The 257,156-nt window shown below is 38.0% G+C and overlaps 11 protein-coding genes, 2 long non-coding RNA genes and 2 pseudogenes across 29 annotated transcripts; 6 read left to right on the top strand and 9 right to left on the bottom strand.

The window, feature by feature from the left end:
- Window positions 1-2,949: 2,949 nt before the first annotated feature.
- On the bottom strand, window positions 2,950-18,633 carry LOC148842249 (PHD finger protein ALFIN-LIKE 4-like). Of its 2 annotated transcripts, XM_088957143.1 has the most exons (5): window positions 18,031-18,633; window positions 17,847-17,879; window positions 13,820-14,048; window positions 4,383-4,518; window positions 2,950-3,497 (listed from the first exon to the last, which is right to left on the bottom strand). In XM_088957143.1, exons 1-5 carry the CDS (start codon window positions 18,125-18,127, stop codon window positions 3,234-3,236), a joined length of 759 nt encoding a protein of 252 aa, XP_088813269.1. In that variant the 5' UTR covers window positions 18,128-18,633; the 3' UTR covers window positions 2,950-3,233. The 2 variants fall into 2 exon arrangements, with proteins under 2 accessions (XP_088813269.1, XP_088813270.1); XM_088957144.1 differs by lacking the exon at window positions 17,847-17,879 and having other exon boundaries at window positions 18,031-18,587.
- LOC148842248 (DNA-directed RNA polymerases II, IV and V subunit 3 pseudogene) lies at window positions 18,126-21,997 on the top strand (annotated as a pseudogene).
- A 5,188-nt stretch (window positions 21,998-27,185) lies between these two features.
- LOC148842247 (6-phosphogluconate dehydrogenase, decarboxylating 1, chloroplastic) lies at window positions 27,186-29,282 on the bottom strand. The gene has a single exon (XM_088959163.1). The coding sequence runs from the start codon at window positions 28,896-28,898 to the stop codon at window positions 27,411-27,413; it is 1,488 nt and encodes a 495-aa protein (XP_088815289.1). The 5' UTR covers window positions 28,899-29,282; the 3' UTR covers window positions 27,186-27,410.
- Window positions 29,283-30,211: 929 nt separating this feature from the next.
- On the bottom strand, window positions 30,212-36,243 carry LOC148842246 (uncharacterized). Of its 3 annotated transcripts, none has more exons than XR_016103803.1 (6): window positions 35,060-36,222; window positions 34,600-34,636; window positions 33,874-33,975; window positions 31,820-31,901; window positions 31,089-31,339; window positions 30,212-30,675 (listed from the first exon to the last, which is right to left on the bottom strand). It is a non-coding gene; the product is annotated as an uncharacterized LOC148842246 (long non-coding RNA). The 3 variants fall into 3 exon arrangements; XR_016103805.1 differs by having other exon boundaries at window positions 31,211-31,339; window positions 35,060-35,993; XR_016103804.1 differs by lacking the exon at window positions 31,089-31,339 and having other exon boundaries at window positions 35,060-36,243.
- A 3,461-nt stretch (window positions 36,244-39,704) lies between these two features.
- On the bottom strand, window positions 39,705-54,742 carry LOC148842245 (alpha/beta hydrolase domain-containing protein WAV2-like). The gene is made up of 8 exons (XM_088957556.1): window positions 54,025-54,742; window positions 52,655-52,690; window positions 52,457-52,535; window positions 52,276-52,330; window positions 52,041-52,157; window positions 41,078-41,242; window positions 40,672-40,913; window positions 39,705-40,033 (listed from the first exon to the last, which is right to left on the bottom strand). The coding sequence occupies exons 1-8, from the start codon at window positions 54,260-54,262 to the stop codon at window positions 40,009-40,011; spliced, it is 957 nt and encodes a 318-aa protein (XP_088813682.1). The 5' UTR covers window positions 54,263-54,742; the 3' UTR covers window positions 39,705-40,008.
- Window positions 54,743-56,398: 1,656 nt separating this feature from the next.
- Window positions 56,399-69,359, bottom strand: LOC148842244 (nuclear transcription factor Y subunit A-4-like). Of its 2 annotated transcripts, XM_088958916.1 has the most exons (7): window positions 68,928-69,331; window positions 64,547-64,945; window positions 63,194-63,249; window positions 63,010-63,116; window positions 62,861-62,932; window positions 57,484-57,651; window positions 56,399-57,389 (listed from the first exon to the last, which is right to left on the bottom strand). In XM_088958916.1, exons 3-7 carry the CDS (start codon window positions 63,210-63,212, stop codon window positions 57,021-57,023), a joined length of 735 nt encoding a protein of 244 aa, XP_088815042.1. In that variant the 5' UTR covers window positions 63,213-63,249; window positions 64,547-64,945; window positions 68,928-69,331; the 3' UTR covers window positions 56,399-57,020. The 2 variants fall into 2 exon arrangements, with proteins under 2 accessions (XP_088815042.1, XP_088815040.1); XM_088958914.1 differs by lacking the exon at window positions 63,194-63,249 and having other exon boundaries at window positions 68,928-69,359.
- A 13,886-nt stretch (window positions 69,360-83,245) lies between these two features.
- Window positions 83,246-87,575, bottom strand: LOC148842243 (uncharacterized). Its single transcript, XM_088956908.1, has one exon. It carries the CDS (start codon window positions 85,915-85,917, stop codon window positions 84,238-84,240), a length of 1,680 nt encoding a protein of 559 aa, XP_088813034.1. The 5' UTR covers window positions 85,918-87,575; the 3' UTR covers window positions 83,246-84,237.
- Window positions 87,576-88,839: 1,264 nt separating this feature from the next.
- Window positions 88,840-117,100, bottom strand: LOC148842242 (polyadenylate-binding protein-interacting protein 4-like). 9 transcript variants are annotated; one of them, XM_088957520.1, is made up of 17 exons: window positions 116,733-117,084; window positions 115,999-116,050; window positions 107,426-107,566; window positions 105,605-105,789; window positions 105,372-105,533; window positions 105,034-105,173; window positions 104,705-104,895; window positions 103,943-104,120; window positions 103,605-103,841; window positions 101,791-101,918; window positions 101,598-101,658; window positions 101,446-101,479; window positions 97,669-97,994; window positions 97,414-97,563; window positions 92,221-92,316; window positions 92,027-92,089; window positions 88,840-89,267 (listed from the first exon to the last, which is right to left on the bottom strand). In XM_088957520.1, exons 4-17 carry the CDS (start codon window positions 105,741-105,743, stop codon window positions 89,238-89,240), a joined length of 1,935 nt encoding a protein of 644 aa, XP_088813646.1. In that variant the 5' UTR covers window positions 105,744-105,789; window positions 107,426-107,566; window positions 115,999-116,050; window positions 116,733-117,084; the 3' UTR covers window positions 88,840-89,237. The 9 variants fall into 9 exon arrangements, with proteins under 9 accessions (XP_088813646.1, XP_088813647.1, XP_088813642.1 ...); XM_088957521.1 differs by having other exon boundaries at window positions 107,426-107,523; window positions 116,733-117,038; XM_088957516.1 differs by having other exon boundaries at window positions 101,586-101,658; window positions 116,733-117,021.
- A 10,265-nt stretch (window positions 117,101-127,365) lies between these two features.
- On the bottom strand, window positions 127,366-156,668 carry LOC148842241 (phospholipid:diacylglycerol acyltransferase 1-like). The gene is made up of 7 exons (XM_088957513.1): window positions 155,592-156,668; window positions 154,666-154,888; window positions 154,234-154,517; window positions 152,757-153,084; window positions 136,881-137,140; window positions 127,994-128,486; window positions 127,366-127,710 (listed from the first exon to the last, which is right to left on the bottom strand). The coding sequence occupies exons 1-6, from the start codon at window positions 156,029-156,031 to the stop codon at window positions 128,003-128,005; spliced, it is 2,019 nt and encodes a 672-aa protein (XP_088813639.1). The 5' UTR covers window positions 156,032-156,668; the 3' UTR covers window positions 127,366-127,710; window positions 127,994-128,002.
- Window positions 156,669-160,080: 3,412 nt separating this feature from the next.
- Window positions 160,081-161,768, bottom strand: LOC148842240 (uncharacterized). The gene is made up of 2 exons (XR_016103782.1): window positions 161,443-161,768; window positions 160,081-160,653 (listed from the first exon to the last, which is right to left on the bottom strand). It is a non-coding gene; the product is annotated as an uncharacterized LOC148842240 (long non-coding RNA).
- A 7,802-nt stretch (window positions 161,769-169,570) lies between these two features.
- LOC148842239 (uncharacterized) lies at window positions 169,571-171,279 on the top strand (annotated as a pseudogene).
- Window positions 171,280-177,298: 6,019 nt separating this feature from the next.
- LOC148842238 (protein Brevis radix-like 4) lies at window positions 177,299-183,574 on the top strand. 4 transcript variants are annotated; one of them, XM_088956522.1, is made up of 8 exons: window positions 177,299-177,467; window positions 177,658-177,873; window positions 178,175-178,347; window positions 178,424-178,620; window positions 178,713-179,095; window positions 181,464-181,599; window positions 182,159-182,553; window positions 183,239-183,574. In XM_088956522.1, the coding sequence occupies exons 4-8, from the start codon at window positions 178,501-178,503 to the stop codon at window positions 183,315-183,317; spliced, it is 1,113 nt and encodes a 370-aa protein (XP_088812648.1). In that variant the 5' UTR covers window positions 177,299-177,467; window positions 177,658-177,873; window positions 178,175-178,347; window positions 178,424-178,500; the 3' UTR covers window positions 183,318-183,574. The 4 variants fall into 4 exon arrangements, with proteins under 4 accessions (XP_088812648.1, XP_088812647.1, XP_088812650.1 ...); XM_088956524.1 differs by lacking the exon at window positions 177,299-177,467 and adding an exon at window positions 182,634-182,691 and having other exon boundaries at window positions 177,512-177,873; XM_088956521.1 differs by lacking the exon at window positions 177,299-177,467 and having other exon boundaries at window positions 177,507-177,873.
- Window positions 183,575-196,460: 12,886 nt separating this feature from the next.
- LOC148842237 (uncharacterized) lies at window positions 196,461-196,963 on the top strand. The gene is made up of 2 exons (XM_088957811.1): window positions 196,461-196,736; window positions 196,829-196,963. Exons 1-2 carry the CDS (start codon window positions 196,461-196,463, stop codon window positions 196,961-196,963), a joined length of 411 nt encoding a protein of 136 aa, XP_088813937.1.
- Window positions 196,964-214,537: 17,574 nt separating this feature from the next.
- On the top strand, window positions 214,538-224,707 carry LOC148842236 (uncharacterized). Of its 2 annotated transcripts, none has more exons than XM_088959032.1 (10): window positions 214,538-215,104; window positions 217,313-217,356; window positions 217,983-218,109; window positions 218,959-219,091; window positions 219,836-220,431; window positions 221,752-222,085; window positions 222,242-222,512; window positions 222,695-222,787; window positions 222,963-223,403; window positions 224,201-224,707. In XM_088959032.1, exons 1-10 carry the CDS (start codon window positions 214,930-214,932, stop codon window positions 224,534-224,536), a joined length of 2,550 nt encoding a protein of 849 aa, XP_088815158.1. In that variant the 5' UTR covers window positions 214,538-214,929; the 3' UTR covers window positions 224,537-224,707. The 2 variants fall into 2 exon arrangements, with proteins under 2 accessions (XP_088815158.1, XP_088815157.1); XM_088959031.1 differs by having other exon boundaries at window positions 214,647-215,104; window positions 218,953-219,091.
- A 5,849-nt stretch (window positions 224,708-230,556) lies between these two features.
- LOC148842235 (omega-amidase, chloroplastic-like) lies at window positions 230,557-249,782 on the top strand. The gene is made up of 10 exons (XM_088957844.1): window positions 230,557-230,959; window positions 234,569-234,685; window positions 235,828-236,052; window positions 236,222-236,315; window positions 237,914-237,988; window positions 245,243-245,321; window positions 247,175-247,190; window positions 248,961-249,041; window positions 249,164-249,246; window positions 249,352-249,782. Exons 1-10 carry the CDS (start codon window positions 230,681-230,683, stop codon window positions 249,437-249,439), a joined length of 1,137 nt encoding a protein of 378 aa, XP_088813970.1. The 5' UTR covers window positions 230,557-230,680; the 3' UTR covers window positions 249,440-249,782.
- Window positions 249,783-257,156: the final 7,374 nt, after the last annotated feature.

Here is a 257,156-nt window from a genome sequence, read left to right as displayed (position 1 = left end):
GCTCTTGCATGGAATCAGAGTGGGAAATTTAGTGTTTACCTTCTTCGTCGAGACCCCCTAAGGAGCAAATCCGGTCACAATCACCCCTACCTTTTTGGCTTTGATTAGATATTTATATACAGTACCCCTCTCCATCGATGTGAGCATTAGAGGGGATGGATCTACGAGTTCATTCAGCGTCTGATGATGATCTATCCCAGATCTGGCCATTTCCGGGTGCCTTTGCACCTGTTCATGGGCCGTGTCGGGCCGGGTTCGTGGCGGGTTTTCCTTCTTTATTAACAGAAAATGTGCAGCTCAATTCCGACCCCAAGGGTTTGGTTTTATATATATACAAAATGTTTTATTTTCAGTATACTTTTATAAATTAATATTATAATAATTTAATAAATTAATAAAATAATTTATATTTCTTAATAGTAAAATGATATTTATTAATAATTTAAGATATATATATATTATGTATAACGTAAATACTTTTTATTATATATAATAGTATCGGGCCTGGGTCAGGTTATTTAAGAAAGCCCGAGCCCAACCCAAAAAATGACCAGGACTGGTATTTAAAGTCCAAGCCCAAAAAATAATGCATCGGGCCATCAAGCTACCTGGCCCATGAACAAGTCTACATCAAGTGAGAAGATTAAAACAAACACTATTTAAACCATTCTATAATTTAACAATCCATAACCAAAGAACAAGGCGGGCGTGGGTAAGGACTAGGTCTCACTGGCTAGAAACTGAATAAAAGAGTATTATGGGTAAGTATAATTAGGTTAAAATCAAATACTTGAACCAAAAAATTTTGGTTTGGTTTTTGGGGTTTTTGGTTAATCCAGTTTTTGAATAATTCATTTTCAATTTCATTTTTTAGAATTAGAAAATTGATTAATCAAATAAGTCAAATTAACCAAACTTTGGTATATAATATGTAACATATAATGTATAATATATTTATATTATTTGTGTATTAATATATAATATATTGAAATTTGCTTTTTTAATTATATTATAATATATATAGTATATAATTTATATAATATAGTATATTTATAATTTGGTTTTGGTTCGATTTTACTTTTTTAGTTTAGTTTTAAAAATTTTGCTTTATTAGGCTAAAAAACAAACCAAATAAACAAATTGATTGGAAGAAAAAACAAGATATGTAGTGTTGTCAATGGGTTGGATCTAGGCTAGGACCAATAAGAAATACTGAGGACCCAAAACCAAACCAAACCCAATAGGGTCTATAAGTTTCAGACCCAGAACCAAATCGATTGATTCTCAGGATAATTGACTCTAACCCAACAGATCCGATTATAATAAATAAATTAATATGTTTAATACATATTTTATATATATATATATATATATATATATATATATATATATATATATGTGCATGTATTATATGAATATAACTCAGTTCGGGATTGGATGAAACCAATAATAATTGGGACACTATTAAAACCCAAAACTGATCCATCGTTCTTGTTCCTGGAACCAAAACCAGCCCAGTCGGGTCGACCCGACCCATTGACAGCCCTAAAGATATGCCCATATGAGAGTTCAGAGATGTTCCATGTGGGATTCGATCGTCTCCCCTACCACCAGCAGGCAGCAGGAGACCTTACCAACCCGCTGGTTGGCGAGGTTTTGCACAGGAGGTCTTATCACATCCCTTCTTCGGAAATTGGGAGTTTAGACCGGCACCCAATGTATGAGGTAAGCCTGGCTATAACTCTGTTAAGGCTGTAACTAGAATCGGTATCAGAGTATCAGACTACAAATCCCAATACGCAGGTGCTCAAGTTGAATAAGAATTAGGTGTCAGTATCACTCTGCAGTCTGGAGTCTGCACCCACAGACCCTTCGGGCTTCGTTCACTGCCATAGCTCGTGTCGTTAAGTTATTCAAAAGGCAAACACCCAAATCATATAATAGCATTCTCATGGAAGTAAGGTGACAGTATTGTGTGAGCATCAGTCATCTACTGAATGTGTTTGGTACACGACGGCTTCTACAGATTGCCAACAAATTACCAAAGACTACCATCCTCCTAAGAAAACTCGTGGTGTTCCTCGATTATTGCAATAGCCATTCGAGATCCACATCCACCACCATTAGCCATTGACAATCTTGATGCAGGAAGGCTCGGTTTCAGATACAGAAAAAAAAATTATTTTAGTGTTTAGGCTTTCATTCGGGCATCATTCAAATAGATAAGATTATAAGCAAAAGAAGACATATCATGACGCACTGCTGAATAAGAAATTTAAAGTGATGAACCACAAGGGCCAAGGCCCATTCTCCACATTGAGATATGGAAGTCACTTCTCTTCCCAGTATAATGCGTTGTCACCGTCATCATAATCATAACCTAAAGCCGTAACGGTGCACCCCAACCCAATTCTCAATATTGGGATATAGAGACACAGCCCATTAATGCTTATGATAAATAGAAGATGAGTTGTCACACTTCCGCCAAAATTTGTGCATCATTGCCATCATAGAACATTGGGATAGACTATCTCTTCCCTTCCAAATCTTTAACGACCAAAAATAATGGACACCAATACTTGTCAAATATTCCTAGCGTTTCTTGCATCCCCTGGTGTGGATACTTGTCCCAACACTCCCAACGCCCTCCTCAACCAACGTAAAACATCACAATATCACCATCTACAGAACAGGTCTCTGGGGCAGGCCAGCAGAACAGAACGCCAACACTACAGGTAAAGCACAAGCTTGTTCCATTCCACCTGTACCCTTCATGCCACCTCTGATGCTTTATAAAATGATGCCGACCTGAGAAATGGCATTTCTGTAAGTCTGCCTGACCTGAAAATACTTGGTAGTATTTCCTGTCAGACCATGTGGCAATGAGGAAAACTAAAAGAATTTCAACTAAATTTAAATTTCTCTAGCAACAAAAATGAGCTTATGATATAGATGGTCCAAACCATATAAATTATAATGCAATTGAAGAAAATGCAAGGCTTTCAGTCTAACAAGGAAAAAATATATATCCTACATAGAATTAAACAAGGGCATTTTTCAGAAGACTTACAGATAAGTAGTATTATCATTCCACAGTAACATCAAAAATTAAAGTACCACTACACATGACATGCCCAGCATGGCATTATAGACTAAGGTAAAACCTGATTGACTACTCAGTTAGCTAAGTTCACCATGAGAGCATACAGAGTTTGAGAACCCATCTTATGCCATCAAGGACGCGCTCTCTTGTTGCTGCAAGATGGGCATTTGTACTGCTTGATATGCTCAGCCCTTGCTGGAGTGATCTTCACACACTTGCCATGAAACCACTTTTCACAAATGTCACAGCAGATCCAGAACTCATCTGAGGCATAGTTCTCTCCACATGCCCCACACAGGGTCTCCCCATGCTCCTCTTCATCTTCCTCGTCCAAACCCTCCTCCTCTTCCTTTGGCTGCCCCTTGGAATACTTGCCCTGAGATTCAGACCCTCGCTGCTTGTTGCCAAAAGAAAAGGAAATAGTAATAAAGACAACACAATTGAAGTCAATGTCAATAGTCTATTAATGGGGTTTCTAAACACAGAAGACCCTATCATTTTAGCTTTTTTGCAGCATTTTAATAATGTGTACAAACAACTAAAGTGACCTCACTTCAATCTTTTTTAGAAGTGCCCATCAAAAAATAAAATCATTATTGAAACTGCAATACTGCCAGATAGCACTGCTGCACATTCAACACACTAGAAGACAGATGGTGCAGAGATCACCCTTGTCTTCTGATGCATTTGATGTTGCCCGATTGTGCCTTCTTTAGCACATTGGACAAGCAGTGTTGCTGCATCTGCATTTCTCTGGCTGAAACTCCCAAAATAAATCCAGTCTACAATTCAATGACAACTACAACTAAACATTTTATCCGAAGAGATTTCAAAACAAGAAAAAATAAATAAAACAAAAAAAAAACAATATTACTCATCAAAAAAAATAGTGGCTTCAGACAATATATAAAACATAAAGATCCAATCAACCAAATGCACAGTATGAGTAAATGAGTCAAACAATGAAAACAATAAAAAATGTTTTTTAGTGCAGACCTATAAAAGTTGTCCAAACTGGTTACTTTGGAAAAGACAAGCCAACATAACAGAGAAACCTTTTTAGTATAGAATTGGTAGATTATGTAGTATAAACACACACACACACACACACACACACAGAGACAGTACACGAGTTAGCATACATGTTTATAACTTTGTTGAAAATTTCTCAGAAAAAGAAACACCATCATCATCATCTAAACCTTATCCAAACTATATGGCGTTGCAACCAGTGATTTACTATAGGAATGGATAGAGCTTAGATACAAGGACACTTTACCGGTTTAGAGTTTGGCTTGGATTTGTTGCTGCTATGATTTGAAACAGATGACTTCTCCTTTACTTGTTTCTTTGCAGTTCCAGTCACAACCTCGAATATTGTTGGGAGATCATTTATCATGCTAAAGAGACGTTTTCTGCATGGCAAATCCCCGCACATTGTTATGTGGGTTGGGGGTGATTGCATGAGATCACAATCACAAAAGAGACTTACTGCAGCTAGTTCACTTAAAAAGCTAATAAAGCATGATATGATATACAACATTCAGCTTTCAAAGTCCAACCAATAATAGAAGATAAACAATTTTGTTTAGACAATAATACAAAGTGATTGCAAACGACCAACAGATTAAATCTGCCCAAACAAATAGACTTGAAAAACCTCCAGGTGGCTTTGTTTTCTTTAGTTAAATATGGAAAAATTCAGTTTACTTCCAGGCTTCCAGCAATATTCATCTGCAAATCTAACAAATGGAATTTGCAACTGCAAGGTCCGCAAGTTCTATATCATAGATTCATGTTGTGCCAGTTACTTTGAAGGAACATGATCTGCCCTGGTTCCAACCAGTGCACTAAACTGTATTCCAAAAGCAATAAAACGCCCACAGGAAGTTTAAATTCTTTACACAACTCAAATCTTCAGGATCAAATAACAATAATGCCATTGCATGCAGGATAAATGTGCAAGCAAGTTCAAGAGCAATAGGGAAGTACAGCTTCACATGAAGATGTAAGTGGTTCACTAGTGTGCAACATTATTAAACTCATAAGAATTTAATAGAAGACAACTTAGATGATGTCACAACTCACAAGTATAAACAGGTAGGGGTAAACATTCTGTTTATTCGGTTAAAAACCAAACCAAATAAATTGATATTTTAAAAACCAAACTAAAAAAATAAAACCAAAACCAAATTATACAAAAACTGAAATAACCGAAACCAAAATTTTTGGTTCAGTTTTCGGTTAAAACCAAATTTTAATAATATATAGTCTATTATATATATTATAGAATGTAATATATATTATATATTATAAAATATATATTATGAAATCAAATTTCATTTTATCATATACTAATGTATAAATATATTATATATAATAATAGAATTCGGTTAACCAAATTTATAATTCTAAAAACCAAACTGATTTAACCAAAAATCGAAATTTTCGGTTCAGTTTTTCTTTTTTTGGTTTTAACCGAATAGTGCTCTCCCCTATAAATAGCTAAAGATATGAGGTTACTGTTGGACTCATGAGATGCTGCAATGCAAAATGCATCTGCCTTTTTTCACTCACATTGGGGGGGAGCAGAATATCCAGAGTATAAATACTTTACATTATACCTGTTTTGATTTTCTATTCGTTGATAATAAATAGAAAAACTGGCACATAAAACAAACAATAGTTTTTTTTTTTCAACCTTCATCAACAGTAGTCTAACAACCATTATATCTTTATTCAGGAATCTAACATGTATATTATTTAAAATATCAAATAATGTAGCACAAGATGATAAATAATTTATTGAAAAAACTTAAACAATTTCTTTGTGGTGAAGCTTTCTAAATTTAGACCAGCTAAAACCATAACGGCATTCAGAGAAGTTCAACAAAAATCATGATTTGTTGATGGCATGTTGACCTTTCACCATCATAGAGATTTTTTTGCCTACCATCATTAGACTTTCCAGAGCCAAAGGTATCCAGATGTCTATATGCACTTACAGGAAACCTCAACAATTTAAGAAAAATTAAAATTGATAGCCTAAAAAAGAGAGACAGGATTACTTTTTTAACCAGCAAGATGGATCTCTAAACCGTAGAAAAAGTGAGTAGATGTCAATTCACCTTAGCTGCTTTTCGTAAATCTACAGTAACAGATCCCAGAGAACTTTAGCATGGCAATCCACCATTGTAATATAATGTTACATGCAAATGAAACTATGAAAACTTGTATTTTAACAAATAATATTACATGCAAATGAAACTATGCAAACTTGTATTTTAACAAATAATGTTACATGAAAATGAAACTATGCAAACTTGTATTTTAATAAATGGTAAGCAATCTTTTTTTTTTTGAAAGGTAAAGTGTTGTATTCAGTATGAGCTGTAAAAAGACTGTACAAGAGGCTACACAAACAACCAAAAAAGTTCACCCTCAAAAATGCCCCAGAACAAAAAACATCTTTAAACAAATCAGAGCTAGACAACCAGCTTCTCAACTCTTCCACTACAAAGTTAATCACCCCAGCCTCAGCCCTGTTGTTTTGTTAAAAAATCCTATTGGTCCTTTCTATCTAGATTGCCCATAAAACAGCAGCTGGAACGGCAGACTATACTAGCTTTCCTTCCTTGGACATACCAAGAACTCTCCACCCTTGTAGCACACCAAAGACTGATTCTGGCCAGCACCAACTCAGAATTATAGCTCTAAGGAAGTGTTGTCACACCTCTGCTGTGAAACCAGTGTAAAAAAAGGTGATTTGCTGTTTCTGGAGCCAAATTGCACAAGGGACTGTTTAAATCTGATAAGTTTAAAACCTTCCTACTAAACATTCCTCTGGTGACACATTTTCCTTTCGCAGCTATCCACAGAAAAAATTTGACTTTCAAAGGAGCTGCGGTCTCCCATATGGCTCTAGATGGGAAGGGCTGGCTGTTACTCCCCATAAAGCCCAGATAGAAAGATTTGACAGTAAAACAACCAGGTTTGGACCACAACCAGCATCTAGTATCCTTAGATTGCAGATCTGGCTGTTGCTCTTGAATCACAGAGAGCAGTTCAGCCACCTGATCCAACTCCCAGTCGTTGAAATTCCTTCTGAAAGCAGGGGACCAAAGTACAACCCCTTCCACCTGTGCAAAATAATCTGCAACCGACACCAAATTGTCTTCAGCTGCACCATACAAAACAGGGAACCTTTCTTTTAGAGAGAAGTTACCACACCAAGGATCCAACCAGAACTTTCAGTCGCCTACCATTTCCTACCTTATAAGAAATATCTCTGATAAAAAGAATATAGGCTTTATAAACACCTTTCCATACACTACACCCAAAAGATTGCTGTGACCATCCGGCATCCCAACCATTTTCACTAAAACCATATTTTTCAACTATTAACATCCTCCACAGCTCCTGACTCTCAGTGGAGAATCTCCAAAACCAGCTTCCCAAGAGAGCAAGGTTGAAGGGTTTCACCTTCCTGATCCCAAGCCCACCATGGGAAATGAGCTTGCATATTTCTTCCCACTTTACCAAGTGGTACTTAAAAGAGTCTTTCCACCCTTGCCACAGAAAGTCCTTCATCTTTTTCTCAATCTTCACAGCCACCTCCGTGGGCATCAAGAAGAGACATATAGTAGGCCGGCAAGCTGGCCAGAACACTCTTAACCAAAACCAGTTTACCCCCTTTGGAGAGATATCTAGCTTTCCACGAGGCAAGTTTTCTATCAACTCTTTCAAAAACGGGATTCCAAATGCTGCTTGAGTTACTCTTTACCCCTAAGGGAAGACCAAGGTAAGAGGAGGTGAATGTACCTGTTTTACACCCCAACACTTCATCCAACTCTTGAAGATTCAAGATGGCTCCAACTGGCTGCATTTCACTTTTAGAGAAGTTAACTTTGAGACCTGACACCAGCTCAAAAGGAAGCAGAGATTAAGGACCTGCTCCGGAGAAGCCTCACAAAAAAATAGTGTCATCAGCATACTGCAGCAATGAGACTCTTGTACCTCCAGGACTGATCTCAAAACCTCCCAGCAGGCCTGACTCTGCCACTCTTTCAGTCATTTTGCTTAAGCCCTCCATTACTATCAAGAACATCAAAGGTGACAGAGGGTCACCTTGTCTTAAACCCCTCGAACTTGAATTTGCCTTTAGCTGCCCCGTTGATCAAAACTGAGAAACTAAAGGTTGTGATACAAACTTTCATCCAGTTTCTCCATTTCTGCCCAAACTGCATTCTGTCCAACATGTAATCTAGATAAGCCCAGTTTACATGATCGTAAGCCTTCTCTAGGTCCACTTTACAAACCAGACCTGCCTCCCCACTCCTAACTTTCAAGTCAATGAGTTCATTGGCAACTAAGACACTGTCCCGTATATGTCTGTTGCTTACAAAAGCACCTTGATAACTGGAAACCAGAGATCTCATGACCTTCCTTAATCTTGTAGCTAGCACTTTAGCCAAGATCTTATAGACACTCCCTAACAAGCTGATGGGTCTGAAATCTTTCAGCTCTTCGGCTCCATTCTTCTTAGGGGCTAAGGAGATGAAGATTGAATTCAGACTCTTCTCAAAAGCCGTCAAAGCATGGAATTCCTCAAAGACTTCTAGAAAGTCTTGTTTGACTAGCTCCCAATATTTTTTAAAGAAACAGATGGTAAAGCCATCGGGTCCAGGAGCCTTCTCCCCTTCCAGCTCATCCACAGATTTCTTGATTTCAACCTCTGAGAAAGGATTTTCCATCTCTTCTGCCTCTCGCCCAGAAAGGCTTTTGAAACTCAGCCCCTCTGGCTTTGGCCTAAATCTGCACTGTTCTCTGTATAAGTTCTCGTAGAAACTCACAGTAGCCATCTCAATTTCTCCCTTCTCTTCCACCTCACAACCGCCTTGAAATTGAGTTAACTCTCTGTCTTGCATTGGCCATCTCAATTTCTCCCTTCTCTTCCACCTCACAACCGCCTTGAAATTGAGTTAACTCTCTGTCTTGCATTGGCCATCCTGTGGAAGAAGGCAGTATTACTGTCACCAGCCCTTAACCACTTGATTCTTGGTCTTTGCCTCCACTTGACCTCCTCCTGAAAAGCCAACACATCAAAATTCTTTTTAACAAGCAAACTGTTCATCCTTTGGTCTTCCCCCAAGGAACCTGCTTCTTCCAGAAGGTCCAGTTCCTTAATGATCTTCAGACACTCAGCTTTTTTTATTTCATCAGCTTTCAGCCTATCCTTTTGCCACTCCTTTATTTTGCTTTTAAGCCATTGGAGCTTCTTGCTTAAGACATGACTTGCAGTGCCTTCAAAAGAAGCGTCAGCCCACCACTTCTTGACAATGGAATCAAACTCTGCATCTCCCAGTCAACAGAGCTCCAGTCTAAAAGGTTGACCCTGTCTTCTAATTCCATTTATGTTCAGCTGCAAGGGCACATGGTCTGAAACTGGTCTCGGAAGTGCTTCTTGAATCGAATTGGGAAAGTGCTCCTCCCATTCATTGGAAATTACAAACCTATCCAATCTGACCAGAGAAGGCTGATCTTGGTTGTTAGTCCAAGTATAGGACGCTCCAGCCAGAGGCAGATCAATCAACTCCCATTTCTGCATGAAATCTGAAAATAACCACATACCTCTATCTGATCTAGTGCAGTCCTTTCTGTCTTCCACCCTTAGAATGGCATTGAAATCACCACCGATTGTCCAGGGTCCACTCCACTTCCTTCTCACACCCTCTAGCTCCACCCAGAAAGCTTCTTTTAGGCTGGACTCAACGGGGCCATAAACTCCTGTCGCAACTCACAACCAAAGAAACATCAGATTGGGATCCAGTGCAGTCTAACTGAAACAGAAAATCTGTCAATCTCTTTATCTAGCTGCTTAAAGCTGCTTGTGTTCCAAATTACAGCTACACTGCCAGCAGTGTTAACTGACAGTAGTGACAGCCAATCACATGGGCCAAAACCCCATACACTTCTCCCTATTCTGGAGCTGAAATTTTGGAGTTCGTTTCCTGCAACAAAAGGATATCAGATTTCTTTTCCTTCAAAAAATTCCCAATCACCGGTCTACTACCAGAGCCAAGTCCTCTCACATTCCACAAAATCAATTTCAAGTTCTCCATAAATTATCTTCTTACGGATCTGCTATTTCGGCTCCCCACCCCTCCACCATCATTAAGGCCCCAAGCCAGATGCAACAGCTCTTTAGATTGCCTCCGGTTCTTCCTTCCCTTCTCCATCAAGTGTCTATTCTCAATTGCAACCAACAAAGCTTTTGTTTCATCCTCCAAGCCTCTTATAGAGATAGCCAAAAAATCCCCAAACAACAACAGCTTAGACAGCACCCACGCCAATACCTCTTCCTCCTTTGTGTACCTTAGGTTAACTATCTGATGCCGAGACACTGCAAGGGGACCAACAGCTTCTTTGTTTCCTGGTAAAATCATTGCTAGTGGTTCCTAGAAGACAGGTGGTGAACCTTCTAACGCAGTCAAAGCCCCTACCATAACCGAGTCTTCTGTATTCCTTTGCAACAAAACACCGTCCATACTCCATAGATCTCTCCCTTTCTGTATCTAGGCTGAAAGGATCACCTCCTTGTCCACTCCCCCCCCCTAAAGGCCTTTGTCCCTTCTAGGCCCCTACAGTCCTAAGCCACAAGAGACGAAGGGGCTGGTTGAGGAGTCGAAGAGCTCGATTCCATTTGTGTCTCCTACCTTGAGGTTTTACTTATGGACCAGCTTTCTATGAAGGTTGAGATAGAACTACCGTCATCCTGCAAGAAAGGTTCTTCTATGTCTGACTCTTCTAAAGAAGAAGAAGCAGACACCACCACCTCTTTCCCCTTTCTTGACCCTTGCGCAGAAGGCTTTCCCTTAAACACCATTCTAGGAGGGCTTTTAAACCGAACTGGGCCAGGCCCACTAGGATGATTAGCCTGACTTGGTTCGCCCAAAATAGCCAATTCCAAATCCCACCCTTTCGGCTTGAACCGATTCAAAACCGTGCCTGCTAAGCGATCTAAAAAGGATTCTTCATCCGCCAGTTCCAAATTTTTAAAAATTTGAAAAGATTTAAACCCCTTTCTCGAGTTGGTCCGACCTACCTTTTCTTCTTGATAATTCGATGCAAAGTCCATCCTACGGTTCTGATGTTTCTTCCTCCTTCCCCTGACCGTCTGCCAACCATCTTCTTCTGAATGTTTTAAAAGAGCAAGGTGCATGGGTCAATTTGCACCTAATGCGCAAGGCAAGGTGTGTGCCTTTTTAAACAAGGCACAAAAAAAACTAAAAAATCAAAAATGCCAAAAATTCAAAAAAAAAAAACAATAAATTATCAAACATAATGTTAATAAAAAATATTAACTTAAATTTTAAAATAAATGTTTTAAAAAACCTATTATCTAAAATTAAAATACATAAATATAACATGTAAACCATATTCAAATGAGAATTTAAAAATAAAATCAAATATATAAAACATTTTCAAGCATATAAAATTCAATCTCTTTTTTTCTCAATTGCATTACTTCAAGTAGCTAATGTGATGTAAAACATATTACATTCCTGATTCTACAAGCCGCCTTTGTGCCACGCCCATCGAGACAAGCCCAAACAAGTCCATGTTAGGTCTTAAATTCTTAGTTCTCACACAAAAAATAATGATTTTATAGTTTTAATTGCTTTTTAAGAGGATATTTTATTAGGATGAATGAATGAACAACATTACCAAATAGGCTCAAAAAAGCATCAAATTTTCAAAAGGCGCACGCCTAGGCACACGAGCATCAAATTTTCAAAAGGCGCACGCCTAGGCGCACCAAGCGTAGGACCTGGACAAGGTGCCTACTTTAAAATGTCTCGCCTGTGCGCCTGAGGCTCGCCTTTTAAATCATTGCTTCTTCTCTAGCTCTGGCACTCTCATGAGCCCTAGAAACTTCCAAAGTGTCCGAACACTCCTCCGCCTGCTACTCTAAGCCATTAGAGTTTTCCAACTGCCCTTTAATGTCTTCAGTAATGCAAAAGCCTATCAGAGCTTTCTAAATTAGATTATGCTCGACTTGTAACGCTCCAGCAAAATCCGTCAGCACTGGCATCTTATCCGGCTTTATCTCTGGCCAGATTGTAACCACATACATTGAATTACCCACTACTACATTAACCGTTAGGGGAGCTACCCCTGACCTGTGTGCTTTAACTCAAAAAAACTTTACACTTCATTTACCAGTTTCAAAGTTATCGGATTCCAAAAAGCCTCTATAGAGGTCCCATATGCCTCTGGCAAGGTTCGTGCTCCAAAGGTGTAACAACAAACCATAGGTCCTTACCCACACAAAACCAGGTATCTCCTTGGAGGATTGCCAAGTTCCAGACGAGTTTGACCTATGTTCAAGGTGCAACAGAGAACCTTTGAAACATCTGGAACCAAAGTTCACCACTCTTCTAGTGTCTTCCAGAGAAGGGAGGAGGAAAAGCCAATACTCGTCATCAAGCCTACGCATCCCAATGCCTTTCGAACAACCCCAAGCTTGAGACGCCCACCGACCTACCTTCTCCACCCTCAAGTCTTTTCGGTCAAAACATCCGGCCAGGCATGCCTGAAGAAAATCCTCCCACTTTTCCACTCCTCCGGCATCTACTTCCAAGGAAAGGTGTAGATGGTTAGCTTTAACGCTCACCTTACCTTTCGACGGCCAAACCCAAGGGTAACCATTCTTTCCAGCCTGTCCCCACATCTCTCTTGAGGGAAAACTTTCCTGCTTCTGATCGAAATACCCTGGTCCCATCTTTTGACGGTGGCGAAAGCCATTCCTTTCAATAGGCTACCACCAGCGAGATCTTTTGTCACCGACTAAAGCCATCAACTAAAAGGAACTTTCATGGCAATATAAAATTTTCAAGTACAGTGAAGCTTCAGTGGTTCTCAAATCGAGAAGGGTTTCTTCTCCCCCACCCAAGCATTTTTAGTCAGAGGTAAGCCTAACTCGATTTCGATTGCTTGATGAGAGCACTAGCACAATTCTCTTCTCCTAAAAAATAGAAATATTTTACAAAGTTAATAAAAATAGAAGTATTTTACAAATATCATTGCATAGAATACATACATACTATTTTACCTTATAAGTGTTTTGTTCTTATGTCCCATAAGATAGAAAACATGGATCTACCACCCCATTTAGAAAACACATTACCAAGATAACCTCTTAAGTTACAAGTCTATTGTATTAGAGGATTCTGGCATTTAGATAGACGATGTCCAACTTGATTTAAATTATTTTTATGCATATATTATGCAACTCTAGATAAGGGTTTACCCCTACTATTTGTCAGGGGGAAATAAGTAGTGAGCAGGCCCTAGTACAACAAGGGGAAAAAAGATGATAGCAATTTGCTCAGGAGAAACATCTAAGCTGTGAAAAAACAAATTCAGTAATGATGTAATGAAATAAGCTTTTAAAAACAATGCTCTTAGTTTTGGAAGCAAGAGAATTTGAGAAGTTTGTTTGGTACACATTTTTCAAAGTTGTTGTCAAGGAAAAAGCTTCTTGCATTTTCATAAACAATTTGCTTCAAATCTAGATTTTTATGTCCCAAACAGAATTCAAATCAACAAACAAAATAGCCATCTCCCAAATCACCATTTCTTACATAGGATAGCTTCCAAGTGAAAGGCAAGACATAAGGAAGATATCCATAACTTCATAATAGAGAGAATTACCTATCATTTTTATCAAATCCAAATCTGGCACCAAAATAAAATGCCACGGCAAGCAACCAAGCATCACTATGAACTGCAACCAAAGACAACCAGTCCTTCTCTTGCATCCCATCTCTCGCAAAGTTAATACCCAAGGCAGGCTCAGGGAGCTCCGGAGGCACCTCTTCAGCAGGTAAATTCACTTCCCATTGCTCACTAGGAAAACCATACAGGCAAAGATTCTCCTTCTCTGTATAGTCCATAAATTAGTAAATGGAGTTATAAGAAAAGGAGCAACATGTAGGGATACTACAACTCAGGAACATACAATATCTGAACACAAAATTCTTTCCACAATCACTGATCAAGACCTTAAAACAATGTCAATAATAGCCCATTTTAGTTGTATTTCTTTTGCAACCTGTGGTTTTAAGGGTGTTCCCCTCTAGGTTTTTGCCTTAGAGGTAAGGTTGAACCCCCACACCTCACCAACGTGCAAATTTCTCTGATTATTTTATTAAAAAGCAGGTGCAGCAATCACCTCTGGATTGGGGAGGGGACCCCAGAGAAAGCATGACCCTTCCCATCATAGGCTCTGAGGAGAGTTATCCTGAAGAAATGGGCATAAACTATCCAAAGGGAGAAAAGGATTCACTTGGAGCCTTCTCCCCAAGCCATGTTACAAAGCATCATAATATTAAAAGGTAGATAAGAGAAGGTATATTTTGGCATTAGGACCTGAGCTGAAACTACACTTTCCAAGGAATTAATAATACTCAATGTTTTAAAGGCATGTCAAATTCAAATTCGAATTTGAACATTGCCTTAAATGTAGTATTTAATTTGCCTATAAGGCATGTTATTAAATGTGATACTTAATTAAGAGTTACATAAATTAAATTTGAATTTGAGAAGTTACTAAAATTGAGATTGAAAGAGAGAAATTAATTTTGATATTTAAAAGTTGCCAAAATTAAGAAAGAAAGGAGAATATATTAAATTCAAATTGTATAGGCCAATACAGACTCAAAGCGGTTCTATATAGGCTCATACCAACGAAAATAAATGAAACATACAGATTTTGCAAAACACAACGTATTAGTTGATACATTGTGAAATTTAAAACCTTGCTACTAATAACAAAGTAAAAAATGAATTCAACAAAAGCTCTTTCACTCAAAATATATCTTTAGAAACAATGATCAAATCAATTTGTGCCAACAAAAAAAAAAATAGCAATGGCAAGGTTGTGTCTGATTGCAATTTGCAAACATAGTTGTCAACATGTCACCTAGGTGCAAGCTCCCCCAAAGTCACGGCTTATATTAAATGTGCCCTTCTAGGTGACTAGGTGCTCACATAGGCAACAAAAATAACAAAACAAGTGCCTTATTGTAGTATTACTACAAAGGCTACATCTTATTAGTATGTGCATTGATAAATCCTATTATATATAAACAAGTATTACTTATCTGTTGCTTTGGTATAGCTTTTGAGAAGAAAAAAGAAAGAAAATAAAAGGATGGTTTATTTTTTTTCTTACAATTACACTTATATTTTTTATTGGTATAAAATTGTAGTCCTCTTTAGTTTCTAATAAATTTTAATATGCAATTTCTCTATTAAATACTTATTATACTATAATGTTGTGTTTGAAATATGGAAATTTAAAAAACTTAAAATGACATTTTCTTTTAGATGTGATGATTTGCCATGTTTTTAGAGAATAATTAATATGAATAAAGAGAATTGCTATTTTGTCATTTTGCATGCATGCTGATCGGCATATAAAATTAGAAAACTTAAAATGATCATGTTGGTACCCACCTTGGTTAGGTGATAGGATTTTACAAAGAGAAAAAAAAAAAACTAAATTCTAGGATCACCTAAAACTGCCTATATGCTTTAACAACCAACTCAATCCAGACCTAGTTTACATAATCTGCTGGTGTTTGGTTCTTGACTCAACAAGGACCCATTTTGATAAGGATTTATATACAATCCCACATCCAAATAAATTAAAGTGATGAATTGAACATTATCTACTTTAAATGAATACAGTTCAACTTGGTCTATCTCTTCTTCAAGATAATAAATACCAATTCAAATCCAACTAGAAATGGCAAAATCCCAATGGAACATGTACTTGACCGAGTTCAAAAAGAGCCAAACCAGATCCAATAAAAATGTACAAGTTGACACATGTTAAGATCAAAATTGGTAAATGACAATAAGTTGAAATTCAAATGTAACAAGATCCTGTTTTGAATGGGAAAAAGGACTTTTTATATGAATGCCAAAGGCAGAGCGCCCATATCCATACCAAAAGCCTACTAGCAATAAATTCACAATGATAAGTTTAGAAAGCATCAAAAAATATAGCAGAGAAGTGCAGCCCAACTCCCAATAACCTCAAACTTAAGCCCTACCAGACCACCCCCTCCTCCCTCTCAAGGAAGCTCTGCTTCCCTCGGTCCCTCCCCCTTCTCTTTCCCTTAACACCTTCTCCTTCACCTCAATAACTCAATTGATCCTTCCTTTCTTGCAAGTAAACAGTATTTAACCTACATTGCATGCTCCAATACATGTCTTCATTAGAACATATGGTGGCCTTAGGATGTTGGTTAGCATTGTGTTTTTGCACAGTTACTTCAAAATTGATCCCAAGTCCAAGTACCACAAATTTTTAATGTGAATTCAACATCCACCATACCTTATCCATGGCATTCCTTGCCATGTCTTTGAAAGACACCAGCTATTCTGAGGTCATTAACAATTGTTAGGTCACCAGAAAGGCAGAAGTAAAGATGCCAATCATGTTAAAACCACAGTTAACAGAAATGGGGGGTACAGGTCAATAGTCACCATATCACCAGGGTGAAAAATAGTTAATGTTTGTTAATATTTGGTGCTTGCTAAAGGATATATAGAAGTTTAAAGAACACATTTAATCTTCTTTTCTTTTTCATAAGCCAATAATATCCATCTTTGATTTGTTTTCTCTTAAAAATTCTCATTTCAAATGGAAAATTACAAGAGCAAAATAAAACTCTGACAGAGAAAGAGTTGGAGGTTTGCCCTTTATTATTTCATTTCCTTAGACCACAAACAGTTGGAACTATGCTTGAGTCTGAGAGTGGCTTACTTCATAGTAAAATTACGTTCATATCCAGTCAACCAGCTTTGAGTAATGGCCTTTTTTATGTCAACAAGGCTATATTACAGATCAATGTCATAACAGCCATAAAAGTAAGATGAGAACAATATATGTTGACACAAACAAAAAAAGGAAGTAACATATTAAAACAATTTAGGAATTGAAATGTGGCTCCCATGAATTTCTCATCCAAAACCTAAAAAACACAGGAAGAAAAAACTTGGCTGGCTATCTCATATAGATTCTTTGACCCACCTAGGGAAGTCTCTAGACACTTGGCTGGCTATCTCATATATTCAGCCAATGTTCCAGGAAGCATATACATGCAAAAGTCAGCAACCATAAAATCAACAGCAATTCCTCATTAAACAGCCACCAAGTAAGATAGAAAAAACAATTATAAACAACCATTTGGACGCAATATATCATAAACAATCGGGGAGAAAACTGTTGTATTGCCTTAAAATTAAACTAAATTAACAATCACAAATCACCATCTGCTCCACAACATAAGACATTTAGTTCAAACAATAAAAAGTGTACAAAATGCATATAGAGGAAAGTCAGGTAGGAAGAACTTCATAAAGCGGAAGAGACAAAAAGAATAATGAAAGTAGCATCTGCAACCAAAAGCATGCAAACAGAATCCTAGACACAAGCAAGAAATGCTAGTAATTGCTTCCCCTGAAGAAAACAATGAATAGAAAAGGTCGAAAAAAACTATGATATCTGTGAAGAAGGTCCTAATCGAGATTCTGAGAGTAAAACGACACTACCACATCGAATCCTAATCAATAGTTCAAAGAAAACCATACACGGGGACATTACATCACAAAAGAAAAAATAATAGTGAAAAAATATGCAAGGAAAAAACGAGGCGTAAACCCTAACCAGGATCGCACTGCTGAAAAAATTCGTCAACATCTGCAGTAAGAGAAGATAAAAAAAATAAAAAAAAAAAAAAAAAAAACATGAGGATTCACAAAAAGAACACTCCAAACCCCTAAATTCAAACTAAAAAACCAATTCCAAAAACGAAATCAATAATGTTTCTGAAAAATGAGAAAAAAAATACCCGTGGTGAGAGCTTTAATCATGCCAGCTCTTCGGCCCTTGAAATCCCTAAAGACCTCTTCAACTGTGCGAGGATTGTACGTTCCACCTCCGTCCATGGCTTCAACGCTCCAAAAACTTTTTAAGTATTCTAAGGGAAGTAAACGAGAAGACGAAGACGAAGGCCAAGTAGTAATAGACACGGAAATTAGTGGTTTGCAACGATATTTGTCGAGATTTGAAAGGAACAAGAAGTAAACCAACACAGTCAATAAGCGGGAGAGGGAAGAGAAAGAGAGATAGCGAAAGTCTGCAAGAGCTTAGAGAGAGAGAGAGAGAGAGAGAGAGAGAGAGAGAAGAATGTGCGTTTGTTTGAAAGGAGGGAAAAGGGCAAAAATATTTGACCCCTAACAGTTGAGAGAGAGAGAGAGGGGGGGGATAAAATCATAAAAGACTTCGCGGATTTGAATCGCCCTGAAATGGACGGATTAAAGTGGATTTGAAACACCGGTGACAAGTCCGGGGAGGCGGATTGTGATAAATCGAGGAAAGGCTAACGTGAGCCGATGGGTGTTCAACAATAAGAAAACCTCAGTTCAACTCGTGGGTCATAAGATCCTACGCTGAATGTTACTATTAACGGTCAAAATTTAAATACTGCTATAAATGCTACAGACTTCCATCTTCCTCGGAGTGTTTTATGATTATATTTTTTAGGGAAATTGATGTACCTGTACTTTAAGGTAGTGACGCCTAACTTGCATGTTATCAACACTCTTTAATTGAAATTAGGGTAGTGGTAAATTTATCAAAATGCTCATCTATTGTTTTAGCAACAAATAAAATAAGATTGCAAGATGACATAAATGGCTATGATTGCTTCAATTATTAGTATCTCTCTTAGCAAACAAAATTTCTTAGTATCATTGTATTGCTTCAACGCCCTGTTTGTTCAATTATTGAAAAGAATAGGAGAAAGAAAAATAAATTTATGAAGTTATAGTTAGGTATTAAAATTTTTAAAATATAAATAGATATAAAAATTATAAAAATAGACTTTGTGATATTTTCATTAATCAAATTAAAAATAATTATAATAAAAATTAAATACATACTTTAGAATTTATCAAAAATAAAATTATTTTAATGTTTGGCAAAGATCAATAGTTCAACTTTAGGGTCAAACGTATTATTTAATGTCATAAATAAATAATAGAAATTAATAAAATAAAAAATATATATAAATGCTGCAAAAAAAGACTAAGGCACAAGTATAATATTAATTAATTATTACATTAAATAAAATGTAAGTGTGACATATCAAAATTATTTTTACACGGAAATATAAAACAAATATAAAAAAATAGGACACATCTATAATTCTATATTTACACTACTATTGAAAATACAAATAAGATTTTGGAACTTTCTTTTGGTAAAAATCAATGTTTTAAAAACCGATCCAAAAACAGAACCGCTTTGCCATTCGTTTTCAAGTTAGTGGTTCAATTGTCGCTACAACAGCGCTTGCCCTATTCTTGTATTTCTCTCATCTCTCTCAATCTCTCTCAAAACCCATATCGTTTGCTTCAATGGTGTATTTCAAAATTTAATATAAGATCGACGTTTGATCTCCCATCTCTTGCATCAATTTTTCATTTTCTTCATTGGAGTTTAGTTTTTTTTGTTACAACTTAAATAATTACATAAATGAGAAAACTCAATATCAAAATGGAATAACTAAAAACCCTAACTAGTTTTGGTCATTGGCAATAATCAAACAAGATTTGAGATATGAAAGTTTTGTTTATCATTTTTCTAATTTTTATTTTTAAATAAAATAAGAATGGAATTAGTTTAAAAGCAACCCACTAACCGTTATCCGGATCAAAACATTTTAATGATTAAACAATATGGATCAGCAATTCTCTGACCATTTCAACGGTTTTTTTTTTTTGTAAAATAATGGTTCAGGGCTAAAACAAAACTGATGACTTGACTAGTTCATGGGCGAAAATGGTTAAATTGTTCGGTCTGGTTCAATTTTTAAAACATTTACTAAAATACTCATATTTTTAATTTAGTCCCTATTTAATTGTAAGGTTTAAATTGTAAATTGAAATACTACTTTTCACCTTATTCAATTCCCTGTATTTAAATCCTACATATTTCCAATAAATAGACAAAAGAAAAAAGTTCTATATCTATACTATATATAAAAGTGGGATGTAGAGTGAAAGCTTTTTTGGACTAAAATTATCCTATATTTATTTATTTGATAACGGGTATGAAAGTTATTTTATTACAACTTTAATGCCAACTTTTGATGGCTACTAAATGTTCATATTTGTCTATTTATTACATCTCTAATTGTAAGGGTTAAAACTGTAACTTCAATTATTATTTTTCACCTTATTTAATCCCCTTTCATTAAGACTTAATTAAAGGTATTAACTCTCATTTTCTCTTATTAAATCTTATATTTAAGTTATTTTCCACAAATAAATGGTACTACTTAAATCTGTGCCAATATTTTTAATAATATAAATCCAAATATTTTAAAATTGGCTAAAAAACAAAAAACATTCTTTATCCAATTGATGGATAGGCAATTCAAACATTGGAATCACCTATGAAGTCATATTTAGGCAATCAAATTTTCAAAATATAAATAAATATATAAAATTACAAAAACATAGAAAAAACTAGACACATTAAGATACTTTTATTAACTAAATTAAAAAATAAGTGTAATAAAAATAATTATTTTTATTGATAATAAAAATGAAATACATACTTTAAAACTAACTAAAAATTAAATTATTTTACTACTTGGCAAAGATCAACAGTTCAACTTTCAAGTCAAATGTATTCATATTTAATGTTATAAATAAACAATAAAAAATAATGAAATATAAAAATGCAAAATGACCTTGAAGCCCCCCCCCCCCCTCAAGAAAAGAAAACCCCTCACACCTCTATCAAGAAAACTCAGCCACAGAAGCCCAATGGAAAAATCAAAATACCATCGCAACCCCCTTTGTATTCGGCAAACGTGATATACATTAGCCATCTCCCAGTTTATTTATGAAAATACTAATACCGCTAAATCCTCCCTGCTCTCAAGCTAGCATTTGTTAAATGTTATGACAAAAGTGCCCTATTAAATGTTATGACTAAAGTTGGACGCTAGCATGATGAACTCCCTTTGCCACATCATGCTTGTAGGGTTCCTAACCATTGCAATCGACTTCATCGAAATTGAGGTCAACTCCTTTGTTCTCAACGACGAGTTCATCACTCACCACAGTGTGAGTATTTCTTTGTCAAGCTCCACCTCAAAGTCCGCTACCACTCCGACCATACCCTCGACATTATCAGCTGCAACCTCAAAATCTCCAACCCTTCCGTCGTCCTTACCAATGTCGCCCAATATGCAGAGTCTGGTGGTTACAATGCTTTTGAGCAGAAGGGTATACTTGTGGTGAAATTGCGTCATGGACAAGAGCCGAGAGTGAGATGAGAGTTATAGTTGGGAAGGGGGATAACAAAAGACCATGCAAAGTGGTCGCCTGCACCCAATGTGACTTCCGTGTATGAACCAAATATGCATATTAGTGAAGATTTGATGGGATCACTAACACTTTAACAAAAAACAGATTGGATTGAGAGTAGGCCAACAAGGCTTTTGACATTGATCCCAATACTCATAAGGTTGTAAAAGTTGACCCTGAGGCATACACTTACGATGATGAGGTGATAACGAAAGCAAAGCACACTGGGGAAGGCAGGACTTATTGAGATATATGCTAAAGAAGATAGTTTCATTTTCATTGTTGGGTCTATTGATGCCATTAAAGCCTTACAGATGGTGATCAATGCAATAGAAAGTGCTTAAACAAAAATTAGATGCAATCAAGTTGTTAGAGGAAACTGAAGACACTAATGATCAGTTTGGTGAATTGGGTGCACACATGCGTGGAGGATGATTGGTTTGATCGCTCAAGGAAACATTAAATATAGAATAGGCCTATTCATGGGTTAGGTAACCCAATGGACCAGCCTGGCCTAGTTAATTCTAAGTCGGGCTTAGACATGATTTAGGCCTAAGGGTTCAGGCCTAGCCAGTTCCAAGCCCAGGCTTGACTTGATAATATATATTATATATTATATATTAAAAACATATTTTATTTAATATATATATATATATACACAATATAGAAACCCATATGATAGATGTCGTAGTTTGTGTAAGCATCGAATTGCTAAATAGGGTCGGGCTGGTCAAAATTGTGATTTTGCAATTTTGACCATTAAATACTGCTATGAGGGTTTCAACAATTAGATGGGAACCTTCTTATTTGAATGAATGTGTTTAATGGATGGCGTTGTTTGTTTGGGCACCTAAAACCTATAGACAAGGTTAGGCCAATAAAAAAAGGTGATTTCATAGTATCGACTTATTAATGACTGTTGTTGTGGGGTTATAGTGGTCAAATGGGCACCATAAATGTATATAAGGCGGAGTATGTATTAGCATCCGGACATGTCAAATAGGCTCGAGGTGGCCAAAACTATGATTTTAAAGTTTCAATTGTTAAGGAATGTTATGGGTGTTATGGTTCCAAATGGATTTTGTCCTTTACCTATAGGCAAAATGAATCACTTGTGAATTAGGGCCCACTTGTGAAACGCTCCGGTGCCAATCCTCACCAAAGACATCAACTTTTCTTCTATATCTAATGTTGCCTTAAGTGATCAAACCAATCATCCTCCACGCATGTGTGCATCCAATCTACCGAACTGATCATTAGTGTCTTCAGTTTCCTTGGACAACCTGACTACATTTAATTTATGTTTAATCACTTCGATTGCATTGATCACCATGTAAAGCTTTAATGGCACCAATAGATTTAACCAATGTTTTCAACCCACAATTGACTCGGATGGTCAAACCGTTTGAACCTTTACCCAACAAAGATTTCAGGTATAGTTCAATCAAGAACCGTCAGATGGACAAAAATCGTTGACTTGGTTAATAATCGTCTGACCGTTGACCTATCCGACCTAGTCATCGGGTTACAGGTTGCACACTCAATGTATGCAAATTTTCGGAGGCCATAACTTTACACTTCGATGTCTGATTGGGGTGATTTTTTTATTTTTATTTTGGGTAACTTTTTGAGATTTATGTGTTCCAATGAGCTGTAAGAACCACTATTTTCACAAAAAAAAAACTTTTTTTAGCCTCAAATTACAATTTTTCAAATTAAAGCTAAATAAAAAAAAACACAAATTAAATATAAATATATATATAACATATCTAAAATATATTTACACATTATTGGTTGATAAAATATATATTTATACACACACTTACGCACACACACATATATATGTACATACATACATATAGAACCAGTGACCCACCTTTAAAACATTAGATTTAACAGTGAAAATGAAACTTTTTTTCTTTACCATATATCTCAAATGTCCCGGCTTCCCCATTGCTTATTCTTTCATTATCACCTCATCATGGCCAGTGTATGCCTCTGTAGGGTCAACCAGTACAACCTGATGAGTATTGGGATCAATGTCAAAAACACTTGTTGGGCTACTCTACATCCAATCTCTTTTCCTATCCCCTTTCTTGCTATCACTCTCACCTCAACTCTTGCCCACGATGCGACATCAACAGGGACGATGCAAGGGTCGAAGGTTTTGAGGTTGTAGCTGATAACATCAAGGATATGGTCGGAGTGACAATGGACTTTGAGGTGGAACTTGACAAAGCAATACTCGCACTGTCCGTCGGGGATGAGGCCAAGGTGGTGAATGATGAACTCATCGTTGAAAATAGAGGAGTTGACCTCGATTTTGATGAGGTCGATTGCAATGGTCGATACCTCTGCAAGCATGATGCGGCCAAGGGTGTTTGCCATGCTTGTGTTTGTCTCTTGGAGCTCGAATTTGAGGTAGCGCCCATCTCTCTAATCTTTATTTGGGAATTGCTGGTAAGATACTCCCTTCACTCTAGTTTGCAAGCTCTTTCTCTAAAAGATTATGTTCAAAATTCTGCTCTGACTCTCCTGAGTTGAACAACTGAAGAGATATAGGTGGCGTTCAAAAACACTAACTATTAATGGGGTTACTTTTGTCATCAAAACATTTGATGAATGGATGTGGATTATGTCTTGAGAATAGGGAGGATTTAGCCATGGTTTCATTATTTAATTTTTACGTAGTCTGTATTCATATCACTTATCTTTGGGTATTTTCATCAAAGAATTGGGAGATGGCTAATGTATATCACGTCTGTCGAATGGAGGGGGCTTGCTGTGGTATTTTGATTTTTCCATTGGACTTTAGCAGTTGGATTTTCTTGATACAGGTGTTGGGGTGTTTTATTTTTTTGAGGGGGGTATCAAGGTCATTTCCCATATAAAAATGAAAAAAATACATAAATATTGCAAAATATCATTCAGGCAAATGTATAATATGTGGTAGCACCATTTTCCCATAAAACAACCTATGTGGTAGCATCCCTTCCAAACAAAAAATAAACACTTACAATTCACACACGCCCAACACCATTTTCATAAGAAAACGGTGCGGTGTTCCCAGCACCAATGCCAAGCACCTACTAGAGTGATTTGCACCTATGAATGCCATAAGGAATAGACGAAGTTGTTTTAGTGTCTACCGTTTCAAAACAAAAAATAACCACTTACAACTCACACATGCCTAACACCATTTTTATGAGAAAACAGTGCAGTGTTCCCAACACCGATGCCAAACACCTAGGGTGAGCATTATTTGGTTAAAATCAAAAATTTTGGTTTCGTTTTTTCTTTTCGATTAGTTTTTTTGATTGTCGGGTAATTCGGTTTTTAGAGTTAGAAATTTGGTTAATCGAAAAATCAAATTAACTGAAATTCATTATATAATATGTAATCTATAATATACAATATATAGCATTTAATATATAATATGCTATATATTTATATACTAATAAATTATAACCACGGGTTGAGGCTGTGTATCAATTGTTTTAACCACACAAGCCCTTTTACTAGTTTTTTTTTTCCCTCCAAAAATTAGCCAAAAGAGTCGGTCCTAGGCCTACTCACCGCTTGAAATTAGTCGAAACCCCAAAAGCCCCTTATATAGAGTATCGATGACCTGTCAATACATTGCTAATTTTTTATCCTTGGTCTAAGGTTTGTTGGTGTGAAGGACATTCAAGGTGTGATGCAATGTAGTATAAACACACCTTTGAAAAGGTGAAATCATTTACCAAAGCATTTTAAAAAATGACAGCTAAATTGTAAAAAATTAAGGGAAAATTCCTGATTAATACATGTACTTTGGGTCTAGTGCCATTTTGGTCCATGAACTATAAAACACGACAATTCAATAATCAAACTTTTAAAACGTGCCAATCCAATACCTGCTTTTAACCAACCCGTTAACTAGCTGTTAAGTGGCACTTGAAAAGACACAAATGTCATTCAAGTATCTAATTTTCTTTATCAACCATTTAAACGTTGACAAAAATGAATAGTTTCAAATCTTTGCCTCTTTTATTCAAGAAAGTTGGGGTTCCCAACGCCCACCACCGAGACGTGACCCCAACTTTCTTAAATAGAAGATGCAAGGATTTGGAACTTCATTTTTTGCCAACATTTGAATGGTTGATAAAGAAAATTAGATGATACTCGAAGGGCATTTGCATCTTTTCAAATACTATTTAACGGTTGGTTAACAGACCGGTTAACGACAGGTACTGGATTGACACATTTTGAAAGTTTGGGTACTAAATTGTCACGTTTTAAAATCTGGGAGACCAAAGTGGCACTAGACCCAAAGTAAATGGTGAATTTTTCCAAAAATTAAAGACTAAAGACTAAAGCTTTGATGGAATAAAAGATTCTAGGAAAAGTAATCTCAAAGAAACCCAATAAAAAGAAAAAAAAGAGAAGTAGAAGAGTAGTGAACTAAAGCAACCAATACATGTATCCTGCCCGGCTGCCCCTGCGGTCTAGGCTTTCCTGTGATAAAGGGTCTCTTGGTGCACACATGGGGACAATCTATATGGGACTCGTATTTCTGTCTCTGGACCCAAGCTTCAACATGGTTATTAATCTTCAAATCTCCACCCATAGACAGATAGGCTTCTTAGGTTTGTGACCAGTTTAAGAGTATCGACTAGGCCAAAAAAGACTAAGGCTTCCCAAGTGTCATAATGGCTGTGCATGAGTGTATCTATTACCCTTACTTAATAGGTTAATGAATTTCCACATAAATGATTCTGTGGTAAAGTGAATAGTTATGTAAAAACAACTAAGTTTGGCAAACAAATTGTGCATGGCATGACCACAGGTTCAAAGTATCAAATCTTAAACTACAGTCGGAATCCTAATTGATTTCTTGGTGGCCATGGTTGGAGAATGTGCCCTAAAAATTCAAATGCATCTCCTAGAAGGTTCATGCATTGGTGCCCAAAACAGAGAGTTCAGATTGATGAAACTCAACAGAAAATTAAAGTTACTATGCTGAATTTTTTTTGGTCCCACTTTTTTTTACCCAGTTCTGTTAATGCAATGGAAATCCAGATCCGAAACACAAAGACAGCAGAATAGAAGTTGGAAAAGAGCTTAAAACAAACAATGTCATGTAATCTTATAACTCAAAACAAGGTTACAAGGTTTCAGATGCAAAAAAAGTGTATAACAGAATACACTCTTGTAAGATGAACCAAGAAAGAAGTACAATTATAATAACAGAGATTCAAGGGGAGAATGAAACCCAATGATAGCCTTCTTATTCCTGACGAAGCCAATGATGACATCAAATGGTGAATCAAATTGCAGTCACAGGGCAAGCAACTCTTCTCACACAAACTCCATAATATGCACAAGAACAATAACAGGGTCGTGAGTTTCTATGGGAAATAACAGCGTATAGAAGAAACATTCTTCCTTCACTATAGACTCCCTTTGAACTACAAATTTGATTAATTAACAACCATGATTTGAACCAAAAAGATCACCCATCACGGTCAAAATGGGAAAAGAATGTCTGAGGGAAAATGGGAACAAATTGACATATCTATCAGAATTGTAAGAGAAAGGAAGAAAAGGACTAGTAGCAACATATAACAAATTGCTCTACTGCTGAGAGAAAAATCATGCTTTCAATTTCTCATTAACATATTCTAACTTGCTAATGCTCAGAAGGTAGATGCACCAATTATTAACATCAGATACTGCAAGGCAAAACAATAATTGAGAAGCCCAAGCAGAGAAACTATGGTGAGACATGCCAACCCTGATGATTCCAATAGAAACAACATCAACTCAATTCCAAACTCATAATCTAGTGAACATGCAAGAGCAGAGCTCAGTTAAAAGCACCGATGCTAGCCGTATTTTGTCTGGAAAGTTTTGTCCACTCGGTATGGTATGATCCTGGACGATCAATACGTTCATAAGTATGAGCCCCAAACAAGTCCCTTTGTGCCTGGACAAGGTTCGCAGGCAGCCTTGCCCGCCTGTATGTGTCAAAGTAGGAAAGACTAGCAGACATCCCTGGAGTGCTAATACCTGCTGCAATTGCCAAACCTACAACCCTCCTCCAAGCTGCCTGCCTCTGCACTATCTCTCTCGCAAACTCAGGATCAACGAGCAAATTTGCCAAATGGGGATTTCGCCGGTATGCTTTCTTGATCCTGTCCAAGAACACAGCCCTTATAATGCACCCACCTTTCCAAATCCTTGCTAATTCACCCAAGTTCAGATTCCAGCACTTCTCGACACTCTTTGCTCTCAACAAATTCATCCCTTGTGCATAGCTACAAATCTTCGAAGCATACAATGCCTGCCTCACATCATCAATCAACCTCTTCTTATCGATTCCATTCCTCGCTGTTCCTGCATCCTCCCGCATGCCAGCCTCCTTCAAAACCTCGGAGGCAGCTTCTCTCTCTTCCTTCAACCCACTCAAGTATCTGCAGTCCAATGAGGCAGCGATTGTGGGCGCAGCAACCATCAACTCTGCTGCCTGCTGAACCGTCCATTTCCCAGTTCCCTTCATTCCCGTTTTATCCAAAATCTTATCCACCAACTGACCTTCTCCGCAGTCGTCCTTGACCTTGAATATATCGGCGGTTATCTCAATCAAGAAACTCTCGAGCTCCCCCTTGTTCCAGTCAGAAAAAATATCCGCCAATTCAGCATTGGACAACCCGCCGACAACTTTCAAAACATCATACGCTTCTGATATCAGCTGCATATCACCGTACTCGATACCATTATGAACCATCTTGACGAAATTCCCGGATCCACCTTCACCTATGTACGTCACACAGGGGCCATCTTCAACCTGTGCGGCGACCTTCTTAACGATGTCCTCGATGTTGGAGTAGGCTTGGTATGAACCTCCGGGCATGAGGGAAGGACCATGACGGGCGCCCTCTTCGCCGCCCGAAACGCCCATACCCAGATAAAGAATACCTTTATCGGCGACTTCGCGCATTCGGCGCTCAGTATTCTCGTACCACTCGTTGCCACCGTCAATGATGCAGTCGCCGGGATCCATGAATTGGGAGAGAGCTCCGATGGTCTGATCGACAGGGGATCCGGCCTTGACGAGGATAATGACCGACCGGGGGCGTTGAAGTGAGAGGACGAAGTCACGAGGCGAGTAGTGACCAGTGAGGGGGAGGTTACCTTCTTCCTTGGCTCTCTCCAGGGTTTCGTCGACTTTGGAGGTGGTTCGGTTGTAGACAGAGATGGGGAAGCCTTTCTCAGCGATGTTGAGGGCAAGGTTTTGGCCCATCACAGCTAGGCCTGCAAGGCCGATGCGTGAGAGAGCAGTTGAAGCTTCCATGATTGACGAATGAACCGAAAGAAAGTAATTTTGGGTTAGGGTTTCGAGGGATGGGGCAGAGAGGCGCAGAGCAAGAGAAGGAAGGTTAGACTGGAATGGCAAGGGGTGGGGGAGAGTTGGAAGGTTTTAGATTTCTCGTTTTCTAATTTAAAATGGTTTTGACGGACTCGTCGAGGGACCCAAAGGGCAGGACGACTCTATACGAAAGGGGTCGTTGGCGCCTGGCGGCGTTAATGCCGTTGCTGTGGTGACGGAGCATGAATCTGCTGCATCATACATCCAATGTAAAGTGTGGGAGAACGGTCACAATCACCATTTATGGATGGAAGAGATTGATGAAAGTGTCCCACAAACGTGAAATTCAATGAAACTGGTTGTACCGTATAATCTTGTAACTATTAACGAAATTGCGGCGTTCGGGTAACTGAGAAGGCAATTGGCCACTTGGCTGACCCTAGGGACCGTTGCATGATTTGACCGTTGGACGGTCATGTTTGTTCGCTTCTCGCTCGCTAATTTGTTTTGATAGATGCAGTGATGCACTGTGTTTCCGTTGAAGCCACGGCCAAGAATGATAAAAAGAAATTGATGATATTTCGTGGGTCGGGTCTGTCCGCGTTAGTTTAAACCCGCTCCCGAATATAAGAAAAGCACTCACACCCAAAATCCAATTTGCCATCCCACTTCGCCGCTGGTTAGGTTGAAAGTTTTTAGGGATTAATCAGACGTCACATCATAGCCAAAGGTTCAAAATAAGTTAGAGATCGGAATGACCTATTCCCCTACTTGTTTGGTTCAAACAGGAATCGGAGTCAGATTCAGATTTATGCTATTTGGTTCATTAAGAGGCTGGAATCGGAATCATTTCCAATTTCGTCCCTAATAAAAATAAAATTGCAGAAAATGCATTAACATACCAAAAAATTATAGAAAAATGCAGAAATTACAAAATTACTGAAAATTTGCAGGAAAATGCAAAAATTACAACCATTTTTGCAGAAATTTCAGGAAAAAAAATGCATGAAAATACTAGAAATCTTACAGAAATTACAGAAAATTGCAAAAATTTTACATAAAAACACAGAAATTTCAAGAAAATGTAAAATTTACAACAAATTTTCAGAAAGTTTAGAAAAATGCATGAAGATACATGGAATTTTGCAGAAATTTCAGAATTTTACAAAAAATAGAAAAATAAGGAAATTTTGCAGGAAAATGCAGAAATTCAGAATAATGCATGACAATATCAGAAAATTTGCAGAAAATTCAGAAAAATACAAAAAATTACAGGAAAATAAAGAAATTACAACAAATTTGCAGGAAACCGAATTGTTTCTTCATGGTCTAGACTCTTGGTCTGCAAAGACCAGGATACTACAAGTTGTGTTTTCTTTGGGGTGGAACATTAAAGAGATGTGACAATTTACCACTACAATGAGTAAAAATTTACACAGATACCCAAGTGTATTCTCTTCAAGAAGCAAATATAATGCTTGGGCGACTGTCAACACTGCAAGCCACGATGCCCTATAATCTCGTGAGATTCTAAAGCAGTCATAGACCTTCCCATCACTTCTCTTCTTGTACTCAAACAACAGATTTGAGTGGTCCAATGCTGTACGCTTTATGAATTCAAAGTCATGGCCCTTGTAATAACTCCATTTGGTCTGTATTGTGGTGAAATCTGCAAGGCTAGTACCTCCTCCCCCAGCAACTACATGGATGGTTGCATTCAAGGGACCCTGATAGTGTGACTTTCTTTATTGGTACAAACATTCTGTAACAGAAGCATGACACCCATTGTTAGTTTATGAGGTGAAGAATATGGCATGTTTGCTACCATTTGAAACATTCCAATTTAATATAGAAGAGGTTGAATGCTCATTTCTACAAGATATAATAATCTACACTAATAACAAGTCAATTAATAGAAAGTTAACCATTATATGTAAAAGGTATTGCAGATCGGATGTTGGTCAACATCCTTGAGAGGAAAATGGTAACAACAATCCTTCCCTAAAATACACTGGAAATTCCAACTCCGGAACATGGGTTTGACACAAGGACTATAAAGAGTTAACATAGAAACTTTTAAAGCTTATAATGTTAGTAAGTCTGAAATTTGTGTAGAAGAATCAGGGAACATGTCCTTTTATAGTTGTCAACATAGCCATAGATAGCTATATTGACCTTGTACTTATGCCAAAGTTTCTGGAGGCTTTCTCTCCCCATTGGTTCCTTAAAAGATCCTTCTTCAGCATAAAAACTATGTGAAGAATAACCCAAGTACTGGAAGGGAAAGGAAGATCAACCATGGTTGCTTCTGTCTGTCAGCAGAAGCAAGGCAATCCTCAATAAACTTGTATTGCTATGTTCCTTCTCTCCAATCATGTTCAGTGTCAGCTATGCAGAAGTGGAACATGCCATAGTCTGTGGAGTACCTGGAAATAGAAGAATATATGAATGGTATTGGAAACGAAATCAAAAGTAAAAGTTGAAGTATCCTACATGATACAACACCCTTGTACAGGTATCCGAGCGTCATTCCAATGCATCTATGGTTAAATAATCATGAATCAGAAAAGACTAGTACTAAAAGACTAATGATATCAGAAAAATCAGATAAGTACATTCCTTTCGTTCATTGTCCATGACCAATAATAGTGATTAATTTTCTTTAGTTCTTAGTCATAGGGATACGTATCATACTTTAGTGTTCCACTCATCCTCCCTAACACCTACTGGGGCAACTCCTAGATCCCTACAAATATGCTACCAAACTGTTATATGAAAATTATACAAGTTATTATTAGAACATTAACCTAACAAGCTTTTGAGACTATTTCTTGGAAGTTTGGCTAGAACACAGACATAATGATAACACAGACAAATGTATATGCAAAAGGAAAAAAACTACTTACACTGAATTGGGCTACAGGTCCTTTAGATAACTTGTGTGTACGAAGCCAGGATCATGCCACCCCACTGTCATTATTAGTGCACCTGTATTTATCAAAATGTATTATATATAATAAAAAATCAAGTTCTCTGAATATGTATGGTTTCTAGAAAGAGAACATAAAATAGCCATTGTGAGCTGAAGATCTAGACTGCCTAAACTCAGCCATTGTAATATGATAGATGGTTTGGGTAGGCAAGCTAAGGTTGATGATGCTTACAGATTGTTTAAGAGAATGGTTACTGGCTTCTGGAGGAAATGAAGACAAAGGGTTACCAACCCACAATGGTTACATATGGATGTCATTCATGGGCTTTCCAAAATTGACAGGCTTGAAGAAGTGGAATCAAGAGTAGGCATATATGTAGTAGTAATGTATAGCAGTCTTAGTGATGGTTTTGGAAAAGTTGGTAGAATAGATGAGGCATATCTTATCATGGAAGCATTGGTCCACAAGGGACTGACACCTAATGTGTACACCTGGAACTGCGCTCTTGATGCAATAGTGAAGACAGGAAATTAATGAAGCCCTTGTCTGCTTTCAGTCCATGAAAGACCTTAAATGCACCCCAAATGCCATCACTTACAACATTATCATAAATGTGTACATAGAAAGCCAAACCTCTGTTGCTTTTTAACTGATATGTCATCTGTGTCGAATACAATTACAGATATTTTGAATAATTTTAACTTTAGGTGTGTCAAATACACATCAATGAACAAGCTTTTGCTTTTTAGGTACTTGTGGATGTAAAGAGAAATTTGATGAAAGAAGAAAAATGTAGCTACTGTAGTTCTTTTTTTTTGCAAGTTACAAATTGTCTTTTAAAAGAACTTTAGGTGTTTAGGAATGAATAGGGAGTTCTATTTTTTTCTGTTTTAGTTTATTTGTTTCTGTTTTCTATTTTATCTAAGCTACTGTAGTTCCTTTTTTTGCAAGTTACAAATTGTCTTTTAAAAGAACTTTAGGTGCTTAGGAATGAATAGGGAGTTCTATTTTTTTCTGTTTTAGTTTATTTCTTTCTGTTTTCTATTTTATCTAAATACCTTAGGTATATTATGAATAATTTTAACTTGTTTGCAGTCAGTTATTGGGCTGACTGCTAGATATATCTTAGAATTAGAATTGGGCTTGTCTTGAATCAATCCATATATCTAAATACCTTACAATTAAAAATTATTTGCAGCTCAATATGTAAGATTATTGAGATAGCTTGTCTTGAATTTCAAGAAATAGAAGGGTAAGATAATGAAAAATTCTGCTGGTCAGGATTGAAACTCATCCCATGAAAAGAAAAAGGAAAAGAGAAATGTGTGGACTCATTTGAGCTGCATCTCAGCTGCTACTGTTAAAATCTGAATAAACATGATACCAAACATATTAGCCAATCCAGATAAAAATCAGGATAAAGTGGTTTCTTGCTTGTAACTTTTAAGGGTCCGTTTGGTCTGCAGCCGGAATCGGAATCAGAATCCTCTGGAATCAGAATCGGAATGGTCCATTCCTGAAATCTGTTTGGGTCAGTCAGGAATCGGAATTGGATTCTGATTCCTACTGTTTGGTTCAACTAGAAGCTGGAAACGGAATCAGCCAAAGTTTCCAATTCTGCCCCTGTTAAAAGAACCTCAAAAACTGGTTTTCCACAGTTTGGAGACACTACTGAAGCTAATGCATCCATGTCTTCTGTAGTCAGAGTTGATCAGGGAGGTCTGTCCGAGGAACTTTCCTGTAAGAAACAATTTATGCACTCATATTCTAGTTGTCCAATGCTGGACTAACTTGCCTGGGCCTACCGGTATGGATTTCATTATGTAAAGGTGTTATCTACTTTCCTCTCATATTTAAAAGCTTCCATCCTTATTTTTTGTTTGTAATTTTTTATGAATTGATCAAAGACAAGAATGCCAATCTTCAAAAGGAGGTAAACTGGTAAAGAGCCACCTAACATATATCTTGTTTCCATAAATATGTTGTGAAGAACAAAAAGTATGTTGTTGAATTTTGAAGAATGTTACCCTAGGCAACTCTGCAAACTGTGTGTCCTCAATCTTGAAGGAGAATAAGCTTGGCACTGGGTCTACAATTGAATGACCAAGCTGAAAGGCAAGAGTGTAACCCTGTGACAATAATAAAATCCACAATTTGATCCTATCAATTTGCAGCACTAAAACGGTAAAACCAAGTTCTGAAATTATCAGAAGTCACATACAAAAATTACAAAGAGCACTTTCAGTCTTATCAATAACAAAAATACATTTTTGCAAGCAAAAAAAAAAAAGAAAAAAAAATACAAAGATACATGATATTTGCATTGCAAGTTTTTATAACTGATACTTAACAAAAGGCCGTTCCAAATTACTGGTTCTATAACTCCTTGAATGAAAAGAAAAAACATTGATAACTGTGATGTTTTTATTGTTCACAAGTTTTATTGGATGATCTTTTCTTCTTTTCCAATTCATAGAATGGTAACTCAGCTTAATAAAGCCTTATCCGAACCATACAGAGTTGTCTTCCCAAATCCCGTTTTGCCATTCCATTTTCTAAATGGCCATATCAACTATTAGATTATGAACCTTAGATCAGCCCATGTTTTTTATTCTCCTATCCATTCTTCTAATCCTTTCATCTTGGGCACCTACTATTCAGCCACATCCCACATCCACCACATCCCCAATCATAACACAGAAGATACAGTATAAAAAAAATGCCAATGCTAGCAGTAATGCTTTATGCATTACCTTCGATTTATGCACTCTTCAGCATGGACACCTTGACCTAGAAAAATACACATAAATGAGTGAAACTTTGAGCCTGATGCACTATATATAGAAATATAGATAGAGAAACCTGTAATCCGTTTCCCATAAGCCCAGAATAAAGAAATAAATCCATATTTTAGGCAAAATCTTGAAGAAGAGCGAGAAAAGAGAAAAGAAAAGGAATCACTTCCACCATTAAAGCACCTATCTATTACTAAAAAACACAGTAACGGACAGAAAAGCAAGGCATGTTCTGCTGCAGTTTCTGAAGGCCGCTAAACAAAACCAAAACCCTAAAAAACATCTTCACCAGTCAATCAATGTTTATGGAAATTTGAGCAGTGGGGTTTATTAAAAGTTTTCTAGGGGAAAACACTTTTGTCAAAGCGACAACCATGCTTTTGAAATTCCAGGCACTAGGAGGAAAGATGCAACTTACACGAGCATCAAAGCCAAAGCAATTGATTCCTTTCCAATGTCCAAGTCATAAGCAGTGAAGTGCTTGCAACAAGCTGAAGCTTGAAGACGATTGCCAAGTTTTCCTCCTTCAAATGAATCCCCCTGAACCCCTCTCACAAAAGAAACAACATACTTGCCAGAAACCAATGGGTCACCTGGCGTCTCTTGCCCTCTCTCCCATCTGGGGTCCCTGAATATATTGATGTTCGGAGCCCAAAATCTCATGAGCAGAGTTGTTAGAGTCAATACTCGCTTACCTGTCCAATGCGATACCAGAGACGTTCACCAAACGATGCGGCAGTGAGGATGACCTGAGGAAAGATTGTAGCACGTTGAATGGTTCCGTTGAATCGGATGCCAGGTCCGGCATCGGCAACGCCGTGCAACGATTCCGACCACCATTGATAGCTGGGAATCGCCGGTGCATTGTTAACGAGTTGAGAGATCTTCTCGTCTAAAGTAAGACGAGAGACGAGGTCTTTAACTCTTTGGCGGATGGGTAGAGATGTTTTGCAGAAGGGGAGGGAGCTGGTTGAAGGGTTTGCAGAAGGGGAGAGATAAAAGGAGAGAGATCCATCATGACCTGGCCAGAGTAATACAGGTTGGATCTTCAGAGTCAAACCGTCGAACTATAGAAGGTTTGAAGGAGGGAGTGTCGAGAGAGAGGAGAAAGAGGGTTGAAGTGTTGAGAGAGAGGAGAAAGGGAGAATCGGGGGTTTGAGGGGTTTTTCCGTCAATTTCCTTTTTATTGATTTAGCCAGCTGGAATAGGAATCCGATTCCTGGGGGGTGGGTCGGGAATGACCATTGGGGGATTGCCATTCCGCTTGGAATGGGAATCGAATTCCAATTCCGCTCAACCAAACGTCTGGAATCGGAATGACCCACTCTAATTCCGATTTCGGACTCTTATTCCTGTGAAGCAAACAGACCTTAAAATCCCTCAATTAATTGTCCTTATTCATACTTAATCACACTGCTATTTAAGTTTAAATTAGATTAGAATGTTATTGTACTCTGATGAACTTGATAGAGATCTTTCAAACTTATTAGCTACAAGGATAGAGCTGAATCAGGTAAACCATAGAATAAACGTAGAAAAATTCAAACACCAAACAGAACTAATGACCAAATAACTACTCACATAAGGATGCATTACAAACTGAAATTGGGAAAAAAATAAAAACACATTTAATATTTGAAAGAAGAGCTACTAAATTTAACATGCATTTCAAGGTCAACTATAAACAACCAAATTTAACATGCATTTCAGACCATCTATTAAAGATTTATATAACAAATACTTTTCTAGAGAGGAAAATTGAGGAAAACATGCCTTGCTGTGGTTTGGTGTGGTTGGCAGCAGAAAAACTAGGGAGGAGTGAAAGAAAGAGAGGAGAGGAAGAAGAATAGGAAAGAGGAGATAAAAAATCGATGGTGATTTACCTCGTCGTCACCGTTCTCGGAGTATGGGATTCCAATTCGGGGGGTTGATCGCCATTCCGTCCGAAATGGAAATTGGTCCAGCGAAACACCTGGAATCGGAATAGACCATTCTGTTCCCGATTTCCGATTCCCGACCAAACGGATTCTTAGAAGAAGAACAACAAGAATGATATAGAAATGGCGCTTTATTTCATTGATTAGGGGTATTTTTGTCAGTAAAAGCCTCTCTAATGTCAAAAAGGGAAATTCGGAATTGAAAAAAGAATGTGACTTAGCATTTTCAGTTGAGTTGTAAGGTGAACATTGTGTCAGAAAGTTCAGAGTAGGATGGTGCCATTAGCATAAAGTTGGGTAAAGTTCAACAACTCAGGATAGTGCTATTAGCAATATACAAGGTTTAGCAACTGTCAAAAACTTGAGGGGAGGTTTTTACCAAGTTGATTTTTTTCGTAGATAAAACAGCAATTTACCAAGCTGATTGATAATGGAGTTTCGAAGCAAGAGAAACTGGGCAGGGTGAGAGAAGGGCTACTCCCTGTGGCCTGGTCCATTTAAGTAGCCAAAAAAAGAAGGGTATCCAAACAATAGCAAGGGACAGTCATTCGAACATCCTCGAGTTCAAATCAGCCCCCCACAACACTGTCTCCCATAATGTCCCATAGCACATTCTTGCCGTGTTTAGAGAACATTTCTTGATGATAATATCAAGAATGATGATGCCATCATCGAAAGATGCTCCCAATGCATGACAGGAATGTGTTGTTGGACGTTGTGGGGGGCTGATTCGGTCTCGAATTCCTCATCTTTCTCGATGCAAGGAGGAGTTGATCTTCCACAAAAGTAGTTAGCAGACACAACCATCTTCCCTTGGATTCACATCAGCGCCCTATAAGGGGCACCCCACAGCACATCCCAATCATGTATTGAAAACATATCGCATAAAAAGTACAAAAGATTATGAGACATCATTGAGGGAGATTTCCAATACATGGTTGAAATGTGCTGTGAGGCGTTGATGTGAGCTCTCTTCCTGCAAGCCCTTCATCCATAGTTTCACACCGGTCACAGATCCGATGCATGGGCATGGGTTACTCTTGGCTTCGGAACCACCCATATATACTTCAACATATTTCCATAGATTCTTCACTAAACAGTTGATTAAGCTTCAAAACAATACCCTCGGGGGCACTTCCTAAGAAAAGTAAATAGGTAGGGCCCTAGGGTGTGCAACTTAGGACAGGGTATCGGCAAAAATGTCAGGTTAGGTTTAGGATTGAAATCCACTTAACTTCAGGTTGGATTAGAGTTGATGCATTATCCACCATAATACAACTTAACCCAGCATGTATCCAGTAATATGTATGTATGCATTCATGCATTTACTCCTCATGAATCCTAATGAAGTGAACCACTGTAGAAAACACTCCTTTGTCCCTTCCAAATACAATGCCAATGAAATCTTCCACTGTATACGTTTGATAACTCTAGCCATGCAGAATAATGCACTTCCACACCAACAAAAATCACTGATTATAAGCTCTCAGCCACATTTGAAGCCTCTTCTAAAATTCTAAGTTGCTCTTTTTTTTTGGTCTCACAAGACGAATATAATTAACTAAGGCTGCGTTTGGAAATAATACAAATGGAGTGTAAATCTCGGTTTAGAATAAATTTGCACTCCGATTCGCTTTTGCGTGTATTTGGTAATATTATATTTATGCATTGACAAACGATAGACCAATGCATATTTACATTGATAATAAGATGTAAAAGTACATTTGCATTCAAGTGGGCTTTTGATGAAAAAAAAGCATATGCTTTATTGAAAATCATGTTTGCATTCATCACAGGTAATCTATTTGGTAAGAGGGTAAATTTGTCCGTGCAAAACTAGCCCAATTTTGCAATTTATATGAATTGTTTTACACTCTACATATTTGCATCATTTCCAAACACAGCCTAAAGAAAAATCTCAGGGTACAAGCTAGGCCAAGGGCTAAAGATACCCAACCCCCCCCCCCAACATCACATTTGATAGATACATCTTAGCCAGGATTGAGTCAAGATCTCCTGAAAGCAAAAACCCTGCATATTGCATCCAACCACACATTGGTAATATCTCTCATACATGTATGATTTTTTGGTGTTTGGTGATGCGCCCATATCCCAAATAGGGGTCATTGATTAGCACAACACCACACCCATAACTTCTCAACGTGCAGTTGGATGCCTGTGATTTTAGGGTGTGCACAGAGATTTTGCTTGCAAAAGACCTCGTTCTGTTCGGCTGAGGAATTGGAATCTGCTCCTCACACCACCTTCACAGCCACATCTCACCCTGTATTGAGAATATCTCCCATGAATAATAAATACAAATGTGAGAACAAGACATATTGTGAGGTCAGTGTGAGAAGCTCTCCGTGAGGAGATCTGGACTTGGCTATGAGCAGCCTGATTGAACATTGGAGACATGGACAAACTTTAGAGAGACAGGATCTGCTCCTCACACAGGGCGCCTCACACACATATCCTACCATGCATTGGAAACATCTCCCATACTTATAAGTTATTATTTATGGGAAATATTTCCAATGCATGGTAGAAGGGCCTCTGAGGCGCCCTTGTGTGAGGAGCAGATCCTATTCCAACTTTATATGGATAAAACAAGATGTAAGTTGATGGTGTGGGAGTCCAGCTCGTGGATAATGTCTTGGGTATCTTGCCAAGCTAGCTGCTTCTGAGAGGTTTGGTGCAAATTGCGTGGACCTTAAAAATTTCCTCAGAAAGAAAACAGGGAATCCTTGACCTTGCTCAAAAAGAAGAGAAATGAAAAACAGGGTATCTTCATTCTTTCCGAGTCATCCTTGAATTGCGAGTAAGGTTCAAAATATGGATTGGCTTGATACGCCAGTAGAGGCATATCGGGCTGTATCGGTAGTTTTATTTTATTTTTTCAAATCTGATTCAAAGGAAAGAGTTTAAGGCCCATCCACCTTCTGAACCAGTCAAAACCCCAATACACCCTCTGTAAGGGTAATTGGGGAAGCTCTCAATACGATACATATCGATACTTTGAACCTTTTGTAGCAACTCGGGATGTCAAAGGCAAACAAAGATAACTTTGTCAAGTTTAAAATCCTTAACCAAATCGACACAGAGGTCTAGGGGCAAGCAAATTAGTTGAAGCGTAAAATTATATGGTTGATTTTCAGCATCTTATTTTGTAGGAGGGGATACGTCCAATTGATTCAATATTTTGTTCAGGGACTCCAGTAATACAGCAGTTACGTAACCAAAAATACATTTGCATTTTCTGGCATCTCCAGAACTTTGTGACATCAAAGAATTTTTGCAGAACACCCAATTGCACATTTTCATTCGATAGCAGCAACTCCTAAAAGGCTTTCGACTGCTGCTATTTCGAAACCTGGTAAAACGATCTTTCCTGGGCTTGACCAATTTTACAACTGGGCATCAGAAGAGTTCACAAAGTCACCTTGCTGCCTAATCTGAAAGCAGCAATCAAAAGTCAGAATGAAAATGGATAACTGATGAAATTATGGTGTTTATGCTAACAAGATTGGTGGTTATGAAACTCTGACCTACTTTATCAGGAACATCAAACAGAGAATTAGATAGTTTTATAAAACTTTTCATTTTTCAATGATAAGCAACAGTTAAAGAAGCTTTATTACTGAGAAATAAGCTGCCATCCAGAAATGTGGAAAGTTATATGCAATAAAAAAAATCATTGATCAATGTTGGCCCTAGATATCTGGGGCTTTAGCCATTATACCAAGCAATGTAACCTCTGGATGGTTACACACACAGGAAAAAGAATTAACCCATAAAAAGATTCTTAAAAAATGTGTCCAAACCATGAAGAAGGAAATATAGATAGTTTTTTCATCAGTCAGGACTCAGTACACAATAATTTCCCTGCCCCTTGTACAGCAGCAAAAGGCAGGTGCAGGCAGTTATGGCCTACTGAAGATTTACCAATCAATTTTGGAGATTATGTGAAGACTATAAATGTCATAAAAAAGGAATGGTTTAGTATGCTATTTACAAGAAATATAAACAAACTAAAGGGCCTTATTGGCATTGCAGATTATAAGAGCAGATCTCTAGTGTTAAGAATAATTACCTGTCATTCTGATGTGAATCACATTCCTTGTTCTCAGGGACATTTTGATCCATGAACTGCTGAATTGTTCTCCAATAATGGTCACCTCCAGCCAGCCATGTGTCCATATGCATACCAGTAGGAAATTCAACAAAGATGCACTGCTTGTTATGTGAAGCTGCTTTAGCATAAAGCATCTGCATGTGAGATGGGGGAACCATCTCATCTTGCAATCCTGAGAGTAATAGGATTGGCTGTCTGACCTGCAGTAAATAGGTTTAAATCAAACATGATATAGAACTTGGACATCTATAGATCAAAATATGGGCACAAAAGGGATAAAATAATCCACTCACAATTCAGAAGCCTTGCAGAATAAAAAGCAATGGGTTTCAGATCTAAAGTTTCCAGTAACATCTATTCTTACCTGGCCAATAATATCAATAGTACTCCATGGAGACCGTACAAGGCAATTAAGAACCTTGAGGCCTTTAGAACCACTGCCACCAATGAACCACTTCAAGAAAGGTAGTAGAACTCCAGCCATATCCAGGATAGATGTGAATGTATTCTCCAGTATTAAAGCAGCAACCTTTAGCTCACAGATCACAAACACAGATTATAAACTTCAACTAAGTGCAAATAATGAATGATTATTTCTTTTTTGTTGTTTCATAAGATACCATATTTTGAATAGTATCTGAAGTGATTACACAAATCAAGTTATAAATTCTGGAGAGAGGATGAAATAAAACTAAAGAGCTTCCTAACAAGAAAAGTTTAAACTGACTATCTTGAAAAATGCTATGAAAAAATCTACTTAATTTGGAGTAACAAAAAGTCAAAACTGACCCTACACCGTAGGGATATGGGTCTTGTTAAATTCAGATTTGCAGGACTGATAACAGCACCCTCGTAGCGGTTTATTTTCTAGTTCAGGAAACTATTACAAATTATTTTCTGCTCCCACTTTTCTGTCCTTATGCACACACATGTGCAAAGTTTTCTATCAGCTCCAACAATACCGAAGGTTGCTCGGTTTTAGAAATAGATATCATGTTATGCTCATCACCAACTTACCATCAACAATGGATCTTGCTAGTAATGCAAAACTTTAACTATAAAAAAAAAGCAAGAAAGATAGAAAAAATAAAGACAGAATGAAAAACAATAGATAAGATCTTTTGACGATCTTTTCAATAGTTGATCTAAATTCTAATCAATGCCTTCAAATTCTTATAACTCACAACGCAATTTGCAATGATAATTCATATCATGAATTCCAAAGGTTTGATGCAAATCTCATGAGTAAATCCTTTGCTGAAAATTCTATTTTATCAATATCTCTATTTTTCTTGACAGATCGATACAACAGAGGGCTCCTTTGCCGAAAATTCTTAAGATTCAATTCATAAATCGTATGGTTTGTCTGATTCATGAGTTTTGAATCAATTGATGGGAACTTAGTTCTGTATTTCTTCATTTCTTTTTTTTTTTTTTTTTGATAAATGAGTGCAATTTTATTAATCAAAAAAAGAGTGTACAGTTAGCTTAAGAGAAGGCACAAGGTGTAAACTCCCCTTGGAGCTGAGCAATATGCAAAATAAACACACACTAGCCTGAATTACAATTATAAGGTTGCCAAAACAGGTCTCCCCTTGACACCCCTTGTTTAGCCAAAGAATTAGCCATTGCATTTGCCGATCTGCTAACCCACTGAAACCTAACTGCCATATTTCTTGTCAGCCAGTTAACTTTCTTCAAAAGATCCCTGTAACCCCAAAAGATTGTTTCTAGATTTGTCAGCCAGAGACCACTACCACCTTGGAGTCCTCCTCAACAATCAAGTTTTCCACTCCAAGTTGACTAGCAATATGTATGCCTTGTATTGCTGTTAGTATTTCAGCCCTTCTAGAATCACCAACACCCACTGGTCCTGAGAATAAAGATAGGATGTTGCTGTCTTTATCTCTCAGAGTCCCTCCTGTTGGAATGTTAGCTTTATTTATTATGTTTGTATTCTGCAGAGTTAGGGTCCGTTTGGACAAATTAAAGCAGTTTTTTCTTTTGTTTTTAATGCTGTAACTTAAATAGGGGCATAAGGGTCGTTTCCCTTCTAATTATGGTCGCCCTATATATATATATTAATATAAGCTGGCGCCGCCAGCACTGCAGCAGACTCCAAATCTCTCTCCTCTCCTCTCTTCCTCTTCTCTTATCCTCTCTTCTCCTCTGTTCGGCTTTTAATATGGTATCAGAACGGTTCTGCTAGGCCTGTGAGCAGATCAAACAAGCTTCAACCTGCTGTCTTCTTCAACTGAGATAAAAAAAAAGTGCAGACCTACGACTGGTACAGATTTTTTTAGTGTTTTTTTTCCTTTTCCTTGGTCGTGTACCAAGAAGAAACTATGACTCCAGACTGCTGAATGTTTTCTGAGAAATTGTCGAACCTCTTTTTTTTATGGATCGTGTGATCCCAAGTCTGAGAATTCAGATCTGTAGGTCGTGGTGACTGCTAGGTCAGATCAGCTCTGAGAGCACCCTAAAATCTTGCCTTTTTTGGACAATCTAGGCTGGTTTGTGGTCAGATTGTGTCCAGAGTGCAGTGTGTGCATGTGGGCTTCATCCTTGGTGTTTCTAGGACTGTTTGTTTGGTGATAGTAGGGATCATAAGGCGTGTGTAAGGTCTGAAAGGTGTTTAAATCATGTCCTCTGAGAATTCTGCAACTTCAGGAATTTCAGGAGGTCAAAATGGAATGAGTGGGGGGATGGATATGAGTTTCCCCATGGCTGTAATCCCCTTTGATGGACTGAACTATCTTGAATGGTCTAGGGGACTTAAACTTTATATTACTGCTAGAGGAAAAATTGGGTATATTAATGGTAAAATCAAGGAACCAAATATTGGTAGTGTTGAACATAACAGATGGGACCAAGAAAATAGCATGGTGATGTCATGGCTCTTGGTTTCCGTGCTGCCACAAGTAAGGAAGACCTTTATGTGGGCTGAAACAGCTTGTGAAATATGGGAACAAGCAAAATCTACCTATTCAGAACAGAGATACTATGCAAAGTTATATCAATTATAAGCAGAATCCCCCACTTTCAAGCAAAAGGAGAGGAGTCTCTCAGTGTACTATTCAGACTTGACATTAATTTGGAAGGAACTGTATCATTATCAAAATGTAAATTGGAAGTGCGATGAGGATGCAAAGGCCTACAAATCATTTGTTTCCCAGAAACGGGTATTTGCCTTTCTTTTGGGGTTGAATCCTACATATGAATCCATGAGGGTACAAATCTTAGGAAGTAAGAACCTACCTTCAGTCCAAGAAGTTTATGCCCTAGTTCAGTTTGAAGAGAGAAGAAGAAGTGTTATGAATTGTACAGAAGGGGAACCGATTACACTAGCTGTCCGAGGGAGTACAAGTTCAAATGTTGGAGGTTCTTTTAAAAAGGGAGATTCATAGAAGAAAGTGGATGACAAAGACAAACTTTGGTGCACTCACTGTCAAAAGTCTAGGCACACTAGAAGACACATGTTGGGATCTTCATGGCAAGCCAAAATAGGCTCAGGAATTGAGTAAGAAGTTTGATCCGAGTAAAAGCCAACTCAGCAGAGTCAAAAGAAATATAACTCAACAAATGTGACATCTCAAGACACTAGTCCCATAGTACCCCAAGAGAGATACTCTGGTTCTGACCCCAAGGAAGAGATCATCAACTCCTTTCGTGACCACTTGGGATTATATGGTAGGACACTTCGCCAGATGGATTCTGTCTACTCCTTCTACCTCCTTTGCGTCTACATCGGCTAACACTGCCATTGCCTTCCATGTGTCATCTCATACATCTGATTCCCCTTGGATAATTGACTCTAGAGCCTCAAACCACATGACTGGTAAGTCAAATTTATTTCAAGCATATAACCTCCTCTCTGAGAGAGATAAGGTGAGACTGGCTGATGGGTCTTATTCCACCATAGCCGATCAAGAAACCATCTCCCTTCCTCTTGGTCGTACCCTCTCTAATGTGTTGCATGTTCCTAAATTACCTATCAATTTACTTTCCATTAGCAGTATTATTCATTCATTGAATTGTTCAGTGACCTTTCCTTCTTTGTGTGTGTTTCAGGATTTGACCTTGGGGGAGACAATTGGTAGAGGAAGCATGGTGAATGGCCTCTACGTGTTGGAGAATAAAGTTGGTCTTGTGGCTACAGAGTCTTTAAGTTCTTCTAGTGAGAGTCATGCCTACTTGTGGCATAATCGTCTTGGTCACCTTTTGTTTGAGTCTTTAAAACTTATGTTTCCTAAGTTGTTTAAGTCTTTGTTAGTAAATTGTAGTGTCATACGTGTCAATTGAGCAAACATTATAGAAATTCCTTTCCTTTAAGAAATAAAAGATCTGAATTTCCTTTTCATATTATCTATTCTGATGTTTGGGGCCTTATTTCTCTACCTACTGAGACTGGATATAAATATTTCATTACTTTGATCGATGACTATTCTAGATATACTTGGGTGTATCCTATGTGATCTAGAGATGAAGTGCCAAAGATTGCGAAAGATTTTCAACGAATGGTTTTCACTCAATTTCAAACTGAAATTCACATTTTCCAGTCGGACAATGCAAAAGAGTACTTCCATGGTGATCTCACGGAGTTCTTTGCTTCATGCGGATCTCTTCATCGAAGCTCTTGTGCCAAGACATCTCAACAAAACGGTGTTGCTGAAAGGAAAAATCGTCCTCTACTTGAGGTAGCTCGTGGTTTATTACTTCATATGAATGTTCCAAAACGTTTTTGGATAGATGATGTTATGTGTGTTACATATATCATCAACTATATGCCATCTCGGTTACTAAAGTATAAGGCCCCACATCAACTCTTGTTTCCTACAGCTCCGTTGCCCCCCATTCCAGTGCATGTCTTTGGGTGTCATTGCTTCGTTCATGACTTGTCTCCTACTCGCGGTAAACTCGACCCCCGTGCCACTCCTTGTGTTTTTCTTGGTTATTCATTATCTTAAAAGGGTTACCGCTGCTATGATCCTGCTTCACACAAGTACTATGTCTCCATGGATGTATCATTCTTTGAGAGTCATCCTTTCTTCTCGGTTTCTCCTCAGGGGGAGAGTAGGGTTGAGGAAAAACACACTCATGTTCAATTACCTCCTCTTCCCGACCCTTCTCCATTTCGGGTCTTTCTTCACCGCCATAAGAGCCAGCAGAGTTCAAAGAGACATGGAACCTGAAACTATGCAACCAATATCATTGGACTCTCCAGAGGTACTCCTCATCATCCAGGCACACTTGTTCCCATTGATATGCCTGAATCTCTTAACATTGATCCTCCTGTTGTTAATGATCTTGATGTTCCTATTGCTAAGAGAAAGGGTGTTAGGTCATGTATTACTAATCATCCCATCTCTCACTTTGTGTCCTATGATCATATTTCACCTTCATACCATGCATTCCTTTCCTCTATTGACAGTGTCTCTGTTCCTAAGAATGTGGCAAAAGCTTTATCCAAACTTGAATGGACAGATGTAATGCAGAAAGAAATTAATGCCTTCACAGTAAAGCATAGAGCTGATGGTTCAGTAAAAAGATACAAAGCTAGATTGCTGACCAAAGGGTTTACACAAGTGTATAGAGTAGACCATGCGGAGACCTTTGCTCTAGTAGCCAAGATGAATTCAATCAGAATCCTCCTCTCACTGGCAGCTAACCTTGATTGGAAACTTCATCAGTTGGATATCAAGAATGCATTCTTGAATGGTAACCTAGAGGAAGAGGTTTACATGACTCGACCTCCAGGTTTTTGTGCCAAAGGTAGTGAGCAGAAGGTGTGCAAGTTAAAAAATCTTTATATGGGTTGAAGCAATCACCCCGGGCCTAGTTTAGTAGGTTTCATTTAGCAGTGCAACAAATGGGATTCAAAGAATGCCAGTCAGATCATACTTTATTTGTGAAAAAAGGTGAAGGGAAAATTGCAGCTTTAATTGTCTATGTTGATGACATAGTAATCACAGGAGACTGGAAAACTGAAATATAGAAGTTGAAGAAATTCCTAGCCACTCAATTTGAGGTGAAAGATCTACGCCCCTTGCGTTATTTTCTTGGAATTGAAGTTGCCCGCTCAAAAAGGGGCAACTTTATTTCCCAAAGAAAATATGTACTAGATCTATTGGAGGATACAGGCAAGTTGGGAGTGAAACCAATTAAATCACCCATTGAACCCAACCATCAACTAGGAGACAGTCAAGGGGAGTGTTTGAAAGAAGTAAAGAAGTTCCAGAGACTTGTAGGGAGACTCTTATATTTGTCTATGATTAGACCTGATATTACCAATACAGTGGGTGTTCTTAGTCAGTTCATGCATAATCCTAAGGCAACTCACTTTGAAGCTGCAGAAGAATCTTTAGATACCTCAAAAAGTTCCCAGGAGTTGGTTTGCTTTTCTAGAAACATGGGCATTTAAAAGTGGAGGTTTATACAGATGTTGATTGGGCAGGGGCAATCGATGACAGAAAATCTACCAGTGGGTATTGTACCTTTGTGTGAAGAAACCTAGTCACCTGGAGAAGTAAGAAGTAAAGTGCGGTGGCTAGATCCAATGCTGAGGCAGAATACAGAGCCATGCCTCATGGAGTTGCTGAAATGATGTGGATAAAAAATTTGTTAAGAGAGTTGGGTTTTGCAGTTAACAAACCTATGTCACTCTACTGTGACAATAAGGCTGCTATCAACATTGCTGCTAACCTAGTCCTCCATGATAGAACAAAACATATTGAAGTGGACAAGCATTTTATTAGATAAAAACTTTTGAGCAGAGAAGTGTGCACTCCTTATGTTAGTTCAGAGGAACAACTTGCAGACATTTTCACCAAGGGCCTTCAACACATGCAGCATAATAATTTGTGCGACAAGTTGGGCATGATTGACATCCATGTCCCAACTTGAGGGGGAGTATTGGAAATGTTAACTTTATTTATTATGTTTGCATTCTACTGAGTTAGGGTCCGTTTGGACAAATTAAAGCAATTTTTTCTTTTGTTTTTTATGTTGTAACTTAGGTAGGGGCATAAGGGTCCTTTCTCTTCTAAATTATGGTCACCCTATATATATATATATATATAAGCTGGCGCCGCCAACACTAGCAAACTCCAAATCTCTCTCTTCTCTCCTCTTCCTCTTCTCTTCTCCTACCTCTCTTCTCCTCTGTTCGGTTGTTAATACCTCCTATGCCCAAGGGCCCTAGATTGCCTCGACTGTTTCCGCCAAAATTCAATTTTACCATTCCTTCGGAGGGGTTTTCATTCTGCTTGTAGTCTGTTCTTTGTGGAGGGTGTGAATGCTATTGCTGCCCAATCTCTCCTTAAATCATCAAAAGAGCAATCCACAAACAAGTCTAAAGATTTCAACCAAGAAGTTGTCCTTGTCATTATATACTCCTTTACTTCAGAAAGGCTTCTTTTATTTTCTTGAAAAACTCTAACATTCCTCTCCTCCCATAAAGTCCACAAGCTAGCTGCTCTGATACACTTCCACATTAGCTTCCCTCTCTTTGTCAATCTCCTAAAGGCAGAGGGAATAAACAACAGAGTTACTTTAGAGGGCAAGTTCCACTTGCACCCAAATAATAATAAAACCCAATTCCAAATATTGGCAACAAAAGAGCAAGATATCAGCAAATGGTGGCAGTCCTCACTCTTCACTTTTTCACATAAAGCACCAATTTGGGGGCAAGCACATAAAGGTTTCTTCTTTTGAGAGTTTTCCGCAGTATTGATCTTACCATAAAAGGCTTCCCAAACAGAACACGGCTATTTTAGGAGGTATTGCCCTTGACCAATCGGGGTTAGAGACCAAATCCTTCTATCAGGCCTAGGGGGTCCAAACACAAAGAGTCTAGGGGCAACAAGAGCTCTGAAAACACAAGCAGATTCATCATCCTTTAAACCTCTTCGAAACCCAAAGTCCTTTCTTCATTTCTTTTTTTTTTTTCTATTTCTATTAACACCAACATTTGGGACAACAAGTGGCAAAAAACTCTCCTCAAGTCATTGCTCTAGCCAGCCTTCTTGTGAAACACTCTTTGGTTGTGCTTTATCCAAATGGACCAGACCACAACCACTAAAATGAATACCAGATCAATTTGCCTCTCCTTGATAATCCTCTGATGTATTGGTTACTTAAACTCTTAAAGAGGCATTTTTATTTTTTACCCTTTTACTAAAATAGAACTTATTTAGAATGTCAAAAACCTATTTAAACACTAAATTCTCGAGTTTGTCCACTACCATATGTAGGTTAATGAGAAATTTTATTTGGGCTAATCAACTTTTAAGTGAAACTTGATTATATAATCTTGTAGTGTGCAAACAGGTAAACTTTAATGTATACACATATGATGGATGTGGTTTGACAATGAGGCAAACTCGTTTTTTAGGATTACATGCAAATTAAGAGGTAGTGTTAGGATTATTAAAGGTTAAGAGAGAAACCTCTTGCAGAATGAGAAATGCATAAGATTCCTTTAGGAAGGTCTAAGTATATGGCACTCAGAAATATATAAAAAAAAAATGCAGCCTATGTGCACAATGCTGGGACAATGGTATATGTTTCTTAATGGTAAAAAGGAAAAAAAAATTATTAAAACAGAAAAAAAATGCAGTGTCTCAGGTGATACATTTTCAGCAAAAAGCAATACAAAAGAAAAAAAGACAGAAAACATCAAATGCACTCCATACATAGACCCAAGATTGCCTATAGATTGGATCCACAATCTGCTCTGTTTATACCTCCAAATTCAGCATGAGCTAATGACAAGTCCAAGATTATGGAAGATATATACCAATCACTTTGTTTCCCAATATATCTTTGTTTTCAAATACACATAGCATGAGCTAACTCAAGGAGTGTTGAAAGAACATCCATCCAAACAAAGCTACCCTGAGCAACCCAAAATACAATGATAAAAATCTTCGAAGGAGAGAAAAAAAAAAGAATTCAAAATAGCTTTCAGCAAAATCCAAAAATAGCTCTGCCACCGGTTCAATGATAAAATATCACAGAAAGAGAAATATCAGACATCTTTCACCTTTATCCACCTCTGAAATGGAAGAATCCCTATCGACTAAAAAATATTACATAATACTTTGTGGAAGATGGCATCTTCAACTTAGCTTCAAGTTTTTGCTGGAAGAAGCTCATTAAAATTAACACCTGCGACCTGCTCCAAAATGAAAATGAATTCCTAAAGTATTTCCCTCAGGCTTATAACTATGAAAATGAATTCCTAAAGTATTTCCCTCAGGCTTATAACTATGAAAATGAATTCCTAAAGTATTTCCCTCAGGCTTATAACTTGTGTCTAGCAGATGGGGAGATTAAGAATCATCTATTTATTCAATGTAACTGTACCTCTTCAATCTACAGAATTTCTTCTCTCTATTTGGTTTTCTTTTTTCTCTTCTTTAGAGTATTCAGGCCCCCCTATGGATTGTATTGTACCCCCCTTAGTGCTCATGCAAGAACAATGTAGGATGCCTATTTTACATTTTGCATTTTGCCTTTTGGGGTACTTGGTGGCAGAAACATGATAGAGTTTTTGAGGATAAGAAAAGGCCCTACCAGGTGGTCCACAGGTCAAAATCCATTCAGTTGACTATGCAACCATCCTTCCTTTAGGAAGCTAAAGCATAATGGTTTTTCTCAGATGGTAAAGCATCAGCTAGAAGCATAACCCGTGTAAATTGAGATTCCATAGTCAAAAGTATTCAGAGGGTTTAGACATCATAGATTTTCTGAGATGTCTCCGCTAACCCCATCATTAAAGAATGGTTCATTGTTGTGAGATCCAAGCCCCCTGAAATAAAGATCATTCAATTCTTGTTGCCTCAGAATTCATAAATAAAGCTCTATAAACCTAATTTTTGATAAATGTTCTCTTGAATGATCCAGGACCTCAGGAGATTTATAGCGGCATTCAACCGCATTAATCTCAAAAGAAGGAAGACACACATACATAAATATGCATACATGCAAGCACATACAAATTGTAGAAGTAAATCTGTTCATATTGTTCCTACTAACTGTTCAATGCTTAAATACCAAGCTTTGATTATACATAAGAGATGGGAGATTGAAAAGGATGCTGCCCAGATGTTTAGACTTTAGAGTGCCATTGATTAAGATGAGAAATGCTCTTTTACATGTACAAAAGAAAGACCAATTAATTTGGGGAGGGTTTAAAGCAATAGGACATCCGATCTATAGTTAGATGGAGGTGTTGCAATGGATGGGTAGCAAGACTAGCAGTGGTATATACATGGGAATCAAGGGGAAGCCACAATAGGTGAAATGATGAGGAAAAGTTGTTTGATGGTAATATGCATCAAAGACCGATTATACAATTGAGGAGTAGTTTGCTGCATTTTGAAGGTGTTGGAGGAAGTACGAGTGACAAGGAGAAAGAAATTGAGGACCTATAATTTAACAATAAAAAATATTGTTCTAGAACAAGTTGAAAACAGAGTAGGATACATGCAAGTGAACAGAGAACGAGAAAGAAATTGAGGACCAATAAATTAACAATAATACATGCATGGTTTCTCAAACTAGGCATTTTTATTATATATACTAAAACATTTCAGTTGAAGAAAAAAATTATGCCCCTTTTATGTCAAAAAAAGGATCACATGTTTTTAATCTTATTATTGTGTTCTCTTTAATTTTAAGTCCAACTGCATATAAATAAGACTCCTTATCGGAGTTCTATTGAAAATTCAAATCTAAATAAACTGTTCCAAGTGAGCAAGTTCTCTCTGGATTTTTTTGTTTGTTACTTTTTTTGGTCAATATTAATAAGTAAAAATATTGTGAAAAGCAAAGAAGATGATTGAATCAAATGTAGCTGTTCAAAAAAACAATGGAACTTGAATTTAATCAAATTTCAGATCCATTTGGCTTATCAAATCATATTCAGATAGTGGATTCAGGTATTTGGATCAAATTAACTACCCAGATATAATCATATTCTAGCCTAAACCTTACTCCAGCCCTAATATTAGTCATTCCCCCTAGTCTATGGCTACTGTTTTCCTCCTCAAGCCCCTCCTTTTCTGGTGTCTAGGCTATTGCCTATCACTTGTGTACAATATGCAGAAGTACATATTTTCCAAGAACTGCACTATAGTGGCAGTGCCCTTAGTTCACCATGATAGAATGATGGGTTTTGTAGGAAAATTTTATATTGAGAAACTATACCTGAAATGAAATTGAATTCCATACCGGTACTACCATTTTGGAAGGAGAAAAAAGGAAGAATAATTAGCAGAAACAATTGATGAGATAACAGAAAACAGTAAAAATGATGAAAGAACCTTATCAGGATTGTTTTTAGCAAGCACTGCTCCCACTGCACCCCCAAGTGACCTTCCAAAAACAACTATTCTAGATGTGTCAATGTCAGTTCTCTGAGCTAGATGATCCAATGCGGCCTTACAAAAAAAAAAAAGAAAGAAAATTGTACTAATCAAATTCAAGACTGAATCTGTCTAAACAGTAAAAATAAAATGAAGGATAAGAAGTGACTGAAACACTAAAAGGAAAACAAACCTGAGCATCCTTTGTAATACCATGTTGAGAAGGATAGCCATCACTTGCTCCATATCTGTTTAAAGATTTTTTTGCTCATTCAGTGAAATAAGTTGCATATGCATGGAAAATGAATTCCATGATCCAAGCAACACCAAGAAGACACCAGATAAAACCATTGAAACATAAAAACAATACAAACCCTCTGTAAGAAAGCATAAACACATTGCATTGTAACCTATGCAACATTATACGAACCATTTCAAGTCGGTGGGCGATATCTGCAGGTGAAAGTAAAGGTTCTCCAAAAGAAACTATACCTAATTACAAATACAATATAACAAATAATAAACCTAGCAGAAGACCCTTGATGGCATAGGGAATGGCACAATTAGGATACTGCCAGCATTTTCTTGGAAGAAAAGAATGGTTGGACCTGCAATAACAGTAATGAGTGTTAATCAAATTCCATATTATTTTGCACTTCAACTAGGTAGAAAATAAGCATTTCTTAAATAGGTCATTTGAAGTTCACTAGAAAAGGTTAAGAACTTCTCTATTTCATCCATGCAGAGATGGTTGGCATTGCAAACTTTACCTGCTCAAAAAATCCTACTATTCCGGATTATCTGTTGGATAAAAGATACCCTCATACCCTCATACCCCAGGACCAGACATGCATTTTGGCTTCCACTGTCCTTTTCCATCATGCCCTGGACCTTTTCTTATGTGATATTAACTGTTGAAACTTCAAAATTTTAATTTACAAAATGGTAGAAAGTTTTTGTTTTTCTGAATAGAAGGGGAGTTATTCCCTATAAACAGAAGGTGGCAGGATGAATGCATGGCGCACTTTTTGGCTACAACCTAAGCTGCCATGCGGAAGATTCCTGGATCATTTACATGTCCTTTCTAGATTGTTCATCATTTCTAAGTGTGCACAAGCCAAAGCAGTAGCTCGTAGGATTAGGACCATGCAGCCGGTAGAGAAGGGCGTAGTGATCCAAGATGGTATAATCTCGGCCAACAAAAACTTCTATTGCATAGGGTATGCCAAATTGCATTTGTGCAATCCCACCTCATAAGGAATTTATGGGCAACAAAACTCTTAACAAATTGAACTGAGAAAAGAAAGAAGATATACGTTGCTACATAACCGCAGCATGTGGAACTTCTTTTCCTCCACATCACTACATTATGCTACTAAAACACTACCATAGAAAAACATATGGATAGGTGGGAAAACGAAATTAAACACTAAACAGCGCACATCAGTAACATCAGTTTCTCAACAGATTGGGGTCAAAGTCTAGCCAAAAAGTGGAAAGTTAAAATTTTTATAACAAAAAAAAAGGAAAATAGAGATGGTAATATCTAAAAAGGTCAAGTAGTCCAGAACAGTAAAAACCCTACCCTCCAAAGGAAAGCACGAAGAGTGAAATCCAACTTAAAGAGATAAATGAGAAGAATAAGAAAAAAAGCCCTAGACATAACCTAGCTTCAATCCCTTTGTACGACACAAGAAAACGATAAAGGGAAAAAAAAAAACGGAAAGAGCAATAAAGACACAATTAAAACCCTTAAACATGGGTAAAGATGAAAAAGTCCAATACCCTAGCTAGAATTACCCTTTCCTTCTCCGAAACTGAAAAACAAATCTAGCATTAGAATTCGAGAGGAAAGTAGCAACATTACTTAACGAATGGGATTGAGATGCGAGAAATGGAGAGAGAGAGAGAGAGAGAGAGAGAGAGAGGGAGAGAGAGTGACCTCTGCAATCAGGGAAGAGCTTGATGAACCAGGAATGAAGTCGTACTCCATCGGAGGATGTCAACCAGACATCCTCGTACATAAGCCGGACACGGGCGGGTGTTATTGGATAAGACTTGGTGAGACCAGGCAAAACCGGGACGTAGACCAGCCTCTCTTGAAATGCCACCAACAGTGCCATCCCCGCCACCACTATCCCTCCCACTCCATACAACAACAAGCTCACATACGACACCATATCTTCTTCCTCTGTCTGCAAAACTATCCACAATTCTCCGCACTCCGCAGAAAGAAAGAAAGGAGAACTGCGACTTTGGTTTCGTCAACAAAGCGAAAATAGTGGGGGAATTCGATTCGATTTGGTTTTGGGTAATAACGAATCAATAATAAAGCAAATTTCCAACACCGACATATGTCATGTGCCCAGCGGATCTAGATGTTGGTACCATCATCAGGAAATGGGGCATTGTGGGGCGGGGATGTGGTCTCAATCTACCTACACATAGAACCGCAAATTTTATCTAGCAATGTTACACTCTTCTCAAAGGTGGATTTAGAGCCATTACTAGCAGGGTTCGAAACCGCATTATGTATGGGACTTGCCCAGTTGCGTACCAATTGAGCTACTACTTGGTTGTCGATAAACAGTGACATCGATTGAGCAAGTCCGTTGGAGTTTGTTTGGAACCATTTGCCTTTCATAACTATTTCATTTTCCAAAGAATCAAGTAAATTTATGCCCCTATATGCATCATTTTTTGGGTAAATTACAATTACCCCTTTTAGTGTGGGGGGCCTAGTGACAATTATCCCTAAAATTTTATTTTCAACAAAGCCCCCCTGAATTTTCACTTTGAGACAAAAGGTCAAGTTTAGTCATTTAATTTTGAAAAAGATTCTCATTCAATTGTCTAAAAATTTTTAAATTCCTAAATTATCCCTTCTTATTTATTTGAACAATTTGTGATTTGATTAATTTTCTAAATATAATATCAAACTCCTCTTGGTTGCTCTAAAAGATCCTTTATATTTTTAGATGGATTCAATATTCAGATGAAATTAATAGGATTTTTTTATAGATATAATTTTAAGACTTTATTTGATTTTTCTTGATTTATTGGATAAAGGAGTGGGTAGTTTTTATATTTTAAGACGAATAAAGGGCTTTATGTCACTGAAACAAAATAAGAATTTAAAGAAACTGTTTTTTTTTTTATGTCAATGAAATGACTCCTGTTACTTTAGCTGGAGTCGTTTAAAGAAAATTGGGGTAATTTTATAATTTAATACATTCCGTTATCTTATTTAACAGTCAGGCATAATTGTGGCAAAGTGAAAGTTTAGAGAGGTCCTGTTTAAAATGAAAGTTCATGGGGATAATCGTCACTTGACCACTGTCGCTAAGGGGGTTCTTTGTAATTTACCTTTTTTCTAAAAACACTTAAAAAAAACCAATGAGATGGAGATTTTAAAATATTTTCATTGTATTAAGGGTATGACGTATCAAGCTGACAGCTTTTTCAAAATGTAAATGCCACATCAAATTGATTGATCCAAAAAACGCCATTTTGATGATTAAAATTGCTTCCTAAGCAAACCCAAAGCATAATCATTAAGTACAGCAATGGTTTCTCAGAATATATAGTTAGTTAGTTTGTTTGTTTGTTTGTTTGTTAATTAGTTAGTTTTTTGTAAGTAACAAGGTGGTGAAACAGAGTACTCATGATCATACGTATTGATTTCCTGGGTCCCTATCTCTTTTCAGTTCCTCATCCAGGCTAATTTCCTGATATTTTGATGATGCATGCATACATGCCCAATTGTATACTAACGGGGATTTGAAGCCCCCAGAGCAGAGACTATGGAAAACAAGGACTAACTTCAACCTGGAGTTCCCTTATAATTGTATTTGTAGCCATAATAATCGATTTCCTCCCTGCTGGATGAACATGGCCACCTCGTAAGGTTCTGCCCTCTGGCCTATTCTAATCCTCTTCGAATTACATAAAAACCAGGCTTTGCTTGATATGGAAACATTTGTTGCTTCCATCCCATCACCCGTTAAGGCTATGTTTGATTTGAAAACTTACACAAAGTTTATAAGGTTTTCCTATTTTTTCCTTCAAAACACACCCTAAATGTCAAAAGTGATATTGTAGACGTTCCATGGCGGCTTATTCTCGTAAATACAATCGACGATCAGCTATGAATCTCCTTTCACCATTATACTGGTTTGATGAGACTCTAGTTTTGTATCATGTCATTATCATTGAAATCCAAATCTCAAGTCTCAAACTCTCTACCAATCACATTAAACTTTTATTTTTCGTCAGTTCAAGTTTCACAATGTGTATTTTCATGTTGACCACACCTCTTTTCCCTTTTGCAGTTAGGCACTTAGGCCCCATCATACATCCAATAAAGTATATACAATGTTTGGCAAAAAACACCTGAAATCGGATTCGTTCCTCACAAGACCCTTCTCACACTGTCCTCACAGCCCCTTGCATGAATAAAAAGATAGGAAAAACCGAAAAGGCTGTGAAAGCAGAGTCTTCTGAGCAATGAATCTGCCCTAAAAAAACCTAGAAAGTCCAAATATGCTGTCCTTCATGGAAAGAAACAGGAAGAATCACATTAATTCTGTTTGGTCGTAACGAGGTTGAGGATTTGAGACGCCAGAACCAGGCAAACTACCAACACTACGATCAAATAAACAACCATTACAAAGTACTAAACCCAACCCAAGTGAAGCAGAAGTGGCATAGGCAGCAGAGCGGAACCTTGTGAACAGAGCCTTTCTTCAAACAATTGTCAAATTCCCCAAGTACCTCAAAAAGATGAAACAAGTTGGTAATGATGGTTTTACTAATACACTTCGTCTTCTTATGGGAATCCTACCTTCTAGCCATCAAAGAACTAAGTATCAAAGCCAAGGATGAATTGCCAAAGGAACACCAGACACCTGCCGATCTGGTTGTGCTCCTCTCCGTCTCTCATCGCATGATGGGAACACGGAGTTCGGATCCATTGCACACGATGCCAACTCCACCACTTTGCATGGAATGACCCCCACGGGGTGCATAAACTGAGAACCATGGATCTGGCTGCCGGCAGATTTCATCACTATTGGAAATGCTAGTGACATCAGAGGTGGCTGAGGCGCCTGCAGTCCCTGTCTCTGACTGAAGAACTTCAGACTCCGATAGATTTCTACCCTGTTGTAGAGAAGCAGAGTCCAAGGCCTCGTGGCCATCAGAAGCAACAGACTTGGTCTCCTGAAGCTTCTTTGTGTTGAGGAACCGTCCTCCAGAACCCCGAGCCCTCCTCAGTGCATGAAGATGTCGAGATTCATGAAGATATGGCTGTAAATAATTGTTAATTTAGAAAAGGAAATAAGTTTCAGAAGAAATAAAGGGACAAAGAAGGCAGGCCCGGGGGGTAGCCAAAGTAACAAACCTTGCGTCCTTTGGCAAGCTTATTTTGGGCCTCAAGCTTGGCTCTCGACTGTCTCCGTCTGAGAATTCCACGATATTGTTTTGCATTGACATAGATGGGTTCATCATCTGTAACATCAAGAGGCAATGGGACTCGTGCAGGTGCCATCCCAATCATTTGCGAATGAATCTGTTCAAGTTCCAACAATATGCAAGTCACATAAAACATTAGCAGGTGGCATTCTTTGGTAGCAAGGCCCTTCAAATAGTCATTTTCCACATAAAGGTTGGATTTTTTGACAGTGGCAGATTACAATCTTATACCACGAGATTGGCACCATTAGCTTTCTGCTGTCAAGAAATTTTGACCCACAACCCTCTCCATTGACCTCATGCCCACGGATGCCATGATTTAGTTCCATCCTGTATTATTATCCCATTCTACCCAATATGCTCTCGGTGCCATACAAAACAGATTGAACTCCAATGATTCTACTGCCCTTGGTACTGGAACCCGCCAAAGAAATTTAATATGGATGTAAATGATCAATCGGATGTTCCACCAACTTAATTTTGCAACTAGACCCACTTGATGGGTATAGATATGTGCCGATTCTTATGGTCAAATTAGTTTCAGATTTAAGTATGAAACAGAGAAACTCCAGCACTTCCAAGACGTCACAACTTGAGTCAAATCTGGAGATAAATTAAGGGGAAAAAAAAAAGAAAAAGAAAAATATACCAGTAGACACCCTAGTATTCAAGTTGGCTATGATCTAAAACCATTAACAGCATACTCTAGACCAAGTCAACTTTATTTAATTGCCTAAAACACTTCTGAATTGGCAATTCATGTAAAACAATTGTCATTTTCCAAACCATGTAAATAAAACAAACCTGCAACCAAATTATTGCATACAAATAGCATTGTAAGTCTTCAAAAATTAAAGAATAAATGGAAGAGGAAGAGAGAAGAAAGATAGTTTAGGGTTAAAAACATAAACATAATGCTGTCTCATATAGTCACATGGGAGAACCTTCTTATATTAAAACTATTCAATAATTACAAGGATAACTTTCTTGAGGCTATAAATATGATTATAGTGAAGCCCCTAAACTGAGACATTTTCAGAACTACCTTTATCTCTAATAGAATTAAGGGTAAATTTCTTAAACTACCCTTATGGTTTAGCTAAATGACTAAGTGTACCCTTACTGTTTGAAAATCGACTAACACTACCCCTACTGTTTCTGACAATTGACTAATACTTGCCTTACTGTTAGCACCCGTTAAAAGAAAGATAAAAAGACAAATTTACCCTTTATTCTTCTTCAAATTTTCAAAATAAAACAAAAAAAGGGGGGAAAGAAACACTGGTACATCAAAACCCTAACCACATTTATGGGGACAAGTTTGGTTTTAAATGGCAAGAATCCTGGACTCTGTAATTAAAGAAGAGCATGTTTCCCATTTCACCCAATAACAGCTGCTGCTGTCAAGAGAAGAAAAAGAACTTGCCTTTGTGCAGTAACAGAACAACAAGAGTGGAAGCGATTTGGAGACATAAAGATTCGGAGATGGAACAGTTGCAGTAGAAAACTTGTGTTATGTGTTCTGAGAAAACCTCTCTCTCGACCTGTACTCTCCTCTCCCCCCTCCCCCATTCGTGTTTCTTGTTTGTCATGGCAGTCAGCCATTTGGAGACGGAACCTTAGAAGGTCCTGCCTTTCCCTAAATCCAACAGGCATTTAGAGACCACCAACAAAAATAGCATCTGCTCAAAGGAGGTGGGCTACCAGAATTCATAAAAAGCTTCTCCTTGGGAGACTGAACAGAATTACAGAAAAAGTGGAGGTGGGATCAAAGAAACAAGCCATGGTATCGAATACCATGGGAGACTGAGCAGAATTCATAAAAAGCTTCTCCTTTATAATACTGAATCTATTAGCAAAGTTTCACTACAGATGTCGATCGAAGACCAATTAAAGCGGCTTGGAACGACGAGAAGGCCTCCTCCGAAGTATCTCTTCTCGCGAAACCGGATTTCCTGTGGCGTTGTTTCCTGCTCTGGTTTTCGAGCTTCGAATTCCGAAGCCCAAAGTCCTCCTTCCTGTTCAGCTCTTCCTTCTCCCTGAAGGCATACGGCAAGCTCTTACCTCTCTATTGCAAGCTTCGCTACAAAGCCCTGCAACTTTGCTCGGGGCATCTGTGCATATGCCATTAACAGAGCTTGAATTTTGACAGAAATTGTAGGATTTCGAGCTGAATTTCCATGGATTTTGAGGTCACAAGAATCGCCTTCGTCTTTGAGAAGAGAGAGAGAGAGAGAGAGAGAGTTTGTGTTTAGGTTCTTGTCTGAAAAATCAAACAAAAAAAAGGCGGTTTTATCCGAAATCTAAGAGAAAAGATGGAGAAAGGGAGACGAGAGAAGGGTAGGAGGTGAAATGAAGAGAATTGAAGAAGCTAAAAAAGAAATTGTTTGTTTGACCTTTTTAATACCAGCAACAGAGTTTCTGCTACCCAATAAAAGCAGCTGAACCTAAGATGTGGCTTCTGAGTTATTCTCTATGATCCTTGAAGCCAACTCAGATCAGCCGTTCATGGCATCCTCGAAAGCTGCTGTCGCAAAATGGAGTGCTGGAACGGGAGGGTAACTCAGATCAGCCGTTCGATTTCCAGGCAGTACGCCAGAGTTAATTCATTACCTTCTTTGAAAAGGGTAATATTGGATTTTGAAAAAAATTATAGGTTACGTGGGATCACGTGTACGAATTGTGATGGAATCTTAACGGTTCCTAATGGTAGGGGTAGAGGTAGTCGATTGTCAGAAAATTTAAGGGTACTCTAAGACAATATATAAACAGTAAGGGTATAGTTAGTCAATTAGCTAAACAGTAGGGGTAATTTAGGAAATTTACCCTAGACTTAATTACATCATATAACATATCCACATACCAACGAGCTTGACAAAACAATTTTTTATACTTATCTAATATTTTAGTTCATAAAGAAGGAAAATTATGTCCAAATCACTGAACTAGATTCAAATATCTGCCTACAATTAACCCAAGCAAAAGATACCTACCAACTACCATGCAGTAGTCACCACAAACAGGACGTACCATGGTTGTTCAGTGGTAACTGCAATCTTTTCCATTTTATAAATGAAACCTTTCTGACATGGAAGTAACATATCATAGATGAACATATGACAGCATACTCGTTCAACACCAAATCCCATACTACTCTGGATATGTGGGTGCACATGGAACAGGAAGGCATCAATCCACAATATTTATGAGTGGCATGTATTCTAGTTGAAAGGATGTATGAACGATCAAGTGCAAAAATGTAGCCCACCAAGCTGGCAACACTTACGAGTGCATGTATCTCATTTTGCCAAATTGAAATTTATTCTATATAATTGTGTTTCACCACTACATGAGCTAAACTTCTTTTGTTGTAGTGAGAATTTGGTGGGGCTCCTATTAAAGAGCTAGGTTAAGAGTTGTGAACCCTATCTGGCTATAACCATTAAATCTATTTTATAATCCTTAATCTTAAAGAGCATTACTTCCATCTTCTTTTGGGACCATCCAGTATCCAATAGCTTTCTACAAAAGAAAGGGAAATTGCAGTGCAATGATTGCAAGAGCTCTGCTCTATGCTCAACAGTGTTGTGGTAGGCAAAATTGTCAAGGTAGCAACTAGGGGACAAGGCACCCCTTGGAGGCTCACCACACCCAATCACCAAGCAGTTTTGTACATTGTGTTATAAAATAGTTTTATATTTAAGATTATAACCATAAAATAGACATTATTAAACTAAAATATTCATTTTGTGTGTTTATATACTAATTTCTTTTTATTATGTTCTTATTTGTTAAGGTTTAATCAATACAAACATTGCTAAATGCTGTGCTTTTTTTTTTTTGAAATCTTTTTGAAGGGCTACACAACAGGGGGTAGCCCTTCCCCCAACCCATAACCCCCCGAACCCAGACTTCAAAACCTTAACAAATAAGAAAGAACTTAAAATTTTGTCTAATCAACACATTTTCTTCTTCAACCATTTCTTTTCTTCCTTCCTATAACAAAAATAGGGATTTGGCCCCCATATTTTTTGAATTTTCTTTCCTTTCTTCTTTTTCTTCTTAAAAATATGTTGATTTTCTATACTTTAACATGAAGTTTATACTTTTCTTTTGAAAATTATGGATAATTATTAAGGAAATATGATTATGGAACCTGGGGAACTACCCTAGGATATATGTCCTGCCACCCAGCCTCCCTTGGGGCCTTGAAAACTATGGCAGTAGGACGAGGAAAAAATCGTTCTTGGGTGTTCCTGGCATGTGAATAAAGATCTCAGATTTGATAGCAAATCTCAGATGCTTGGAGCCAGTTCCTACAACCACAATTCACTATTTAACTTTTAATCATTAAATCAACTCTAAAGTCCAATTATAATGGCTCTATTTTTTGACTCAACATAAGGGCTCAAATCTCCATTTATAGACTCCATTTTAGACATTGTCTCCTAGTTGCATTAAAACTAAGGTAAAGCTATAACCCACAAGAAGACTTGGATATGGAACCTACTGATAATCCCACTAGAACAAAGCAAACTAAAACAACTAATAAAGCCAAGAAATTAAAGAGACTCAAATCCCATCACAAATTGACACCCCACCAATAGCTGTATCTTTGTTAAAACACACCAAACCCCTTGCACAGACATGATATTGCATTCAACTTATGCATTTTCCTCCAACCCAAACTCTGTTGTAAGAATTTCAACACTTTTGAAGACCAAATTAGGTGGAGGGTATATGACTCACTATACTATGCTGATTGCTTTCTAAAGAATTTAAACGCCCAAGTCTGTAACACTTCTGGGACAGATGTGAGAGTATCATTCACTGGGATTAGTGATGTTGCCTCTCATTTGTCATCGGTAGATGCTACTTAACTGTATATGTTGACCATATGGCTTTTAATCCTTGAGGGTTGAAACTCCCCAATAGAACTCTGCAGAGTGTGGGTGTTTAGTCTTGTACATCTCCCTACCCAAAATTTCCCTCTTTCTTAATGTTGTATTCATCTACCTGCTAAAACAGGGCTATATTTTCACAGGTAATCAAAAGCTGCTTTACAGTATATCACCCTCTGCACTCAAAAACAGTACAACAATTAAATACAAAACCCAATCTAGAAAATGAACTTTAAGTCTTTTGAGAGTTAAAGATCAACCCATGAGAAGGCTGCTTGCACAAGCAGAAAGGCAATCCAGGAAACTACTCTCTTACAACAATCTAAGCCCCTATAGGGGGAAACAAGCTCGAAATGAGGTTATATCCATAAATTAGAGAAAGACAAGATATTTGATGGCACTTACAACAGCTTGTGGCCCATAAGCAGCCAAATACCCATTCATATATGGTTCAGCATAAGGGTATGGAATACGAGCCTGAAATATCAATTATGAAGCGTTAGACCAGCATCCACAGCTACAACTATCTACCTGAAAAAATGGCATAAACTAACCATTGACTGACTGTAACCAATTTGAGAAGGGAAAACAAAATCAGGGGTCCCCAGAGGCAAAACTGGTTTCGTCTGACTTTCTACATGCTTTCCATAATCGTCCAATCCTGGAAAAATGTTAGAATAGAAGTCAAATTAGGTATGTGCCACCAGTGAAACATGGGCATCTAGGAAAACCTACAACCTTGAGAAGAAAATCCCATAGTTTTGAAAACAGATGCCCTTCTACAGATGTCAGACCTGTTGGAAAGTTAGACAAAGTGCCAACTTGATGCAGCCAGAAACGAGAATAATGACATGAATAGCCATGTTCAGGTTCAAGACCCCAGAGCTAAAAGCAGAACTTGACGTCTAAGATACATCCATTAAGTAATGTCAAGATATTGGAACTCTATATAGAAGAAACCTAATGCTCTAGGAACCAGAAACCAAGAAATTACTCGTCCAATTTCAAATAAATAAATAGCAAGAAATGCAAATGCTGGTATCAGAAGAGAATGACAGAAGCCTCTACAGTTTTACTAGACACTAACTTTGCCTTTCAAAATCACACAGTACTTGCAAGTCAAATGTCTTTTCTTTTCTTGATGCATAGTAGTGATTAGTGAATCATAATAGGAAGGAAAAAATAGCAGACACATAATGTAAATAAAAATGGAAGGTGCCATGAAAAGGCAAGATATACAAAGGCAATAAAAAGTGGGATAAAGCAAGATTTACAATACCAAGTGGCAACTAAATTTTCTGTGGATCTAAGACTACTAGTAGAGAATAAAAATAAGAGTACTTTTATCTGTTGAAGAAAAACAGTCCAATGAATGAAAAAATCTCATGAGACACCAAGAAATGAGAACATGAAATGCAGAGACAGAATAGAATTTAAAAGAAAAAGGAACACCAGTGAGTGCCACAAACTAATGGGCCAAAAGTGTCAAGCACATCCTAAAACAACACATTCTTGATCCATTGCCACAAGGTGCAATAGTTCTTTGTTTTCACTCATAAGATGAAGTAAACATCTCAAAACAAGTTGCTAGATACCATGGACAGCCTGTCTACTGAGGCTTTCAGCAACTGAGTAGGATTCTTCTGGAAGCATCTCCACTTTATGCCATGTAATTAGTAGGATCAAAATGGAATATATAGGGATGGTGACTCATCAAAGGAATTCCTTATAATGAGTAGGGAACTTCAATGTAGCTTCGAAAGAAATGGCAGAAGTAAGACCAGATGCCTCAGAAAGGGGTAAAAAGACTTCCGCTTTGTCCAATTTTATATTAGGTAAATTATAAAAGATAGTCATCCACATCTCACAAACTAGAAGCATGCTAGAAAGCATTGCAAAATGTGTATAACTGAACTTCAACCCACTAGAGACATGGTACAACTAGTGTCACACTTAGTCCATCAATGTCAACAATCATGGGTTAAATAGAAATAATGACAACCATATAAAATTTAACACAAGTAAAACATTGAATTTTTTTTTGATAATTAAAACATTGAAAAACTTTATTTGATTATGAATAATGTATACCAGATTGTGTTGAAATGAATTGCCCATGATGGTTTCCTCCTGCCACAGTTGTCACTTCATGGTGAGATTGACCGGTTGATTGAGTTGAGGATGATTCCTGGTCCTGTGGTTGAAGACCTAGTGGTTTCATGTTATGACAGTGTTGGAATTGAGTGTCCATCTTCGAGATCAAACTTTGAGATATAGACGATGCAGATATTTGTGACCCAGAAGAGTTCAACCACGATGGGCAGCTAACGACACAAGGGGATGTTGACCAGACTGAACTTTGATCAGAATCTTTCTTAGCTATGTTTTGCATTATTGTGCCCTCTTCTCAAATTTTTTTCAGTATATATCAAAATTAAGATATGAAATCTCCTATATCCTCAACAATGTCTTGAACTGCCTAGAAAGTGCCTGCATAAAGAACCCCAATAACCAAATACGATGAAGCCATCCAGCTAATATCAAAGTTTGATGCAGATCAAAATGACATTGCAATACTGGAACCGAAGCCTAGATATATTTAATTTGATTGCAGTATTATCACAAAATACAATGTAGATCCACCATTCAAATTGATATCAAATGTTTCTATTCACTAAATCACTGTCAACATGAACAAGTCACATACTCTCGGTACAAAAATTTGCCCTCCCTTCCAGAAGAAAAGAACTTAAAGAATGGAACAAACCCTTAGTAAATGCCATTGCTAATTTAGAATGGTAACATCAAAAAGCAAATAAATCTTTAAAGAAATTTGATTAATCTTGTGAACTTAATCATGTCAAGGACATTGACAACTGCTATCTGCAAGCTACAATGCACAAAAAACATAATCACTAGATATTAATATCCATAAACCCCAGATCCTTTGGCATTAGATAACAATAAATGGAAGAACACAGATGGGTAAATCAGTAAAAGATGCTCCTGGAACCACAAATGCCTCCATAACAAGAACAGAGAAAAAACTTTAGGAAGAGGAGCACCTATATAATCCATCCAAAGTGGCCCATGACTACAAACACCCAATCCCAGAACCTACAAAAGGATCAAACCAATACAAAAACAAAGACCTGGAGTTCAGACATCAGACAGACTAACCAACAACCCAACCAAACAAAAGGCCAATAGACCAGGAGAAGATCAAGAAACCCAAGAATCGTTAAATAGAAACAGACAGAGCCAAAATGAGGCTACCTAATCAACAGGAAACTAGCAAACACAGAGAGAAACATGGTAATAAAATGAACACAAACTCCACAACTTCAGGGACTGACCCTGGCAATCCACTCCCACATCATCTAGAAGAACAATTAAAGAATGGTATCTTCATCTAGCCAAAAATGAAAATAAATTTCTTTTCCTTCAGGAAAAAAAATGGCCACAGAACTATTTACATATTAACATACAGCAAACCAATTTCCTTTCCTCATTTTTGTTTTGAACCAGCATTTTTCTTATGCCCTATTTGCCTGAGCATCTCTTTCACTATTCTCTATTATAGGGAGGCTCACAGGAACTTTCAGCTCCATCACCTTATCCAAAACCAATCACACCCTTATCAACAGCCAAAGAATCATGATGTCATGATGCAGCATGTTGGAGAAGGAACACTGTCTACCATTGCCACAAAATTTAAGATGGAGATTCTTTTTGTAATTAAATTTAAAGTGGAGATTGACAAAATAATAGGAGCCATTACTTGGTGTAATGGTAAAATCTCTGGCTGGCAAGCATGAAGACAGAGTTTCGAGTCTGAGAGTGGCCACTTTGTGCAAAAAAAATCCAAAATTTAGGACAGTGTCCAGTCTACCCCTCCCAAGTCCCAGGATAACTGGTACCAATCAATGATTTTAAAGGCATGTGACGCATATGCCTAGAGATGCAACTTCAGGTGAGGCACAATCAACATGCCCTGAGGCATTGGTGCCTCTGAGGCATACATCTCATGCAACCTAATGTACATTTCATTTAGATAGAAAGAGAGAAAGGAAATGAATGGAAAGGAAAGGGTAGGGAAGGGTGCCAACACTTGATGCAGCCCAATTTGGTTTCTTGAGCTAGGGGATCATGTCCTTGCTTCTTTCTTGCTCACCTCTGTTTCAACAGAACCCTCTTTCAGCTAATGCTATGCAACTTCATTCTTCTTAAAAATAACTCCTCCTCCTCCTTGAGGAGATTTATGCCTCCTGCTTTCTGAACCACGCCTCACGCCTTTGAATAGTGGAACACCTCATGTCATGCCTCCACAATTTAAAACGTTTACACCAACATTGGGTAATGGCATTTTAGATCAACCGAATAATAAATCTATCTGCACCTCCCTCCCTCCCCCCCCCCCCCACCGGGCAGAAAGAAAAAGGAAGATATGCATGAACAAATATAATAAAACGAGAATCTTTTTTGGTAAATAATGAGATGAGAAAAGTAGCAGAAAAGAGATACAAATCTAGAAAGTCAACAGAGCTCCGGAAATCTCATGATAATGTTCTTTGGACCTTTTTATTTATGCTATGACATGTTGATTCTTTTTTCCTGTGAGATGATTATGATGATTATAATTTTGATGACTCAAGACATACAACTTACAGTATCACATAAATTAATTTTCTACTATTTTTGTCTGCTTTACATCTTGCATTTTATCTTCTCAAAATAATCTTGGAATTTTCAGGGTTGACCAGTCCATAGGTTCATAATCCTAAATTATTCATTTTCCTCCAAGTGGATTAGTATCACTCTAAGAAAAGCTTATGTATATTTTACCTCCGTTTTGTTTTTGTTTTCCTTGATAATTACCTCTGTTTTGTAATTAAGCATGTATTTCAATTGAATTCCTACCATTTATCATCTTAACACTTAAAATTTCATATCATCAACATTTCCACTTGTGATTTTCTAACTCCTATTGAGCCATAGGACCCTATAGAAGAAATAATGACAGTATATCCTATCTTACCAGTAGCAATAAAAAAAATATCTTATCAGTAATGAGGCAACCTGTGTGCAGTCAATCTTGCTACATCTTTTTTTTTTCATAAAAAATGTTTCATAAAAATAAATAAATAAAGTAAAGCTTGAACCATTGTAACTTTAACAGGTATTAGAGCTATCTGGAAGGAAAACGTCACTTATCAAAAAAGGAAAAAAAATCTAGGAGAGTTCATCTCATTTTGATTTATCCAGCTTACTAATACAAGGTCATCACTTAATACAGAATCAACAGAATGCTAATAAAAGGAGAAATGTGTCATTTTAGTTTTACAGAGAATGAGTACAACTCCGCATTAGATGAAGAAATAATGGTTTTAAATGCGAAAACAAATATGAAATGAGCCCATCTCAAATGTGTCAAAAAGAATACAAATTAATAAGGATAAAACGCTAAGAGGCATAGTGATGCCACCTGAAATGAAATAATTTTCTTCTTTTTTTTCTTTTTTTTTTTTTTTGGGGGGGGGGGGGGGAGGCAGTAATCATTTTCTTCTAGCTTTGCAATGCATTAATGCATTAGAAGCTACAAACTTCTAAAATAACATTTCAGAATGCTAATGGAAATCGAAACAAGGTCACTTTAGGATTTCAATAAATGATTCATTTCTATTCGCCATCACCATTAGGGTTTCCCCGGCACATTAGGGGAAAAATCCTCCTTACCACGGTGAACTCTATTTCAGATGACGAATTTATGGGTTGGAATGGTATGAAGGACGAAAATGAAATAACCTCACGCCGCATGGCTTCCAAAACACAACAAAGACGAATCACAAATACGCACAAGTCTTGTCAACTCACCCAACTATTCTGGGTCATTAATAAACCAGTAGCCCATACCACAAATAATACAAACACACTATAAAGAAAATGAAAATTAACCAAGTTCTAGAAGAAATGCACTCGGGCTGTAAGAGGAAATAAAATAGACAGGATATAATTCATTAAAAAGAGTTTCCATATGAAAATTCCTTCTCAGGAACGCAAAGCATGCAACAAGACCCACGTCAAAAATCTGCAAGTACAAAGCCAAGAACTAGAACTGTTTTTCCATCTGCATAATTTCAAACTAAAAAAAAGCATTCCGAAACAACAAATAATAGCAAATAAACCAGAGAAGTGCTTGCATGCTGGTTTCTACAAAAAAAAATATAAGAGACGAAGAACAGAAGTGAAAAGAGAGAGAGAGAGAGAGAGAGAGAGAGAGAGAGAGAGAATGGAAAGAAAACTATATGCACATTTATAGATAAGTCAACAAACAACGAAACCAGAAAGGGAGAGAAGAAAAAGTGAAAAGCGGAGACAGACAGAAAGAAGAAGCCAGAGAAATAAAGAAGAGATGAAGATAGAGAGAGAGAGAGAGAGAGAGAGAGAAAGAAAGAGGGAGATCAGAGAGGACCTTTGGGATTTGGTAAAGTAAGAAGAAGTGCGAAATAGATGATGTTGGGGAGGATCTCGGCATGTCTCCCTTCTTGAAACCTCTTCGCTCTTGGCTTTGCTGCTAAAACTCTGATTTTCACCGAAAACTACGGTCCATTGCTCCTTCCACGCTAAACCCAAAACTCTCTAAACTCTCTCAAATCAGACCATTTAAGCACACGCTAACTCCCTGGTTCACTTCTTTTTTTTTTCCCTTTTCTTTCTAAAAAATACCTTTAAATATTATAAATGTACTACTCTTCAGAAGCCAACCACAGTGACCGCACCAAGCCATGCTTGTTCCCTTCTTCCTCTCTCTCTTTCTCTTTCTCTTTCTCTTTCTCTCCTTCTCTCTCCCTTAAAAAGCTCAGACGCCCTTCCTTTTCTGTTTCTCTCTCCTCCCTTTATGTGCTGTTAATTAATGTTGAACATTTAATAAATAACTAGGGACGACGATTCTTATCTAAGCGCTCAATACTTTCAGTTATTTTCGGAACTGCCACTTTCACAAACCCCAAACTAGTTTCTTTTGCAAGCACAGGTGGTTTCCAAGAATATACAAGGGTAATTCAGTCCCTTTAAAATTTGAGGTCGCTATGCTCCCTCCACCATCTACAGTCTTGTTTTGTCGAGACTCTAGAGTCTACGTAGGTTCAAGTAGGTTGCAGACTGCAGTCAAGCGAACTTACGCGTCGGCCCATGAGCCCAATTCGTTTAGTAAACGCTGACAAGGGCATTTTTGTCTCTCTCGCTATCTAGTGGATTAATGTCAATCATTTTCTATTTTAAGGAAAAAAAGTTGTTTTTTCTGAGGTGTGTCGCGACCGTACATCAACCAATGTTTCGTGACGAGTGGTTTCCGTGCAGGTCTGCTACAAAGTAATAGTTAGGTGGTGATGCATTGCACTTGATCTCAGCCCTTTATCAATTAGAAAGATAGTTTTCTATAGTTGACCAACCGATATCTGACATCATATTATTATTATTCGATCGTGTGTAATTACTATTTATCCTTACTTTTAAAATGTATAAATGCAGGTGTCAAAACCTCGTACAGTGTTCGCAACTAATATGCTTTATACTATTTATTTATCAATTAGAAAGATGTTTGTTATGGATGTTGAGATTCCGGAAGCCGTACCAAATTTAAAGCTGAAAATATGTTTTATACTAATTTTATTTACAAATAATAAAGGTAAAAAAGTATAAATGAATGAATGTTGCAATCACTTGTTCGTATATAATTTTTGTAACTATGGGTAGCCGCACTTATCCTGGTAATTTTTGTAAATATTTTTTAATAATATTTGTTTGAGTAAATTCATTTATTCATATTTTTTAATGAGCCAAATATTAAAGTGACTGTTTTATTCATAAAGAGAGATGAATAAATTTTATCGGGATAAGTGAATCAATTTTATCGTCAGGAATAATATTTATTATAAAATGAATACTGAAAATAAATATCCATTCATCAAAATTTTCCTCCTTTAAATAATGTATTCTTATTTGATATTGTTTTTTTTAAATGTTACTCTAGATTATATTTTAAAAATCAGGAAAATATCAACACCAAATTCAATATTTTCTGAAAAAACGACACGTTATTGTCAGTGGCGTAATGATACGTATCATTTTGAACAATGTTAAAAATGTTGTCGTCAGCCGTACTAGTACCAAATAAAATGAATATTATTTTTTCTACGTCGTGTGATAACATCGATTCTAAATAAAATATAATTACCCTGTTCTCCCTACCCGTCCGCCCCCGGGCCAATTCTTTACACGCCAAACGCGTCAATCGGACGTTAATACTTTATAAACAGGCTCATCCATAGATGTTAAGACACCCAAATGGGCTCTGTAGCCACCCTACTGTCCTTCCTTATTTGGCAAATCATGCAGTGCGAAGCAAGCTGTGGGAAGGAAACGAGTAGAAAAACAGGCAACTATGGTCCAGTTCTAGTCCAATCGAAACAGTCCTAAAAGATTTGTCCTTGTTTCTATTAATTGCCATGCCATTTATACAACTAGAACAGTGGAATTCGACCCCACTCACTCAGACACTGTTTACATTTAGCTTCGTACGAGTTTTCTTCACTTTCACCGGACAAACTCTATAGTTTGGGTTTATTGTCTATAACTCCCTTCATTTTTCATCATTTCTCTTAAATTCGCCCTTGTAGATGGTTATTGGAAATTGCTCTTGTAACACGTTGCTTGATGGAACCTTCTACTCTAAAGCATAGTTTTCAAATCGGCATTGACTCAGATGATGGAATTGTTTAAGCAATCGATTCCATTTTATCCCAAATTTAGTCACTGGCCAAAAACCGCTGAATCAGTCAACAATTCATTGATTTGGATGGTTGAACTGTCAATTCATTCAATGGTTTTTAGTCTTTTTATTTTTATTTATTATTTTTTGTTAGAAGGGGCCGTCTATTCAAATCAAACAGTCAAATCGTTAATCCAAAAACTGGTGGCTAAAACGATTATATTTTCATATCATTTTTTTAAATCATGCTCTAAAGTCCATTCATATTCTTTTAATTCTCAAGTAAATTATATGATAATTTTTTTTATTTATAAAAAAACTATTGTTAGAATAGACCAAATTATCTCAATACATTCTTATCAACCCCAAGATGGAATAATTACTAATCCACTTGGTAAGTGATATTCAAAGAAAATGATTTTTTTAATGGATTTACATGAACGAGTAAAACATGAGAAAAAAGCGGCCCATTGACCGACCTTCTCCCCTTTAGAATCCAAAAAAATGAAAAGGGCCTAAAAACCTAGCCAAAGAAGCAATGCCACCACCAGCTAAGAAATACCGCTATTATAGTTAGCTGGAACAACAAATACGATACTAAACATAGAGTCATTCGAGTATTAAACAATAAATCCCCTAAGGAGACACCATTATCCGTTGTATAACTTTTTCTCTTGTATTTGTTTCTGTTTTTATTGAAGAGATAGATCATCTAAGTAGCAAAGAGATGATTATGTCATCCCTAACAACATGGTTTTTTGTTTCTTTCTCGTACCCAATGTTCATTTTATTTCCAAATTTAGCTTTTTAGCTAATTTTTCTGGCATTAATATTTGAGAAAATTTTAGTTAGATTCAGCTCAACATTTAAAACAACAATGAAGGTTAGTTCAGAAACCAAAAAAACTTTGACAATCTGTTGTATATTTCAATTACAAAAACCCTTGTCATGTCATTGGAAGCTTATGTAGCTGTTGTCAATATGGGATTCTTAATACATATTGGACACCACATGGATTATTTGAAAAAAAAAGGGGTTTTCACTTGCTCTCCCATCTCCCTCTATCTCTCAATCTCCTTCCCACTCTCTCACTCTCATAGTTGTCTCTCCCTACTTAACGATTGTGTGATTTGAGAAAAGAGTTTTACATTATCTGAGTCAATCTCTCTCGTTCTCTCTCTCTCTCTCTATCAATCTACCATTCTCCCTCATTATGTTTCTCGTTTAATCTCTCATTCTCCCTCGTTTACTCTCTTGGTCGATCTCTCCTTCTCCCTCTTACTCTCTCTCGGTTGATCTCTCCTTCTCCCTCAATCTCTATTGTTCTCTCTCATTTTCTTTCTTGCTCCCTCTCTCGTTCTTTTTTTCTTATTATTTTTTCTTACACACTTAACGGCATTAACTAGACCATATTAAAGAACATAAGACCAACTTGGTACAGTTCTAACTCCCTTAGCCCAATTTGATAAAAAATCACAATAAATTCTTGGCCATGAAATTTACACCAACTTTATAAAATTTTATCTTGATTATACCAGTTGTTGGTCTCTTAACTAACTTATAACTTGTATGATTTGATTAATACCATATAAGTTTCTGTGGAAAAAAAAAATCTAGGGAGGGAACAGGAGAAAGACTAAGGGAGAATGAGAGATCTACTGAGAGAGAGATAGAGAGAAAGATTTTGATTTGGTCGTAGACCAAAGCTTAGAGAGGGTGGGAGAGACAAAGGGAGCAGGAGAGATAGAGGGAGTGGGAGAGACTAAGGGAGTAGGAGATTGAGAGATAAATGGATCGACAAATAGATTTTTTGATTTTGATATATTTTTTTTGTTGTGTCTAACATGGATTAAGAGTCCTATGTTGGTAGTAACCACATAAGCCTCTGATGACATAGTTGGGCTTTTTATAATTTGAAATGTACAACCAACTATCAAAGTTTTATTAATTTATAAACCAACCTACAACGTAAGTTTAAATATATAGTCGCTCTAACCATAATTTTTCCTAAATATTTATTCTTTTTGTTTTTAATCTCTTCACATTTCTTTTTGATTTTTTTTCCAATAATGACATTACAAATTTTCTAGTTAATTCTCGTATTGAAGTCAAACAAAAAAATTTGATGAGAGTTGCTTGTAGTTCTAATTGATTTATTTCTTCCATTCTCCCAATCATGTAAAGTCTCTTCTCCCCACCTCCTTCAATTGGAAAAAGAAATACATTATTTTGTTTGCCATTGTTAATTCTTAGGTTGATCCGCATGCATTTTAATGGTATGATGGAATCTACTTCACTAAATTGCACCTATTTGCCATGAAAAGAAAAATATTTACATACTTTTGTAATCCCTCCCTCACCCTCATAAGGTTTCTTGAGCTATAGAGCATGCATCCTTCATTTATATGTCTCTTCCATTTTTCAGGGTTCTGTATTTCCTCTTAGTAGGGGTGTTCACAGTTTAGTTAACTGAACCATGGATAATTTTTGTAATTCAAATCGGTCCTATCGGTTTTTCTATTTCTCCAAATCAAAACCGAATTGGTATCACCAATTAACTGGTTCGTCGGTTTCGATTATTGATTGGTTTGGTTCTTTGGTTTTTTCAGTTTTTTATATTTATAATATATATTATATAAATATGTATAATATAAATAATAAATGGTATATAATATATTATGAATATTATAAAAATATATAATACATATATATTTATATATAATATATAGAAGATATATGACATATAATTAAAATATATATATACCAGTTGGTTCGATTAACCATCATTTTTTATAAGATAATCAAAAACCAAACTGATCCTTTAATTTTTCAAAAATATCAAACCAAAATTCAACCAATCGATTCAATTAACCGCATTTTCCAATTCGATTCGGTTTTTAAGTTTTTCATCGACACCCCTACCTCTTAATGTTACTTTCATCATTGATTTGTTTTTTTTTTTTTTTCAATTTTAGTTTTATCTAAATCTCAAGATCATTTGTTTCTAAAACTAATAATATACTTATCTAGCAAAAAATAAAACTAATAAGATACTCTATATATTTTATTCGTGGAATTTGAGAAGGGAGCTTTTGTCGGCTCGCCGGTTGGTGAGGAAACACAATGCCACGTCAAATGATTAGCATTGCAGTGAGGACGAAGGTTAGAGAGATGAAGAAAAGAGAGGACCGTTGACTGGAGGAGGCCACACTCACAAATGACAAATCAAATCGAGACACTTGGACTAGGCTACGGCAACCAACCTCAACTGCTTTTTCTTGAATCTTCTTATTTCCTTAGATGATGGCGTATTGTATGATCTCATCAACGACAGGGGACCACCGCTTGGTGTGGCCCACCGCTTTGGAGTTGGGACACCAGCTCCGGAATAAAGCAACCTAGCGGAGGGATGGCAGAGTATTCGCAGTTCAAGGTGGGTAGGTGGGACATGGGTGGATGGGAATGCATATTTTGATATTTGAGTATTCTGGGTGGTCCTGGCCCAGGACTCCGGCCCGGTCACAACTAGTTAGTCCCGTCATTCACTCGTTCTCCATCCGAATTGATGGGAGCGTGGATCGCCCTAGTTAAACCGCCACGTAGTTGACGACGTGGACTTACACTTGGCTGGGCAATGCAGTATGGCTGACATGGTGTGCTATCATTCGCCACATGCACTACAGACAAGGAGGGACACATGCTGAACATTAGGGGTGAGCATGAATCAGTTAAGTTTGGTTCGGTTTTACGATAAAATCTCGAATCTTCCTTCTAGGGATCGGTTCCAGGTTTTTAGAACTAGAACCAATCTTATGAAGGTTGATTTTAGAATCAGTTATGGCCTTAGTGGTTTTGGAGTCGGTTCCAAATACCCGTGGAACGTGTTATTTCTTTACTCCCCTCATTCGAAAAAAAAGAACATTATTTTTATTGATTAAATTGAATAATTTAATATGTGGATTATTATTATATAGTTAAAAACTAATAATAAACAATGCAAATAGAGTGTAAATCCCGGATCAATGTAAATTTGCACTCTAGCTCACTTTTGCCTGTGTTTGCCAACACTATATTTATGCATTGACAAATGATAGAAGACACATTTTCCAATGCATATTTATATTAATATTAATATAAAAGTACATCCATAAAAAAGAAGTAAATTTGCATTCAATTGGGCTTTTGACAAAAAAGGCATATGCTTTATTGGAATTCATGTTTGTATCCATTAAAATTAAAAACCTTATTGGTAAGAAGGTAAATTTGTTGGTGCAAAACTAACCCAAGTTTGCAATTTATATCGACCGTTTTACATTCTACGTATTTGCATTCACACTTATTTGCATTATTTCTAAATACAACCTAAATTTTGCAAATATCACCTTTTACATATACACATTTAATTATTAAAATGAAAACAAATGATCAAACAATTTAAGTAACTGAATGGTTATGTGAGACCATGGCCTTTGTAACCATGAGTTTTTGTGTTGAAATCTCCACACCCCAAAAGTATTTTGGGGTTTTATTTCAAGGCAAGTTCGATTACAAGGCAGATTCCACCAAGGTCGGTTCATTGGATCGGTCTAGGTAGAATAAATCCCTAAACCCTAGAACTAGCTTGAATGGGGCTTGGACCCTACCGTGTAACAAATTGAATAAGATCCATTCAAGGCCGATTCAAGATCAATTCCATGATAAAACCTATACATTTACTCACCCCCTAATTCCATTCGATTCTGGATAGAACCTATACATTTACTCACCCCCTCTGAACATCACCCAAACACCAATTTCCCCTTTTGTTCCATTTCTCGCATAAAAGGTTGAGTAACAACTCCTAAGCCTCAACAGTCAACAGCTTTGGGGACACGACACATGCCCCTCAAAGCAAGGAGCACAATGAAACTTCTCATAGGTATTTAAGAGCAGGCAGTCCAATATACATCTCTCTTCTCTTTTCAAGTTTCGGTGTTCTAGGTTTCTTGCTTTCTAGCTTTCTACTTCGTTCAATTATTGTTGATTTGTCTAAATGGTTAGACCTGGCCAACTTATCCTTTCCCTTTATTGAGCATCGGAGTGGCTCTCCTTAGAGAACTACCTTAGTGTGACGGTCTAACACAGGCTTAGCCTTGCCTACGCTTGGCAGGCTTACGTTAGGGACATGCCCATCATTTTCGCATGTAAGATTTTTGGGAGAACTGATGTCGTCTTCAGGCAGACCACCAGAAGCTTAACGTACTCTTTGAGGAGGGGTGGTCGACCTCCTTGGGTGCTTAACCTTGGCACTCCTAGACCTTCATCCCCTTGCGGGGCGGCCCTGGTTAACGGCTAGCATGGCTACCAGGGTTCCTAATGGGCGCACACTTGCTCATGGGGACAGTGTTGGACCGGCACTGCACTGCCGATACTCAAGGGAGGCTTGGCATGCGGGCTTGGCTCAAGCACGTCCCTTCACCACGGCAGTCCCTTGCCCAAGCTGAGTGAGCTACCCCGTTACCCTTGGCGCACGGGTGTGTTCCGGCCCAAGCGGTTGCCTATCATCATGGCACACAGGTGGCTGTCATCATCGGCCTTCTGGAGACCCATCACATCGGTGCCAAGTCACCTCATCGGCGCATGGTCGCCTTGCATTATGGTTGTCCCCTTTAGCACGTAAGCGGCGCCTCCCATGGACCGGTCTGAGCTAGGAGAGTGCCCCGGCCATTGGACTTGAGGTCATGATCCAATGCTACTGACTTTGGTGGAGCCATCCCATCGGGCAACTCCTAGCCTCTATGCGTTATAAAGGCTTGTTCTGGCCTGCCTTGGCCAGGACGCCGCACGGGTTCTTCCGCTGCAGAACTACCCCCGTGACATCAGATTTGAGTCCAGATTTAGTGGATTCTTAGGTTCATAGGGTGCACGAACCCTTCAATAGGAGGCATGCACATCGATTCCTTTGAACCAACCTTAACATAATGGGCGTTTAATGTTAACTTCTATCCGTCTGGTTGAACCAGACATTAAAAGATATAAAATGGAAAACTTTGTTCTGAACGATTTGAACTCTTCCTCCCGTTCTCCCATATCCGAGCCTAACACTGGCCAGTGAACTTGAACCTCAAACCTATCGAAGCTAGCGGTATCCTGTCAAACTCAACCTATCAAAATAAGTTCCAAAATCAGAGCAGGAGTAATACAAATGCCATGAGCAATGCACTCCTAATCGGTCCTCTCTACATGGTTTCTTTATCAGAACTTTACCCCTCACTACTGCTTAATTTGTCAACATACAAATGCCATGAGCAATACACTCCTAATCGGTCCTCTCTCCATGGTTTCTTTATCAGAACTTTACCCAAACTACTGCTTAATATGTCAACATTAACAAATGCCATGGGAAATAATAAAATGGTTATTTTCTGGTTGGTAAGTAACAAACGGAATTGAATTTGTTTTCCAAAATCCTGAAATTAATACATTCATTCCCTTTCACCCATTAAACAACGATTCGTGACTTTTTTCAAGGCACCGCCAGCCAAAAACTTTGTACTTGCAACAAATGCATTCGCCAATTTCGGAAGCATTGAAAGAAATTAGTAATAAGTGATGTTGCAAAGATGAAGAAGAAGAAGAAGAAGACAAAAGGAACCTACCGCCGGTTTATTGTTTCCATCAATTGATTCCACACCATCAGATGTCACTTGCACATGAATATCGTCGGTGGCCTGCTCACTGATTAGGGCTAGGGCTCAAATGAGAGGTTTTTCTTTTTTCAAAAAAATGGGAGGAAAGTTCGAATGAAATTCTAAATTTTAAAATGAGATCTTTTATTTTTTATCTTTTGTCTTTGACGGATAGAAATTAACGGCAAACACCCATTATGTTGAGATTAATTCAAAAGAATCGACATGCACTTCTCCTGTTGGAGGGTTCACATGCCCCATGAACCTAGGGATCCACTGAATGTGGACTCGTTCTATTCATTCAATTCATCACCATACTTTATTTGTTGCTCATCCACCTCAACTCAGACATCATCACAAATAATTTTAAATGATATCTTGAATCTTGAACAAATGATCGATTAGGACTCATTTAGAATTTGAAATGTTCACGAATAATTTAATTGAAAGCTCATACAATTGTAGTTAGGAATTCACATTGACACACCACATGCACATATCAGTGTGCATGGGGAACATTTTCCTAAATTGTCATTGAGAGATATTCTCAATACACGGTTGTTGCCTCTTATGTTTCCTTATCCCGAAAAAAAACATAACCAATCAGGTGGCAGGTGGGTATTCGTGGTCGAAATTCATAGCAGATTTTGCCTTATCAAAGTTCTTCAGATTATCCGATATCATATTTTTTCAAACATTATAGATTTTTATTTTTGCCTTAGTAATATGAATCGACAAAGGAAGATTTTAATATGAATCTATTTTTAATGAAAAATATTTATGATGACGGAAATACATGATAAAGCCTTTGACCAATCAAAGCCCATTGATTACCAAAAACCACTTTTGGATATATGCTTTTTCCGCATCATAGCCGAATCTTGTATTAACATAAGTCTTGAGTTGCAAAGTATTTTATAGGGAAAAGTTTTAAAGGATTTTAATTATCCTGTTTTTGTTTTTGGTTTCAATAAAAAGTGGTTGAATTTGGACCGTACAAATTTGTTAACATAGATAGAGGGATGCAATCATGCATCCCATGTCATAAATTTAAGTCAGATAGCCTTTTTGGGCCGATGATAATTGAAAGAGACAATTTCCTCCCCACGATTTTCTTAATTATTTAAAAATTAATCTTCTATTAACTGCCTAGCTGGTAAGAGAAAATTGTGAATCACCTCTTGAAAAAAGTCACGTTCTGTACACCCGTGGGTCTCTTGGACGCGTGAACCCATTGTCAATGGGAGACTAATGGTCGACTACATCGTTTGGGTGAAAATAGACCAACATTAATAGGCCTTTAACCGTTAATAAAACGAGAAAGGCTTATAAGTTTATTAAAACTCTTCTCAGTTCGAACCTTCCCATTTTCTCTTTTTTCTTCCACCGAACTCCTATCCCATACACCGGCAAGCACACCACACCGGTCATCATCCATCGGCAGTGAGAGATCTGGCGGCACGTTTTCTGACATCCTCTTCCTCTTCTTACAAAAGTCTTCCTGGTTTTCTCTTTTCAACAAATAGAAGGTAACCCGAATCTCAACTCACAATGGAAACGACGTTTAACAGCATGAAATCACCAACATCCAGCAGATAGAAGTTTAATTGTCTTTTTGCTTTTAAGTTGTAATTATAAGATGGATTCAAGGTTCAAAAAATCTTATATGTCGGCTGATACATATCATTCCAGGATCTCTCTAATACGTCTCTATAGTGAGTGTATTAGGGGTCTGACCGGTTTAGGGGGTAAAGGAGCCTTAAACAGACCCCCTGAACCGCCTTTAAAAAAAATAAAAAATATATATTAATTCACCTAATATGCCCCTACTGACATATCAGATATATCGATATTTTAAACCTTCATAAGATCTATGTTTTGACATCCCTGAGCAATTACTTCTTATAAATATATTGTGTCATCTTTACTGAAAAGGTTGGTATTCATTAAAAAAAAAAGAATTGTTCCCTTAGATGATGGGACTCTACTGGTACAGGTGCAAAGATATTATGAGCCTAGAATTAGCTTGTGGAACGAACAGATGCTGATTTCCATATACTGAGTTTCATTTTGTTTTTTCATTTAACTTAGATTGCCTATTTGAATAAATGCTCAAAATTTGTGAAAGATATGTTTGGTTGGATTACAAACAAAGTTAAACCATTCAAATGGCTACAAATAATTAACAAGAGCTCGGAAATAAAGCTACTTCTGGGCGTTTGGTACCCAGGTTAATCAAGGTGTCCTATCGTCCATTAACGCTAACCTGTATGAATATCAATTGGGGTGTTTTGAGTTAATTGGTTAATCCATCAACATATTCAAGTATAATTTAATTGGTGAAGGCAGAAAATTCTGAAACTCTTATTTGGGCTCAAAGGATACATTCGCTTAGGAATCTGGATAGTGAGAGTATGTACAGTCACACCATTCCCATTAATGAATCCATTACTATTTACTAACACGCTAGGGAAAGATATTTCCTCGTCCAAACATTCGTTCAGGTTAACCCTAGCACCTATTGAAAATAGAAAGAACAAAACAAAATATTAGGTTTGTAAGAAGAAGAGGAAGATGATGATGATGAGAAGAAAAGGAAGAAGATGTACGGATTAGAGGACAGACGATTTATCTCTTGTTGCCGGTGGCTTCGTCGTTCACGGGGGCACCGGTGAATTTCTCTTTGTTGGAGGTGCTAGGGTTCGAAATGAGTATATGTGAAGAGAAAATAAAAATTTTTGTCCTTTTGTATTCGGTTGACGGCCAAACCTACGTTACCGTTACACATTCTGCACTCGTTTGACGTGATCAAACGTGATTGGTGGGTGCACCCACGGGTGCATAGAACGTGGACTCCTAAAAAAAATACTGCCATATTCATTCAGCAACAATCTCACTCACACCCGGTTTGATTCTATTGTTCATTAGGCATTTATAGACCATTCCACTTGGTCCAATTCAGCCATTATCAAAAGGCCCCTTAAAATTAGGAGTTCATATTCTTACGCTAAGGCAAATGGTTATGGTGGATTCCCTTTAATAAAATGAATGAAATCAAATTAAAGCAACGCCGAACCTAAATCTACAAAGGGTAGGAATAAAGATAGTAGTCTCAACCTATGCTTTCCTACTCTCGGCTTAATTTGCTGGGTGAGTTGGATTACGCCATGCAGCCAAGTCCAAAACATTCTTACGTCTTGTTGGTGATTTCTATCGCTAAAATAAATTTAAATTTGGGAGTATGGTTATTTGAGTAATCACTTATTTTGGGTTGGGGCCACATTAATAAACACTTATTTGAGAAGCCTAATTTTTAAAATTATTTTTAAGCGTTTATTTCTTTTTTTTTTTGGCCTATTTTGACCCACATATAATTTTAAAATACTTATACTACCCCCATTTTAAATAAGCGCCTTTTCACCAAATGCTCACATGTGGCACTTATTTTTCAAATAAATACCCCCAAACACGACCTAAGTATTTATTGGATAAGTGCTTATTTACTAGTGTTTGGTGAAAAAGTGCTTATTTCAATCTTTTAACACCCACCCTGAGTTCAGCTTTGGTCAAGGCAATGTCCTTTCCAACAGTCTTTACATCCTTGCATTTGCATTGGGAACATCTTCATACTTATGTGTTTTATTTTATGGGAAGATATTCCTGATGCAAAGTTGCAAGAGACTGTTGGGATGATGTGAGCATTGGCTTGCCCTGACCGAAGCCAACCCCCAATCCAAAAAAAAGGATTGACGAAGATGGTTTGGAAAAGTAATAAGTGCTTAAAAATAATCATTTTCTTGAATGCTTATTCAAATAAACTTATTTTCTTGAATAAACATTCGTTAAGATTTGGGGCTTATTTCCCAAACACAAATAACTGCTTATTGATCATTCTTAATCCTTTGAACTGGGGATTAAAGATAAGAACTCCCAAACGGGGGCTTAATTCCCATTGTCTTTTAGCCGGTCACGATCCTTGAACCGGAGACCCTAGTGATTACTAATTGGGAGTGGGTGGGGTGGAGTTACTAAACTAGCCAACTATATCTTTATGGGTTTACATGGGGGCATGTTTGCACATTGACCCATCACACAACACACATCGGGAGGACGGGTGGATAGGGTGAATAAATGAGATTGTATTGCTAAAATCTAGAACTGCTTTATGCTTGGACTGGAACCATCTGTCTGATAAATTAATTAACAACATATGCCCTTTCATTGTTCGTCGAATGTACCAAGTCGTATTTGAATCCAATTCATCCAACCGAAAAAAGAAAATGAAGACTGCAGAGGCATCACGATGATAGGCTTGACTGTTTATGAATGGATTGGAATCTGGTGACTGGTCCCAATTCCCAAAGAGAAATGAAGAAATCATGACAAGTGAGTAAGAATGAACGATGAAGTTAGAGGTAGTCGGTGCTGTTGGTTGAATAAGGGCAACGTAGATTGTCAATGGTCATAAGGAAGAATGTTGAGAATGTAACTAGGTATTTGGCATTGGTGCTGAGAATATTACACAATTTTTTCATAAAAATGATGTTGGGCATATGGAATTGTAAATATTAATTTTTAGAAAACAGTGCTTATTTTTTTATAGTAACTGGTGCTGTCATATAAACTGGTTGCAGCAACATTTTCAATATTAATCTATATTATCTAAGATGCCACATCATTGCACCACTGATGGCAATATCATATTTTCCCAATTTTCAAGGCATCATTGCTTCTTGCTCAAAAAACAGCATAGAAAACAAATATCACCTAAGTAGGCATAGGTGCTGACCTGCTGCAAAGCCGATCAACCAACCCACCCAAAGTGACGCCACTCCTATCGGAATGGAGATGTACAGGAACTCACTCGGGCTTTTATGAACAGTTGAGACCAAAAAGAAAAAAAGAAAAAAATCCATCAGTGCAGTGGAATTTTAGAATTGATTCGTGTTGATTTTTATGGACCTTCCATTTTATAATTATTATTTTTTAAATCCCAATTCCCATATGAAGTGATGCAACGGAACCCAGAATAAATCTAGGAGATCAAATGGATGAACTGATCAAAGCAATGGGTTCCTGTGTGAAATCCATAATTTACTCCATGCTTTTGATTTTTCCTTGTTGTAAAACAGAGTTTGCCGTTTGAATTAAATCTAAATATTTTTGCAAAATGAATGGGGGTAACGATGGAATCACTCGGGGGTCCTGGTTGCTGCATGTGGATATACGGGGAAAAGTGGCAACTGGCAAGTGAATCTCTAGGTTAGTTCTCAATCTTTCATTTCCAAAAAAAAAAAAAAAAGGAAAACAGAGGGAAGACTTCAGCACAATCCCATTTTTCGACAAATTGGAAGCCTTTAATACTTGCTTTAATGAGAAACCTTTCAAACATGAACTCAACAAAATAAATCAGCGATACACAATAAAATATCAATTTAAAACCCGAGAAATGAGAAGCCCAAACAAAGCTTCTGTGCTGATGATACATTCGACTCATAAAACTTATATTTTCCAATCCAATCATCCCTTCATTTATTCTTCTGTTTTTTGTGTCCCTCCACTTGCACGTTTGATTTGAATTAATGACCACAAATACAGAGGTAATCTAAGAAAAATCCAGGCTTTCAGATACTTCCAATACAATCATCAATGCATCTCGAATTTTTACTAAGCTCATCTCTTAAGAATTAAGCAATGTATTTGCTTTTACTCACACACATTACCCTAGGCTCCAATTCACCTCCAGTGTAATCTGACCACAGTTTGCAGTAATTTTCAACAGAATTTAGGATATGAATGGCCGAAAGGGAGGACTAAAGCAGCTGTGGCCCCGAGTTGGCACTGGGAGCTTGGGCTAAGCTGGCTCGAATTGACCTTTTCTTTTATCTTAGGCTTGCGTTGACAATAAATGCTGCTGATCATGTTCATCCCCCTTTCAGTTTCCCAGAGGAGAGCTACCCAATCTGTGAAGAAGAGTACTGGCTTGCCTACCGTCTACTGAGGTATGAAGTTAACAAATTGTAATAATTTATTTCAAAATCTGGTAGCTGTCTATGGTTTTCTTTAAACACTGAGTACACATTACCAGTAAAGCCAAAACTGATCAAATTGACTGACTGTCCATGATATATTCAGCCAAATTGGCTTCTTGGGAATTCGCTTGGTTTTTCTTTTACTGCGTTTGGTTTTGCAACTCAACCAACCAAGTGACAAAAAAAAAATCAAGAGACCCATTTTGATCGTCACTGAACTAAACCACATTGATGGAGTTTATGCCCTCCCCAACCGACTTCCTTACATCCAAGCAAAGTTCTAGCAAGTACTCCATGGTGCCAACCTATTGACTAGCCTCCACCTGCCCATGGCTTGCTTTGATGCTCATCCAATATTCTTCTGTAACTAGCCATATCCAGTACAGGGCATCTCCTACACATATCCTGAAAGAGCTTCTCAGCTTCAGATACCTTCCCCTTCCCATGCAACTCCTTCACAAACACAGAAAAGCTCTGAAGATTGATCACAAAGCCTTTCTCCATCATCTCACAGAACATACCCATCGCCATCTCAACATCGCCATCCTCACAGTAACCCTCAACCATGTCACTATACATAGAGGCATCAAGGTGATGGCCTCTTTGAAGCATGCCAGCAACAAGGTCTTCAACTTCTCGCATCCTATCTCCAAGCCGACATAGGCTACAGATCACTGTGTAATAAGATAAGAAGTTGGGAGAGCAACCCCTCCAAGGCATTTGCTTTAAAACATCAATTGCAAGGTCGAGCTCCCCAGAATCACACAGCGCTCTGAGAAGTGCATTGAAAGTGGAGACACTTGGATTGACCCCTCTCGCCTTCATCTCATCTAGAAGTGCCATGGCATCAGCTAATTGCCCCATTTTGCAGTATTCGTTAATAACCACTCCATACGATTTAACATCAGGTTTCACCCCAAGACTGATCATCTCCTTGAGATGTTTGACAGCATCATCGGATTTCCCTGCTATGCAATACCCCTTCAACAGACTTGTATGGGTTGCAATGTCGTCCTTGACACCATTTAATCTCATCTTTGTCATCATCATCTTTGCCTCGTCGATCTTTCCGCTCAAACATAAACCATTGATCAGTGAATTGTAGGTGATGACATTTGGCTCGCAGTTCCGTCTCACCATCTCATCCATGCATTGTTTTGCCTCACCCAACTCGCCCCTTTTACAGTATCCGTCGATCAAAGTCGTGAATGTGACCGCATCGGGAATACAATCCTTGCCAGCTATCATAAGATCAAAAATCTCTCGTGCATTTTCCAGGAGCCCCTTCTTACAGAATCCGGAGATAATGGTATTGTACGTAATCAAATTGGGCTTACAGAGCATTCCATCGAACACCTTTTTTGCATTGTCAATCATACCCAACTTGCAGAAACCCCGAATCATCGTCGTGTAAGTCGAGACATCAGGTTTCACTATGTCCTCCTTCAGAATCTGATCGAAGAAAGCTCTAGCTAGATCTATGCGATTCGCTCTTACCATGACCCCTAAAATGGCATTGTACGAGTACAAGCACCGACCTGATTCGATCATCTTGGCGCGGTGAAGCCAGTGGATCGCACCTCTGATGTCGCCACGGTCTCCATAAGCCTTGATGAACTTGGCAACCATGGAATCGGAGAGTTTATTTGATGATTCAAGAAGAGCTAAAGCTGTAGAAAACATGCTGTGGGAGATGAGAAGGTCGACCATGGCGGAGTAGCAGCGCTGAGTGTGGGAGTAGTTGTTAGGGTTAGGGTTAGGATTTGAGGCCCAGCGGAAGAAGAAGAGAGCGTTGTGAGGATTGGTTTGGAATTTGACAACTTGGATCACCAAATTGGGATTCAAGTATGGTGTGAATTGGTCGAGAGGAGAAGAAGCGAGATTTGAGGAGTTTGGGTTTTGAAGGTTGAGAGAATGAAGGACGGAGGAGATGGACTCTACCAGGGGAACAATATTATAACTACTATTAAGATTTCGAGCTGCCACCGCCATTGCTGCTGCCGCCGGTGGCTCCCTCCAGCTCCGAATTACGATTGCACTTGAAAAACCAAGAAGTAGGCGGTTAGTGCCGTTGCATCCCGGAAAATCTGCGGGGTTTTTGAATGAAATCCAAAATCTAATCGAATTTCTGCCTAATCACGACCGTCCGATTTACAGATCCAGTTTCCCTTTAATTAACCTAGGACTTGCCAAAAGATCATCAGACGGCAAGAAATCCACAAACACCAATAAACGTCCGAACTTTGAATAATGCGTTTGTCATTTTGACTGTTCGACCAGATATTATTAAAATTTGAATGCATTTCAAAGTCGTGTAAATTAACGAACTCTGCATATCTGGAGGGAAGAACCTGACCGAGTTTCCCAGTGAAAGATATCTTCAGCACTTGTGCTTGGTCATTGGAGTTGAGGTGAAGTTCTTCTCTGTTCAAAGACCTGGAATACATGGTGGTGGCTCACGAAAGGTTTCTTGGGGACTGCTGAGATCTTATCTGATCCTCCATTTTGGTTGGTTTGCTGTTTAGAAGATGACAGCGTGTAGGGGTTTGTGTTCTGTTTGTTCTGGTTCTTGTGGTGTTGGTTGGTGTAGTTGGGTGTGGTTTGTTCTGCTCTGATCCTTTGGTTCAATGGCATCTGTTTTCTACCAAGAAAGAATAAATAAATAAATCATCTTTATGGTAATCAGAGATAGATAGCATAGGACGCGTAGAATTTTAATCGTCATAACTAATACAAAGTTTAGATCTTGCTGAGACGAGATTAATGTCTGATCAGAAATTATATTTAGGTATTCCACAATCTAATAAATAAACATTCCCTCCCATTCAATCTGCCTCCCGTCCATGTAGTTTGCTCCTTGTTCTGTATTCCAGTCGTTATTATGGCATTGGAGGAGGCGGAGAACTGTAGTGATAGTCTGGGGAAGGATGATGCAGCAACGGCGGCGGTGGGGGCGACTTGCAGGTGACATACGGGTAAGGACTAAGGAGCCCATTTGTGTTTGTGGGGGGTGCTTTGACGGTGGGTGAGGAGATTTAGACTTATGCACAGGCGGAGGCGGAGGTGGTGATGAGATATTGTTGCAGACGTGATGAGGAGGTGGTGGTGACATGTAGTTGTGTATGGGTGTTGGTGGCGGAGATTTATACGTATAATATGGGGGAGGAGGGGGAGATTTGTATGTGAACCACGGGAGAGAGTTGTCAATAAAGGTAGTTCCCTTGGCCTGAAAACAAGAGCAGAGGAAGAGAAAGATGAAAGAGAGGTAAAAGAGAAGAGAGTACAACAGACCCACGACTCTGATCGACTTTGGAGGAGATTGGGCTCACTGGTGCTTTATATATATAACAGCTCTGCTCTGTTGGCTGTTGCACTGGACAACAAGAGGCGCACTCGTTAAAAAAGACTTTAGGCTAGAGCGGTGGTAGTGGATAATCGATAATTGAGTTGCCTTCACTTTTTCTTGTTGCAGAGCTCACCAAACAAGATGATGATGATGATAACTCGATGAGGAATTTTTGTTCCCCAATACCAATGGAACGCAAAGAAAAAAAGGCGTTATTCAGACATTTTGTGAAAGTAGGGTTTGTTAACAATTACGTAACCCCCGAAAAATGCAATGAACGCCAATAGAACCCAAATCATGATCTTCTCTCGAGTCTCGACCGACCTAGCACCACTTAAAAATCAAGGGATAAGTAGACTGCACCCCTTAAATCAAAATGGTAGCCGTTCTAGGATTCTAGCCTTTAAGATATATGCCGCTGGCTGCTACCTTCTTAATGGGAGTGAGAGTACTGGAATTTTCTCTCTGGGCAACAGGCCCGGCTTGTTTGCAGTGCAATTTTGTATGAGAATCCAAATGATTTTGAGTGCAAGTGTTGGCTTTTCGAGTGAAATAAAGCCTAAAGCAGCATAAAGTGAAACCCGACCATAATTTGTATTCTTCTCATTTGCAATCTCGTGCATTTATTGTAGGTCAAATGAAATTTTACTGCAGTACACAACCCTGTATTGCTGTTTGGGGGATGGTATTTCAGTAATTCAGTAATTCAGTAATTCTGTTCTCTATTAACTTACCCATTATACCGTCCATGTCTCCGGATTTTTGAATCCGAGAGAGTGTGGAAGTCTATATTTTATGTTAGATATAGCATAAAACTAAATGCCAAATATCAAATCACCTTCATCAGTTCATCGAATAAATTCAAATTTGAACAAATGGATATCATTTGCGACCCTAGTTTAATTTGACAAACATAACTTGCAACGAGACAACAAAACAAAATGAGAGAAGGTCCCAGCTAACATTCTGGTAAAAGTCTCTTCATTGTTGAGGTACAGATCAAATCATAACTTAACCCGGGTTAAAGAGATTTAAGGTAGGGATGCCAACTTTTTCCCATTTTCCCAATTCCCATGGGTGATAATTCGCTCCAAATGGGACGGAGATGGGGATAATTTCCCCCCACCTGGGGGAAGGGAGAATAGGGGGCGGAGACAGGGTAAGAACGGAAAGAGCACTCCCCATCCTATGGACCCCGATCCTACTAAATATATATGTATATATGTATGCATATGTCCATATATTAATATTTTTAAAAATATGTTTAAGTGAATTGTAAATTTTAATTATTTTATTTTTATTCTTTAAATAAAAGAAAAATAAAAACAAAATGATTAACATTATAAAAACTCACAGGAAATGGAAATAACCTTATCCCAATTGGGGGTGACGTGGTCGGGAACAGGGATGTGGATTTTCACAGGGTCAGGATATGGCTCCCCTCCCTGTCCCGTCTTGTTGCCATTCCTAGTTTAGGGATTTGAGGAAGGGCTGCCGCTGTTGTGTTTGCGTAACAATTTCCCAACCCAACCTCCAGATTAACAATATTCGCAATCCACAAGAAACAGTTTCGTCCTAAATCATGGACACGTCACTTAAAGCATCATGTACACACCCAATCACTCGGCATAAATTTTTGCCATAAGACTGGTGCATCTTTTGTTGCTCCTGGGTTACTTCCAGATTACTTTCATCAGGAGGTAAATCAAAAAAGTGTGAAGTTGCATCTGAGAGCAAACAAGCATTATGTCAGAGTAGGGAAGACCGGTATAGAGCTTCCAAATTTTACAAATACAAAAGGAAACTGGTAGACAAAGCAACTAATGTTCCGATGGCTCCAAACGGTGACGCAGAATTATTGATCTTCAACCGAGCACTGGATTTCTCCTCTAAAAATCGACAAATCATCTCTGAGAAGGGTCATTTACAAGCACCTTACAGCCACTGGGTTTGGCTAGCTGGGGGGTTAGAAATCCCTTCCTTTGTATGGCATTTCCTGTACAGAACAAACCACCGAAGAGGGATTTCCAAGATTGTTCAACCACAAGCTAGATAAGTAAAACATCTCATCCAACAAATTTCAGATAAAATAAAACAAAAGCAGATAAACTAGCATCGACAAGCATCATTGATGAAGACTAGATGTTCATTAACATGAATCGAACATCAAATGAAGCATCACTTGCCTAGAGGCTTAAGCCTTGCCAAAATACACTATATAAAATGAATTGTCAGTGTTGGGGAATGTATGTTGCAAAAGGCTAAAGCTAAATGGAAACACATGCATCAAAACTCAAATTACATTGCAAATCAAGTGGTCAAAAATCCAGAAATGACAGGTAAGCATTCAAAGGGGCGTTTCAATCCTCTATTAGAATACTAATATACAGTTTATGGCTTCAGCCGAGTATCCTGTTCAAACCTCTGTTGCATAAATACTCTTGAATTTAATTCAATGATCACAAATAACTGCTCATTCTGGTGGAAATGCTAGCTACTAAATATAGGAACCATGTCAAAATATTATGAAATTAAGATTTTTTAATGTCAAAAACAATTCTGATAAAACAAGAAAGATGCAAATAGACAAAAATGCACATTTTTTGAACATTCCACTCTATCTAGTGCCATGATAATTGATCATCTTACTGTCAGATGAAAATATAATTTATTTTTGCTTTAACTGATGTTTGGCATAGATGATGATTTCCCAGAAATCAGCACCATCGGTGATTTTTATCTTGTTTGGTTGGCTGAATATGCCGATTTCTGGGAAATAAGCTAAAAATTGATTATTGAAATCAGCCCTTTTCAGGGATCACTTTTTCTGGTGATTTCCTGATTTTTTTTAACTGATTCCAATTTTTTGAGGATGACATGGCATCCAACTATTTTTAACTCATTTCCTGATTTTTAACTGATTCTGATTTCCTGATTTTGAATAATAATTCTAATACAAAATTAATCAGCCCTTGAAAATCAGTAACAAACAGACTCAAAGCCAATTTCTGAAAAATCAGCTTACATGGCATAAATGATAACAAGCAACAATTTTTTTTATGTTTTTTCAAAAATCACTATTCCAGAAATCACCGCTTTCTGGATAATCAGCAAGGAGAAATCATCATCGACACCAAACATAACCTTAATATGAAGCCTTGGTTTTACGATTTTTGTGTTTTATACCACCATAATTATTTACTCTTTTTAAGAATCTAAGAGATTGAAAATAATCTCATGAGTCATAATCACAAGAGAAATTATCAGTCCTAACAAGAAAACTCGACTTTGATGAAATCGAAGCAAGAGAAAATAGTTATAGGCATTGGCCATCCTAATGTGTGATTGGATGATATTTCTAAACATACAGACTAAAATACTACATTTATAACACCGAGTACAGTTCAACTGGAATAACATGAAACATATTGAATCATTTAAAAACACTTGATATGTCAATTATTTATACAACAATCATGTAGAAAATAAAAATTTGCAATAAGCCTTCTAGATTTGGAGAATGAAGTAAAACAAATTTTGGTTTCAAAATTTGTATTCAATTCTCATATTTTAACAAAATCATGTGACATGCTCACGAGGTCACACCTCTACTTCTCATTTGAAAGAATCGGGATTTTCTCCTCACAGAGCACACCTCACACTGACCTCACAGCCCTATCCCACTGTGTATTGCGAACATCTCTCTATAAACAACATAAAGTATGGGAGATGTGCGGCTGGGAAGTGTTGTGAGGAGTGCTCTATGAGGACCATATCTGGACTCCATTTGAAAGAGGCATGTAACTAGCACCAAATAAGGCATGTTTTCATAGTTACACCTTGTCAGACACTGGTAACATCTTTTTGAGGCATGCACCTTTTTGAAGCAAGGCACAATAATACAAAAAAAAATGCAAAAAAAAAAACAGAAATTTCAAAAAATGCAAAAAAAATCAAAAAATAATAAACAATAATATTAATAAAAATATAAACCAAAATTTTAAAATAAATGTTTTAAAAAACCTATTATCTAAAATTAAAATACATAAACATAACATGTAAAGCGTATTCAAATGAGAATTTAAAAATAAAATCAAACATATAAAGCATTTTCAAGCATGTAAAACCCACAATCTCTTTTTTTCCTCAATTGTATTACTTCAGGCAGTTATTGTGATGTAAAACATATTACATTCCTGATTCTACGTGCCACCTTTGTGCCACGCCCCTCAAGGCAAGCCCAAACAAGTCCATGTTAGGGTCTTAAATTCTTAGTTGTCACAAAAAAAAAAGATTTTATAATTTTAATTGCTTTTTAAGAAGATATTTTAGGATGAATGAATGAACACCATTATCAAATAGGGGGTCCAATGGAATTTGCACCAATATCATAAATCAGCGATTTAAAAGGCACGCCTCACCATCTGAAAGGGCTGTGCCTAGGACCTAGGCGAGGCTCAATATCGTAAATCAGTGTTTTAAAAGGCACGCCTCACCATCTGAAAGGGCTGCGCCTAGGACCTAGGCGAGGCGCATACCCTAAAATGTGCCTCACCTGTGTGCCTGAGGTGTGCCCTTTAAATCACTGTTTTGCCATATTGGTGCAAATTCCATTGAAGACCTGTCAGCTCCAAGAACAGCAACAGGCTTTTATTCTAGGAGAATACCTGGACCTTCCAAAATAGCAATCCATGGGTGCAATTCATACAAAGGACATACAAATTACTAATGCTTATGGTAAGAAAGCGGTCTTACAGGGGGATAGCTTGGCATGTACAAAACTTGTCTAGGATGACCAAGAATCATCTGCTGTCCATACTGCCAAAATGAGGAAAATGATGCACACAATCATATTCCGCAACTTTGATGTTTATATCAAACTGATAGGTAATAAGAAATGTCTAACAAAGATCCTGGCAGGAAGTTGAAATAGCATAAAATTTCCATACCAGAGGTGCACTTGGATGGATATATGCCTGAGGTGATTGAATTGGTGCAGCCTGTGGGTTATAAATAACAGGTTGGTGTCCATATGAAGGTGGAATCTGCAAACATTGTGAAAAAATAAGCATCTTAACAAAAGAGAGATAAGAGCTGGAAAAAGAGGACAATCATATCGACAATAACAAAAAGTATTAGCATTGACTCATTTCAAGTATGCCGTGCATAACTCAATTTCAAGTATTGACCTTAGTGCCCCAATTCATGGAACTTGGATTACAGATGAAAGGATGCCATGGATTTATGGATTTGAAAACAAATTAATCTCTGCATTATATCAGTTTTAGGAACACGATTTGACTTCAAATATGAGGGATATGGATCTTGCCCATGCATAATTTGGGTAAATGAAAAGGAACTTTGTTCAACAAAAGGATGCCATGCAAAAGTGTTAAAGCGGAAAATTCAAGTTTAGTTGAGAGATGAGAATTTAGCAAGTGTGGATTGAGAGAGAAATCCTAATGCTGTCAGAAGGTTCAAAAGTCAAAAAAGTAAAAATAAAGTTAAAGAGCTATTGAAATCTCAAAAGTTGAAAGGGAGTTTGTTTGATGTTGGACACTTGGACCTAATAAGAAGGTGAAGAAAGCTAGGAAGATTAATTTGAGAAGTTTAGGTGAACATATACGAGAAGAAGCAGGAGATTCAAAGCTGAAAGGATTCACCCAGTTTTTCATGTCTCGCATCTCAAGAAAGCAATTGGCAATCATATCTCTTCTCCCGTGATTCCTTCCACTCTGTCAGCTGATATGGAAATGCTGGCGGAACCTGCGGCCGTTCGGTGGGTGCGTCCATCCACTATGCCTGGTGTTACTGGTTCGGAAGTGCTTATCCATTGGCAGGACCTGCCTGATTTTGAAGATTGATGGGAGCCTTTTGACTTACTTCGCGACCAATTTCCTCATTTCAACCTTGAGGACAAGGTTAGACTTTGGGCGGCGGGTAATGATAGGCCCCCAATTAATTTTACATACACCAGGAAGGGGAAAGGTCATATGGCGGCCAAGGGGAAGAAATAATTGAACGTGGGGGAATTTTTGGCTGGAGGGAATAAGGAGAGTTTTTGTGGCATTTATAGCTTGTCAGTTGAGAATAGGAAGAGTATAGAGCATTTAGCATTTATAGCTTGTTAGTTGGGAATAAGAAGAATGGGACATTTATATTTCGGCCAGCTGGGCATTTATTATGGAAGGCAGTTATGCTGTAAGGTGTGTATAAGAAGGGGCTTTGGGGGATGAAGAAGAAAGACTTTTGATGAGTACAGAATTCCCTTGACCCCTCTATTTGCAATTTAATAAAGAAAATTTGACAAATTGTGTGCCTAGAAAAAAAAACAAGGTATTCCTTTGGATATTAACCAAGACAATCTCTCAACGAAAAAAATGCTCAATGACAGTTGATTAAATATTAATCTGAATTGTCGCTCTTATGGAGAAATGGAGGATAGAAACCATGTTTTTTGTTAAATGCCAAGTGACTAAAGAAACTTGGGGAATATTGGACCTTAATCTAGGAGCCTCTGGAGTAAACTTAGAGACTAATCTTGTGGGGTGGTTGGATACCATTCTAAGTTCTATGGATGATTTGAAAAATCAGGGCATGTGGGAAAAATCTGCCTTCTGCCTTTGGTACCTTTGGAAAAATAGGAATGATATGATCTTCAACAACAAATCGATCCCCCCTCCAATGAGATCATTTCAATGGCGCTAGTCAAGATGAATGAATATTTCTAAGCAAGCATCCCTCTCTCAAGCCCCTCCCCTGGCCTCTTAGGTGAGAAAACTTGGATAAAAATGGACCCCCAAGCCTGGGCATAGTCAAAATTAAATTTGATGCCTCTACAAAACAAAACATTAGGAGTCCCTATGGTTGCATTGCTAGGAATCATTTGGCCCAAATCCTGATGACAGAAATGGATTTTTTGGGAACTTTGACTATCTCCAACGTTAAACTCTAACCCAACCGCTGTGCAAGGCCCACCCTCATAATTTGTTCTTTTACTAATTATCAATAAAGTTACTGTTACCATTCAAAAAACTAAAAAAGATAATTTATCACCTGAAGGAAAAAAAGAAAAAAAAAACAACAAAACCCCAATTCCAAACAACATAGTACAACACCCACCCCAAGAAACAAGACAACAACTGTCCAAGAGAGAGAAAACAACTCCCAACCCAAAATCTTAAAACAATACCTACAATTTACAAAGAAATCATCCACTCACCCCTAGGACAAAGAGCTAAATGAACTCTACATGGAACCTTTACTCCACCTACAAGACCACACAACACTTAATTCACAGAATAAGCTTCTTCTTGTGTACTATTTTATTTTATAATCGTTAAAAATTTATTAAGTGATTTTAAAACTGGTTAATACAAAAGGGTCAGTTCCAATCTCCACAAGTTACATGTGCTACAATAGTGCCCAAAACAACTGTTGCCTATATACCCCTTGTTTTACTAGGGTATCAGCCATCCCATTTGTAGTCCTTATCCAATTGAAAGTAATGTTCATCCCTGGGTAATTCTATCTATTTCCCTAAACTGATGCCTATAGATCCTTGGCAATGAACTGTTTATTGTTCAAAATCTGGGGAACAGCCTCCCCATATGTGCAGAGGTAAGGCTGCGTACATCTGTCCCTCCCCAGACCCTGCATTGGTGGGAGCCTTGTGCAAAAGAATGAATTATGTACATCATCCTTTGCATCCCAATTATAGGTGGGCAAGAGCCACCAAACCCCCAATTACCATCTTACAATTGAGCTCAAATCTTAAATTCCTAAAGGAATTTATGATGAAATCAGTAATTTTTATAAAAATCCCCTTGACCAGGTGTTACCGTGTTACTTAGGTGCCATTTGATTGCACTTTTTTGAGGTCTGAATCTGAAAATGCTATTTTTCAGACCTCACACCTTGTTTGGTTGTACCTCTTAAACTGGGTCTGAAACTGATTTTCAGATCTGAAAATCATAGACCTTGGGCCGGCTCTTAACGCGCTCAGACACGTTTCAGAGCCAGCCCAATGTCCAAAATATCCTTACAATTTTTCGTAAATGACCCGAGTTACCCCTGATACCCCAAAGCCAGAAAACCTAAGCATTCGACCTCTCTCTCTCTCTCTCTCTCGTCTTCCCACCGCCACCGCCACCACCTTCGCTCTCGCTCTCGCTCCCTCTCTCTCCCTCCCGTCTTCCCACTACCGCCACCGCCGCTGCAACAAGCAGCAGTGGTGGTTCGGTGAATAATAATAATGATTTTACTAATTATTAATTATAAATTAATTTTATTGATTATTTTAATATTTTTATTAAACATTAATTATTGTTTATTAAATTTACTTGTGTTATTTATTAATTATTAATTATTTTTATTAACTAGTAATTATTAATTATTTTACTATTTTTATAATCATTAATTATTTTTTTAACTTTAGTTGTTTCATTTATTAATTAGTAATTAGAAAAGGGTTGATCCAACACAAACAAACTTATGGATTCAGATCCTCTAAAAAGTAGAAAAGCAACTATGCCTCTTTTCAGATTTCAGACACATTTAATATCTTTTTAACTTTTCAGATCTAAATTTTCAGATTTATCAAGCGCCACCTTACTAGACCGACTTGTGTTAATGACATGCATATCATCTCCACCCCACCCCCGCAAGCACGTGTGTGGGTGGCAACATACCACGGTTCAGCGCAAATTGACCAAATCTTGCCATTTTGTTAAGGTGTGATATAGAAAAAAAGGACAAGAATCTTTTTTCCCCTCATATCTGAAACTAATCAACACAAGTAGTAACAAAAACAACAAAATAAAATGGCATGATAATAAACATCTCTTATTTACTAAACTGATTATGTGTGTGTTTAGTCATAAATGTACAATTATATTTCTTTTAATAATCCATTAAGTCTCATTAACAAAATCAAACTTTTTAATAATTTTCCTTTAATTTTTTATTTTCCAAAACTATTAGCAACAGTAGTGTAATATCTCTAAAATTTCCCCATTTCTGCATGGTGATGATACAGAAATTACAAACCATGCCACAGATACATGCATCTGGCATACACTCTGGAGCTGCTCTTGAATCTTAAATATTTTTAATTTTAATGCTCTTGCTTTTACTAGAACCCTTGCTTCACACAATATTCACTTCAATCTTGGCCCACTCATTACACATCCAAGTTAGATTGTGTTGGATGAGGTAAGAGCCTGGAGCCCACACTTTGCTCCCCATAAGGCTAAACTCAAGTAAACTTATGTGGTGAGAGCCAAAGCTACAAGTAAACTTATTCATGGACCCTAAAGGATTTAGGTGTAGGGAATAGGAGGGTCTTGGATCCCAAAGTTTAGGATTTAATAATAAGAAAGAAAAATAAGATCCCATTAAAAAGGAACTAGCTCAGTATGGGTTTATGATAGTAGGTGCAGTCCCAAGAGGAAATGGCAATACCACCTTGGGATTCAGAGCAGTAGTGGTTTTTTAATAGAAGTTGCATATAAATGGAAGGGAGAAGAGAAAGAACAGGGTAGAAGAAAGGAGAAATATAAGGATTGGTTGAAGAATACCATCTCCAAAACAGAACACTGAAACCCAAAACTACTTAGTGTAATTTTAAATTCCCAGGCTGTGAAGCATGAGAATGCGGGTTCAAGTCTGAGAGCGGTCACTTTGTGTAAAAAATGCCAAAACTTAGGACCATATCCAGTCCACCCCTGGCCAGCTGTCATGCTCAACCTGATTCTTCTTCTTATTAGTTAATCTAAGATCATTCTTCTTCATCCTACACAAACTTAAACCTCCTCTTTAGCCCACCATGAAAGAAATTGTAGGACATCCCCTTCCTATCCTACACCAACTCTCAACAATAATAACTTATTAACTATGCATTTCATAATTGCAAATGAAAATTAGAATAAAAGAATATGTCAAACAAGCTTCATTACCCAACTAAACAAAAAAAAAAAACAAGCTACTTTACGTAGGATTAAGGATATCAAAAGCTTAATCACATTCTAATAAAATGCAACCTATAATCACCAATGAACATAGTACTTTATGTTATAGAAATGAACCGGCAACTATTTTAAGGAGAAAGGGGAAAAAAGAATATTGGTCTAATATGAACTCACCCCAATGCCCATGGGTACACCGTGGATATGTTGGATAGCAGTAGCATTAGGAGGAGGGAAGTAATAAGAACCATCAGATGCTGGAGAAGGAGGCCTTAAAGGTGTTTGTGATGGGATGAAACTCTTTGCATTAGGATTCAGCTTGAATTCCTAAGTCACAAAATTCTTGAGGTATAAAGCCAAAGAAATGACAATATAAAGCAAATCAAGGCAGCAGAGAATAAAATGAGGGTCCATGGGTGGGTTAAAGATCACCTTAGCATGAGGATTTAGTGTAGATTTCTCCGAAGATAATGATCCTACAGACGAGCTTGGAGACAAACCAGGTCCACCAGAAGTGGATACCCCACCAACACATTCTGAAGTGGAAGAGGTAGAACTACTTGGTTGTCCTCGAGGATTTACAGCTTGAGTTGCCCCATGTCCTTTGGCTGAAGAATCCGACAAATCACCAAAAGAACCCTCACATTCTTGCCCCTTTGAGGAAACACAAGATGGAGTCGGAGAATATGCTGTGGCACTGGGAGATAAACCCCCTTTATCATGAATAGCCTTCTTCATGTTCAGAGATGATTGTACATCTACACAAGGCATTTTGACATGATTAACTGTGCATCTTTGACAATGCAATAGGTAAAATAGACAATGATTCAATATGTCAGATATAGCTGATGAAATGGTACAGTACAAGTGTGCAACAAATAATAAATCTTATTGGATCAATTAATAATGCAAATTAGTCAAACCAACTAATAGCCATTCATCAACATTAGATCACCAAAGAAGTAGATTAATGGGAAACCGGAAAGATATAAAACAATTTTGTGGAAGACAAACACACAAGGACAGTTATTCAGTCCATTGCTTTGAGTTCAAAAACCAAGTAATTATAAACAGATTATCTACAGTTCTATGCAATATGGTGGGTGTTTTGTTTTTGGAAATAACCTGGGGGCAGCAAGGCATTAAAATGACATCTAGGCCTCCATGATACAATAAACCTAAGTTCCACAACAGCCAGCATGGCACCAAATGGAAAAATGGGAAAATGGAAGGTTCTGCTTGGAAGGTTTTCATTATTGGGTGAACTGCCCAAGCATAAAAAATTAATAAAACTTTTCTCAATCAACACAAGGCCAAACCTGGTAAAACAAAGAAAAGGATTGTATGAAACTATGAATTAACTTCCATTAATGGTAAGAATGGATCTATTGATCAATTCTGCAACCCATGCATACTCTTGATTATACAGGGCCTAGCTTTTCATGGTCAACTGAGAATCTCCAAACCAATTGATGGAAGAGTCAAATTCCTATGCTTCAGCCACTATAAACCAAAGCAGCATTGATAACTGAGATTTTTTTTTTTTCAAATCAGTCAGCATTGGTGCTGAGTTTATACTTTCATTATCTTACCAGTCCCAAAATACAATGCTTTCCAACAAAAACAGCCAGCTGAAAGGGAATTCCACTTGTAATAGAAGTTCCCAAAATTTTGACAACTAAAATAATATCAAGGCCATTTCAAATTTGACAGTTTAGAACTTTCATAACTTGTCAGGATTGGTTTCAGGAAAGTTACTAAGCTTAGCCATTCCAAACCAAAGCAGCATTTTTAGTGAGTTTATACCTTCTTACCAGTCCCAACATCGAGGTTTGGGAAACTTTCCTGAAACAAATCTTGACAGAATCTGAAACTTCTAATTGGCACATTTGAAATGGCTCTAATGTTATTTTTGGAACCCAAATCCTATCACAAGAAAATTTTTCTTTCAACCAACTATATTTTTATCTAAAAGCAAGTTCATTAATTTTCAGAAACCCCAACTTTTTATTTTGGTAAAGATATATGTTAAAATGGCATATAGAAGGCCTATTTCAACTCTTAGTGTCAAAAACCTGAATCTCAATCATCTTCGTTTTCTAAGACAAAATTACAAAGGAAGAAAGGAAGCTGCTATAACATTACAAAAAATGGTGCCAACAACAAAGTAAACAGCATACTACATATCATCATAATCATCTATACCTTGTCCCAATTATGTGGGGTCAGCTACATGAATCTCCATTCAATTCTGTTCAGTGCCATATCACCATTAAATTATGGGCACTTAAGTCATTTCTTATTACTTCCACCCAAGTCCTTTTGGGTCTGCCCCTAGCTCTTCTATCCTCTTCCACTTGTAACAGATCAATTATTCTAACCAATGCTGTAGATGGTCTTCTATGCATGTGATCAAACGACCTCAGTCTACTCTCTCTCATTGATCACCTATTGAAAGCTACTCCTAGGTTCCATTGTATGGATTAATTTCTGACCCCGTCCATTCTAATTTTACCACATCCATTTAAGCATACACATTGTTGCCACTCATTTTTCCAACATGTTTCTTAACTGCCTGACACTCGCTCCATATAACATAACTGCCAAACACAGTGCCACATATAGCATGCCCAAATATTTTTCTAGGTGAGTGAACCCACAGCGGTATTCATACTGGTACACAATCAATGTTGGCAACTATTTCCTAAATTGAGACTGATTAACTAATCTCATTGTTCTGTCCTCCAAGTTGATAAGATAATTGTTCCTGGTGTAGAATGATCAACAATACAAGGTTATACAATGGTACAACTCCTACTTTCCTCACCTTGTATTAATGCATACACTTCAGATAAAGTTACAGTATCACAATTCAAGATATGTTGCTTTGTGACGTTATGTTCTTTGTTCAAGGTTCAAAACAACCAAGAATTTAGAGACACTACTACAGTCCATTAACTTTCAATGCATCTCAGTATTCTTGGAATATTCTCAATCCACTGTCTCAACTTACAGAAATGGTTTTATCTATCAAAAAAAATTACAAAAGTTCCTAGATATGAGAGCAGAGAAGTAATAATCACTTCTCCCCATGTTTAAGCTTGTTCAACTTGGAGCAACCTATAGTCATGTGCAATGTCCTACCCCCTGCATGCACTGGTCATGCTTTGTCTTTCGAGTCTGGCTCCCCTTCTGATCAAATGTAACCAATCTTACCACAATCCTAGATATACACATGAGCAGATGGTAGCCACACCAAATAGTTTTATCTATTTAACCACATAGTGGTTATTTGGGAATTCAGACATGAGACAAACCTAACATCCATATTTTGCTTGGAATTAGTACTAGATGATCATCCTTGATAACATGAAAGCAAGTCTGGTTTGGATACCTAGGGAGCTGAATGTGATTGCTGATAGCTTAGCTAAATCTGGGGTCCACAGGGACTCTTTGTTTAGTGACAGAAATCTCCCACTGCAATCTTTGTGTGTCTTTTCTCTGCTGTTGTACATCCTTTCACGTACACTTTATTTTAATGATTTTTTATCGGAAATGGTAACTTCATTAATACAATATTAAGTACAACTGTCAACCCCTAAAACAGGTATTGAATCCCCAGTAATCTTTATTACAAAACTGCCCAGAACATACTCTCCCTCACAGTCCCTTGTTTAGCCAATGTATCGGCTAAGCCATTAGCTTATCTCATTGTCCATTTGAAACACACACCAATCTCCCTTGTTATATTGAGGATTTCCCTTATAAATCCAGGCTCCCAACTTACCTGATTGCAGCCAATCAATTAACAGTTTAGAGTCTCCCTCTATCTCAACTAGTGTACACCTTGAAGATAGGCCATCACCTCTGCTTTTATTTTAATGAAATCTCTGTTACCTTTTCTCAAAAATTAGTACTACTTGATGCCATCTTTGATTTTCTAAGAAGATTTCATCACCATTCACCACCAAATAACAACAGCAGAAAGTAATTAGATTAGATTAGAAAATAAAATAAAAGGAGCACTGTGTTTTGGGTGGAGGAAAAAATAAATAAATAAATAAATAAAACTCTTAGGCATGTGGCCCCTTTTGCTATTTGTGGTTTTACAACACTATTAAAACTAAAAAGAATACACCTGATCATGTAACCCAATCATAAATATATTTCAGCACTACTTTTTTATGAATATATTTCAACATTACTTACCTTCTAGTTTTGAAATATGAACCTCATCAGAACCCTGCATTAAGCATCAAAAAGAAAAATAAAAGAATATGGATGTTAGGAAGTATACAAAAGCATCAAAACCAATAGAACTCTGTAATGGCAGTCAAAATATAACTGACATTTTTTCGTACCACAAACTCCTTCGAACAATTCTTTCCTCCATTCTGTTCTCTTAACTGGTTCTCATGCATTCTGAAATTTCAGGTGTAAAATTTCAGCTTCTTGGGTTTTTTTGTTAATTTTTTATGTTACAAGCAGATAATTCCCAATCTAGGAAGGATAGTATTTAAACAAAATACATAGTTAACAATAATAACCAGAAACCTGCTCTCTCCATCTAAAGCTGTGAGACTTTTCGAAACAGAATCTGAAGACAATTGTCTAGCATGGTCACTTGAACTTGACCGGCATGAATCCCTACCAGCATTTAACTGAGAAGATAAGGCTTCATCCTGCATGGTACAAATAATAGAAGGAAAACAAAGTATTAGCTACAAAGGATGGAAATTTTGCAGTTCACAGTTCATACTACACACTAGATAAGCTACAACAAAGAGGAAGCAACAAGCCAACAAGAGGGGGCACATAAATCCCAGGTACAAAACCAGTGAGTATCTTCCTCGAATATGGTTATAACACAAGTGAACAAAAGTACTAAGAAAACCAGTGTCTTATGTGCAGAACAAATGAGAACCCTTTTACAAAAACAATTGCCAATAATCAGTTCTTGGTTCAAAAATAATACTAGTAGATGCAGTTTAAACAGAATTATTGTACAAATACATTTTTGAGTTATGACTTCTGATGAGTATTACATTGAACTCAAATCATACAAGATCAGACAAGATTCTTTTCGATAACTAAATATGCTATAAACATTTACATCATGATGATATCTTCTCAGGTGTCTGTCATTTTAATATCAGGACATTCAAGCTAAGGATAATGCATGTTGAGTTACCAACTTCAAATGTTTTTCTATCATGCCATTGCTCATTATTAAAAGACGATTCTGTACTGTTCAGGATTACATGACCAGCAAACCCAATTACATAACACTGTACTAGTGCAGCTGCAAACAGATTGAATCGAATTGGATACTAGTACTAAATAGATCTAAATTTGATTCAGTTATATTTGAATTTGAAATGGATCTTAACCATTAGATTAAGGGTAGAATATAAAAACCTCTCCTGAGGCTTCACTTTAACAAAGACCTCCCTTGTAGTTTTAGAAAAACTTGCAGTTACCTCCCTTTCATCTTTGTCCCAGTAATGGAGACTTCAGAGTTACGATACCTTTACAACTTATTAGGGCATTTTTCAATATAATTCAAAATGCCAAATTTGCCCTTCTAGACTTCACTAGATCTAACATTTTTATAGAGTAAATTACTTTATTCTTTTTAATTTGACTTAGGTATTTTTTTAATTAAAAGTGAAACGTTCTTTTGGAAGTAATTAATAAATTTCCATCTGAATCAATGGATATAAGGGTAAAATGGATATTTTTGAAAACTAATGCATTAGGCCAACATTTTCATCCCAGGACAATAACAAAAATGGAGGTAGCTGCAGGTTTTTTCAATACTACAGGGGAGGTTTTTGTGAAAGTAAAACCTTAGGGGAGGTTTTTAATGAGTGTCAGAAACCTCATGGGAGGTTTTTATGTTTCACACTCAGATTTATATAGGATTTGAATTGAATCCGGATTACAATCAGACATTGAATAGTACAAGTAAATTAAACTGAAAATTGATCAAAATATTATATATTATTAATAAAATGAACTAAAAATGACATTGATATTGTATTTTGTGAACAAAATGAATTGAAAATTACTTTATGAAACTCAAAGCTATGACTATTTAGCAAAATCACAACATTCAAACCAGCTTTACTAATAGATAAAATATAAATCTTAAGTATACATGAGCAGTCAAATCAGATTTTATCGGATCAGATAGGGGCAGATGCATATTTGATTCAATGGGATTGAATTCAAATTCAAATTCAATCAGATACCATTTGCAGCCCTATGTACAATTCAATTAATTTATCATTTCATAGAAGGAAATGGCCAAAAGGACCTGCTAATTACACACCCTATTGTACTATCACTTATTTACAAATAGATACCATTGATGAAGAACTTGATGATGCTTGAGCTCCATCATTGCTCTTTCCCCTTGCCACATCAGAAAAGGACCTAATAATTACAGACCCTGAGGAATCTCCAAATGTTTCAGCATTTTGTGAATCTATTGTTGAGTCTTCATTTTCTTCATATCCACTATCATCAACACCCCTAAAAACTGATGAGAATCTGGTCTCCTCATCAATGTCAAAGTCATCATGCAAGTGAAGACCTCTTTCCTGTTGAATGGATCAACAAACATGTCATAACTTGAAACAGATAAACAACAAGAAAGAACATCAGACCAGAGGAAAGCATGAACATGAGAGCAAAGGATCACCTCTGCTAAATGAAGATCATGAGTTTCATCGCCCTCAATTTCTCTTGCTATTCTTGAAGCTTCCCTTTCCAATTCTCTCATTTGAGGACCTCTCTCAAGTTTTGTTGTATAAAGTTCCTCGTCAAAGGTGCTCTTTACCCCAAATAATGCTTCATTAGTTTCAAACTGATCCCAACTCCTAGTTAAGAAATAAGAAACACATTCAGTCAATATAAACAGGTTAAATGAAAATAGGTACAATTAGAATATTTGAGATAGAAAACAAGAAAAATGCAAACATCACTTGTATTGAATCACTCAATAACCAAAAGGAAGTTATTTACTGCAAAGAAACATACCATAATCACTTTGCTGCAACACTTAAACATGAGTAGGAATCAATGAAAGGGAATTGTCAACATATAAAGAATAAGTATCACAGTTCATAAACAAAGCATATCTAATCCTGAAATTCTAAAAATAATTAAATACCAGAAATTAAACAAATAGTAATAGAAATTAACAGATGAAAGCATTAACTAATACCTAATGGGAGAAACAGAGAGAAAAAAATCATAGTACAGAACTGCTCGAGATTAAACATTTTATGCCAAACAGAATTTGATTGTCAATCCCTTTGTGAAACAAGAACTAAAAACAGTATGGCTAATAAAGTTCCAATTGTTAAATCAGCCCAACATACATAATAAAAGGATGGCAATGAAACCACAAGCAGTATTTAGCTATTAGTGTAATAAAATTTCAAGATGCTTCTATAACAACCTATTCCAGGGGCCATCAAATATATTTTCCAATTCAGGACATTGTGGATCATCTTCGTCAGGAGTCCAACGATGCAGCTCCCTCTCTACCTCAACAACATGAGACTGTGATATCACAGAGTCTATCATAATATCCTGACGAATATCACGTTGAAGCCCATTTGCCAAACCATCCCCAGTCAATGGCACATCCTGGCACAATGGATACAGAATGAGATCAGAAAGCATTATACAAGAAAAACCATAAAATCTAGACATCTGGTCCAATAAACAAAAAGAATCTCAAAATGAGATGAAACAACAAAAACCATTGAGAAAATGCAGTTGAACCTTTGCTATAACTTGTACAAGTTCTTTTGCAGGTATGATCAAAGTCTTTGAAGGAGCCTTGCTAGTAGTAAAATCAGATACAGACCTCTGTCCTCTAAAAGAACCATCCTTGGTTAACCTAGCCATTTTCAGTATAATTCCTGCAAATGACATGCAATTGAATATTAAGGATGCAAATTGTTGATTTGCGGTATTGATAAAAAAAAATTGTTGATTTGTGGTAAAGCAATATTTCATTTTCAAGCAAAGTTGAAACACAATCTGCAAGCTCATAAATCCATTTGGATTCCAACAGAAAAAAGAGTAAGTAGAAACATATTAAAAGCACTGAAGCGTACCAAAATCTTTTTCAGCACTTGTTGCATGAAATATTCCAGAAAATATAGATCCATTTTTCACCTGGACCTCCACATGTTGTCCAATAAGACATGTTGTCAAATAAATAAGTCGGTCACGTGAAGGACTTTCATATCCTCCAACTTTGCTGCCATTGATTACCCCTGCAAGAAGGAGGTTTTAGGAGCAAATGCCAACATACAATAAATAACATAATTCGGTCAGAAGTCATCACCTGCATTGGTAAAACCGCTGGGGTTTGACTTTCCAGACTGCAACCTGCTTTCCAGCCGAGGTCCTGTCTCTCTTTCAGTACGGCGACGACCAAATCCATTGGCAGAAGGCCTGGGTTGTACAACTTGTTGGAGACTCATCCTAAATAGCAGCTTGCAACCAATTGTAGACTAGTTGAAAGAATATCTAAAACGAACATCATTAACAATTAAAAATATATACTTTTCCTATTGACTTTACACATTAAATTTAAGGAAAACAATGAAAAAAAAAGTAATGGCCACATGGCAATTAGGCAAAGGCAGTGAGTTTAACTTGTCCATTGTAAATTGCAATTTAACTAAATTAAGTTGTTATGCTTAAATAGTTTTCTGAGATTTATTAATAATATCAAAAACTATAATATTTAATAATACAAAATAAGATATTACTTATTGGAGATGTGCCAATGAATTGCAACTTCATAGTATAGATTTTTTGTAATAAAAGAGAAATTCATTAAAAAGAAGAAAAAGTGAAACAACTACAGCTGATAAGAATGCACCAAGAGTAAAAAAACAATTACCACATACACTCCCTAACAACATCACACCATAGGCCATTTGACAGCAGCTGAATTGACTGAATCAAATGACTTATTGCTTTGTCTTTAGTGAAAAAGCTAGGGCGTTGCAAGTTCCTTAATGAATATACCCTCAAATATTTTATTATTTAACTATTTCATCCATTAAGGTCAGAGAAATAAATTATTCAGTTAAGCCACATCAGCTTTTAGAAAATGCCTATTCAGACCAGAACAATCCCCAAAACAAGACCTTTTATGTCATAGACCATCACTGCTTCACTAGTACCAATTTGTTGGTTGAGGCCCAAACTGACATCATTAACTAGTCAGTCGATATTCATGATGCAGTAGCCTAGGATGACTAAGCATTATCTAAAACGATGACCAGTCAGTCTAATCAACCTCTAGACCTTCTTGGTTCCCCCCTCCTTCAGGATTCATAAAACTGAATTTTGATGGTAGTAGCTTAAGGAATCCTGGGCCTTCTGGGATTAGGGGAGTTTTCAGGAATGAGGCTGGGATTATTATTGCTATTTTCTCAGGCCCAATTGGAGAAGGTGACTCTCTTAGGGCTGAGATTCTAGCAGTTCTGGAAGGAATCCAAAGAGCAAGAGAATTAAACATACGATGCTTGGTCATTGAAGGGAACTTGGAGGTGGTGATTAGGTGGCTGAAGGAAGACAGCAATGGTTTGTGGAGCTACAGAAATGAAAAGAAAAAATTTAAATGGCTGAGTAGGGATATTGAGGTGAAGTACAGTTGGGTGAAGAGAAGTGCTAACTCAATGGCTAATGGGTTAGCCAAGCAAGGGGTGCTTAAGGAATCAATGTTTTGGGCTAATTTTTAGCTTCCTTTTTTGTTTCCTGTTGTGGGCGAGTAAGATGGTTTACCTCCCTTTTCTTGTACTTAAAGTTTCACAAATTTTATTATTTAATAAAGCATTTTGTTACTGATAAAAAAAGAAAAATCAACCAAAGTCATTTTAAACCTTCATTTGTTTGTTTGTATCTCTCACTATTTCTCATTATTTGAAATAATACAGAATATCTCTGCAGTTTCTTATATCCATGCTTTTGATTTAAATATTTGTGACAGAACATAATTGGATGATGGTAATAGAAGAAAGGCATAAAAATAGAAGAAAACAGTAGAAGAGTTTTTTTTAAGTGATTCTGCAATCAATGGTGTGTTGTTATGGAGTTAACACAAACAAAAGGAACATCAAATAATCAAAGTTGCTCGTTCTTTAGACCATACCAATTTTTATTGACCAACCAGCACCCAAGCATTGAGTAGTCATCACAACAACTAGAGAGGCCTAATCAACAAGTCATTGCTTCACCACATTGTTCATCCTGTAGACTATGTTATCAACCTACCCAATTCAAAAGAAATACCCTGTACAACAAAAACCTTATTAAACATTTAAACCAAATGAAACTTTCAGAGCCAAGCTTAACTGAGAAATCAAATTACCCTCATTTTGGAACCTAAACTTTCTCATCTCCCGAAAACACTTCCACGTTCCACCATTTTGGTACCCTCATTTTGGAACTACCTCAGAAGACCCTTGGAAGAGAGGAGGGAAATCGAAGGGATTGATTGGTCAAGGTTGGAGGAAGATCAGGTTAGGTGGTTGGAAAGAAGCTTTGAGGAAGAAGAGATTAGGAAGGCGGTGTTTTTGATGGGCAGGTCCAAAGCTCCAGGACCAGATGGTTTTACAATGGCTTTTTACCAAGATTGTTGGGAGGTGATAAAAAGATGATCTTTGTGAGGTTTTTAATGAGTTTGCAGAAAAGCATATAGTCAGTCGAGGCATTAATTCCACATTCTTGGCCCTAGTTCCAAAGAAAGTTGATGCTCTCCATCCTAAAGATTTTAGGCCAATTAGTTTGGTGACTAGTATTTATAAAATCCTGGCCAAGGTCTTGTCTTTAAGGATTAAAGCAATCTTCCCCTCCATTATTAGTCAGGCTCAAGGGGCTTTCATCCAAGGGTGTTAGATAATTGATCAGATTCTGATTGCCAATGAATGTGTGGAAGAGATGAAGAGGTCCAAGCAGAGAGGTTTTGTTTGTAAGCTTGATCTAGAGAAAGCCTATGATTTGGTGGACTGCCAGTTCCTACTAGAAGTTTTGAGGAAGTGTGGGTTTGGGGAAAGATGATGTAGTTGGATGACTGGTTGTTTTAGCTCTTGTCACTATTCCATCCTAGTAAACGGGGTGGTGAGGGATTTTTTTTCTAGCTAGTAGGGGAATCAGACAAGGTGACCCACTTTCACCCTTCCTCTTTACCTTGGTAGCTGATGTGTTTAGTTGAATTATCACTAGGGCTGATAGGGAAAATGTGATAAGGGGTTAGAGAGTGGGCACAAACCGAATTCCAGTCACTCACCTTCAATTTGTAGATGACTTGATGATCTTCCGTGAGGGAGGTTTCGGTGAGAAGGTGGAAAATTTGAAAGAATTGATTACAGTTTTTGAAGGAGTCTCTAATTTGAAAATCAATCTAGGAAAAAGTTGCATATTCTGAGTAAATTTAGTTTTTGAGGAGGTTGAGGCAATTGCAGGCTTTCTTGAGTACTCCATTTCCTCCTGGCCTTTGTCTTACTTAGCGCTTCCATTGGGAGCAAACCCTAGGGAGAGTAGGTTCTGGACCCTAGTCTTGGAGAAGTTAGAAAAGAGACTAGCTATGTGGAAGAAAAATAACATCTCATTGGGTGGGAGGATCACTTTGATAAAAGCTACCCTCATGAATCTACCTACCTATTATCTCTCTGTCTTTAGGATACCGTCTAGGGAAGCGAAGAAGTTGGAAAATTTGATGAGAGATTTTCTGTGGGAATCGGGAGAAGGTAAAAAAGACTTTAATTAAGTGGAGGGTTGTGAGTAGAAGCAAAGAGGAGGGAGGATTAGGGCTCGGGAATGTGCTTTAAAAGAACTCAGCTCTGTTAGGGAAGTGGTTGTGGAGATGGCCATTGGAGCGGGATAGACTGGCACGAAGTAGTGAAGAGTATTCATGGATGTTCAAAGAGTGGTTGGGATGCTGATGCATAAAGGAGGACTAACCTAGCCACACCTTGGAAAGCAATTCACAAAATTCTTCCGCAATTCCTTAGTTGTGTCAGGTATGATGCTTGTTCAGGTAATTCTATTTGGTTTTGGGAGGACATTTGGATTGGAGATCTCCCTTTGAAAGACCTTTTTCCTCCGTTGTACTCTGTTTCCTTGTATGAAAATGAAGTGATCTCAAAATTCCTTCCGTCAAATTTTTTCTTACCAACTTTGTCTTGGGACTTTGGTTTCCTTAGAGGATTAAGGGATGAGGAAATTGAGTGTTTGTCTACTCTTCTGTGTCTCCTTGATAAGGTTTGGTTGGATCCCTTGAAACCTGATAAAAGGATTTGGGCCATTCACCCCAAAGGGTCTTTTTCTTGTGGCTCCTTTTTCAAGTTCCTCTGCCAATCTCCCTCTCATAAGAGTTTCCCTTCCAAAGAAGTCTAGTGTAGGCCTGTCCCCCCCAAGGTTATGGCTTTGTGGTGGGAAGTGTGGCATGGTAAAGTAAACACGATGGACAACCTACAAAAGAGAAGACTCGCCCTTTGTATTTCACCAAACTGGTGCATTCTTTGCAGATCTCATGGTGAGGATTGTAATCATCTATTTTTATCTTGTAGTGTCACTGCAAAGCTCTAGACTTGGCTTCTATCTTTGTTTGGGTCTAGTTGGGATATGCCAGCAGAAGTAAGCACAATCTTTAACCCTTCTTTCTTCTCTTGGCCCCATAAAAGAGGAAGGAAAATGTGGAGATGCTCACGAGCAGCATTGTTATGGACAGTATGGGAAGAAAGGAATGCCAGAATCTTCCAAGAAAAAGGAAGAAGCAGTCAAACCTTAAAGGACTGCATTTTGTCCAGGTCATTACATTGGTTAAAGACTCTAGAATTATTTAACCATTTTACTTTTACTGATTGTTGGAAGGATTGGAGGTTGGTAGCAAGTTGTTCCTCCTACAAGGGAAGGGCAGTGACTAGTTGGGTTCCCCCTCCTCTTGGTTCTTTGAAGCTGAATTTTGATGGGAATAGCCAGGGTAACTCGGGTCCCTCTGGGATGGGAGGTGTATTGAGGAATGAGGCTGGAGAGGTTGTCTTAATCTACTCTGGCCTGTTAGGAGTTGGGAACTCTATCCGGGTAGAACTGTGTGCTGCAATACAAGGAATACTTCTTGCAAAAGAAGTGGGCGTGAAACAGCTTCTGATTGAAGGAGACTCTAAGACAATGGCGGACTGGTTAAATAACCCGGAGGATGTCACTTGGGGCTACAAAAATGAGTTAAAGAAATTCAAATGGCTGACAAGAAATATGTCTATAACAGTACAATGGGTTGAGAGATCAGCTAATGCTTTTGCTGATGTCTTGGCAAAACAAGGGATAAATAGGGAAACATTGTTTTGGACACAATTGTAACTATTGTTTTAATTTCAACATTCATGTTATCTCTGTTGTAGTTTGTGTATTTGCTGTTTGGAGAGGCTGCTCCTCGCGCCTCTAAGGGGATCTTCTTGTATCTATTCATTATTTTAATGGAATTGATGTTATTTATCAAAAAAAAAAACTACCTCTCCATGTACACCTTGTTGATCAAACTTTCTCTCCTCAACTTGCTTGTTTTTTTTTTTGGAAAAGGTAAAGTAATATTTATTGAGAAGGAAATACACACAAGAGGCTGAGATCAGTCCCAGAACAGGCTGACTGATCTAATCAGCAATTACACAATCTATCAAGAGATAGAAAATAAATACATCTGACACATTACAGTTTCTAAAATCTGCAGCCACAGACAACCAAGAAATCAGCTTGCCCACTGACTTCTGAATTAAGTCTTTCAGACTTAGAAACTTGTTGCTAAAAACCCTTCTATTCCTCTCGGTCCAGATGCACCAAATTACTGCAATTGGAATCATCTTCCAAACAGTCTTCTTTTTCTTGCTCAAACCCAAAATCTGCCAGCAACACAACATCTCTTTTACCGACCTTGGCATCACCTAACAAACCTTCAAAGAGTTGAGGAAATGGTTCCACAACTGAGCAGAAAACAGGCAGTGGATACACAAATGATCAGTAGATTCAACATTGCTCCCACATAAACTGCAAGTCAAGTCCGAAACCTGAATTCCCCTTCTCACAAGGTTCTCCTTAGAAAGACATTTATTAAGAGCCATAGTCCAAACTAGGAAGCTTGCTTTAGTCAGGCTGTTAGGATTCCACACTTGCCGAACTAGGAATCAGGAGCACCCCTCCTACCAAGAATAGCAGCCAAAGATTTAACAGAAAACATCCCATCAGAGTTCCACTTCCAATGCCACTTCTCCACCGAACTATAATCCAACTCTTGGTTTTGAAGACAGGTCAAGAGATTCACAACCTTTGCCACCTCCCAATCAAAAAGGTTCCTTCGAAATGAGGGAGTCCAAAGGACTGAACCACTGGAAATACTATAACACTCTGCAACTGAGGCCTCTTGATCTGAAGCACACTGGAAAAGGAGTGGAAAGGACTCAGCAAGAGGATCATCTGAGCACCAAGGGTCCTTCCAGAATTTGGTCCTGTTACCATTACCAACCCTAACTGAGACCCCCGTAGCCAGAGCTGAAAAGTTCTTCATTATCCCTTTCCACAGAGAGCTACCCCAGATGGGGGGAGGGTCCCTAGTTCTCCAATTGCCCCAACTCACACCATATTTGCTGGCAATGAGAGATCTCCACCAAGCATCAATTTCTACAGCAAATCTCCAAATCCATTTACAAAGGAGAGCAGAATTAAAAGAATTCAACTTCCTAATACCTAACCCCCCTTCACTTTTGGGAAAACAGACTTGCTCCCAACTCACCAAGTGCATTTTTTTCTCCTCCTCCCAGCCTCTCCAAAGAAGACTCCTTTGAAGCTTTTCAATCTGATTTGCCACCTTAGGAATATGGAATAGACACAGGAAGTAGGTAGGCAAATTGGAGAGCTCTTAATCAGAGTCACCCTCCCCCCAAATGAGAGGTATTTTGCCTTCCAAGAAGCCAGCTTCCCTTCCAATCTCTCAATAATTGGGTCCCAAATTGCAGAGGAACCACCAGACCCCTAGCGGGAGTCCCAAATATTTGATTGAAAGGGACTCAATCTGACAAGCCAAAATACCAGCACACTCTACTAAATTGGAAACATGACCAACTGGGATGATTTGGCTCTTGTTCCAGTTTACTTTTAGACCTGTTATCACTTCAAACCAAGACAAAATCCCAAGGATTAACTCCACCTAAGAGGGGGAGGCATCTACAAAGCACAGTGTATCATCTACAAATTGAAGAATATTCACCTTCTCTCCCCCTAGCACAATTGCAAAACCTTCCCACTCACCTAAAACTGCAGCCTTCTTACAGAAAAGATTGAGGATCTCCATTACACATATAAATAGAAGAGGAGATAGAGGGTCTCCCTGTCTAAGACCCCTGGAACTATCAAAGAAACATGTGGACTATCCATTAACCAAGATTGAGAACTTTGGAGAAGTGATACAGACTTTAATCCATTTCTGCCCGAAAATTCATCTGACGAAGCACAAGGTCCACACATCTCCAGTTAACATGATCATAGGCCTTTTCAATATCAAGTTTATAGATCAACCCTGGGGAACCTTCTTTCTTCCTGGATTGAATGAGCTCATTGGCAATAAGAACAAAATCCAACATCTTCCTACCCGGAATAAAAGCACTTTGGTTATTTGAGATAACACTACCAAGGACTCTTTCAATCTCTTAGCAAGTACTTTAGCTAGAATTTTGTAGAAGCCATGCAGACGACTAATCGGCTTGAAATCCTTAATATTCACTGCACCTTCAATCTTTGGAATGAGGGTAATGAAGGCAGAGTTCAGACTTCTCTGCAAAAAAACCCCTCTCAAAAAAATCCTAGAAGACATTCAGGATGCCCTGTCTCACCACATCCCAGCATTTAATATAGAAGAGATTTGTAAGACCATCGGGCCCTAGAGACTTCTCATCAGCCAACAACTTGATAGCTTCTTTTATTTCCTCCTCAGAGAAAGGTCTCTCAATAAGGGAAGACTGTTGTTCATCACTCAACTGGTTAAAAGAAAGCGATCTAGGAAAAGGTCTGAAGGACCAAGACTCCTTATACAGCTCTTGTAAAAGCTAGTTGCCACAAGCTTCATATCAGTCTCAGTAAGACCTACCCTGCCCTCTCCCTCCAGCCTAGTAATTACAGAAGCTCTAGCTCTGGCATTTGCCATTTTGTGAAAAAAATGTGTATTCCTATCCCCCTCTTTCAGCCAGGCCATTTAATTTCAACCTGCTTGTTTTATTCGATGGAAAAATTTTCAAAATTTTAATCCATGACTCCTTCTAGCGTAAATAAACGCTTTCTTCAAAAACTCTTCACCTCCTAAGAACAGGCCCAACTTCTTGCCAACCTCAACTTCTTTTCCAACTGTCAAATCCACGTGACCCGCACCTCTACTTGACTACTTGGAAATCTTCAACATTTGGAATAACATCTTATGCAGCTTCTACCTCTGCTTCTTCCTTAACCTCTATACCCAGACTAGTTTCATACTTTCATCATCTTTCTCAGATCTATCGAATTACCTTCCACAACAGATCTATGAATCTTATCCTCAATTATCCAAGCCTTATCTTGAACATGAAAAGAATGGGATGATAATTGAGGTGTTCACTACACTCAATATCACCATCTTCCAAAATTATCCCACATCTCTTCATCCATCCAACATCAGTAAGAAGGATCTTTATTCCCTTTCTTTTGTAAACCCTTCTAAACTATTTACATGGTACAGGTCCACAGAGTCCAATTTTAAATCTCAAAAACTCTTTGATAATATGAATCAAACGTTGATTCTTTTGGCCTTTTCACCTTTCTACCTATACTAACATTTCTATCTTTTCATCACATAATCTTGAATAGTCAAATCTCCCTTCCATCCATTGTTCAAAATTGACGTAATTCCCCGATTTATTCACCTGCAACAACCCAAGTCCACACATAGTCTGTGAATAAATCACCTCAATGCATTCCGCTTTATCAGACTTTAAACCCCAACCATAGACCAGCCCACATCTTTTTTTTTCGGGAGAGATGACAGTCTAATAAACTCACTCTATGGACTCACATCTGAAGAGTGTTCCCCACCCTTATCAACTTCAGATCCCCTTCTCTTCAACCAAAACTCTAGTTTCCTTCTTTGTGGGTGGGAATTAAGTTACCACCCAAATATAATCATCCTCACTCAAACCGGCATTCCCTGCCAAAATCCCCAACCACTGTTACATCAAAAGCATTGGCTCCTTCATGTTAAATTATTTTCACCTTTTTGGGTACATTGAATCAGACTCCTGGACATGCATTAGATTGCAGTTCCCATGTCTGATTCCATCCAACACTCTTCTGAACCATGTTTCAACATCATCCAAAATGGAAATTTGGGCTAAATTTTTTGTAGAATTTCAGTAATCCTTTTGAGTTTCAGTAAAATTTTGATGTATATAATACCAAAAGAAAAACTTAATTTTGTTTTATAACCCTTCCTCTTTTTTTCCTAGTTCCTACTCATTTCCTCTTAATACCTGCCTTTATCCTTGTATTCTTGTTTTCTACCCTATTTCTCTATTTCAACCTTAAAGCAATAAGTTTCTATAGATGACATTTGGTTGCCAACAAAGTTGGAACAAAATGTCAGAATTGTTTACAAAAAAAAAATAATAATAACAATTGCTCATATACACCCAATGGAAATTAATTATCATGGAGAAATTTCATGTTTTTTCTTGCTACTCTTATCCCTTTGTGGAGTGTGGACACTATCTATATGCTCCCTTTATCTACACTCATTTGCTAATAATAGTAACCATTACCAAGATTAGCAAAAGATTAATTATGATTTTGAAGGTGGGCCTTGGTGCAACGGTTGGGTTGCTCCATTGCAACTTGGGTGACCAGGGTTCAACTCTTGGAAACAGCCTCTCTGTATGTGCAGGGGTAAGGCTGCATACATTTGTCCCTCCCCAGACCCCGCATTTGTGGGAGCCTTGTTCACTGGGCTGCCCTTTTTAAACATCAAATATTTAAAATTTTCTCAGAATATAAAATCTCTGTTCACATCATATGTCTAAACTCTAGTGCTTCAGTGCTTCTGCAAAAGCAACAAGATGTTTTGACTATAAAAATACAAGAATAAGAGTCATAGTGATTTAATCAGTAGGGAGTGGCAATGCATCAACATGCAAAATATGACCATAGCAACCTTGAGAAAATGAAATCTCTGGTGCTTGATTAGCCTGTGGATCTGAACTACAGCTCATCTATCTGTTAAAGTACTGGTCTTTTTCATGCCATCTTAGGAACACAAGAAGGCAGTCTCTCTATGTTTCCCCAGTAATTTAGACAGAACTCTTCCTAATGTTTGTTACTTAAATTTTAAATGAAAAGCCATGTTGTTTTCCATGGTGGTCCTACACTTGTCCTGTCCAGGTACCATAGGTGGGAACTCAAGTAAAAAATTGGCTTATCAGGCATTTAACCAAGAGCAAAAATCCATTAGAACTTAAAATTTCAAAAGCTATAATTCATGGTTTTTGTCTTTCAACAAACATAGGGCATGTCATGTCATCTTCTAAAACAAGTACAGAATGCTCCCTGCCAACTTGATAAATGCCTAAACTTCCAAATACTCAATACTTAGCAAACTTCAGATACATGCCTTAACATCACATGCAATTAAAATGCAAGGAATATGGAAAACTTTGCTACCTCTTGAACCAGAGCCACAGGTGGTAGCTCCTATGAAGTTGTAAAAGAATATCTGCAGCAAAAAAAAAAATCATATACTTGTTTCCGCTCAATACCCTTGCTCCTCTTGACAGGGTAAAAAAATGCAGATGCAAAATGAATAATATACTGTAAAATTGCAAAGCTAGTCCATGAATAAGGAATCTATTTCAAAACCATCCTGAAAAAAAAAAAAAAAAAACAAGCAGTACAGTACAGTACAAGTTGGTTTCAGTGCATCAGCTATAAAATGTTCTTTTGCAAAAAGCAAAAGCACGATTAGTTAAAACCAATGTAGATCAAAATAAAGCTCACACGAACACACAAATAACAACGACAACAACAGCAGCAGCAACAAGCCATAAAGCAACTACAACAATAATTGTAAACGTAATTACATTAGAAACATTTTTTGATATAAATGGAAAATAAATAAGCACAATTACTCACAAAGAAAAAGAACATATTGGATAAATTATAAAGTGGAGAAGACGAAAATTAGGAGAAAATAGTAAGTGGAAAATGCACTTGGAGAAACATTTTGACAATGAGGAAAAAACAAACCTGAAATCTCAAAAAGTAGGTTAAATATGATAAATAAATAAATAAATAAAGGTTTCCGGGGATCCAATTAATGAATAAAAAAACAGTTAAAATATGCGTATTGATCTCGTGAAACAGAGCCACAAGTAAGAAGAACACGATCCTTAGCGTACCAACTTCAATTATTCACTTCTTCTCTCCTCTCCCTCCTCCTCTCCTTCGGATGCAAATAGGAGACAAAGCTAATCTCCAGTCGAGGATTAGGGCTAGGGTTTCTTGTTATGCTCTACAAGTTGGAAAGAAAAGCAGAGGAACAAAGCAATTTGACGGATCACGATGTTCCTCTGCAACAAAGAAGAGTATGATCGAAAGATCGACCGATATGGGGGTTGAGATGGGAGGGGGGAAGACGGGTTTTTTTAGGGTTTCTAGGGAGAAACGGGGGCAAAAAAGAAACAAAGACCAGTTGAACGCAAATAAATGCTTGATTGCAAGCGTGAACGAATGGGTACTGAAATGGAAATATCAGAAAGCCAAGGGCATTCAAGAGGATTTGGTTAATAAACAATATTAATGGGCTAACTGGGCCGTTACCTGTTGATAGTGGACAATCCAATTAAAATGTGACACGTAGTAATATAATCGAAAAAGTATGGACAAACTCGATGCAAATTTCTAAATTTTACTAGAAAACTATAAAGATTCAAAATGTCAAAAACCTTAGTTTTGTACATCAATAACTGACCGTGAATACCCTCACTCTCAAGCCTCAGCACGAATAAGAATGCAAAAAATGTTTTTTTTTCAATGCATAAAAAATACGTTATCCATTTTGTTTGGATTCGATTTGTAACCGATCCGATTAGAATGAAACTTATTTATAATTTGATCTAAACATGGATCAACCTCAATAAAACTCGATATATGATCAATGTAAAATCTGGGCTCTATTGGTTTGAGTTGAAAAGGGTACACAATTGTTGGACGAGAGAGATAATAAGGAAAAACATATTAAATTTGTGATGACTGTATGTGGGCATTGGTTAAGGGTTATCCATTGGGCTGTAAATTTGTACTGATGTAAAATTATGATTAAATAAATTGAGTGTAAATTTTGACCTATTTTTGTTTCAATTTTTAGTTTATTTTATTTGATTGTAGTACTAATGAAATAAATTAAAATATTAAACATAATAAAATAAAACACAAAACAAAATTAAATGAGAATTTATATATATATATATTTTTTTCATTTGCACTTTCATGCATTTGTAACACTGCATATAAAATTGCATTGCAACCAAATGCAGCCTTGGATAAGTTGTGACCCAATACACCCAACCCATTAACACTAAATCCACCAGGTTGATGATCAACGTTTGAAAACAAACATGACCCAACCAAACCCATTAATAAATGGGTAGGTTGAAAATGCTCACAACTAAATTGTACAATAAATTGGCAGATCATTTTCTAGTCGAGCTTTGAACCCAATCATAACGATAGCAATTCACCATTCTGGTGCCCTCCTCAACTATCATGTCACAGGATTCCGTCTGTCTGCGATCGATTTCCACATTGCATCCAGCATGTCGTTCTCCTCCCGCTTTGCCTCACTCCCTAGACCTCTCACCTTCTTCTCCACCGTTGCCTTCACAACGCGCCCTGTATGTCCCACTGGCTTCGCCTACGTCGCTTTGTCTCTGGCGGTTTTTCGGTACGTCCTCATTGTTTTTACAATGGCAGAAGAGGCCGAGGAGTTCAGCCCTGATTTCCCGTCATAATCGGTCACGCATGATACATCCGACCAACCCCCTGGCGATGACACCGGATTTTTCAACGAAAACCACTGTTTTCTCGTCTATCTACACCTGCATTCCCTCCATTTCGTTAATCTCCAACCAAACTCCTTGTGAAACCTTCCACCTCTGCTTCTTGAGTCGACTCTCATCTTCTTCACTTCCGCTCTTGTCTGAGAACTTCTGTTGTAAGTTCGATAAAGCTGCAATGATGATGATTATAAAATTGAAGACGACAAAGAGATAAGGACGAGCCAATCAACTCTAGAACGAAGTCCATGGACGAGGGAGCATTGAGATCGTCGTATAGAAACTGTTTTGGGTCAACAGAAGAATCGATGTTTTACTACCAATCACAAGTTTCATGTTGGACGCAGTACTCATACTGGAAATTATGATCAAGGATTACTCTATCAATCGCCATCTACTTCAGAGATCCCTTCTGAAACATTTTTCAAATACAAAAAGTCAGTATCCTCCCACGAATTAGTGAATTAGGCAGGATGTTTTTGTACAGAATAACAAACTGCGGGTCAATCTTCATAAATTTCATTGAAATGAATTGGTCATTGCTTCACAAACCGAAGATGGTAAAAGAGGATTTATGGAAGTGAAACCTAGGTATTGATCAGATTCTAACACGAAAAGAACTATAAATAGCAAAAACCCCAACATTTTAAAACCATAAAAGAACAGCATAGAGAAGAACAAAGACTACAGCTAGATAACTAAGATTCTTTTTGCTTGAAATAGTTGTCCGTGCTTTATTTTGGTTTATCAATTTAATTTTAGCGTAAAAATAATGATAAAGGCTCACGGATCTCACTTCTCAAATCTCCATAAAAATTGTATCCAGTTGATGTTGCCAAAAGTATCACAGGGTTGAACCCTGAAACCATATTAGACAAACAAGTTTTGTCATCCTAAAGTGGTTGATAATTAATAACTGATGTGCCGTAATCCGGCTGCTTCCTGTTAGATATGGTTTGGTTGCCAGCAACAATGAGAACTGGGTTTTTGGAATAGAGGAGTTAGATAATAATAGTGAGAGAGTTAGAGAGCGAAGATTACACACACAACAATAAGAATATAACGTACCTCGCCCCGGGGGGGTAGAGTCTTTATATACTAGGGTCCATGCGGGTTGGTGGAATAGTTACCGGATCCCAGCTGTGATGGGACTTGCTTGTGTGTTAGGTGGGCGAAACGCCGTCAAACGGTAATAATGTCCCTTCTTGTCAGAACCGGGGAGTTGGTGAGCTAATGTGACCATTACGAGGTACGGCCCTGTAGGGTACAGAGTACTGTGGTGTGCTCCTCGAGGTTTCCATTCGGAGGTCTGAACGATAGGTGAGTCGCCTATAGGATATCGAGCTGTTCGATGGCGAGCTGGCTGGTAGCGAGCTCCTCGAGCTTGTGCTCCTTAGGTCTGCCCTGACACGAATGCCAAAGTGCCCTTGGACCGAGGGGATCCATCGGTATGGGCACGATCTGTAACGAACTTGGTTTCGTAAGTCACGATCTAGTACCGAGATGATCTTAGCTCGAAGAGACTTTAATTCGAGGTACCACCCGAGCTCGCTTTGTAGCAAGCTGATTTATGCTGAGCTGTCACTCGTGTTGAGTCACGTCTACGTGCCGATCTGATCACGTCGAGTTATCACTTATGCGGGTTCACATTCAAGCGTCTCCCTGTCATGAGGTCGAGCCAAATTCTCCTTCATCAATTGCCCCCCACTCCTTGAGCTAGGGGTCTTGACCTCGTTCGAGGAGTTCATGATACGCCAAGTGGATTTGACTCGAAGTCTAGGTGCTTTGTCAGATGGATCGCGTGTAGTTCACGTGCGGACGTCAAGCAACCTATAGGCTCTACGAATGCCAAAAAATGCGCTAAACCAATTTCGATCTCGAGGGTCGTGTAGCCGATTTTCTTAGGAGTCGTCGGATTGCTTTGATCTCAATCATCGCTTCTTCGATACGGTGGCTATAAATAGGGGGACCCGAGACTCATTTCCTTCACCACAAGCTTATTAGTCTTCGATCTGAGGTCGCGCTTAGCTTCTTTAGCTCGGGTTTTCTAGTTCGCCATTTTCTTATAATCCGGTCATCTCTCTTTGGTGAGTCTCCCTTCGCTTTTCTTTTCAGTTTCATGTCTTCCTCTAGCTTTGATAGTCTTCTAGATGAGGCCGAGGCAGGTACCTCGACCCAGGTTGGTAGCCGAGATGGGGCTACTCACCCTGGGAGGTTCAAGAGGCCTCGGGTAGTCAGGCATCTACTTCTCACTGAGGTCGGGTGCCAGACAACTTTGGCCCTTCGACAATGACCTTAGACCGACTTTAGGCCTTAGTATGCCAGTACAACCTCCCGAGAGAGTTCTCCTACAGTCTCCTCTCAGGTAACTTCCCCTGGGAACACGATCACAACGAGATTGTGATTTTCGAAGAACAGCTCGTGGCTGGTCTTCGTCTTCCACTACACCCCCTAATTGTAGAAGTCCTGAGGTCTTTTAATATCACCATAGACCAGTTGCACCCGAACTCAATTCACAATGTAGTAGGGACCATTTCGCTTTTTTATGAGTACTGTCTTCCTCTCGACCTCGATATTTTTTCAACCATTTTGTCGATTAAGAAAAACTCTTCCTATGCTCTTCCCGAGCATAGGAGAACCTATTACCTGTCTCCTCGCCCGAGCTATAAGCTATTGCACGAACTCCCCAACAGGAACCCGACCTGGAAACAAGATTATTTCATGGTTCGTAACCCCGAGGGGTGGCCTTTCCCAACCCATTGGAGGTCGGCGATTCAGGTTCCTGGTGTTAAACTGGGCCTGAAGACAAGAGAGACGCTCAAGTCTTGGGCGGAGCTCAGCTTCCTCTGCTAGGACTACCTTACTGAAGACAAGCTTGTGCAAGCTGGCTTGAGTCCTGATAGGTCACCTTAGATTTTTTGCTTTTTTAAGGTTTTGATTAATTCGTGGCTAATCATACTTCTTTAACCATCAATACTTGAGTCCTATGCACGGTTAGCCATATATGCTTCTAGGACCTTGTTATCTACCTCAGCGTTCTCCTTCATCAATAACCATCTATGCTTCTATTTTTTTTTTAATTATAAAAGAAAAATTGTTTGCACATTTGACAATTTGCATGGTCTTATTATTGAGCCATCTCCAATTTTATTGGTATTTTATACTTTAAAGGGCTCTCTCTTGTATCCATTCTTTAACAAGAGTATGAATAAATTGAGTTATTTATCCCAGAGAATGAGGTAGCACATAATTAGTGTAAATTTCCGAAGTTAGATTTTTAATTGAAAATTATATTAACCTTTTCCTTCATTTTTAATCTCCCAATTATTCAATAAAGAATTTTTCAAAATTGTTTCCTTGTCTTCCCATTTGCCCATGCTCAGCACGGGCCCTTTCTGCTAGTCATAACGATAGCAATTCACCATTGTGGTGCCCATCTTAAATTAGTAAATATTTAGAATCACACTCGCATTCTGTGATGCCATTAAAGTAAGAGGAAGGGGTTGATTATGGTGCAGAAATCTGAAGCTTTGAATATGCAAAAATTCACTTATGTGGAGTTTTCAATCATTGATACTCTTTTTTTTTATTGTTAACGCCGAGATGAATATTAATAGCTCAGAGCTTGGCTGTTTGGGGAAAAAAAAGTTTTTTTCACATGACATTTTACTCCACTTCTTTAATTATTTGTGCTTTTAATATTACTAGTGGAATGGCCCATGCGATGTACGGGATATTTGATATTGATGGTGATGTTTGACTATGCTTTTAAATCTTGGGTATAGATGAAAATTCACATACCGTTCAAGTCCTAAGACAATTATATAATACATAAAAAAAAGACTATCATTACAAAATGCCAATATCTAAATTTTATATTTTATAATATTTGTTGCAAATGCATCTGATTGAAACATTAATGCACCAAATCAATGATAAAATTTAAGGGTGAGCAAAAAACAAAACCGAAAAACCAAACTAACCGAAACCGAACCAAAAAATCAATTAACCGAACCGATTGGTTTGGTGTTTTAAAAAAAACGAAGATACATGTTCGGTTTCAGTTAACCAATATAGAAAACTAGCAGTTAACCGAACCGACCGGTATACATATATTTCTATATTTTTTATATATATTTATGTATATTATATTTTTTATATATTATAAATTAATAAATATGCATTATATATATTTATATTTTTTATATATATATATATATATATATATATATATATATATATATATATATATATATATATATATATATAATATTATAAGAATTAAAAAACTGAAAAACCGACGAACCAAACCGATGGTTAACCGAACCAGTCAACTAGTTAACCAACTAATTTCGGTTTGGTTCCGGTTACCGGTTTTCCAAAAACCGGTAGTACCGGTTTGGTTCCAAAAAATGCCCCACGGTTTGGTTAACTGAATTGGAGATGCCACTCTTAACCGATTTCATGTTTTGTGATAACTTTTAACCTTTGAAAATAATTACTATTAATGGTTAGAAGTAAAACTAACCTATTATGTTAATTTACTCAAATAACTATTGAATAGTGGAAGTTATTATCTAAGATGACTATTAAATAACGTATATTTATGCCTAAAAACATTTTCTTCTTACTTTTTAACTAAAATGAGGTAAAGAAATTAGTTGGAAGCAATATTTATCAACCAACTACTAGAGTGACATGTATGTAAACACCTTGTAGGCATGTTTGTCCAATAATAAAACAATCAAACGATTCATAATGTGTTACAGTGTTGCATACGACTAAGTACATGAGTTGCAAGCCCTACTTAACAAACACACACATGATAACATACAATCCCAATGGCCAAAATGCCCTTATAAGACGTGGGCCCAACTAACAAACATGTATAGGGCCCATGGAATGAAATTTATGTATTTTTGTTATATTTTTTCATTTTTTATATTTTTCTATAAAATTTTGGTTTATTATGCAATTTCTATTCATTTTTCTGCAATTTATGGTTTTCTTTGTTTATTGTAATTTTTGTTATTTTCATCAATTTTTATGATTTTCCACATTTTTATGTATTTCTTTATTTGTTGCAATTTATATTATTTTCTTCATTTTTTATGTTTTCATAATTATTTTGCATTTTTATTTTTTCTTTAATTTATGTTATTTTATACATTTTCTATCTTTATTTGTATATTATGTATTTTTTATGGTTTTATTTTTTCTAGAATTTATGTATTATGTGAAAAATTAATGGCTTGGGCAAGTTGGGTTGGATTATGGTGGGTTTGGGTTGAACCCAAAATAGATCATTAACGGGTTAATTGGTCAAGGGCCCACCCAATGGCTTTTTAGAAAAGACAACATTTTTTTTTTGCCAACTACTATCATGCACCCTCATATAGAATTGGGATATGTTGGAAAAACAAAAAAACTAAGGGTAGAATTGGTATGAAAAATTAGGGTCTTTCGACCACACTAACTAGATCATTCTCATTTGTTATATATGGTAGTAGATATAAACTATTATTTTATTATGCAAATTTTGTTCATTTTCTATAATTTGTGTTTTTTTTTCTTAATTTTTGTGATTTTTTATATTTTTTTTGTAAATTTTCTCTATGTTTCTTGTTGCTTGTAATTTATATTATTTTCTTCATTTTTTGTGTTTTTTCACAATTATTTTGCAATGACAATATATACAATGGGAAAAATATAAAGTTGAGGGTAAAGTTGGAAAGTAAAATCAGGGTTTTTTGACCAAACCAATTGCAACATTCTCATTTTTTCGATATGGTATAGCTTTGTAATTTATGTTATTTTTCTTCAATTTTTATGATTTCCTATATTTGTTGTAAATTTTTTATGTATTTCTTTGTTTTTTTTTGTAATTTATATTATTTCTTCATTTTATGTGATTTTTCATAATTATTTTGTAATAACATATATAGAATGGGAAAAAAATATAAAGTTGATGGAAAAGTTGGAAAGTAAAATCAAGGTATTTTGACCCAACCAATTGCAACATTCTCATTTTTTTAGTATCATATAGAAATTTCCATGAATTTATATATTTTTGTAAAATTTCTATGTATTTCTTTGTTTTTGTTGTAATCTATTTTATTTTATTCATTTTATGTTTTTCATAATTATTTTTCAATGGCAATATATACAATGGGAAAATATAGAAAGTTGAGAGTAAAGTTGTAAAGTAAAACCAGGGTGTTTTGACCAAACCAATTGCAACATTGTCATTTTTTTAGTACTAAATTCATATTAAGCCCACAATAGGATCCATATTATCTAATTAAAAATAATATTAATTCAATAAGAGGGGTCTTTTGTATTATTTTCAAGTTTTGGTGTTTAGATGATTTCACATGCACTATGTTAATCCTAAGTTGAGGTTCATGATTTTTTTTATTTTTATTCTAAATATTAAGGTGGATTTATAAAATAATTGATTGATATATGATTTTAGCAAAAACATAAATAATGATAAATTACTAGTTATGAGTAGGGATGGCAATTTTCCCCATCCCCGATGGGGACCCAACTTCCCCAACCCGATGGGGTTGGGGATGGGGATTGAGGTCCCCGCCTCGTCCCGCCCCTGATTATATATATAAATGTTATTTTTATTAGACATATATTATTTATACTATATATATATATATATCAAAATATACTTAAAACATTATTTATAATTTAAAGTTTTTATTTATTTTTCAAAAAAATACTATTATCTAAAAAAATTCGGGGATTCAAGTTCCCTGCTCAGGAATGGAGGACAAATTTTATCCCCGATGGGGATTGGGGACGGGGAATATGATCTTTGCCCCGTTGCCATTCCTAGTTATGAGATCTCCAATCACCATTTAACAATCCTTAATTCCTTATGTGTCATGTGTGTAATTGATGAGTATTCATGGACAGTTGCAATGAATTAAATGAAAATAGTATGTAGCAACAAGGTAAAGATGATAAGATCAAATACTTGAGTGATCAAAAAAGAACATTGGAAAACAAAAATTGTTGAAGGTAAAGATGATAAGTAAAATCAATATACAACCATGTTAACAGTTTGTATTCTTATTTTTTATCGTTGGAAAAAGTTTGATAGACAGCGTACGGCCTCATGAATCATGATAGTTAAATAAATTACTGAAAAAACAAAAATCATAGATGGTGAAAAGGGAAAGTAAAATTGGGCTTTTTGACTAAAAAATGTTCCTATCTTCATTCTTATAAATGGTATAGGAAGAAAATTTATTACAATTACTCTTTTACCCTATATACCCATACCAATTTGTCATGGAGCTTTAAAACATTTTTTTTTCCAAACAGCCAAGACTTTATTTGGCATCCCACTGCCCCTGAGAACGCCTGAAAAATGATATGTACATCATGTACGTATGACACATATGATACTTTGAACCTTTGTTTAAATAGAGAAAAAAGTTTTGGTTTAAATGTATAAGCTGCAGCGAGCAAGTGCTCATGCGTCATGGTCATCTCCATCTCCAGGGTGTCAATTTAGATTTGGTCCAATCCAATGTGAGCCCATTACAAATGGACTAGGCCCACCCAATTCAACCAATCTGTTAAGATTTGTTTTTAATTTAGATTAATTCTAATCGAAACCTGATCCATTGACACCTATATTCTTATCTTTTATCAATGAAACAGATATTGGCTCAATCCAACCCAATCTAATATAAATTTGTTACAAATGGACCAGGTCCAATTCAATCAAGTAAATACATTGGACTATTGAATCTGGACTGATCCAGTTCAATGTCTTGATGGTCCATCCAACCCATCCAAATTGATTTTGGTTTGGACAGGGTCCAATCCAAAACCGGTCCATTGACACCTAGATGATACGCCAATATGCCTGCTCATGTTGTAGACTTAAAAAGACAATAGAGTTTCGTAAGATGATGAAATCTTTATGTAACCTTTTTTGCAAGTGCTAATAGAACTAGTCTGATGCCATGTGGTGTGTTCAATTGTGATTGGTTAGATAACCGATTATACACGTTTTTATGCAGCAGATCCCAATGCAAACCGATATAGATCTACCCTATGTCATCATAGCATGCACACAGCAGATCCATGCTCCAAACAACCATCCCTCAAAGTCAAAGCCCAATCCCCCAAAACCCTGATGAAAGAAGGATTCGATTTCAGGTGTCTATTACAACCACCAGAAGGAGACTTCACCTGCAAAGCCGAGTGGCACCTTCAAATGGAACTTTCATTTACCATTGTTGAAGAATGCATGGGTAAAACTGGTTCTATTCTACTAGAACCTGCAAAGGCAAAGGTTACATAAAAAACGCCATCATATGTTCGTATTACTAAACACCCCTTGCTCCCCTCGTATTGTGTAGACATGCAATTATATGATCACAATGGATTAGTCGTGATATGAAAGACCCGCCTTTTTTGTCCAGTCTAACAGTGGGCTTCGATAATAAAACAAGCATGCAGAAATGAGCTTTTATCATTTTGTCGGTTTGTCCATTCAAGCCTCTTTCTGTACCATGTCTTTCCGGAATCATAGATTTACAGTTATGGCCCGGGGCCATCACAACTTACCAGTCATTAGAGTTAATTAGATTAGATGGATCTTACATAAGAGAGGGCTAGACAAAAAAGATGACAAGTTATTGGAGTCCCAGACTGCTGACAATTCTCGTGTCCCCGGCGTCCCAGGCATTAGCTTCTGCTATAAATAAATATAAAGTAGAAACCGCCTCACATTATAACAAAAATTAAACACTCGCACACACACACACACAAAATCGCCTAATCTTCACATGTTGGGGAAAGAAGAGAAATGTTAGAAAAGATAAAAGTGAAAGCATTTTGGGGAAACAATTTTTTTTATACTTATTTCACTCAAAACAGATGCAGGACTCAAAAGTCAAACGTTCACATGTCCTCTCATACTCCACCAAGTAAAGCTTATCGCCAATTAGGATAACAAAGGAACAATACACATTAATTAATTATACCCTCATCGTAACAACAAATCTTGATATCACAGCTTTAAATAATTAGATATCATTCACATTTTCCAAACCAGGAAAAGGGGGGAACAAAGGAATGGCAGTAATAACAATAAGAGAGGAATTCAAAACCATGGAATCCTCCAAGTGCCAAACCTGACAATGTTACATTCCATGAAAATCAAACTAAAATAGAAGCAGATGAAGCTGGGAACCTTTCATTTATACCTTTCTTCATGTCTCCAGGTTTCATCTGAATTTGAAAAACTGCATCATTATCAACGGGCCTGCCATGTCCCAAATACTCGTCCCTACAGGGCAATGAGTTGAAGCACAGCTTGAGTTTTTTTTTTTTTTTGAGAAACATATATAAGCAAGTTCAAATTTCAGGTCTTCTAGCAAAAACAGGAATAAGCAAAATCAAAAGGTTAGCTGCATCCATATTCCATAAGCAAGAGGGAAGCCAGTTACATTTGGCCCTTCTCAAGAAACTGGAAAGCAGTGTTAATTTAGGCAAATATAAATAGGTCGAACAGAACCTGTATGTATCACATTAATAATCCTAGGCAGTAAAAATAAATATATATTCAATACCAGCCAAGACTAGAGCTGTAGGTTGATCTTTTCAGACCACTTGAAGATATCCGAGTAAACTTGATCACCCCCCAAGTCTTCTCCTGTAGCACCTGCTGCCACCCTTATAATATCCTCAATCAATGCAAAATTGCCCATTATGTCAACATGTGCACCACTCTGGGTTCCCCGGCCCTCTAGAAGATTTGCTGGAGGGGCATGATCATACTCCCTAATGAAAGTGCGAATGCCTGAAGGGTTGAATCTAGTTTTCCCACGCCAAGCTTTTGCGCACATAAAACCTGCACTTAGAACAGGTACAGTTTCGTCTCCATCAACTGAAAAAACTCCTCCTTTCAGACAACTACCCTCATTTTCATCCTCAGCTGATGTATCAATCTGGAAGGGGATGCAGCATTCAGCAGCTGGATTCAATTTGTAAACATATGCTCTTTCTGTGGGGATGCCAACTCCATACATTGAATAGATCTCCATGTCCGGAGCATATGGTAATCTGCCAAAAAATGGGATGTGAAGCAGTAGCGATCAAGATTAACTTATCCAAATAAGACACTTTAATCATCAGAGGAAGAATCCATACATCACCATAGCAATAAAAACTACAATAGGTCTCCCTTCAATCAACATGTTTTGGTATGTCAAGACAAAAAACAGTGTGAATATGTAATGCAACTGCTTATTTGTTGGAAAGTGATATCCAGCACTAAAGAATAAAGTCTTTGGAAAATTATATCCCCAGGAAATTTTGGGGATATCAAAAGTAGCAGTACAAAAATATCATCGTCTGAGGAATGTTAATCTCCTAAATATTTGCATGGAAGTGAACTTGCTTGATATTTGAATAGTCCAGTCTTCAAAACTTGAGGGTCTAAAGTGGGAGGATGTTAAATTGGGTAGGTTTAGGATAATTATATAAGCTTTGTGAATTTTCTAGTCATTTTCCCTTTTGAAATTCATCTTCCATTCTTTTATAGGTTACCTGAGTTAGACCAGTCCTGAAGTTAATATAGAAGAAAATGAAACTTAACATAGGTTGTGGGCAACATAGCATGACATAGAAAATCCACTCTTGCAATTGGAATTTGATAGAATTCCAATGGGCAAGTCAAAATTTTCATTCCACTGTAATACATATGTTATCCTAAGTTCTTCTCAGATTCTGAATATGGGATAACTTAGATGCACAGCACAGACAATATCTTGTCTTATGCTGACCTGTTTTGAAAGATAGAAATAGGTGATTTTTTATGGCAAATCATATTTAGTTAGGGAAATCATTGGAAAGATTGAAAGCACAACCTTCAATTACTTTTGTTGGTATTAATCAGAAACAATTTTGGGATCAATGGGATAGTGTAACTTTTGAATCCTCTCCAGGTGTCTTGGAATTTTTATGTCACGTTTTATCTGTTTGGTTCTATCCTCTAAGGTCTCAATTTTGTGGGAACTTCCATTTCCCCCATTTACCAAAAAAAATACCAACTCTATACAGTCCTTTTAATTTAATTGTTGTTTGTGCATTTTTTTTGACTTACATTTCCCAATCTTTGTTCTGGGAACCAGGTGAAGTTCTGGGAACAACTTTGGGTGGGAGATGTGCCATTGGAAGATCAGTTTCCCTCTGTATTTTCTCTTTCCGGTATAAAGGGGAACCTGTGTCTACTTTTTTGGTCCCTTCTGAGTCAAACTTTGGGTTTGATTGGAATTTGGCTCTTAGAAGAGACCTTAGGGATAGTAGAATCTAGACTTTATCCCCCTCTAGTGTCTTTTCCTGTGCCTCTTTCTTTAAGTCTCTGGTGCAACCTACCAACAACAATGTCCAAACTTTTCCAGTAAAGGAAGTATGGGGTAAACCAATCCCTCCAAGGATTGGAGGTTTTTGTTGGGAAGCCTTATTGGAAAGATGCTGTTAGTGTCGAGTATGTAGGGGTATTTCTGTCTTTATACTTATGTTGAGGTTGCTGATCTGTAATATTATATTAGAACTAGTGTCCCTCACTTAAGTAAGGGCACATGTGTTTTTTCCATTATGTTAGTAATATAAAACATGTCTGGCCGAATGGGAGAGGTAATTTTTCTCTCACTCGAACCAAGCTTTTCTTCTCTCTCTCTCTCTCTCTCTCTCTCTCTCTCTCTCTCTTTCTTTCTTCTTTCTTCTTCTCTCTTCTTGGCTGTTATCAGACTAACAGAACTCAAGGGCAGGCCGAATCATAATATGGTAGCAGAGCACAACTAAGCAACTCGGATCTGCCCAGATTTCTGTTTTCTGTGCACTCAGTCTAGGGTTTTCTCTTGATTTCTCTGCCATCGATTGGAGATAAGGGAAATGGTTGAAAAGGAGTGGTCGCCCTCTTCCCTTGGAGGTCTCTATTGCCTCCAGTTGTGCTGTTCATGGTCGGTTGCTGTGGTTTCTAAGAAGCCCTCCCCTAATCGATGAAGAGAAGAGGGCTGATTCGTGTGGTGCAGTGGGTGTCTTGTGTGGTTTGTTTTTCGGGTGATGAGGTAAGAGATTTCTATGCATATTTTTGTTATGAATCAAATAGGAAGTATGTTTCAGATCGTATGGTGGGATTTCAGACTGTAGTGTGTTAGGGTTTATGTTGTTTTTTAGTGTGATTCGAAGGGGGAGTGGTCTTCATATAGTATGGTGAGATTTCAGGTAGTCATTGGGTAGGGTTTGTGGTGTAAAGAGTGCAATATTCAGCAATAACAAGTGCTGAAACCAGTGTGATCAAGTAGTGTGCAGTGTGCCGAATTCAGTAATAACAGAATTCAGCAATGGGAGAATGCAGTGATAGCAAATCTAATGTGATGATACCTACTGACTACCCGAATGTTCAAATGACCTCCATTAAACTGAATGGAGAGAATTATGTACCTTGGGCTAAATCTATAGAAGTTTTCTGAAGGCAAAGAAGAAGGTGAAACACATAAGGGAGGAGAAACCCTCCACTGATTTTCATGAGTGTGATGACTGGGAAGAAGAGGATGCATAGATTATCACGTGGTTATGGAACCGTATGGAACCCAAGATTAGTGTAAATTTCATGTTTCTTGACACTGCCAAAGATGTGTGGGGCCATGCTAAGAAGTTGTATTCTGGTCAAGACAATACAACCAGAGTATATCAACTGTATCAGGAATACTTTAATCTGCAACTGGGCAATCAGAGTCTTGAGGAGTACTATGCTAGTATGAGAAACGTTCGTAATGAGTTGAATGTTTATCACCCCCTCACTTCTGATGTCAAAATTCAGCAACAACAGAGAGAACAACTTGATGTGACTCAATTTTTGGTGGGGCTGAAATCTGAGTATGAACCAGTGCGGGCTCAGATACTACGAGGGTCAGCTCTCCCTTCCTCAGAAGAGGTGTTTGCTCGACTTCTGAGGACTTCCATTGGATCTACTGAGAACTCTAATGTTTCTGATAGATTAGCCTTTGCAGTATCAAGGGGCCGTGGTCTTAGAGGTGGAGCTCGGGGAGTTCAGTCTGGTCGTAGTGGTAGCAGTGGTCCAGTATATGGCCGGAGTGGTGGTGGTGGACCTACATATAACCGTGGTGGTGGTCGTACTGGAGGTAGAGATTCAAGGGGAGCCCGTGGTAGAGGACGTGTCTCGGTTCCGAGAAGATGTACTCATTGTGGTATGGATGGACATACCATTAATTAATGCTATGACTTGCATGGTCCACCCTCAACTTGGGCCAATCATGCCATGACTAGTGACACCAGTTTCAGACAGGAGAGTCGTTCAACTGATCAGATGCCTCCTACATCCACAGATGTTCCCGGGAAGGAGATGGTGAGTGTTCCCCGTGATGAGTATGAGAGGTTTGTCCAATCCACATCTCAACAAAACATGGCTACTTTTGCACACTCAGGTGTGGCTTGTTTGGCATCCACACCCAATCCTTGGATTATCGACTCTGGAACCTCCGATCACATGATTGGAACTCCAAGTGTGTTTTCTTCCCTCTCTCATTTCTCAACATCACAATTTGTTACCCTTGCTAATGGTTCCACATCCTCCATTTGTGGTCTTGGCAATGTTAACATGACCCCCTTATCTTTATCCTCAATTTTGTATGTCCCTAAATTTCCGTTTAATCTTATGTCTGTTAGTAAGTTGACCAAGTCATTCAATTGCTCTATTACCTTTTACCCTTCTTCGTGTGTTTTTCAAGATCTCAAGACGGGGATGAAGATTGGTGGAGGGCATGAAACTGGTGGATTGTATTATCTTGACGGTGGTGGAAGAACATCAACAACTCTCCAGTGGCACTGTCAATTTGGTCATCATTCGCTGAAAGTTTTGAAGTCTTTGGTTCCTTCGTTGACCCAACTTTCTGTTTTAGATTGTGAGTCGTGCCAGTTGGGGAAACATCATCGTGTTCCCTTTAGTCTTAGGGTTGGTAAACTGTGTGCCGAGTCCTTTTTCCTTGGTTCATTCAAATATTTGGGGTCCTTATAAAGTGATGTCATACAATGGATATAGATATTTTGTCATTTTTGTTGATGATTATTCAAAGATGACGTGGCTCTATTTAATAAAAGAAAGGAGTGAATTGTTTACCATCTTCCAAAAATTTTATGCCGAGATTCGCAACCAATTTGGTGTTCGCATTAAAATTTTTCGTTCCGATAATGACTATGAATATTTCTCTTCATCATTTCAAAAATACTTGGACCAACATGGCATTATACATCAGACCTCATGTACCTACACCCCACAACAAAATGGGGTGGCTGAGAGAAAGAATCATCATCTTTTGGAAACAACTCGATCCCTCATGCATCACATGAATGTTCCCAAACCCTTTTGGAGTGGTGCGGTGCTTACTTCTTGCTTCTTGATTAATCGGATGCCCACGTCTATCCTTGATGGTCATTCCCCATTCACTACCTTGTTTCCCACCTTATCTCTGTTTTCTCTTTCTCCTCGGGTTTTTGGGTGTGTCTGCTTCGTCCATAATCTGGGCCCTGCGAAGGACAAGTTAGATGCACGATCCATTAAGTGCATCTTCCTTGGCTATTCCCGAACCCAAAAAGAGTATAAGTGTTATCATCCTAGTTCTCGACGTTCCATTGCGTGTTATAATGTTACATTCTTTGAGTCTACTCCATTTTTCTTGGGGTCCGGTGATGCTTCTTCCTCCTCATCACCTCCTCTTCCACTTCCAGTTGCGGATTCTGTTCCCCTTGTTCCAGTTGTGACCAAGTCCTTGCCTCCAGTGCCACCACCTGTTGAACGGCCACCTATCTGTCAAGTGTATACACATCGCCCACATGTACCGGCTGCTACTCTAGCTCCATCAACGTCGATAGATTCGACAATTGTCTCCACACCAGCCCCAAACCCAGTATCTGATCTTGATATTCCCATTGCCTTGTGGAAAGGTAAACGCACTTGTACCCTTCATCCTATTTCTAATTATGTTTCACTCACTCACCTTTCTGCTTCCCATCGCCAATTTATCTCTTTGTTATCCTCAGTTGTTGTCCCTAAGGATGTCAAGGAAGCCCTTGCCTCTCTAGGGTGGTGCCGTGCAATGGAAGAAAAACTCTCAGCTCTAACTCATAATCATATTTGGGACCTCACCAATCTTCCTCTTGGGAAGCAGGCTGTCGGTTGTAAGTGGGTTTATACTATTAAGTATTTACCTGATGGTAGTGTAGAGCACCTGAAAGCTAGATTGGTTGCAAAAGGGTACTCCCAAACCTATGGTATTGACTACGTAGAGAACTTTTCCCCAGTTGCTAAGATAGGTTCGGTTCGTGTTGTGATCTCTCTTGCTGCTATGTATGATTGGCCCCTCTATCGGCTTGATATCAAGAATGCTTTCTTGCAGAGTGATTTGCTCGAGGAGGTCTATATGGAACAACCACCAGGGTTTGTTGCTCAGGGGGAGGATGGTAAGGTATGTAGACTAAAGAAGGCTAGTTATGGGCTTAAACAGTCTCCTCGAGCATGGTTTGGTAGGTTCAGTGAGGTGGTAAAGAAGTTTGGTATGAAACAGTGCCAAGTTGATCATTCAGTCTTCAGTCATGACTCTCAGACAGGAAAAATCCTATTGGTGGTGCATGTAGATGATATTGTTATTACCGGGAATGATAAAATGGGCATTGACAGGTTAAAGACTTTTCTACAGGAACATTTTCAAACAAAGGACCTTGGTGAATTGAAATATTTCTTGGGATAGAAGTAACAAAGTCTAAGCATGGTATTAGTTTATGTTAGAGGAAATATGTGCTTGATTTGCTGGAGGAAACAAGTTTGTTAGGTGCTAAACCAGCTTAAACACCTATGGAAACAAATACTAAGCTGAGTAGCGATATGGGTGAAGTGTTTGAAGACCCTGGCAGATACCAACGACTTGTAGGTAAACTGAACTACCTAACCATTACTTGGTCAGATATTTCATTTGTGGTTAGTGTGGTAAGTCAGTTCATGCAGAAACCTTTGGTTCCTCATTGGGATGCGGTTCTAAGAATTGAGGTATTTAAAAGGGGCTCCTGGTCGTGGTTTGATATACAAAAGTGGTGGAAAACTTGAAATAGGAGGATATACTGATGCTGACTGGGCTGGTTCTATGTTTGATAGGAGGTCTACCACAGGCTATTGCACTTTTCTTGGGGGTAATCTGGTGACATGGAAAAGTAAGAAGTAGACAGTCGTGGCGAGAAGTAGTGCAGAGGTAGAATATAAAGCTATGGCACATACTACTTGTGAATTAGTGTGGCTAAGGAACCTTTTACAGGAGATAGGATACAATGTTAACACTCCAATGAAGCTCTACTGTGACAATCAGGCTGCAATTCATGTTTCTTCTAATTCGGTGTTTCATGAAAGAACCAAGCACATAGAGGTTGACTGTCACTTTGTGAGAGAGAAGGTGCTGAATGGAGTGATAGACATTGCATATGTTAACATAGGGAACCATTGGGCAGACTTATTTACTAAAGGGTTGAGTCGGGGAAGAGTGGACTACATATGTAACAAGCTGGGATTATATGATATATACTCACCAGCTTGAGAGGGAGTGTTAGTGTCGAGTATGTAGGGGTATTTCTGTCCTTATACTTATGTTGAGGCTGCTGATTTGTAATACTATATTAGAACTAGTGTCCCTCACTTAAGTAAGGGCACATGTGTCTTTTCCATTATGTTAGTAATATAAAACATGTCTGGTCGAATGGGAGAGGTAATTTTTCTCTCATTCGAACCGGACTTTTCTTCTCTCCTTTTCTCCTTTTTTTTCTCTCTCTTTCTTTCTTCTTTCTTCTTTCTTCTTCTCTCTTCTTGGCTGTTATCAGACTAACAGAACTCAAGGGCAGGCTGAATCATAATAGATGCAATACTTGTGATATACTCCAAAGAAAAAGGCATAATTGGTGCTTGTCTCCAAATTGGTGCATCCTGTGCAAGGGTAACGGTGAAACTATTGCTCTTTTTGGTTCTGATATTTGGGAATGGTTTATGGCTTTATTTGGATACAATTGGATCCCTCCTCCAAGTATACAAGGCTTGTTTGCTGTTTCTTTCTTTAGGTGGCCGAAGAGAAGGGGTAAAATCATGTGGAGATGTGTGAGATCCGCCATATGTCGGACCCAAGGGCGGAGCCAAGTATATTGTGGTGGTGGTGGGAGGGGGGGCGTCCTTGGCCTCCCAAACTTTTTGTTAGATCAATATTTATATATAGTTATTAAGTTGAGGTAAGGCAAAAAATGTAATAAAGTGGGTCCTTGCCCCCCCTCCCCCTCCCCCCCCCCCCCCCAAAAAAAAAAAAAAAAAAAAAAAAAAAACTAAAATGTTAAATGATCTTTCTTTAATGCTCCTCCAACTCCCAAAATTAAAAACTTTGTTTATTTTTTCTTTAAAAAATATATAATAACCTTCCACCCCATTTCCCTACACAGCCTACCTCCTCTACTGATCTACTCCCACCTCATTTTCTTGTTTTAACTCCCCCCAAGAGAAAATTCTTGGCTCTGCCACTGGTTGGACCCTATGGGAGAAAGGAATTCAAGGACCTTTTCTGAAAAACAAAGGAAGAAAGAACAGATTATTGGAGTTATTACAGTTAGGGTGGTGCAATGGTTAAAATCTTTGGATCTATTTGCTGATGTCTCCACCGGTATGTTGCTTAACAATTGGAAGGAGGTGGCAATTTCATTACCAGTTCATTCAACTGTGTCCTCTGTGGTCACCACCAGCCCCTGGTTTTATAAAATTGAACTTTAATGGGGAGTAGTGAGGGCAATCCAGGACCTTCAGGTGTAGGAGGTGTTTTCAGAGATGAAAATGGGAAGGTGGTTGCACTGTACTCAAGTCCCATTGGGGTTGGTGACTCTCTTAGAGCTGAGATGTATGCTTTATTGGAAGGATTAAAGAAGGCAAAGAAGCTGAATATTCAAAAGCTGATGGTTGAAGGAGACTCACAGTTAGTATTAAACTGGTTAGGGAAGGACAATGGACTCTAGAGTTATGCTAATGAGAGGAGAGAGGTTAAGTGGTTATCCAGGGGATTGGAACAGTTTCATTGAGTGAAGAGAACTGAAAATGCCTTTGCAGATATTTTGGCAAAATAGGGGGTGGGAAGGGTCCAAATGTTTTGGGCTAATTTGTAATTTTCTTTTCTTGTTCTCTTGGGAAGAGTTAAGTCATTTTATCTCCTCCCCAGAGTGCTGTATGTAATCCTGTTTTCTTATTAATAATATGAGTTTCTGTTATTGATAAAATATAGATTTATTAACTACAACTACTTGCTTTTACTTTACCTTTTCCAGAGAGAGAGAGAGAGACGTCAACATTCTTATCAAAAGGAGAAGGGACAATTTCTTGAAGTAAAAAAGCAACTTGCGATAACAAAGAAAATGGGTTCTCACTTTGTTTCTAAGGGATTTGACCAGTATTTGTAGTGTTTATATTTAGGATCATCTAAATTGTCAGCAATTCCATATGAGAATTGAGCACCTCCACGCTTCATCATCTTTGGGGCAACAAAATGTAGAAGATCCAAAATTGATCCAGCTGTATAAACTTTGTAGTCTGCCACAGCTTTGATACCTCCCCAGCCCATGTCATGGTACTCTATCCATACATCGCGACAGGTCATATTTGCAAGGCTATTACCTTTAACAGCACCCTGTACATTAACAGGCAACTAAGTAAAGAAATAGATAAGACTTTAAAGAAATCAACTTATAAAAAATGACAATTCTAATTGCATAGACAAGATGGTCACTCTAAAATGATAGATCCCATTGAATTGAGTTTATGACCATTAAAATGCCATGAGAAATAAAAGAACCATAAACAACAGCACAAGAATCTTCCATAATTTGCAAAAGACATGCATATAATAATGAAGAATGCTTCATATTGAATTTTGAAATTGAGTGACATTCTTTCTGACACAGATAAAGAGTTGCAGCATAATTCCATGGAAGTATTTCGAATACAAAGCACCTAAAGAAGCAGAAAGGTAGCATATTCAATCCCCAAAAGTTATTACATGATCTATAAATAAAATTCACCCCAGAGAATTCTTTTCAGGCTTCAAATCCTCAAAAGTTATCTGTTTTCTCTTCTAACGATTAATAGTTATTCTTTTTGCAAGAAGCACATGAGAATGTAAAGAGCAACCCTACTCTGCAAACTGGTTAGAGAAGCAGACAACTCAAAATCTCAACAGCCGTAAGCTGACAATATCAATTAATCAAATAAAATTTAAACTGCATATGTTTCCCACCTGGCATCCCCCACTCTGATTCCCTCTTTTTGACCCCAACCTGGCTAGGCTATTAGTATACATGGAAATCCATTTGAACAAGCAGTTCAGGTTGGTAGATAATGCCAATGCAAGGTCCTTCAGTCTTTAGTGGAAACCAACTGAACACAACTTGACAATTTCTTTCACCAACTAAGCCATTCCACTCCCTTTAAAAATCTCGGTTTGTAAGAGTTAAGAGTCCATCCCTTGGAGAAAAGCTAGCCAATGCATTAAACACTCTTAGGATTTAATCAACTGTGGTTCCTTGAAACTCCTCTTTAGTCTTTTCCAATGTGCCACCCTTGTTAAATAAGTGTATATAATACTTTCTGCATTTTGACTTTTGTTTTCAAAATTTCTTAAATTTCACTCACCTAAAAAACACTGTACATGTATAATGACCACTTTTCTACAACACCATAGAATTTCCCTTTTTGTGTGCATACAAAGATATTTAAGTGTAAATAAATCTACTACCTTAGAAGGTGCTGACCATACAACACCCAAGAGATTACCAAAGTAGTTATACACCCTCAAAGTAAAAGGACACCCAAGGAAGAGGTGATTTACATTCTCTCCACTCCTTTTCATAACAAGGAGGTTTGGTCCAAACCTGTCCCTCCAAAAGTGGGAGCCCTCTGTTCGGAAGTCTCTCTTGGAAAAATAGACACCTTGGATGTTATGCAAAAAAGAAGGCCTGGTCTTTGTATCTCTCTTAACCGGTGTACCCTATGCAAAGCAAATGAAGAAAGTTATTACCATATACCAATCACTTACCCCTTTGTTGTAGGCCTATGGGAGAAACTTTTTGATCTTTTAGGGTGCAGGTGGACAGAACTGGAGCATATTTGCAGACTTTTTGACCCTACAACTTTCAGGTGGCCAAACAGAAGAGGAAGAGTCTTGTGGAGAAGTGCTAGAGCTGCTTTGGTGTGGACTGTTTGGGAGGAACAAAATGCCAGAATTTTTAATGATAAGGAGAGGGATCAGACATGTGTGCTGGAAAGTATTCTATGTAGGGGCCATAATCTGGGTAAAATCCTTGGACCTGTTCTCACCCTACTCTTTTGAAGATATAAAGAGGAATTGGGAGCAAGTAGCCAAGAGTTCTGAAGACAGAAGTAAGCCTTTGGTGGAATGGAAACCTCCTGATGTAGGTGTGGTTAAATTAAAATTTGATGGCAGCAGTTTGGGTAACCTGGGAGATGGGACCATTTGGAATAGGGGGAGTCTTCAGAAATGCTGAAGGCCAGATTATAGCTCTTTTTTCCGGTCCTATAGGGATGGGAGATTCAGTTAATGCAGAAATCCAAGCTGTACTACAAGGAGCAGAAATTGCAAAAGAGTTGGTAGTGGAGCATTTAACGATTGGAGGTGACTCCAAATTGGTTATTTGATGGCTAAAAGAGCCGGAGATGGCAGCCTGGCCCTACAGGGGGCAATGAGAAGAATTAAGTGGCTAATGTCAAATATCTGTCACATTTCAATGGGAAAGAAGATCAGCAAATGGGCTGGAAGATTTCCTAGCCAAACAAGGAGCACATAGGAATAAGCTCTTTTGGGCCCACTTGTAAGCTTTATGTTGTAGTTTAGAGGCTGCACCTTGCGCTTCTTTGTGGGGAGTTGTATGATGTATACTGTGTTTTTTATTCTAATTAATAACATTACCATTACCTATCAAAAAAAAAAAAAAAAACATATGCACAAATTGGTTCTTCCTCAATGGATCATGTCAATCATCAATCATGTTAATGATTTTCAAGCCAGCTTCCTAATGGAAGACCTTTACCTTAGGAAGAGCAGGTCCAACCCAGTGGCTGCTAGGAAGGGGGAATTTCATCAAGGGACATGATGAAGGGAAATCAAGAAAATTGACCAATAGGAATGAAGGCATTCAATAAACTAATAATCTAAAATCTTTCATGGTTGCTTCCCCTTCTAAAACCCAAATCCTAGGAAATGCCTGATACAGAAATGGAGGCCAAAGAGGGTAGAAGCCTATTTTTGTGCAGGGTAATGGAATAAAGCCAAGGGAAACCCAAAAAAACAAAACAAGGTCATCCACTACTGACCCAAGTTTCCCCCCAAAATCTAATTTTATTTCTAGATACAACATCATACCTAATATGCCAGGGTGCGATTTGAACAGGATCAAGTTGGGAATTTGTTAAAATTTGAATGGTCCCAGGCCGATGCAATGTAAATTTTTCAAATTAGACACTGAAGGGATTTCTTACTCTATATGATTCATTTTGAAGCCCAAGTTCCAATTCAGCCTTGAAGGTGAAGGATGAGAATGAACAAAATCAAACAAACAGGTCATTATTTACTATTGGAAAGAATAAACAAAGAAGGGAAGCCTCTTTCAAAGGGGACTCCTCTACCCAAACATCTTCCCAAAATCTCACTTATGTCCCGATGCCAAGTCAATGGTCATACCTCACATGATTAAGGAAAAGGGGAAGGATATCATGTATAGCTCTCCAAGGTGCAGCAAGGGTAGCTATGTGCAGACAACCAGCATCCCATCCATTTCTTAACAACCAATACTAGCTACGACTTTATGCCACAATCTCTCATTTTCCTCAAGAAAGCACCAAAACCACTTGCTCAAGAAAACCAAGTTTTCACACTCACATTGCCAATTCCCAAACCCCCTTCTTCCTTCTTCTTGGTCACCTTCTCCCATCTCACCACCTAGTCAGGTCTTAAAGCACTGAAGACAAGTTGCTTTTGTTATATGCAAATTTTGTTTTTTGAGAAGTTGTGGTGGTTCAGAGAATGCTTCGAGAAGGAAATACATCATTTATGCAAACAGGAAAATAAAAAAACTGGAACTGGGTAGTAGAGGAAATTAAGAGAAAACTCTGGCCTAAAGGGCCCCTAACATTAACTCCTTTTCAAGAAGGTAAAGCCTTACTGGATTTGGCCAATACTAACGAGAAGATCCATGTGTTTCCAAACCAGACAGAAGAGGGTTTGGTAGTCATAGGAAAATGAAATCCAAGCGCCAATAGTGTTAATCTCATGGGAACCCCAGTGGTGAAAGTGGTAGGGCTTCCCTTCCATTCTGGTAAGGAGAAACCTTCAAGATGATTATGAACCTTTGTGAGGGTACTTTAGAAAATCTGGATACTTCAAAAATTAGAGTGACAACCTTCAGATTGGTGGGTGTCAAGTTTGAAGCCTTTTTTTTTTATCAATAAGTTTGAAACCATTTCTAGAATGTTGGAGGTGGATATCAAAAACACTACCTACAACTTCTGGCTATTGTCGTCGTTGGAAGCTTAGTTGTTGATGGAATGGTCGAAGGTAGAAGAAGATGGGGATGTGGCAAATGATGGGACACGTGGAGGTCGGGAGAAGAAGATTGATTTGAATTTGAATTTATTGAAGAAAACCCAATTGTTTCTTCTCTTAAAAGGTGTTGGGTAGGTTTCCAAAGAGGCAGAGATATCCGGGCCGTCTAATAGTAACCAAAGGGTCTCATTTAGAACATACACTCGAGTGGTAGCAGAAGGAAGAGGCTTGTGCTACAAGTTTGCTGAAAAAGCAATAAGTGCTAGGCCACCAGTTGAGACCAGCAATTTAGTTGGTCTACTTAAACCACAACCAATAGGTCATATGACCTTTCAAGTGGTCAGGTGGAGATTGGGGCTCGAGCAATGGAAGATGGTTCCATCGGTCTATCTTCATCTAACACAACCCCTAAGGCACCCTAGTTGGCTATAGCGGATGTTTGGAGGTTGAAAAGGCCTGACCAAGATCCAGGGAGGAAGATGTTATAGGGTATTCCCTCTGGATATAATTTAGCTTGGAAGTTGAGTGGTAACACTACGAATCCGAATAGACCAAATCTGAAGGTCTCTAGAGATATATGTGATGACTCAAACGCAAAAAATGAATCGGAGGATTTGCGGTAGGAAGAAGACTTTGAGGTAGATCAACCTTCAAGTATTGGTAGTACCGACTCCACCAAAGCCTATAAAATTTTGGATGATGACTCATTGGGGGACAGAACTCCTTTTTGAAGATTCCTCCAATTGTCTTTCTTTGGACTTGAAAGGAGCTAGGCAGCTAGCTTTGAAGTGCCCACTTCTATCTGTTGTGGCTAAAAGAGAACTGAAATCAATTCTAATGGAGGCACCCATACTTGGAATCTGGGTTGCAGCACTGACCAAAGTCTAGAAGCACAAGAGGAATAGTCAATGCATGCTATCCAGGTGATATCTAAAAAGAAAAACAACCTTGCAAGAAGCACTCAAGAACTAGCTTACAATAGACTAGAGCAAGGAGTCTCTTCCCCTTTATGTCCCTCTAGCTCTTTTCCTTTACATAATTTTCTTGTCCACAATTTTTCCTCTAATGTTGCCTCCCCTTTTATTGCAAGACTAGTGAGAACTCTACCTTCTCAAAATGTTTTCAATCCAAGTGCCACTCTGGCTGGGTGAGGGGACAATTCTGCCAGTGAGTTAGAGGAAGAAAGGGGAAGGATTTTAAATCTAATCCTAGAAAATTTGTTAGACATGGTTGTGGAGAAGAATCTTGAAGATTGTAGGTTACATCATCTCAAAAAACAAGTACAAGACACCCTTCAGGCAAGGATCAAAATTTCGATACGATACGTCGGGCGTATTGTATCATATCTTTTGGGTTCTGAAACACATGTTTACAGGTGTTTTGGGAACCCTTTCTTTTTTAATAAAAAAAATATAAAAACCAATTTAAAAAACTAAAAAAATATAAAAAGCACATGCTTTTTAGTACCAATACACCTCTGTCAATACACAGAGGTGTATCAATACTTTGAACCTTGCCTTGAGGTAGAATCACTGGCTTAGGAGAGAGTTGATCCTATAGAACAAGTAGGGAGGCAAGGAAAGGGAAGAGAAGGCAGGTGAAAAATTAAAAAAAAAAAGGGGGAAACAAAAGTCTATTTGAGAAAAGGTGGAAAAGAAAGGAAAAGAAAGAGTGAGAGTGAAAAGCTCAAATATGGAATAACCTATGAAAAGGAGGAAAATAGGAGAAAGGAAAGAAGAAAAGGGGTTTGCTAAGATTAAGGAAACTTTCCTGGACCTTTTAAGCTAGTTCAGTGAAGGTCATAAGTTGGAATGTAAGAGGTTAGAAAGTACAAAGAAAAGAAAGTTAACAAGGGATGTCCTTCGGAAAGAAAGGCCTGACTTAGTTATGATTCAAGAGACCAAGTTGTCAAAATAGATAGAAATTGGATTAGAAGTATTTGTGGATCTAGGGGGGCTTAGTTGGACTTTTTCCCCTTCTTGGGGAGCTTCTAGGGGAAGTCTCACAATTTGGAAGAATGAGGAATTGGATTGTGTGGAGGAGCCAATAGGCCAATTTTCAGTCTGTTTTTTTTTTTTGGTGAATAACTGATTACTTCATTGAATTTAAAAGAAAGTGTACAAGAGAAAGTGAGAGAGAGAGAGACAAGCTCTCTTATCTCTCCCCTTTAACTTTAGTTATGATTACAATTACATTTGTGCCCAAAATGTTTGAATTCTCCCAACCCCTTGCTTGGCTAGTGCATCAGCCATCAAATTAGCTGTTCTTTTCACCCACTGTATTCTCAGTTCCATGTCCTTTGTGATCCATCTGAATTTTTTCTTCTCATTATTATATTTCCACATCTTACTTTCCTCATCCAGTAGCCAAGCCACTACCAGTTTGGAATCCCAATTTTCAGTCTCTGTTAAAATCAAAAGATCTTCATATGGGAGAGAATGGGCCTTAACAAATGCTTATGGCCCCAATTCTTATAGAGATAGAAATTTGTTCTGTGAGGAATTATCAATTGGTGTTTGGGAGTTTTTTTAATGTTATAAGGTTCTCAGGTAAAGCAAACAATCCAAATCAGGGTATATCTACTAGCATGAGAAAATTTAATGGACTAATTGACTCCCTTGAACTAAAAGAAATTCCCCTTCTGCAAGAGGACTTGCCAAATTCCCAATCTCCCCCAACTTGTTCTAAGTTAGACAAATTCCTCTTTGCATTTAATTGGGAAGAAGTGTGGGGGATCTTGGTTTCTAGAGCCTTGCCCAAAGTCACCTCAAATCATTGTCCCATTTGTATTGAGAAAGAATCTTCTTTTGGAGCTCCCTCACCATTCAAATTTGAGAATATGTGGCTGGAAGATCCATCTTTTAAGGAGAAGGCTAAAGAGTGGTGGGGAGAGATTGGTTCTCTAGGAAGAAAGAAAATTGTAAGTTTTTCCAGAAAATTAAAGAGGTTGAAAGAGAGAATAAAAGTTTGGAATAAAGAACATTTTGGAAGGTTAGAAGAAGTTCAAGAAAATATTTTCTCAAGGATTGAAACTTTGAATAGAATAGAAGCTCAAGGTTTGACGACAGAGGAGGAAAGATGGAGACAGAAATTCAGATGCAAATGGCTGCTAGAAGGGGATGGTAGCTCCAAGTTTTTTCACTCACTTGCAAATGGTAGAAGGAAAAAAACATTATTTATAAAATAGAAGTGGAGGGTAAAAAAATAGGAGAGGAACTAGAATTACAAACCAATTAGAGAAATACATCGAGGATTTTTTGTGGCACCTGCAAGAGGGAAAAAAGGATCATTTAGATACATGGGAATTAGTTTGCAAACCCAAGGAAAAAGGTAGCCTAGGGATAGGGAACTTAGCTCTGAGAAACACTGCACTGCTAGGTAAATGGTTATGGAGATAAATGTTTGAAAAGAGATAGGCTATGGCACAAGTTAGCCCCCCTAGCAACCTCAACTTCTCCTCGAAAAGCCATTCGTGAGGCATACACAATTTTCTTCAATTCCATCAGCTTTGATGTGGGAAAGGGTAACAAAATCCAGTTATGAGAGGACCTTTGGCTAGGGGAAACACCAGTAAAAACACAATTTCCTGAGCTTTTTGCCTTTTCAAATCTCAAAGGTGAAACTATCACACCTCCTCAATGAATAAATTGGAATCTAGGCTTCAGAAGGAACCTAAGGAAAAATAATTGTGCTTCTCTTATCCACCTACTTGGTCTTTTGGAGACAGTGTTTTCGGATGAAAACCTTGAGGACTTTAGAATCTAGTCAGCCTCTCCTGATGGTCTCTTCACTTGTTCTTCTTTTTCCAGAAACCTTACTTTGCCTACTTCTTTAAGGGCAGACTTCCTGTTGAAAGAGATTTGGTGCAAGCCTATTCCACCTAAAATTCAAGACTTCTGTTGGGAAAATTTCCTTGAAAAGATTAATATTTGTGATATGGTGCAACAAAGAAGGCCTAATTCTTGCCTTTCTCCTCATATGTGATTTTTATGTAGGGTTAGTGGCAAAACTCTTTCCCATTTATTAATCTCTTGCCCTTTTGTGCATTGCATTTGAGAGTATTTTTGTTCTCTTTTGGTTGAAAGTGGGTTCCTGACAGGATGTAGTTGATATTTTCAATCCTAACTTTTTGAGGCAACAAAAAAAAAAAAAAAAGAGAAAGGATATTGTGGAGAGTTACAAAGGCAGCAATAGTTTGGGTTGTCTGAGAAGAAAGGAATAGAAGAATCTTCAATAGAAAGGGTAGACCATTGGAGGAGGTAATAGACAACATTAAAATAAAGGTTACACACTAGGTAAAAACCTTGGAAAGCTTTCAACTTTTCTTTGTAAATGATATTTTTAGAGCTTGGACAAAGGTGGCATGGTCCTAACTGGTGTACCCTCTGTAGAGCTCATGGGGAGCACTGTTACCATCTATTCATTTCCTGCCCACTCTCTACAGAATTGTGGGTTTGGCTTCTCTCTTTGTTTGGGTATGTTGAAATAATTTAGTTATTTGTGTTAGGGTCTGTTTGGCTAGTTAAAGCATTTTTTTTATTTCTGTTATTTCTGCTATTGTACTCACTTACAGCAGGGGCACAAGGGTCTTTTCCCTTCTTATTTCTGCCGCCCTATATAATATAATAAAAGCTGGTGCCGCCAGCACTGTTCTATTGCTCCAAACTTTTTCTTCTTCCTTTCTTCCTTCTCTACTTCCTCATATTTTAATCGGATTTATTGTCAAGATGGTATTAGAGCAAGGCTGTTGAATCTGGGCGACCAAGTTTTTTCTCCTCAAGTTGCTGAATCTGGGAGGAACTGAGGACTGAATCTGGGCTGATCAAATCAGATCTGCAAATGGTACAACCCTAAAGTTTTCTTTCTTCTTTTATTTCTTTCCTTAGTCGTGTACCAAGTGGAGAGCAAATGAATCCAAACCACTGAATGTCGGCAGACTTTTGTGAGGGTTATATCTTTTATTTGTTGGATCGTGTGATCCTGTACCTATGAAAAGGTGACTGTAAGTCGTAGATGACCTGTTTTCTCTGCTCGTTAGTCTGATTTCATGTGTGTTAGGATCTCTCTTATTGATTAATGCTGTGGTGGAACTTACACGTTATTGATTAATGCTGTGGTGAAAATCAGTCTCACCATAGTTCCTCTTGGGAAGTTGGTGTTGTTTGTTTTTGTGCTCAGATTAAGTCCAGAACTGAATTGTTGTGTGTGGAGCTTTTGTCGATATAAGGAGGGATCCTAAGTTGAGAGCTTAGATAAAAAAAAAAACTTGTGCTTACCATGTCGTTTGAGAATTCTGCTACTTCAGAGATTCCAGGGAGGCACAATGGAGTGAGTGGGGGAATGGATATGAGTTTCCCCATGGCTATTATTCCCTTTGACGGTCTAAACTACCTTGAGTAGTCTATTATTCCCTTTGACGGTCTGAACTACCTTGAGTGGTCTAGGGGAATAAAACTCTACATCACTGTTAGGGGGAAAATAGGATACATCAATGGGAGAGTGAAGGAACCGAAGTACGGAAGTGCTGAATATGATAGGTGGAACCAAGAGAATAGTATGGTGATGTCATGGCTCTTGGTTTCCATGCTGCCACAGGTAAGGAAGACTTTTATGTGGGCTGAAACTGCTTGTGAGATATGGGAACAAGCAAAGTCCACCTATTAAGAGCAGAGACACTATGCCAAGATATATCAATTGCAAGCTGAATCCTCTACTTGCAAGCAGGGGGAGAGGAGTCTCTCGATGTACTATTCTGATTTGACATCGATATGGAAAGAACTTGATCACTACTAGAATGTGAATTGGAAGTGTGATGAAGATGCAAAGGCGTATAAGTCACTTGTATCTCAGCAACGGGTCTTTGCCTTCCTCCTAGGGCTGAATCCTTCATATGAGTCCCTCAAGGTGCAGACCTTGGGTAGTAAAGACTTGCCATCAGTTCGGGAGGTGTATGCCTTAGTGCAGTGAGAAGAGAGTAGAAGAAGTGTGATGAATTGTGTAGAGGGGGAGTCAGTTGCCCTAGCTGTCCGGGGAAATTCAGATACAAATGTCAGAGGTGCTTTTAAGAAAGGTGATTCTCAGAAGAGAACAAATGATAAGAATAAACTTTGGTGCACTCGCTGCTAGAAGACACGACACACGAGAGATACATGTTGGGATCTCCATGGAAAACCTACATGGGCACAGGATTTGGGTAAGAAGTCAACACCTGATCAGGGCAAGAAACCAAGCCAGCAGAATCAGAAAAAAGTATAACTCTGCTAATATGGCATCGTCAGAGACTAGTCCATTGGTAACTCAGGAGAGGCATCCCAGTTCTGACCCTAAGGAAGAAATTATCAACTCCTTTCGTGACCATTTGGAATTGTATGGTAGGACTCTCCGCCAGATGGATTCTGGTCCTACTCCCTCTACCTCTTTCGCGTCTACATCAGGTAATGTTGTTATCTCATACCACTGATTCTCCTTGGGTTATTGACTCTGGAGCCTCAAACCACATGACCGGTAAGTCAAATTTATTTCAGACATATAACCTTCTCTCTGGGAGAGATAAGGTGAGACTAGTTGATGGTTCTTTCTCTACCATAGCTGGCCAAGGTACCATACCTCTCCTACTCGGCCTTACCCTTTTTAATGTACTACATGTTCTGAAATTACCTATAAGTTTGTTGTCCATTAGTAGTATAACTCACTCCTTGAACTATTCAGTCACTTTTTTTCCGTCTTCATGTGTGTTTCAGGATTTGACCTCGGGGAAGACGATTGGTAGAGGAAGCATGGTAGATGGTCTCTACGTGTTGGAGAATAAAGCTGGTCTTGTGGCTACAAAGTCCATGAGTTTGTCAAGTGAGAGTCAAGCATATTTATGGCATAGTCGTCTAGATCATCTTTCTTTTGAGTCATTAAAAGTTATGTTCCCAAAGTTGTTTGAGTCCTTTCCAGTGAGTCAGTTACAATGTCAGAGATCTCAATTGAGTAAACATTGAAGAAGTTCTTTACCTTTGAGAAATAAAATATCTGAATTTTTCCATTTCATATTGTTTATTCTGATGTTTGGGGCCCTGTTACTCTACCCACTGAGGTTGGATATAAGTACTTCATTACCTTGATTGATGATTACTCTAGATACACTTGGGTTTACCCTATGTGATCTCGATATGAAATGCCAAAAATTGTGAAAGACTTTCAACGCATGGTGTTCACTCAGTTCCAAACTGAAATCCATATCTTCTAGTCGGACAATGCAAAGGAATACTTCCATAGTGATCTCACGGAGTTTTTTGCTTCGAGTGAGTCATTTCAGTGAAGCTCTTGTGCCAGGACACCCCAACAATGTGGTGTTGCTGAGCAAAAGAACCGTCACCTTCTCGAAGAAGCTCGTGGCTTATTAATTGATATGAATGTGCCAAAACGTTTTTGGATGGATACAGTTTTGTGTGCTACATACATCATCAACTGCATGCCATCTCGGTTACTAGAGTATAAGGCCCCACATTAGCTTTTGTTTCCTACAACTCCGTTGTCCACCATTCCAATGCGTGTTTTTTGGTGTCGTTGCTTTGTCCATAACTTGTCCCCTACTCGAGGTAAGCTTGATCCTCAGGCTATTCCTTGTGTTTTCCTTGGTTACCCTTTATCTCAAAAGGGATATCGCTGCTATGATCCTACCTCTCGCAAGTACTATGTCTCCATTGATGTATCATTCTTTGAGAATCAACCTTTCTTCTCGGTTTCTCCTCAGGGGGAGAGTAGGGTTGAGGAGAAACAGGCGGCTCAAACTCCACTACCTCCTTTACCCGATCCTCCTTCATTCTGGGTTTTTCATCGTCACCATAAAAGCCAGCAGAGTTCAAGAGCCGTGGAACCTGACACTATGCAACCAACATCATCGGATTCACCAGAGGCAAATCCATCTCATCAGCCAGGTACACTTGCTCCTATTGATATGCCTGTTCCTCTCAATGGTGATTCACCTGTCATCAATGATCTTGATATTCCTATTGCTAAGAGAAAGGGTGTTAGATCTTGTACCACTAATCATCCTATCTCTAATTTTGTGTCCTATGATCATGTTTCACTTTCATTCTGTGCATTCCTCTCTTCTGTGGACAATGTCCTCGTTACTAAGAATGTGGCAGAAGCTTTATCTAAACCTGAATGGACAGACGCAATGCAAGAAGAAATTGATGCATTACACAAAAGCGACACTTGGGAGTTGGTGGACCTTCCTGAAGGGAAGGAACCAGTGGGTGTTCATAGTGAAAAACAAGGTTGATGGAACTGTTGAAAGGTACAAGGCTAGACCGGTAGCAAGAGGTTTTACACAGGTATATGGAGTGAACTATGCATAGACTTTTGCTCTAGTAGCTAGGATGAACTCTATCAGGATCCTTCGTTCATTGGCATCAAATCTTGACTGGGAACTTCACCAATTAGACATCAAAAATGCTTTCTTGAATGGTGACTTGGAAGAGAAAGTGTACATGACCCAACCTCCAGGTTTCTGTGCCAAAGGCAGTGAACAAAATGTGTGCAGGTTAAAAAAATCTTTATATGGGTTGAAACAATCACCTCGGGCTTGGTTTTGTAAGTTCCATTTAGTAGTTCAACAGATGGAGTTTAAACAATGCCAATCAGATCACACTCTATTTGTGAAATGAGGTGAAAGGAAAATTGCAACTCTTATTGTGTATGTGGATGACATAGTAATCATAGGAGATTGGGAGGTTGAAATATGGAGACTGAAAAAATTCTTAGGCATTCAATTTGAGGTGAAAGATCTAGGCCCCTTACGTTATTTCCTTGGAATTGAAGTTCCCCGCTCTCACAGGGGCATCTTTATTTCCCAACGGAAATATGTACTAGATCTACTAGAAGATATAGGCAAGTTGGGGGTAAAACCAATTGACTCACCAATTGAATCTAATCAACAGCTGGGAGACAGTCAGGGAGAGTTTTTGAAAGATGTGAAGAAGTTCTAGAGACTCGTAGGGAGACTCTTGTATTTGTCTATGACCAGGCCTGATATTGCTTATGCAGTGGGTGTCCTTAGTCAGTTCATGCACAATCCTAGGACAACCCACTTTGAAGCTGCTGAGAGGATCCTTAGATACCTCAAGAAGTTTCCCGGAGTTGGTTTGTTGTTCCAGAAACATGGTCACTTAAAGGTGGAAGTATATATTGATGCTGATTGGGCAGGAGCAGTCGATGACCGAAAGTCTACCAGTGGGTATTGTGCCTTTGTAGGAGGAAACCTGGTCACATGGAGAAGTAAAAAGCAAAGTGTGGTGGCTAGATCTAGTGCTGAAGTAGAATATAGAGAAATGTCTCATGGGGCTGCTGAAATCATGTGGATAAGAAATCTGTTAGGTGAACTGGGTTTTACAGTGAGCAATCCTATGTCACTCTACCGTGACAATAAAGCTGCCATCAAAATTGCTGCTAATCCAGTCCTGCATGATAGGACGAAACACATTGAAGTGAACAAGCATTTTATTAGAGAGAAACTTGTAAATGGAGATGTGTGTACTCCATATGTCAGCTCAGAAGAACAACTTGTAGATATCTTCACCAAAGGTCTTCATCATGTGCGGAACAATGATTTGTGTGACAAGTTGGGCATGATTGACATCTATGCTCCAACTTGAGGGGGAGTGTTGAAATAATTTAGTTATTTGTGTTAGGGTTTGTTTGGCTAGTTAAAGCGTTGTTTATTTATGTTTTTTTTATTTATGTTATTTCTGTTATTGTATTCACTTACAGCAGGGGCACAAGGGTCTTTTCCCTTCTTATTTCTGCCGCCCTATATAATATAATAAAAGCTGGCGCCGCCAGCACTGTTCTATTGCTCCAAACTTTTTCTTCTTCCTTTCTTCCTTCTCCTTTCTCTCTTCTTTCCTTCTCTTCTCAACTTCCTCATATTTCAATCGGATTTATTGTCAAAAGGGTGTAATTGGAGCTTGCCAGTAGAAGTACAATTGATCTTTGACCAACCTACCTTCAACTGGCCTACAAAAAGAGGAAGATCAATGTGGAGATGTGCGAGAGCAGCCTCGATTTGGACAATATGGGAAGACAGGAATGATGGAATAGTTCAAGAGAAGGAAAGAAATAACCAGCAACTAAAAGACTGTGTATTGAATAGGGCAATACAATGGTTGGAGACTTTGGACCTGTTCCATCAGTTCTCCTTTAATGACTTTTGGAGAAACTGGTTGGCAATAGTGAGGTGCTTTTCCATCAAGAACAGGTAGTCCCAAGATGGTGTCCTCCGGCTGAAGGCTCACTGAAACTGAATTTCGATGGTAGTAGCTTGGGCAATCCAGGGCCTTCTGGAATTGGGGGGGGGGTGTCTGAGGAACGAGCTTGGAGAGGTTGTTCTGTTGTACTCGGGCCCTTTGGGACTTGGTGACTCTATTAGGCCAGAAATGCTAGCTGCTGTACAAGGGGTGCAGCTTGCAAACCAAATGGGGATACAGCAACTAATTATTGAGGAGGACTCAAAGGTGGTGGTGGGCTGGCTAAGGAAACCTGATGAGACTGTTTGGTGCTGTAGGAACGAAGTTAAGAAGATTAAATGGCTAACAAGGAATATGTCAGTGTCTATTCAGTGGAGTTTAGGTGCAGTTTGCAAACCAAATGGGGGTACAGCAACTGATTATTGAGGGGGACTCAAAAGTGGTAGTGGGCTGGCTAAGGAAACATGATGAGACTGTTTGGTGCTATAGGAACGAAGTTAAGAAGATTAAATGGCTAACAAGGAATATGTCAGTGTCTATTCAGTGGCTGGAAAGATCAGCAAAAGTTTTGGCTGATGTGTTAGCCAAGCAAGGGGCAAACAGGGAAGAATTGTTTTGGGCTCAGTTGTGATTCCAGTAATCTTTTCCAAACTTCTTTGTATTATGTCAGGAGAGGCTGCAACTCATGCCTCTCTAAGGGATCTTGTATGAGGCTGTAATTCTGAATCAGTTTCTGTTTTAATAAAGTTGAATTATTACTCATCAAAACAAAAAGATAAGGATGGAATGGAAACCTCCAGAAGGAAACCAAGTAAAATTGAAGTTTAATGAAATCTCCTTTGGAAATCCAGGTATGGTAGGAATAGGTGATGTGCTCACAAATTTCAAAAGCAGGATATTAGCTCTATTTTCAGGACCTATTAGAATGGGGAACTCATTGAAAGCTGTATTATTGGCTTTGCTGCAAGATCTTCAATTAGCAAAACAATTGGGTTACAGACAGTGGAGGTGGAAGGGGATTCAAACTTCAAAGCTAATTGTTTCATGGGCTAACTGTAACAGACATATTCCGTGAACTCTTATACATGCTTTTAGGGAAGTGGAAAGTATTGTAAAGGACATAAATGCTGAATTTAAAATGGGAGAGAAGGACTTCAAATGGGTTGGCTGATTCCCTTGCTAAGCAAGGGGTTTTAAGGCAGCAATTGTTTTTTTTTTTTTGGAAAAGGTAAAGTAATATTTAATGAGAAGTAATATTTAAGGCAGCAATTGTTTTGAGCTGCTATGTAATCCTGAGTGTAGTTTTTTGGGTCAGCTGACCTGTCTCCTATATGTACTAACTTCATTCCTCATTTATTATAATAAAATATTTTCTTCTGCTGATAAAAAAAGAGGAACTTATAACCTCCGTTTTTAGCCAATTAAGAATAGATAGCAAACTAGAGAATTACCCGAAAATCAATCCTCTCAATTTTTGATGAATGTGCCTTTGCTACATCTTTCCCAAATGATATGATCCTTCCATAGTTCACACTTTTTACTTGACAGTCCAGACTCTCTGTGTTATTATGGTCTGACACTTGAGTATCATTGCTTCTTTGTTTTTTTGGACCACAGTTATAGCCTTCTTCAGGTGACCAGTCCAGAGTGCCCCAGATGGTGTCTCCGCCCTTTGGAATCATTGACATGGTTGAATCCCAAGTACGAGTCATCCGCATTACATGTTGTAAAGTTTGAAATCCAAATACATCTTTATCCAAAACACCTGGTGCAATTGCCCTGCACAAAGGGTACCATTTAGTTCAGAATTCAAAGCATGCTGCAGTCAAACAAATATACACATTTTCATGCTAAGATAAATATACACATTTCCATGCTAAAAAACAATCAGAAGATTCAGAAGAAGTAATAAACCTCAACAGTATGTGACTAATATAGGTTTTTTGTTTGTTAAGAAAGAACTTAATGTGTTTACTCATTTGCTAGTTGTACTTGTATCTAGCCTCAGTCAGTCTGTCTGTCAGTCTGTTCAGTGTGGAATCATGTCCCACTTGAACGGCTGAACCTATTGCGAAGCTTTTTATAGTTTAAATATAACTTTGAAGCCAAAAATAAGTGTCTGATTGCCAAGGAAGATCATAAATTTAAAAATGAGAATAAAGAAAACATGGATTCTTTTTTTTTTTTTTGGAGAAAGTAATATATTAAAGATTCCTAAAGTTTCAAGAAACATAAACATACAAAAGGTGTTAGAGAACTCATTATGCTATGGATATAAACAATGACTTTTGAAGAATATGAGGAGACACATTCCTAAAATTAACAATAAAACCTTAAATGCTCATTCTGTTATTTATCAAAAAAAAATCTCAAATACAAAATAGGTAGGTTATCTTGGATCACAGTACATAGACAAGGTTTATAACTATGTACCACGATGTATGAATTTAAGTGCACAAAATCAAAGGTAAGTGTAAACAAACAGTCTCTGCAATTATTGGACTAACATGGTTTGAACATTAAGCTTATCTTTTTTATTGTTATCAGCAACCGGTTTGAACATTAAGCTTATCATGTCAAAGAGAAGAAGAAACATATCATACTTTATCTTTTTAAATGAACAACAATAGGCTCATACTTAAATAATTTTTTGTGATGCCCACTAAAAATAAGTTGGTATAGGTCACAGTGAAACACAATTGGCAATGAAAGCCTGCTCATTAATAATAAAAGACTACTTCAAGTGCCTTGGGAACAAAGTAAAATAGGCCTTAATATGTCCAGTGTTGCAAGTCTTTTGCTTGGGTTACAAGAAGTTTGCACACTTGGAAGTGATACTTGGAAAATTTTCGCACATAATGCAGATACAAATCAGAACATGATGACTGTTTAATACTACAAGCTTCATAGTAGTTAAGCAGAACAAACCTGGCAACAGCAATGTCCCTGGCTTCAGAAGAGAAAAGTCCCGATACTGCTTTTGGAGCACCTAAAAATGGTCCACCTATGTTCATTACTGCCTTTATATGCTTAGCGCACCAATCTGACCCACCCCCACCACCCATTGGAGCTGGTGATTCAACCCACTTCATAAAATGCAAAAAATACAGAACCCCCATTGAATGTGGAATGACAACTACCTTTTTCCCACCATTTGTAGCTACCATGAGTTCTATATTACTTTTTATCCTGCTGAGGGTCTGGTCTCGCACCTGATAAATGCAGTTTAACAAAAATGTATAAATTGATTACACAGAAACCCATGAACTACCACTACAGAAAAAAATAAGAAATACATACTGCAAAGAAATACAAGATGACCAAACATAAATGGCTTAAATGAAATTTCCAAAAACATACCTCCGTGTTCTGAAATGAGAGCCTCCAGTCATAAGAAGCCATGTACATGGTTTTCTCCTCATATCCAATACGAGCCAAATTAGCAATCAGAACTGCCCAGACAAAATAGCCAGGTGCAAAGTAATCTGCTGCAACAAGTCCCGGGACAGGCCTAACTCGTATACCGGGAGGATCCAGTCCAGTTTCATTGTCCAGTGACATGTGCTCAACCCAACATAAAGGTCTGTTGATGATCCAAACAAACACAGTGCAAGGAATTTTTCTAAGTAGTCACTTCACATATGTACTGTTAAGCGTTGCTTGTCTAGATCAGCCAATATAATCCAAATATAATCAAATGCAAAGGAGCAAAGAATGCAGAATATTAGCATGGCAAATGGGCCAAATCATCATAGTCCGAAATTAGGGAGGATATGTGAGGAAAGTAGCCTAGATTACATCCGGATTACCCACTATAGAAAAAGGGAAAAGAAAATGCAAGTTCATCGTTCCATTTGACTAACTTAAAATAATTGAAAGCAAAGCTGTGCTTCAGATGTCATCAAAATTTATATATATATATATATATATATATATATATATATATATATATATATATATATATATATATATATATATATATATATTCCATTTTCATTCGATGATAGCTGGGTCTTGTGTTATAATTCATCAAACCTGACAATGAAACACCTTAAAAGGAAACAGTCTGAAATTTTCACAATTTGCGTAAAAATAACATCTAATTGGTTAGGATCCAAAGATTTTTGCGTTCCTTAAAAAAACTACGGGACAATTGAAAAATCTGCCCCATGTGTCCGGTCGAAATTATAGGAATTTCATCATACGGAATTCTGAAAATTAGGCTAATAGAATGTGTTAAAATTGCCGTCAATATTCGTAGTTAAGGAAAAAGGAAAAAAAAATACCTCTTATATACTTCTCCAAATGTACCACCCCAAAGCCGCTTTCTGAACAACCCATCAGCGCACTGGTGCCCTTCCCAAAGCTCGAGGCCACCGGTAACGATCCCAGGAACGAAGACCACCGGGTGCTTCGCCCTCAACCCCTCTTTCTGCAATTTCACGCCGGGCGGATCGGGCAGTGGCCCGGTAATGGCTTCGGTGACATATTGAGGAATCGATGCCGGCATGGCATTATAGAGAAACAGTAGAAACCACCAAATCGAGCAGATGCAGCCAATAAACCAGCAGCAGCTATTAATGCAAGACCATTTCTTCTTCTTCTTTTTCACCTTCTCTTTCTCCTCCTTTTCATTACCGTCGAATTTGCTTTCAATCTCTTTACGATCACCCAAATTGGAAGTTTGCTCGATTTCGGAGGCTTTTCTACGTCGCAGCATCGACATATTCGTTTCCTCCTTACTCTGTTCCTTCCCTCCTTGCGTTGTTAACGTTGCTGCTCCTATTGGCGGGAATTGGGAAACCAGACGAATCTTTCTTCGGTAAATGATTGAGAGAGTCTAAGCTGCATTGTCGAATCCTCTTCGCCTGGTTTCTTTCTATATCTATAAACTTCTCAAACCCTAACCTACACTGGCATTGTAGTCTCCATCGTTCAGAAACGAAGACACCGTTTGTTGTTGCAGCAGCAACCTGAAGTCACGAATCGGAGTTTTCCTGCCAGGAAAGAGTGGTAGTTTGTCGTTGGAGCCGCCGAAGTCCTGGAAGGCTCCGCCTCAGCTGGGCTTTTTTTATGTAGGGAGACACATTATAGTATATAGTGTGAGAGCAGAAGTGATAGATCGTTTTGGGGCGTTAGATGAGTGAGATTGAACATGGCTTGGCAAAGTTGGTTGGAGCTTTGTATGTGGTCTGAGCGTAAGGAGAAGTTGAATGTCATGTGGGAATGGGACGATCGATGATGTGGAAGAGTAGCTGGCGTTGGAGATACGCCAAATATGTCCATTGCCATTGGTCAGGCGGAACGGAAGACTGCCATAGGGGAGCTCGGATTTTCAGTAATTCCTGCACCAACAGATTTGTGACAAACTTTAGTTTTCGGAACCAGTGTAAAGTTCTGCCACACTTTCAAATCAGAGTATTACAGGTGTCCCATTACACTACGTTAATATTAAATAAGGTTATTATCTGAAAATTCTCCGTCACTTTTTTTTTTGTGTTAGATTAGTGAAACCTCCCATCCAGTTCCGGATCGTTTCTAAAATCTTCCCTAAATTTTGGTAATTGCAATTTATGATACATCTGCAAGTTGAGAATCCTCTAAAAAAGGGAATTTAAAGTTGTACATTAGCAATTTGATATAGAAGGCAAATTTAAAAAATTAAACCAATTTCATAAAAGAAATTGGAGGGGGAAATTTTGAAAATAAACATTTTGGTAAAAGTGATGCATAGTTTTTTTTTTGACACTTCCATACCTCGTTTTAGAGGATTTTAAGAGAGGGAGGTCATGTTAGAAAATTTATGGAAGATGATTGGAATTACCAAACTTAAGACGAGGTTTTAGCAACAACCAGAAACTACATGGGAGATTTTAGAAAATTACCCGGGGGTGTTTGATATCATTGCCAATTCCTTCCAGCGTTTGTGAAATGGTGATTTTTCAGAAACCACCAGTTTTGGTTAGGGCTATCAATGGGGCAGGTTCGACCCGAGGGACCCAAACTGATCGGGGCAGTTTGGAACAAATTGGTCGGTTATGAGTCCTGATATAATGTTCTAATTATTATCGGTTTGGAACTGGTTCCATCCACTTCCAAACCGATTTAGACCTAACTTGAGTTATATACATATAATATATATAATGTATAATATATTAGATAAATTATATATAATATATATTAAACATATATATTTATTTATTTCTTAAAATTGGGTCCATTAGGTCAAACCTAATTGTCATGATAATTGATTGGTTCAATTTTGGGTCTAGAAATTACATACCATATCGAGTCTAGTTTGGTTCCATGTCCTCAATGTTCCTTGCCAAATTGGTTCTGATTCTAGCATATCCCAACCTAACCCGTTGATAGCCATAGTTTTGATTGTTTAGTACCGCTCTTGCCATGTAAGTTGATTTATGAGAAATTAGCAATGAGTTATTTTAGGATAATTGTCTTTAGGGGTATCAACGGTATTCGAAAATACAATTTCGAATTTGATATTTGACATAATTGAATCGAATTCAGATAATTCGAATATCTAATCGGACAAATTCGAATATCATATTCATACCGAATGGTTAATTGGATTCGAATTTGGATATGACTTTATTCGATTCAATAAATATCCAAATTAGACTGATTATTTAATTCTTATATATAATATATAAAATATTTAAATGTCTTATATAATTTATATATATATATATAATAATTAAATTATATAAATAATTTATATATTTATAATCTTTATATAAATAAAATATTTATTTTATATACTTATTAATTAACTAAGATAATTAATTAATCGAATTCGAATCAAATCCAATGTTAAAATATTTAATCGGATTCGAATTCAAATATTGATCGTTAATATCCATCGGATATCGAATTGAATTTGGATATCGAATTTCCTATTCGGATTCAAATTCAGGTATTGCTTGATCCGATTCGAATTTGATCAATTTGCACCCCTAATTGTCGTTTGAGTAAATGCATTTACCGAGGTAAGTGTTTCTTGGGAAAAACTTACCCGAGTAAGTACATTTATCCATGTTCTTTTTATTTTCCATGTAAATAAGACAATGACCATTTTAGCCATAAAAACTAATATTAAAATGAGTATTTTTTTGTCCCATTCAAGTGTTGGCAACTTTGCCCCTAGGTGGAAAAGTTATTTATCCACCTAGAATATGGGTATCAATTACCCGAGTAAGTGAGACACAAGAAAATAAACTTTCCCTAATTCTCACATAAATCTGAAAAAAAAAACATAAAATTTTTAATTAATAGAAATCAAAATCTCATCAACCAACTTTTCCCCTCTCAAAATCCATAAAAAAAAACATCCCCTATAAACCATCATTGATTGTTACAACTCAGGTTGGCTCAAGTTATAACTTGAGTTTGGGCCTTTAAATCAGGTCCATTCGAATTTTAACAAATGACCTATTTTACTTGTCCAAATTGCACCCCTAGTGACCATTAACAAAAGTTATTCGAGTTGACTATTAATTATTTTTGAATCATTTAAACTAACCTCAATCCTAAATAATAATTGTTTAAAAAAGTAAACACATTAGAAAATAAAACAAAAATATTTATTCTTTTACCTTCCTCTAGAACTCTCGAATGGATTACATGATAAACTTCGTATTCCGACAATCTTTATTCATAGCAAGCTCAAAGAAAAAGGTAATATAATAAATTTATAAAAAGCCTTCATCTTGTAATGATTGATCTCTAATAGTTTTTTATAAGAAAACAAACAAATAAAATAGAGGGGTAGCACGTCCCCAAGTTACTCAAATAAATAAAATAAAGGTCTCTATAAAGATTACAATATTGAAACTTTGAAAGAAACAACACTATTAGGAGAAGAAAGATCTTTATTTAATTTGCTGTCTGATTCGCCTCTCTGTACACGTGCCCATATGCCCTTCATCTAATAGGTTTAAAAAGTGATGGTAAGATAAAAAATTGGAGAAAATGGAAGGGAAGATGGTTTGTTGACCGATAGTTCAAGGTTCAAATTGTATGGTAGACGGGTTGCTGGCTGAGTCAATAATGTTGTATAAAAATAGCGGGTTAGAGGTTAACTCAAATCGATAATTTTGTAATTATTTTATTTTTATTTTTATTAGTTATTTATTTTATTTTTATTATCATATATTTTTAATTATTGTGTATTTTTGCTATAAATTTTTAATAATTATTGGAGATTGAATTATTTTTATTTATTAGAGATTAAAATATTAATTTAGATGAAACTAGGAGTATTGATCATGGCCTGGTTTAATTCGGTTGTAAGTTATTTGATCAACTAAATCGACATGATCAGATTGGGGAGTTGGTTACTCGAAATCTATTGACCATTAGTGACAACTAACTAAATCGGGTTGTATTGGTTTGGGTTGATTTATGACCATGTCATCAAATTGTCGTTCCCAATGGTCGGGTGAATGGAGGAGAAATCAGTTACTCCCTTTGAAGTAGCACTGAACTGAAACGGTGAAATCCATTGTGACTCCAACTCACATCACTTGATAAGTGAAGCTACTTTTACAAATAGAAGGTCCTAATTCGCGGTTTTAGCCCACGCTATTTGCATTGTGTAGCTGAATTTTTAATGGGATAAAAATGTTTTAAAAAACAATACGGAATCAGAACTATTCTGGCCATGTTTGAACGGTTGATCTTACAAAAAAAAATTAAAATAATAAATCTCTGTAGATGCAATTTCCATTTTTCATTTAAACCCAACTTTCCAAATTCCAACCAACATTTCGGAAGCTGTTAAATTCACATTGCTCCTAAACAATCATTTTATTTTTCATCAAAGAGAGGTCGTTTCGAAATCCTAGATTCTCATATGAGAACTCTGGAAACACTTTATATTCTAATCGGACGATAAGAAGCTGCTGAATTTGGTCTTTAGCAGCTGTTCATTATGTGGTGTACTAATGTGTTGAAGTGTAAAGCCACCAAATACACACACCGACTTCGATTTGAATTTGGTTTTCGTAAGAGGAGTGAGTTCGCATCACCGCCCCACACGATGTGTGACTGACACCTGTCCAGTCGCACGTGGTGGGGCGTTCCCGCGTGCAATGCTAATGGGACGGATGTTAACCCTGTCCGTTAGCCTCAAAACGAACTCGGCTTTTAGTATGTGATTCTCCGAGCTTTTCCTATATTCCCGCTCCCTTGGAGTTCAAATCGGAAGCTCTGACCCCATTCTCTGCCCAAGCTCGGATCTCCACCGCCATCTCCGGTATCGGCGATCAGACGTCCAAAAATCCCGTCTTCAATATGACTATAACTTGCACAAAAAAGCACACCAAGTGGCTTCCAGAGGAAGTTCCAGAAGCCAATGATTTAATATGTAGACAACGATTAAGGGGATGCAAAGCCTTATTTGTCAAACATTCCAGGCTTATTTCTTTCTCCAAACAATTAAGCTTTTGTCCTCAAAATCCTACTAATCCAAATTAAAATTCCAAGTTGCAAATGACAAACAAGGGAGGGGAGAACAACATAACAGAGAAGGGGCGTCGGAGACAACAACACTGATTGAAGTTAATTTTCTTCCTGTACAAAGGGCCAATTAAGCAAACTGAGAGACCATGTGACAACAGTAGATAGTTAAGACCCCATTTGCTTGTAAGGAAGCTAAAGCAGAGTATCAAAAACAAAATCCCCTCTATCACAGACAAACCCTACCAGGTCCTAGTCACTTGTTATCTGAAGAGAAATAACACTCAAAGTATGACATACAACGTAACCCAGTGATGCAAAACACATCGGGGTGGGGGAGGTAAGTGTGGCTCCATTTGTTTTTATGACTTTATGCATCAAACAGATTTTTTTTTCACAAAAAATGATTGAGCGTTTGAGGTTGGATTTAATAGACTCCTTAGTTTTTTCTTCATAGAGCACTGGTTTCTTGAAATGAAAAACACCCGTACAAAAAACGATGGCTGGAATGTACTGACGGTGGCCGGAGTGATTGCCGGTGCCGGAGAGGGAGGTGGAAGAGGGTAAAAAAAGTCTGGTTTGAAAAGAAAAACAAAACATCGAAGGAAAGTTTAATGAAAAAACCAAAGCCCCAAACAAAAAACGAGGGTTAGAGTTTACCTGGTGATTGAAGAGATCGCCGGTGCCGGAGATCCGAAGTCGGAAAGAGAAAAAAACCCTTTTGAATTCGTTTTAAGGCTAACGGGCGGGATTAACGTCCATCACGTTAGTATCGCACGCGGGAACGCCCCACCATATGCGACTGGACAAGTGTCAGTCGCACGTCGTATGGGGCGAGGCGCGGTGGAGCGGGGATGCGAACTCACCTAAGGAAAGCGTAAACCCCCTAATGGTGGTCTGGCAGCATCCAAGGCCATCGCATGATAATCCTCCTGTCATGTTCGTTTCATTCAAGTATCTTGAGATGCAGCCGACGTAAGAAGTCTTGCCGTTAGGGTCATACAAAACACCAGTCGTGTCGTAAGTCGTAACCAACAGCCGACGTAACATTGGACGGCTTTCCAATGTTACACGGAGGAGGGGAAGGACATGGTAGTGAATGACTCTTCCTAGAAATTCCCAGAAGTATACATGCACTATTTAGCCCATTTCAGGAAGAGTCATACACTACCATGTCTTTGCCCTAGCTTTGGCTGTTGGGGCCCAATAACATGAATCCGGATTTCCTGCAGTTTGTTTCGTGGATGCTAGAGTGTACTTCCAATCGAATTTTAACACGTTGTGGTTTACATGCACATCCGTTTCAATATGCCAAAAAATTAAACGGAATTTTGTCATGTTATAATTTTATAAAAAAAATTTTGAAATTAAAAAAAAAAAAAGAAAAAAGAGAAGAACTATTCATTTTCTTCCCCAACTCGACAGCCAAAGAGCGGTGGCCGGCTTCACGGATACACCCTTCAATCCTACTATATTTCTATGGGTAACAGATGTTGGTACTTAGAAGATCATTTTCTCTTATTTGATCATTCGCTATGGCATCGAACAACGTTGACAAATAACTCTTTGAAGAAAAACAGAGCTAGCGCCTAATGGGGAAGTTGCCGTTTGGGTAGATTGAATCTTCATTTAAGTTTTAAAATCTTCTATAGTTGTTGACAATTTAAAACAGCCAATCTAAAGCTATTTCACAGTTTGACTAGCTTAACGTTATTTGTGTTTTTTCTTGTCTTATGTTATTCTTACTAAGCTTGTTTCAAGTAATGCATTCTAAGAACCTTTGTGTCAACGACTCTGCGCATATTTCATTTCTTGGTTTGGATTATATTCTTTGTTTTATTTTGCTTCAGTTTCTACAGGAGTATCACTAATGACATTGACTATTATCAATGGCGAGTCTACTACCTTTACCGTCTCACCTCCCTAGTCTAAGTCGATTATTAGGGAAATTAGAATATGAAGGGGGATCTGCTGCTCCTCCGCACCGTGGCTGAATCCAAATTAAATAGGGTGGTGGGGTGGGGGAGAGACAAGGGAAGAATAAAGGAGAGGGAAGAAGAAGAAAGAAGAGATAGATAGGAAGAGGACGAGGAAGAAGAGGAATAGTGGGTGTGAAGCCGGTTGTCACTCTCCAATTGTCAAGTTGGGGAAGAAGATGAATTCACATCTATTTTAGTTTCAAAAAATGTTATATGAAAAATGATGTAATCGTTTGTGGTCACGTACTAATTTTTTGGCTAAGTACCTCGTCATTTGACCTGTTCCAAGGTGGCCTGTGACTCAGAAGATGATGGAGCTCTTTGGTGGCGAACTACCTGTTGATGAGCTACTTGGTGACAAACTCCCTGGTGGTGAGCTACTTGGTGACGAGCTCCCTAGTGGAGAGCTACCTGGTGGAGAACTACCTGGTGACGAGCTCCCTGGTGGTGAGCTACCTGGTGACGAGCTCCTTGGTGGTGAGTTGTCTGGTGACGAGCTACTTGGTGACGAGCTACCTGATGGCGAGCTACTTGGTGACGAGCTCCTTGGTGACGAGCTCCCTGGTGGAGAGCTACTTGGTGATGAGCTCCCTACTCCTAGGTGGCCTGTGACTCAGAGAATGGTGGAGCTCCTTGGTGCAGCGCAACCCAACTGCCCTCTGCATGAGGTGATCTTCTCTCCTTTGTAGGCAGTGGGAGCTGAGGGACCTGCGAGAACTCCATTTTTTTCTCCTCTTTGTAGGCAGTGGGAGCTGAGGGACCTGCAAGAACTGAATCAGAGGACCCGGGGGTATTTTCCTAGCGGGGACTCTCCGACGCTTAAGTTAGTACTCTGATTGTAAAGAGCTTGAAGATGATATTGGAGAAATGAGAGAGCTAGAGAGCAAGGATTACCTCAATTTTTTCCATTCTCTCCCCCCTTGGCTTTGGGGGTCGGAGTCCTTATATAGTGGTGCCCAGTCACATCAGGCGTAACCGCCACTGCCCAAGCCATTACTGCCAGAGTTGAGGTGACAGGTGCAGGCTGCTCCTGCTGTAGGGTACGGACTCGTCAGGCATGCCATGCTTTTCAGAGACGGCAGTCACAACGCTGCCTGCCATGCTTTTCAGATCTATCAGGTACGGTTGTCAGGCAGGAGATCTTCTTGTGATACGCCAAACTACTCTTCTATACCGAGCTACCCTACAAGTGGTGAGCTGCCCAGGGGAGCTATGCCGAGCTACCCTACAAGTGGCGAGCTGCTCGGGGGAGCTATGCTGAGCTGCTTGTGGCGAGCTCTGCCGAGCTGCCTGGCTCCTTGGTGGCGAGCTCCTTGGAGAGCTACTTAGCTCCTTGGCGAGCTCTTTGGTGAGCTACCGAGCTCGTGGGGTATGCATGCTGAGTTTATCGATGGGCATCTTATGGGTTGCCAGGTCGGCCAGGTCGGGTCGTGTGCCAGGCTGATCCAGGTCGGCTAGGTCGGCCAGGTCGCGTAGGCCGCATGCAGGCCACGCCAGGCCGTGCACAAGCCGCGCCAGGCCGGCTAGGCCAGTGCCTGGGTGGGACACCAACTTGGTAAATTGTTGCTTGGGTGTCGCCTAGTTGTCACGAGGTGCCACGTGTCGCAATCTCATTGGAGGGCTAAATTTGCCCTCATCAGAAAACATAACGCGACAAATTTTTTGTTTAATTTTATGGCACATGTGAGCCAAATGTGCATGTGAACCACAACGTGTTAAAATTAGATTGGAAGTGCATTCGGGCATATACGAAACCAAGTGTAGGAAATCTGAACTCTAATAGCATAGGCTGCTGAAATATTGCATGTCATAAATTATGTAACTACTAATTTGCTCATTCTTATAGTAATGTGGCATTCTCAAAAACTCTCTCAACAGCATAGATTATTGGCCCCAACAGCAGTTTTTTCCCGTGTAACATTGGAAAGCCGTCCAAGTGAGTAGTCGTCAGTTGGCCTTGCAGCAGCAGCGATATGTTTAGAATGGGCTAAGTAGTGTTGAATATATGCCGTAATGCTGGAGTATCATTAGTGGTGTTGCAGAACAATCGAAAATCACAAGAAAAAAACTTTATATTACATTGTGAAAATTTGAAGAAAAATTAAGGGTTAAGTAGCTTTTTATCTTTCCATTACGGGTTTCTAACGGCTATTTAGAAATGTCAGAGCTACTTTAAATATATTTTTTAACAATAAGGTAGGTTAGTGCCCATTTACTAAACTATGAGGGTAGTTTAAATATTTAATCCTTTTTTTCTTTTCTATTTCTGCAATCTACAAAACATGAATTGGGATTTACTCCTCCTCATGGGGTGGGGCTGTGAGGTTGGTATTAGGTGCGCTCTGTGAATGGCAGATCCAGACTCATAAAACAATACGCTCTCCAAAAACTTGCTCCAGATCACTGAAGTGAGATTTGGGCTGTAACAGTTCAAATTTGGATCAAATCCAGTTCCATCCACGTCCAATCCCGCTTATCAAACCATTGGATCTAAAATCTGATATATGGGATGTGGATTTAATCTACACTACACCCATCTAATTACATTTATAATAACAAAAAAAAAGTTAAAAACATAAATAAGATTAATGATTTTTAACTTGTATTCGATTTTAGCCTTCGCAGTTTTGGGGTCGATTCTAGGGTGCCATCATAAATTTTCCCTTTAAAAAGACAAAGGGCTTCTTTCAAAAAACAAAACAAAACAGGGAGGTGTGAGGCAAGGGCCGCAAGGCTAAAATGTATGAAGCATAAGCTTTGAATTCTTTTTTTCCCCCGTAGTGCGCTCTATACTACGGGGTAGCCCATCCCCAACCTGGTGAAAGGATCATAATATATCTATTACTGATTATTACAGACCTACGATAGACTTCATGATAAAGCCCATCGCATGATCCTTACATGCGATGAACTTTATCATGATCTAATCGTTTTCTTATCCTGATAAATTCTATTTGATAGTTTTGTATACAAACTCAAACTCTAATAATTGTATTGTATTCAATCTTTATTTGATCATCTATAAAATAAGTCAAGATTCAATTAAATCATTATCGAACCATTTACCCAAACTCTCTGTTATTCGAGTTATCTATATTCACGCAGATCGATCTAAGTTTTCATGGCATCAGAGCAACGACGCTCTTGGACATCGGCTCTGATGGCTTCCGTCACTCCTGCCGCCTCAATGTCTCACACTCGAACGTTGGCTGAGTCAATGATTATCGACAACATTGATAGTCTGTTCTTCCTACGCCACTAGGATAACCCAGGTACAATATCGGTCACCGTTCCCCTCACCTGTGACAACTACGTTACCTGGGAACGCACCATCATTATGGCCTTATCAGCCAAGAACAAGATGGGATTCGTTGATGGTTCTATAACCAAGACAACATCAACAGACCCTCTACTTCCATCCTGGGTTCGGGTGAACAACATGGTTTTATCGTGGATCTTGAATTCATTGCACAAAGACATTGCCCCAACGTCTTATATGCTGAATCCACATCTGTCAATCTGCCATCTGGAAGGATCTTTGGGAATGCTTCTCCATCAGCAATGGACCTTGAATCTATCAGCTCTACCCATCACCAACATTCTCTATCTGTTGCCACTTATTACAATGCACTAAAATGCTATTGGGATGAGCTTACAACTCTTGCCCCGATCCCAATCTGTTCCCTTGCGTCCTCTAAAGACTTTAGTACTTACCAACAACAATCACATCTCATGTAGTTCCTCATGGGCCTCAACGAATCCTATGCCCATGTGTGCTCTCAGATTCTGTTGATGGGCCCTCTGCCTAGTATTGCTAAGGCTTACTCTCTTGTTCTTCAAGATGAAGCCCACAAGCTTATTCATACCTAATCCAGTGCGACAGATATCGCTGCTCCCTAAGGATCTCAAGCCACAACTGATTCAACGGATATTGCTGAAGTGTCGTTAAGTTGTTGTGTCATTCCACACGTCTTCGCGTCGTTAAATGGGTCAAATTATCCCTCATCATAATAATATTATGACATTATTAATAATTAATTTCAAGAATAATATTTTTGTATAATTAACATTTTTTATTAAATGTTATTAATTTTTATTAGTTATTAATAAATTTATTATATTTTTAATAATTAAAAAAATCAAAACATTAAATATTAATTAATTTACGAAAAATATTAAATATTAGTATTATGGCCTATATAGTATATGGTAATGTGGTGAGAGCTAGATCCTCCCTCCACCTCTCTCTTTCTTTCTCCACTTCAAATCCCTATAAGAGGAAACACCAAGACCAAATGTGCTGGTGAGAAGTCCAAGGAAAAAACTAACACCCAAACTAAAACCTCTAGCCAAAGAAAAAAAACAAACATGCTAGGTTAGGCTTAGCAAACATCAAAGAAAATCACAACAATACCCTAATCCCCCACACCACAAAAATTGAGATATCAAAATGGACTAAAAGTTTCTAGGAAGGCCAAGGCTGAGATACAGAGGTAAATAGAGGTGACAAGGCAGAAGAGAGAGGAAGAGAAGATATGGAGTAGAGACATATGGAGAAGAAAAGGGTTTATAGCAAGGTTCAAAGTATTGACACGTATTGGCCGATACGTTTCCTTCCGATGGCTTTTTGATATGCCCCTACAAGGGTTGTATCGGGTCAAACTATAGTTTAGAGGGTAGTCGAGACTTAAACCGACCCCTTTGAACCGGTTTTAAAAATAAATAAATAAAACATTAAAAAAAGGTACCGATACATGTCGATATGCTCTATCAGTGTATCAGCATGTGTCGATACTTTTAACCTTGGTTTATGGCTCCAAGGTAGAGTAAGGGTTTAGGGATTGAAGAAGGAGAAAAGAGAGAAAGGGAGGGAGAAGTAAAAGAAATGGGGAAGAAAGAGAGGCCCAAAAATGAGAGAGATGATGGTTTCCCCCCCTCCCCCCCCCCCCCCCCCCCTTGGGGGTGGGAGCCCTTGTTTTGACGTCCAAGAATAAAATTAAGTAACCAGATGTAGACAATCTTAGCAGGAAGTTGACGATGCTTGCTTCACCCTATTTTGAAGTGGAGAACTCAAACTTGAAAGCTTGAAGAAACAAATCCTTTTGGAAGGGAAAATAAATATTTTACTTTTTATGATGGTTGGTTAGAAGGAAGGTTTCCTATTATATCATGATTATGAAGCGTGATTAACTATGAAAGTAGTTGGAAAGGAAGTAGGGGAGATTGCTGAGGTGGCAACTTAATTGAGAGAGGTGGAAAAGAGAAAGGGAATTATTGAGGTGCCTTCTTGAGAGATTAGAGAACGATATAAGGAAGAGGGGAGCTCTTAGTTGAGGTAAGGAAGAAAGAAGAGGCCGTGGTCATCTTTGTTTTAATATATACTAATAGATAGATATGTAATACAAGTCTAGATCTAATAGGCGCACTCAGTAAGCATACCAAGTGAGCAATCATTCAGTGCTCGAATCTGTCAGGGAAGAAGAGGAGAAGAATATGACGTTCACCGGCTGGCAATGACAATGATGATGGCGACGATGACGACAGCGACAACAGTTGCAAATTTCAGATCTGATATCTAATTAAGAATTGAGATCGGATTTCTTTCCAACCTCTGCAAATATTGTTTCTTCTTCTTCTTCTCTCTCTCTCTCTCTCTCCCTGTCTTTGGGATCTAGTGATTTCAGATCTGAGATTGGTCTTGTCTCAGTTCCTCCCCTCTCTAACCTCCTCTGCATCATTTATTAAACTGTGAACCACTGTTTGGGTCGAAGGGGTTGACAGTTCGACTGTCCGAATCAATAATTCTCTAACCAAGTCAATGATTTTTTGCCCAGGGTGAAATAGAATTGATTGCCTGAATGGTTTATAGACCAAACAGTCCAACCATCAGATTCAACAACAGTTCAAAAACATTTGTTGCAACTACAGTTTTTGCATCGGTGCCCTAGCAACAAATCAACAATTTTTTTTTTTTTCGTATTAGAATCCTCTTTGATGTAGGACGGGTAGGGGCCAAAGCTATACCAACTTAGGGTCTACTAGGAAACCACAAGTTTTAATTGAAGATGGATGGATACATACCAAGAGAGAGTTCACTCGCGCGTTCAGGTCTCTCTCTTTCTCTCTCACCAAAACAATAATATAACTGTGGGATATTAAAATGGGGTTTGGATCAGCTACTAACAACATGTCAACATCCCAATTTTCAGCCATTGTAATCGTACATTGGCTGGGACAGATGTCAAACATCCGTTGTGTGTTTATTCAGCGTGCTTACCAAATATGCCTACTAGGTCATACGCACACTACAACACTCATCTAGATAATAAGTAGCCTCGAGTTGTTTTAGTTGAAGGGTTGAACTTTAGGTAAGCATAATGCACATTTTAGAACGTTGGCCATAAGAATTTGAACAAATTTATATCAATTTAACAAGTCAATTTATACCAGCAATTCACTTGAAATTACAGTCTTGCCTGTGCTTTGATTTTTTTTATGTGTACCAAGCAAGTAGAATATTTTAACTGAAAACTTTCATTTAAGCCAAGCCTAAGGGAGGTGATGAATATCTACTAATTGCTATTAGGGTAAATTTCAAGGATCTTCCATGTACTTTGGGGTGTAACGCTTAGCCCCTTGCTGGTGTCAATAATTAGTGAGAAAATTGATATGCCATTTTTCTGTTCTCTAAAGAAAACTCAAAATTCAGAGGAAGAGGTTGGTGATGGTGACGGGAATGATAGCAAATGATAATTTTAGGTGAGACAGATAAAAGTGATAAATGAGAACAATGAACTGGTAGTTGAGCGATGTTGAAAGAGGAGACAGAAGTAGACACAAATGAAACAGGTATTGGCCATTGTGGGGGGTGATTGGGTGTGAATGTGAAGAATGAAGATGAAACAAGTGGGTGATGACCTGAACGGTCAAATCGTTAGAATATCATTCAATTGCGATTGTGGGTCTGGTTTTTGTAAAACTTGGGATTTAAAAAAAAAAAAAAAAAACTGTTGATTTAGTTAAAACCTGTTCAAACCCTTAACTTTGTTAATTGGGGTGGGGTGATTTTATGCCGATTTTGAGTAATTCCTCATCATCTATGCTTTGCAAGGTGTTAGGCAAAAACAAAATCATTTTTAGCTTCAAATCTCAATTTTTAACATTTTTTATAAATATAAATTAAATGTAAATAATACTTATAAATGTATATACGTACATATGCATATAAAAAGTATGATGATCTGACCAATTCAACTCATATGGTTAAACCAGTGATTCCCACTTAGGCTCAGTTTGGAAAGAGTACAAATGCAAATACATACAAAATAATACAAAATATAAGATTTTGCATTCTACATATTTGCATTTGTACTCTTTCCAAACTGAGCCTTAGAGAAAAAAAAAATTGTATACTTGCATTTACACAGCCTTTTATAAGAGACCGGGGCGCTTCACTCGTGCCTCACATGCATATTGTACCATGCATTGAAAACTTCTCCCGTATTTATGAATTATTATTCATGGGAGATGTTCCCAATGCGTGGATGTGCATGTGAGGTGCCCCGTGTGAGGAGCAGATCCCGTTCCCTTTTACAACCTTGCATTGGAAACATCTCTCTATAAAAAAATCATACAAGTAAAGAAATATTCCTAATGCAAACGTACACGTGAGGCGCGCTCACGTGACGTTATGAGTTGCTTCAACATCCGGTTCATTTTTTAAAACGCTGCTTCTACATCAGGAGCTCACGTGGGCTTAATTCTGTACCATCTCTTCCTTTTTCAAAGAGTCTATACCCACACGTGTTATGCACGGATTTGTTAAGCATGAATAGAGATTTCTTTTGGTTGAAGCACTTTTTTTCCCCTTCCAGCCACACAAAAAGGGTTCACATCCGCCCCCCACAGAGTTGCCCCCAAATACATCCATGTGTTCGTATCCTCTTTCTCCATACTCTAATCTCAGAGTTGAAACTCAGGTCCTGAACTAGTTAATGGATTCGATATTGTGCTCCTATCTGACTCCGAGCTTGGACTGGTCCTTGGAGATATGGGTGAAGAAGTGGTCTGCAAGAAATTCAAGGCTATTGTCTCGATTGCCCAATTCTCTTTGGTCTCTCGAATAGAACATTTCTCAAGGAACTCTTTGTATTCGACCAAAGCGTAATTCTGCGATACTGGGACAGCCCACGGCATTTTGATCAAATATAGCAAAGAAGACGAAGGGTTAAAGTATCCGATGCTATCAGTTTGTATCGATAAGAGGAAGATAATTTGAGTGAAGAGGTTGTAGTGGAATTTCAGAGGGAACCAGACCATCTTTGTTGATGGGTTGCTAGTTGATATGATGTGGGATGTTCATGACTAGTTCTTCAATCCAAACTCTGGATATGTTGTTTTCATGTTTAGGACAAGAAGTGGGTTCGACAGCCGATTGTGGTTGGAGGAGAAGACAATGCAGAAGGACCAAGAGAGAGTTGAGTTTTCTTTGTTGATTTATGCTTGTAAGAGCCCATAAAGAAATTTATTGTTTCCATTTTTTTCCAATTTTATTTTCTCTCACTCTTTTCAATTCTCTTTCTTCCGAGGAGAGCGAATGTAGTTATTCATTTGATGATGATTATAGAAAAGAAAAAAAATAGAAAAATACTTGGTGATGACATTCTAATTTTTGAGTTGCAGAAATGTGTATTGATAGAACTTGAAATTTGTTGGTTTTGATCATACTTGGAGTTGTTTTTTTCATCTCTTTCTTTTTATCTCTGAACTCAAAGTTTCTAATCCACAAGTTTTTATCTTTTCCCATTTTCCATGGGAGGAAGTGGACACATCAGTTTGGATTCTCAAAGGAAAGAATTTTATTTAGTGTTAATTGTAACAACACTAACAGCATTGGTAGTGGCAGTTGGTATAGTTGCCATGAGAAGCAAACAACAAGAAAATGATAAAAGGAGAAGCCGCCCAAACCCCAAAATGAGCTTTTGGGGATCTTGAAAAGATTCCAATGGTTCCTTTTAGGAGAAAAAAAAAGGAACCATAGCCTCTAGTGGTGGTGGTAAACTGGTAATGTCTGATTCGCGTTCATGGCATGCATCGCCAATGGAAGTAGTTAATTTTTTTGTGAAAAAGAAGGAAAAAGTTGTAAAGATTGTAGGTGAGAAGCTTTTCAGGGGAACCATCTATACGGAGAAATCAGTTGGTTTCGTTACAGTGAAGAAAAACAAAGTCAAAACAAAAAAACTCGATGGGGACTCCCACTCCGAGGGGTTTCAGATCTAAGAACGGTAGAAAATGAGAAAAAAAACAAAAAAAGGTAGAAAATGAGAAAAATTTATGGAAGGTCGAGGATACTTACCTCCTGTCGGAATGGTTGTCAGCATCGATTGGCGAAACTCGAAGGGGAACAATCTCTGGCGGGTTACGCAAAGTGGAGGTTTAAGCTCTGAGATTAGAGTTTGGAGAAAGAGGATACGAACATAGAATAGCCTACGGGATGATGCCCTTTTGGGCGAGAGGAAGTTAACGAGGCAGAGCTAACGGCCGTCCCGTTAGCTCCGCACGAGTTTCTTTAATCCGCGTGTAGGCGGACATGCGGCGTGCCCACAACGCATGGGATGTATTTGGGAGGCAACTCTGTGGGGGGCAGATGCGAACCCACACAGAAAATTTACCACGTGAAAAGAAAACCGTCAATGTGACACATTCACACTGCCATGTAATCACTAAGGCTATGTTTGGATTGAAGGAAAAAGTAGGGAAAAGAAAGGAAAGGGAGGAAAACCTTTGCAAACCTGTTATAGATTTTCCTATCTTTCCTTTCTTTTCCTTTCCTTACCTTTTCCTTCAAACCAAACATGGCCTAAAGGAAGGAAAATATATACAAATCTTGTAAAGGTTTTTCTTCCTTTTCCTACATTTTCCTTGAAATCAAACACAACCTTAAGGAATTATATATTTTTTTGGGTTAAAAACTCACTATAGGGGCATTTTAACAGCCAAAAGAAAATCATTAAAATAAAAAATTTCAAATGCAGCCTAAATCTTATTTATTTGATAAATTACGGGTAAGGGACGGATTACCCGCTAATCCGCTATCCCCAGTCGTGTAGCTATAGGAGAACGACTGAACGATAGAAAATTCTTTTGCACTTTTTAAAGCAAAGGACCAAATAAAATGTAACAATTGGCTATTAACAAAACAACAAGCAATTCATAAGATATGATGGTGCAGGTTATGGAAAACCAAATGGGGCCTGGCAGTCAGCTTTTCTTTTGAAAAGCAAAACCATACGTATTGCCAAACACCCCATAAATCAAATGACTCCATTTTAAATGGATTGGAGTAGGCTATTTTAATTTCAACTGCTTGATTGGGTAGAATCGGAATCTCATTCCTATTCCTGTTAGAATGACATTTCCCATTTGAAGGAATAGCCATTCCCTGTCCCTCCCTCCCTTAGAAACGAAATCCTATTTCTGTTAATTTTAATTCTCATTCTCATTCCTGTCTTAACTAAACAGATTATAGAAATGAATCACTCTAATTCCGACGATTCCAACTGCGAACCAAACAAACCCTTATTTATTTGTAATTAGATCTGTAATCAGAATGTTATCTTATATAACGCACTAGTTCATTACTTCATCTACAAGGGCCAAAGCCCTAATCATATTAGCTTCGGGCTTTACTACTCTCTTCTGCCGTCAGAGGCTCAAACTTGCAATAATGGTTATGGGCTCAAAGATTGGCCCATATTCCTAGGTTGTTTCGTTTTGATTTGACATGTCTCAGTTAAGTCCAATTTTCAATTTTATACAAGGCACGTCTAGCCCAGGTTTTGTCACCATGTATTACGTAGGCAATAAGGGCCAATTTATCAATTTTATACAAGGCACGGCTGGGGGATGGGGGATGGGCTACTCCTGTTCTATAGCCCAATGAAGCTAAAAAAAGGGTACGTCTAGCCCCAAGTTTTGTCACCATATGTAGATACTACATATAAGGTCTAATTTATCAGGCATCTCTTGAGTAAAACTAGTACTTGGAGGGATTGCCTCCTGGGGTGTATTACCCCTGTCTTGTATCTTGTATGGCACATTTTTCGGTTTAGCTAAAAAAGGCACCTATAGGCCTAAATTTTGTCACCATTATAGATAATAGAATATAACTAAATTCTTGGTCTCCGTATTTTTGAACCATCATTACACTAAGACCGTTTAGCTCAAAAGCCGTTCAGGCAAACAGTTGCGTTTCACTCCTAATTAAACTATCAACCGGAAAATCAATGACTAAAACAGTTCTGATTCTAAGTCGGATTTTAAAACATTTGAAGGTCCAGTTCCAGTAGCTATTAAACAATCCACTTGTACACACGGATATATGCTTATATATAAACATTGTAGCCCAACCCGATCAGACCAGTAACATGGTCCTCCTTGTGCGAGATGACACATTGTAATGTGGCCCACAGATGCACTTGCCCAACCGTTTCATTTTTTATTAAGATGAGATTAGAGAAAATGTAAAAGGAAAGACTGATCATCAGATATTCAGATGGACGCACTCTACTACTCGTTTGTTTGGAAAGAAGTAGAACTGGAGAAGTTTACAATTTGTTTGTCATTGGAGTTTCCGAGTTGGTGCTTGGAAGACACTAAAAGTGTAAGTTGGGTTGTCCAGTTTGAAAATTTTCAACTACATCGGGCTCAGGTGGGGGCTCCGGGCCCATTGCTAATTTGACATAGTCCAATCCAATCCAACTTATGTTGTACCACTGAAATACATTATAGGCCTTGTTCATTTTCTGGGGAATTATTTATCCGGATAAATATACTTATTCAGGTAATACTTACTTAGAAAATACTTACCTGTATAAACGCATTTACCCATATTATTTTGTTTTCCAAGTAAATAAGATAATTACTTTTTTAGCTATAAAAAGTTATTACTAAAAGGGGTAGTTTTAACTCATTCAATTATTGATAACTTTCCCTCATAGGTATCACTTATTCATATAATTGATAAATCTGCCGTAAATCCCTCATAAATCTGAAAAAAAATAGATAGTTGGTCAATGATAATCAAAAAAAAGTGTAATAAATTAGAACTGGATCGGATTTAATATCGTTCTGGTTATAGAATCTTCTGTGGGTCGTCTTTAACGGTTTAACTAATCTGGTTCAACTTAAAGCAACTCTTGATTTAACAATCCACCGGCTACTTCTCCTGTACATGAGGGGCAGGGCAAATGCAAACTACGCTCATAGTCAATGTCGACGCGAATATGTTTTGAACCACAAGTTGAATGTCATGTGATTTGCATGCGCAAGAGAAGGGAGAGATGGATATTGATAGACACAATAGAGTGCGTACAACATGTAATAAAGATGTCGATTGTCAAGGGGTGGAAATAATGGGCCCAATAGTGGTGGGCCTCTAGCGTAATTCACCATGAATACAGCTTCAGTGGTTCTTGTACCGAAGATACGATGCCATCATGACCAGTCCAGGAACCAAAGACACTGGGTTGGCCCAGTCTCGCAGTGTCGTAACTCGTAAGTCGTGAGTTGTAATATATATATCCTACACAATTGTTTACATAGGAATCCGCTTTTCAGGTTCATGTCCGTAGTATGCATATACCATAGTGCATTACATACAATATAATAGGAGTGAGGTGGGTTGGGTATCTGCTGGGAACCAGGGTTATACACACCAAATACGAACAAAAAGTCATAACTTTTAAGGAATATTATTATTATTATTATTAGGTTTATATAAAAGCAGCAGACACCCGTTATTAGTGCCTTAGTGGCAGGGGAGAGAGGACCAAACAACCCAACAACCTCTCTTTTAGCCTTCTTGCCGGTGGCCGGAAATCAATTTATTTTTTCGAATTTCATGGTGGTCGCATGCACGACAAGCAAAGCATTTACTCTCTCGTAAAATAATATGCAAAACAAAAAAGCAAAAACCATATTAGGGCTAACAAATCAATTTGCTTAGGCTAGCTAATTCCACATTCTACCAAAATCCCATTCTTTGATTACAAGGAACGTGTGTAAAGAGGGAGACCAGGTAATGAATAATTGTCTATTCATGTAAAGGAAAAAGAATGAAGATTGTCGCCACAAAGAAAGGCATCCTTTCATTATTCTTGAAGGACTTTTCCCTGAACTAATTATATATGTGAGGCCTGAGGTGTGTCCATGATATTAGCTGTCCGAGTGCGCATCATTTGTGTCAATTAAATGTACCTAAAAAGCAACGGTGTAACTGTGCAAGGTGTATGCATATATGGAATAGAAGTTGCACACCTAAATAGGTGCATTTTTCGCACGCTCCACTCCTTTTCGCTCTCCTCCGTAACTATTGCTTTTCAAGGACGATGTCTGTTTGGACGCCGGTAAGTATCAACTACAGAAGGGCTACGAAAACGAAACCAAATCAGAATTGAAGTAAACCTGTCTCAGACTCTCAGTTGCTGGTACGTTCGATACCAGTATGGTGTTGCTAACATGCTCACTTTTGATTGGGTTTCTTAGCCCCCTATTACACAGACCCGTTCGGCCGTTCCCGTTCAGATCTCTCTCTCTCTCTCTCTGTAAAAAGAAGTTGGACCACACGACACTGAACTGAAGTACATTTCTGCTAGGACTGAACCCGGATCCATTTTGAACGTTTCGGATCAAGAATTCAAGATATATGCTAATTTGCATCTCCTGACCTAGGTAAATTAGATTCAGTTCCGGTCCGGCCAGTTTATGGTCCCGGTAATATATTGAGTAAATAAAGTTTTATAGGCTGCTATATGGATAAAATATGTTGAGCAAAATCAAATGGATGGGTTTCCGATCTGATTGTTATGCACGTGATGGGACTTCAATGAAGATCTGTTTGATACTTGTTTTTCGAAAAAAAAAAAAAAAGAAGAAAATAGATCTTATAAATATATGGTTAATCTGTATATACAGTGAGGACAAGTACAACGAGATAGAGTTTCTGGAATAATGTAGGGTCCGTTTGATAAGGACGTTGGGCAGGGCTTCATCCAACGATATATCGGAGAATTGGAATTGCGTGGGGCCCATCCATCCGTGTCTCAAATCCATAATTTCTCTCACTCTCACACTCGTAACAGCCGCGCCTCTTAACTGCTCCTTCATAGTCTCTCTCACTCATACACACTGCATACAGCCTTCTCCTATGTTGTATAAAAAAAAAACTCTAAGATCGGCGATTACTCGGCAACTTACCAGCTTTGGAGCTTCCAGTTCCAGCTTCCATGTCTTTAGGAGAAAGACGCCAAAAAAAAAAACGAATTTAATATCGGAGGTGAGTTACGAGATGGGCCGTCTCCCGTCGAGACTCGAGGGGAGAGAATAAAAGCTGGGGCTACCAGTTTTGGTGTGTGGGCCCACCACTCGAATATCGAATTAATTCCAGCAATAATAATCAGACAGGAGTACCGGAAAAAACGGGTAAGTCGTGGGTCCACCGAGATTATTATAACATCCTCAGTCCTTACCTCACCACCACTCAATAGTTCCACTTCCTCCTTTGTGTTCCTTTTATGTTTTCGGTAAAAGTTTATCCTTTGTGTTCATGCAATTCGTTGAGATCAACGGCCGATACCATTTCAGGGGCGGGATCTGGGGGGAGGGGGTTTGACGAAAATGAGCGAGGAATTGCTTTTCTGGATAACCGTATGTTCTGTATATTTCACGAGTTTTGATAGAGTATTTACGGTATATAGGAATGAATGTATCATGTGTTTCACCTGTTAGTTATACTCTTTTCTTTCCAACCTCGTCCTACACAGTAAAGCTAGCATACTGAAAAGAAGTGAAAGAGACGACCTCACCAAGATCTAAGACGGTGTGCATCTGGTTGCAGGTAAGATAAAAGGAAGCAATCTGCAGTTACACACAAATATTTCTTTCTTCATTTCGCCCGGGGTCAGTCTTCAGATGGTGGGAGTGGGACGGGAAAAAATAACGCGGCTTCTGGCTTCTGGCTTCTGGCTCTTCCTTTCGATCCTCTCGCTCGCAAATTGCTGATAACGGAGCTCCATTTCCTTCATTAAAGCTATGATGAACACTCCAGATCCAGGTCTCTCTCTCTCTCTCAAGTCTCAGCCTCTCTAGTCCTGGTTTATCATATCGATTTATTTATTTATAAATTTCTTTCTCTGTTTTACGGACTGGAACATCTGAGCGCGTAATTTATGGGGGTTATTAAAGAGCCTGTGCACGAGTGGTAGTGTGTTGTCACTCGAGCTTTCAAACTGAAACGACTGAATCTTAGAGATTTCGAGGTCCGGTCTCCAGATGTAACAGTCATAGATGACGGACAATACCATTTTTGAAGTTCTGAATTGTTTTGTTTTGTTTTTTGTTTTTTTTTTTTGCAGAGATCGGATCCATTCTTTTCCTCGTTTATTTGGTTTCCGTCGAGTTTTGGTGGTTGTAAGCATGTCGGTGCTGCATTTGGTTATTTAAGCTGAGTGGAGTGGATCAGTGGACTGAACTTGGTGGTAGCAGAACCAACCGCGCAAACAAGAACAAAGAAAGCAGGATCTTCGAGGTTTGGTTTCCTCATGCAATAAATGCATGGTTGCTTCATGTTAGCTTTAATTCTGAATCCTGTTACTTTTTTACAGATCCTTCCATCTATCGCGAGCTTAGACCATCGATTTAGGGGCGCAAATACAATAGGGAACAACCGGCGAGACCAAAAATGCTGACGTGCATCGCTTGTTCCAAGCAGCTTGGTGGTGGATCGCTTCACGAACCAGAGGACGACGATACCATTGGCACGCCGAGCACTAAGCAAGCTATTAAAACTCTCACCGCCCAGGTAGACCAAGCGAGGGTTCTTTTCTAGTCTCTATCTTAGCTTACTTCATTCAGCGGGACTTAGGGTTTATAACAGAACCAGAAAATTTTCAGATCAAGGACGTGGCGCTTAAGGCGTCGGGGGCATACCGACATTGCAAGCCGTGTTCGGGAGCGTCGGGGCATCATCAACACCAGAACTATGCGGAGTCCGAGTTGACCTCGGCGTCGGAGAGATATCACTGCTCTTACCGTCGGACGGGGACGATTAGCTCGAGCTCTACACCGAGGATGTGGGGGAAAGAGATGGAAGCAAGGTTGAAAGGGCTTTCGAGCGGCGAAGGAACCCCGCCGTCGATGAGCGGACGAACCGAGTCAGTTGTGTTCATGGAAGAAACAGAGCCCAAGGAATGGGTCGCACAGGTCGAACCAGGTGTTCTCATCACTTTCGTTTCGCTGCCTCGGGGAGGCAACGATCTCAAGCGGATCCGCTTCAGGTATTTTTCATCTTAATAAGTACCATTTTGTTGTGTACGTCTTAATTCATGTAATCATGTCCCCGACTAGATTTTCATCTCATCTGAGCCTAATGGTGATCGATGAGAAAATTCGCATCCAAAGGCGATATAATTCGATTGCTACCAAGATGCATATATGGCGGTTGCATCGCTGTAATTTCTCTAATTTTATTAATTTTTTTTTTGGGAAAGGGGGTATGTTAGAGGCTTGGAGCCTCTGTTTTTTATTCTTTTTTTCCCCTGATCGTCTTGCAAACTTCAATTATAAGGGTTCAAATCAGCCCCACAGCACATTTTCGCCGTGTATTGAGGGCATCATTATTTCTGATATTATCATCGGAAGATATGCCCAATATACGGCGGGAATGTGCTGTGGAAAGTTTGGGGACAATCTTGTGGGGCTGATTTGGTCTCCGATTACAAAGTATATGAAACAAAAAAGCAAATAAAGAATTCTTTATTTTTAATGTGTGCGTCTGTGTCTCTCTCCCCCAAGTCAGAGTGTAGTAAATTGTAATGAACAAATTGGAGACAATCAAGCATAACACGGCAGGGTATGGTTGGGTGCTGAGGCCCGTTCTTGAGTGGTTCCACATGCGAGCACAGGGAGGAATTGGTATCTCCTCCCAACCGAAAACTGTCCCAACACGTTCCAACATAATCTGAGATATTACTGGAACGTGTTGGGACGGTTTTTGGAAGGAGGTCCAGACCCCAGTGACGGAAAATTATCATAAATTAGCTTACCTGTACGTTAATGCAGTCTGTATCTAGGTCTCGTTCTGCTAACGAAGATCTATTAATTTTTGGCTATAGTCTGTAGCCTTATAGGAACCCTAATGAATAAACTGTCTGAAAACCCAATTTGATCAGATGCTGCCGAGATGAATTACACAGGTATGGATGTAGGCCGTTTGATAAAAAGCTGTTTTATGATATACGGAGACAATAATGGAAAACAACCTTTTCAGTTTCAAATATAACCCTACCTTTTCCAATGATTCCCCAATCCCCACCTAACTGAAATAGAGGGGGTCATGACCTAATTTAATTTCAAATATTTAGGTGTGGGTTTTGTTGCATATACTGGCAGAGAAGGTGGAGCCGATAGAGAAATTGATCCAACCAGCACCATTAACGGAAAAAGACACTGCTTTGAGTTCCGCAACTTGAAGTGGGGAACGCTTACCAAGAACCATCGTCGTTTTTAAGCATGGCTGCATTAGCATTGTAGCAAAGATTTTTGTTTCTTTTGGCAGTAGCAAAGATTGTTTTGTTTTTTGTTTCCTCTTCCAAGCTACTGCAATTGTCATTTTTGTACCTGTTGTCTGTTGGCTCTGGAGGTTTACCCATATCCATAAATCTCTTGTGTTCCATTAGATTAATAAACGACAAAAAAAGCCACCTACGTTAGAAACAAACAGTTTTTTTTTGACTGCAACTTTAAATTCTTGTTTCCTGGACCGTGGGGGTGGTTGGGGTTAAAAGGAGGGGAACAAAAAAATTGATTTAGTACATGTTGACCCCGAACTTGAACTTTGTTTTTGATCAGCTGACCCAAACTTTTTAGGCTTTCCCAGTTACATCCGGTAGCCCTGTGATGCCAGTCTGTAAAGTCAAACGCTCTAGCATTTTAGTGGGGTTCCACCTGTTCAATGTGCAATTAATAGTTGTTGCATAAATGCTAGCAACCATGGAACTGATTGTAAGTAATATACAACTGCTTGCTGCACAGCTATTATCTGATTTTTTTGAGAGAAAGCTATTATTTAATTCAAGAAAATAATATCAATCCTATCAAATTTGTGAGTCCAATAAGCACATGCTCGTTTCATTAACCCTGATTTATGAACATAACATTCTTAACACCTTTATGTTTTTCTTAATTTTATATGTTGTCTGCTGAGGTGCAGGCCTTGCATGCAGTGCAATTCCATGGCACTTCTTTTTGGAAAATAGGTTGTGTCAGGACTTAAAAATAATAAAAAAAGGTTGTGTCATGCACCATATCTGTTGGGTGTAGGAAAATATCTTACTAGATCTACCAGTACATTTTCAAGTATAATAATTTTAATTCTCGCTGTATATTCTACATTTACTTGGAAAAACATTTTTTTGTAAAAGACTTAGATATTTATTGTTTCAAGAAACTACATGGATGTGTTACTCTTTTATAGGTTTGTTTAGATCATTGTGTGAGACGCTTCATGTTTGTGCATGCCTCATTGCCTCGACTCCAACTGAATTTCTCCTCATCTGTTTTGCAATTATGAGGAATAAATAATGAATATAGACAAGTTCTTATTAGTATGTATATCATTTTCTTTTTCTTTTGCCCCTTCACCAGCCGGGAGATGTTCAACAAATGGCAAGCTCAGAGATGGTGGGCTGAGAATTATGACAAAGTCATGGAGCTCTACAATGTCCAGAGGTTCAACCGACAAGCTGTCCCGCTTCCAACACCCCCGAGATCCGAAGACGAGGTTAGCTCACTACCCCTTGCTTACAATTTACAAGAGGGATTGTATTTGGGGAAACAAGGTAAAGCAATAGAACATTGCGGACCCGTTTGGGACTTGAGAGGGCTGAAGCGCAGCGGCTTCTGGCTTTCCGAGGCTGCCCTACACGAAAGCCTTTACGCCATGTTTTGTGAAAAATCCGGAGAGACCGAATCGGCTGTCAGTCATGTTAACCAATAAGCATTTGGGCTGTCCTGTCCGCTTCAGCCTCTTTAGGTAATTTATCCGGAGCGACTCAAGGCTGCTGCTCTGAACCCGCTTAACTGAACGTTCAGGTCAGCCCTCTCGGACGGGCGAACGGGCGATGCAAATGTAGCATATATTGGTCACTACCCTTTTTTCTCTCACCATCTGAATTTCCAGCAAAATGGTTACAACAGAGCTATCTCCATTGCAAATTGAGCACACACACACACATACATATATATATATATATATATATATATATATATATGATTAGCTCACCAAAGAATATCTGATTTCATTTGTTGCATGTCCAAAATTACCTTTCTCCCTTGTTCAGAGCTTGAAGATCGAATCAGCTGAGGACAGCCCAGTTACACCTCCGTTGAACAAAGAGCGCTTACCCCGCAACTTTCACCGTCCCACGGGAATGGGCTACTCATCCTCGGATTCACTTGAGCACCATCCAATGCAGTCTCGTCATTACTATGACTCGGGTGGCTTCACATCAACACCAAAACTTTCAAGCATCAGCGGACCCAAGACTGAGACATCATCAATGGATGCTTCTGTAAGGACGAGCTCGTCCAGGGAAGGTGACCGCTCTGGAGAGCTGTCTATCAGTAATGCTAGTGATCAGGAGACCGAGTGGGTTGAGCAGGATGAGCCTGGTGTTTATATTACTATAAGAGCATTGCCTGGTGGCACCAGGGAGCTGAGACGTGTCAGGTTCAGGTGAGCCATTTCTAGCATCCTCAAATCTTGGTCATTGTTTTTGGCGTATGTTAGACTGCTCAAAGTCAACCATGTGGCAGCTCCAAATCCGAATCGAACTGGGGTTAAAGAATCAAAATCCTAACTCAATCCTACAGGGTAAGGCGGGTTTACTGTTTAACTCAACCTATTGACGCCCCTATCTTGATCATTTGATAGAGCCTGCATGCAAGTTATATTTACAAGCATTATAAGCTAAGCCAGGGTGAGTTATTAAAGTATTTCTGTTCCTATTTATAAACAGAAACTTAAGAGATCAAAACATCATAACATTACTTAAATAATATCTGCATGAACTTGATCTATCCATGAGCAATTATCTATAAGCTTTTTCCCTGTTTGTTTCGTCCCTGAGATGGAAGCCTTGTAATTTTGAAATAATAAATAACATTTCAGAAAATGCAGCTAATAAAGATTTTAGAAAATTATCATTTAGCTGGTATAGTTTTTTAGGGCTGTAAATCTATCTGGGTCGAGTGTCCCTCCGCGAGCCCTATTTCCCGGATGAAGTATTATAAAATAATCAAGTACAAGTGTATGAAAGTTCAATTGTTTATTGTGGCTTTATATTTTAATTTATTCAGTAGATGGACGGATTGACTTAACTTGAGTTTGAATTGAACCGTGCATGTTGTGTGTGCTACAGCCGTGAAAGGTTTGGGGAAATGCACGCGAGGTTGTGGTGGGAAGAGAACCGAGCCAGAATACACGAACAATACCTGTAACGTATATCTATATGCAATACACGCGAGGTTGTGGTGGAGCTGGAGGTAACGCGTCACTTGGATGGAATCTATATTCAATTTCACTGACAGTAATTTAGCGTGATATGGTTGATATGTATTAAGGCACCATTCACCAACATCTTGAAAGACGCAAGGAATTGCTTTGCATCTGATTTTCTTTACTCTCTTAATTATTCGTTTCGGTTGAAGATTTCTAATTGAGGGTTCTATATATATATATATTTTACTTGTTTGTATTTTTCTTTTGGTTGTCAGTTGAGTGGAACATACCAGTTTGGTACGTGGAGTACCGTTGCCGTAGGTAATGGTGAGAGATAAGAGAGGGTTTAGATTCGGCAGCAGTGATTATAAAAAAATTGTTAATAACAGTAATAACGATAGTAATTAACTTACAATAACATATACTGCTTCGGATTCCCTTGTTCTCCTTAGTCATTTCTGCCTATGGGCTCACGTCTTTTTTACGCAAACACCATTTGTCTGTGATTCCTTGAATCAAGGACTAATAATATCCAATGATATTATTCGGCGGAGTTGAAATTGCAGGAACAGAAAGCTTTCTAAATATAAAGACTATCAATTTCTTTAATCCTCAAAATCACGGTTCACACTTTACACCCACTGGACGGCGCGTATCCGACAAATATGGAGTTCGTTGAGATCCAAAAAGGCTGACAGGCTTCTTTGTTCTCTGCCTTCTTTTTTAATTACAATGACTATTTCATTGGTTTTTTCGGAATTGGATCGAGTTTTAGGACGACCGCAACCAGAAACCTAAATGTGAAAAAGGCCAAATCTGATCTGAGTAAATGCAAGCGCAATCACAAGTGTCATTCCCTAAGCACCACCTGATGTGTTGTTACGTTATGTTAGTTCGCATTGTGTTTCAGTAAGTGCACAAGGCTGCGTTTGGAAAGAGTGCAAATTCCGGTTCAGTGCATTATTGCACTCCGGTCTAGACTTGTATGTGTTTGAAAACAGTGTAAAAAAGCCTCTATTATTGATGGAAATTTGCAAGCACCCGATGATTTACATCGATCTAGCGGTGAAAAATTACATCGGTTTTTTCGAAGTAAAAAAATCACGCCCTATTTCATCGAAGGATATAGAAGAGGAGTTTATGCTCTTCCACCACCACGGCACTCTGAGATCTGAGCAACTGCTATTCTTAGATTTGAGATCTGACGAGTTCGAAACATTCACCAACAGCCTTGAGGAGTCCGAGCATCGGCGTTTAAGTCTGCGTTGAGGTCTGAACAATGAACCTCTTCTCTGTTGAAATTTGCGTTTAAGCTGGTGAGAGAACAACGAACCTTTTCATTTCGCCATCCGATTTACTGAACAAATATTGATCTAATGTTATTTTGTTCTTTTATTTAGTTTTTCTCTTGTTCAAAGTACCTAACTGATGAAAGAAGATTTGGCCCGACCTCACTGTTATGCGACACGTGGCAGAAACAACAGCTCAGAAAAAGGGCCAAGTCTAAGGTGTGAACAAGGGGACACCAGCGGACCGAACTCCCTACGGGGGGCCCAAACTCACCCTTGGCCCAAAACCAGAGTAATCTGAATTGGCCAACATTGTAACGGTTCGGGATACACCTCGCCGAACTGGCCAACCTTGTAACAGTTCGGGATACACCTCGCCGAACTGACCTGCCCTATAAATACCTCCGAACTCAAGACTTCGCCTCGCTTAGCACTCCGCATCACCTTTTGGGCACCAAAACCAAACAAGTCGTACCATGCCTGACACTGAGGAAGTCCGTGCCCGAGGGCGCCGCACCTGACTGACTTGGGATCTGACGTTTGGCAGCCGTACTCAAAACGGCCACCTGCCACCGCCACTGACACCGCCAACTGCATTTAGAGAGACGGTTAGGCAGTGACGGTTCTGTCCCAGCAGAAAGGACGACGGCCGAATTGACAAGCACAAGGGTAATCATACCCGACCTGACAAGGGCCTCGGAGCGAGTGCGCAAAGTGATTATAAGAGCCCCCTGCCCCCAACAAACAAGGCATGCAAACTTTGCGCTATCTGGTATTATCTTGCTTTTGAAGTTTCTAACTTGAGCTTCGGAGCCGCTACACCAGGTTCCCCCCCGGAGCTTCCTCATCTCCTCCGTTTCAAGTTCCCTGCTACCCCGTTCAGAAGCAAGGTTGTGGAGAGCTAAGACCGGCTGGATCGCGCTTTATCAATTGGCGCTGTCTGTGGGAACCGCTTCAAAAAACCTCCCTCCATACTTCCATAACCCCCTTTTCTTCAAAAAACCCAACACTCATGGCCTCCTCCAGCAACGCCGGACGTGGCATGAAGATAAACACCACCGGGGAACAACTTCAAGTCCTCGTGGTGTGCGTTAGACAGTTCACCATCCCCCTTTCGGTGGATGGGATCCCCATCTTGAACACGCCACAAGCAGTGGCACTCGTAAACCTTCCTACCACCAGCATCCCCTTTTCTCCCCCTATTGAGACAACCTTTACTGAACCGACTGTCGTCCCCCTGGCAGCCAACCAAAACCGATTGGACGACCTGATGCAGTGCATGCGGGCAATGCAAGCCCAAATGCAACAGTTCCAGCAGCACCAGCTTCACCAGAACCAAGTACTACACAACATCTCTCGGTATCACTATCAACAGCAGTTCCCCCAACTGCCACTGAACCAACCACTACTTCCACCTCGCCACCCCGCTCCGAGGCCGGCCAAGGCCTCCCCGCAGGATGGACGCCCCCACCAAGGAAAGGCCTCCCGGCCCTGAACCCCCCTAACAGCCAGGCCTCGTCCCCAGGCCGAAGAGAGAAAAATATCATCCCCGCCTCGCAACTCACAGGCGGGTCGGGAACCTCGCCCGCGAGGTCGGCACCCCGGCGCTCCAAGCCCGAGTTCCCGCTCGAGCTCGGTAACACAGAGGCCAACAACGCTAGTACAAGGCCCACTCAACAACGAAGGCGCCGGCGAAGTCGCCGAACCGCCACCCGTGTCCTGTCAGAGCTCAGAGGCAAAGAGACAAGCTCGGACGAGGTAGGAGATGCCCTGATTCTCTCGGTTCCTTCCCCCCACGCATCAGAACTCCTGGCGGTCTCCTTACCCAAAAATTTCAAGCTCCCACCTCTAGACAAGTACGATGGGTCATTCGACCCCAACGACCACGTTGACGCCTTTCAGTCCCAAATGCACATCGCCAGGGCCAGCGAATCGTGCATGTGCGTGGCCTTTACCACCACCCTCAGGGGGGTAGCCCGCACTTGGTACAGGAACCTGGCCCTCGGGTCGATAAAGTGTTGGGCCCAGTTCATGCAGGTTTTCACCGCACACTTTGTCACCAACCAACGGTGCCCCATAACAGAGGAAAGCATCTTCGGAGTAGTCCAAAGGGAAGGAGAATCCATCCGGGGCTACATCAAGCGATTCAACGAAGCATGTTTGCAGATACCGCGGTTGGACCCCGCAGTGCAGCTCGCGGCGGCCAAAAGTGGGGTGACGCACAAAGAATTCAAATGGCACATGGTGGCTAACCAGCCCGCAACCGTGGCCGAATTCCTCAAGCTCGCGGATAAGTTCATGAGGACTGAGGAAGAAATCAACCAACGAACCGAAGGCGTGAACGAGAAAAGAAAGAGGGAAGGCGAGCTCTCCAACCCGGTCGACAGAAAAAACCCAGCCCGGGAGCCGAAGCCGAACCAGTCGTTCCGAGCTCCCCTAGCAGTATGGACGGAATACACGCCGTTAAAACACAAGGCGGACCGAGATCTTAATGACGATCAAAGACGCCCCATACGTGAAGTGGCCACCTCGCCTAAAGGAAAATCCGAACGAGAGAAATAAGAATTTGTATTGTAGTTTCCATAGACACCATGGTCATAGTACCGAGCAGTGTAATAACCTCCGGGACGAGATAGAGGGGCTCATCCGTCGCGGATACTTGAGAAACTTTGTACAGCACAACAATAATAACAATAAGGTAGGTCGGCAAAGAGAGCAAGAAAAGGATGCCCCCGAGTCTAGCAGCAAACTTGTCGAACCGTTGCAGCGATAGCCTCCGGAAGAGAGGCCAGTTCGGGGAACCATCCATGTAATTGTCGGAGGTTCGGTGGTAGCGGGGTGTACCTCGGCAGCGCCCCAGACATCAGTTCACGAAGCGGCCCTCGAAGAACGGAACCCCCCAAAGAGGCCAAAGACCGAAGAACCAATCTTCTTCACGGAGGACGACACGCGAGGGGTCCGCTACCCCCATGATGACGCACTTGTCATTAAACTAAGGATCAGCGACTTCGAGGTCCGACGCATACTCGTAGATTCGGGCAGCTCAGCGGACATCCTCTTTAAATCAGCATTTGACCAGCTACAGTTACAGAGGAGCGAGCTAAAGCCCGCAAACACTCCCCTGGTGGGTTTCAGCGGAGAGGAAGTCAGGCCCCTCGGAAAAATAACAGTACCTATGGAAGTTGGCACATGGCCTTGTGCGGTCAGACTCAACCATGATTTCCTGGTGGTCGCGACCCCCTCCCCATACAATGCCATAATAGGGCGGACGATCACGCATATCCTACGGGTGGTGGTCTCCACCTACTATTTGGCCATGAAGTTCCCTACGGACTTCGGTGTGGGGGGAGCGCGGGGCGACCAGCTCGAGTCCCGCAAATGTTATGTTACCGCCCTGAAGGGAAAAAACAAAGCGGCCGACGACCTCGAACTGGAGTGGCCTGCGGAGCAAGGTGAGGAACGAGCTTCGCCCACGGAGGAAACGGTCGCAATCCCAACTTCGGCTACGGACCCAGCTCGCACACTTCAGATCGGAGCTTCCGTCGAGGAACCCCTACGAACCGAACTGGTGAATTTTTTACTTCAAAATTTAGATATTTTCGCCTGGTCCACGGCCGACATGCCCGGCATTAGCCCCGGCCTTATAACTCACAAACTTAATACTGACCCTGTAGTCAGACCCGTTAGACAGAAGAAACGCAACTTAGCCCCAAAACGCTGGAGGGCGGTCGACGAGGAGGTCGAGAAGCTCCTCGCAGCAAACTTCATAAGGGAAGTCCATTACCCGAGCTGGATGGCCAACCCGGTGTTAGTAAAAAAGGCAAACGGCAAGTGGCGCATTTGCGTCGACTACACCGACCTGAACCGAGCTTGCCCGAAAGATTGCTTCCCCCTCCCCAGAATTGACCGCCTAGTGGACGCGACCTCGGGAAATGAGTTGCTACGCTTCCTGGACGCCTAATCGGGCTACAACAAAATCCGGATGGACCCATCCGATGATGAAAAAACCAGCTTCATAACCGAGTTCGGCCTATATTGCTACAAGGTCATGCCTTTCGGACTAAAAAATGACGGGGCAACTTTCCAAAGACTTGTAAATAGGCTGTTTCGGCCCCTGACTGGCATGAAGATAGAGTGCTATGTAGACGACATGGTCGTCAAGACTCAGTTTTCACAAGAATTAATACAAGACTTAGATTCTGTCTTCCAAATCCTGCGTCAATTTAGCATGAAATTGAACCCCAACAAATGTGTCTTCGGCGTCACCTCGGGCAAATTCCTAGGGTACATTGTCAATCGGCGCGGTATTGAGGCCAACCCGGACAAGATAAAAGCCATTCTAGATATGAGACCACCTCAGAAAGTAAAAGAGGTTTAGAGGATAAACGGCCGTATAGCCGCTCTAAGCCGCTTCATGTCCAAATCGGCAGACCGCTGCCTACCTTTCTTCAAAGCAATCAAAGGCAAAGGGTTCGAGTGGACCCAGGACTGCCAACTCGCGTTCGACGAGCTAAAAGGTTACCTCGCTAGTGTGCCAACCTTAGCCCGGCCCGAGGAGGGGGAGGTCTTAGAACTGTACCTCTCGGCAAGTGACGAGGTGGTCAGTTCAGTACTAATAAAAGAAACAGACCGGGTCCAACGACCCAACTATTATGTTAGTAAAATTTTGCAGGGAGCAGAGACAAGGTACCCACAGATAGAAAAGCTAGCATACGCCCTAGTGACAGCTGCTCGGAAACTCCGCCCATACTTCCAGGCTCACACCGTCATCGTCCTGACTGACAAACCTCTGAGACAAGTTTTACTCAAACCCTAGGTTTCCGGTTGGCTGACGAAATGGGCCATCGAACTCAACGAGTACGACCTCTAGTACAAACCAAGAACCACTATTAAGGCCCAAGCTTTGGCAGATTTTATCGCCGAGTGCACCTTCAGCCACGAAGCCACACAAGTCGAGCCTGAGGTCCCCAGTTCGGGCGAACCCGGAGCTCCCGAGCCAATGGAGTCCGAACCCCTTGAAGTAGCAGCTAGTGTGGCATCTCTCCTGGTCAGGCGAAACGCGAACTGGGATGAGGAGCCCTGGATCCTTCACGTGGATGGTTCCTCGAACCGGCAAAGCAGATGAGCTGGAATAGTCTTATGCGGCCCGGGCGGCACAAAATTAGAATACGCACTACGCTTTGAGTTCGCGGCATCCAACAACGAGGCAGAGTATGAAGCACTGATAGCTGGGCTGGACCTAGCGCGAAAGGTAAAGGCAAAACACTTGGTCATCTGCAGTGATTCCCAGCTCGTGGTCAACCAAGTTACAGGCGAGTATGAAGCACACGAGCTCTCCATGATCGCATATTTGGCCAAAGTAAAAGAAGCCCTGCTCAACTTCCAATCTCATTTCATCAGGAAAATCCCGAGGTCAGAGAACACTAAGGCCGACGCCCTGTCCCGGTTAGCCAGCACAAGCCGCAACGACATGAGAACTATTTACATAGAGGACTTACCTCGGCCTAGTATTCTCGGGGGGACAGAGGAGGCCGCTCCCGTCTTGGAAACAGAGCCGAGCTGGATCAACCCACTCGCGAGCTTCTTGATAGACGGAACCCTCCCTGCAGAACGCAATGCGACCAAGAGGGTGCAGCGCCAGGCAGCCAAATACGTCATAATAGATGAACGGTTATACCGACGGTCCTACATGCTCCCCTACTTGCATTGCCTGCGACCAACCAAAGCCGAGTTCGTACTCCGCGACACTCATGAAGGCCTGTGCGGCAGACACTTGGGGGGCAGAGCACTCGCCCAAAAAGCACTTCGACAAGGATACTACTGGCCAACGATGAAGGAAAAAGCAGTCGAGCTCGTCAGAAAATGCGACAAGTGTCAGAAGCACGTCAATATCCACCGTCAACATGCCTCCGACCTCAAATACCTGGCCAGCCCGTGACCCTTTGCACAATGGGGCATCGACCTACTGGGGCCATTTCCACCAGCAACAGGTGGAAGAAAATTCCTAGTTGTTGTAGTAGATTACTTTACGAAGTGGATAGAAGCCGAACCTCTGGCAACAGTTATGGCCCGAAACATATAGAACTTCTTTTGGAAGAACATAGTATGTCGCTTCGGGTTACCTCGGGTACTAATCTCCGACAACGGCAAGCAGTTCGAGGATATCAAGTTCCAAGAGTGGTGCCAGAACATGGGGATTCGGAAAAACTTCACATCAGTCGCGCACCCGCAGGCAAACGGTCAGACGGAAGTAATGAACAGAGCCATCCAGCGCGGACTGAAAGCACGTCTGGATCGGGCTAAGGGATTGTGGGCCGAAGAGCTACCATGTGTCTTATGGGCTCCCCGAACTACAAAAAAAACTGCCACGGGAGAAACCCTCTTCAACCTCACCTACGGCACTGAAGCAGTGATTCCGACAGAAATCGAAGTACCAACATTGCGACTAGAAACATACGACGATCGGACGAACGGAGATGAGTTACGTACCAACCTTGGCCTATTGGACGAGGTAAGGGACCTCGCGCACATCCAAACAGCGGCATACCAACAGCAGGTAGCTCGCTACTACAATATCAGAGTAAAGCAATGAAGCTTCCGAATCGGCGACCTGGTCCTTCGTAAGATTATGGTTCCCAAACTCGGCGTGGGCAAACTTGGACCAAACTAGGAAGGGCCCTATAAAGTAAAAAGAGCGCTCGGGGGGGCATACGAACTCGAAACCTTGGAAGGCAAACAAGTACCTCGAGCGTGGAACATTGTGAACTTAAGGCGATACTACCTATAAACCGCCAAGCGAAGTGGACGAAATCAAGTCCTGTGGGCCACGATGCAGAGCCAAGAGGAACCTCGGCTTAAACAAGCAAAGTCGAGCATATTATAAGCTCGGCAAAAAATCAGTTCGCTGCAAAAAGCCTTCGCGGCAAAACAGGTTGCGGAAGTATAATAACCCAGACAAGAAAGTGGCATATTCAGTTCGACAAAGAATCAGTTCGGGGAAAAGGAACACTTGGGCAAAAAGATTATCTATTCCATTGCAAGAAACGAGTACATTGGCCATCAGAAGGGACTTACAAAAAAAAAAGTTACATGCCCGGAGCTACTTCTTCGCCATCAGAAGGCACTTCAACAACACCCGAAGGCCCTGCCTCTCCTTCAGAATCCGGCTCGCCAGCGGCAGCATTGGCCATCTCCTGAGTTATACGCGAAGTGGATATGGCACTAACATCGAGGTCGGGGTACGTATTCCGAATCATCCACCTTCTCAATTTGAACCCCCTCCTGTAAGAATCCACCATCAGATCATCAAAGCGCGGAGAGGCAATGTAGTCTTCAACTGCCTTCTTTTTGGCATCTTCAATGCCTTGGGAAAAAATCTGTGTTCTCTCCCTGATGTCCTCCTGAAGATATTCGACTTGATGCTGCAAATCCAACTTCAAGTCCGCCATATGCTTGACAACTACCCCCATGGCCTCGGCGTCACGCTGAGACCTTGCATGCTTGGCCATCGCGACGCGAGCAGCCTCTTCGGCAGCATAAGCGGCCGCCTCAGCAGCCCGAGTATTTGCCTCTGTAGCACGGAAAGCTTCTTCAGCCGCATGAGCGGCAGCCTCAGCAGCTCACGCCTGTCGCGAGCTCCTCTCCACTTGGGCCGCTAAGGCATGAATTGAAGAATTCACCTACCAAAAGAAACAAGTGAGCAATAACAGCAAAAGCGACAAAAAATGAAAAATGCAGACAGAATCTAACTTACCACCATAGCATGTGTTATGGCGCGGAAGGCGACCTGATTCAAGGGAAGATCGGTCCACGCCGCGATCTCCTCAGGGAAAGTAGCCTCCCTACTCTTCTGAAGAGCGTTGTTCGGCATCAACACGCTCCTGAACTCCCCTTGAGCTCCCGAGCCCGAGGGCCCAGCCCGCGTATGAGCGGACCCAGAGTGAGCAGGAGCACTTGAGTATGCAGGAGCGCCCGTATGAGTGGTCTCAGCGTAAGGCGCCCCGGTAGTTTCGTGCATCGGTGGAGTCACCTCGGGCTCCCTAGGCAGATCCTCCGGCGTGTGGTCTGGAACTTGGGGCTCCTCATCCAGGGGCAGCTCGGTACGAGTTCGCTTGGCGACCCGCTTCCTCCTCTTCATACCTTGGAACAGACGCCCCCTACGAGTTCTCTCCGCGTCCATCACCCCTGTAGAAACGAGTTCGACATTAGAAAAAATGAAAAGAACAAAGCAAGCAAGAAACCACATAGCTAGAAACCTACCCGAACTCAGGCCGGCCGCAATAAGCTTGGCCTCCGTTAAGTAGTGATGGCATTTTAAACCTTGCCATGCCCATTGCCAGAGGCCCTTCACCGTCTCTTTATCGAGAGTAACGCCTAAATCAGGAGCGGCCTCACCCCACCCGGTCTGAAAGGGCCATCCTTGTGCACTTTGCACTCCGAAGTAGTCCCGCTTCCACGTCGGGACCTTATAACGAAGATCGTGCAGAAGCTTAAAACCCTGGTGAGGAGAAAGGTAATATGTCTGTCTTCCCCCCGGAAGAGAACCCGCCTGTCTCTTGAGCATCAAGATAGAGGAGAATATCTCCAAGTCCAAGGGGAAGTTCTCCTCGCAAAAAAGGGAAATTGTCCCCACCAGGTTCCGAATAGAGTTCGGATGAAGTTGGCCAATGGTGACACCGAAGTGGTTTATGACTTCGACGAGAAGGGGGTGGAAAGGAAGTCGCAACCCCGCAGCGAGCTGCTCTCGAAAAATCACGATCTCATCAGGACCGTGTTCCCAAGGAAAGCTACCCGAAGGAATAAAATATGTATACCCCCCTGGAAGGTTGTAAGACATAAGTATGGATTGAAGCCCCTCAGGCGTCATGGTCGAGGGACCAAACCTGTCTAGCATCCGACGTCGGCGGGAGGTAGACGCCAAATTGCTCGAAGCGGCTCGGCCTACTGGTTCATAGTCCTCGAGTTCCACCTCAGGATTACTGAGGCAGTCGGGGGACACGGCTCAGTTGGTAGAACCTACGTCGGCCCTACTTGAAGAATCGTCTGAGCTATCAAAGCTAAACATTGGGGAAAAGGTGGATTCAGGAAAGTACTCACCGGAAGAAAGTTTGAATGCTTCGGAGACGGGAACAAGCCAAAGAACCTTGAAGGCTATGTAACCTGCCTTGACGCGAGTTGGAAAAAACTTGGATGCGAGCTGAAAAGTTGGACGTGAGCTCAATAGACAAACCGCAGAAGTGACAAATCGACTGGGGTCCCCCACTATTTATAGCTACAGTAACCAAGAATCGACCATGCAGATCGAAGACGATCCGACGGCCCACGTTTTCGCTGACTGCACGTCCCATAAGGTCGAGACGTGATTGGCGCATGTCTTTCCGAAAAAAGCGAAACGTCAGCGCACGCCCTTTTGAAACCGACGTCGCATCGACACGCGTCTTTCCGAAACTGATGTGCCGCACGTCTCCCTGACAGCCGCCCGCGCACGTACAGCAGTGGCACGCCTTTTTGAATGACCCGCTGTCATGTCCCAGCGGCGTGAATTTTTGAAATTTAAAACGCGCGCTGTCACAACCATCAGCATTCATGAGTAGGCACGCTTCCAGCCTTCTCGGAAACGAAAGAACCCTAGCAAAAGCAACTCGTGCAGTCAAGATTCGAAGGACGGGACAGATCCACCTACTACCTCTTGAAACTCCCCGCACCCGGGCAAGACCCTTGGCACGAGGAGTGGGGGGCAATTGATGAAGGAAGATTTGGCCCGACCTCACTGTTACGCGACACGTGGCAGAAACTACAGCTCGACAAAAGGGCCAAGTCTAAGGCGTGAACAAGGGGACACCAGCGGACTGAACTCCCTACGGGGGGCCCGAACTCACCCTTGGCCCAAAACCAGAGTAATCCGAACTGGCCAACCTTGTAACAGTTCGGGATACACCTCGCCGAACTGGCCAACCTTGTAACAGTTCGGGATACACATCGCCGAACTGGCTATCCTTGTAACAGTTCGGGATACACCTCGCCGAACTGACCTGCCCTATAGATACCTCCGAACCCAAGTCAGTCAGGTGGCCGTTTAGAGCCCCTGCCCCCAACAAACAAGGTATGCAAACTTTGCTCTATCTGGTATTATCTTGCTTTTGAAGGATTCTAACTTGAGCTTCGGAGCCGCTACACCAGGTTCCCCCCCGGAGCTTCCTCATCTCCTCCATTTCAGGTTCCCTGCTACCCCATTCAGAAGCAAGGTCGTGGACAGCTAAGACCGGCCGGATCGCGCTTCATCACTAACCATCATCATTTTTAGATCCCCTTCAACGTATCTCTGAAAGTGAAAGTAAGATTTCTCCTGAACCTGGTTTTCATTTTCTCAATATGATCTGTAGTTTTTACAGATTTGGAAATTTTTCCCTTATCTTGTAGTAACATTTATAGATGTATATGTTTTTTCATCAATTCAACATTTCCCCTACATTTTGTAGTTATTATTAGATCTATAAAATATTTCATTTGCATCCCCTGCATTTTGTAGTTAAATATCGCACTTAAGTTGGGAGGCTTTGTAGTTAAATAACCCTGATTAGTTCAATTAGTGATTGCAAGTCTTTTTTTTCTATTTTATGGTTTAACCATATGTCTTCTTTTGGTGGGGTTTCTGATTAGATGGAGATCTTTTGATTTAATAGATTTTGTTATCTTTGTTTATTGTTTTGTCATGTTGATTACAAACGTTGATTGGTCCATTTGTTGTTTGGGAATCATTTTTTCTTTTGTTTTATGGTTTAACCATTTGCCTTTTGCCGGTGGAGTTTTTTTCAGACTTAGATATTTTGTTTTAACTAAAGTTAGCCATTAAAGGGTGTGGATGAAAATAGGAGGGTGTGGATGGATGGGACAAAAAGCATTGATGTGTCATAGGTGTGGGGTCTGTTGAAATCAGACCTGTTGTGGGCTGTATAAGGATCCAGGGATAAAGAAACATGGATTTGTATGTTGTAAAGAAACCATAACAACATGATAAAATTTAGACCAAGAGCTATATATGCAAAAATTGAATTCAAGCATTTTGAAGAAACATAAAAGAGAAGTAAGAGATGATCAAATAAGAAATATGTTTTTTAAAGGGAAACAAGTAGAGAAAATAGGCCTTGATACTTCCAAGGCAGGACTCAATTCAATTCCAATATAGATTTGAATCCATAGGTGGGTCTACCCTTACAACTTATTCTTAAAATAAATAAAAAAAAAGAAATTTCATCCTATCAATAGACTTAAAATATTTTTTTTCCCAAAACTATACATGATTCACAAGATATTGGTCACATTTAAAATTTCCAATGGCTTGGGGAAGCAATAGTACAAGGGGGCATGTAAGAATGATGTGGATGGAAGATTGAAAACGTAGATTTGAAATTCCCAAAACTGATCCTGTCAATACCCTTACAACTTATACATTTATGATTATTGTTGATTTAATGCTCTAAATAAATGTTGCTTCATCTATATTTTATTATTTGAATAGTTGACTTTCAGATTGGTACTTATAGCTAATGTGGCAAACATCATCTTTATGCTTTTATTACTAGTAAGAAATGGTCACCATCTTAATTTTTATTGTTATGATAATTATTATTTTTAGCAAATAATTTTTACTTTAATTTAAGGTTGATTTATTGTACATTTTACATTTATTTCATGGGATGAAATTGGTTAGTAGGAATGGTGTCAGTGAAGGACACTAGAGATTTGTCTGTTGGTCATCCAATAAATCGATAGTCCGGAAAGAAGGCACTATCAATATCGCGTCCAGTCATATCAAAAGCAAAGCGTAGTCGGCAGATCCGATGGAATGATGCGATGGATAAGGCCATGATAGAGCTCTTGGCCGAACAGGTTTCCCTTGGCAACAAGATAGATAAAGGCTTCAAAACATCTGCATACACTCATGTATGCAAGGAAATGAATGATAGGTTTTTGATAGAACTAAAAACTCCCAACATTAAAAGTAGAATGCGCACACTAAAACCCATTTACTTGGAAGCAAAAAAATTACTTGGTATATCTAGATTTGAATGGAATGAAGCAAGAAACCAAATACGAGCTAACACACAAGTTTGGGAGGAGTACTTGCAGGTAAACCAATGCATTGAGTATTATACTAGCTATATTGCTATTACAAATGACAAGAAACCTCCAACCATAAAAATTTGGTTTATTGAATGCAGGCTAACCCTCTTGCACATTGTGTGAAAAGATTAGTGATGGAAATGTATGATGAGATGCAATTGGTACTCGGGAATGATCAACCAAGTGGAGATTATGCCATGACAGGAGCTGAGCTGGAAGAAGAGGGGGTTTAGGTTATAATGTTGGGGGGGATTCCTTTGATGTTGACGATGATGCTGATGATGATGGTGCATCCACCCCGGCTGCATGCACTGCAAACATTAATGAAGATGGTGGTCAATCCCATACCAATGTCTCTCGTACAAGTTCATATTCATCAGGGGCAAAGAAGAGAGTACATGGTACAAATAGTAAATCATTTGAACATTTCCTTGAAGCAATGGACAGAATGAATGAAAGTATTAAGCAACTTACAACAGTCATGACAATGCAAAGGAGGAGTTTCTTAGCAAATTATGGACAGAAGTGATGGACTTGGGAGGGTTTGATATCAATGTCCTAGATGCAGTATTCGGGTATTTGAGTGGAAATGAAAGTGAGGCTAACCTATTTCTTTCTAGGCAAAAGCCGTTCCGGGCGCAGATGGTATACAACATCTTATCAAAATTACCCGGATTTCAGAAGCATTAGACATACTTTAAGCTTTCTATAACTTCATTACAATTTGATCAACTTTCACAAACTATGGTTTATGTCATGTTTTTTGATAGCTCACAATCATGACATATTTTGATTCTTTATTTGAACTACACGCAAATTGTTTTGTTAAATGTGAACTTAACTAGTAGATGCTTTTACATAGCTCTATATGCATAATCTCATACTTTAGTTGATTACAACATTTATGATATGGTTACATATGTTTTTTTTTCCTTCTCTACATGGCTCTTTATTTTATGTTTTTTTTTTCCTTCTCTTTATGATATGGTTACATATTTTGCAGAATGAGGCTATGGTTATATAAAGAAAAGGTTTGAGTATACTATATTAATGAAGATTGGTTTCAGCTAGATCAAGAATGACTCTCTATTGGGGTCTATCAGTTAACCATGCATCAACTGCCCTTGCTCAGTTTAAAAGTGATATGCTGAACAAAATCATCTTTTCTATATAAGTTTGAGTCATAGGTGCACCAAATAGGTACCAATTCCAACCCCATGGAATTTTGCCCATGTTTTCTCCACAAGTTCTCTTACCATCCCAAATCTCCACAACTATTTTTGAATCCAGGGTTTGCTCATAATCCATGGTAATCCACTCCCGTGCGGCCATGCCCCTTCTTTAGATCAAGATATCATTTTCCATGCTACAAGATGGAATCTCTTCTCATCATTTAGATCATCCCACAGAGATTCCCATCTAATCTTCAAAGTATCATTTGGTCTATATAGCTTATGATATTATGTTATTTATGTTCAAGTGTATGGAGTAAGTTCTATAGAGGTAAAAGTTAATTTTTTGAGAAAAGAGATGATCAAGTAGTGTTCTATCCAAAATATATATGTCCCTTGTTGGATTGAGAAGTTGAGGAATGAATTGCTTTACATAAAAGGAAGTATCCAAAGTTAAGAATAGCATGCCCAATGAATGTCAGAATGAATGTTTTGGTGGAAAATTTACAACTAAATCATTATATCTGTTGCTGATAAGAAATGTGGTTGGAAGGGACAATAGAGCAGGGTATGAGGTGACCCCATTACTCTGAGGGTTGAAGCCTCTTTGTGGTTAGTTGCATTGATTGTATTAATTTTGTTATGGGTGGTTAGTTACTGGGAAGAAATGCTAGTTGCATTAGTTACTCTAAGGGTTGATCATAAAAACTTTGTTTGGTGAGGTAGTTTGTCTAATCTGCTCTTTGTTTAGCTAGCCCATCTGCTTGGCTGTTGCAGATCATTTAACCCAACTATCAGACTTGATCATTTAACCAAACTATTGGTTGTTGCAGATTATTTAACCTTTTTTTTTATATATTGGTATTTTATAGGATGTTTTTCTTGATTATTTTGGACTTGATTACAAAGTATGAAGAAATGATAGACGACTTGATTATTTTTCTGAGGATAGTCAGAAATGGTAGCATTTCTGGACTTGATTACAATTGTTCAGAAATGGTAGATACTTGGTCTAAGAGGCCTCAAATTATTTTTCTTGCAAAATATCTCCAGTCAAATTCATGCATTTAAGTTAATGGGGATAATATACACGTTGTCAATTTAAATTACATAAGAGGCTAGAATGTTTTTGGACTCTACATTCTAGCCCCATGTCTAATTAAACTATAAACATGTATTTTTTTGGACTATACATTTAATTGGTAGAATACACATTGTCAACACCATGAGTTGTATTTTTGGCACAATGTATCTGCATCTACAGTGCTTGATTATGTTTTACATCGGTGTATTCTACCAAATGGTAGCAAAAGTACACCGTATATTTTACATCTTCGTGCCAAACGTAAAAAGTGTAAATTAGACATGCAAAAACAAACCGGTTTGTATTTTTTCAAACTAGTGGAATGTAAAAATACACCCTTCAATTTTGTATTTACATTCCTTCCAAACGCAACCTAAAATTACTATCTGTTTGCGCTGAATTAATGACGGATTTGATGAAACTAGAATTTCCATAAGACAATGCAATGATATATATATATTCATGGATTTCCCCGTGTAAAAAAGCATTGTTGACATCTATTTAATGTGCTTCCCATTTATGAGCTGCAACTAATGATAATAGGCATCATACTGTCACAAGCTTAGCAACTGGAGCATATGTCTCATTATAGTCAACACCTTCAATTTAAGTGTAACCTTTGGCTATAAAGCATGTTTTATGCCTCTCAATGGACTCTGGTTAAAACTTGGTCTTGTAGACCCACTTACAACCAATGGCCTGTTTATTGGGTGATAGCATGGTAGGTGTCCATGTGTCATTGGTATGAAGGGCATTGAGTTCATCTTGCAAGGCTTGTTGCCAACAGGTATGTTTTTGGGTTTGTGAATAAGTCATGGGCTCACAGGGAATGTTGGTGACTTCCAAAGAACAATTGGGCAAAGGGTACCGAATGATAGGGCATACGTAATCATTTAAGTGAACTGAGGCCCGTCTTGTCCTAGTGGGTCGAGTATCAACAGGTGGGTTAGGAGAAATGGGTGGTGTAGGTGTTTGTATAGGAGAGAGTTTAGGACCATTATTCGGAACTGGACCTGCTGTTTGGTCGATGGTTGATGGAACCGGGTTCATTATTGAGTTGGGAGTTGAAGTGGTTGTAGGTTCTAGTGATGGCTCAATGGAATTTCGAACTTGTTCAATGATAGGAAAGCGAATAACAGGGCTTGTGTTGGGTTTGCAATCTTCAAGTACAATATTATCATTGTAAGGGAAATGTTCCTCAAAGAAAACCACTTATGGAGAGACAAGGAACTGATGATTATCCAAGTTGTACGATTTATAACCTTTCTGTCAATGTGGATAGCCCACAAACATGCATCTTGTGGACCTTGGAGCAAATTTATCTCTGCCTCATACTAGAGTTCAAGCATAACATAGGCACCCGAACACCATCAAATTATCGTAATTGGGTGTCCGTTGGAAGAGTATTTCATAAGGTGTCTTGGCTGGCAGCACTAGAGACGACAAGTAATTTATTATGTGTGCAGCTATAAGTATGCACTCTCCCCAAAATTTAAGTGGAAGGTGTGCTAGGAATCTAATACACACACACACACACACACACACACACACACATATATATATATATATATATATATATTTATGGTTGAACAAGTACACCCATGTTGCTCGAGAGAAGTCATCAACTATGGTTAGAAAATAGCGTGCACCGCTATGAGTGTGGTAACCACCCCAAATGTCATAGTGTACTATCTCAAACAAAGACGTAGTATTACTATTGCTAACAAGGAAAGGAAGCCTTGTTTGTTTGGCTTTAAAACAAATGTCACAACATTTATTTGATGGTGAAATGATGTACGTCCCATGGATTTGAGACAGCTTGGAGTAGGAAGTGTGTCCAAGTCTTGAATGCCACAATTGGGAGCTGGCAGAGGTGGAAGAATGAAAGCTACAAGTGTTGTAGATGGCACATGAAAATGGTAGAGACCATCACACATGATACCCACTCCAATCAACTTCCTGGTTACTAGGTCCTGTGTAATGCAGAATGTAGGAAAGAAGACAATAGCACAGCTCAGTCGTGATGTTAGTTTGCTGACTAAAATTAAATTGCACTTGAAGTCAGGTATGTGTAGGACATGATTTAAGGTTAAATCAGGGGTCAAAGGTACTTCAAGCATTGATGCAATAGATAGAACTTCACTGTTGGGTAACAAGATTAGTTTATGGAACTCGTGTGATTCAACTTGATATTTCTCTTTGGCAAGTCATGTGGTCCGAGGCTCCACTGTCCAAGAGCCAGGACTCAGTATGAATGCTTTGAGATGAATTGGATGTATTACTTACAAAGTTTGCAACAGTTACAACTGTTGACAGGGATTCACCACTGAGCAAATTGACTAGTTGTTGATATTGTTCAATGGTTAGTCCGGGAATTAGAGAGTTCTCTTCATATTAAGTCATTGAAACTTGATTTGAGGTTGATAATTGTTTCTTAGATTTTCTAGACTTAATCTTGGTTTCCTAGTCTGGAGGATATCTAACAAGTTCATAGTACATCGATCTGATCCTAATTTCTTACAATGATCGCAGCGTGGACGAGGTTTATCCTTCTATTGATGTGAGGACCTAGATCATGGTCCATTTGCAAAGAAAGATGTTTTTCCTCTTGTATAATGAGTGCATACAACTTATTAACAGCTGGCAAAGGTTCCATGGTCAAAATACTTTATCTTATGGTACTGAACCGGTCATTTAGACAACGAAGGAAATGATATACTCCTTTTTTCTCTCTTTCATTCAAAAAATCCTTTGCTGCTCCACCACAAATGATCAAGTTAGAGTATCAGCATATACGGAGATTGCATCCCACAAGCTCTTGAGTTTTGTGTAGTATACTACAACAGATAGATTTTCTTAACGAATAAGGGGTATATCTCGTTTCAACTCAAAGACCCGAGGAGCATTTCCTTGAGAATACCAATATTCTAAATCTTTTCAAATATCTCGGGCTGACTCTGCATAAGCTACACTTTCATGTAGATCTCTTGCCATTGCATTAAAGATGCAAGAAATTACCATAGAATTGCACTTGGACCATTTTGGGATCGATCCATCAACAAATCCCATTTTGTGTTTAACATTAAGAGCATTTATCATCGCACATCTCCATGCCGGTTAGTGGACAACAACGTTTTTGAACTGCCGTTGACCCGGACGATCGAATTGTCGACTCGTTTGACCCGGACAGTGGTTTTGGCCCAGTAACTCTCTTTTTCGTCAGAAAACATACGAACTCACTCAGCTGTCTTAGATCTGAATTTGTGTCTCGGTTGTCTCAAACCTGAGTTCATGTCTCAGATCTGAGGAAGAATAAGAAGAAAAATATTTGAGAAATCAGATCTGTGTATGTTGTCGCCGCCTCGCCGTCGCCATTATTATCGCCAACGAGCGTCAAACCACCTTCCTCTTCCTTCTTCTTCCCTCCTTTCCTCCTCCTTCGTCTTCCCCCCTTCATTTCCTTTCTCTTCTTTTCTTTTTTTCCTTTCTCCTTTATTTCTTTCTTTTTTTCTTTCTCAATTGGCAACATCTCCTCTCCTTTCCCAAATCTCATAACTCATTTAAAATAGTTGCCCTAATATGCAAACCATTCAAACTATTTAACCCGGACGGTCAAACCGCTGACCTGAAAACCAATAGCTAGAACAGTTCCATTTCTGGGTCATTTTTAAAACCTTGGTCTCTAACAAGCAAATTTGCTCCCACGCTTGAATTGGAGTATGACCTGTCAAAATTAAGTTTCACCCAAGTAACTAGTGACTTCACTCATCTATCAACAACAAATCTCAAGAGGACGAGGGGTGGAAGATAATCTATCCTAAGTCCTAACCGAGGGAATCGCTCAGCTCTCCTACCCCTTCCAACTGAATTTCTCAATTGAAGATCTAGTACATCATATAGGTAAGATCTAGCCATCAACCACTTAACCATGGTGTGACTCCACGCGTAACCCTGGAAGTAAGGGAACCTAAAACTGAATCGATTCTTATGTTAACAAAAACTTGTACAATATAGGTATGATCATAAATGATATTTAACAAGAAATATTATTTTTATTATTAGTTAAAATTATATAGTATACGCATTCGATGTCAAGTATTGAGCTTGATTTGGTTTTGTTTTTTACTCTTCCCTCCTTTGAATGCATGGGAAGACTCATTGCCCCACATTGCTTGGGAAAGGGAGTTGAGTTTGAGTATATATAGACTTGCTCTCTCTATTGGTAGGGACCCATAGTAGGAAAGCACTATATATAGATGTTCATATTCATACGCTACACTAAATCATTTTGGTTTTGACCGATTTAAATAGTTTGACTTTTGAATTTCAAAATTTATTTTTAAACGTTTTCTTTTTCTATTTTCCGTCTCCTCTTCTTTGTGTCTCTTCAAACAGGTGCATTGTTCTGAAGAGACATCTCTCTGAAAGGACACTTCTTTGTGGTGGTTCGCGGAGGTTTGGTAAGAGAGTGCACGCCTACCAGTGGCCTATGGGCTGTTTTATCTTGGCGACCGATTTGCAATCACCCGATTGCATCGTAAGGGGCAAATGCGGGTTTAAGGAGAGTGACCAAGTGGCACGACTCAACCCTCCTTCTCTCTACAATTTCTCTGATTTAGAGTTCTACAACACTACAATTTTGCATTGTAAGTTCTTGGTTTAAAAAGCGATTACTGATAAATTCCATTATGCCTTCTTTATTATTTTCCAACACTTGTTGATTATCCCATCAAGTCAAATTCGTGTAGGATAGACAAAACCTAATTGACTACAAATCAAGTTTCATGTAGAGAGATTTTTAATCGAGTTAAATTGTTTTTGTCTCTGGGTCATAGGTCATCGGTTCAACAATCTGAATTGAATGGGTCAAATTGTGTTACATGAATAATATATAAATTCATACATACATACATACATATATATGCATGCATGTATGTGTGTGTGTATATATATATATATATATATATATATATATATAAACATTGTATTTTATCAATAAATAATGTATAATTATATTACTTTATGTTTTTTATTTTTTATTTATAAAAATATTATAATCTATAATTTGAGGCCAAAAGGGGAGTTTTTACCAAAAAAGTAATGGGCAAAGCACATTGAAATAGAGACATTGGAGTGCAAAGCTATACCCTACTGAAGTTTGCATACACATTTAAGCTATGTTTTGTTTGAAGGAAAAGGTAGGGAAAGGAAGGGAAAGACAATAAAACATATACAAAGTTTGTAAAGATTTCCATACATTTTCCTTCCTTTCCCTATCTTTTCCTTCAAACCAAACACAGTATTTGTGTTCAACCCATCACTTAATCACCAAGTCAAACGGGTAAATAATTAATCCAACCGTGGATTAGGTGGTTTTTTGTCGAATTCAATGATTTTTTACTATTCTCTGAGTTTGACTGTTCAAACAATTCAACCAATCTGTGGGTTAAAAAGAAGGGTTTCTAACAGATAGGGGCAACTTTTTGCCTTAAATATCAATAAAACGTAATATTTTTATAAAATGACTAAAATAAGAGAACTTTCTAAAAAATATATATAAAAAAAGGGCAGCGGCACTGTTCATTGTCTTCCTCAGCCTGCCTTTGTATTCATGCCAGTCATTTTAACGGGTCAACAGTCCCGACAGTCCATCCCGCGTGCTGGAGGTTCCAGAAGTCGGAAATATGATGGGCTCTATGCGAGACTGGTTCTTCCAGTAGAAGAAGTAGAGCAGCTCCTTGGAAGGGCTGGCAAAAGGATCTCCGGTGAAGCCAGGTTCACCAGTGGAGTTTTGTTGCAGGGAATGAAGCCAACGCGGGCTGCTCTGCTTCTAGCTCTCGGGGCCCCAACATTGTCACCGTTCTCTTGTATGTCAGCATAATGTTCTGGGCACCATTGTCAAAAAGCAGAGCGAATGACGGGTAGTTCAAGTCGTCTGGCTGAAGAACTTGATTAGTAGGAGGACAAGTGAAACTCCGCCGAGCTAAATCTGAAGAGGAAGAAGAACCAGCAGCAACGTCTCTGATTGGAGTAAATTTGTTGTTTAGCATATAAGTTGTTGTCATTAGAGCTGATTTGATCGCTGAGGGAGACCAATCTCTGTGTACAGGAGGGCAGCCAGGCCACTCACATGTGGACATGACATGGATGTCCCTAAGATTATCTTGAATTCAACACTTCCTTTATCACTCTTCAGCTGAGTCGGGCTCACTGTAGGAGGCCAGGCAGCCAATATATTCAGCCCTGGTGCCATAACGTCTGGCTTGATCACATCAGGTGCGATTGGGTTGGGTCCTTTTGCCAGTTCTTCCAAGGAGCTGCTCTATTTCTTCTGCTGGAAGAACCAGTCTCGCATAGAGCCCACCGTATTTCCGACTTTTCGAACCTCCGGCACGCGGGATGGACTGCCGGGACCCATTGACCTGTTGAAATGGATGGCATGAATACGAAGGAAGGCAGAGGAAGACGATGAACAGTGCCACTGCCCTTTTTATAATTTTCTAAAAAATATATTTTATAAAAATATTACTTTTTGTTGATATCCAGAGCAAAGAGTTGCCCTTATCTGCTTTACCTCCATTTACCAATTGTTTAATGGATGGGACAAATCGGCAGAAATGTTATACGTAAGTGTCAAGTATTTTGATTTTAAGGATTTTTAAACTGTTCGTTCCATTCCCAGAATTTGTAACTCCACTGTACAGGTGGAATATGAGCGCGCATAATAGGTGAAACTGTTTATAATTTTGAATTATTGTAAATCTGCAGTTTAAATCAAAATTCTGAGTGGAGTACAATCTAAAAATTTCATGAATTTAAAGCCCAAAATTTCAAGACTTATATCATTAGAAGTGTATGGGTTTCAGATTATCATGGTTATAAAATTAAGTTATACCAAATCCTTAAACAAATACGTTTTAGCTAAATTTTGTTTTGCACAGTACAAAGCTCAAAAGGCAAAACTTAATAAAAAACAGCTTTAATTAGTTATCAAAAATAGACCAGCTTCATGTTAGTCGTATTACGGAACTTGGGTGTCAAAGGCCAAATTTAATTGGCTAATATAATTATGATGGCATCCTTTCAAATGATCATGACTCATGAGAAAATGTGGAGGTGACCTTGGGAAAGTGATGTTTTTGTCCACTATATAACTGCATAACTTAAATTAGTCATGTGGGTATTGGTATCAAATCATAGTTCCAGATTTTGTTATTTTTTACAACACTTCAATTAGATACTTTAGATTTCTGATATTTTGCTCATCTACTGCAATTACGGGTCATTAAAATTGTGGATTTGGGATTGGGTTTTGTGTTTACGTCCGGATTAGGTTTAGGCTCATATCAAGCCTATAAATTTTAGGGTCGGGTTTGAGTTTAATATTTCAAATCCGGCCCAGGCTTGATTTGACCCGCATATATTTAAATTTATATATTTTATGTATACATGCTATTTTATATTATATTATATATTTTATATATAAATATTATAACATGACATGTATAATTTATATTATATATAAAATTTTATTTTATATATTATACAAAACTAAATATTATAGATATATAATTTAATATGTATGCTGTGAAAGACATTGGTCCAAAATCAAGCCCGACCTGGTCTAGGCCTGTATAGACCTGGGGTAGGACTTATGTTACAGGCTCTGAACTTCGGGCCTGGGCTTGAACTATAATCCTTATCATAAGTACAAAGCCCGGCCTAACCCATGATCATGATCGCCCCTAACTGCAAGGTGGCAAACTGGACCATTGCGGATTATATGTTTTATCGCCTCATATGGTTAAGTTCATAAAGTGCATCTTTAGTATTAATATGCATCGTTATGAAAGCTACTTTTTCGTCTATCTAGCTAGTACAATGGATTAATTATCGTGGAAAATGTTCTATCATTAGCTTTTTTATTAGGTAAGACAGTTATAGAAGCCATGCATATAATGATATAATTATTATAATATGAGTTTACATTGGCGCCCCCATAGGCATTTCACATATATCTTGAGATCAGATCTGTTACTCACACCAACCTTATAAAGCATTGCAATTTGCAGGTGTGGTGTGAGGTGCACTGTGCGAGGAACAGAACTGAATTTGTGCATCTCAGGGTTGGGATGTGCTGTGGAGCATGGATGCGAATTAAATCTGAATTATTGGATTATTGTGTACTGGACTTCGGATTCGGAGTCAACTCGATCCCCATAAGAGTATGAAAGGGTTTTGAGAAATGGGGAGGGGGCATTACCTGATATTGGTCCCTGCCATCTAAGGTCTTGGACTCTTGGGAGGTGTAGACCGGATAAGGACCCACATTAAAGATGTATAAATTACAGCTTTAGGCCCCCTTTATATGGGTGCAAATGGATATTTGATCCGATTCGAGATCTAATCTTATTTAGTCGATGTTCGGATTTTTGGATCGTATTCAGATCACCCTTTTATCTGTTTTGAGAAGATCCGATTCAATATATATTATATATTTATAATATAATACATTTATATGTTATTTATTTATTTTAATTTTATTTTATTTTTCTTTTAATAATTTATTTGTTTTTAAGAAAACAAATCAGATAGGATCAGATCAGATCTGAAGATCCGATTTACCGACAAGATTTGAATTCAAATTGAGTCCTATTTGATCTGAAAGATTGGATCGGATCTGACATGAATAGTGTCAGATTGGATTCAAATATACATTGATTCAAATCCGATATGAGGTAAGTTTTATTGGGTAACACTTATTCATACCCATAAAAAAAAAAAAAAAAAAAAAAAACTAATTTCAAAAAGGACAAACTTATCCCATCATGTTTTGTAAATGTTTTCCCCAACTTTTCCATGTGAAAAATGGGTAAATTTTACATGGATAAATGAAACTCTCATTACCGTGGGGCCTAGTACCTAATGCAAAAATAACACTTTAAAGTTGGTCAGTGGAAAATAGATACCTATTGACCAACTTTACCCCGTTTATTTACCAATAAACGATCAAGACCTCAATGTGAGATCAGCTGGTAATTTGTCAAAATTTGAATGGGCCTGGCTAAAGGGCTGAGCTTGAATAGTGTAAAAAGTTATCTTGGCTCAACTTATATTGTGCTCCTAGCTGAACCCAATAACTATGTTATGGGCTTATGGGTTGTGCAACCAATAGTAATGCCCCGATCTAGAATATGTATGCAAAGTGAGAGATTGAGGCGGTGTTTGGCATTGATGTCGTTTTTTAAACCACATAGGCACCACATTAAAAAAGGTGGTGTTTCAGAAAAACAACTTCTTATTTGGTATTGTTTTTTTATAAAAAATGTTGCTCCAGATAATATTCATTGTTTTCTCAGAAAAAGTGTGGTCTGAAGAAACGCCAAATTCAATGTTTTCTAAAAAAAAACAGCCCATTATTATTAACGGTGCAATGATGTGACATCATATCAGATGTTGGATAATATAAACCAATACTGAAAATGATTTTATAGCACTGATACCAAACAAAACAGCTTGCTTTCCTAGAAAACACCCTATGTGTTAGCATTGTTTCCAAATAAGAAATAAACACAATTTTCTTACGATTGTATTTCCAACACCGATGCCAAACACCTAGTCAGTAGTTCTGGCTATATGCACTTTATTGGCTGACATGCACCCACGGTTGTTATTGGTTGCACAGCTAATTCTTTTTCTTTTTATCCCTGAGAAAAATTGCACAGCTATTTCAGAATCTATGAATGTACACAGAACATATGTATCATCATATATATATCACAGACTACATAAATATGCAGCGTTGCCAATCATCAATTCTAACCTGTTTAATCTATGTAACCACAGGCCTACATGATCTCACTTTGTTTCATTTTATGTACTTGATGACTGAAGTGAATTAACTGAATGGCTTATTATTTTTTTATCTTTTAATGAATAAAATAAATACATAATAAAATATTTATGAGTCTAATAATGAGTATACTATGCCATTCAGGCTTCAGCTATTAAAAGGGGCTTTGGTTCCACAGTTACGTTAATTCTCTATATAGATGCCAATCAACCATTAATAATAATAATAAAAAAAAGAGCATGTTCGATTCCCTATCTATACAGGGGCTGTTTTGCAGGTCGTTTTTAGGTAGATATTTCAATAATTCAATTAGATGAGAAGATGAATTTAACTTTTGGGGTTTTGTCTTTAAGGTTGTGTTTGGTTGCAATGTAAACAAATTTGTATTGATGTAAAATTATGACAGTATAAATGATTTTAGTATAAATTCTGACTTTTTTATTTCAAATTTTAGTTTATTTTATTTGATTGCAGTACAAATAAAATAGATTAAGATATGAAGCATAATAAAATAAAACCCAAAATAAAATTAAACAAAAAATTGTATTTTTTCCTTTACATTTCCATGCATTTGTACTAGTGCAAACAAAATCGCACTGCAACCAAACGAATCCTAAAGCTTAGGACTGTTTGGTTTGTATTGTGGTTTATAGGGCTGTTAAAAACAGCTGGAAAGGCTATTTTCAATGCGGAAAGACCAAAAGTTTTGTTTGAAACTTCCTGATTTTCAACTTTTTCGCTCTTTCTATAGGTTTTTATTCAGGTCTTTTGGTCTATATGATGTCAAACAAGAAAATGCTTTTTTTTTTTTTTTTTCTTTCTTTCTTTTGAGCCTCCAACAGACTGAAAGACATGTCAGACACCACCATGATAACTTTAATGGTAAGCTTGAATAAATGAGACTAAAAGACTGTTTCATAATAGTTGAGGTTGTTGAAATGAATTGTTTGTTGCTATGTTTTTGGTAAACAAAATAAGTAACTTGTGTGAGAAGTTAGGTTTTGATAAGTAATTTACCATAAACCTACTAACAAACCAAATGCCATGTTAGGATATCACAACCTACTTATTGATTAATTGGTCATCACTCATCAAGGGGGTGCTTGGTTCGTGGTTTTGAAAAGGGGTGGTATGGTTCCTAAGCCAAACTCTTCTTTGAATATGACAAATTTTTTAACCATGATATTTGATCATTGATTGAATGATTCATGTGTACATGTGTTTTCACTATTTGCTTTGATTGTACTATTGTCTTAAAAGAGAGACATTATAATTGGAATGATATTAGTGTGGGGCATACCTTGCTTGCATTAGTGTACCATGTTCCTTAGTTGAGAAAGCTTTCAATAAAAAGTCTTTGTTCAAAAAAAAAAGCAGTTTCTTTGGTTGTGGAACCATGAATTGATGGTTCCAAAACTAACAACTGTATTCAAATCACATAGATGACATTGGTTATGTCCATGAAATAGCTAGATAAATCATGATACAATCATAAACCAAACACCCCCTAATAGACAGGTTTAACTGTTTCAACAGTCATTGCTAGGGGTGTTCAGTCCAGTCTGGTCTGGAGTTGGAGAACATCTCAAGCCGAACTAGTAAATTGTGGTATAAAAAATTCTCAGTCCAGTCACTGCTATGGTTGAGCCATATAGGTCAAGGATCTAAATGATAGTGTTGAACTTCGGGTACTAACTAATACTCCATTTGGAGTCTAGGCCTCTGTTTGGTATCACTTATTTTAAGCATTTATTCAAAATTTCTAATTAGTACTTAAAATAAGTTGTAAAATCCCATAATAAGTGAAAAATAAGTAATTATTTATATTTGACGAAAAAACTGAAAGTAAGTAATTATTTTTGAAATAAGTGCTTAAAAGATAAATAGCTTTGGGCCAGCTTTCTTTTAAATGCTTGTAAAATAAGTTTTTTTAGTGTGACAAAATTGCCCTAAAAAAATCTCCGAATTCCTAATGTCGCCCCACTATCGTCTTCTCCATTATTGCATTATAGCTGCAATGGTGAAACCAAAAGGTGGCGTGGAGGATTTCATGGTTTAATTATGTGAAATCCACCCACCCTCTTTTAGTTCTCATCGTTTTTTGGGGTGTGATTTTTAGTATGGTAGGTTCTATTTGGGAAAGAGGCAAACCACAAAGCCGGTGGCAGTCTCTTCGTTGGTGAGTTCTAAATCCGCTTTTCTTATTTTCCCTATTTGTTTACAAATATATGGTCAATTATGTATTATTTATATCAATTATTTTTTATGTTAAAATCTGAATTATACAAGTAAAATTTGTGGTTAAAATGCTAATAGTTGTTTATAATTTTAGTTTATATATTTTTTTGATTAATCACAAAAATCATTATTTGTTATTATCGAAATATTGTATCCAAATTTGATTTGGTGCTTGAAAAATAATGATAATAACAGTAATATTAAACTAGTAAGTTGTTGTTGTTATTATTACATGATATTATTTTTCCCATTACTTATTGTATTTTCTTAAATAAATTTAAATATTTAATAGTGTCATGTGTGTGGTACATGGGCCCATGTGCATGGTGGGGTTATAATTGTCATTTTCATCAAAATGTTTCAATGTAATATTCATAAACAACACACCCACACATAGATACATACATACGTAGGTACATACATACATACATAATATATATATATTTTTTTAAGTTAGGGTTATAGTTGTCATTTTTACAAAAATAAGTACTTATAATAAGTGTAAGTGATTTGGGAAAGGGCCTCGAAACATTAATAAATACTTAGGCCAAGTTTGCGAATGCTTAAATATATCTGATTATTTAAATAATCACTTATTTTGGGTTGTAACCACACTAATAAGCACTTATTGGCTTTTGGAAAATACACCCGAAATAAGTGCTTGTTGTGTAGAAGTCCAAAATTCAGGCTTTACTTTTTAAGTTTATATTTAATGAGCGCTTATTTCCTTTCTGGCCTATCTTGGCCTGCCACATCATTTTGAAAAATATTCATACTACCTCTCTTTGAAACAAGTGCTTATCACCAAATGCTTATGATCACCTAATAGAATAAGCACTCATCTATATGCATTTACTCAATAAAGTACTTATCTTTCAAATAAGCACTCTCAAACATGGCCCTGTTCAAGTAAGTATTTGTTTTTCAAACCGTTTATTCGCCAAACATTACATAAGATTGTAAGGAGGGAAAGGTGTACCTCTGACTCTTGTGTGTTGCAATGCATCGAATCATTGCTGTGCCATGACATAAGTAACATAGCAAAGCCGTTTTTCAACAAAGGCCTAATTGATTCATAATTAGAATCGGAATCGAAATCCATCAAAACCAGAATAATGATGGATTCTCATTGTAAGGAGGGAGAGGGAATGTCCATTCCCCAATTGTATTGAGAATATCTTCCACTGATAACTTCACGAGGTGTTCCCAATGCACACTAAGATGTGCGTATGGGGTGCAGATGTGATCTCACCATTCCACAAATGGGAAATGCCATTCCACATGAAACGGAAATGGGATTTTGATTCAGTTCAACCAAATCATTCGATATCAATTCTGATTGTCGTTTGTAGACTCTATTATTGGGAATCAAACAGACCCCAAGTAATTATCTTCAACTTCATTAACAATCAAAACTTGTATGATTTTGTTGACTTCAGTGGATGACGTGGTGTTGATGTGAAAAGGGTATAACAATTTTCATACCAAGATGATGGAAAAACTTTGGCTGTTGTGAATATTTTTGGGAATGCTACTTTATAATAGTGGGGTAAAATAGTAATTGCCCCTATTTCCTTTTAAGGGTTTTTACCGCTCAGTTCACCTCTAAAATTCTAGTTCTATTGTACGGTTAGGGGTAGGTGCCAGCTCAAAATTGATGCTAATTCACAGGCAAGTATGTGTGTTATAGGTGAAGTTGTTCATAAATTTGAATTATTGTAGGTCTACAGTTTAAATTTGAATTCTAAGGTGGGTTGAAGTCTAAAAATCATTTCCTTTCAACCATAAACATAGAAATGAGCATAAATTGGTGAACATGTCTAATCTTAAAACCATGATTTTTAAAACCGACCCGGAGACCAACCTGGTCAGGGGTCCAGTTTCTAGTTCAACTCGAACGATCGGCTTATTCTGACAAAAAAATAAAAAAATGGTCAAAACCGTTTGAACGATTAACCACCCGGTTTAGTGATTTGCTGACCAAAATCAACTTTCTTTTTTTTTTTTTTTTGAGAAAATCGGATTTTGGGGGAAAACGGAACTAATCACCTAATCGATTCATGGTTTTTCTGGTCCAACCGTTCGATCCGATCCAGTTTTGAAAACAATGATTAAACCACGAGTAGCTTCCAACAACCAAAGTTAACTCGACAATAAGCATTTTAAACTGTTGAATTAGTGTTTTGAGTAGCTTCCAAATCCTAGCTTTTTGATAGTTAATTGGGCCGACCACTCAGCTTAAACCACGAGACTGGGGCAAAGTGTTGGTTACTTTAGCTGAGCTGTTTTCATGCAGTGTCCTTTGCCTTTTGCCTCTGCGAGGTGGGCCACGTCTAGACCTGTTCATGGGCCGGGTGGCCTGACAGGCCGGCCTGGCCCCCAAACGGGCTTGAAACATGTTTATAGGCTTGCGGGCTTAAACTCGGGCCAAAAAACTCGGCCCGCAATAAATTCGAGCCAGGCTCGGGTTTTGTCAAAATAGCCTGATCCAACCTAAAATTAGACTTAAAAAGGGTTATGTGATTATGTCCATTTGAATAAATTTTTTTATTTAAGAATGTAAAACTGTGTTTTAAAACGTAAAAGAAAGGGAAAAAACCATATTGTAGTCCCATTTTTCATTTAAATAGGAAAAAAAACCATCTGAATTGTACTTTTTTTATTAGGTTGGGTTTTGGGCTTTTTATCAGGACCGGGCTCATGCTCGGGCCTAGCGTATTTCTATTAATGATGAGTAAAAGCCCTGCCAAGCCCGACCCATGAACAGGTCTAGCCATGTCCAGATATTGTACTTATAAGCAAAATACTTATATTTACTTATATGCTATTTTTCAATAAATATATTTTTATAAATTTATTATATTATTTATTTTTTATAAAAAATATGTATATATGATGAAAATAATAATTTTTTTTTTATTTTTACTTTGTTTTAATTAGTATTTTTATTTTTTCTTATTAATTTACGAATTTTTGAAGAAAATACATCAGATTAGATCAGATCTGAATATCCAATTTATTGATAAAATGTAAATTTAAATCAAATCCTATCAGATTAGACATGAACAATATTAGATCGGATTCGAATATACCATAATTCGAATCCAATCCAATTCATTTGCATCCCTACCCAAAGAGCCCAAAAGCTCAATGATATCGGCTGAATCCAAGCTTCAGCCATCGGTCCATGAGCCCATGCAAACCCGGACAAAGATACATTACATCAGCTGCTGCGCGAGGTCAACGGAATTTTATGATATCGGTTTGGAATGGTTACACAATGAATTTCATGAAATTGACCCGGGCCAGATATCCGATTGGACCAGACTGAAACAACCGGCCTGTGGGGGACTTTTGTGGGCTGGGCTGTCAACCACTAGCTACTAGTTAGTAGCTACTCACACTCGTTTTTTATTTCACAAGATGTTAAAAAAAAAAAAAGAAAAAGAAAGAAAGAAACGAAGGAAACTTAGAAATTAGTAACCACTAACCAGTAACAGTAAGGCAAGGCTACGTTTGGTTTGACGGAAAAAAGTAGAGAAATAGATAATAACTACTAATGAATTTTTTGGAGGTCTTATTATTAGTCTCCAGGGTAAAACGTTTTCAAAACCCTCGCTCGCCAAACCTTCTTGTTTCCCTCTCTGTCTTTCTCTCTCTGTTTCGGTCATTTTCGCGGTATTTTTTTTGAGGGATGCAAAGCTGCGCGAACGCTTGGTTTCGACCTGAAAGATCTTTTTGTTGGTTCCGTCTCCTGCTCTCATCTCGTTCAATAGTCGTCTGAGGGTTTATTTTCTTGTTTCTAACTATTATCTTTCCCGTTTCTTCTATCCCCTTTTACTCCGGACGGAGATGAACTCCGGTTCGCGGCTCGACGGTGAAACACAAATTTTATCTGCTCGTGTCCGCAAAACCATCCAATCCATAAAAGAAATCGTCCAGAATCATTCCGACGCTGATATTTATGTGATGCTCAAGGAAAGCAACATGGATCCTAACGAGACGGCGCAGAAATTATTAAATCAAGGTGTGCTTATATATTCTAGGAATTTTTAGTTCGGTTTTGTTGTTCTCGTTCTTTTTGTTTTTTTCTTTTCCTTTTATCTATTAATATCCCGTGTTTGGTGGATGGGTTTTACTTGGTAGAAGCCTCATTTAACCTACGAGATTAGTTTAGGGATTGCTTGCTAGTTATTGCGGACTGGTTAATGCACTGTATATATATATATATTGAATTGGTCTGTCACTAATTTCACTGGTTCTTGGTGCTTTCGAGGCAGATTTTTCATAATGCCCATAAGGTTTGATTGGTGTAGACTATTTTTCGACTATGTTGCTGTAAGCAGGGTAAAGGCTAAAGGCGGAGGCGAGGCTGTTGTGCGTGGAGAGATGAGGCATAGACCCCATTTCCCAACTTCCAAGGCGGGAGCCTAAAAAAACACAACTATAATACAAAAAGAATATTAGACACTAAAAACAAAAAATTATCTAGTTCCTAATATAGTCGTATACCTTAGGCAGTGGTTTAATGATCAGTGGTCACAGGTTTGACTTCTGCCAGCTTAACTAAAGTATTAACCATGTTACAAAGTCAACCAAAGCTACAAAAAAAAGAAAACTGAACCTGTACACAAAGAAACATATTTTCAAACTAAGTATCTCTTGTGCACCAATTCAATTTATTGGAGCCCCAAAAAGTTCAAGCAAAATGTATATCACAAACTGAAAAGAAATATCTAAACTACAAATAGTCACTTTAAAAAATTTGATGAATGAATAAGCAATAATTTCAGTCCCGTCATATATAGATAGATAGACTATATGCATGCACATATTCTATGTATCTTTAAAAGGGAAACTCTGCTGGCAATATAGGGCAAACTTTCTTTTATAATAGGTTTAGGGGCATTTTGATAACAAATGAAATGGGTGAAATGAATGATTTATTGCTTTGCCTTTTAGTGGACAAAACAGTCACATATTAAAAATACTTAGGAGTATACTTATCGACCAAACATACCATTCAGCCATTAGGATCTCACTGACAACCTATTGAATAACTTATTTACTGATAGATAGAGGAATAAGCAATTAAGTTCAGCCACTTCAGTTGTTACCAAACCAATGGCCCTTAGATTGAGGCTTCTATGCTCCTAGTAAATGACCGGAAAAGTAGGAAATATATTTTTTCCTAATATTAAGGGATACAGATCAATGATAAGGCCAGTGTTATCTTTAACCTGCATCAGGGGGTTTCATGCAACTTTTGACGGTAATATTCTACACTGTTTTTTAATCTTATTGACGTGAATTTTGAGATAAGTAAGATCACTTAACTATGCTTTTCTTGATCAGTAACTAAAAATTTTATTAATAGCGTAAACAATGTTGAAAGTAGAGAATTTTACATTTCCATATTTTCCAATACAAAAGAGCCTGCACATTGCTGCTCACCACTCCCCCTTAGATTGAGGCTTCCATGCTATTAGTAAATGACTGAAAAATTAGGAAAATACCTTCTTTTTTTTCTTTGATATTAAGAGACACAGATTAAAGACAAGCCCATCTTTATGTTTGACCTGCACCTGGGGGTTTCTTCATCCTACTTGCAAGGGTAATTTTCTACATTGTTTTTAGTGTGAATTTTGAAATAAGTAAGATCATTGAACTGTTATTTTTGGTTTGGTCATTAACTAAAAAATTAATTGATAGTGTGAACTGTGAACCATGTAGAAGTATTTACAGCACTGAACTGAACATTTCCATATTTTCCTTGTAAAAGAGCCACCACATTGTAGCTCATTCCTTGGCTCAAATGGTTAAAATGAAGCCAAGACATGTATTGTTTTAGCTTGAGGTATATCTAGCTCATTTAAGTGTTTATATCCTTAATAAAGATGTTTTTTTGTTAACTTTCTTGGATGAGAGTTTAACTTTCTAAATAATATATAAGAAGCAGCCTTTCAGAGTTATATTTCATAGTTCAATATATAATATCTTGTGTTTCAGTACTACATGTTGTTTTGCACTGTAACCACCAAAAATACTTGAGGCGTTTTTACTAAGTTCGACATGTAAACTGAACTTGGTCCAGCATTCTTACTTCGTTCACTGTTCATGTCTTCTTGCTGGCGGCTGTGCTATGTGAATCCATTTGCATTGTGATTTTTTGTACTGTATTATTTTAATCTTTCTAGCATATTGATATTATATGACTTTATGTTTTTTTCTTTAGATCCATTTCATGAGGTGAAGAGGAAAAGGGACAAGAAGAAAGAGGTATGCCATGTATACATTGTTGTGGCCTTATGAAATAAACATTTAAGTTCAAGCATGGAGAACCAAATTCATATTGAGCTAGCTTCTAACATATGTTTTTCTATCACCTCCATTTTTTAGTCATTCTCTGAAAAATGTTCTTCAATGAAATTCTATCTTTACTATGATTTGGAAAAGATTGAGAAGATGTTTTATGATAATTGTGTTTGATGTCTTGGGAGTTGGGATTAGATAGAACCTTTGGCACAATTCTACTTCAGATAAGATAGCCCAGTGCATTATCCATGTATGCATTATCTCTAGTGGATTAGCAGAATCATTATGGTTGCATTTACTTATATGTTTCATTCACAACATTCAGTGTAAACATACAGTTCGTAAGTCTCCTAGAAATTACTAAGAGGCAAAAATGTAATATGTACAGAATATTTTTTCTTGATCAGCTATCTACAGAATACTTTTTCACCAAGGTCTTATTCATACAAATACTGTAACAGAAATACATACCTACTTGGATCCATCTTTTAAACTCTTCTACAAGTTTGTTAAGGATTTTAATTATTGGTAGGGACTTCACTTTAGTTTTCTATTTGACTTATTAACATGCCTATTACCCATTGCCCCAGAATACAAATTACAGAGGGTCTATAGATCCTAAAAGACAGTCTGAGCATTTAGGGCAAGCTGCAAAATCTCATACATTTTCAGACCGTAATGCTCGACGAGGAGGTTATGTCCGGAATGTGTTACCTGGTAAGGCAAAAGCATAAACAAGTTCAATACATGTTTTTAGAGGTGTTTTTATCTGCAGTTGTTTGGTATCTGAATCAATTATGGCTGTCATGATTTTTGCTATCAAGCGTCATTGGTCTCCACACTCTTCTGTTGGTTGGTACATATGTGAATCTCCGAATCTCCTAACTGTTTAGTCATCTTATTTTCATTTCTATGCTTGAGTTCTTTTAAAAAAGGCTATTACCCAATGCTTGAGTGTTTATACAAAAGATAAATATAATGGTTGTATATTTGCCAAAAGAGTAGCATATTTTGCATGTACTTTTTCATCTACAGTCTCTTTTTTGTCACAAGTTAATTTTTTTCTCCATCAGAGGTGCTCCACCTTGTGGAGGTTGTTTTAGAATTTTCTCATGTTATGAAAATTTATTAGAGGTCATTTTTGTTCATTATTCTGTGTTCACCATCTGAATTTTTCTGTTTGTATCTACATGTGCACATGATACTTTTAATCGGGCTATTGAATTTTTTGTTTTCATCTTGATCTTATTCATCCAGATTAATTATTGCATTCACTTGTATTTTTGGGTTATAGGCTTATAGCTCTAGTTATTGGGAAGCAATTATCTTTCACGTTTCAGAGTTTTCCAAATTATTCTGTTCATGCTATAAATAGCTGCATACATTACTTTGCAATATGTTTTCCTTCAAACCGTTCATGATGCACTCCCATATAAATAGACTACACATATTTTGGAAATGTTGCATGTGTTTTCTGTATCAACTGTTGGATTATCATTTTGGAAACATTTTGATATTCTTTTCCCTTGGCATGGGAACTAAATGATAAGATCTGGCTAGATGCAGGAATTAGCAGAGAGTTTCGTGTTGTGAGAGATAACAGAGTTGGTCAAAATTCAAGTAAGGAAATAAAATCTGCATCAGTTCAGTGTTCAACCTCTGCTAACGAGCAAACATTTTCTGATGTTTCTGAGAAAAGGTATTGTCCCCTCTCTACCCAACGGAAAGAATAATGAAAAAAAAGAATTGGCATTCATTATTCAAAAATTAATAGTGTTTTGGTTGTGCTGATTGACTAATTCTCGGAGTGCACAGTTGTGAAATAGGTGCTTGGTTTTGGGGTGGTATATAAATATATATTTTAACATTTATGTTTATATATTTAATTCAACTAAGACTGTTCAAATTCCACAGTAGTTCTGAAATCTTATAGTTTGTGATATGATTGACACCTCAAATTATGAATTAAGGGGTTTTAACTTGAAGCTTAAGAGCTGATCTTTTTCTAAGAAATCTTATGCTTATTCTTTGAATCTTTGAGGCTGATCTATGAACCACTGTCTAGGTTAAACAGTTCAGTGGTTCAACCGGAACCAGCTGGGTCACTGGATCATTACCAAGTAAACAGATTTTGCATTTGAATAGTTTAGGGGTGAAGTGGATTCAAGAATGTCTTAGTGGCAGGTTGACTGGTCTGACTGTGGGTTAAAAACACTGCTCCTAAGTGACATATTTGTTGTTTATCTTCCACATTTGTTGACATTTGGCGTTTTGGTGTATTAAAGGGTGGCAATGCTCTTCTTGGTTTGAAATGGTATCATTCTCCTGGAAGTATTTTTGCTATGTTTATGTAATGGATATGAAAATAGCTATTGTCAACCTATTGGTTGCATTCAAAATCTATTTCTTAAATTTTCTGCTGATGGTCAGTTCTTATTTGCAGCTCAACAGGTAATCCATCTGATCAAAAGAACCTGGGTGCCAGAAACTCAGAGGTGCCAAAGTTACCTCAGACTTTAAATGGGTCTACTAATTCTGGTGCCGGACACCCTCAAGAGACTAATTCCAATGGCAGTCATAGGAAAGAGTTACCGGATGAGCCTCGGGTTACAGAACTGAACTCAGCTTTGCAGGTGCAAGGACAGAAGGCACACAATTCACAGCCATATTCTTCAACGTTAACATCAAGGAATTCTGTGGTTGGGGTTTATTCCTCCTCTTCAGACCCTGTTCATGTCCCATCACCTGATTCTAGGTCATCTATTAATGTTGGGGCTATCAAGCGTGAAGTTGGGGTGGTGGGTCGCAGACAATCTTCTGAAAATTCTGCTAAACAGGCATTGGTTCCAAGCGGTTCTTTCTCAAATTCACTCTTGGGGAAGGATGGTTCTACAACAGAGTCATTTCGACCCTCAATCACAAAGAGTGATCAACCCATTTCAACAGCTGTTCATGAATCTGTTAGCATGCCTGCTAGTAGATCTTTTCTGAACAACCAGTATCATGGCAAGCCACATCAACAACTTAACCATCAGAAAGGTAAAACCTTGTTGCTTAAAATTTCTTATGTTGACTAGGTCATGGGAAATTTGTATTGTTCTGAAATCTGACTTAAATATACTTGTCTAGCATGCTTATAGACAAATTTCTCCACTAACCACATATTTTGATTGGTAATCAACTCTGTTAGCCAGCATATTAGCCATTCTATCTTACCTGATTTTGATTATGGGTATGTTTATGGTTTGGACCCATCTGACCCCAAAATCTTGGGATAATTGGCATGGGTATATGGACTCATCTTATGTTGGACAATAACTATTTTACATTTTTTTAACTTAAGATTATATAAGCACATTAGTTAACACTTTAGTTGCATTCTGTTATTAATATTTATAAAAGGAAATATTAGCAAGAAGGGGAATGGCAAAAATTTGAGTTTGTAATGTAATAATTAAAAACTCAAGATGTATTAGCGTATTTAAAATCCATGGCACACAAAGTGAAAGAACCTTCCTGTTTTGAAATTGCATTCATCCAATTTTTTAACTTCTAATGGCAATATTTCTTTTAACAAAAATTAATTATGCTTAGTAGCAAGTTGGGCTGGCACCTGGTATTAATCATAAGGCTTTGTCCAATTGAGTGGATACTACTCAAATCATCAACTTTAGTACTGAAAAATGATGTGGATTTGGCGTATTCAACAGATCCCGCATCCCCATGTAATGGTGCATCTTACATGGGTGCCTTGGGTAAAATAAGGGTTTGGTAATCATTGATGCATGTGCAAGTTCACATTATTTTTCAGTGGGTGAGGTATCTATTAATGGCAAGAAATCTGGTTTCCTAGTTAGCTTGTATGTTTATAAACCCTTTCTTGATAGCTGTTCATTGTGGACTTCTCTATTTAGCCTTCCCAATTACCCAATCTACCTAAGAACGTCGATAGCCACAGAAATTGTTGCAAAGATTAAAAAAATTTTCTTTCGTCATGTGGATATGCAAAATAGTAACTAAAATCCTTGTGCGGCAATTAATGTTAAGATCAATCCATATTCATCAAGAAGATAAAAAGTGTTGACACGAATGCATAATAAATTCATTTGCTCTTTCATCCAAGTGATTCCTACAGTCCTTTTTCTTTTTCTGTTCAGCATATAGAGTTATGCAATATTTGTCTTTTTAGATGTTTCTTTTGTTCAGTGTTATGTGTTTGATCATAATAACTATGATCAGGTAGTTCATGCCTGGTCCTACTCTTAATATTCTCTAGTACATTTCTCAAAAGAAAACAAAACTTCTGTACTTTTGTTCACAATTTTCTTTTGTTGATTTGGACTTGACTCCTTGATACAGCTTCTCAATCTAATATGGAGTGGAAACCAAAGTTGAGTCAGAAGTCCAACAATATCAGCCATGGAGTAATTGGACCGGTTGCAACCTCAACTCCTATGGATAATTCATTGGATTTGAAATCAGAAGCTGCAGACTTGCAGGAAAAGATTTCAAAAGTGAAAATTTTTGAGAATCAGCATGTATTTATACCACAGCATCTTCGAGTTCCTGAGGCTGACCGCACTCAGCTGACCTTTGGCAGCTTTGCATCAGGATTTGACTCTACCAAGAGCTTTGCACTTGAATGTCAAGCAGTTGGGAGTGCAGAAGAATCAAAGGACGAACCTTCTGCAAGGTTGGTCCTATTTCTTGGTGATAGCAACCATTTGATTGTTTTGTTGAATATTATCTTAAAGTTCTAGTAGTTGTCTCTAGCAGCAGCCATTTGATAATTTTATCTTTTACATATGGACTATTGTTTACCTGACAACTTGAATGGCATGGATGTCAGTGCATCGGCTTCAGCTCTGTCTGCCTCAAGTGAAGATGCTTCTGGTAGTAACCAGTTTGATTTGTTAGATGATAAAGTTAGAAATTCTGAATCCAATTCTCCAGCATCAGCTGTAGCTTCTGAAAATCCATTGCCTGAAAAAAGAGAGTCTTCAAGTCCCCAGAATTTGGAGAACTATGCAGATATTGGATTGGCTCGGAATGACAACCCACCATTCACTTCTGGGGAGCCACAACAGCAGCAAGATCCTCCTGGTTTACCAAGTTTCTCAGTAAGTCTGGCCTCAAGTTGGGAAGGATGTTTGGTTTACCTCAAGCCCCTGATTCCATTGGGGTGGGCTGTCTTCTCAGGGGATTGCCTTTTTTTGGCTTTTAAATATTTGTTATATTGCAAATTTGCAATATATACTAGTACTTTGCTTTCTTATCCCTGGTCTTTCTGAACTTTTGTCAGGCGTATGATCCCCAGACTGGCTATGATGTAGCATTTTTCAGACCCTCAATGGATGAAAATGTACAAGGACAGGGTTTATCCTCCCCCCAGGAGGTATGTTTATGCATAAGAAATTCTTGAATATTTTCATATATTTGTAAAATGGTCTTACAGTTCTATGAAAAAATTAACTAGCAATGCATGCAGATGTTTCCTATTTTAAGTTTCTCATATTTAACTTTATTCAGTCATTAAATCCAGGACATTTAATGCATCTTATGATCTGCAGGCTTTGATCTCACACACAGCAAACAGTATTCCAGCATCCACAGTGGCAATGTTGCAACAGCCGGTAGCACAACTGTATCCTCAAGTTCATGTCTCTCACTACCCAAATTTTGTGCCATTTCGCCAGTTCCTCTCTCCAGTATATGTACCACCAATGGCTGTGCCTGGTTATTCTAGTAACCCTTCCTATCCCCACCCATCAAATGGCAGCAACTACCTGCTGATGCCAGGAGGTAGCTCACATCTCACTGCAGGGGGCCTCAAGTATGGAAATCAACAGTATAAGCCCATACCTGCGGGCAGTCCTACAGGGTTTGGTAATTATACCAGTCTAACTGGATACACTATCAATGCTCCAGGAGCAATTGGTGGTGCAACAGGGCTTGAAGATTCAACCAGGATCAAGTTCAAAGAGGGCAATCTTTATGTTCCAAATCCTCAGGTAAAATCTATTCTATTCCTGACTAGGGGATGTTAAGTTTGATGTTTTGGATATAATATCTACTGCAGGAGTCTTTGGATGATCGGAATCATGGTTTAAATTTTTGTGGACATATTTTTGGAGTTAAATTCTATCCAAATTTGGAGGCCACCTGTGGGAAGTCAAAATGGATTGATATCATATGTTTTTTGAACACATGGGAAAAATAAGCAGGAGATAAGATAGAGAAATTGGCGATGGAATTAGAGAATAAACAATAGAAAACTTAGTTTAGATAAGGCTAGGGAAAATATATATATATATTTTTTAATTTTCGTAACGAAAGGATTAACAATCTGGAGCATGTTCATCCCTTGGTTGATTACAAAAGATGTCAGCTGCAAAGTTAGACCCTCTGTGAAGACAACTGAACCGTGTGCTTTGTAGTGCTCTTACAGAATGATCCAAACACGTCTATATTCTTACCTATTGCTTTGGATGCGCCTGTAGTTGATACCATAGGGACTGGAATGATGTTGCTTGTATTGCGCATGGTTTAAAGTATTGACACGCTCAATACTCAATTTTTGAATATCGAGCATGTTCCCACATTGATGGTCTTATACTACTGTTTGACACCTGGCACGCATTGAAATCTATAATTCCTATTATTTGATTTTTCGGTGGACCTGAAAACCAATAAGTATTGTACAATACGTATTGATACTTTGAACCATGGTATTGGGCTACTGGGTAAATGGACTATTTTGGGACATTTAGAACTCATGAAACCTTTTGTTGCTGGTGCAAAATGACAGGCCGAGACATCAGAAATCTGGATTCAGACCCCAAGGGAGATTCCTGGCATGCAATCATCTCCATTTTATAACATGCAAGGACAAGCACCTCATGCAGCATACTTGCCATCGCACACAGGACATGCTTCCTTCAATGCAGCAACGGCACAGTCAACTCATATGCAATTCCCCGGTTTGTATCATCCCACTCCACAGCCAGCGGCGGTTGCCAATCCTCATCATATAGTCCCTGGCATAGGCAGTAATGTGGGTGTTGCTGCAGCATCACCTGGGGCTCAGGTTGGTGCGTATCAGCAACCTCAACTTGGTCACATTAATTGGACCACAAACTTCTGAAAGGAAATGGCTATTCAATCCCTTGCTAACAAGTGATCAAGGTTAGTTATAGTCCTATTTTTCTATGTGAAATTAAAAGGATCATTGTCTTCTTTTTTTCTATTTAATGCAAGTTGTGTTTATTAAGCAATACCCTCTGTCGTATTCGTATAATATCCATTTTTACTCAAATCACATGCTTCCAACTTATCCGTGGGTGCGCCGATTGGATTGACTGTGGGCCTGTGGCCTTGAACACTGGTGGTTGGGTACCGTAAATGGCACATTTACCATGTATATTAATATTATTTTTTTGGCCCTTTCAGTTTACGGGACCGAGTCTAGGCTGCCTTTAGTTGTAGCCTGTAGGAAACAGATTAGTACATGATTGATTGGGTAGTCTTGGGAATAGGACTGTTCCAGTCCAGCTTCAGATTGGTCTTCATGCATGCTGAAGAAGTTTCTGTCTTTTTTTTCACCCATGGTTTCTTTTTCTGTTAATTCGCTATAATTTTTTTAGGCTGATATGTTTGTCCTATTATTTTCATCCGTTTTTATATGTTATTATTATTTAATAACAAAAGGAGTGTCTCTTTAACTTGATTTTGTTGTGAGTTACAAAAGGAAATCAAAACTATCTGGCTTGAAAATAAATTGGTTCTTATAAAAGGCAAACAAATAGTTGTATGACAAACGTGTTGTTTAATTTTTGGTTTTGGAAAATTCGCATTTAGTATCTTGTACTTTGGGTCTAGTGCCACTTTGGTTCCCGAACTTTAAAATGTGACAACTTAATATCCAAACTTTCAAAACTTGTCAACCTATTACTTGTTGACTGTTGTTAACCAACTGTTATGTGGCATTTAAAAAGATGCAAATGCCTTTCGAGTGTTAAATAATTCTCTTTATCAATCATCCAAATGTTGATAAAAAATGAACAGTCCCAAATCCTTGCTTCTTCTATTCAAGAAAGTTGGGGTTGCCAGAATGCCTATTAAGATGTGACTCTAACTTTCTTGAATAGAATAGAAAGTATTTGGGACTATTCGCATTTTGTCAATGTTTGGATGGTTAATAAAAAGAATTAGATGACACTGGAAGGGCATTTGCATATTTTCAAATGCCACCTAATGGTTGGTTAATGGACTAGTTAACAACAGGGACTAGATTGACACATTTTAAAAGTTTGGGTACTAAATTGCAGAGACCAAAGTGGCACTAGGCTCAAAGCACATGGTACTAATGGCGAATTTTCCCTTTTGGTTTTTTGGCACATGGTACTAATAAAAAGTGTCACGTCAGTAAAAACAATATAATTTTGTTGATGTGATATTTTCAAAAACAAAACCCTGTTGTCAAACGCCCCCAAAATAGATATTTATTCCAAAGTATGTTTTGTTTTGTGATCAATCATTCTGATGGTTTTAAGAAAATGTAAATGTATTTTTTAAACTTGTTTTTGCTTTCTCAAAACAAGTTGAAAACACAAATCAAGAACATGTTTCAATATTTATTTTTTTGCCGATATGGCAATTTCCAAAACAAATGAAAAAAGAAGATCATGTTGTTGAAGTGGAATGCCACCAAAGACATTCGTCCTGCTCGGGCCTTGGAGTGGATGGTTACTGAGACAGGCTCATGGGTTAATTGTTAAAGTGTTCAATCATCCATCCAATTCAACTCCATAACTCTTTTACATAAAAAATGGCTTTAATGAAATTTTAAAGTTATTTTACATCAAAATTAACCTAATATATTAATACTCGTCATCGTATATCGACACATATAAATGGGATAAGTTTGTCCAACAGAATAATTGGGTAATTTAATAACTATTTAGGTTGTGGCTCCTAACTTTGTCAACATCCTACTATGTAATTGGGTAATTTAACCTAGCAGAGATTTTTCTTTTCTTTCCTTTTTTTTTTTTTGATTTACTGGCCAGTTCCGAATCTCATCCCACTAATACTGTAAAATTTGTTGAGCTTTGTGGTTTCTCATCCTGGCAGCTCGTTTGGTCTGGTGAACGCTCCTTGAATGTTTTGTTGACCCAGAAAAAATTTCAATTTGATCCACACGAGCTTATTTGGCTATGGGTAAATAAATAACTAGACTAGTAAAATCTAGGGAAGAGGTCTATTATCATTTCCTTCGTCTATAATCTATTCTTTGTTTTCTGAGCCAATGAGAGGTTGCTTGAAAGTTGAAACCAGTCTTTTAAATAACAATGTTTGAACTTATCGTGACATTGAGAATTGAAAAGAGTGATGTGTTTTGGCACAACATATATTGCAAAATAGGTGGCAACTTAAGTGATTGTGATTCGGTAAGTTCTTCGACTGATTATAGGGGAGACTTGGGATCCTATTTAGGGAGTTAACTGGTATTGGGGAGGGCTACATGAATTTAAAAAAAAAAGGAAAAAGGTTTACCACACTTTCGAAACATGCAGGTGCTGCTGTTAGGTGACAAGCCGATGACCCGGTAATCAAGATGTTCACTGGTTATTGGAGGTGCAGGATAGTTAATTTCAAACACCTTAATTGACTTGGATTTGGACTATAGTTATTGATAGGTTAAGCACGATTTCCCTATTAGGGTACATATTTATCCATACCCCGTGAGCCTTTGGAAGAGAGTGTGAAGTTATTAATAAATTATTAGGAGTATATAGTAAAAGAAATCATCATAAAATATTGAGATCAGAAATTGGCCTCCATTCTCCAAGCTTATTTTGTTAAATGCCCACTAAAACTTGTTTTGTAAGGCTCAGTTTGGAAAGCTACAAATATGAAAATATACATGCAAATACATACAAAATAATACAGAATATAAGGTTTTGTACTCTATAAATTTGTATTTGTATTCTTTCCTTCCCTGTAGATGCATAAAGTCCTAAACCATCATCATCCAATTTGGGTTTTGGTGATCTGGCGGAATTGGGTGGTGAAGTGTCAATCAAAACCGAGCGCATGGACTAAATGGGCCCATCACTCTACAAATTTGTGTTTGTATTCCTTTCAAACTGAGCCTAAATATATTTTTTGGTATTGAATCATAGGACTGTGTTCCCCATAAGGGCTCTAATTCTTTTTTTTTTTTTTTCTTTGGCATACCACAACACTTCAGCAACAGTCTAATAAATCTCCACAAAATCTTGTAGGACTTGAATCCACTACTCTGCTGGGACAACCCAATTAACGTACCAACTGAGCCATCATTTAGCTGATAAATTAAGTGATTTAATTTTTATGACTTCTATAAGAATAAGGACAAGTATCTACTTATATATACCTGTGCAAGAGTAATTGCTTTGCGTGTGTGTCAGTAAATATTAACCATATATTACATATGATATTTATATTTAAATTTTATAACCTGCTAGATGGCCTTTGCCAGGAAAATACATCCTCAAAAGACCTTCCTTGAAAAGGCTTACACATGTGAAAAACACATAATGGGCCACACACCCTTTGTATGCTGAAATTCAATTCATTAAATGTAGAAATTATCCTTAGATTTCAGTTGGCGAATGCTTATTTGTGCACCAAAACCAGTGCAAGTGTCCGCTTTATAATAGCATAGATTTGTGTATTACATATTTCTTACGCTATACATTGCATGGGTTTAGGGTGTGGGACAAGGGAGAGGAGGGTGCAGGTAAGGCCTATTGAGCTTACCACAGAGAGCCTGCATCTACACGGGTTTGACCCTGTGCTTCTAAGGGATACCAAATGACTATGGTTTTATTTGGCACCACTGCTATATCTATCTGAAACGTTTTGGATTGATAAATATAAATTGGTGAGACATATGTATTATCACATAACATGTGAAAGCTATTTTAACTAGAAAAGATTCCAGCTGTAGAGCTATTCTGAACCATAAGAGCATCAAATAATAATTGTATCATTTATACACAAAACGTTTCAGGTAAAATCATCAATGATACCAAACAAAACCTTAGATGATGTTTGTCATTAATGAATCGATGGTGATTCTTTCTCACCAATTATCTGGAAGATTGTTGTTTTGTATCATTTATGCCAAGCCGATTTTTGAGAAATCAGCTTTGCATCTATTTGGTACTGATTTTTAAGGGGGCGATTATTTTTATATTAGAGTTATTATCTAGTGCCATGTGGATGCCATGTTATCTTAAAAAAAAAAGAATAAGCTTGAAATCAGGACATCACCAAAAAAAGGCGATCCCTAGAAAAGTCTGGCCTTTTTTTTTTTCTTGAAAATCACCAAAATTGACCAATCAAATAGAAATTTCAACGCCATTCCTCTAATGATGAGATAGTATATGTTTGGCTCCGAAAAACTATTTATTGCTTTAAACATTTATTTGTACAATTTTACTTTAAACATTTCTTGTTTTTGTTGTTTGGTTGGACATTACTTTATTTTTATTATTATTTTTATATTTTTATTTTTTATTTTTACTTTTCACCTTAGATCAACACCCATAAAAGTATAACGCATAAGTATTTCATTTCAAAAAATGTTGTGGCATTGGAGGAAAGGAGAATTTGACGTTTCCCAATATACTCCATGTACAAAAATCAAAATGTTTTAGTTTTTTGATGTTTATTGATAAATGATAAATGTGATGTTTGGCATCAATGCCATTTTCTTGGAAAACGACACTATGTAGGCATTACATCAAAGAAACTGGTGCTTCAAACAACACCCTCTTGTTTGGTACTATTTTTCTAAAAAACAAAATGTTGCTCCAAACCACGCCTTGGAAATAGGGAAAGTGTGGTCTGCATCAATGCTAAATTCAAGCGGTGTTCAGAAACCGCTTAAATCTCGTGGACAGAACCGGTCTTGTCCACACCCCAATTTCTCATCCACGGTAAAATCTCGTGGTTGGGGACCATCCAAACTTGATTTTTGATCTCCTACTTCACACTTTCCCTAAAAAAGGCTACCTTATTGTCAATTTCACATTTTAATATTTTTGTTAATATATATTAATTATTTTATTTTTTTTAATTTTAATGTTTTATTAATAAAATTATATTTTAAATATTTAAAATATATTTTTAAAATTTTAATTATTTTGCTTTTGTTTTTATAAAATAATTTATATTTATTGGTTAATATTAATTCATTGATGCATTTTTCAATATATTTATTATATAAAATGCAAAGATTAGATATTTATGATTAACTATATAGATCAAGGTTTTTGAATCGCTGTTGACTCGGACGATCGTAATGTTTAGCTTGGGAACCGTCCAGGCAAGTGGTTCCATTTTACCTCAAACCTGTTTTTTGGCTAAAAACCGTTAAAAAAGTCAACAACCTGTTGACCTGAGTGGTCAAACCATCAACCCGTTCAATGGTTTTTTATTGTTTTTTTATTTTTAATTATTATTTTTTTATTTTTTAATTTGTTTGTTAGAACGGACCATTCGTTTGAATCAGACAATTGGACCATCGACCTAGAAACTGGTGGTCATAACGGTTCAATTTCCGGGTCGTTTTTTAAAATGTTGGTGTAGATCATTCATAAAATGTAATGAGATACATGGAATAAAAAAATGTGGTTTGGTCCACACCACACTACAGAACGCCACTGTGGGTGTGGGCTGATCCAATCCACATAGTTTGTCCATCATAACAACTGTGGATTGTGGTGTGGTGTGAATTGATTCCTACCACAGGATGTGATGTGGATCAGTCCAGACCCATCAACTTCTCATCCACACTACAAAATACCCCAATGTTTTTATAAAAAAAATGATGCATTATTATCGACAATGCAATGATGTGACATCATCTTGGACATTGGATAATATAGATTAATGTTGAAAGCATTTTTGCCAATACCAAACAAAACCAGTGATGTTTTATTAGAAAATGCCTATGTCTAACACTTATTCCAAACAAAATGCTTACAACTCCACGTGGCCAATACCATTTTCATGAGAAAACAATGTGATATTCTCACCACCATATCTATAAAATCAAAAGTGATTTCATTTGCAATAAACATTAACGCTTATGTGACGCTAATGTAACAATGTTTCTTTCAATAAATGCCTACGAAACCGAACATCACGGTAGACCCGATTTAGCAGTGATTTTTCAAGAAATCATCCTTCGTACCAAACGTCACCTTACTGAGAACATGATGCGGCATCGCTGAAAATGAAAGCCGGACATGCCTTGCTTTCGTCTACCATCCACTCACGAAATCCTACTCTCTCCAACTCCACCAGTTCCTTCTCTCCCCTGTTTCGTTCAAACAGTCTCTTCACTTACTCCTCTTCGTTGGGAGCCAAACGCGCTACCAGCAGCAGTACCAATTATAAACTCTCGAGGTCGAGGCTGATCGCCAACGTGTCTCCAACAATGGCGTCTGCTTACAAGCACGAACAAGCTAGGGTTCCTCCTGCGCTTTCGTTGCCTGTCCCTCCTGTAACCAGGGCAAGACCTTTATCTTCTTCTTTCCATTCATTTTCTTCTCCAATCCAGAAAATATGCTATTATCTCAGGTTGTTTCGAATGAAATCCCTCTAGATAGCTTCAGGTTTTGTTAATGATTTTAGAAGTTGCTCTCCAAGAGAAAGTATTAATTGATGTAGAGATTAATTTTCGATTGTTGAGTTCAGTACTTCAATTGGACACGAAGAATTGGTGCTTGCTGTTACTTCAGATCGTGGCTTAAGTCGACTCTCCTACTCTTTTCTATAATCCAGATTAACCCGGGCTTTTGTTTTTTGTTTTCTAATAATAACTTTTTTAATTTTTTCAAAATTTATTTGCTCGATGGTAAGCTGGGCAAGATCGCTCCATGGTGGTTATATGCCTTGTGGTGACTATAGTCCTTTCTTATATGCTCCTTTGCCATGTTTAGTTTATGATATTTATTGGAAACTGTGCAACGGATAATATAATCTGTACTTGCACAGAAAGAAACAAAAGCAGATAGCAAGAAAGCCAAGAAAGAAAGAAGAGAGTGAACACTAGATTCGGCCAAATTACCTATGTCCACGGGTATCAACTCTGAGCTTTTCTTCTTCACTATAAACAAGAGAACATACAACACTAAAATAACCTTAGCAGAACCTCACTCGTACATGACACCCAATACACCCAACACCATACTCCTCTCAACACACCGTATACAATGTGTAATGAAAATGAAAATGAAATGAATGGAGAAGGGGACCCCTATTTATACTTGTAGAGAGGGGTATAAAGGGAATTTTGAAAAAAGAATTACAACCACATACTTGAGTGGTAAAATAGTCTTTTACCGCTAAGTAATAGAAATAGGTGGGCTCCTACCGGTGGCCCACCGATTGTTATATGGTGGGCTTAATAGGTAAGCCACAGTTTGTAATTTGGTGGGTTCGGTCAGTTTGTTTTACTAGCCCACCAAATCTATTTTAACATTCTCCCACTTAAGACTATTTTCATAGTGAAAAACCTTATCGAGAATAGCTGCCGATCATCTTTTGTTAAGTAGCTTTAAGTCCTAGAGAAGTTCTACACCAGATAAACTTCGCTCTCATCATAGGCTTTGTTAGTATATCAACAACATTATCATTGGTGTGAATCTTTTGTAATGAGATCTACCAATCCTCAACTACTTCATGAACAAAGTGGTATTGTACATTAATGTGTTTGGTTCAAGCATGAAAGACGGGATTTTGTGCTAAGTGTAATGCACTTTGACTGTCACCATGAATAGTCACCATTTATTGCTTGATGTGGAATTCTTCAAGCAACCTCTTTAGCCAAATATTTTCTTTGCATGCTTGTGTAGCTGACATATATTTTGTTTCTGTTGTAGATAAGGCCACTACAGATTGCAATTTTGATGCCAACTCATTGTGCCATTAACTAAAGAAAATACTTAGTTAGTAATTGATTTTCTATTATCATGACCTCCTGCATAGTTTGCATCTACATAACCAACTAGCTTCAAGCTTTGGCCACTATAACAAATAGAGACTTTAAAAGTACTCTTCAAGTAATGAAGGATCCTTTTTACCACACTCCAATGATATTTTCTTGGATTTTCCATGAACTTATTGACTGCTTCCACTGTTTGTGCAATGTTCGGTCTGGTGCACACCATGACAAACATAAGGCTCCCTATTGCTGATGAATATGGTATGTGGGGCATCTTTGTCTTCTTAGCTTCAGTATTCGGGGATTGTTCTGAAGACAACTTACAACCAATAGGAAATGGGATACCGCCTGGTTTGATTTCTTGCATGTTGAAGCGGCACAAGATCTTTTGAACATAACTCTTTTGAGTTGTCAAGACTTTCCTGTTCTTTTTGTCCCTATATATTGTCATTCCAAGAATGTGATTAACTGCCTCCAGATCCTTCATGTCAAACTCCCTAATAAATGAGCTTTCAGTGTTGTGATACTTCCTTTATCAGTACCTGCAATTAGCATGTCATAGTAAAATGATGAAGTTTGTGCCAAATCATGACTGAATTGATCACAACATTTGCAACGATGGCGTCGTCGACCATGGTATCTCCGATCAAGTGGTATGGCTTTCCTTGTAATTTTCTCTTTGCAATCACCATAGCTCCTTTATTGATCTTCAATTGGCCTTTTTCTTCAGAAAACTTGTAACTGTCCTCATCAAACTTTCCTAGTGACAAGAGAATCTTTTGCAGTTATGGAACATGTTGTACACTAGTGATTGTATGAGTAATGCCGTCAAACATAGTAATTATGACGTCTCTAACTCCTACTATTTTCAATGTGTTGTTGTCGCCCATGTAAATAGTCCTATCATCACACGATTGGTATGCGTAGAACCAATCTTTCCACAACGCCATATGGGAAAGAAGCACCATAATCCAATATCCAGTTATGCTTTAAATTTTCACATGAATCAACAGACAACACCTCACGATCTTCTGATGAATCACTTCCTTCTGCAATGTTTCCTTGGGAATTCTTTGAATTTGGATCTTTGTCAGAGTTGGGCCGATTTTGATATGCTTTGGTTGTCTATAATCTTTTCAAAGGTGACATTTCTTACCGCAATTCCAACACTTGAGTCCTTTCCTTTTGCCTTTCGACTTGGATCTCATTTGATTTCTGCTAGAACTACTTTTCTCATTGGATCTACCTTATACCATCATTTCATCACCTGAAGAATTCTCATTAACTTTTCTATGAGATTCTTTTGTAAGCAACATAGAAATAGTAGATTCTAATGACAGATCTTTGGTATTGCTCAAATCCATTATCAAACTATCCCAAGAATCAGGCATGAAGCAAAGCAAAAGAGCAACATTTTCTTCATCGTCAATACATACCTCAATAGCTGCTAATTTGCTTACTAGAGTGTTGAACTCATTCAAGTACAAATGTTGGCAGAACACAAGAATAGAACCGTGAAGCTCTAATACCAATTGTTGGAAATGGTGCAATGGATGATATAATCTGTATGTGCATAGAAAGAAACAAAAGCAGATAGCAAGAAAGCCAAAGAAAGAAGAGAGAGAGAACACTAGATTTAAGGTGGTTTGGCCAAATTGCCTACGTCCACGGACAGCAACTCAGAGCTTTTCTTCTTCACTATAAATAAGAGAAAATACAACACTAAAATAACCTCATTAGAACCTCACTTGTACCCGACACCCGATACACCCAACACACCACACTCCTCTCAACACACTATATACAATGTATACAATGAAAATGAAATAGGATGAAATGAACGGAGGAGAGGACCCCTATTTATACTTGTAGAGAGGGGTATAAAGGGAATTTTGAAAAATAATTACAACCACATACTTAAGCGGTAAAATAGTCTTCACCGCTAAGTAATAGAAATAGGTGGGCTCCTACCGATGAGCCACTGATTGTGATATAGTGGGCTTAGTCAGTGAGCCACTGTTTGTAATTTGGTGGGTTTGTTTTACTGGCCCACCGAATCTATTTTAACAATATTCTTTATCGATACACAGAAATAGGTAAGTTCCTGTTTAAACTACCTCAATGAAGCTTAAAAATAAGGCTCTTTTTTCTGATTATTTCTTTTGTCAATTTCAGTTCAAGATTGCTCTTTGTCAACTGCAAGTGACTGCTGATAAGGAGAGGAACATTGCTCATGCTCGCAAAGCAATTGAGGAGGCAGCAGAAAAGGGTGCTCAGCTTGTTCTCTTGCCAGTATGTTCAAAGTGTCTGTATACATCATTCAATTTAAATTTTTTATTCTTATTTGAAAATGTGAGAAATCAAATTCCTCTATTAATCACCACCTAAGTTAAATTGGTTCAATTTGGAGGATTTTTTCCCATGGTTTTGTAGTTGTAGAGAAATATGATTGGAAGAAGCATTGAAATCAATACGTAAGTGAAGTAGACTATCTCACATATCCAAAGCAGAAGAAGAAAAAAAAAAAAGAGAAGAAAAGCTAGATATCATCAATTCAATATCAAGAGTAAACCAAAAATTTGTTTGAAAATAAGATTTCTCCAATCTCCACGTCTTCAAATTCCAGATGGGCCATCAATAATCCAAAATAAGGTTTCCAAATCAGCAAACAGCTTCTTGTTGTCCTGCTTCTTACCATAAAAAATTATTGTATTCCCTCCTCTCCAAATTCCTCAACAGTATGCAAATCAGAAAATTTTGCTGTGTTACTACCTGCAAGAGATGGCCATGTAGAAAGGATTTTATGACAATGGACATGCCTGAAGACCGATTTTCTACAGAGAAAAATACCAAATGAAATAATCAATTCTTTGAGATATAAATAATTGTGGCATCTCCACATCTTCTTTACTCTTATAGTTATTGCACACGAAGCAAAGACTTGTCATCCTGAAACATGTACCCTTCATATGATCAATGATAAAAATGTTGTCAAGAGTAAGCAGTGCCAAGTGAAGGCCTCTGTCCTTAAGGTATGAGATTGTCCCAAATTCCTTCGGCCTAAGGAAATACACCAAACAATTTGATCACTTCCAATCTTCAAAACGTTGGCTGCTGTAAAATTAATAGTAGATAACTATGAAAGGGAGAAGCAACTACACATAGAGTAGACAATATTTCACATGGTTTGACAATGGCTCTCAATGTCCATGAATGAAGCACCTTGCTAGGAATTAACCATAATGGCATAATCCTAATTGGATTACAGCCTCAACTTTTGCTAGTTTCTGAAGCAGAAACTAAGAGTGTGCATTATTGCATTGCCACTATCTTTGGTATATAACTTGTTGGGTATGTCTTATCATGTATCAAGAAACCTTATTGTGTGATGAAAAAGTTACTTGTTTCATATTCCATAATTTGTTTAATGTCAGGAAATATGGAATGGTCCATATTCAAATGATAGCTTTCCAATATATGCGGAAGATATTGATACTGGAGGTGATGCATCTCCTTCAACTGCAATGTTATCTGAGTTAGCTCACCGTCTCCAGATCACAATAGTTGGTGGCTCCATACCAGAACGTTCTGGTGATCGTTTATACAATACTTGCTGTGTTTTTGGCACGGATGGGAAACTGAAGGCTAAACACAGAAAGGTATTTGTCCACACATCCTTTCCATGTGCTAGATAACCATATAATTTAGCATGTTCTTTTTTTTGTTCTCTCCATAATCAATGTCATCATCATTATCATGGAAAATTGTTTTTGTTATTAAGGTTGGTTTAACAAAAATTTCTGACTCAAAGTATCTCTGTAATTACAGATCCATCTTTTTGACATTGATATCCCAGGGAAGATTACATTTAAGGAATCAAACACTCTCACAGCAGGAGAGAACCCTACCATCGTGGACACAGGTTTGATGTGCTTATTTGCATTCGGACCTTCTTTGTTAGGCTTTGTCTTAATGCCTATATTCTTCTTAAGAAATGTATGCATTTCTTGATATAATGCAAATGCTGGTGATTTTACTAAATTCTGCCACTGATATTTCCTGTGGCTGTTGTGTGTTGCCTTGCTTGCATTCTTGAATCTTGGCCTTCTTATATTGTTTAGAACATGTCCACATAATTGGGGTTTTGTTTTAACTACAAAGTTCTGATAATAATAAGTTGATAACCTAGAAAGGCTATTTGGACATGTTCAAGTTATTTGTAAAGAAAACAATTAGTTATGAAGTGCATCATTTTGAGGGAAGATGTATCGATTAGTCATGATGTAAATCCTTTTGAAGGAGGCTATAAGTGATTATCCTTTTCATTTATTTGGCCATCTATTTTTCCTAATGGATAGAACTTTTGCTGCTTTATTGGACTTTTAGTTAGCCCTTTGAAACTTTATCATTTTTAAACACGCTCTTATCATTTTAATATGTCCTTTTGCAGCTGATAATGCTATTTAAATTAGATCATCCTGTACTTTTATTTCATCAACTTAAACATTACTTTTTTGTTTTTGATAAGTATCACTTGAGAATTACTCCTATGTTTGGTTTTGATGGTTGTGGCCTACCGAAAGTTATTTCTCATTAATTTATCTCAACAGTGTATCTTTTGTCTTGCCAACTGTGTGAATGTTTTCGGGGCATTTCTTAGGTAGTCGTGGAAGGGGAAAAAAGGAGATATGTAGGCTCTGTTTGTGAAGAGTGTAAATACAAATATGTAGAGTGCATTCTGGTCCATGCAAATGCAAAGTTGGTTTAGTTTTGCATTGATAAATTTACTTTCTTGCCAAACAATTTTTAGTTGTAATGGGTGCAAACATGAATCCTGAGATTGAAAGCTCCCATTTTGGATGCAAGCATGCCTTGAAATTTGTGAAAGCTGTCACTTTCAGTAGATGAATGCATGCTTACCAGCAAAACTGAACCACCAGACTGCATATATGCACTGAACCAGCATTTGCACTCTTCCCAAAAACCAAACTCCTAACTAGGGGTGTAATCAAATTGAGCTTTAGTTGAAGAGTTCGAGCTTGAGTTTGTTTAGGATTACAGTCCAATACTAATAGAGTTTGAATCGAATTCAAATCTCAAGGTGTGTTCGATTAGTTATTCGAACTCGACCAATAAAATGTTTGGCTTGAAAGCTCGCGAGTCTGGCTCGATTATATATATATATATATTATAGAATATGGAAATATATTTTTAATATATATGTATATTTTTATATTATATAATATAACAAATTATTATATATTATAAAATATAAAAATATATTAGTTTTTTGAGATTTCAATCCGAACTTGAACTTATCGAATATTTAGTTGAACCGAACTTGAACTAGAAAATAGAGTTCAAATCAAACTTGAACTTGGACTCAAATATAGGAGTATTTTAGTTGAACTGAGCCAAGACATGCCAAAGTTCGGCTTGGCTTGGTTTGATTGCACCCCTACTCCTAACCATGCATCATAATTAATGATTTTTTTTTTTTTTTTTTTTGTGTATGTGCAGATATTGGGCGTCTTGGTATAGGTATTTGTTATGACATTCGATTCCAAGAACTAGCAGTGTTATATGCAGCAAGAGGTTTGTTCCATGTTTACCTCTTATTTTTGATATTGATTGTTGGTAATATCTACCTTGATGCATGTGAGCAGAGCCTTATCCCAGGACCTCCATAGTAATGTAGTCATCATTTCATCAATATTGAATTTTTGGCCATCTTAGGTCTTAGGTTGCCTTGATCTTTGGTTAGTGGTTTGAAGATTAAATAATCTTAGGTTTTTTATCACAATATTAAGAATTTCTTTGTATTTAATGATCATTTTATTTCAGACAAACTGTCCAAACCCAATCACTTGACCTAACTGACTCAACCTTGGTTGCTTTAGTTTGAGGCCAATTCAGTAGTTGGGTTAAGGCTTTGTTATATTTGGAGTTGGGTTATGTTTGAGGTTTGGTTGTGTTGGTCTTCGGTTGGTCTCCCCATTTCTATTTGGTTTTGTCTTCCTTGTGAGAGTCCAACTTTTTGGATTCTAATCATGTGGTAATTTCTGGTTACAAGGCTTAAAGTTAGTCTTTTCATCTGGTTGGATAGATTCCTTTACCAGGGGATTTATGGCCTTCAGATTTCTAATTAGAGATACAGAGGCTTTAGCTCCTATCTTGAGCATCTCATTCTTGTGGGTCCCTAATTGGCTTAGGGACATTTTGATAACACATAACAGCTGAAGTGGCTGAACTGAATGACATTACTTTATCTTTTAGTCAGTGTTTTGAAAGCGCAAGGCGCAGGGGTCAATTTGCACCTGAGGCAAAAAGCGAGGCTTGCGCCTTTTTAAGCAAGGCGCAAAAATAAAAAAGGCTAAAAAATAAAAAAGCCAAAAAATTCAAAAAAACGCAAAAAAAAATTAAACATAATGTTAATAAAAATACAAACTTTAATTTTAAAATAAATGTTTTAAAAAACCTATTATCTAATATTAAAATACATAATATAACATGTAAAGCATATACAAATGAGAATTTAAAAATAAAATCAAATATATAAAACATTTTCAAGCATAGAAAACCCACAATCTCTTTTTTTTCTCAATTGCATTACTTCAAGTGGCTAATGTGATGTAAAAGTACTAGCGGGGACCCATGCGATGCACGGGTTTTGTTGAGTGAAAGTGAAATAATGGAAATACATAATAGTAAACACATTTTTTCTATTTTTCATTGTAACACTATGAACTAATATCACCATAGGCAAGGATTATAATGTTTAAATTATATAATTTATAATATATACAAAAAAACAAATGTATTTTAAATACACTCTGAACTAATTACATTTATTTCTTGAAGAGTATTGATAATTAGTACACATTTTCAAAAGGTAATTTTAATGGTTATATATATATTTTTAATTTTTGGTAATTTATCATATTTATTAGAAATCATGTTAATCCATTTTTGGTAATTTCTTGGATAATTTTTGGTAATTATGACAAAATTATTGGTACTTTATTTTTGGTTATTTTCTTGGTTAATCTCTGTTCATTAAATGTAATTTTCTGCTATTTATAGCTTAGATTTAATTAAATGTAATTACTTTTAATTACAATTTAAAATTTAAATATATTACGTATGGTTTCAAATATGATTTAAATAATATTGAAAATACAATTTAAATTATAACTTACATTAATTAACAATTTAAAAACTGTTAATTAACAAATTAATAAAAATATTAATATTTTTTTAATAAATACAGTATTTTAATAAACACTATTAATTTATAAATACTGTAATCAATAATACTGCAATTATTGAAAATATTGTAAAATACAGTTAATTATTAATACTGTAATTTTTAAAAATATTATTAATAAAAATACATTATTTTAATAAATAATGTTAATTATTTGAAATGCTGTAGTTAATGTTGTAATTATTAAAAGTACTATATTAATTAAAAGCACAGTTAATACTAATACTGTAATTATTTAATTACCGTTAATTAATAAATACTGTAATTGTTAATACTGTTTTTTAATAAATTATAAATTACATTATTTAATACTGGTTTTTGAATAAACACTGATAATTATTTAAAAAAGACTATAATTATTAAAAGTACTGTTAATTATTAAAAATATTATAACTATTATTAATACTGTAAATTTTAAAATACAGTAATTATTATTACTACTCCCTCCCTCTCTCTCTCTCTCTCTCTCTCTTAAATGTCTTTTTTAAATGTAATAATAACATACATTAAAAAAAGAGGCCTTAGAAAATCCAAAGGTCTCTCTCCAAAAGTGTGCAACTTTATTAATCTAATCAAGATAAGCAATGATTACATTTTTATATTTTTAAAACAAAAGAAAATAGGAAATATGCAAAAAATTGAAAAAATAGACAAATAGCTTCTCTCAAAAAGTAATTTTAATGGTTATTTATTTTTTTAATTTTTGGTGATTTGTCATATTTATTAGAAACCATGTTAATCGATTTTTGGTAATTTCTTGGATAATATTTGGTAATTATGACAAAATTATTGGTACTTTATTTTTGGTTATTTTCTTGGCTAATTTCTGTTCATTTATATATAATTACTTTCAATTACAGTTTAAAATTTAATTATATTACTTACAGTTTCAAATATTATTTAATAAACACTGTTAATTAATAAATACTGTAATTAATAATACTTCAATTATTGAAAATACTGTAAAAATATGGTTAATTATTAATACTGTAATTATTAAAAATACTGTTAATAAAATAATATTATAATTATTAAAAGTATTATATTAATTAAAAATACTGTAATTAATAAAAATACTTTAATAATTAAAAGTACAGTTAATATTGTTAATTAATAAAATACTGTAATTATTTTATTACTGTTAATTAATAAATACTATAATTGTTAATACTTTTTTTAGTAAATTATAACTTACATTGATTAATTAATAAATACATTACTTAATACTGTTTTTGAATAAATATTGATAATTATTTAAAAATACTGTAATTATTAAAAACATTGTAATTATTTATTAATACTGAAAATTTAAAATACAGTAATTATTATTACTATTCCCCGTCCCTCCCCCCCCTCTCTCTCTCTCTTAAATGCCTTTTTTAAATGTAATAATAACATGCATTAAAATAATAAGCCTTGGAAAACCCAAAGGTCTGTCTCTCTAATAGTGTGCAACTTTATTAATCTAATCAAGATAAGCAATGATTACTTTTTTATATTTTTAAAACAAAGTAAAATAGGAAAATACAAAAAAATTGAGAAAATAGATAAATAGGGTCTTTCAAAGGAGAGACTTGCTGACATGGACCATCCAATTTTATTATATATATGTAGATTACATTCCTGATTCTATGAGCTGCCTTTGTACCACGCCCTTCGAGGCAAGCCCAAACAAGTCCACATTAGGTCTTAAATTCCTAGTTCTCACACAAAAAACAATGATTTTATAATTTTAATTGCTTTTTAAGAAGACATTTTATTAGGATGAATGAATGAACAACATCCGTGGACTTGTTTGGGCTTTGCTTGAGGGGTGTGACATTGGGGTCTGGGGGCGGAGCCCTGGCCCAGCCGCTAGACACAAAAAAAGCATCAAAGTTTCAAAGGTGCACGCTTGGGCTGAGGCGCAAGGCACACCAGGCATGCGCCTTTTGAGAGGGCTGCGTCTAGGACCTGAGTGAGGCACCTACCCTAAAATGCACCTCGCCTGTGCGCCTAGGCACGCATTTTAAAACACTGCTTTTAGTAAGTTATTAAGTAGGTTTTGAACTCCTTAGTTATTATATCCACTAAAGACAAATCATTAAGTCATTCAATTCAGCCACTTAAGCTACGATCAAACAGTCCCTGATCCTGTACTCGGCTCACTTGCAAGCCAAGTGGTAGGAAGGTTGGTACTGCCTTTTCTGTATTTTAAAATCCAAAAATTGGTATACTGTGTGTTAAAAACTTGATAATAATATACTGTTTGCTAGAAAATGATATTATTAACTTGAAATTGGTTGAAGTCAGTGAAATATGAATCTTTCAGTGGTCTTGATACAATCATTGAGCTCATAACATTACCACTGGACTTGTTACAAAAAAAGCTTATATATCTGTATCTTTTAGAAGGACATTATGCTGGGGAATTTTTGGTTTGCTGATTTGCTCTTCCATGCCCCACTTTTATGTTACATGTTCTCTAAAGCAAATTATGTTTAAATGAGACAACATGAAGATGGTTTTACTCACATAGGGGTATGGAATTTTTACTACTTTTGGAGGTTTGCAACATCCAATTTTATTATATATATGTAGATTACATTCCTGATTCTATGAGCTGCCTTTGTACCACGCCCTTCGAGGCAAGCCCAAACAAGTCCACATTAGGTCTTAAATTCCTAGTTCTCACACAAAAAACAATGATTTTATAATTTTAATTGCTTTTTAAGAAGACATTTTATTAGGATGAATGAATGAACAACATCCGTGGACTTGTTTGGGCTTTGCTTGAGGGGTGTGACATTGGGGTCTGGGGGCGGAGCCCTGGCCCAGCCGCTAGACACAAAAAAAGCATCAAAGTTTCAAAGGTGCACGCTTGGGCTGAGGCGCAAGGCACACCAGGCATGCGCCTTTTGAGAGGGCTGCGTCTAGGACCTGAGTGAGGCACCTACCCTAAAATGCACCTCGCCTGTGCGCCTAGGCACGCATTTTAAAACACTGCTTTTAGTAAGTTATTAAGTAGGTTTTGAACTCCTTAGTTATTATATCCACTAAAGACAAATCATTAAGTCATTCAATTCAGCCACTTAAGCTACGATCAAACAGTCCCTGATCCTGTACTCGGCTCACTTGCAAGCCAAGTGGTAGGAAGGTTGGTACTGCCTTTTCTGTATTTTAAAATCCAAAAATTGGTATACTGTGTGTTAAAAACTTGATAATAATATACTGTTTGCTAGAAAATGATATTATTAACTTGAAATTGGTTGAAGTCAGTGAAATATGAATCTTTCAGTGGTCTTGATACAATCATTGAGCTCATAACATTACCACTGGACTTGTTACAAAAAAAGCTTATATATCTGTATCTTTTAGAAGGACATTATGCTGGGGAATTTTTGGTTTGCTGATTTGCTCTTCCATGCCCCACTTTTATGTTACATGTTCTCTAAAGCAAATTATGTTTAAATGAGACAACATGAAGATGGTTTTACTCACATAGGGGTATGGAATTTTTACTACTTTTGGAGGTTTGCAACATCCAATTTTATTATATATATGTAGATTACATTCCTGATTCTATGAGCTGCCTTTGTACCACGCCCTTCGAGGCAAGCCCAAACAAGTCCACATTAGGTCTTAAATTCCTAGTTCTCACACAAAAAACAATGATTTTATAATTTTAATTGCTTTTTAAGAAGACATTTTATTAGGATGAATGAATGAACAACATCCGTGGACTTGTTTGGGCTTTGCTTGAGGGGTGTGACATTGGGGTCTGGGGGCGGAGCCCTGGCCCAGCCGCTAGACACAAAAAAAGCATCAAAGTTTCAAAGGTGCACGCTTGGGCTGAGGCGCAAGGCACACCAGGCATGCGCCTTTTGAGAGGGCTGCGTCTAGGACCTGAGTGAGGCACCTACCCTAAAATGCACCTCGCCTGTGCGCCTAGGCACGCATTTTAAAACACTGCTTTTAGTAAGTTATTAAGTAGGTTTTGAACTCCTTAGTTATTATATCCACTAAAGACAAATCATTAAGTCATTCAATTCAGCCACTTAAGCTACGATCAAACAGTCCCTGATCCTGTACTCGGCTCACTTGCAAGCCAAGTGGTAGGAAGGTTGGTACTGCCTTTTCTGTATTTTAAAATCCAAAAATTGGTATACTGTGTGTTAAAAACTTGATAATAATATACTGTTTGCTAGAAAATGATATTATTAACTTGAAATTGGTTGAAGTCAGTGAAATATGAATCTTTCAGTGGTCTTGATACAATCATTGAGCTCATAACATTACCACTGGACTTGTTACAAAAAAAGCTTATATATCTGTATCTTTTAGAAGGACATTATGCTGGGGAATTTTTGGTTTGCTGATTTGCTCTTCCATGCCCCACTTTTATGTTACATGTTCTCTAAAGCAAATTATGTTTAAATGAGACAACATGAAGATGGTTTTACTCACATAGGGGTATGGAATTTTTACTACTTTTGGAGGTTTGCAACATCCAATTTTATTATATATATGTAGATTACATTCCTGATTCTATGAGCTGCCTTTGTACCACGCCCTTCGAGGCAAGCCCAAACAAGTCCACATTAGGTCTTAAATTCCTAGTTCTCACACAAAAAACAATGATTTTATAATTTTAATTGCTTTTTAAGAAGACATTTTATTAGGATGAATGAATGAACAACATCCGTGGACTTGTTTGGGCTTTGCTTGAGGGGTGTGACATTGGGGTCTGGGGGCGGAGCCCTGGCCCAGCCGCTAGACACAAAAAAAGCATCAAAGTTTCAAAGGTGCACGCTTGGGCTGAGGCGCAAGGCACACCAGGCATGCGCCTTTTGAGAGGGCTGCGTCTAGGACCTGAGTGAGGCACCTACCCTAAAATGCACCTCGCCTGTGCGCCTAGGCACGCATTTTAAAACACTGCTTTTAGTAAGTTATTAAGTAGGTTTTGAACTCCTTAGTTATTATATCCACTAAAGACAAATCATTAAGTCATTCAATTCAGCCACTTAAGCTACGATCAAACAGTCCCTGATCCTGTACTCGGCTCACTTGCAAGCCAAGTGGTAGGAAGGTTGGTACTGCCTTTTCTGTATTTTAAAATCCAAAAATTGGTATACTGTGTGTTAAAAACTTGATAATAATATACTGTTTGCTAGAAAATGATATTATTAACTTGAAATTGGTTGAAGTCAGTGAAATATGAATCTTTCAGTGGTCTTGATACAATCATTGAGCTCATAACATTACCACTGGACTTGTTACAAAAAAAGCTTATATATCTGTATCTTTTAGAAGGACATTATGCTGGGGAATTTTTGGTTTGCTGATTTGCTCTTCCATGCCCCACTTTTATGTTACATGTTCTCTAAAGCAAATTATGTTTAAATGAGACAACATGAAGATGGTTTTACTCACATAGGGGTATGGAATTTTTACTACTTTTGGAGGTTTGCAAGTAAGATGGTACTACTTGTCTTGTTGTTTTGCTCCACTAAATTGATCATATGTTATTACGTTGATGTTCACTGATTCTCTAATTCATCTCAATTTACTACTGATTGGGAATATGACCATTTGGATATCAGGGGCTCACTTGCTATGTTATCCTGGAGCTTTTAACATGACCACTGGTCCCTTGCATTGGGAACTGTTACAGAGGGCAAGGTAATGGCATGTCATAACGCATATTTGTATGTTTTGGAAACTAAAAAGATGGACTGAAGCAATGATTATGGAAAATTTTGACTGCTAAGTTCATGGCCCGTAGGAATGACTTATGTACAACAATGAAAAGCATGCATGTTGATCATTGATGCTGAACACTTTATAAGTTCTTGTACATGCTTCAAGATTTCAATAAGGAACATGTTTCACTTGTGGAGTGGATACCATTGGTTTTGTTTCAAAAGGTTAATTTTTTAAAAGGCTAGAACTTACTTTGACTCGTAAAACATTCAAGAAGTTTCTGATCCCTGTCCTAATAAGTGATAACATTAAGGAGCTCAGACAAAATAGGAGTCAATTAACAAACAAAGCTTCAAAGGCAACGTAGAAAGGATTCTAAACAGCTTCTAGGACTAAGCTAACTTCATGGTCTTGGGCTAATTGACTGTTGAGTATATGATTGAATAAGCTTGTTAACTGTACAAGAATCAAGGTAAAGGCTTGACATGGCATATAAAACAGAGCCCATGGGTGATTCTCAACTATCTTCAAAATTTTAAGTTGTGTTAGGGTTCAATTAAATGGTTAGTGAGTTCCATTATGGGTCTTCTTGACCAGTAAGTTGAATCATGGGTTGTTTTGTGTCCAAACCACTTCCTTTGTGACAGTAGAAATCACTGATTGCAGATTTAGTTGAATTCCTTGTGAAGGGAAAGAAGAAGAAGATGGAGATTTCAACAGTAGAGAAGAAAAGAGGAGGAAGTTAACCAGGATTCTTAGATTAACCCTAGCCGCCAACCCCTCATTATAATTTATACTTAACTTAAAGGATGAGATATTACAAGAATGCCCTTAGTAGGGCGGCTACTAAAGTAGCTGAACAGTCACAACTTAAAAACATAAACTAATGGGCCTAAAGCCCAACAACTTCCTAACTAAATAACTTAAAATAAGAATAAAAACAACTAGGCCCAACTCAACAGTGACATCATGATTGTATGGAAAGAGGAGACTCAACTTTGCCATTCAAATGAGATATCGTTAATAAAAGGTCGTTATTGTTCCATCAAGGCCTCAACTTAATTTGCTTGAGTTTAGTTCCCATATGGAAGAAACTGGTGCAATTTGAATGGTAAAACATAGGAATCTATGGTTCCTTGTAGAAACATGGGAAAAGAAGAATGGGAAGAGTAATTTTTTCCTTGTTTGATAAAAAGAACTAGGTTGTTGTCTACCCTTGGAATGCAAATTGCCTTTTTTTTTATTATTCTGTTCAAAGATTTTTTAGAATTTTTTTTTGATCAATAGAGATTATTTAGAAAATTCAGCCATAATATGCATATTATGTGAACCAAGGCAACAAAGAAAACCTCTAATTTGCTTTCTAGAAGTACTTGGTAAAAAATGAGATGGTTCAATATTCTAATGTACTTATTATAGAATATATGTGTTTCTTGGTTGCTAATCCTAATCACAGGAAGTATACCTTTTTATATATTGTAGCATATTGTGTGAGAGAGTTTGGGTGGCTTGGCATATTCCTCATTTTATTACATTAATAGGATTTAATGTTTCAAATAAAAAAAGGAAACAATCAAATATTCTGGAAAAAGACATACTTTTGACTCTTGAGTTGCTTCTGATGGAATTTGCAGTTGTATCTTTAACTTTTGCTTTCCGGTAGTGCAGTTGCACTTGTTATTTTATTTATTTAATGTTTTGGATCTCTATTCATATATTTATTCATTGTCGAAGGAGTATGAGCTTATCCAATTCATAGCTTTTCTAGGACTGAAGTTATTTTATAATTTATATATTATTACTGATATGAGTTTTCATGTTTCCATCTGCAGGGCTGCAGATAATCAGGTACTTCTAAAAACTGTTTTCGTTCCTCTGTTTAACGGAAGTGCTTATTGTGTAATTAGATTTGGTCATCTGTAATTGCTGTTAAAAAAATTTAAACCCTTGTGATGAATAGAGGTGGTAAGGTTCTGATAGTTATGATCCTATTTGTTCTATGTCACTTGAGTGAGTTGCACTAAGCCTATTCCTCCAATTCTTTCTAATGCCATAATCTTTTGTCAATGAAAGAGTTTTATGAGAAAACATGAGAAAAGCTTTATGGTGAGTATGAGCTTCATATAACACATGGGCTTTGGACTCAGGATTCTATTTCTCCATTTCCTGCTTTCAGCCACTGTTCTAAAACCTGAATAGAAGAGCAATATTGTCCGGGTTGGATTGTAGTTGAGATATCATGTCTTTTCAAGTTCTCTAGTTCCGTAACCGCTTCTAAATAATCAAACTGCGATTTGAAGATTAGAAACTTAACAGCTTGTTGCATATTCTGTCCATGCCTTATCCCTACTATATGGGGTTGGCTACATGAGTCTTGTTTCTCCAATCCATTATATTTAAAGCCATATCCACTGTTAAATTATTAGTTCTTAAATAATTTCTTACTACTTCTACCCATGCCCCTTTTGGTCTACACCTAACTCTTCTTGCCCCTTCCGGGTGCAACAAATCACTTCTTCTAACTGGAGCTATTGGTGGTCTTCTATGCACATGGGCAAACCATCTTAGTCTACTTTCTCTCATTTTATCAGTTATTGAAGCTACTTCTAGGTTTTTACGGATGGCTGCATTCATGATCCTATCCTTTCTATTTTTTTTCACTCATCCATCTTAACATTCACATTTCTCCCACGTTTTCTGAACATGTTGTTTCTTGACTGTCCAACACTCTATTCCATACAACATAACTGGCCTTACAACTGTTTATAGAATTTTCCTTTTAATCTAAGTGGTATTTGACTATAAACAAAAGTCCAGATGCACCCCTCCATTTTGTCCAATCTACTCTAATTCTTTTGGCGACCTTCTCCTCAATCTCTCCCTTGTTATGGATTATTGAACCAATGTACCAACAATGGTCACATTGAGTTATCTCTTTGTCTTCAATCGTAAGTGTATCTTGATTTCTACTTCTATTATTACTAAATTTACATGTCATATACTCTGTTTTGGACCTACTTATTTTAAAACCTCTTGTTTCTAAGGCATTGGTCCATAAGCTTAACTTTGCATTTAATTCTTCATTAGTTTCATTAATTAAAACAATGTTGTTTGCAAACAACATGCACATGGAACTTCTTCCTGAATCCTGAATATGTTTAGTCAATTCATTTATGATCAGTGCTTAACTTATAAATGGATGCACTACTGAATTTCTATTTCAAAATTCCCATGTAAGCAATATATGTTTTTTTTTAACTTTTATTCCCCTTATTTCTTTAATGAAAAGAATCAATGTTCTTTCCTATGATTTTTTGTTCTATATGCTTCTAAATTCATATCTTTCAATTTTAATTATTTAAAAAATATTCAAATTCTTTTACTTTGATTACCTTGCTTAGTCTGAATCTGTTTATACTGTTCTTGAGCATTTTTGCAGGTGGTAACTTGATAAAATTTACAAGAATCTTTTTCTTTCTGTTTCTTAGATGATCAAAGTTCAATGCCCTTTTAAGATAAAAAAAAAATCATGTTTGTATTTTCTTATGAATGGATTAACTAATCGCTTCCAGTTCCTCTGAGTGATGCTCTTAACCAGTTTTCATTGTATAATGTCAGTTGTATGTTGCTACTTGTTCACCTGCTCGAGATGTTGGTGCTGGTTATGTTGCTTGGGGACACTCAACCCTTGTTGGACCAGTAAGTAGAAAAATTAACTCGAAAGGCTTCAAAGTGATGGCAATCATCTTGAGACTTTGCAAGTTTGTAGATACTATGCTTGTTTTAATATGTTTCTGAAGTGCAATAATCAAATATTCCAGTTTGGAGAAGTACTTGCAACTACAGAACATGATGAAGCCATTGTCATAGCAGAAGTTGATTATTCATTAATTGAAGCCAGAAGGTGAGGCACTTACTAGCCTAGAGTATAATTATAACTTCCTTCTAACTCCTCCCATTCCTTCAATGGTAACTTGTTTGTTCTTTTATTATCGTTTTATACTTGCAGAACAAGCCTTCCACTTGAGAGGCAAAAACGAGGTGATCTGTACCAGTTGGTAGATGTTGAGAGGCTGAATTCACAATCAACCAAGTAAACAAAATTTTCAGCAAATAAGGGAGTTAAAAGGAAGTACCAGAGTGAAGGGTGGTTGAAGCTTGAAAGGTATTGATTTCGACACAAGAACAGCTGTTGGGCTTCGTTAGATTAGAAATGCTGGGAAGTGGGAAAAACAGGTAGCTTATGTAGATCTTTCCTGAGTTCTATCTCCTTGTATACCTGTTTTTGTCGTCTAAGATCCTGATGACATAATACTGTTTCACAAGGTCACAAAGCTGTTTTTTGTTTTTTGTTTTTTTTTGTTTTTTTTGCATATTTATTCTACTTTCTTAACATATTTGAAATGTTTCATTAATAAAATGAAATACATTAGTTAACAATCCAAGTTTCCAATGCTATGACTACCCAATCACATTGAGCCATATCACCCTTGTCTCCATTCTGTCTTCACTCTCTTATAATGTGAAGTTCAAGATCGGATTCGGTTCTCACAATACCGTGTTCACCCGTACTCATGGCCACTTGCAATCGTGTATTGGGAATATCTCCATACTTATATGCTTTTATTCATGTGGAGATATTCCCAATGCACAGCTGCAAGTAGCTGTGTGGATGGTGTGAGCGTGGTCTTCTGAGGACTGAATCCAACTTCCTGGAGTTAAAGGTTATTCCCAAAACGGGCAATGCCGCTTAATTTGATTGGGCAGGCCGAAGTGAGCTTCTAAGGAAAGAGAGGAAAAATCAAAAGCCTCCCACCATTGTGCTGTTAAAACTTTTCTCTCATCATTGGATTGGGCCATGCGGAGTTTCAGGGAATAACCGAGTCATGTATTGGGATCAAAATCTGCTGCTGCTATTTCCTAGTTGCCATTTTGGGCCTGGCTAAATTGGTGAGCAGCATGTCAGAAAGAATTCAAAGAAATGCAGTACTTTTTCTTAACCCAGGTCCCAGGTTACTAAGGTGGAGTGGAAAAGGGCGAGAACCAATTCAAATTATCCTCTTCGGGATCAGCACCGGCTTAACTCCGGTACCAATGAACATCAATGAGAAATGAGTTTATAAATTGTAACATTGATCGAATTCTTAGTGATTTTTTGGGTGATATTTGAAGTTTGATAAATTGCTTCGTGAATTAGAAGCTTTTTTCTGCAAATTGGATTCAGCTTCTTTATTTTTCTTTACCTGATCTTCTCGCGTTTGTTTTTTATTTATATATTTCCGGTGGTGTAGGAAATTTGGAACGGAATCGAGAGAGAGAGAGAGAGAGATGAAACACATTCAATTCGTTTTCTTCTGTAAAGAAGCAATAGAATAACACATGCTTGGAATGATCGAATTTGTTCCCCTTCTCCTTTCCTACTTGTGTTAACCAAGGTTTGATGACACCTCCTGTGATGCGTCGAGGCAGCACAAGATGGGGACTCCATGTATTGCATAGTTTGTAGTCGGGCCAATGAGTTATGATATCTTGGGCTCATCTGAGTCTGAGGTTGAACGGGGTGATGGGATCCGTGATCAGTAGTAAAGTGTAGTTGGAGACGGAGACTCAACTTCATACTTCGCAAATGAACACTATAATAGTTGTTACTCTTACTGAGCAAAAAGCTCAACCTGAATGGAAAAAAGTCGATCAGGAAATGAAGTGACCTTCCTTAGGATGATACATGGTGCATTACTGTAAGGGGAGATATGGGAGGAATCTCTTGATTCAGTGTTTACTAATACTGATAGCCCAAAGTAACAGAAACCATGGCTGCGAAGTTAATCTTGCAAACTAAGACCTCGGTCAGTGTGCTTATTGATGCCCAGCCAATTGGTGATTAATTGAATTGGGATCCTCTCCTCACAAAGAGCGACTTATACCGATCTCAAAGCCACATCCCACTCTGTATTGGGAATATCTCCTCATGAATAATAAGTACAAATAGGAGAGATGTTCTCGATGTGCGGCCAAAACAAGACTGGATCTGCTCCTTACACCTCGTGGCTCACAGGCATATCTGGTCATGCATTGCGAACATCTCCTGTACTTATTAGTTATTATTCACGGGAGATATTTCCAATGCATGGTGGATGTGCCGTGAGACGCCCATTTGTGAGGAGCAGATCCCATCATGGCCAGAACATGTTATGGTAGGTGTGAGGCGTGCCTTGTGAAGAGCAGATGGGACTTGATAGGGTAATGCAATAAAAAGAAATAATAATAATAATAATAATAATAATAAGAGGTGTTGTACATTAAAGTAGATCATAAACGTGGACATGTGGGCCCCGTTGCTTAGTTGCCACGTGTGTATATTAGAGGCAAACCAATTAACCAAGTAACCAATTATACATGCATCGTCGGAATCGGAAGAGATGAAGGGGTTGGATTGTGGGTGAGTGGGATTCCAATTCCATCACAGGATTTGCTTTGTCAGATAGCGTACGTAGTAGCGAGGGCCGACGGCCCCTCTTGAGTCTTGACCTCTTCCACGCCATAGAGAGACATGAGAAAGAAATTCTTATGCAATGCACGTGATAAGCCACGCTTGCAATAGTCAAAAGATGCGTAACGAGCTTGTAGCCTTGTAGGGGGGGTCCAGGCTACAGAGAAAGAAGAAAAAAAGAAAACTGAGGAGAGAGAGATGTGATAAAGCCATATAGCTCTGTCAGAGGACTCATCTGAATAGATTCATATGAGAAAAGAAAGAGCAGGACCGACTCTTGTCTTGGCTCTTGCTATTTCTCTCTCTCTCTGTCACTACTCTTTGATCATATCTTCCTTCTCGGGATCGCCAACTCGAATCCTTTTCCATCTTCTCGTCTTTGGACTTACTTTATCAAAGGCTGCCACCCCGCGCGCTACCCCCCTCTTCTCTCTATTCTGTAGTCCATTGGAATTTAGAAGCCAACACGGCAACACCCTGACCTTTTCTTTAACTCATCCTCAACTGAACCAGATGAAGTTGAACCAAAGCCATTAAGCCATCAATTTATATTTTTCATGGAACGAGGTGGGTGTCATTTCTCTGATCAATCTCTAATCTAATCTAGTATTAATTACACTATCAATACTACTTTCTTTCTTTTGTGTAGCGAAATAGCGACATGTCTCAGAAAAAAAAAAAATAGAGAAGGTGCTGATCACGTAGGTGGTCCTGGGTGCTACCAAACTCCATTGTCTCACCCATGCAATTACCAACCAGAGGTCCAGAACCAACCAACCAACCAACCAAGTCAAAGCCACACCGACCAGCAAGACAAAACCAGAAGCCGTTATTTATTGAAGTTGATTGCTTATTGGTCTTTGGTCCCCTACATGCTAACGGTCGATATTAATTTGGCCTCATCTATCTCTTCTTAGCTGGTAGCTGTTAGCCTATTACAGTTACAGAGGGTCACAGTGGTAGATAGACGCAGACTGGAAGGGGTGGGTCCTATATATTCTGTCCCTCTCTAGTCGTTCCTGCTAAGGAAACCAGGCAATCTCCGTAATCTAGCTATATATATACCTTTTGACCCTTGTTAACTAGATCTTAGCTAGTTTGGAGTTTCAGTCCTGGGGATTGGCTAATGGCTAGAGAAATTCTATTCTACGCCCTCTATAAAGTATCAAAGAATCATATCCCCCATAGTTTTTAATTTTACCCAGAAAGAAAAAGAATCCCATAAGTTTTGACTTTTGACAGAGCTATATATACAGGGCTGGAGTAGAAGATTCCATGACTGAGTTGGTTTACCAAAATTCATGTATGAATATACAGTACCGGTGAAGAGAGAAAGTTTCTTACAGTGGTCTAGTTGTTCAATTTGCTGCCCATTATAATTGATTAAATTTCAGGGCAAGGTATAGATGGGTTCAGGCTTGTTCATGCTTCAAACAATTTCTTTACAGATTGGGTTCTACACTTTCACAGGAGTGAATGTGTGATTTGGGAGAGCATCTCGCATTACTGAGTAGTGCATTAATTCTTGGAATGAGGTAGATCTATTTCTATCCTCCCAGAATTCAGGTGTTGGTTTACCTGCATAAATACAGTTATTTGGGTAAGTTTTTCCTGGGAAATACTTATTAGATAAGTCTATTGATCCATTTTATTTTTCATGTAAATAAGGCAATGACCATTTTAATCATAAAAATCCATAATTAAAAAGGGAATTTTTGTTCCATTCAAGTATTACTAACTTTCTCTGTAATTGGGAAAAAAAACATAAGATTCTTAATCAATGAAAACCAAAATCTCGTTGATCAGCTTTTCCTTCCCTCAAAATAAAAAAAAAGAACTTACCCTTGAATACCTCTCCATTAATATGGCAACCAATTAACTGATTTGGCTCTCTCTACGTGTCCAATTTAGAAGAGATTCTAACATTAAATCACCCCCACAACACAATATCCCACTCCCTTCACCCACAAACAGCAACAGCAGTACAATTGAATAGAATGAATTTGTAATAAAGGGCAATCCGTTGATCATCAGGCGGTTAAAATATTTTTTATTATGTCGATTACTATTTCCCTCTACGTTTCTTCTGAATTTTCTCTATTTGAAAATTGACATAAGTCATCAGTCATATCAACCAGAGAGTTGGACTAGGAACCCAAGTGTGCGTCAGTCAATTTATTATTACACATTATGTGATCTCAAATCTTGGCTTATATTTTTAAGTTAGGTGTGATCCCACTCTAGCCTGCCATCAAAACCAAGGTGGGGTTGACACACTTACATGAATGATGGAGGCTGCATCTTTTGTCTCCACGTGAATTTTCGATCCAACTCTTCACTCTTATATTTTCAGACGTATTAATTTCTCGAATTCAATTTGTTAACTATCGAATTATATAAGTTTATTTCAGTATTCATCACATATAAGTAAGATAAATGATTAATATTCTGTATTTTGGTTTTAGTGCCACTTTCGTTTATGAATTTTAAAATACGATAATTTAATATTTAAATTTTCAAAACATGATAATTTAGTATCCATTAATTAGTCATTAAGTGGTATTTGTAAAGATACAAATGTTTTTCGATTAACATCTAATTTTTTTTATTAATCATTCAAATATTGACAAAAAATGAACAGTTCCAAATCTTTTTCTATTCAAGAAAGTTGGGTCATGTTTTAGTGAGCATTCTCTTTTGTCAATATTTAGATGATTGATAAGAATATTTAGATAACACTTGAAGGGTATTTGTGTTTTTTCAAATGCCACTTAACTGTTGATTAACTGTAGGTACTAAATTAGCACATTTTGAAAGTTCAGATGCGGAATTGTCATCTTTAAAAGTTTGGGGACCAAAGTGGCACTAGGCCCTAAGTACAAAGTAATAATCAAGAGTTTTCCCTATAAATAATGTTTAATTATATGTTTATCTATACGATCCAGATTTCTGTTTTTAGTTTCCCTTACATATTTTTTTTGAACTTTGGCTATCCCCATATTGTTGATCATAATCTGAATGGAATCTCTCCTTTCAAACTATCCATTATTATTAATCCATTTCTGGTACTCTGTCCATGTATGTTTTCTAATACATTCATATATATGATTTTCTTTTAGGTTATGTTTGGTTTGAAGGAAAAAATAGGGAAAGGAAGGGAAAGACAATGAAATTTATACAAGGTTTGTTAAGGTTTCCCCACCTTTCCCTTCCTTTCCCTACTTTTTCCTTCAAACCAAACACAATCTTAGTGTTGCCATTAGAACCACCCATTTATTGGCCATGGTTGATCTTGTTCCGCAACATCCCACCACATTCTTTAGGGGAAAATTGCCACTTGTGGTTGAGGGGGGCTGGCCATTGTATAAGCATGGTCCAACCAAAGCGTCTGATCACCTTTTGATTTTTTTAATCTAAATCTAAATTTTAAACTGAAAACCATAAATCTTAAATCTTTAAACCCTAAACCCTAAAACATAAACTCTATATTCTTGACCTTAAACCATCTGAAACTTAAGTATAAAATGCATTTGGTTTGATGCATGTCTTTTCTGACCAGGTAGGAGCCAATATTTTTCTGTATCACTGTTAAAATATGAATTGTTATGCCACACAATCAGAAATGCTTTGGGTTGATCAGTACAATTTGTTGTTGTTACTTGAAACCAATGTTCAAAATATTGTTATATATCGGCCCATATCAGCCAATAAGTATCGTATTGGGGCCTTCTCGATATGCCCCTACAGTGGGTGTATCGGGTCAGGCCATGATTCAGAGAGTGGCTGAGACTTAAACCGATCCCTCTAAACTGGTTTTGGTAAATAAATAAATAAAACACAAAAAAAGCACCAGTATAGGCCGATACACCCTACCGTATCAATATTTAGAACCTTGCTTGAACTCTAAACAGCAATGATCAGTCCCGATGTACATTTTTTGGTTGAAGTGACTCCCTTATTAACATGACAACTCATCTTAAAACTATAATGTGGAATGACACGGAAGGGTTTTTACCCATTAAACCCTCCCCCTGAATTTTGATAGATCCTACTTGATTGGTTACCATTTTTATGACACGGCTAGATTGGATACAAGTTTTTTTTTTTTTTTTTTTCCCAGTATCATAGTTGCACTCCCTTGGCATTATTGTGGAGTGGGTGCTGATGTTTCATAGGCCCTGTTTGGCTTGCAGGAATAGGGGTTTGGAATCAAAATTAGAATGGGCTATTCTGATTCCAACTGTTTGGTTGGATGGAATGGGAATCCCATTTTCATTCCTGCTGGAATTGTCATTCACTGCTCATCCTTTGGGAATGAAGTCACATTCCTGCTGATTTCAATTCCTATTCTAATTTCAATATGAACTAAACAGACTATGAGAATAGACCATTCCGATTCTAATTCCAACTGCAAAACAAATAGACCTTTAATTAATTAGATAGCTTAAGAGTACCTCATTACTGTTATGGTGAGGAGTCTAGCCCAAATCTAGTAGAATGCTAGTGAACATTTTTCTTTACTGGACTCTGATTTGGGCCATTTATCATTTATGTCTACAAAGCCAAATTTTGAGCAACAACTCTATCATAACTCTCCCTCAGTCTCTCTCTCTCCATAATTTGTTGTTGTTGATATATATATATATATATATATATATATATATATATATATATATATTTTTTTTTTTCTGAAATAAGACACGAGTAATGAATATGATTTTGGTTGCATCATCCATAGGCACATCAAAGAGGTGGGGGCACCAAATAAACGGTCTTCATCAACCTTTGAGGTGGGCCATGTCTCTGGTTCTTTTGTTTTCTCAAATAATTTCGTATTTTCAAACTTTTTCTTTTTCTCTTTAGAGGGATGGGCCGGGCCAAAGTGTGGCTCCCTGGCGCAAATAATATGTGGGCAAGAGGTAGCAATGATGGGTACATATAATCCTTTGTTTTAGAAAGTTGCCCACTCACAATTCTTCTCAGTTCTCTCCTCCTTCCCCTCGTGTGTGTGTGTGCTGGCGTCGACATTCCGCCACTATCTCTATCTTATCTCTCTTCACTCTTCACTCTTCTCTTCTGCCATCAAACATCAAACATCAACCCCCTTCTTTCTCTTCGTTCTTCTTTCCCTTTGTAATTATGGTATACACAACAAACACAAGCGCTGATTCCGGCAACACGTGAATACGGAACCCATTTATCTAATTTATTCTCCTTTTTATCCTGTCTATCTTTATTTATATATTCTATAATTCTTCTTTTTTTTTTTTTTTTGTTGAACAACCATTGCTTTTTCTTTTGTTATTCTAGTTAATACTTAATAC

Source organism: Nelumbo lutea, chromosome 8 (genome assembly GCF_056320005.1).
Source record: "Nelumbo lutea isolate HS-2025 chromosome 8, American lotus-T2T, whole genome shotgun sequence".
Taxonomy (NCBI): Eukaryota; Viridiplantae; Streptophyta; class Magnoliopsida; order Proteales; family Nelumbonaceae; genus Nelumbo; species Nelumbo lutea.
This window is presented reverse-complemented; position numbering and strand designations above follow the sequence as displayed.

What these genes read in the sequence shown, in the direction of transcription:
- LOC148842249 (XM_088957143.1), bottom strand. Translation starts at nt 18,127, where the DNA reads ATGGACGGAGGTGGAACGTACAATCCTCGCACAGTTGAAGAGGTCTTT. An exon ending in GATTAAAGCTCTCACCACGG is followed by an intron (nt 17,880 to 18,030) that starts GTATTTTTTTTC and finishes CTCTTACTGCAG; the next exon opens with ATGTTGACGAATTTTTTCAG. An exon ending in CCAAGCCAAACTCTAAACCG is followed by an intron (nt 3,498 to 4,382) that starts GTAAAGTGTCCT and finishes GGCAACAAGCAG; the next exon opens with CGAGGGTCTGAATCTCAGGG.
- LOC148842247 (XM_088959163.1), bottom strand. Translation starts at nt 28,898, where the DNA reads ATGGAAGCTTCAACTGCTCTCTCACGCATCGGCCTTGCAGGCCTAGCT.
- LOC148842245 (XM_088957556.1), bottom strand. Translation starts at nt 54,262, where the DNA reads ATGGTGTCGTATGTGAGCTTGTTGTTGTATGGAGTGGGAGGGATAGTG. An exon ending in CTATTGATATTATTGGCCAG is followed by an intron (nt 40,914 to 41,077) that starts GTAAGAATAGAT and finishes TATTTACTGCAG; the next exon opens with GTCAGACAGCCAATCCTATT. An exon ending in GATTCACATCAGAATGACAG is followed by an intron (nt 40,034 to 40,671) that starts GTAATTATTCTT and finishes TGCTGCTTTCAG; the next exon opens with ATTAGGCAGCAAGGTGACTT.
- LOC148842244 (XM_088958914.1), bottom strand. Translation starts at nt 64,847, where the DNA reads ATGCAAAACATAGCTAAGAAAGATTCTGATCAAAGTTCAGTCTGGTCA. An exon ending in ATTCATTTCAACACAATCTG is followed by an intron (nt 63,117 to 64,546) that starts GTATACATTATT and finishes ACATTTTTCCAG; the next exon opens with GATTGGACGATTATGGAAAG. An exon ending in CTTATGGGCCACAAGCTGTT is followed by an intron (nt 57,652 to 62,860) that starts GTAAGTGCCATC and finishes GAACTTGAACAG; the next exon opens with ATTCATTCGCAAATGATTGG.
- LOC148842243 (XM_088956908.1), bottom strand. Translation starts at nt 85,917, where the DNA reads ATGGCGGTGGCAGCTCGAAATCTTAATAGTAGTTATAATATTGTTCCC.
- LOC148842242 (XM_088957514.1), bottom strand. Translation starts at nt 107,457, where the DNA reads ATGCTTGGGTGCTGGTTGGTCAATAAAAATTG. An exon ending in TGGTTGGTCAATAAAAATTG is followed by an intron (nt 105,745 to 107,425) that starts GTATGGTCTAAA and finishes GCTGCTATTTAG; the next exon opens with GATGAGTCTCCAACAAGTTG. An exon ending in CACTAAATCCTCATGCTAAG is followed by an intron (nt 97,564 to 97,668) that starts GTGATCTTTAAC and finishes TTTGTGACTTAG; the next exon opens with GAATTCAAGCTGAATCCTAA.
- LOC148842241 (XM_088957513.1), bottom strand. Translation starts at nt 156,031, where the DNA reads ATGTCGATGCTGCGACGTAGAAAAGCCTCCGAAATCGAGCAAACTTCC. An exon ending in AGGGACATTGCTGTTGCCAG is followed by an intron (nt 153,085 to 154,233) that starts GTTTGTTCTGCT and finishes CCCTTTGTGCAG; the next exon opens with GGCAATTGCACCAGGTGTTT. An exon ending in TCAAATCCCTTAGAAACAAA is followed by an intron (nt 128,487 to 136,880) that starts GTGAGAACCCAT and finishes ATTTTTTGGCAG; the next exon opens with ATTACCATATGCTCCGGACA.
- LOC148842238 (XM_088956522.1), top strand. Translation starts at nt 178,501, where the DNA reads ATGCTGACGTGCATCGCTTGTTCCAAGCAGCTTGGTGGTGGATCGCTT. An exon ending in TTAAAACTCTCACCGCCCAG is followed by an intron (nt 178,621 to 178,712) that starts GTAGACCAAGCG and finishes GAAAATTTTCAG; the next exon opens with ATCAAGGACGTGGCGCTTAA. An exon ending in CTCAAGCGGATCCGCTTCAG is followed by an intron (nt 179,096 to 181,463) that starts GTATTTTTCATC and finishes CCCCTTCACCAG; the next exon opens with CCGGGAGATGTTCAACAAAT.
- LOC148842237 (XM_088957811.1), top strand. Translation starts at nt 196,461, where the DNA reads ATGGATAAGGCCATGATAGAGCTCTTGGCCGAACAGGTTTCCCTTGGC. An exon ending in TTTGGGAGGAGTACTTGCAG is followed by an intron (nt 196,737 to 196,828) that starts GTAAACCAATGC and finishes TATTGAATGCAG; the next exon opens with GCTAACCCTCTTGCACATTG.
- LOC148842236 (XM_088959031.1), top strand. Translation starts at nt 214,930, where the DNA reads ATGAACTCCGGTTCGCGGCTCGACGGTGAAACACAAATTTTATCTGCT. An exon ending in CTGGTTTACCAAGTTTCTCA is followed by an intron (nt 222,513 to 222,694) that starts GTAAGTCTGGCC and finishes AACTTTTGTCAG; the next exon opens with GCGTATGATCCCCAGACTGG. An exon ending in TTTATGTTCCAAATCCTCAG is followed by an intron (nt 223,404 to 224,200) that starts GTAAAATCTATT and finishes GCAAAATGACAG; the next exon opens with GCCGAGACATCAGAAATCTG.
- LOC148842235 (XM_088957844.1), top strand. Translation starts at nt 230,681, where the DNA reads ATGAAAGCCGGACATGCCTTGCTTTCGTCTACCATCCACTCACGAAAT. An exon ending in CTGTCCCTCCTGTAACCAGG is followed by an intron (nt 230,960 to 234,568) that starts GCAAGACCTTTA and finishes TGTCAATTTCAG; the next exon opens with TTCAAGATTGCTCTTTGTCA. An exon ending in TCATTAATTGAAGCCAGAAG is followed by an intron (nt 249,247 to 249,351) that starts GTGAGGCACTTA and finishes TTATACTTGCAG; the next exon opens with AACAAGCCTTCCACTTGAGA.